This window comes from Trichosurus vulpecula, chromosome 2 (assembly GCF_011100635.1).
Source record: "Trichosurus vulpecula isolate mTriVul1 chromosome 2, mTriVul1.pri, whole genome shotgun sequence".
In the NCBI taxonomy this organism is placed as follows: domain Eukaryota; kingdom Metazoa; phylum Chordata; class Mammalia; order Diprotodontia; family Phalangeridae; genus Trichosurus; species Trichosurus vulpecula.
Window position 1 is genome coordinate 269405438 of NC_050574.1, and position 237351 is coordinate 269642788.

General features: G+C 37.8%; 2 protein-coding genes across 5 annotated transcripts; both read right to left on the reverse strand.

Annotated features, from left to right (window-relative positions):
* Positions 1-5102: 5102 nt before the first annotated feature.
* On the reverse strand, positions 5103-208016 carry ARHGEF12 (Rho guanine nucleotide exchange factor 12). Of its 3 annotated transcripts, none has more exons than XM_036744906.1 (41): positions 207894-208016; positions 108677-108700; positions 106788-106873; positions 105035-105091; positions 82658-82756; positions 81795-81844; positions 80923-80980; positions 69393-69571; positions 68820-68897; positions 68523-68642; positions 66478-66618; positions 63113-63187; positions 52440-52532; positions 48600-48710; positions 48140-48238; positions 44927-44969; positions 44281-44386; positions 43719-43856; positions 43240-43272; positions 42830-42944; positions 40913-41015; positions 40303-40515; positions 39840-39972; positions 38912-38947; positions 38379-38530; positions 35693-35839; positions 34117-34202; positions 32225-32350; positions 31268-31382; positions 22049-22149; positions 21756-21833; positions 20585-20660; positions 19560-19727; positions 18957-19044; positions 18316-18402; positions 18126-18205; positions 17552-17776; positions 12296-12784; positions 11701-11990; positions 10002-10071; positions 5103-9195 (listed from the first exon to the last, which is right to left on the reverse strand). In XM_036744906.1, exons 1-41 carry the CDS (start codon positions 207923-207925, stop codon positions 9185-9187), a joined length of 4611 nt encoding a protein of 1536 aa, XP_036600801.1. In that variant the 5' UTR covers positions 207926-208016; the 3' UTR covers positions 5103-9184. The 3 variants fall into 3 exon arrangements, with proteins under 3 accessions (XP_036600801.1, XP_036600800.1, XP_036600802.1); XM_036744905.1 differs by having other exon boundaries at positions 40913-41018; XM_036744907.1 differs by lacking the exon at positions 105035-105091 and having other exon boundaries at positions 40913-41018.
* An 8679-nt stretch (positions 208017-216695) lies between these two features.
* On the reverse strand, positions 216696-218900 carry TLCD5 (TLC domain containing 5). 2 transcript variants are annotated; one of them, XM_036744909.1, is made up of 3 exons: positions 218702-218900; positions 217175-217247; positions 216696-216817 (listed from the first exon to the last, which is right to left on the reverse strand). In XM_036744909.1, exons 1-3 carry the CDS (start codon positions 218898-218900, stop codon positions 216709-216711), a joined length of 381 nt encoding a protein of 126 aa, XP_036600804.1. In that variant the 3' UTR covers positions 216696-216708. The 2 variants fall into 2 exon arrangements, with proteins under 2 accessions (XP_036600804.1, XP_036600803.1); XM_036744908.1 differs by having other exon boundaries at positions 216696-217247.
* Positions 218901-237351: the final 18451 nt, after the last annotated feature.

Here is a 237351-nt window from a genome sequence, read left to right on the forward strand (position 1 = left end):
TCTTTTGAACCAATGAGCTACCTTGGGAAAAGGAGTGAGGACCTGAAATAATAGCTAAAAATGTTGATTTGTTGACCTCTGTACCCTGAGTAGGACTGGACTAAAGGGTTCTTTCAAATAAAAGCTCCTTCAAGAAAGAAAAAGAATTAACCCATGAACAGACCTGAGTGATACTATCCTACTCCTATTCAAAGCACCTTCCTACTAAGGATGTCCAAAGTTTATGATGTTGGAAATTGGGGTTGGGGGGACCCTTTGTAGCAAGTTTTCCTGACAAGTCTCTTTCTAAGCCACATAGGGAACTGAGTCAAATTTATAAGAATAAGAGACATTCCCCAACTGATAAATGGTCAAAGGATATGAGCAGGAAGTTTTTGGAGGAAGAAATCCAAGCTATAGCCTTATGAAAAAAAATCTTCCAAATTATTAAGAGAATTGAAAATTAAAACAACTGAGGCAATACCTTTATAACCTACCAGACTGGCAAAGTTGACATAAAAAGGAAAATGACAAAAGGTAGAAGGGTTGTGGGAAAACAAGTACTTCAATGCATTCTGGGTGGAGCTGTGAACTGGTCCTGACACTCTAGAAAGCAAATTCGAACTATGCTCCCCAAACTATAAAGCTATGCATACCCTTTGGCCTAGCAATACCACTACTATGTTTATATCCCAAAGAGACCAAAGAAAAAAAGACTCATACGTAGAAAAATATTTATAGCATTTTTTGTGCTGACAAAATGACTGAAATTCATACAACAGATACATTTAGGAAAGCAAAATATGAAACCACCTCATCAGCAAATCACACAAAGAACTCAATTTGTACATTATGACAGTGATAGCTATAGCAGCCTTTTATGTACAACAAAGGAAGAGGAGGAAGTGAATATGGGATGTATGTGAAGCATGACTCAAAGTGTTTTAAATACTGCCAAGTTCTAACTTTAAGAGATTAACCTGCTGCCACAGCATGTTACATAAAAGGGGATGTATTCAGTAGGTGGGGATGTTGAAGGGAGAAAAGGAGAATTTGAGGAGTGGAACAAAATTAAATGTTAAATCAATCACTAAGGGCTAGATTAGAAATGAGAAAGGCTAAAGCTGAACAAAACATTTTGTTCCTTAATTGATATAAATTCTCTTGCTGATAAGATTCTCGTCTCTTTACTCCATGTAGGACTGAAGAGGACAAATCCCCCTTGCACAATATATATATGGACATAAATATATTTGACTGCATGCATTAAATTTCTATTATATACATGTACAACTTCATCACCTGCATGTAATCACATTCACACAATTCCACATTAAAATGGAAAATCATGAAAAAGTAGCTATCTGAAAACTTCTTGTCAGTGGCAATTTTCCAATCCTCATAAACTCTATTTGGGCAGCAAGTAAGATTGTTTCTTCCTTATTAATGAGATCTAGAACATGCATATGAATCCCACAGAAAGACAAAGCAGAAAGGGGTTGCAATCTGAATCACTGGAGGGGAGTGTCCATAATCAGCAAGAACTCAGAACCATTAAGGTATAAAGGAGATCTATCAACAAGAAAGAAAAGGGTGAGGAGGAGAGGGGTCTTTCATAAATATGTAATATTCTGTACATATTTGCTTTGTTATTCCACTGCAACTGATTTCTCAGGCTGTCCTTAGGAACTCTGATTCCCATATTTGGCTGGAGCACAGTTACAAGAGAGCTTTGGTGGCTTTGGGGGAAGGCTAATACTTCTTTACAGCTCAAATAAGTCTTATTTTAACTTTCAGGCAGCCTCAGAAGTGGTATTATGGGCACTAAATATGAAATGGGGCTTTTAGCAAGATGAAAACTACCATATTTACCCATGATTACGGAAGAGCTGCTAGCACATTCACTATAATTCCACTCAAAAGCAGCAATACTCAGCTTCAGGCCAATATTTAAGTTACTTTAAAATTGAAGTTTTAGTAAATGAATGGAAAGGTTTTTTTTTCTTTTTTCTAAATTCTGGTGGGTGATTTTCTTGAAATACATAAAATAAGAGGTCGGAACTAGATAGAAATAGATCTAGGACAAGGCTGAAGAACCTCTCAAAAAATGCAGACTATTCTAGTGCCAGAAAGGCGATTTAATATTCCAAACTTTCTCTTTTCCCCTTTTTCCTCCCCACCCTCTCCACTTATGTCCCCAACCTTCTGCCACTGGTACAAGAAACACATTCATACCTTCCTCCCCTACTACATGTTAATGTTTGGGTAATGCTGTCCAGAAAATGGAACAGCCTGACTCAGGAGGCATTGTGAGATCCGCAGTCACTACAGATTTTCAGGCATAGGCTTCTTGTCATCGGCTCTGCCATACCACACGAGGCTTGGCATGTACTCAGTCAGGGGTTGTGACGTGGATGTTCTAGCAAAGAATGAGTATTAAGTAGTCAGACAAAATAGGAGAAGAGAAACATCACAAAAATATAGAGGGAGCTCAGAAGAGGGTGGTTAAGAGTGTCAAATGTTGCAGAGAGATGAGGGATGAAGAATAAGAAAAGGCCAGTAGATTTGTCATTAAGAGATCATAGGTAATTTTGGAGAGAAGTCTCAATTGAGTGATGTGGTTGGAAGCCAGATTACAGAGGATTTAGAAGAGAGGAGAGGAAGTGAAGTGTAGACATTTTTTACAGGGAGTTTGAGAAAAGGTGGAGGGATGGTAGGGTTAGTGAGGGGTTTTAAGAACGGGGGATATTTGAGTGTGCTTGGGTTGAGAAAAGAAGGATTACAGAATACTTTATGTACCTTAAATAACCTTGAAAATAAGGTCATTGATGAAGTGTGTGCCCGGGTAAATGACCCATCACTACTACCAGCTGAGAACAAGGCAGATGGCAAAAAATCATGGAATCCAAGTTAAATAGGCCAGAGTTCATCTAGCTATAAAATTTCAAGTGGGAAGGGCCCCTAAAGACAATCTAGTCCAACACTCTCATTTTATAGATGAAGGGACAGAGGCCCAAAGATGTGAAAAGATTTGATGTGAAAGGATACACTGCAAATTAGTGGAAGAGATCTCTGGGGTCCTGGTTCCTAGTCCAAATCTTTAGCATTTTGTTTTCAAGTAGCAAGTAAGGCTCACACGTAACAAACAGAGGTGCATGAATGAGAAACCTGAATTTTTTTCCCTTGTCCTGACCTATGGCTTCATTGATAGAGGAAAAACAAAGCTGGTCCCTGAGTAAGGTTTAAGTCCCATCTCTGCTGGCTCTGTGGTCCTGCACAAGTCATTTAACTTCAGGGTACTGGACTTGGACTCTCAAATGTAGAGCTGGTGCTATTCTTGTTGTTGCTCAGTCATGGCCAACTCTTTGTGACCCATTTGAGGTTTTCTTGGCAAAGATAGTTGAGTGATTTGCCATTTCCTTCTCCAGCTCATTTTACAGAGGTGGAAACTGAGGCAAGCAGGGTTAAGTGACTTTTCCAAGGTCACATAGCTATTAAGTGTCTGAGGCCAGATCTGAACTCAGGAAGATGAATCTTCCTGATTCCAAGCCCAGTGGTCTGTCCACTGTGTCACCTAGCTGCCCAGAGAAGGTGCTAAGGAGGATTAGTATTGGGAGAGGGATTTCCTCACTTGAGTTCTCTATGTCAATGAAATTAAGTTCTATTTTCACAGTCACTACAAAAAAAAAATCCTATTTACTTTCATGTCATTGATTTATCATTCTCTTCCCTTTGAGTGCCAAACCTCCAGAAAATGTTACCTACTCTCCCTGCCTCCACTTCCTCTCATTTTACATATTTCTCAACCCTTTGCCAATCTGGCTCCTGAGCTTGTCACTAAACTAATTCCCTCCCAAATCACCTTCTACATGAAATCTTCTGTGTTCCTCCTAGCTACTAGTGATTCCCCTCACTCCTAATTACCATGTATTTTTTTTTATGTACTCACAGAGTACATGTTCTCTCTGAATGAACATAAGCCCCTCAAAGGCAGGGACATTCATTTTTGTCTCTGTATTCCTACTTGGCACATAGCAGTGCTTAATAGATGCATGTTTATTTGTAGCCGGCATCCATTTTATTATCCAGGCAACATGAACAACTAAAAACCAAATGGCATGGCAGAAAAAGAGATAACCTTTTACTTTTCTAAATTAATTATCTAGTATGGGAAAAAAAATCTTGTATAATACCAATACCTGGTCTCAGAGAGGATGAGGGCAAGATTCAGGGTGGTATACTGTCAAAAACAATGGCCCTGGATCAGTTCTCTGGGCCTTAGTTCCCTCATCTAGACAATGAGGATAGTATTACTTTTAGTATCTACCTTATAGGTCTGCCCGTATATGACTCAAATGAGAACATTAAAAAGTGCTTTATAAATGCGGAAAAAGAATTTTCTTTTATTCTCTTCAGAAGGTTTTCTTTAGAAACAAAAGGAAAAGTCCTAGAATTTTATTACTTATACAAAAGGTAGCAGGGTTGAAAGGACTGAGGAGTTAAAGGGCTAAAGTGCTTCTAGATACTCTTAAGTAACTTGTGCCACAAAGCTCTAAGCATATCCTCTTCACGTTAAACTTTTAATGTGGACCAGTAGTCATGTTTATCTCTGGATGACTGAAAATCAGAATAACACTGCAAAAATCAAGACACAGGACTGTGCTCATTTACACAAACCATGCAATCTGTCATTTCCACGAAGAGGAAAAGAACCAAATCACAGAGCTGTGTGAGGCTCCCTCCACTGGGGTAAACTGGCATTCATAGGAGAAGAGAGATGTTGGCACTTTTGGAAGCCTCAGCACCTGGTAACAGAAGTTACCCTAACAATATCAAAACTTTTCAGTTTAAGGCAATATTAAGTAAAAATGTCTCTGCATGAGCTATAAAGAACTCTCTCCAGATGCTTGGAGCCTATGAGCCCCAGATTTAACAAAATTTATAAAAGTTTTTGCATTACTGAGCTGCATTTGGGCATCTTCCTTAGGAAAAAGGCCTTGATAAGCAAGATTTCTGAAAGTCATTTCTACCAAGATTAACTAATGCTTGCCTTGCTCACCACTTTCCCCTACAGAACAGGCAGCTAGAGATAATCTAACATCACACAAACAAACCAAAAATGGTTCCTTTAAACTTATTTAATGATATTTGAATGCTCATTTTCTATTTTCCCAGATCCCAGAAAACAAAGTTCTTTTTAGATGACCAATATTTTGTTCCAGAAACATACAACCTTATCATCTAGTTCATAAAAGAGCTATTTTACAAACATACATTAGAACAATAAAGTCTTTCAGACATTTCAAAACATGATCAGTAAAAATACAGGATTATTAATAAAGTTTTCTTTAAAGAATACTTCCAGATTTTTTAAAGTAATCTCTGTTAAAAGAGTACATGATTGTATGGTGTACAAGGAAAATAAGATGTTCTAGTATGAAGAGATTCAAAGATTTATTAAAAATAATAACCAACCGTTTGCACATTACAGTGACCATTTTTGCGGTACACCTCCTTGTCAGTTTGCACCTGGAAATAAAGAATATTTCTTTCCTTTTATTTTTTTTGAGGGGGAGGGGTGCAGAAAGCATACTCCTTCAGCAAATTCATTAACAAAAACACCAACACCAGTGGAGGGAGACAGGTTATTGAAGAAAGGAATTGACAAACTCTTTGGACAAAGGAAAAAAAACACTCGGGCGAGGGGTGCATTTTGGAAAGTATTGGGGATGGGAATTAAAAAACATTTTACAAAAATCTAACATTGCTGAAGGTGGAAGCACAAGCAAAAACTTAAACGAAATTTTCCACTAATTTGTCTTCTTAAATTTTGCCTAGTTTTCGACAGTGGGTTGAGTCCAATAGTCCAAATTAACACTGCATTTCAGCATATAGAGATAGGTCGCAGTACGAAATCTGTATACATCAGTCCCCTTTCAGTCCCCATACAACCTGTTGAATCTACCACCACCAAAGAGCAAAGGAAGTAAGCAATGGGAAACAGCAGGGTAATGGTCCACTGCTTTCACACAGAAATTTTTAAAGTGATAGCTGTTGTTTTCTGTACTGGCTTATAAACAAAGTGTTTTAAAAACACACACACAGAGAACAAAAAACACGATTAATTCTATCAGAGAAACAAAGCAACATGACTGAAAAAAAGATCCCATGTAGAATTCTACAATGAATGGGTTCCTTAGCTCTTAAAAGCCAAGATTCAGATGGAAAATCTGGAAGTTAATTTCAACTCAAATTGGTCCTGAATATAAGCTGATTTTAGAGTACACAAAGCATACAGCTTCTAGGCCAGGAAACTCCATTTTAAATCATGGTGCTTTGGGATTGTCAATATAACTTGACTAACTCTCTCTGTTCTCTGAAAGGGAATGAGATGTTCTACATGTACTTCACCACTTAACAGTCAAGGAGGCCATTAAAACAAAAGAATAGAACACATTTTACTAAGCCCCTTCAGCATCCCCCAAAATAGCTCATTGGTTTTCCATAGATCACTTTTCCTGTGCCCTTCTGAGAAAGTAGGATCCCATCTTCTCTTTCTCTCTCCCTAGGAAACCGGCTTTCTAGTGACCAGCTTTGCTTAAGGAGTGATTCCCTAACCCTTTCAACTAGAAGGGCAGACAGGATGGTAAAATAACAGAAGGATGTGGATAGAATTATTGAAAGGGAAACTTTCTCCCTTTAAACTGGCAGCTCTAAGATGGAAGGGGCACTTGAAGCTTTGGGATCTCTTCTGGATTATGCTTTGGAGATACGAAATAACTTATTTTGTAGCACCTGAACTACATTTGATGTGCTTTTTTTTCCCCAGCTAGACTTTGTATCTCCATTGTGCAGAGTAATAAGTGTACAAAGGACAGGATAACTAACTTGCTCAAGACCGTTTAGTGAATTAATGATAGAATTTAAAACATTGCACTTTTCCTACCTCCTGAAGGAGTTATGTACTGTTAAGTGGTTACTCCGTACGCGTTTGGAGCAAACTTATAGTTGTGATACTGCATTCTTATCCCAAACTAAACTGTCATGGTGGATACTTCTCAAACACCCACTTAACAGCATCTCCTTTGATGCAGATGGGCCAGTACCGGTACACGACTGGATACATGTGTACAGATAACCCTTCGGGTTGGCAGTGACCACAGCATTCTTGCCAGCAGCACATAATGTAGCCATTTCATTTCTGTAGGCTCCTCCTGTAGGTTAGGGAAAGCTCCAGGCTGGTGTTGAGTGTACTAGGGTTCTGCTTTTAAAGCTCTTTACCCCATTCTAGTTTAAATTACATTTTGTTTATAATGTGAGATACAGTTCCAGTCTACAGGCATATTCCCAAGTGAGTGATTGTGGCCATGTCCAAAAAGCATAGCTTAGGTGACAAAACACAGGCAGGGAACTTGATGCAGTCAGATGAGCTGGTTAAGTTGTAGCTTCATGATACTTGAAAAACGGCTGGGAACTCCTGCCATTTATGATGAGATAAATCTGATTTCTTTGTGACAGCTAAGAAGGGAGTAAAAATCACACACTGACCATTCACAGAAAGTGGAACACTACTGAAAGATGTGATGAAATGAATGCTTTGTATAGGAACAGGATCTTGCAGATTTGGCACATGTTTTTAATTGGCAAAAAAACAAAACAAAAAACAAAAAACAAAAACAAAACCTCCAAAGCTTGTTTACCTGATGCACAAAGAATATTGTCCAAAGACTGTGACTGAAGAAGTTTTCAAGTGACAGTTGTGAAACCCCTATACTCTGTAAGGGTACTGCCAATGCTGCTACTAACCCTAGTGCAGGCAGTATCCAGAACCAGCCTGGAGGGTTCAGTGTATGTTCTGGTATTGATCTGCAGGTTTCAATTTGCAAGGTCAGTCTTGCTCCCAGGATGGAAAGGACTACAGCAGTAAAGCCAAAGGAAGTGCTTATAGAGCTGGTGTGGGCAGTCCTGTCTTCTCCACTGCATTTCTTTCCATTCCAGCCTTGACCCTCTTTGCAATACAAATAGAGAGCATTTTGGCACAATCAGTGCAAAATTAGAGTCAAACCTCCAGGTACTAAAAACTTACTGGCCCTATAATCAGCAGTACCCGTGGCTAATGAAGCCATGGTTCAGCTCAGTAGTGATTCAGTTTGACACATCCCCTTTCCAAACTCTCTACCCTTTTCTCCATCGCATTCCCCCCACCCGCCCCACTATTTCCCTCTCTCTGAAGCATTTCCACTTTTATTTTTCTGCTCAAATTGCAGGGATAATTCATACAACAGCCAAAGCCATATGTATAATTGTAAAAATTAAACAATATCTAGACTATTTTACAGTCAAGAAAATAAAACTTGGCTTCTCTTTTCCCTCTCAGATCCCATGAAGAGAAGAAGAGTGAGTTGGGAGGGGGAATAGGAGGGGGGCAGGGAAGGGAATAAATCAATTTTCAAGTGCCTGGCTATTTAGTGCATTAATAATTTTTTGTGACATGGGAGGTGACCTTAGCTATAGAAGATGGATGCTTGCCCCACAGGTAGGAAGCTCATCTTCTATCTGACCCCTCTTAAATATAGTCATTCTGTACATGAAAACCATAGGGAAGTAGCCCTTCAAGAAGCAGTCTAGGGGCTAGCAGGGAGTGATAAAATTCAGTCCAGTGAAACCAAAACACCCTAGTTCCCTCTAGCTTTCCTCAAACCACCCCAACCCCCAGGCCTAAACTGTGATTTTAGGAGCAGCTGATCCTTGGGTGTACTAAATAAGAAGGGCTAAAACTCTTGCTATGCAATTAAAACAAAACCATAAAAGCAAAATTAAAATTAAAATGTGCTTTCAAAATGTGGAATGAAGTCAAATAAATACATCTGATTCTTTTTCTTTTTTTTAAATGTCTAAATACATTTTTTATATCCTACACCCAAAGCTCTGTACATTTGGTTTTTGTTCTGAAATCAAAATGAATTTCCGATAGTGAGGGGAAGAAGATGAGAAAATGGACACTCCCTCACTGACAGACAAGTGCAGCTGCCATACTGGGAAAAAATGATTCCCACTTTGAGCATACTGGGACATGGACACGCAGATGGTCCACAGGAAGATACTCTGTCACACACTCTCTCCCAGTCCATCTTGGAGCCAGGATGTGGTGATGCAAGGCCGAGGTTCAGAATCCAACCTTCAGCCACCAGTAAGAGTTGTGGCTTTAACTTTTATCTGGGAAAAAGCAAGACATAAGAACAGAGTGAGTCGGGGGAAATGGTTCCCAGGACCTTAATAACATGCATTTTTATATTTCTAGACACACACACACACACACACACACACACACTACATACTCATACATGTATGTATGGCTCTGAGGGACTCTATGAGAAAGTGCAGGCGTACTTTGATGTCACTGTGCAAGGAAGTCAATAGGACATAACTAAATCCTACCACAGCGTCATGAAGCTTGCTATAACAACCAGCTGGTAGTGCTATAGCAGGCCTGTACTACCTGCGGTCCGGGATTTCAGGTGGCCCCTGTGAAAAATGTGGAGGATGTTTTCTCCTACATTTTTTGTAGGTTCCCCAAAATCCTTTGGCATGCCACAAGTGGCCCCTGGGCTACAGGTTGTACGGGCCTGTGCTATAGGAACAATGTTACTTATGGACAAAAACAATGTCTTGGTAATATGTTTTTGCTGAACCAATTAACCTTAAGAGATATGCTAAATAACATACTATAACATCTACATTGGGTAAAGATCCATGCAAAGGCATAGGGAAACCCTTTTTTACACTCCTTGTTCACATAAAGAAAACAGAAATGCCATAAAAACCAAGGGAGACCCATTTTCTCTATCATTAGGAAATCAGAGAAGCATTAATAAATCTTTCACTACTGTACTCACGATTTCCTAATTTAGTATTTTCCTAATCCCTGGCTCTGGAAAATGGTGAGGAGAGATGTGATGACACTAGAGCTGCTAACTGAAGAAACCATATGATCCCATATGAGCATGCTGATTTTCACATACCTGAGTGCTCCTCTGTGAGGGCTGATCCAGCCAGCCTTTGGCAAAGAGTCATGTAACTTTCCTCCACCTTCTGTAAAACACAACCCATATGATTTTCATCTGATTTTGGGGCGGAGGGGAAGGAAGACTAAGGGGAAATAAAGATTTTATGCAATAACACTGCCAAATTGCTTTAGTATTTGCTTATATTTCACTTATGTGCTTTCAAATGAGAACATTCTTGTTTAGAAATTTCACCTATGCAAAAGAACAACTTTCATTTCTCTTACAACCCTATGCTATGAATAATTTAGAAGTGATACATAAGGAAGAGGGATTAATTAGGTAGCAAGTACAAGGGATGGCAGGTGAACAGCCAGAGTGTTCCTGGTATCCCCACAAAGTCAGGAGAACGTCCTATAGCACACTGGGCTGACCCCTTGTGCCAACATTTTGATAGGACATGGATATAAGTTAAATAGGAAAGGCGGGCATGAATGAGTAATCATGAGCATTATTGTTAGAGGGTATTCCTGAATCAATGAAATTACAGATCCATTCGAATACACAAAAAAAGAAAAATAAACATATGAGATCCCCACAAAGGTTTTTGTTAAGCTGTTTTATGTTAAGCTGTTTTATGCGGTATAACATGAGGCTCATCAGAATTAGTCTCCTTATAAATGAATTTCAAACATTTCATCAACTATAGGGCAACACTATGTAACACTGCATAAAAATCAAGAAAATATATCCAAATGAAATCAAAATGTGGAAGTGAGAGAAGACTGCCAAAATTCTAGCAACACTCCTACCTTCCCCTTTTCCTCCCATAGCTATTTATTCTAGAAAAAGGACAACATACCTATGATATATCTAGACTCTTCAGCATCTCTCTCTCTCTACCAAAAACTAAGGTGGCAGATATTAAAATGTGATCCAGTCCCTCAAAAAACAAGGGTTTTCAAACCATTATAAATCCTGTAATACACCAAACCTCCAAAAATATAAATTAAAGTCGGCACAATCTCTTACTTTGTAGAAACCGTACAAAAAAGGACAATGAGAAAATGTATGGGATAAGAAGGTCAATTTAGCAAAATGGCAGTCTATTTACTTATCCCATACTCTGCCCCTTTACTACTAGGAATGAGTCTCCCAACTTTTGATGAAACTGGCCTCTAAAACCCAAGAGGACCTAGTGAACTTCTGTTCACTTTCCAAAATTCTCCTTCAATGCAGGAACTGTCAAAGGAGAAGGTTTTAGGCTCAGTCTAAAAGCCACTAAAGCTTTTCTTCATCCATCATAAACTCAGAAAATCACTACCACCACCACCACAATGTGTTACAAAACAAGTAAGAGGCAATAGCAAGTTATGGCTTTTCCTGGCCTAGATTTATAATAATACAGATACCACCTATCTTAGCATATTACTCAAATATCAGCCAAGAAAATCACATACGTTCAGACCCTTTAACTTGGAAACATAACAAGAAAATACAGATATAGAAAAATGTTTCCCATCCTTGTGATTTAACAACCTGAGAAGCCCAGCCGCCTGTCCTCTCCATGGACAAGGAGAGTGCACATATTCGGATTCTACCAGAATTACTGACATCAGTGTTTCATTCGTTCTTTGCTTCCATTCTGCAGCATTTGCCACTTAGAAGCAAGCATTAGGGATGCTGAAACAGGCTTTAAAAAAGCAGCAGTGGATACCTTTAAGTGTTCAAGGTCAGCCTCTATCTTCCGAATGTACTGCATGATTTGGCTGTGTGAGTCTGCAGAGGAAGAGGGACTCTGGGCACTGAAGCCAGACTCCTCCCCAGGTCCCCAGCGCTGTTGAACTAGGAAATCAGAGGTGAATGGAGAACCTCCTCCATCAGACCGGGGATCACACAGAGGCTGCTGCTGGTGAGCCCACCCCATAGAAGGGAGGCCTGAAGCAACTTCCTCCTCTGTAGAGCTCTCCTGCACTGTTTCAAAGCCATCGAGGATCAGAACATTTCCTGTTGATGGAGTAGAAGAACAAGTTACCACCACTACCAACAGCTGACAAGTCAGAGAGCTGATATGGGGCAAGAAGTCTATAAACACCCAAATACCCATATTTAACCATGCTGTGGCTGGTGCTATTTAACAATTTCAGGTACAATTAGAATTTTAAAATACTACAGATTCCACACAAGTTAAGAAAATAATTCAATACTTTTTTATCCAGCCCTCTTCGTACGTGTATACTAGGATACAATCATCTTATTTTAGGTGAAGAAACAACATACTGTCAATCAGAACTGATTCATAATGAACTTGCCTGAGATCCGTAATTGAAGAGCTTCCTCTTCCTTCCTTTCTGTCCCATCACTTTCTGAAGGATTATCATCACTATGGGCTTCACGGGCATCAAAAAAGTGCTCTCCGCTGTCATCAGGACCCCCTTCTAGCTCTGCGCTAGACGGCTCTGGGGTCATGATCATGTGGTCCATGACTAAAACATTACTTGCCCTGCTATCTTGAGATGCCAGTTCCATATAATCCTGTGGAACTGGGGATTCAACTGAAGTCCTTGGGCTGTAACATGCAGCAATTTCACCAGTTCCTGTTTGGAGAGGCATCTGTCCTTCACCAGGCTGGCTGGTCTTACTATTTTCAGAATGGTCTAGGACATTTTGGATTGCACCTGGACTCTCTACCTGTACCCCCTGAGAGGCTGTCCTAAACCTGAGGAAATGTTGCCAGTCTTCATGAGTCCCCTTCTCAATCAAACCTAGCTGCTGTACCAGCAACTGCTTCAACAGACCCACTAGAAGAAGAAAGAAAAAAGGACAATCACCAGTTTCTACCAGGAATTCAGTTGAGTGGCTAAGCCATTTCCAAATGTAAATCAATCAATAATCATTTATTAACATCTAAGAAACAAATGGGTTTCTAATAACACAAGTGGCAAATGCTAAGGTCATTTTGTATATGCTTTGGTATTTAAAACACTGAAATAAATTGCCAAGCGCACCTATGGTGCACTTAAGTTTGGCCTTAGATCCAGCAGGTACCATCTAGTTGCATTATGGTACCTTTGAGAACCTGCTATGCGACCTGGGCAAGTTACCTAAACACGAGTGACTTAATTTCCTCTACTTTCTAGGAATGCTGAGAAAATTAATTTTTTTTTAAAAGCACGAATTTTTCTGAACTACTCAGAAACAGATACTATGTAAATATAAGGAGGCATTTTTTGGTAATTCTCTCAGAGTTCCTAAAGCACAGGTCTTACCAAGCTGCTGCTCTGTTCAATAAGCTCCAGTGGCTCCCTATTTCTTCTAAGATCAAAGGAAAGCTCTCCTGTTATTTAAAGTCCTTTGTAACCTATTAATCCCCTTCATGAACTCTGGTGTAACCAAAATGACCTTCTTGCTGTTCCCCACACACGACATTCCACCTTCCACTTCCGTTCCTTTCTACAGACTGATCCCCCCTGCCTGGAACGCAGAGCTCTCCTTCCTTACCTCGGCTAGTTTCCTTCAAAGTTCAGTTCAGGTACCTCTTTCTCTCAGTCTTTTCCCAACGCCCCTGCTGACAGTGCCTCTCACCTACCCCCATTAAATCATATTTATTTTGTACAGACTTCTCTGTATCCATGTTTTCTTCCCTATAGAATGTAAGCTTCTTGAGGATGAGAACATTTCATTTATGTCTTAGTATCCCCAGTGCCTGGACAAATCTCTAGCCTATAGAAAACAAATTAATAAATGGTTGTTGGCTGAACAGTAGAGGCTCTTAACAAAGTAGAACATTCAAAATGCTGAGGCCTCAACAACAGGGTTGTAACAACTCAAGCAAATAATTTTAGTTAGAACCAAATTTTTCCTATTAACTGTAGTAAGCATAATGCAAAGATCTTAGTTGATGATCTATTTTCTTTCATCACAGCTGACTCCATCGATTGTAAGAAAGTTGGCAATACAATACAGAGTCAGACTTAGTGCTTTTTTAAAATTTTGACTTACAATTTAACACCTTCCTAGGTCACCTGGATACCTCAGGAGTGGACCAGTGTATGTGCATCTAAGTCATTCTCACAACCATCAGCTAGCTCGCCCAAAAGACGACCCACTACCCCACTTCTGGACTTCCCTCTTTCTGCTGAAGGCATCCAATCAACTGATATATTGATCAAGGGAGAGTGAGGAGGCAGTGACAACACTGAAGCTGAGAATCTAGATGTTGTTGCCTTCAACAGAAACTTTTCAGCTTTAGACATGCTAAGTTTGAGATGCCTATAGTATAGCCAGTTTGAAATATCCAAGACGCAGATAGAGATGAACAGCTGTCGCTCAGGAAAAAGATGAGGGCTGGATAGATGCGGGAGTTATCTGCATCAAGATGATAATTATTTGCTTGGAAGCTGATGAATGAGAGGACGCAGCCTTGGGATACAACCACAGTTAGGAGTTATGATAGCAGAGATGGATCAGAAAAGGGGACTGAGGAGATAAGTAGGAGAAAAATCAAGAGAGGGAGAAACGTCACAAAAATCCAGAGAGGAGAGTATCCAGAAGTGTGATCAAATGTCAAATGTTCCAGAGAGGTCAAGAAGGATAAGAATTGAGAAAAAGTTATCACCTCTGGCAATTAAGAGATCACTGGCAATTTTAGAGACAGAAGTTTTGGATTAAGGTTGAGGTTGAAAGCCACACTGCAAAAGGCTGAAAAGCATGGGAGAAGGGAAAAAGTGGAGGCAACAGCTGTAAATGGCTTTTCTAGGAGTATGGCTATGAAAAGGAGGCAAGATATAGAATGAAAGGAGATGAAGAGATGCTAGGTTCTAGAGGAGATTTTTTTCAAAATGGGGGAGACTTGTAGGAATCAGGAAAGGAATCAGTTGAGGGACAAATTGAAGAGGAGGAAGAAGAGGAAGGGAAGGAAGTAGGAAGGGAAGGAAGGGGGGGAGAGAGAGAGAGAGAGACAGAGATGGACAGACAATAGGATTTGATGGAAAAACCAAAGGGGTTGAGGTCAAGGTCACTTGTAGAGGGGTTAGCTTTAGCTGGGAAAAAAGGGCCACCTAATTATCAGAGACTAAAAGAGGAGAGAGTGGGGCGTGGTATCAGAGGGTTGTATAATATAGCAGAAAGAAAAGGTAGCATCTCATGACAAATGGTCTCTATTAGCCAAGTCTGAGGCAAGGTTGTCAGCTGAGAGGATTGACAAAGGGGGTTGTGGGAGACTTGAGCAGAGAACAAAAGTTTTGAACAGCCTTTGTGGATAGAAGGATAGAGAATCAATTAAGGAGGAGGAAAATGATTATCTTGCTTAGGTAAGGGACCAACTGAAATTAGATAGCATAAATCTGTGGTGGACATAATCTGCTTAGGTGCCTGGTTTCCTCCAACTCCAAGTATGTTAGCAGTAGCAGACAATGCAAATGATGGGAGTAATCTTGCGTTTGGGTTTGGCAAGGCAAGAATATTTTTACATATAAAAATATATTTAAAAGACTCCAAGCAAAATTGTCTTAATACCAGGAGTGAAAATATTTGATTCTGACATTGAAATGAACTTTTGAAAAACACTGATCATCACTTCATGCTAATCTGCAATGCGCAAAGAATACTTTAAATAAAAGACCCAAAGAAAATTTCTCATTAAATACATCCAAACTCAAAATGCACAGATTATTATTCTGCTCTTAAAAAAATAACCTAAGGAATTTCCCTCAGGTGTTGAGAAATGAAAATGCTCCACCAACAGTGCATTCGTGTCCCAATTTTTCCACAATCCCCCCTCAGTATTTGTCAGTTTCCTTTTCTGACATGTTAGCCAATCTGACAGGTGTGAGGTGGTACCTCAGAGTTGTTTTAATTTGCATTTCTCTAATCAGTAGTGATTTAGAGCATTTTCTCATATAACTATTGATACCTTTGATTTCTTCTCCTGAAAACTGCCTGTTCATATCCTTTGACCATTTACCAATTAGGGAATGGTTCATATTTTTTATAAATTTGGCCTAGTTCTTTATATATTTGACAAATATGGTCAAAGGATAGGTTTTGATAAATTCTGGTAAAACTTCATTGTCAATAACAAAGGACATTTTCCTTAGTTTATTTGAAATAAAAAAATTAGTGTAAATTCTGAGCTGCAAAGTGTATCTTGCTGTCACTTTTACAAAATGAGGATGTTACCAGGAGTGTGCAAAAACTATCCAGAAATTAGATAAGAAGAGGGAGAGGCACAAAAGGGATTTAACAGATTAACAGATTCTCAGTTTTGAGTTAATGTTTTGTGCCCTTCCCACGTACTAATTCTCACCATCTCCAAGATACACTCTCAGTACCCTGCTCATCCACTCTAGAAACTCTGCTTCAGAGAGATTCTAGTTGCCCCAACAACTTCAACTGTTACTCCTACACAGATGATTCCCAAGTTTAAATCTGCATACCTATTTTCTTTCACATACAACAGTCCCACATCTCCAAATTCTCGGTAGACATTTTCATATTTTCACTTGGATATGTTGCCACAACCTGAAGCTCAACATATCTAAAATATAACTCAAGCTGCCTTCTTCCTTTTCTTGATGCTATTAACATTACTATAATTCTTTCTATCATTCAAAGGTAAAACACTGATGTCAACTTTGACTCCTCCCTTCCTCCCTTCTACTTTACCTCCACTTAGTCATCAAGTTCTATGGATTCTTCCTTTGTAATACTGCTAAAAATCTTCATTTCCATCACTACTACCATCCAAATTCAAGCCCTTCTAACCTTTTATCTCAAGGCCAATGGTTAGCTTACTGCAATATCTTACCTAGTAGTATCTCCACTTCTGGTCTTTAGTTGCTCAAATCCATCTTGCACATTGCCAATAGTTTAAACTTCCTAAAATGCCACTGTCATAATATCATTTCCCTGCCCAAAAACCTTCTGTTGTTCCTCTGTTGCACAATCTGGCCTCAACCTTATTTTTGCAATTTTATCTATCACACTCATCTGCATGAATTCTCTACTTCAGTCAGACTACTCTAGTTCGTGATCTCCCAATCAAGACTCATGTTTTTCTGCCTCCATGCCTATCCATTTTTCAAGCCATTGCACAAATTCTGACTATTTCAATGACACCCTCCCCTGTCACCTTAGCCCATGGCAATCTCAAAACTTTTTACTTGTTAATGTCACCACCATTTATTACATATTTGACATATACCGTCTCTTACTGTCAAGTTTTGCTTTTAAGTCATATGTGTGTGTGTATATACATATGTATATACATATATACAACTGAAATAAGACTACAGGATTTAGCATTAGAAGGAACTTTAGAGATCATCCAGGCCAACACCTTGACTTTGCAGATGAAGAAAGTGAGGCCCAGAGAAGCTAAGCGGCCTAAGGTCATCCAGGGAGGAAGAGCAGAGCCAGGATCTAACCGAATTCAGTACTTTCAATTGCACTACGCCACCCTGTCATTTCGACTAGACTGTTAACATCTCTGAGAGCAGAGATTCTCTCTTATCCCTATAGTACAATGCCTCGCACAAAGTATGGGACTGATTGACTGAATCACTTACAGTTCCTCAGTGCATCCAATGCCCACCGCTCTTCAGAGACGGGGAAATGTGGCTCTGGGATAGTACTCTGATAGTCCATTCCAGGCGCTTTAGATGTCTCTTCTGCTTGTTCCTTTTCAAACTGTCTTTCAGCCAGTAGATCACTGATCTTTGATTTCCCAGAGGTAACTGATGAAGGGGACTGAGGTTTTGATATTAAAGGAGTCTCTGCTCCCATGTGTTTTTCTGCTCAATGGAGAATAAAAGGAGTGATGTTTATAAACAGTAGGGCCCCAAATACCAAAGTAATGCCTTCACATGCTCCCTAAATGAAAAAGAAATGCTACATAATTTATGTTCAAGCATCTTAAACAGAAACTTAGCAAAAAGCAAAGATAGCCATCCCTAGCAAAGCTCATAATTCTCAACCTGAAATATTCAAATGGAATTTCAACTGCATGGGCTATCCTAACAATCCTGCCATGTTAGATCAGTAGCCCAAATCTATGAACTACAGAGTTCTTCAAAGATTCCTTATAAATTTAATAAGATATACTGATCATACTTTTCCTTGAGCTAATAGGAGTAAGTTCACCTGGACTTTGAAGACTAGAGGTAGAAACACCATGTGATTCCTCCTTCAACTTGGAAGCCTCTTCTTCATCACGCTCCCCTCTGTAGAAAGATAAAAACCATCTTTCATGACCATCAGGTCCCTAACATCACTGTACCAATATATACAAAATACAAAATCATGGCAATCAAATATCAAAGGAAAAACTCACTCGCAAGGGGGTGACCCTGGTAATGAGATGGGCTTTGTTGACTGTTCCTTTACTGTTAGGGCCATCCTGCCAATCAAGTCCTGCCAGCTGCAGGAAGTTCCAAGAAGTTGTTGAGGTAGGTGTGGGGGGTGGCCCAGGGGAGGAGGGAGGGAAAAAAGAGAAAAGAGAAGATGAGAAAAACCACATCCAAGTCAACTTGAAAAAAGAAAGTAACTCTCAGATTTGCAAAGAGGAAATTTCTTATGTCAGCAAAGTGCAGGTGCCAAAGTTGTATCTCAACAAGAAAACTAACAATAACGTAGCAATATATGTAAAGGATCCACTAGAAACTTGAGACAATTTTTTTTTAAATGAAAATTTATGAAGAGATTAAATTTAACTTAACAAACATTTATTAAAGTAACTAAGTAAGCTTGTGGTGGGTGCTGGGAATATAAGGACAATAAAATAAAACAATCCCTGCCCCAAAAAAGAATAAACTTCCTCAAACACTGGAGGGGGGAAGATATTCAGTCTCCTGTCAGTGTTTTTGTAGTCCAACTAATTCTAGCCATTAAACTTATCAGAGGTTTCTGAAATACTATGCTTTGAGTCTAACAGAAAATGTTAGGTAGAAAAATATAGTTGAGACTGTCACTTACACTGCCTTTTCAGAAACTGTCTGTGCCACCAATTCATAAATTTGGGCTCCATTGTCTGACATAGAGATGACGAATAATGCTTTGTTATCTGGAAAAGAGAGGATAAAAAATTATTCCATCACAGATCAAACAGAAATATCTTGGACCCCAAGGGGATGTTATTACTGTACTGATATTACTGACTCAAACATTATTACTGCATTGCATTCATTTTACATTGTAGACATGACCTTCCAATTTCAACTATTCTAAAATCTTAAGTGTTCATTTATTTTACCTAAGACAAAATGTACATAATATCACGTTAAGAAAGCTCAGAGAATCTAGGTTATCTCAAGTCTCTTACGATATATATGTATGTGTGTGTGTGTGTGTATACACACACACACACATATATGTAGATGTATGTATGTATGCTATGTATATAATGCATATATATTATTGCTACACTTTACAAATAGGAAACAAAGCTCGTGAAGTTTCTCCAGGTTTACCCAAAGGCAGAATGTGATGTCCCTTTTCCTAACTAGATAATGTACTATTTCTAAAGTGCCTTTATAACAAATCATAAATTGTAGTTTTTTACCCAGAGGAAGTACTTGCCTGTTGCAACTTGTCGAACCAACACAGTATTCAGTTTGATTACAGGGCTGAATGTGTGTTTGCTATCTGCTGTAGATGCTAGAATTTTACTATGACACCTCAACACCAGTCTATCATCCTGCTTTTGTAACAATACAAGAATGTCCTCCAGCAGCAATGTGTATAGATCTACAAAAGAGAAGGTACCACATATTCATAACCAACTTCATGGGGGCAAAAAGCAGTATGATGATGTATGAGACTCAAAAATCAGTTTCCTTCCTTATATTAGCCAAAATTCACACAGCACTTTAAGAACTGTAAGGTTTCTCAATCAATAAATATTTAATAAGCACCTACGTTAAGTACTAGGGACACAAAAGGAGGCAGAAGACAGTCACTGCCTTCAAGGAGCTCACAATCTAATGGGGGAGCTCACATTCTAATTTATTATTTCATTTAAGCCTCAAAACAATCAGTAGTACAGGATTTACTATCCCCACTTGAAAGATGGAAAAAGATTAAATGACTTGCCCATAGTTAATCATTAAGTGTTAGTGGCAGGATTCAAATTCAAATCTTCCTGATTCTGTTTCCAGAACTTTAAGTACTATGTCAAACTTACCTTGCTTACAAACACTTTTTAAAGTAGTAGTACTCAGGTAAAGCTAGAATCAGATCATGGCAAAGCCCATTGCTATATCCCTGAAGGATACTCCTAGTAAAGGATATTCATAGTAAATGTTATATAAATGTTAGCTATTAGTTATGTGCTTAGCACACAGTGCCTGGCACATAATAAGCATTATATAACACATTTCCAAACTAATCAAAACAAATAAGTAAAAAAAAAACCCTTTAAAAAACAGATCTTCACATTTACAAGTTGTTCAAGGTAGCACTGCAATTTGACATTACTTGAAAGCATAAAAAACAAATCTCTTCTCCTCAAAGGAATTTCACCTTCCTCTTAATTCTACTTCTATATTCCCTTTCCCCCAGCAGGAAAAAAGTAAAAAACAAATGAAAAAAGACATCTAACCTACCAATAGTCTTATCTCTATTCACCTTCCATACCAATGGTCCTTCATGAATCATCTTCCTCTTTGTTAAATCCAAATTCTGTCAAAATGAAAAAAGCAAATACAAGTGACTTCCTGGAATTCAGAGTGAGGTAATATTTTGCCAAAACTTGTACTTTCATCATTACTATCATCAGTGCAATAAATATATTCATTATTTAAATTCAAACTATTCATATAGAGCAGACATTATTCTTCCTAATTTATCTGAACAAGGGATAAAATACAGAGATGGAGTAATTAACACAAAATGATACCAAGAAATGGAGCTACTGCAGAAAAGCAACTGTAAGACCTGTTTTCTTGATCTTATTATTACCATGAGCTAACTACTTTTTCAACTTGACTCTCATCATCAGCCAGTCACCAGATCCTGAATATGCATGCTTGGGCCCATGAGGACCATTGCTCATATTCAGTCTAAAAAGCCTAGATGACCAAGAGGCTTCAGATATTACCAATTATTAGCATAAAAATCCTCTTTTTGTCCTTCATTTAGCCATGAAAGGAAAGAGTATGAGGACAACAAAAAGAAGGTAAACACATTAAAACATGCTTAGTTGTGAAAAGTTATACCACACAATGAAATCTGTTTTAAATAGTTATTCAAGAGATCTACTTAAACTGGCTACATAGTAAGGGCAGCATTTTAAATGAAATTATATCTTTAGGGATACTCAAAAGTAGTCATGAAGAAATAATACTACTAAAAGTAGTAGTTAGTATAGGTTTTGCCATTATTTACTATCACAATTATGCAAGTTGAGCTTTTCTGTGCTGTAGAAGAACCTTAAGGAAGGACTATTGTTCAACAAAATAATCTGGGAAGTCCATTCAGTAAACAGCACTGCTGCACAAACTACAGAACAAATTTTTTTTCAAAAAAAAAATCTCAATTATAATTGGGATTCTCGAGCTTCTTGGAAGCTTCTTCCACCTTGACGTGCAAAAAAGTACCATACAAACGCTCCTCTAAATTAGCTATCATGACAATATGGTACAGAGGCTTAAAGGAACATCATTCAAATGTGGACAATAGGTCATGTCTTCTTTACATGGTGGTAAATTCCAACAAACCTTGGTTACCTATCACTCTCCTGTTAAACTGAACTCTATGACAATAGACCTCTCTCACCCTGAGCTCTTCAACATTTGGATACTCTGACAGCTTCAAGTTAGATGTATCAAGGCGGCGCTGATAATCTTCTAAGCGCTGGAAATGAGACAACATGAAGCCAGGTTATTACTTTGGTAAAGTAGTGCTCCAATAGTATTGTGACCTGTTGCTATACCAGGGCACAATGACCTTGATCTACCAGTTACAGAAACAATGTCTTTCCCTCTAATTTTCCAATAAGTAAAACAGCTGGTATTTCAGGGCTATCCCTCCCCTTGCTGCCTTTATAGGTAGTTGTTTTTGCTCTTTACCTGTTTGTTCTCTGCCTCCTTGACAGCTTGATTCACATAATTTAGGATTTGACGACAGTGATCTGCTGCTTTCTTCACCTTTTCTCTTTCCTTTGGACGTTCTGAAATTGGGCAAGATGAAAAAAGCAAAATGGTAAAATTTGATGAAAAGATGAAAAATGAAATTTGTTTTCAATTGATTTAAGCAATGCTCCCATTCTTTTTTTCTGTCTAGTTGAAAAAGAATTTATTTTTAAGTTCAAAAAGGTCAGGAGAGTCTCAGTCAATGTCAAGTCACTAAACAGGTTTGAAAACATTTTGCTTGGTAGTAAAGCTATAAAAACAGTACAACAAAAGACTTTTGCTAACAACACTATTTTAAGCAATAAAGAGTCAGGATGCAGAGTTCCGTATATAAGGAACCATATTTATTTTAAGATACAATTGTTTGAAGAGTGCTATCAATCCAAGTAACTCCATAAAAAGTACTTCAATGAATGTGAAATCAGGTGTCAAAAGAGAAAAAAGTGGTCAACAAAATCCCTATCATTAAAAAGAAATCCAACGAAAGGTATGTGAATGTTATACCCTTGCTGAGAATTTAAGGGATGCTAAAATCAGTTATCAAAGTTATAATTCCCCAGGCAACTATAATCCAGTCACACTGTACAAATATAGTAAAGCATAAAATTTAATGGCATTTTTAGTAAGACAAAATCCTACTTATACAGTAAGGAGTAAGCTATTATTTTTAGGAAGAACTATAATTTTCAATTTCCTGATTTGTATATTCAAATTTTGAGATATAACATTAGATGAGCAAAAGCTGAGTTGCACTAAATTATTTAAAAAGCTACAAGCACATGACCCTAAAGGAGGACTGAAGAAGACTGACTTTGTTTCAATTTTCACTAAAGGAAAGTCAGTACTACAGTATTACAGTAAGTACTTCATGCATCTCCATAAGGTCTGAACAGAATGAAAGAGGCATACATAGGCAACTGAACCTAGAAGGACCCTTAAAAAGAACATTTAGTCCAATGTTTTGCAATTACTAAGGCTTGGCAAATTTCCACCAATTCATTAAACATTTACTAACAAAAGACTGCTACTTCTTAAAAATAGACTTAAAAAGCTTTAAAAAACGAACTTCTTTTCAACAATTTTCTCTGTCTTCCCTCTCCTACTCCTAGCTTTCTCTACTCTAGGCTCCCAACCTTGGCCCTTGAAGTATTTGAAATTGCCAAGAAGGGTCCTCAGTAGATAATTCAAACATGTGACCCCCCTCCCCCCGCCCTCCGTCCCCAGTCCCCAATCTAATTGATAAACAAAGACACAATTTCCCCGGATCCTGGCATAGCACGCACTACAAAGTACCAGCACATGACACCTTTACAGAGGCTACAAAGTCAGTTAAGTCATATCTTGACTGACAATCCCGCAATATCATTTGGTCAGCCAGTCAGTCACTGTGCAAAGGGCTGGGGAAACAAAAAGAGGCAAAAGACAATCCATGCCCTCAAAGAGCTGACGACCTAATGGTGGGGAAAAGCAAGCAAGTACAAACTATATACATGATAAACAGGAAATCACAAGAAAATAATAAGGGAAAAATAAGAGAGGGAAGAATTAAGAGGAGTTGGGGGAGAGGGGTCCCCAGAGCCAAGACAACTGTGTGAACACAACGTCTTACCGGAACTCTGTCACAAGTTCTGTCACCTCTAAAAAACTGAATCTGAGCAGATTTGAGAGACTTAGAAGCCACTAGTAGGCTGAATGGGGCAAATTTCCAAGCCAGGAGAGTCCGCAAGGTCGGCAGGATGGACCTGTAGGCTGGGAGAGCACCCAGGGGGCAGAGCTGCACCACAAAACCAAAGCAGAAGCAGCTACAGAAACCAGCCAGCCACCCAGGCTGGGAGAAAGCTGGGCGCCCAAAAGTGGCAGAGATCCCCAGGCCTTCTAACACAGAACTGGAGTCTATTGAAGCGACAGGAGGCAGCAGCGCATTGCCTGCAGCCGTAAGACATCGACTCCTGAGACTTGCAGCCCAAAGGTTTGAAACCTGCCTTCTTAAACTTCCGGGAGTCATAATGACCAGGTAAATGGCTCTCATCCCTCCCTCCCTGACCCAGAGAATACCTTGGGAAAAACCCTGGAATAAAGGAGCCAGAAGTGGGGCTTCAGTAGCCAAACAGTGGGAATTCCTGAATCCCAGAAGGGTACAGCCAGCAAGGGTCAACACCAGGAACCCAGACGTGCCTTTGCACAGCCAGGGGAAGTGGCAGACACCAGCACAGACAACAGCTGAGACCACCGGTGCAGGAGAGCAGCCCCAGAGGATGAGGAGATTTCTGGCAGCCAGACGACCCCTCCCCCATACCTCAGGAAACCCAAGGCCATAACACAGAAAGCCAGTGACTAGGCTCACAATTCTCAGAACAAGAAACCTGGGACGCCGCTCCCTGAGCCCCAAAAGCAGAAATCCACTGTAAAGCCAGGAAAAAGCTAACCAACATGAAGAACACAAAAAAACCTACGGAGACAGGGAAGATCAAAACACCAAGTTGGAAGAGTAGGGCATTGACACTATACCCATATCTGATACCTTAAGAGGGAGGTAAACTAGTCTCAAGCCCAAAAAGCATTCCTGGAAGAGCTAAAGGAGGATTTTAAAAACCAAATTAGGGAGGTAAAAGAAAACATGGGAAAAAAAAACCACTGATGAAATCAAATCTTTAAAAAGTAAAATTGCCCAAATGACTAAGGAGACTCAGAATCTAAATAGAGAAAATGACACCCTGAAAGGTAAAATCAACCAACTGGAAAAGGTGACTCAAAAGCAAAATGAAGACAGAAATTCATTAAAAATTAGAATTGAGCAAGTGGAAGCTAATGACTCTATGAGGCATCAAGAATTACCCAAATGAAATGAAAAGAATGAAAAAAATAGAAGAAAACATGAACTATCTGATTAGAAAAAACAACTGACCTGGAAAACAGATCCAGGAGAGATAATTTAAGAATTATTGGTCTACTGGAAAGCCATGATGAAAAATAGAGCCTGGACAATATCTTCCAAGAAATTATCAAAGACAACTGCCCAGAGGTCCTAGAACCAGATGGGAAAGTAGGCATTGAAAGAATCCACCAATCACCCCCTGAAAGAGATCCCAAATTGAAAGCTCCAAGAAATATTACAGTCAAATTTCAGAATTATCAAGTCAAGGAGAAAATACTGCAAGCAGCTAAAAAGAAACAACTCAAATATCGTGGAACTATAGTCAGGATCACACAGGATCTTTCAGCTTCTACATTAAATAACAGGAGAAACTGGAATATGATGTTCCGAAGGGCAAAGGAGCTTGGACTACAACCAAGGACCAACTACCCAGTAAAACTGAGCATAGTATTTCAGGGGAGGAGATGGACATTCAACAAAATAAGGGAATTCCAGAATTTCCTGATGAAAAGGCCAGAACTCAATGGAAAATTTGATCTTCAAATACAAAACTTAAGAGAGACATAAAAAGGTAAAACAGGTGGAAATAACACCGTACAAACCTTGTTAACCAATAAGGGCAAATTGTTTACATTCTTATATAGGATTTTATATATACATATATATATATAGATATATATAGATATATATGTATGTATATATAATATATATGTATATGTAATATATACACATATATACATACACACACGCATGTATGTGTAAATCTTGAGAATACTACAGTTATTATGACAATTGAAAGGGATACACATAGACTGTGGGTATCAGTATAAAGTAACTGATATAATGATAAACATAATTAAGAGATGTAAAGGGAGGGTTCTGGGAGAAGAGGTACGGAGTTAGTAGAAGAGGGTGTATCACATCACATGAAGACGCACAAAAACATATTATAGTAGAGGGAAAGAAGGGAGGGAGAAGAGTAGTATATGAGCTTTACTCTCATTGGATTTGGTTCAAGAAGAGAATAACATACTCTGATAAGTATAGAAATCAAACTTGTCCTATAGGCAGTAGGAGGGGAAATAAAAGAGAGGGTGGTTAGAAAGGAGGGAAGAAGTAGTGAGGAGAAAAGGGTAAGATAAGGGAGTGAAATCAAGAGGGAGGGTAAATTGAGGAAGGCGGTGGTCAAAAGCAAAACTCTTTTGAGGAGTAGAAGGGAGGAAGGAGAAATAAAAGCATAAAAAGGGGGAGGGAAAGAGGATGGAGAAAAAGACACAGCTTGTAATCATAACTGTGAATGTGAATGGGATGAACTCTCCCTTAAAATGGAGGTGGATAGCAGAATGGATCAAAAACCATAATCCTACAATATGTTGTTTACAAGAAACACATTTGAAACAGGTGGATACACACATGGTAAAGGTAAAGGGCTGGAGTAGAATATACTGTGCTTCAGCTAAAGTAAAAAAATCAGGAGTAGCAATCCTAACCTCAGACAAAGCAAAAGCAAAAATAGATCTAATTAAAACAGATAAAGAAAGACACTGCATCCTGCTAAAAGGCAGTACAGACAATGAAACAATATCATTATTTAACATACATGCACCAAGTGGTATAGCATGCAAATTCTTAGAGGAGAAGTTAAGGTAGTTGTAGGAAGAAATAGACAGCAAAACCATACTAATGGGAGACCTCAATCTCCCCCTCTCTGAACTTGATATAACTAACCTCAAAATAAACAAGAAAAAAAGTTAAGGAGGTGAATAGAATTTTAGAGAAGACAGATATGACAGACCTCTAGAGAAAACTGAATGAAGCTAAAAAAGAATATACTTTTTTCTCAGCGGTACATGGCATATACTCAAAAACTGACCATGTACTAGGGCATAAAAACCTCACAATCCCGTGCAGAAAGGCAGAAATCATCAACGCATCCTTCTCCAACCATGACGCAATAAAAATTACTTGTAATAAAGGACCATGGAAAGATAAACTTAAAATTAATTGGAAACTAAATAATCTAATTCTAAAGAATGGGTGGGCCAAAGAACAAATTATTTCATTCAAGAGAATGACAATAATGAGACAATATACCAAAACTTATGGGATGCAGCAAAAGTAGTTCTTAGTTTTATATCTCTAAATGCTTACATGAATAAAATAGATAAAAAAGAGATCAATGAAATGGACATGCAACTGAAAAAATTAGAAAAAGAGCAAATTGAAAACCCCCAATTAGACACCAAATTAGAAATACTGAAAATCAAAGGAGAGATTAATAAAACTGAAATCAAGAAAACTATTGAACTAATAAAACTAAGAGCTGGTTTTATGAAAAAAATGAATAAAATTGATAAACCCATGGTCAATTTGATTAAAAAAGAAGAAAGAAGAAAAACAAATTACCAATATCAAAAATGAAAAGGGTGAATTCACCTCCAAAGAAGAGGAAATTAAAACAATAATTAGGAATTATTTTGCCCAATTGTATGCCCACAAATTTGATAACCTCAGGGAAATGGATGAATAATTACAAAAATAAAAATTGCCTGGGTTAGCAGAAGAGGAAATAAATTACCTAAATAACCCCAGCTCAGAAAAAGAAATTGAGCAAACCATCAATGAACTCCCCCCCAAAAAACCTCCAGGAACAGATGGTTGTACATGTGAATTCTATCAAACATTTAAAGAACAATTAATTCCCATACTTTATAGACTATTTGGGAAAATAGGTGAAGAAGGAGTCCTACCAAATTCTTTTTATGACACAAATATGGTACTAATACCTAAACCAGGAATAGTCAAAACAGATAAAATTATAGACCAATTTCCCTAACGAATATTGATGCAAAAATTTTAAATAAAATGTTAGCAAAAAGATTGCAGCAACTTATCAGGAGAATAATACACTATGACCAGGTAGGATTTATTCCAGGAATGCAAGGCTGGTTCAATGTTAGGAAAACTATCAGCATAATTGATCATATCAATAACAAAACTAGTAGAAACCACATTATTATCTCAAAAGATGCAGAAAAAGCTTCTGATAAAATACAACACCCATTCCTATTAAAAACACCAGAAAGCATAGGAATAAACGGAGTCTTCCTTAAAATTATAAATAGCATCTATGTAAAACCATGAGCAAGCATTATATGTAATGGGGATAAGCTAGATGCATTCTCAGTAAGATCAGGGGTGAAACAAAGATGTCCATTGTCACTCCTATTATTCAATTTGGTACTAGAAATGTCAGGTTTAGCATTAAGAGAAGAAAAAGAAATTGAAGGAATTAGAATAGGCAAAGAAGAAACTAAATTATCACTTTTTGCAGATATGATGATTTACTTAGAGAATCCGAGAGATTCAAGTAAAAAGCTACTTGAAATAATTAACAACTTTAGCAAAGTTGCAGGATATAAAACAAACCCATATAAACCCTCGGCATTCCTATGTATTAGTAACAAAGCCCAACAGCAAGAGACAGAAAGAGAAATTCCATTTAAAGTTACTGTAGACACCATAAAATATTTGGGAGTCTACCTGACAAGATAAACCCAATTATGAAACACTTCTCACACAAATAAAGTCAGATCTAAATAAATGGAATAACATCACTTGCTCATGGTTAGGCAGGGCTAATATAATAAAAATGACAATTTTACCTAAATTAATTTACTTCTTCAGTGCCATACCAATCGAACTATCAAAAAATTATTTTACAGAGCTGGATAACATAACAACAAAATTCATCTGGAAGAATAAAAGGTCCAGAATATCAAGGGAATTAATGAAAAGAAAAGCTAGGGAAGGGGGCCTAGCCATACCAGATATCAAACTGTAATATAAAGCAGCAGTAATCAAAACTATCTGCTACTGGCTAAGAAACACAATGGTAGATCAGTGGAATAGGTTAGGTACACAAGATGCAAAAGTCAATGACTACAGAAATCTACTCTTTGATACACCCAAAGAATCCATCTTCTGGGCTAAGAATTCACTATTCCACAAAAACTGCTGGGAAAATTGGAAAATGGTATGGCAGAAACTGGAAATAGACCAATATCTTATACCATATACCAAAATAAAGTCAAAATGGGTTCATGATTTAGAAATAAAGGCTGATACTATAAGCAATTTGGGAGAGCAGGGAATAGTCTACCTATCAGATCTATGGGAAAGGGAAGAATTCATAACCCAACAAGAGATAGAGAGCATTACAAAATGCATAATTTTGATAAGTTAAACTGAAAAGGTTTTGTATAAACAAAATCAATGCAACAAAGATTAGGAGGGAAGCAGAAAATTGAGAGAATATCTTTATAACCAATGTCTCTGATAAAGACCTCTTATCTAAAATATACAGGGAACTGAGCCAAATTTATAGGAATAAAAGCCATTCCCCAATTGAGAAATGGTCGAAGGATATGAACAGGAAGTTTTCAGAGGAAGAAATTAAAGACATCTACAGGCATATGAAAAAATGCTGTACATCACTATTGGTTAGAGAAATGCAAATCAAAACAACTCTTAGGTACCACATCTCTCCAGTCAGATTGGCTAACATAACAAAACAGGAAAATGATAAATGCTGGAGAGGATGTGGGAAAATTAGTACATTGTTACATTGCTGGTGAACTGATCCAGCCATTCTGGAGAGCAATTTGGAACTATGCCCAAAAGGCTATAAAAATGTGCATGGCCTTTGACCCAGCAATACTGCTCCTAGGGCTATATCCCAAAGAGATCACACAAGTGGGAAAGGGACCCGTATGTACAAAAATATTTACAGTCGCTCTTTTTGCAGTAGCAAAGAACTGGAAATCAAGGGGATGCCCATAAATTGGGGAATGGCTAAACAAGTTGTGGTATATGAATGTAATGGAATACTACTGTGCTATAAGAAATAAAGAAGATATGGACTTCATAATAATCTGAAAAGAACTACATGATATGATGCTGACTGATAGGAGCAGAACCAGGTAGAACAGTGTACCACTGTACACAACAACCACAGACATATTGATTCTGTGATGACTAACTTTGATAGACGTGGCTCTCCTTAGCAATACAAGGCTCAAAGACAGCTCCAAAGGACTCATGATGGAAAAAGGAAGCTACATCCAGAGAAAGAACTGTGGAGTCTGAATGCAGACCTAGGCAAACTATTTGCTCTCTTTTTTTTGTCTCTTCTTTTTTGGTTTGTTTCTTCTGTCTCATGATTCATTCCACTGGTCATAATTTTTCTTTGCAACTTGACTACTGTGTAAATAAGTTTAATGCGAAGGTTTATGTAGAAGGGAAGGGAAGGGAAGGGAGGAAAATTTGAAACTCAGTAACATGTAGAACTAAGTGGTATAAACGAAAAATAAAAAATCTAATAAAAAAATGTACATCTCAAAAAAATAAGAGGAGTTGTGAAAGGTTTCCTGAATAGAGGTGTCAAACTCAGAGCACCCCCAAATACCTGCAAAACTTCTGAATACTCTAGAACCAAAATAAATGTAACTGGAAAATGTTTAACAAAATAAACAAAAAATGCAATACATCACAGAAAATGTTAATTTGACGTTTCCCAAGTCAATATGCAACCCACAAGGACTGTTTCTATTTGATTTTGATACCACTGCTATAAAAGATGTGATTTTAGCTGGTATTTGAAGGATGCCAGGGAAGCCAGGAGGTAGAGCTGAGGAAGAGCATTCTGGACATGGAGGACAGCCAGAATAAATATCCAGAGCCAACAAATTGAGTGTCTTGTGTGAGGAACAGCCAGGAGGCCAATGTCACTGGATCAAAGAGTATATGTTGGAGGGAAAGGTGTAGAAAGACTGAAAAGATAGGAAGGGGATAGGTTATGAAAGGCTTTGAATACCAACAATGCCTTTTGTATTTGATTCTTGAGGTGACTGATAGGGAATCACCGGAGCTGACTGAGATAGGGGTGGGGTGAGGGGTGGAGGGTGACATTGTGGGATCTGTACTTTAAATGGCCTGGGAGAGAACTGAGGGGTCAAAGAATTAGAGATCATGGTATGGATGAAAAGTAGGGTTTGGTAAGAGAAAGCAGAGAGAAAAGAAGAAAAAGTAGCGAGTGGAGATGGCCTGGGAGAGAACTGGGGGAGGTGGGGGGTGGGCGGGGGTCAAAAATTAGAGCACTTGGTATGAGGTTTGGTAAGAGAAAACAGAAGGAAAGCAAGTCTGCAGATATGGGAATGCTATGTGAGACTAATAGGAGGTAGTATTTTGTGACTTTCTCCATTTAAGTGGGAATACTGTACCTGTGTACTTAGCAATGTTATCCAACAGAAGGGGATATTTAGTGAGTCTCTGCATTTGAGTAGGAATAATATCCTTTAGCTGCAGTCGACGGCACAGTGGATTACTCTCAGCATCCTAAAATTAAATAGTATAAAATTAAACTGCAATTGTCATTTACATTAAAGCTATAATTACTTGAACATGTACAATCTACCTATTAATGATGTGTGTGTATGTGTATGTGTGTATCCACTTTTCCAGTAATTAAGGCAAAAAATGCCAAGATTTATCATCAACATTTCACAAACCTATTATGTCTTTAATCAAATACAGGAAGAATAGCATCACTAAATTGCTAAACCAGTGGTTTCCTTCCCACATTCCATGCACCTGTTATCATTTGTAATAAATTGAAGTCACTGTCTTCTACGGACACTATCAATTTCATATTAAAAATTTAAAAATTATATGCCATTTTTCAAAATCAAACTATATTTTATGATGTTTGACATTCCCTGTGACAAATTAGTGAGGTAAAGTGGTATTTTTTTCATTGAAATGGGCACAGTGCACAATGCACCTACGCCATTCTCTTTCCCAAATCATATGCCTATAATTGTGGTTTTTTGAGTCAGACTTTTGTTCTACTACTTTCACCCTAGTGTCCTAATAGATGCAAACTATCTCCTGATCATACATTAATAGCGCTGCTGAACATCTATGACAGGTGTCTTGATCCTGATATTAAATATTCTTTTTATCAAAGTATTATCGACCACTTCACAATGTTAACATTCTACCCTCCAGAAATGATTTAATGAAGATAACCCAGGGCTGGAAATAATCTTGATGTAAGGCCAATGCAGACACAATTCTAGTAAGTGATTTAATCTTAATTACACTCCCAGCTTATCCTAGCTTTGTTTAGAGCCAAGACTGGCACTAGCTCTTACTGCTGACTCAGCAACTCAATTCACCTGCACAAAAGTCTGGAATCGAGAGTCCTTTTTCTGACGAGACTTGATCATTTCCAGGGCAAAAGGCTGGTTACTACAGAAGGTAGCAGCTGCATGTTTCAACTTCTCCTCTCCTGCTCCACTGAACTGTGCCAAGAACGTAAGGAAAACAATAGAGAAAGGGATAATAAACAACACATGGCGAGATGATGAACAACCAAAGTACCTTCTCAGTGGGAGTGTTTTCAAGCGATAATAGATGAAGATTAACTACTCATTTACATGGAGGAAGGAGAGAAACTTTCGCCCATTAAAAATAATATCCTTTCCATTCCACTAAAATATTCATATCTTTTCTCATCATCTAAGATCTTGATATTAGAAGATCAATTTGTCAATCAAGACATATTTATAAAAATTCATAGATTATTATAGCTGAAAGGTAAAATTTAACTCTGTCATCTTAAAGGTAAGGAGACTGAAGTCCAGAGTGGTTTAAGTGACTGGTCCAAAATCTTGCTTGACAGTCCCCTCTCTGTCAATGACACTGTAACTAAAATGCACAGAAAAGTTAGCTCTTCACTAGCATGGGACACCAAGTGCACTGCTGTTCTGGGGAAGAAGATGAAGCATGAATGTAATGTGACAAAGTTTTAATTTTTCTAGGTATTAACACCTTTGTTAACTAATTTTCTTTGTAAACTGACTATTCCAAGTGTCCTTTGCTGGGTATTCATCCACATCAGGTCCCCTAAGTATGGATCTCCCCCAAAGTTCTGTACTGGACTTCTCTCTTCCCTCTAGACTCTCTCTTGGTAATGCCATCAGCTTGCATGGACTATTACCTCAATGAAGATGACTCCCAAATGAACAAATTCTGCTGCCATCTCTCCCCCGATCTCACCATCTTTCCCCAAATCCTTCCCTCTTCCAAATGGTTTCCTTTTAGACTCCACTCAAGCGCTACCTTCTGCCTGAAGCCTTTTTGATCCTCATCTTCTTCTTGCCTCCCACTGCTGCCTTTCTCTCTAAAGTTACCTTGTTTTAGCTTTACATGTGGTTTGCATATACGTATATGTGTATGTATATGTATATGTACGTGTGTGTGTGTTTTGTCTCCCTTGTTAGAATACAAGCTGTTTGAGGGAAGGGGACCATTATCCTTTTGTCTCACTGAGGTAGCTGGTGGTGCTGTGGATAGAGAACTGGGCCTGAAGTCAGGAGAACTTGAGTACAAATTTGGCCTCAGACATTTACTAGCTGTGTAACCTTGAGCACGTCATTTAAACTCTATTTGCCTCAGTCTTTTCACCGTAAAATGGGGATAATAATAGCAACTACCTCACAGGGTAGATGTGAGGATCAAAAGGAACAATATTTGCAAAACACTTAGCACAGTGCCTGGCACATAGCAGACACAGCATAAAAGCCTATTTTGCCAACCTCCATCCCTCCCCACCCTCACTTCACCCCTGGCACCTAGTACAGAGCTTGGAACACAGTGGATGCTTAATAAATGCTTGTAATTTGACTGATGTTGCTACTTCCTTCTGTACATTTTAAATACAGTGAAATTATCTTCATTTTTCAACTGTTAGGATAGTGCCAATATATCAACATAAATAATCTAGATATGTATATAGGTTTTGAGGGAATGTAGGAATTGGAATCATGCAGCTGCTATACAATTTTAGCCAATGTATTCCATTTTACACTATTAGAAGACAAATATCTCATCTTTTTAAATAAATGAAAAATAGCCCTCAGTTTGAGCACTTAATTTGACACAACCAACAGAATTCAGGTTTACAAAGTGTGGTGGTCCACTATTTTAGGAAAGGTTATATTTGCTTAACTTCCATTCTGATTACAAATAAATTGGTTCTAGAAATACTGAAAATAAAAATCTTTACCCAGATCAATAAATCTTCTCCGATCTCATCAATTACAGAAGTCTCATTCCTCTTTCGAACAGCCTTCATTTGTTCATTCAACCCAACTGAAAAAAAGGCAAGAGGAAAAAAAGCAATTCTCAACTTAATCATAAGTTTAAACATCAACAAATGTTTATTGAAGATCTGATATATACTCAACTACATTCTGGAAGAGACAACAACTAAATAAGAAAAGATATTTGCCTTCATAGAGCACACAATACAGTGTGCATTAGGAGAAGGCAAAAGAAATGTTAATGAAATACACACACACACAATTATAATATATATGGCAAGTGTGTAAGAGAGGTACAAATCTAATACTACATGAAGTCTGAAGGGGGAAAGGTCATTACTGAGTTGGAGAGGAGGGAGACTGGGGAAGTCTTCATGAGATAGTCCTCTTAGCTGGGCCTTAAAGGATGGTTAGGATTTCATAGATTGGGGGTAGGTGGGGAGAGAAACAGCATTATTTCATATAAAGGCAACAGCATGAATAAAGGAAAAGAAATATAGGTCAGCATGACATGGGCAAACAAAATGGTGAGTAGTTCGGTTTGGCTACAATGCAGTACATATAAAGGGGAATGGTGAAAGGTAATGACAGAAAAGCAGAGTGTTGCCAGGTTTGGAGGGCCAGACTAAGAAGTTTTAACTTTATTCTATTAAAGTTAAAATTTAACTCTGTGAAAAGGTAATCGAGAACTTATGAAGCACTTTGAGCCGAAGACTGACATAATCAGGTTTGCAAATAAGTAAGATTAGTATGGGAGCGACAGAATGAAAAGAGATAATACACCCAGGAGGACAACAGTGGAAAACAGTAAGCACCTGTACCAGGATGGTAACAGAACAGAGCGAAGAGAGTGAACTGAAAGAACCTGACACCTGACTAGCTGGGTGAGAAGGGTGAAAAGCCAATGGCATGCCAAAACCAAGCTTTGGAACATAGGTGGATGGTGGTGCCACTGACAAAGACAACAGAAACAAACGTTGGGGAAATAGACTAAGTTTAGCTTTATATACATATGTTGGTTTGCGGAATAAGCAGGATAGATAAGTAGAAGTATACTGTTTACAGGTTGAAATAAAAGACTCAAGAGAAAGATCAGAGAAAGATATAAAACTGGGAATGATTTGCATAGAGGTCATTAGTTGAAGCCATTAGAATAAGATGGATCATTAAAGGATACAGTGTAGGAGAACAGATAAGAAGGCTGAAGGCAGAATTTTGGAAAAATATTAACATCCGATTTCACCTTGGATTTTCAGAATAGTTTCTCCTCTTTTAAAAAATAATCTGCACATTAAGCTAACAAACCTAGTCATCAACAAGCACTTAAAAGAATGTAGTGTTAGGTATAAATTCCACAGTAAAATACTCTTCCTAGAAATTGCCATGTTAATGAGAATTTAACCAAAAGGACACACTATTCAAATCAAAAGGTTTCTCTTTATAGATCTGCTCTTGTTTCTTTTCAGACATCATCTTCCTATGTTTCACAACCTGTACCCTGTGGCTCCAGTGATGAAGCTCAGTGTTAGTCTCTCTTACTGTGAAGCTGAAGAATCTCTTCCAGGTTGGAGAAGATTCTTCTCAGTTCTGATGACGACAGAATCCCCTCTCGGGACACTCGCTGGTAGAACACCTGATCTAGAACCTTCAGTGTACGGACATGAGCTCGCTCAGTGTAGAACAACTCTGCACAGAAAAGAAGGGGTGATTTCAGTCACGAAAATGTCCTATGACACCAAGCAAGGTCTCTAACTAGCAGAAGCTAGAGCTCAGGAAGGATGGAGTTACAGAATACATAATTCAGTTTAGAGAGAATGCATTCTTATAACCTCTGTACTCAACAGCTTAACTCTATGAAAGTGTTTCAGCTGTTTATTCACACTGGCTCAGGTAATATCTATTTGATGTCACAGACCAAACGTCAGAAGACCCGAGTTGACTGTTCCCTCTGTCTCACATGATCTAGGTGACCGTAGGGAAGTCATTTAACCTCTTTGAGCCTCTGACTCCTCATCTGCAAGCAGGGATGATGCAAGAAGTACTTTAATCAGAATCTACCATTTATTAGTCATGTGACATTAGGTAAGGGCCTCCACCTTTCTGGGACCCAATTTCCTGACGTTATACCTAATGTAGAGAAAACATTTGGTAAACTTTAAAATAATCAACAATAATTATACTATAATCTATAATATAAAGATGAAAATGACAATAACTCCCCTGCCAACCCTGAAAGAGTTGCTGAAAGGATCAAATGGAATCACGCATATGAAAGAAATACCTTATATAATAATCAAGTAAGGTAAGGGCAGCTAGGTGGTGCAGAATGGATACAACACCAAGACCAAATTCAGAAGACTCATCTTCCTCAGTTCAAATCTGGCTTCAGACACTTACTAGCTGTGTGACCCTGACAAGTCATTTAACTCTATTTGTCTCAGTTTCCTCATCTGTAAAATGAGTTGGAGACGGAAATGGCAAACTATTTCCAAGAAAACCCCGAATGGGGTCACCAAGAGTTGGACACAACTGAAAAACTACTGAACAACAACAAAAAACATGAGGTACTTGAGAACTGACAATTAGGGAGAGAACTGGACCTGTGATTTCACTGTCCTGGACAACTCTTAGGTGAGGAAACTAACTCTACCAAGTGAAATTGGTACCTTTTCTGCAACTTGTAGACTTAGAGAACTGCCCAGAGCACAAGGGGTTAACTGATTTGTTCAGAGTCCTACATACATGATCTGAGCCTAGGGAGGCAAGAGTTCAGGTTTCCCTGGCTTTGAGGCCAGATCTCTCTTCCCTTAACCACAAGGCCTCTCCTGCTGACAAAGAGGAAGCATTTGTCATTTGTACAGTACCCTTCTGAACTTTTAAACTAATAATAGTCACTGCTACTTACCATGATTACCTTTTTAACAATACTACTGCTTTATCAAAACTTTAGCACCACAAATTTATAGGTTTTGCAATCAAATGTAAGTACCATGATTACTATGGTTAAAAAACTATACTATAGTTAGAAGACCTATGATTTTATCATGTTAGGTGCTCGTTGGTGGGCATCTCTCCATGCTTAAGTAGATGGTCTTCATTAACTGCTTTGACATAAAAGAAAAAGTCATCACCTGGGGGTCAACCCCACAGTAAGACGTCTTCTCTAGACTCAGCTATGCTAGTTTGGACAACAGAACTCATCCACCATCAGGCCTATATTCAGGAGCTTTCCAGATTAGTGGGGTATGCTGGAATATATTTTCTGGCATTAACTCCTTGAAGCATCCCAAGTCACTTCAACTTCACAATAATAAAACTGGAGTAAGACTTTAGTGCCAGTAGATGTGAGTTATGCCTTTAAACTGGGTCCTACTCAGAAGTGACAATATTTTCTGCTCATACTTTTCTGTCTGCACATTCTATAATGTAATAAATGGTCAGTCAGGTGGTATAGTGGATAGCACACCAGCCTGAAGTCAGGAAGACCTGCGTTAAAATCTAACCTTAGACACTAGCTGTGTGACCCTGGGCAAGTCACTTGAGCTCTGTTTGACTCAGTTTCCTCATCTGTGAAGTGATGATAATAATAGCACCTATCTCCTAGGCTGTCGTAGGGATAAAATGAGGTAATATTTGTAAAGCTCTTAGTGCAGTGCCTGGCACACAGTAGACACTACATAAATATTATTTATTGCTATTATTCTATTACTGTTGCTGTTATTGTTATAACAGGAGCCTTTACCTGTTAACCAGAAAGTGTAGGTTATTCTAGTTCTGCTCTAAAGGTAATGGATGCTCTGTTATACACTTGCCACAAATACATGGTCTAGTGGGAAAAGTACTATATAATGACACAGGAGACCTCCAGCACCCACTCCTAATAGCAATGTGTCCCTAATTAAGACTCTCCCAATGTCTCAGCTGCTTCATCTATAAAAGTGGGGATAATGATACTTTACACGCCTAAAATCAAAGGACTAGACCAGATGATCACTTGAGGTTACTTACAGCTATATGATCCACAATTCTCTGTATTCTGAAGGCTGCCTTATGATTTTAGATTAATTATAATCAAAGATTTAGAGATGGGCATTACTTTAAGGGTTTATCTTGTCTAACCTTATTTTATGAGGTGAGAGGAGACTGATAGAGTGCAAGGCTGAAGAGTATGCCTTATTCCTAGAGAACATGATAGAAGGTCAAGGAGAAAAGTGATTACACTTACCATTGATCACTTCCTGCCGTTTGATCTCACAAGGTTTTAGCCCTAGTAGAACCTCTCTGCTAACAAGCTGCTGCCAATTTGGTGGATCTGTTTCTAAGTCATTGTCATGTTCATCTTCACTCTGACTTTCCCCAAAAGCTATACTATCAAGCCTGGAAGAGAGAAAACCAAACTTATTTAAGATCTAATAAGTAAACAGTGGTACAAAATGGGTTTTAAAAAACAGTAGCAATTAGTGATATTAAAATATATCTATATTTTTTTTAAAGAAAATTCCAGAACACTTTATTTAGTGATGAAGAGGATGGGTAGAAAATAACATTTCTCTAATCAGAGAGGAATTGCAGAACACTGTGATTTCAAAGGTACAGAATTTATATAATACAATCTATACAGGACCTATGGACAAAGAACTCCCATTTTTTAAAATCAAATGGTTTTGGATAAAGCACAATGGAGTCAGTGACCCATTAATAAAGTAGAACTATCTTAACACATTTCTTTGCTGAAAGCTATTTAAAATGTGTACTCACTTTCGAAAAGATTTTGGTGTTCCATGTTCAGGTAACCTAAATAATAGGACAAAAAAATGAAAAAATAGTGGATTGATACCAAGTGAAGTGAGTAAAATATGGAGAACCAATTTATACGACGACTACAATGTAAAAGAAAATAACCTTTATACTTCCGATAACAGCTCTAACCAATACAATGACCAATGGATACAATGACTTCAGATGAAGCATACTACCCCAACTTTTTAGCAGAGAAGTAAGCGATGGACTAAAGGTGTAAAATGAGCTATATATTTTCAGACATGGTGAATGTATGACATTGGTTTGCTTGAATATGCTTAAGTGTTACCAGAAAAGGCTTCTCCTGGGGGAAGAAATGTTTCTAGGCAATGTTAATGATGCACAAAAAAAAAAAAAGAAAGAAAGAAAGAAAAAGCATCAATGCAAAATTAAAGAAATAAAGAGAAAAAAGCATAACGGAAGTTCAGGAGGAGACAGACAAGCAGGGCACTTCTGTTACTATCATGTTAAATTTGATGTAGACTTTAAAAAAAAACCTGTGTAATGGAAACCCACAATTTCATATGTAATCCTCATTTTCCCTTCTCTGAATACTGAAATGCTCAATATGTAGTGATGTTGGCCCAATTCATGACAAAAAAAATGAGGACAGCAAAAGAAATGTACTTCATACATTCAGTTAAAGTATAGGCTAATCATCAATGAAATAAGCAATTTTTCTAACTATTATAAGTTTAACATTATCTTTTCTTGGAGTTTCAGTATTATTCCAGTTTGGAAGACAATTTCCAAATGGCTGCTTGTAAGGAAGAGTAGATATTCAAGTTGTATTTGTACATTTACAGATATTAAAAAAAAAAATCACACTGTTCCTAAGCAATTAAACAATGCCTTAAATCCTCACTGACTGGGTGTCCAGCATTACCTTTCTACTTCACCTTCCTCCTCCTGCAATTGGTCCAGTGGTGGAGCTGGGAAATCAAAGACTGTATTGGGGGTTCGTGGTGTACCATCTGTAGAATCTCCAGAAGCTGGTGCTTCTCCAATCTGTTTTGACCCTGAAAAGAGAGATCAAGCATTTAAATGGCATTTGTACTAACCAAATGCAATTACATTTTCCTTTAAAAGGAATCCAATCTTCAAAAACATATGAAGGGTTGGGACCAAGAAATATCTAAGATATTAAATTCTACCCTGAGTAATTTGGGAAACAATTTCTAAGGTTTGTGAATAGTCCCGATTTGAACAATTCAAAAGTTACCACTTTCTGATAAATAACAAAAGATTCAAACTATGAGGTGGGATTATTCTTGATTACTATAACCTGACAGAAAAGATTTCTTAACAACCAAGATTCTTAAACGTTTTGCCCTATAGCATCAACTTACCTATTTCATTCTCTTTCCCTCCCTCTTGGGAGGCACTAGTCCCTGAAGTCAAAGAAGATGTGGGATTAGCAGGCACATACATAACATCTGCTACATCACTGGAGATCCCACTCTGGCGCAACTTGGCAGAGTCCTGAGGTTCAGGACTCACTGACGAGGGTGTAGGTAAGTGCTTGGGATGGCGCTGTTTTTGTAGTTCCATGGCTCTGCCAACTGAAAGATAGAAACTAATTAGAAATCAGGGAGGTCACTGAGTGAAATTCTGATTTTTACTAGTTCAAGGAAGTATTTTCTCAATAAAAGTGAAAATGAGTGAAAATATCACATGTTATCTGAATCCCCAAGAAGGGAGGGAAATCTATATGCAAACATATCTCAAGTATATATATGTGTGTGTGTGTGTGTGTATATATATATATATATATATATATATATATATATATATATATATATATATATATAAAACCTATATATATTATTTGCACTGGTCTCAAAACCTATAAATGTTATTTGGACTGGTCTCACTCCTTTATAATAATTCATCCTAATGAAATAAACATCCACCAAATGGCAAACAATAATGAATGGAGCATTTTCAAAACCAACATACTTGCACTGTTGTCATGACGGCTCGGCCTCCTTGGGGGTCCTAAAATGCTTGGGAATCCTCTTCTCTTCACTTTTTCTTCACCTTCCCTATCTTTCTTTATACTCTGCTATAGTCAACAAACAATCAAAGAATTAAAAGACATACAATACTTTTTATTATCAGTTTTCTCTTGTTCCTTGAAAATAAAAAAATATTCTCAAAAGCTGGGTAAAAATTAAAATGACTATAAGGGCATGCATACATTAACTTATTATTCACTTATACTTAAGAGTAAAGCATTTAAATACACCATGGGGGTAATACAGAAAGATCCACTGATGGTTAAATTAGTTGATTACAATGGTATATGGTACTAATGAGGCCACATCATACGACTGATCTTTTGATGTAGCAGATTTGTTTTGTTTCATGTGTTGTGCCTATATACCAGAATATAAGGTTCCTTTATGGTAGGGATTATCTCTCTTTTCTATTTGAAATTTCAGTGCTTTAGCAGTGCCTAACACATAGTAAGTATTTAATAAATGCCTTTTTCAGTAACAGGCAGTCAAAAAGACTTACTATTAAGAGTTTACTGTGTGCCATACACTATGCTAAATGCTAGGAATAAAAAGAAAAGTAAAAACATGGTCCTCACCCTCAATGAGCTCACACTCTAATCGAAGAGACAACATACACATGACTAAATACATATAAGACAGTATAAATGGGAGGTCATTTATTCCACCCAGAGTTATATTCCAAATACATGCTATTGATCTCAAGAACACTAGGCAAGAAAATACGTATGGATCAACAAGAATTCACTCTATCAACACTATTAGATAGACAATTCTAAGTACATGCCCTAATGATGGAAGGTTAGCAATATCTTAGAATCATAGAAATGTAGAGTCAGAAAGCAACTGTGAGATTATTTCACTAAATTTTCTTTTACAGATGAAAAGACTGGATGTGTAGCCCACTGAGGTCAACTGCCTTTCCCTAGGTCACAGAGAAACAGGATTGGAATCCAGGCCTCCTAACTCCGAATCCAATGTCCCTTCCCACTTCTTCTATGCTGCCTCTTCTATACAAAAGACAACATTACTGGTAGAAAAGAACACGTTCCACCGGTGAAAAACAAAACAAAACATGCACCTGGTCTCGGTGAGCACCAAAGTCTTTACTAAGAGATAGTGTCTATTTAAATCCATGACATTTATTCATATTGTGATGTGAGTCAATTTCTGTCTAGAGGGCCAACAATTTAAATCAGGGCTGTCCAACCTTAGGTTTTTTTTTTGAAACAATAGACAATATATTTTGATTTGCCATTTTAGTGAGAGCTCTGCGGTAGCTCAGCTTCGTTTACTAAAGCATTTATGTAAATTTCTATGCTTGTAGGCGGGCCACATTTTGGACAGCCCTGATTTAAATCAAACCACATTTATAGCTTTCAAGAGTACAATAATAATAATAATACACAAAAAATAGTGCAAAATATTAAAAACAGGCTCTGAATCTAGAGGCTAGACAAATAGAAAACTAATCCACACATTAAGAGTCACATACAACAATATGTCAGCATCAAAGGTAAAATACCACATACAACAAAAATGCCTTAGAGGACAGTTTCAGAAGACAGAAGGCAGCTTAATAACACATTAAATTTTAGGAAAAATGAAAAAAATAGGGTAGGGGAAGGATGAGCCGAATGGAGAAACATAAACTTGAGAAATTAAGATAAGGACACAGAAGACCAAATTTGCTGCAGAGTATTCTCACAGAATAATGTACACAGCCAATTAAAAATCTTGGAGAGGGGAGAGAGAGGATGTCAATAATACAAACACACAGTGAGGAAAATTAAACCAACACAAATAAAAAGTAGGAATCTGCATGGCAGTGCAGAATCCCCCTTTACTCCACTTGTACCTTGATTTTTGGCAGAAACCCAATGCGACCTCGCTTATGCTCCAAATTCCGAGGTTCTTTTACTCTGACTCCTAAATGTTTCATGTACATGAGGATCACATATTGCATTGTTGAACTGGAAGAGACAAGGTTAACTCAACTGTTACTTTTGATAAGGAAAGGTAAACAGGACAAAGGCATCAGTGACCTTTATAGACCTACGGGCATTATGCCTAAGCCAACAAGTGAAGCATAAACTATAATCTATAGCTACAAAGAGAAAAAAATTACATTTATGAAGAGACTAGAAATCTCTTTGTAAATGTATGCCACTAGAGGGAGACTCTTATATTACTTAAGAATCACAAATTAGAATTGGGGAGTGTTTTTCTTACCACTCCACTTAAAAAGAAAGAAAATGAATATATTACCTCTTGTCTTCTTCAACAGCTTGAGCTGTCATCCTACAAACAAGAAATAGTTTGAAAACAATAAATCAAAATTTAATAAGCTATCTTTTCATCATTTAACATTGATACTTACAATTCAAGATAGCCAAAGCCATGGTACTAAATTCTTAGTGCAAAGAATTTGGTGACAGAGGGAGCCTAATCTACAGTAGGGCTAAAACCTTTTCACCTTTATTTCATCAACTATACATACTTTATTCTAGGTGTCTTATGAAATTTAAACCTCAATAGATAATAAATATTTGATTTGAGGAAAAAAACCAGTTTTACTCATTTAACAAAAAATCTCAGAATATCAGGCCAGGAAATGATTAACATTTCGCGCATGCGTGCATGTGTGTACATACATGTGTTTTTCTTTCTTATGCTAATTCTTTCAATCTAGTCTTTCTTATAATGGGATAAAAGAAAGTTCCATTTTATAATACTCTACTACTTACAAAACTTCTTCAATTTTGGCAATGATCTGCTCTGCACATGCCCGTTCTTTCTCCAGGGTTACCCGGTCACGGTCTCGATCTGCATCAAGTTTGGTCAGTTCACTTTCAGCTAAGGTTAGCCCCATACTACGTTTCTGCCTGAAGAGAATGAGATGAATGTTATACAAGGACACTAGAGAAGAAGTATCTCCCTTTGGGGATGTTTGGACTGTGTGTCCCTCTAGCTAACAGTTTTTAGCTCTGGGGAAAATGCCATATAGTTACATGCTCCAAACTAATGTCACTTTGGATGCTGGGAGAAGAAACTCTGAAGATAATCACACGACAAAACACAGATTTTATGCCCCCAAAGGGATACATTTCTCACAGACAAAACACAGAGATCTGCTACTGCCAGTAACTGGAAGAATGGCCCATGTTGTACTCCACTCGCAGAGGACGTAGATGTTCAAGATTAGTTTGAATCATGCCCCTAAAGTCAGGGTGCAGAGATTTTAAAGTCTACCTCTACCTAAAATAGTCTCTAATGATAAAATTAATTACAATATACCAACATACAGACCTAAAATCTTCCAAGTGCTTCTGAACTTCAGGATAGACTTTATCTTGCATAGTTTGGACATAATGTCGGTGCAAATCTTCAGGTATAAGTTCTGGCCTTCTTTTTTCTAAAGGAAAATAAAGGAATTATTTGCATTATCTGTGAGTTAACATATATTAGCTGACAAAAAGATCAATACTACCTCCTATATTAAGTACAACCTAAAATTATTTATTAAAAACTTTATCTTTACCTCATAGTTTTTCAGCTCTGGGTCTGAACCTCTGAAACAAACCTGGTAAGTAGCTATTGTGTCTTTCCTTCAAGTTAAATAAATCTACTTGACATGACTTTGTTAAAGAGATTACTTGGAAATCTCTCAAAAACAACCACAACAATAACTTTTCTATATAATTTAAGATTTGCAAAGCACTTTACAAATATTATCTAATTTGATCTTCCCAACAACCCTGTGAGGTAGATGCTGCTATTATCTTCATTTTACAGATGAGAGAACTGAGGCAGACAAAGATTAAATAATTTACACAGGGTCACAAAGCTAGTAAATGTCTGAGGTCAGACTTTAAATCAGGTCTTGCTGCATCACCTAGTTACTCTATATGTTTTATTCTTTGAAACTTGTGGTACCATAGATAGACTTACTTACCTAAGTCTAGAGATATTTCATCTGGAACAGAAACCTTCAAGTGCTTTTAAAAAAAAAAAGGGCGGGGGGGAGAAAAAAAAGCTAAGAAACAGCACTTTGTATTTTTCAACAAATGTGTGTGTGTGTGTGTGTGTGTATACACACAAGGCAGTGATATAATCTAGATTCTATGTACTCCTTAGTGCTTAACATGGCACACGTAACACTTGATCAACATTTACTGAATTACAAGCATACACATTGATCTATGGTTATTGTAAATATTGTATTACTTGTTTCTCAAGGCTGAAGCATAACAAAAGAATAGCTTAAGTTCTAACACTGTTGCCCACATAATGTTAAAATACCAAGAAAAAAGAGTCTAGCACCCTGGATGGGCTGTCTATGGAGAGTGTGCAGGCTGCCACGGGCAAAAGGATGAGGTGTGGGATTTCTTCTACCAGTGGAAGGTCCATCTGCATCACCAGAAGAAGTACCCACACTGATGTACCCACTTTAGTATTTATAACCTTATTGACTATATTCCCTATTTATTCAAATCTGTTCTATCTTAAACAGTTTTATATTTGACTCATCAAATAGTTTCCTTTAGGAAAAAGCTCATTTTGGGGGTTTTGAATCAGAGAGGTTTTTTAGATACTTATAACAAACATTATATGTTTGATTAGTGTGTCCTCCTAGCCATTTTGCTAAGTTCACAGAGCTCACACTTCAAAAGAAAGGCAAAAAATAATTTTATAGCAATATAAAAATGTTGCATCCTATCCAGTTCTAATCATCATAAAATTCATCATTCTCTGAGATGGCATCAACTCATACCTCACTGGTACCCTCAGTACCCTCTACCCCACTGACCTTAGGGCAGGAGAGCAGAGCAAAGAGTCTCTCCCAAAGCCACCATTTAAACAGGGCTCCCAGGCCCACTGCCTCTTCATTCCCCACCTACTTATATCCTTTTGGACTCTATCACTCCCATCCTACCCCAATTCCCACCCCCTTGTTTTTCAGTTTCATTTTGTGCATTGCCTTCCCCCACCAGATTGTAAGATCCTTGACAGCACACACTATCTTTGTTTTTCATATTTATATCCCCAGAAGTTAGCCCAGTACCTGGCACAGAATAAGCACTTAATATTTACTGAGCAATTTGATTGATTATTCCAAAGTAAATTTCTGAAGTGAAAAAATGAAGTAAATTTCATATAAGTTCACAGGTAGTACAATCAATCAATTGCTTATTTGAAGCAATATGGGAAAATTAATACAATTTACATATTATCAAGGTCCTCTCAGATATCTCATCAGCATGTAGAGATGCACCTGAGTTCTCAAAGACTAGGCCAACAGGATTCAAGTCCTGGTAGTTCCTGTGCAGCAGGAAAGGCTTTTGGTGTGGCTCCAGGTGGCAAACCATCTAAGAGTCAGATTAAGTTTAGACAGCTAATCGCCAGAAGCTCGGCGACTAGGTAAGGAATATTTTTGACAGCAGCTAATCAAGAAGACATTCTATAAAGGACAGCAATATGCTTTGATCAGCAAAAGTAGTCACAGGAAGGTAATCATGTTGAGCTTGAAGTACTGAAGTATACATCATCATATATTTTTTAAAACCTCATATGAGACTCATAATTTGGAGGTACAAAATCAGAGATGCTTTTTCTAGATAAACACAGTGAACACTGTATAGAATACATTCATAGTCATTTTTCTATGTAAGTTCATAGCACTTTTCACTTGAGGAAGTACTGGATATAAATGTATTTTTAGAGTCTCACCACCTCTGCTTAACTTTCTGCAATCATGCCTTACTGAATTAAAATAATGAATGGGTTGTTCAATCGGTGCTTTTAGCTACACTTTATTTGGTATTCTCCCTCCAAGGATGTTACAAGGATCTATAAAACACCTGATTTATATATAATAATCACTTCAGTTAAAAACCTTCTAAAAAGGTCTATAGCTCTAAGACTGAGTAAAAAATCACAGGAGTTGCAGGCTGTGGTTCTAGTAATTCAGAAAGGGTACAGAACATACTAAGAGACTTCTAATATTTCAGCAAGAAATGTAATACAAATTTCTTTTTTGGAGGGGAGACACCTTTTTATAAATTTATTTATTTTTAGTTTTCAACATTCCTTCTCTAAGTTTTAAATTTTCTTGGAACTTCTTATAAATTGAGTTTCAAAGCTTTTATTTAACTGAATTAGACAATATAATATATCACCATTTCTTAGAGTGTTTAAATGTGTGTTTATTTTAAATCCCCATTTATTTATAAGTAAGCATTATCTAAAGCAGGTAAGACCACTGGGTTATACTAAATTCATAATGTAAAGGACAATAATGTTAGCTTAAAACCCAATAGTAATATTATGTGATACGTGAGATGGCTTTCTAGGAGACAGAAGGGTAGGGTTTACTAGAGATAAGTATGATGACATAAAAAACAGAAGACATCAATAAAAACTTATTTAAAAAAAAATTTATAGCCTGCATTGATGACTTATCTTGAGTTGCTAGTATAAAATGAAAATGCACAAAATACAAACATACTTAGGAAATTTGAACACAACTCAGTGTTAACAATTTTAATGAAAATAAGATACTTAAGAAAAATGAGTAGTTTTGATAATAGCAATATATACAAGGCCTTACCAAATTTGCTAAAAGCTATTCCCCAATATTTAGCCCTAAAATAGTTTAAAATGTTAATATTTTGTTATGGAAAAAATCCACTCACTCATTATGAGTGAAATTTTTTCATAAGTATTGTAATTTTAAAAAATATTTATTATGTGACAAACTGTTGACATCTCACTTAGAATGCAATTAAAGACTGTGTGTACATATACACACATAAACATATGCATACACTCTCCAAAACATACACTTGTGTACATTTATATATGTTTTAATTCAACAAACACCTAAGACTAACTTAGAAGCATATTCCCCAAAATGAAACGAGGCACCCCCTAACTAATGCTGCTTCATTTTTGTATTCCTTTTAGGCACGCATCACATCTTAATTTATATCATATTTATCTGTATATATGTCAACTCCTTATAGATTGTAAATGTTTTGAAGACAAGGACTTTGTTTACTTGTCTTTTTATTTCACACAGCACCTAACCCAATTAGCATATGTAAGTGTTTAATACATAGTTCATGGACATTAAACTAAAGATGAAAATATTAAACTGGCAACTCACTGCGGCTCGGTCCAGGAAGAATTGGTGAAACTCAAGGAAGACGCGCCGAGTTTCCTTGGAATTGGTCTGTTTGTACAAGTCTGAATAAAGATAACAGAGCTGTAGTGGAGGAAAAAAACAACAAAGAGAAAGTGAGAGGTCATCATAAATTCAATCTATTCATTTCCTCGAAGAAAAGTCATAAGATCTGATAAGTTATTTTAAGAAATATTATTACCAAGTTGTCAAGAAAACTACTCTGAAAGGAGCTTGATGGTGATTTTATTTATCTTTAGATTTGTCCTGCTATGCCAGGTAAACAGGAAAATCTGAACTTCATGGGTGAGAATTCTTCCCCATTCCTCCATTCCCCACCCCACCTTCCAACTGTTCTATAAATATGAACACCTAAACTTTAAGCTTTGAGAGGACTAAGGTTTATTTGTAAATAAGAATAATATGTCAAACAATGATGTTTCACCAATGTTGCAGGGTCGAACTGTGAAACCACGTGGTGTAAGAAAACAGCTAGGTGAGCAGGGCGAGATCTCAGCAGTTCAATACTTTGGAAGCAGCTGCACTGTCCATTAATCTGTAAAGAGGAATAGTTACATTGAGAGATTTATTACATTGGGGTGTGAGTGGCGGTGGGGGGGGGGGGGGGCGTGTCTGCACACAGAGTGCTGTATGAGGAAAGCCCCAGCTGACCTACCTGGTCAAATCTGACTTTGTATTTTTTAACTGGTAGAAGGAAGAGAAAATTCAAGACTGTTAAGAGTAATTTTAAGAATTCATAAGCTAAGTAAACTATAGAGTCTTTCTCCCTGGATATCAGTCAACATTTCAAGGTGGACAGAATGGGTCTTTGATGGTAAAGGAACGAACTAGATTAGACAGCTTGCTTTAACAATGTAGGGAGTCAAAAAATTATAAAAACTCATTTTACTCAAAGTGAAAATATGGTACTTCTTGTACTAAGTATTAGCCATCCCACAAAGTAGACAGAGTACTGGGCAGGGAGTCAGGAAAACTCATCTTTCTGAGTTCAAATCTAGGCTCAGACACTTCCTAACTTTGTGACCTGGACAAGTCACTTAACCCTATTTGACTCAGTTTCTTCATCTGTAAAATGGGCTGAAGAAAGAAATGGAAAACCACTCCACTATCTTTGCCAAGAAAACAACAAACAGTGTCACAAAGGGTTAGACACAACTGAAAAACAACTGAACAACAAACAAAGTTATAAAAAGCCTTTTAACTCAGCAATGGATTTCTTTCTTTTGGACAATCAGTCGATAACTACTTATATCAAAGTGATGCGATGAAAAGAGCACCAGACATGGAGTCAGGAAGACCTAAGTTCAATGTCAGTCTCGGATACTTACTAGCTGTGTGACCCTAGTGAGTTACTTAACCACTGTCTCTGATTCTTCATCTGCAAAATGAAGACAGTAATGGCACCTACTTTCAAGGGTTTTGTTTCGTTTTTTGAGGATAAAATGAGATAGTATTTGTAGAGTGTTTTGTAAATTTTAAAGCATAAATGCTAGTGATGGTGATGATGGTGATGATGATGATGACGCATTAATGATAAAAAGACTTCAGAAGTGAAACCATCCCTGCCTTGGAAAGCTTACATTTCACCATGGGAGATAACATATACCTATATAATTACATTCAAAATAGATATTAAATAAATACAAGGCAATGGGAGGGGAGAGAAAGGCACTAGTAGCTAGGGAATTCATGAAAGGCCTCACACATAAAACGTGACATCTTAACTAAGTTTTGAAGAAAATTAAGGATTCTACGAGGTGGAGGTGAGGAGAGAAGGTATTCCTGGTATGAAAGACAGTCTGTGCAAAGGCATCGAGACAGGAGATGGAATATCTTGTATGAGAAACAGCAAGGATGGTCTGGTTGTACCCCAGAATGCACAAAGAGTGATGATACAGAGTAAGAGTGGACAGATAAGTTAGAGCCACATTGAAAAGGATTTTTCTAATGGCACAGTTCATATTTAAGATAACAGGAAGACAGAGTTTATTGAACAGGAGAGTGCCATAGATCTGACATGTATTTTGGAAAATCCCTTTGGCAGCTGTGTGCAGAACAGGTTGAAGAAGGGAAGAGACAAATCTGTAGGATAACAGCAATAAGAGAGGTGCTAGGGGCTTGAACTGGGGAGGTGTAGAAAGAACAGGATATATGCAAGAGATATTGTGGAGACAGAAATAGTAAGACCAGACAACCAACTAGATATGTATGTGGATTAAGGGAGAATGAAGCATTGAGATTATGATGAAGCTGAAAACATGGGCAAGTGAAAGAATGATGATGCCCTCAACGGAAATGAGGAAGTTCAGAAAGAAGGTATGTTTTAGGGAAAAGATAATGAATTCTATTCAGGGCAGGTTGAGTTTGAGATGCCAAATAAGGGTAAGTCAGAGCAGAGATTACCAAAGTGGAGGCCACTACTTGACCATAAGGTGTGTGATCAACCAGTTGGAGAGTGGGAAGATGAGCTGTATCTCACCCTCCACAGACAAATGGTGGCTTGTCTGCAGCACATCTACCCTGTTCCTCCTTTGATACTGACCCCAACTCTACCTCCTCCCACTATTAGCCAACTTTGTTAAGAACTTCTCAAATATGTTATATATAATTTAACCCATTCCCAAGAGCTTTGCAGGCAAAATTTCTTGTTTCTCACCATCAGTCCCACATCCCAGGCAATGGCCTATGAATACGTCCCTACCAGCACTTCTCATTTTTCAGTGAAAAAGACTGAGTGGTATAGGCTGAGCAGGCATGGAGGGGTTGCAACCATATTACCTTTCTCCCAAATCCTAATCTCTTGAGAACTTCCCTATGTCTGTCAAGGGTACCACTAGCCTTTGAGTTTCTCAACTGCCTCAATATCCTTGATTGCTCAATTCTATTGAAATTGCTCTCTTCAAAGTTACCAGGACTCTAATTGCCACATCTGATGGCCTTTTCTCCTCAGCCTCCTTGAGCTCTCTGTGGCATCTGACATTTGCTTACTCTCTCCTCACTGGGTGGTGCTGACATTTCTTTTTCTTGGTTCTTTTCCAGTCTGCACACTCGTTCTCAGACTCCTTCACTGTGTTATCATCTACATCACAACCCCAAGCGTTGTTAGTGCCCAAAGGCACTGACTATGGCTCTCCTCTCCTCTCCTCATTCTCTATGTTCTCTCACTCAGAGACTTCATCAGTTCCCAGGAGTTTAAATCATCTCAATGCAGATAACTCCCAGATGTATGTATGTACACAACAATACGTGTACACACACGCACACACACACACGGCATCATCCCTGATGCTTCACTTTTCCTTATCTCATACAGCTAACCAGTCACTAAATTATGTTACTTTTACATCCATGACATCTCTCATATTTGTCCCCTTCTCTCTACGCACACAGGCACCATGGCAGTTTAGTCCACCATCAATTAAACTATTGCGATAGCTTCCTAGCTAGTCTCCCTTCCTCAAATCTCACCCATCCTCCCTGCAGTTGCCGAAGTGTTTTTCCAAAGTGCAGATCTGGCAGTGTCACTCCCCTCCATACTAAAACTTCAGTAGCTCTCTATTGATTCTAGGGTCAAATATCATTTCTCTTCATCTTATCCTTCTTAGTTTTTATTTCTGTGTCAGTTTCAGAATGCATATACTACTAATACAGAATTACCTGTGTGTAATTTATAAATAAGTGCACATACAGCCAACAAGCAAATACAAATATTTAGGAAGAGCAGACTCAAAAACAATCATGCTAACGGGGTATAAGATCAAAAAAGTGTGGAGACCACTAGCTTAGAGAATGGAGGATGAACTTACATGTTTTTATTACAACTATCACTAAGTTTCTTTGCTATTCACTCTATGTATCATATAATTAACATAATACTATCACTACAATTATCCTATTATCAACTCAAATTTTGGGGGACTTAGCTGTGAGGAAACAGGTAACAAGAGGGTAGGCAAGATAAGGACAAGCTTGAGCTTACCCTTCTTTTTTTCTAAAGACTACTAAAAAGAAAAAAAAATTCTAACGGATAACTATGGAATGCATTCAATGCCTCAAAGTCATATCAGCTTTAACATCAGAGCCTTTACTACTAAGGAGAAGTTTAAGAATAAAAATAGCAATTTACCCAACAGACACTCAGCTTGAAAATTTAGCATCAAATCCTGGCAACTGCTGTTTCATGGCCCCAGGAAAGTGTTATTTTTGTTAACAAATGGGGCAATATCTTAAAAACTGATAATTCCTGCTTTAGGAAAAACATCACCTGTTCATGTTCAGTGCCAAAGTCATCATCCTCTGCTCCAATGATCTGAGGTGCTGTTCGAATTAAGGGACTCCCAATGTTTGATTGAGTGTCCTGGGAAAGAATAATATATAAAGAACCAGTTGTTAATATTTCAGTCATTAAGCATTTATTAAAAGCCTACTAAGTGCCAGGCACTATGGTAAGTGCTGGGGATAAAGAGAAAGGCAAAATATAGGCCCTGCTCTCAAAGAGTTCATAATCTAATGGTGGAGACAAAATGAAAAAACTACGAACAGACAAGATACATACAGAATTAAGTGAAGATAATCAGTAGAGAGAAGACATTAGAATTAAGGAAGAATCTGGAAGGAGAAGTAAAGTCATTCTCGGGACTAAAAGTCTTGGCTTAGGTAACCTGAGAAGGAATTTTTTTCAAACAGAAGTCCTCAAACATTTCAAAACATAGATTACTTTAACAAGGAGAAAAGCACCCAGAAGACTGACCTAACTAGAGAATCCTTCAGAAGCCTTCTTTGGAGATAGAGGCCTATGTTTTACTACACTCTTGGCTACTAAACCTTTGTTACTTTACACTATAGGACAAAGGAACACAAAGGAAGAAGAATGGGTAGGGCCAGGAATGGGGAAGAGAAAGAAGGGGGAAAATGTATTTTTATTATGCTCCTATTAATTTCAACACATTGTGCTCAGCACTGGATCTCACTATCAGATGAAATCTAGTATTTTGTATTCTTATAATCTATTCACTGTGCCTTCAGGCAACTCTCCTCACATCAGTGGGACAGAATCCATTATGGAAGTCATAGTATTTAAAACTGAAGAGGACTTAGTCCAAATCTCTCATCAGATGATTGAGAAAACAGGTCCTAAGAAGTTAAGGAGCTTTCTCAAGTGCACAGATCTTGTTAGTAACAAGAGCTAGGTCTCAGCTATCCTAATCCCAAGTGCCATCATCCTTCCACTGTGCCAAGCTGTCTCCCCTGATACAAAGTAATAAAGGTGTTGAAATCATATTCTAATTCTTTCAAATATGCTACACCGGTAAGTCTCAGTCAATCAAGTGGCTAATTGCTCTTTTTTCTTCTTTTTTATCCCATTTTATTGAGAAACCATCCAAACACCAAATTCTACCTTTGCACTTTAGATTAAGCCATGAATTCTACCATACTTAAATACCGTTTTAAAGTAATCAAAGGTGGCTTAAATAAAATAATTGTCATTATGGTTCATTGGGTACCTACATTTTCTTTTCCTTTTATAGATCTCTCATTTTAGGAGTACAGCCTGTATAGTGAGGGGTCTAATATTCAAGGCAATAATAGATCTCTTGAAAGGAGGAAAAATAAGTGAGATCCTAATCTAGAGTTGTTGTTATTTGAGCAGTTGAAAATTTCGTCAATATTTACTTAATCATATATCCACTTTAGCTGACAAAATGTCAACACATGAGCTACAAAAACTAGGTCTCCTATCATCATTTGCTTCATTAATTGAATAACTGAGGTTCTAGTATTGGTAAATGATCCATTCTATGGTAACCCATTCATTTGAGGCTAAGTCAGTATCAGCAAATTATTTAACAGAGACCACCAAAAATTTTTTTTAGCAATTACTAATCAAGTTTAGATAAATGAAGTATCTTTGTGTCCTAACATGTTTAATACCTCTTGAAATTCCTTTTAAACACCTTCCCAACTCCCTCAAGTTCCTCTCCCCTCTGATGGGAAGGCTGGAAGGTAGAGTACTAAACTCCTCCCCAAGCTTTCCTTCATAGAGGGCTGGGATCTGAACTTTCCAGGTAATTCTCCACTTTCTATTAGCAGCTCTCTTAGGTTTGGAATACACTGAACATCACATCCCTCCTCTCTCAGACATACAAAGACAGGCTGCACACACACCACCCCACCTTCCACTTTTCAGTTTCCTTTTTAGTGTTGTCTCTCTTTATTAGATTGTAAACTCCTTGAGAGAAGGGACCTTTCTTTTCGTTTGTTATTCCCAACACTTAACACAGTACCTAGTATATAGTGGGTGCTTAATAAATGTGTACTGTGTTGAATTATACTGTAAATTACAATTTCTAATATTCTTTTTTTCAAATTAAAAGTGAGAATGTGTGAATGAATCTGATTGACAAATATTGTGATTTATCATGACAATCATACCTTTTTCCTATGGAAGATAAGCATAATTCATTTCCCACCTTGGGTCTGAAATAAACTCTTAGTTGCAGATTCTAATGGAGACTTCAATGCAGTAAAGAAAACATAGTTGATGTTGCATACCAGACAGAGAAGACAAAAAGTGACAATGACGTCCTACCTGACCTATATGTAACACCATCAGTACACCTAAGCTTTGGTTGTTATTAAAAATAATGATTGGCTGTTTCAGGAAATAAGATGCTAAATCTAGTTCAAGAAGGTTTTTAAAATAATAGTACACTCTAAACAAATACGCAGCTAAAAAAAAACTGGTTCTACTTAAGATGTTTAGATCTAGCTTCTTCTAGGTATTTTCTGAACCCTACTAAAACTAAACAGTAACATCCACCAGGAAGTGCTACCACATAGACAGTTCATAAGCAATACTCCTCATAAAGCAACCCTGAGGCACTGGCTAGATGCAAAAAAAAATGAATAACAGGAGCTGTTAAGTTTACCTAAATGGGAAGGGCATTTAAAGGAAGATTTTAACTATGAACTAGAAAATATTTTCTTTTTTTTTCTGGAGAACATTTTCAAACATTGTGACACTACATGAGAGGCATGTAGTAGCAAAACTAATCCAAATTACCAAATAATTTATAATTATAGAATCTAAAAGATGGAAAGGGTTCAGATCATCTAACCTTCTTGTTTTATAGGTCAAGAGGTTGCGGCTCAGAAAGGTTGAACTATTTACTTCAATGTCACATTATTTTTGCATTTGTATTACTTTTGCAGCATTAATTACCTGCCTAATTATATCTTGCCAAACCTAACACATTTAGATGACCCTGCCTTCAGACATATTACTTGAGAAGGTATCTCACGTTCCTAGAATAAAAATATGCTATATGGATAAGCATCCAATTCATTAAAATATTTACTGAGTACCTTCTGTGTGGAAGGCACTTTTTAAGGTGTTGTAAAGCATATGAAGATTAAAAAAAATACAGCCTCAACTTCCAAAGAATTGGCAAATTCAAGGGTGAGATTATACACACACACACACGTACATATGTATATACATACATGTATATCTACACATATATACATGTGTATGTGTATATATGTGTGTATGTATGTGTGTATGTGTATGTATGAGTATATATCTAAAAAATAAAATTACAATAAGAAGCACAATGTTGGAAAGCCTGAGTGCTCTCTCCAAAGTTACTAATGATCTCTTAGTTGACAAATCCAATGACCTTTTCTCAATCTCATTTCCCTTGACTTCTCTGTAGCCTTTGACACTGCTGATCTCTCCTCTTTGATATTCTCTTCTCTCTAGGTTTTCGGGACACAACTCTCTCCTGGTTTTCCTCCTACCTATCTGACCACTCCTCTTTCTCCTTCGTTGGATCCTCCTCCAGAGCACACCCTCTAACCATAAATGTCCCTCAGGGTTCTCGCCTGGACCCTCTTCCCTTCTCCCTCTACACTACTTCACTTGGTAATCTCGACTCCCATGTAACAATTTAATTACCATTTCTACGCTGATGATTCTAAAATCCACCATTCCTGACTCAATCTCTCTCCTGACTTCCAATCTCACATCTCCACCTGCCTTTCAATGGATGTCCAGAGACATCAAAGCCCAAGGTTTCCCACTGCATCCAGGCCATCTCTAGCCATCCTGATCTATATTTTGCCACTGGACCCAGATGGCTCTGGAGGAGAAAGAGAGGCTGGTGACTTTGCACAGCCCTTCTTGACTTAAATCCAATTCATTTGCATGTCATGGCATCACCTCCCTGATGTCACGGTCCTCTTTGAGAATGAAGGACAAAGAGAAACAGCAAAGCAGCAGCAGCACCAACAATAACAACAATAACAAAGGGCAACACCATCCTCCCAGGCTCTCAACCCAGGGATCATTCTGGATTCCTCACTATCTCTCATTCCCCATATCCAAGCTGCTGCCAGGGCCTATTGATTTCACTTTGCACTGTCTCTAGAATTCACCCCTTCTCTCCTCTGATGCTGCCCCTACTTTGGTGCAGGCCCTCATCACCTCATACCTGGACTACTGCATTAGCCTGTGGGTGGGTCTGCCGGGCTCAAGTCTCTCCCTAACCCAAGGATTTTCCTAAAGTGCAGGTCTGATCCCGTCATTTCTCCTACTCAATGAACTCTAGTGCCCCACTATTGCCTCCAGGAGCAAATACAAAATCCTCTGTTTAGCATTCAAAGCCCTTTCATAACCTAGCACCCTCCCACCTTTCCAGTCTTCTTACATCTTATTCATCCGCACATAATCTTTGTACAAGGGACACTGGTCTCCGGGCTATTCCACAAACAAGATACCCTGTCTCTCTGCTCCAGTCATTCTCTCTGGCTGTCCCTCATGCCCAGAATACCATCCCTTCTCTGCTCTGCCTACTGACCTCCCTGGCTTCCTTTAAGTCCCAACTAAAATCTTACCTTTTACTGGAAGCCTTCCAGGATCCCTCTTAATTTTAATGTCTTTCCTTACTAATTATTTCCTATTTTTATCCAACATGGTGCTTGCTTTGTATTTGTTTGCATGTTGTCTCCGCCACTGTACTGTAAGCTCCTTGAGGGTAGGATCTGCCCTCCTCCTCCCCCCCCACCCCGACTTTAGCACAGTGCCTAGCACATAGTAGGTACTTAGTGAGTTCTGATTTCTTGACTGATTGTTTCACTGGTACCCATGCAAAACAGAATGAAGTGATGAAGGCCTCACCATTCCCTGCGGTAAACTTATGGAAGAATGATGACTGGTCGTAATATAGATTGCTGGAGAGAACTCCCAAATAAATGATATCACAGATCCACCAGAGTATTTAAGTTACTATCAATATAAAGCATAATCAATGAAAACCGAAAATTCAAAAGTGTAAGAAAACCAAAAAGACTGACAACCTAGAAAAATGGCTCATAACTCTAAAAAAAAGAAACAGAATAAAAGTGAAAGTTTTGCACTTAGATTTTTAAAAAATAACCACCCAAATATGAGATTAGAAGGAGGGAGGGGAAGGTGACATAGTCAGAAGGCTATTTATATGAAAAACACAAATGAGTTTGTAGTGGGTTACAAGATCAATGAGTCAACAATATGATGCGGGAGTCAAAAAAGTAATGCAATATTATGTTGGATTAAAAAAAATTAGCATCCAGAAGAGGGGTATTAATATTTTTATTGTAGTCTATCCAATCAGACCACATCTTAAGAACTATGTCTACTTCAAGGCACTCTAAGTCAATAGGAAGGAAGACAAGCTTGTGAGGAGCCTGAATTCATCCATATATGGAACTAGGGATGAAGAATTAAAGGCATGGTGTCAAGAATAAAAGAAGGACTGATTGAAAGAATTGGGGATGTTTATCCTATACAAGAGAAGACTTGGGGGGGGGGGGAGAAGGGGAGGGTAACAGAGAGAGACGGTGGATATGAATCCACAAGTATCTTAAAAGTTGTCAACAAGAAGACAGATCTGCCTCTACCTGCTGGTAGAGATATAGAACCAAAATCTAATGCATATTTGGTTTAGAAAAGAAAGAGATTCCTATCTCTTAGAGGTCTAAAAATGAAATAGAGACAGCATATTCCTATTCATCAGAGGTCCTAAAAGACTATTTATCATGGATAGTCTGGAGGGGACTCATGTTTCATGAAGGAGTTGGACTAGAATCAGGGCTTCTTAAACTTTTCCCACTCATAACCCCTTTTCTAGTTTTGGCTGCATCATTGGTGTTACGCAGCCTTAGGGCATGTACAGTGCAAAGTGCACATGCTTTGTGTGCAGAACCAAGGCTGCTGTGAAGTTGTGTGATGCAACATCGGCAAGCACTGTCAGAAACACCTGGAATTCATTACGTTTGATTTCTAATTAATTTTTGGTTATTGCAAATTCAGAAACCTTTTCCTGTTGTCAAATTTTCTGTGACCCCAAACGGGGTCAAAACCCACAGTTTAAGAATTGCTGGACTAGATGACTTCTTAATGCAATGACTTCTGACCACACTCTCTTCTTCCCTATCTGTTTAATCCCTTAGTGAAATAATTCAATATTATACCATCCCTAATTTGAGCCTTTATCCAATTACTGATTATACTTTGCTAAACCTCAATCCTGGATCAATCTCACCATCCACTGACTTTAGTTCTATTCACATGAGGCTGAATAGAGCTGAAGAAAACACAAACACACACATACTTACACAACCCAGTCCAGTTCTGAGTCCATTAAATAACTGTTGCTTAAACTCAACTGAACCCTGCCTTCAGCAAGGAAATCCCTTTATAATTCCCTGAGTCACTCAGCTACTCATCAGAGTAGCTATTCAAAACCTCTTCACCCTTCCTCAAATCTCTCAAGGTATCCCCGTCCCTCATGCCTCCATACTTCACTGAAAAAACTGAGATCGTTTGTTGAGAGTTCTCTCTTTTACACTCTTCCTCATTTCATATCACTCATGTCTTCTCCCATGTGATTTCATGTGAAGGGGTGGCCCTTCAACTAGCCAAAGCAAACCTCTCTACAACAAGTGGATCCCATCCCATCCCCTCTTCTCCTAAAGACTGCCCTATCATCCCTATCCTCTTGCTACCTCTGGCCACTTCCCTGTTGCCTACAGAACACACCTATGCTTCCCTCATCCTTTAAAAAACAAAAACCCCTTTACTTGATGGATCAGCTATTACCTCCCTCCCTTTTCGTGGCTTAACTCTTTGAAAAAGCTATCTACAATCAAAGTCTCCACTTCTCTTGATCTTCTAAAACCTCTGTAGTCTAGCATCCAATCTTATCATTCAACTGAAACTGCTCTCCAAAGTTACCAATGATCACATAACCGCCCAATCTAAGAGTCTTTTCTCAATCCTCAACCTTCTTAACCATTCTACACACTGACACTGTGAATCAGATATTCTCTCCTCTTCAGGAGTTTTACAATACTGCTTTTTTCTTGATTCTTCTGCTACTTTTCTGATCACACCTTTTCAGTCTCCTCCACTGTATTTTTATCCAAGTCACAACCAGTAACTGTGGCTCTCTCCCAAGGCCCTCTTCTCTTGTTCTTCTATACTGTCTCAGTTGCTGATCTCATCAGCTCCTCAATTAGGATCTCTAGGTAGATACAGCCCTAAGCTCCAGTCTCACATTACCAACTGCCTCTGGGACATCTTAAACAGACAATTTAAATTTGGTATGTCCAAAACTGAAATGATTATCTTTCACCAAAATCTCTCCACTCTTACAAACTACCTTACTACTCACAACTTTACCATTCTCCCAGGACCCAGGTTTGCAACCTTTGCATAATCTTTGACTCTCACACTCACTTTTTATATTCAAGCTGCTGACAAATCTACTTCAAGATTCTTCCAAATCACACCTATCCTCTGCTCAGCTGTCAAAATGATCTTCCTAAAAAACAAAACTGACTACGTTACCCTCCAATCAATAATTTCTAGTGGCTCTATTATTTCTATGATCAAATATGTTTGATCCTATTTTTGGCTTTTAAAGTACTTCAAAAACTGGCCCCTTTCTACCTTTTCAGTCTTCTCACACTTTACTCCACTCTACAATCCTCCAATTACTCCAGTCTATAATCCAACCACAAGGGCCTGGTTCTACACATACCTCACTTCCCAACTCACTGCCTTTGCATTGCCTTTTCCTCACGTCTCACACATTCTCCTTCCTCATTTCTACCCACCAGCTTCCTTCAAGACTTGGCTCAAATTCCATCTTTTACATGAAGTCTCTTCCTTCCCCTCCCTCCCCAGCACCTCCAAATGCTAGTACCTTTCCTCTGAGGTTATCTGCCACGTACATTTATGTGTGTATGTATGTATATATGCATATTTTATGCATAGATATATGTGTGCAGCATGTACATAGTTATTTTATGTTGTCCTCCTTATTAGAACATGAGCTTCTTGAAGGCAAGGAACAATTTTTTGCCTATGTATCCCCACTGCTTGGTACATAACATGCACCTCATAAATGCTTGTTGATATTAATGACAATAAGGATGATAGTGTGCTGTTTGGATAATGTTCCACGAAAGGCAAACATATTTGAACTGGGCCTTGACAGACAAGGAGATTTGCTATAAGAAGAAATGGAGGTGGAGGTGGGGGGGGGGGGGGAGGGGAGAAGGACATTATGAGCAGAAGAAACAACATATACAAAGATGCGGAAGAGCGAAGGCTCAAGGTAAATTAAAGGAATATCAAGAAGATTAGGTAGGCTCAGAGGACTGTAGATTTAGAGATTTCTCTATAGTACTGCCTACAGTTCCATTTAAGTCACCTGATCAAACACTTCTTTTATAGATGAGGAAACAGAGGAAGGAGGTAACTTGACCAAGGTAACACAGTTAGTTAGATGGCAGGGGTGAATTCAAAGCTAGATCCTCTGGTGCCAAATTCACAGCTCTTCCCGCTGTACCATGAATAGAGAAAGTTGGAAATGTATGGTAGAGGCAACCTTAGCAGGGCTCTCAAATGTTAAACTGAGGCTATTTTATAGGGAGTGGGGAACCATTAAATATTTCTGAGCAGAGAAACAACATGGCTTAACACAGCATTTATTAAGCATCTACTAAGTTAAGGGCATTAATAATAACATTAATTCCACATGTCATGGAAGATGAAAGGAGCACATTACAGATAAGGGAGGACAGCCTGTGAGGGTGTAGAAGACAATATATTTAAAAATATAGAGTACATGAAGGGGAATAATGTGAAATAAAACTGGGAAAATAGATTGTAGTTATGCAGCAGAAGGCCAGTTAGGATAATGTTAGGCTAAAATATTTTTTATTTTATAGTATAAGCAAGAGGAAATGCCTGAAAGTCTTTGAACAGGAAGTTGTGCTGTCATACACGTGCCTTAGGACAATTCTTCCAGCAAAAGATAGATGAGACTAGGGAGGAAGGGGGGAAGAAAACAAAGTAGAAAATGTACAGCAGAGAACAAAAGAAAATTTACAAAGAAGCAAAGAAAAGATGGACAGCTTTCAGCATAATGTGCAATATTTAAATATAGGCTTTCTTTAAATGGAAAGTTATTGCTATATATTCTGAATCCTCTCCTACTTTCTGCTGTGCACATGATGGGTTTTTTCTTTTCTTCTTTTATATTTAACATCTAAATCTATAATGTTTCTTTTTCTTTTCTTATTATGTATTTAAGTTTTAGTATTTGTCTAAAATGAAAAATTTTTTTAAAGACAGATTCAAGAAAGAGAGTTTGTCGGCATGAAGACGGTTTGGGAAGTTACTATAATCATTCAGGCTAAAAGTGGTAAGAGTCTGAAATGAGGTAGTAGCAATATACCATGGAAAGCAAAATTTCAAAATGATAATTTAGGAAGATAACTTGTTTATTTTTCCAAGTATTCGTCAAACCCTGATTTTCATATGTGGCTTGTGGAAATAACAAGGTAATACAGAGTGAATTTACACACACTCACTACCTCAAGGCTTACCACTTTACTACTATATTCTATAGCTCCTGTTTCCATTTTCAGCTGGGAGAAACACAAATGAACAAGGTCTGTTTCCTGCCCTCAAAGAACTTACAATCTAGAGCAGTGCATTTCTTCTTTGGGGGAGGGGGATAGAGAAAAGGGCACATAAAATTATACCTACAGAATGGAAGTGAGGTGATAATGAGCCTGAAGTGGGGTGTTCTGTGGTGGGAAGCCTGCACAGATGTTAAAGACAAATTAACAGGAATTGGCTACTGATCAGATGGGAAAGAAGTAAAAAAGATTATGAGGCTAAGTGACTAAGAAGATGAAGAGATCATTGATGGAAGTCAGGGAACGGAATGCTTCTCGTTGTGTGTGTGTGCGTGTGGTGGGGAGGATGGATGGCCGAGTGGGTAATGATTTCAGTTTCATGTATTATGAGTTTCAGGGACTGGTAAAATAGGCCACTGAAAATACATAGGAGTCAGTTAAAACACAGGACTAGAGTAGTGAAGAGAGGCCACGACCGAAGACATAACTCTGAGTGTCATCCACACAGAGATTAGAATTGAAGTTACAGAAGTAGATTTACATATGGGTAACTGAGAGGTTAATATGATCCATTATTCCTCTATTTATACTGCAATGGTATGCATTAACCCCTCCTAAAACATCAGTTGCTATTCTCACTACCTACTTTAACCTTTAGCCTCTAATATTTCAAAAGAAATTCAACTGAAAGAAGAGAAATTAGTATGCAGTTGTGGCTATCTAATTTCCTTGATTTTACTGCTAATTAGAGGAATAGTCCTCATACTGCTAGTTAACATTTTTATACACTATTCTTGGCTATAATTCTGTATTTCAAAAAACTAATCAAATTTAACTTTAAAAGTAATCAAAATATTAAAAAAATCTTCATTTGTTATTTTGCATAAATCTCAGAGTTTATTTCAACTTAAGCAGAGAAAACATTAACAGAAAGCACTAAGATAGCATGGGTTACATACTCACATTATCTGGTACCATCTCACTTTTCTCCGGGCTTTCTTCTAGATAAATCCTTTCCTTCAAGCCACCTCTGGGACTCTACCAAAAAAAAAATTAAAAATCACTGAGTTTCAGTAGACCCATAAAAAAGGAATCAGGAAAAAAAACCCTCAAGCCATAACCAAAGTAAATCTTCTTCCAGCTTCACAATTACTGAATAACTATAAAGAAAAACAGATGGCAAAATATGTGTAGAAACAAACAACATGCACAAACAACCAATATGCACATGGACATGAGGAGAACTAAAGTTGTAGAACATGAGAAATATAAAGGACGTGGCACCAGCAAGACAATCTGATAGAGCATCAGGAGATTCTATCAGCAGCAAAAGCTTTTTGCAGTGTTTTCATTTTCCAAACTAAAGTAACAATTAAATTTCAATATGGAGGAAGTATTCATCTTCCATACAATAAAGTATAAAATCAACCTCTTTACTTGGCCAAGTTTGAATGTCTCACTGAACTTTAAAGTTTACCTATTCAAGAGTCTTATCAACATCTGTCAAAAAGAAATGCTCAAACTTCATTTGCATAGTGTTTGAAATTCTTGGATGATTCTTAATAAAGCTTCCTAAAACACCTCTAAGTTTATACTTAATGACTTCTAGCCCAAAGCACTTGATCTAAATCAGAGTTTTTGGATGGGAAAAAGTTGTTTGAAAAGAAAGAAAACTACTTATTGATATTGAGTCTTTTTAAAGATGATTAATATTATAGGCCTACCAATTATTAAAAGCTATCTATTTTTTTAAAAGGTCATCTTTCAATATCTAGTTTAATCCTAATCTACTGCTTTTTTGGGGGAAAAGCATAAAAATGAAATATAGGTCAAATATCATTAGGAATGTTTTTGTCTTAGTGAAATCTCATTTTAGTGAATCCACAAAATAAATCACATTATTTTCATAGCTGAATCACTGTGAGTATGGAAATACCATAGCAGTAATGTGTAGAGAAATGATGGAACTAGATGGAAAGTTTGCAGGTTCAGTCTGAGTCCAGCATTTTGCCAAACAGATCTATAACTATAGACAAGTCACTGAATCTCTTTAAGTCCCAATTTCCTCGTGTATAAAATAACAGGAAGATGCTACAAGATCCCCAATATCCTTTCTAGCTTTAAATTTTATACAATTCAAAAACATAAGTCCTTAAGGTATGAAAAGTGTTCTACAGAGAACAGGAAAGAAGGTGATAGCATTCACACAACTTCAGTCCTTATCTTCCCCATACTCCAAGATGTGTGTGTGTGTGTGTGTGTGTGTGTGTGTGTGTTTCTTAGGGAGAGAAGGCATTTTGATTTTTTGTTTGTGGTTCAAGGGATGAAGTAGGAAGTTAGGTGGTTGGACTATTTGACAAGAGGAAGAATGTTGCTGTGGTGGTTATCTTTTCAGTCCTATCCTACTCTTCAGAACCCCATTTGCGGTTTTCTTGACAAAGATATTGGAGTGGCTTGCCATTTCCTTCTCCAGCTCATTTTGCAGATGAGGAAACTGAGGCACACAGGGTTAAATGACTTGCCCAGGGTCACACAAATAGTGTCTCAGGGCAGATTTGAACTTGGGAAGATGAGTCTTCCTGATTCCCAGCCACCTAGCTGTGCCACCTAGTTTCCTCAAGGAAGAAGATGAAGAAATAAAAAGTTAATTGTGAATCAAACAAAAAAACATGGATCTTTCTTCTTTCCCTTTGAACAAGAATTAACAAGTATGAAATGCTCCAAAAATTGCGAAGAATTAAGTAGAATGCTGTATTTGGGAGTGCAGAAGATCCAAATTCAAATTTTATCTTTAATACTTAACTACCTCTCTCACCCTAGGAAAGTCATTTAATCTTTTAGCCTCACTTTCCTCATTTGTAAAATATGAGGGTTGGACTAGATGGCTTCTAAGGTTGCTTCAAGTTGTAAATTGGTAAATATATACACATGCATGTATACATATCCAGAGATATATTATATATATATATACATATATATACAAATATATATACAAATATGTGTGTATGTGTGTGTATATATACATATATACATATACACACACACACACACACACATATATATATATATATATATATATATATATATATATATATATATATATATATATATATATATATATATATATATATATATATATATATAAACACATAGAGAGGGAGGGTGGTGTTGGACGGGGCTGAGAAAGGGGGTAGAATGCTAAATACGCTAACTTGAGAAAGACTGAAGAAAGCATTTGCTAAAATAAATTATCTCAGCTGTCAAACTTGAAATGTCCTCAAAGGATGGGATGAATGACTGGTTAGTCTATTAGTTCCATCTATTTCTTAAAGAGAATGTAGTTTTAACCAACCCAATGAGGTCACGAAACTTTAACAGAATCTTCTTATTAATATACTTATAGATGAGAATTAAGATTCAACTTACAGCTTCTTTTTAATAATCTGGTAAATAATCATGTGTAGTTGACAATAGAGAGATTAATGAAGAAATATCTATTGATAATCACAACCTAATAACTGAAGTATACCTATTAAGACTGGGACTTTTCCTCTAAGCAATAGCAATCTGCCCTATGATTCAGGACTGAGTCACTGACCACAAATGGAATACTAACATGCTTTCATAACATATCAGCAAATGACCTCCTGGTTCAATAAGAAAGCAATGACACTACTGACCCCTCTATGCAGTAACAAGATGCTTATTGGGAAATTCCATCCCACTGAAAGAAACAACATTAGTAGTTGGGTATACACAGGAAAAAGTGAGCTCCAAACCTGGAAGTCACAATACAATACTGTATTTAAGATTTTTGCTCATAACATTGCTCTGTTAGAAGATAATGGTGGTGTTGATAAGCAAGAAATAATTGTGTAAATAGCAAGACTGTAAAAAAGGACTGAGCTCAGAGTCAGGAAACCTGGAGTCATAGGATTACAGATTTAGACATGGAAGGAACCTTAGTGTTCACATAGTTTAATGCTTACATTTTATAGATGAAGAACTGATGTAGGCCCATAAAGGCAAAATGCCTTACTGAGGTTCACTTTCAGAGGTAAGTGGGAAATCCATATCCTCTGTCTCTGAAACTAAAGTTTTTTGATAATCTTGGGCAAGTCACTTAGCTTTTGTGGGCATCGTTTTCTTCACTTGTAAAACAAGGATGTTGGACTGGATGATATCAAAATCCCTTTTCAGACCTAAAATCCTAAGCATCTACTATGATCTACTACCAATCAAATAACTAAAGACAAATTTTTAAAAGCAAAACAAAAAAGCAGATGTGGGGAAGAATATGATTAAAGTTTGAAGTATTTAATACTTACGTCTGCAATGTCACTATTGGGTCGAGAACCATCTCCGCTGCTATAATCAATTCTGCCCAACCCATCACCACTGTCTGCTTCTACTTCACTGAGTAGAAGGGAGTCACCAGAAGTCTTGCTGGATATAACTACAGCTCCATCCTAAAACAGATTTTAAAATACATATGTATATATGTATGTATATATGTATGTACTTATGTGTTTAAAAAATCATTAATCAGAAGACAAAGGCACAGGGACCAGCCAAAAGTAAAGAGTCATATTACACATCAGAATATACACATCTGAAAATAATAAGCACTCAACAAATGTTTGCTGTAGTTGTTTTTGTACAGATAAATACACGTAAAACAATGGCAGATGTTAAAACAAAAAAACCTGTTAGTGACTACTGTAATTTTGAAACAACATATCTATGAAGAAGGGTAAAATATCACTTCAGTTAAAGTGATTGCAGGTTGAAGCTACAAATGCAACATAGAGACACAATGATTTATAAATCTGTGAAAATACTGCGCGATTTACTTTTCTTGTCCAATAGTTTTTGTCCCCTGGGAGTTAAATTACTACACTGTAGCTTCAATTTTAATCAACTCCCCAACTTCAAATGAGATAATATTTGTAAAGTACTCAGCACAGTGCCTGGCACATAGAGGGAGTTTTAAAAATCATTATTAGCTTCTCTTTCCTCCTTCATAGTTTCATTAGGTCACAAACTTTTAGACACCATTCTATAAACAAACAACCACAAGGGGCAGAAACCACATTTTTGTATAGCTATATAAGCACCAAGTATGTTGTCCATCACCCATAAATTACAGAAGAATAAAATGCCATTGACAGGATTGAAATACAATTCTCAAGGCTTTGGGGAACAGTAGAAAGAGTAATGGATTTGGAGCCCACAGACTTGGGTTTGAATCCTGGATCAATTACTCATTACCTGTGTGAACTCGGGCATGTCATTTAACATCTCAAGACCTCGGTTTCCCTATATATAACAAGGGAGTTGGACAGTGCTTCTGAAGGTTCTGTCTATTGAATTTCTATGACTTAGGGAATCTAGTCTATTCACACTATCACAGGAACTAAATCTTTATCAACCAGCTGTTTGACCTTGGGCAAGTATCAGCTCCTTCAAGCCTCAGTTTATCCATCTATAAAATAAGAGTGTTAAAGTAGATGATCTATCTCACCTCTCTGACAAGATATCTACAGAGAGATGCTCAGTGTGTAATGAAAGCATCTCTAAGAAGTCAAATGACAACCATCACAAATAAACCAAAGTGGGTATAGGGACAGTTTTCCCCCCCAACCAACCTCATGTACATATTATGTACGATGTTTTGCTTTAAACTGGAAGACTGGGAAGAGGCAGCGAGGTGGTTCAGTGGAGAGAATGCCAGGCCTTGAGTCAGGAAGGGCTGAGTTTAAAACTGGACTCAGAGAAAGATTTAGCTATGTGACCTTGGGCAAGTAACTTAACTCCTGTGCAACTCAGTTTCCTCACCTCTAAAATGGGGATAATAATGGCATCTATCTCTCAGAGTTGTTGTGAAGACCAAATCCCTGGCATACCATAAGTGCTATATTAATTTTAGCTATTATTATTGTTTAGATTTCAACAATATAGAACCAGTTTAAAAATATTTACCACCACAAATGCTTGGCCATTTTTCTAGTAAGACATCATCTCTATCACTCCTACCAACAATACCAACTTCTAAACCACAGAAGATATAATCATCTTGTTTTGTGGGGACATACTGAACCATATTTTAATACTCTTTGATACTATATCAAATAAGATAAAACTCATTTAACTTCTTTGAAAATTATTATTTTTAAAAAGACACACAATTGGTAAATCCCAAACACTTCAGAGTTCAATCAGAGACCTAGTTCATCAACATTTCTGTAATTTCCTGCAAGAAGATAAGTTTACAGGAATACAAGACTTTCTTTAGAGTCATTTGTCAGATCCCTTGAAATATTTCTTGAAGGGAAACCTGAGAGTTTGAAGAGCATTCAAATAGTGGTATTACCTGAGCAGAGCCTGTTGCTTTGGATAACTGCTCCTGCAACTGAGGGATGTGTTTCTTGGCCTCCTGGATCTCCTTAAGCAATCGCTGAGCAGGTGTGCGGCTGTAATCTTCTTGCAACAACTGACAAATTATAAAAAATATTTTGTTAATCACCAAAGCCTAGAACAGCACAGCAAAAGCTACTTACTGCTCTTGTGAGTGTACTAGCTAACATTATTAACAACCTACTCACTGGGATTGTGACATTTCAACTCTCATCTCTCTTAATCTTTCCTGACCTCTTCCCTAATTTAGTACCTGTAGCCGTTCCTGCTCTTTCTGCAGCATCTTCCTCAGAATCTCTACTTTCTGGTTGTGAACCACATTATTTTCTTCCTGAAAAACAAGAAACAAAAGAAGAAAAAGTCAAGCAAAAAAATGAATTTGAAAAGACAGACACCTCTGTGCCTCTGTTCAATTTATCAATAATAACAGAAATTCCTCTATTCTAGGCTGTTCTAGGGATTCCCGTTTGCACAGAACCATAGCTGTCTCACTTTTTGAAGGTGAATGATCAGAAGGGGATTTCTGACTTTCCACATCTTATACTATATCTGGTTCTTAGAAATATTAGCCATTAATAGCACTGATTGGAAAAAGGAAGCTGTCTAGGCAAATAACGTAAAAGTTTCCCTTACTAAATTTGCCTGGTGTATTTCAATCATTTGTTATCCCATTGACTTCTCATTTCCTTAACTATCAAACAAGTTAAATTATATGGTAGTTTTCTAAAATCCAAATTTTTAAAGCACACATATGCTCTCTACTTAGACCCAGAAATTTTAAGATTAAACATCAAATATCATTATATGGCTAGGCTCTGATTCTTACCCCCATCAACACTGGGCTGGTGATTCTCTCTGTATTTCCAGATGTTCCAGGTGAATGGGGGGATGTCATGATGGGAGACATATGTCCAAAGGCTGTTGGCTCCACTTCAGAATCAGCTAGTGGAATCTGGGGCGACCCAGGTGGGCGTCCCTGAACAGTGAGAGCTACATAGGAACCCGCTAAGGAGGAAAGTGAGGAAAACAGGAGTAGAAAAAGGTGGAAAAAAAGAAGAAAATAATATTGATATGGAATTTCTGATAATCACAAAAGCTCTATAATAAAATAATTGATATCTAGAAGGAATTTCTTAAGTCATCTAGTCTAAATTTCTCATTTTCTAGAGAAGAATACTAAAGAAGTTCAGCCACATTAAGTGAATGGTCCAATATCACACAATTGCATAGTGGCAAAGCAGTCACTAAATACCCAAATCTCCTGTCTCCCAGTCCAATGCTCTATCTGACCACATTTCTTCATAGATACATACAAAATGAAAATCTTTATTTCTCAGGTCTGAAAGGACTTGCTACAGCAGAAGATACTATCATCTATTAGTCATCTCTAAAAAGGAGAGCTCTGTAATCTTTTAACTCTTAGACAGTAATCCTGTGTTCTAGTCAATAAACTAAACTCTCGGACCAGCTGAAATCAAAAGAAACTAAAAATCATACACAGAAGAGTTAGGGAATTTCAAACATATTATTGTCTCTCTTCAAAGAGTAAGCTATCAAAACTTCAGATTTCAGAAAGTCTTATTCTGATGTCTTATGTTGCAGAAGTTTCCCTGGGTTCTTGAAAGGTATGTCATGTTTCAGAAGGTTCAATCAAGCTAAAGAGACTTAGCCTACAGTCCCAGAAAAGGACTATGTGTGTTGAGGACCATCCCAGCTAAGTATAAAAGGACCTTTTGCTGGGAGGATGACAAGAAGCTGATAAATTATTTGACCATAGAAACCCATAAAGCAGATATCAATACAAAATAGTTCTCAGTCTTGTGCTGTCCCTTTCTGTTTCTACAATGAAGATACTAGGGTGAGAAGAAAAGGGGACACAAGAGACCAAGGATCATCTGGTTTTTTTTTACCTTCTACTAATATTAAATTAATTGTTGGTATTTTAAGTGTGAGATCCTCATCTAATCAATCAATCACTAGGCATTTATTAGAACCTACTAAGTGCTAGGCACTGCGCTAGGTGTTAAGGATACAAAAATTACCAATGAGCTAAGAACTGAACCACATTCATATTGACATTATTATAAGAAATGACACCAAAAGACAAAAGAAGTCACAGCTATATGGGAAGATGGTTTATAGATTCTCTTCAGAGGGTGAATTAAAAAACTGATAGGGTTAATTTCATCATATACCTAGAGGCAACAAGAAATATTTCATGGGATACTTGTCATTTTTCTAAAGAGAACTAACAATGAGTTTAGCAAAAAGTCCAGCCATGAAATCATTTGCAACTTGTGCCAACATTCACTGTGGAAGAAGAGAGAATTCCAAGGAAAACCTGACCTGATCCTGCAAACCAAATTAACATATATCTTGATACCCTGGGAAGTGAATGTAAATGTGGGCAGAGTATAAAACAGAGAAAAATATGTTGGAAAATATGGTTTCTGATTAAGAAATAAAAGAGACTAAAGGTTTGTATGTTAATTAGAAACCTCAGAACTATGTATCACAAATGTCTACTTCATAAAGAGAGCTAGATACAGTAAATGCTAAAGGAGGGAGGCAGCTAAGAGGGTACAAAGAACACTGACTATGGAGTCAGAGAACTTGTGTTCAAATCACACTTTTGACATTAACTATGGGATTTTAGGCAATTCACTTAATCTCTCTGGGCTTCAAGTTCCTCAATGACAAAGAGGAGGTTGGATTAGACAGACTCTGAGATCCCTTCTAGGTTTAGATGTATGATACTTTAGAAACATTGCCAAAAAAATAAGTCAAGTATTTCTTAGTACCTATCATAGAACTTACATCTTATAACTAGCCAATCGGAGTGACTGGCTATCAGTGTAAAAGTCATTTAAGAATCAAGTGTGTATACAATCAGGTCAAGTGGTTAGAGGTTTGGTCAAATTAGTGACAAATTAGAAGAAATAAAATACACTGTGTATCTTTGCAATTATATCTTCAACTGTTAACATTGAAAAGTGGGAAATAGATAATAAATTAGAGGACCACAGATTTAGAGCTGGAAAGGACATTTCCAACTAATTGGCATAACCCTGCCATTTTACAGAGGAGAGAACTGAGAACCAGAGAGATTAAATGGCTTGCCCAAGGTCATAAAGGTAGTAAAAAGCAGAGTTAGGATTCAAATCCAGTTCCTCTGACTCCTAAGCTAATATTGCTTCTACTAACACACTGTTTTTCAATTCCTTCTTGAATTCAAGAGCTTCAGGCTCAGAGAGGTTAAGGGACTTATCCATGGTCACACTACTAAATGTTAGAGATGGTATTTGAATCCAGGTTTCTCCTAATTCCAATGCCAGAACTCTTTTCATTAACACTGCCTCTCAAATGACTGAGAGGCATACAGAATACAAGATTTGAATGTTAAAAAGCATTTGTCCTGGTAGAATAAAATTCAGCCTTAAAGTTTTCCTGCAAAAGAATGTTTCTTAAGCACACAACAGATCATACATGATTCCTTCATGCATAAGAACACATAGATAATCTTTACTAATGATCCTGCTTATCAATATCAAATAATGTTTAACATATGAACACACATGCCAATAAATACTGTTACTACTGTCATGTAGGATATAAAGTCCAAATGCAAGAGTACCTCTCTCTATAACAGCATTCTCCAGATATTGCTTTTTATAGATGCAATTTGTTGTTCAGTTGCGTCTGACTTTTTGTGACCCCATTTGAGATTTTCTTGGCAAAGATACTGAAGTGGTTTGCCATTTCATTCTCCAGGTCATTTTACAGATGAGAAAACTGAAGCAAACAGAGTTTAGTGATTTGCCCAAGATCACAAAACTAATAAGTATCTGAGAGCAAACTTGAACTCAGGTCTTCTTGACTCTGGGACCAGCATCTATTCACTGCTTCACATGGAGGCCCATTCACAGTTTGTATTAAATAGATCAAGTCAAGGACCATTATTTAGAGCCTCTACAATGAGATCCACGGACCCTTATGAGATTAGCTAAGCGTTCCATAGAGGAAAAAACAAGCAGGTGAAGAATGCACATTTTCAGTTTATGCCTTATAGTTAGATAGCCTATTTGTTTTTTTAGTATATCAGCGTATGTAATTACATACTACACAAATACATGCCTATATACAGACATGCTTAGGTATACACAGACACAAACACACACACACACTCAGTGAGCTAGGCCCAGAAATGAAAAAGAGGAAGCAAATAGGCCAAACCACATCTAGAAAGCTGAACAGCATAGTCAATGATTCCAATGACCCCAAGTTCTCTCCTGTCAAATACATCTATTTAACACCAATGTACTCTCAGTGACATTAAATGCTACTATTTGTGAAATTTCAGGAGGATCAAATTTTAAGGTGAGCCCTAAAGATCACTGGGAAGACATATGTTGGACTTAAGGAGTATAGAGTATATCACCAACAAAGATGTGCAAAAAGTGATATAAAGACATCTGCTAAGACATATATAACTGGGAAAGGAGGTGGTCAGTCATGTAGCAATACATAAATAAGAGACAGGTAACTCAAGTGTTATACGGGCGTCCATGAAATATTAAAAACACAATACAGGCTTCTGTTTACCCAGAATTATGGACTGATTCTTTATTGAGAATTTATGGAAAGACATGGAAAAGAATCATACTGAAAAAGAAGACATGAATAGGTGGTGATCAGCACGAGTGGAGAGAGTACCCACACAGATGAAACCACATATCTAAGTATCCAATTTTAAATGATTTTAATAAAGTGAGGAAATGGTATCACAAAACTGGTAAGAAACAAAACAGAGAAATACAAGTGGTATACTTAGGACCAAAATGAAAATAAAGGATGGGAAAATATTAGTTAGGCATCAGTAAAACAGAAAAAGATCTAGGGAGAAAAGATATGATCTGAATGAGTTAGCTAAATAAATCAATGACTCATTTATCTGGCATTTCTGGGGAATATAGTATTTCCACATAAACATATAATGTATCTTAGAAGTAATCAATAGTTACTAAGTTGTAATTTTTTAATTGCCATTTTATGGGAATATTTCTAAAATGTTCTAAACTTCTGTTTTCTTCTTGTGTACAATGCATTATTTAAACTTTTTTTCATGATTCAGTATCTGACATGTCACTTCCCTGCTCAAGAAGCTTCACTGGCTCCTTCTCACTTCTAAGACACAAGACAATTTGTTTGGTTTGGTTTTCAAAGGCCCTCACAATCTGGTTCCCGTCTTCCTGTCCAACCTTATTGCACATTATTCTCCTTCATGAACTTGGGAGTCCATCCAAACCAGCTGTTGTCCACTACTTCCTACACGCATTTCCCATCTCCACAGCTTTGTACAGGGGAGTTTCCCAAGCTTAGAAGGCACTTTCTCCTCATCTATGCCTTTCTATAGTTCTGTGGTTTTGTTTTGTATCCTTGTTCCATGTTAGGATCTACCTATTACTACTTACTTCTCTCAGTGTGCCAAATTCTTTTGTTTAAAATTGTGACAGGAATTATATACAAAAAGTATGGGCACCTATAGCTATTCTCCAAAGAAGAGGATTCCCAAACTTAAGCCATCTCTTTCTCCTCCTAACTTTCTAATCTGATGCTTTTGATCTGCTAAGAGCTGGAAAACAATCTGTTCTGCTACAATGATGTCAAAGCAAGCAGGATCTGAGTGAAGAGCTCTACTATAATTAAATTGTATAAGCTACTTTATGGCACGTATTTTAGTTGCTCAGAGATCACTTTTACTCAAGTTCTCATTCTCAGATGGCTTTTGGAAAGATGAAACCTTAAGTTAAGAGAGGCACTACCAAAGTTCCACTACGAAAAAAGTGGTAGTGTCTAGTTTTAGTTAATATATTTATAAAATGATGTGAAGAAGATCAGGGGAAAAGTGATAAAAGGGATGGAAAACAGGTACTGTAAGAAAAAAATGAAAGGAATTAGGCTTGTTTGGCTTTAAGAAAAGGCAGCTACAAAGGTACTCAGTAAGAAAGTCTTGTAGTGCAATGTGTCCAGATCTGGAAGCCAGGAGACCCAATACTAGCTCTGCTACTTGTCACCTTAGATCAGGGTGTCAAACTCAGCCTGAAAATTCCAACCATGGGAACCATATTAAAATGTAATTCAGAAATGTTTAACAAAATAAAATTTAAAAATACAGTACAGATAATGTTAATTTGTGGTTTTCTAAGTCAATATATGGCTAGAAGGGATCTGTTTCTATTTGAGTTTGACACGACAGGCTTAGACAAATGACTTCAACTGTCTTAGCCTCAATTTTTTAATCTATAAAATAAGGGCATCAGACTAAGAACACTTTCAGATTTAACAGTCTATGATTCTATGACCGAACAATTGCCAAGGCCATTTTATATAAGTAAGATTCATAAAATCATAGGATCTAGAACTGGGACGCACCTAACAAGTTATCTAGTCCCATGCCAGATGCTGACTAGTATTATCCATGCTTACTATTAAAAGAAAATAGGATTAAATTGAAAATAATTCTGGTTGCCTGGTGGAGTACCATGGTCTACTACCCACCAATGCCATGCTCCATTCCCCTACACTAGTCACCCAGGACGAGAGCAGGGCCACCTGGTAGGCTTGGGCCAAACCAAGATCCAGCCTTGCCTACTAACTAGCACCTTCTGCCAGCCCTGAGACGCTGCTGACCCCCTCCCCACAATTGGCCCCTCTACTCTTCTAGCCTCCAAGGCTGCCCCAGATCCCTATGCAACACCCCTTTAAGACTGTGAACTTCTCTCCCCATGTGACAGCCATCATTACTCATATGGCCTCTCCTGTTTTTTCCTTAGGAGAAAACTGTCCCTTGTCCCCTCTTCATGTTCTTTTATCCTCATCCTCTTCAACCAAACTCCATCCATGTCCCAACCTAACCTAGCCCAGCCTTTCCATTGTGCATTCTGGAATTTCTGTTCCATAGCAAACAAACTCCCCTTTACTCCAGATTTTGTTATGCTTTAACCATCAATTAGACCTCACAAAGCCCTCTCTCTTATAATAACACTGGATCCAAGGCTATTTTTTCCAGCAGAGGCTGTACCTTCTCTCATTTCTACCCCGACCCCTAACTTTGGTTCAGGTTGGGAGAGACGGGAGAAGACAGGACTTGGAATACTTTTTGCTTCTCTTTATTTCTTTTAGACTCTCCCTTTTTCACTCAGTAACCCTTCCTCTTTCAAAGTTGGCAAAATTAAAATTTTCCACCCAGTCAAAATTATGGTAGCTGTAAAATAATGGTTCCCAGATCATTCTACCTCCTTTCTTTTTTTTTTTTAAATTTAATATATTTAGTTTTCAGCATTGATTTTCACAAGAGTTTGAATTACGAATTTTCTCCCCATTTCTACCCTCCCGCCCACTCCAAAATGGCATATATTCTGATTGCCCCCTTCCCCAGTCAGCACTCCCTTTTGTCACCCCACTCCCCTCCCATCCCCCTTTCCCTTCTTCTCTTGTAGGGCAAGATAAGTTTCTATGCCCCATTGCCTGAGTATCTTAGTTCCTAGTTGCATGAAAAAACTTTTTTGTTTTTGAACGTCTGTTTTTAAAACTTTGAGTTCCAAATTCTCTCCCCTTCTCCCTCCCCACCCACCCTCCCTAAGAAGGCAAGCAATTCAACATAGGCCACATGCGTATCATTATGTAAAACCCTTCCACAATACTCATGTTGTGAAAGACTAACTATTTTGCTCCTTCCTAACTGATCCCCCTTTATTGAATTTTTTCCCTTGACCCTGTCCCTTTTCGAAAATGTTTGTTTTTGACTACCTCCTCCCCCTATCTGCCCTCCCTTCTATCATCCCCCTTTTTTATCTTCTTCCTCCTTCTTTCCTGTGGGGTAAGATACCCAATTGAGTGTGTATGGTATTCCCTCCTCAGGTCAAATCCTATGGGAGCACTCATTCCCCCTCACCTGCCCCTCTTCCCTTCCTACAGAACTGCTCTTTCTTGCCACTTTTATGCGAGATAATTTTCCCCATTCTATCTCTCCCTTTTTCCCTCTATCAATATATTCCTCTTTCATCCCTTAATTTGATTTTCTTTTTTTAGATATCATCCCTTCATATTCAACTCACCCTGTGCCCTCTGTGTGTGTATGTGTGTGTATATATATTATACACACACACACACACACACACACACACACACACACATGCATATTCCCTTCAGTTACTCTAATACTGAGGTCTCATGAGTCATACACGTCATCTTTCCATGTAGGAATATAAACAAAACAGTTCAACTTTAGTAAGTCCCTTGTAGTTTCTTTTTCTTGTTTACCTTTTCATACTGCTCTTGATTCTTGTGTTTGAAAGTCGAATTTTCTATTCAGCTCTGGTCTTTTCACTGAGAAAGCTTGAAAGTCCTCTATTTTATTGAAAATCCATATTTTGCCTTGGAGCATGATACTCAGTTTTGCTGCGTAGGTGATTCTTGGTTTTAACCCTAGCTCCACTGACCTCTGGAGCATCGTATTCCAAGCCCTTTGATCCCTTAATGTAGAAGCTGCTAGATCTTGTATTATTCTGATCGTGTTTCCACAATACTCAAATTGTTTATTTCTGGCTGCTTTCAGTATTTTCTCTTTGATCTGGGAGCTCTGGAATTTGGCAACAATATTTCTAGGAGTTTTCTTTTTTGGATCTATTTGAGGAGGAGATCTGTGGATTCTTTCAATGTCTATTTTACCCTCTGGCTCTAGAATATCAGGGCAGTTCTCCTTGATAATTTCTTGAAAGATGATATCTAGGCTCTTTTTTTTGATCATGGCTTTCAGGTAGTCCAATAATTTTCAAATTATCTCTGCTGGATCTATTCTCCAGGTCAGTGGTTTTTCCAATGAGATATTTCACATTGTCTTCCACTTTTTCATTCCTTTGGTTCTGTTTTATAGTATCTTGATTTCTCATAAAGTCACTAGCTTCCACTTGCTCCAATCTGATTTTTAAGGTGGTATTTTCTTCAGTGGTCTTTTGGACCTCCTTTTCCATTTGGCTAATTCTGTCTTTCAAGGCATTCTTCTCCTCATTGGCTTTTTGGAGCTCCTTTGCCATTTGAGTTAGTCTATTTTTTAAAGTGTTGTTTTCTTCAGTATTTTTTTCCATATTTTTTTGGGTCTCCTTTAGCAAGTCATTGACTTGTTTTTCATGGTTTTCTTGCATCATTCTCATTTCTCTTCCCAATTTTTCCTCTACTTCTCTAACTTGCTTTTCCAAATCCTTTTTGAGCTCTTCCATGGCCTGAGACCAGTTCATGTTTTTCTTGGAGGCTTTTGATGTAGGCTCTTTGACTTTGTTGACTTCTTCTGGCTGTATGTTTTGCTCTTCTTTGTCACCAAAGAAAGATTCCAAAGTCTGAGACTGAATCTGAGTCCATTTTCACTGCCTGGCCATGTTCCCAGCCAACTACTTGACCCTTGAGTTTTTAGTTGGGGTATGACTGCTTGTAGAGTAGAGAGTACTTTGTTCCAAGCTTGAAGGGATATGCTGTTGTTTTCAGAGCTATTTCTCTACAGCCAGCTCTGCCACACCAGTGCTCCTCCTCCCCCAAGAACCGCCTACCCAGACTGGACTCAATCTTAAGCAGGCTCTGCACTCCTGTTCTGATCCGCCACTTAATTCCTCCCACCAGGTGGGCCTGGCGCCAGAAGCAACTGCAGCTGTAGTTCTGTAGCTGCACCACCTCTGCTGTTCACCGGGGAGGTGGCCAAACCCCCAACTCCTTTCACTCCCCGCAGCTTTTCCCACTAACCTTCTCTGTTGTCTTAGGTGTTTGTGGGTAGAGAAGTCTGGTAACTGCCACAGCTCACCGAATCAGGGTGCTAGGGCCTGTTCCGCCCAGCTCCCGGTCTGGTTGGCCCTGCTGCCGCCCACGCTGGGCTCCGCTCCCAGCTCCGTGTGCAATAGACCTCACCCAGTGACCATCCAGGCTGTCCTGGGCTGGAGCCCTGCTTCCCTATGCTATTTTGTGGGTTCTGCAGTTCTACAATCTGTTCAGAGCCATTTTTTATAGGTTTTTGGAGGGACTTGGCGGGGAGCTCAAGCAAGTCCCTGTTTTCCAGCTGCCATCTTGGCTCCGCCCCCAGATCATTCTTCCTCCTTTCTTAAGGAATTCAGCACTTGACTCTCCACTTTCTTCTACCTTCTAACTCCTTCCCTTATACTAGGGGACTTTTAAAACTGATGTAAACGCTTCCTCAAACTCTTTGACCTCCCATTTCTTTAATTTCCTTAAATCCCATGAACTATTTCTTCACAATCACACATAGAGATTGTCACACACTAGATATTGCCATTACTTGCAAGTATTCCACCTCCCAAATTAGAAACTGACATTCAACTATCTGACCAAATCTCCTATCATTCTACCTCTTTCCATGCTAACCCCACCACATCTATTTTGTAGCCTCACTGAAGACCTCCATTCTTTCTACTCCTCAGTACTTACAAGCTGTTTACCTTGATCTTTCTTTACTCATCTCACTCTCCAAACTCAACACAATAGTTGGTCATTTCAACCCTACACTGTCCTCTCCTCTTGAATCTCCTACCTCCTCTGTCCTGTCATCACTCTTTCGTAAAACATCAGCCTGGGATTACTCCCACCACCCTTTTCTGCTCCTACTCATAAGATGCTGAATGAACCTAGAAGAAATCCTACAATTGAGCTAACTGGATACATTACAATAGCCATTCTCCAACCTCAAATGGGCTCTCATTGAAACAAGCTAGGGCTACTTGAATTCCTATCTCACTCCTCACAGAAGCTATTCTAAACTTTCTTTTCCTTCACGCAGCTATCCAATAATGGATTCCCTCCTTTAGGTGAGAACTTTGCAGCTTACTTTAGTGGAGGCCATTCGACTTGAGCTTCCTCTTTTGCCCTCTCTTTACCTCAAAGGAATCATCTCCTTTCCCCCACCTTTGACAACAAGGTAGCCCTTCTCCTTGCTAAGCCAACTCCTTTAAAGGTACACTTGATCACATTTCTCGCCTTCTCCAGCAGACTGCATCTTCAATCACACCTTGTCCTTCTTGATTCTTCAACCTCTTCCTATCAACTGGTTCATTTCCTACTGTCTTCAACCACTTCCAAATCTCCCCCTTCTTAAAAAAATCCTCACTATATCCTATCATTCCTTTAAACCAGTGCTGTCCAACCTTAGGTTTTTATTGAAACAATAGACAATATATTTTGATTTGCCATTTCAGTGAGAGCTCTGTGGTAGCTTGGCTTCCTTCACTAAAGCATTTATGTAAATTTCTATGCTTGTAGGCAGGCTGCATAAATCTCACTGCGGGCCACATTTGGACAGCCCTGCCTTAAACTGTCATCCTATATCTCTCTTCCTTTTCTCAGTCAGAATCTTTGAAAAAATTTGTGTATATTTGCTGCCTCTACTTCCTCTCCCCTCACTCATTACTCAACTCTTTACCAACTTAGCTTTTAAGCTAATTATGCAACTAAAAGAGCTTTCTCTGTCCTAATCCATGACTTGTTTATATGATATTGCTGACCACCCTCTCCTGCCTGAATACTTTTTCCTTTCTGAATTTTCAAGACATTACTCTCTTCTGCTGGTCTCCTCCTGCATTAGTCTCTTCTACTGGTTCATTATTCAAACATCATGCCCCCTAACTGTAAATGTTCCCCAAGGTTCTTCCAAGGCCCTTCTCTTCTCCCTCCATACCTGGAGTTAATTTTCGGAGGGTTGTTGACACCTCTGGTAGTGTGGTGACCATAATAGGTCCCTTTTTAAAATAATGCTTATAAATCAACAAAATACATACATAGAATTTCAAAGAAAGCCAATTATGCTGAAATAGAGTTAAAATATTAAAAGTTCCAAGTTCACAGAACCCCTAAAATCTATCCACATACTCTTTGGGGGTCCACAGCCCCAGGTTAAGAACCCCTGTTCTATACTCTCCTTGTAATCTCATCAGCTTCCACTGCTTTAACTTTTGCCTCTATATTGATGATTCCTAGATCTATATGGTTTAGACATTCATTTGAGCAAAAAAAAAAAAAAAAGATGATCTCTCGGATCCCTTCTAGTTTAGTTTATCATTCAATATAATCTTCTATTTCCTTTTATCTTCACTTTCCCCACCCCCAAGAAATTCTCTAAAGCATACTGCATTTCTTTCAGATATGTTTCCAATACTATGTCAACTAATATACCATGGAGAACTCTATATATTGGGCTCACAGCATAAAAAGCTATCAGCAAATTAGTAATTTTGCTCAGATACAGACATTTCTTAGATGTTTCAGGAAATGTCAAATTAAGAATGTCATAAACATTTACTTACATTTGATAAGCTTCACCACTTCCAAATGGTTTGAATGAGTCACTAGAGTTCCATTTACCTATAAGAAAAAAAAGGGGGGAAAGTGGGTATAACTGATTCATTACAATGGTGTAAAGACATAAATATTCATCTACGAATTTGCATGCACAATACAAAATATCCATAACATAATGGAGACATTAAGAGATTTTTACATATTTGACCCCATTTTCCTTCATCATCATTAATACTGGCAAATAATGTGCATTCAACACTATTATGAATCTGAGCATAAGCTATGGTCTCTTGCTGTGAACCACATTACATTCGATTGAAATGAGAAGACATATCACACAATGAACTTTCAAATCCTTCAGAGTGAAGAGTGCTTGCAAATATGAGACACTTTTGTTTTTTCATGTGAACAAACTCCACAGCCAGGGTGTAGAATAAGCAAATAAAAAGATAAAGTAAATAATATTTTCAGAAAAATAATACATTTTTCCCAAAAAGCCTAAACTATAAACATTCCAACAAGTTCATTTTCAAACATTCTAAATTTACATGTTACCCAAAGGCTCTAAAACTTAAGTGCTTTCTCATGTTTTGCTAAATAGAAGGTTTTTCAACAAATCCCTACAAGGTCAGATGAATTATTTGAGAACAGGAAAATGTTTAAATTTTTTTTTTTACTAGCTCCTAGCACAACGTCTTATTCATAGTAAAAAATGAACAAATGTTCATTGAACTGAACTCAACTACAACAAATCAATCTTTTTTTTAGCTATAATGTATGCATGATATGCAACTAGGTTGCTACTTAAGAAAGCATTAGTCAAGAAGTATATCAATATCATTCAGCAAAATATTAATCAAAAAAAAGTCTTCCTTACCTTGATGATTCGATCACCTGTTTGTACTCCAGCCCGCATGGCTGCTCCATCTAAAGAAGGATTTGGTTTTGTAAAACTGAATTCATTTCTTTAATTTTAATGAATATTAAAATGGTCTCAATTATTCTTGAGTCTGTGCTTTATTCAAGATGTTTTGTAAAAAACAATTCACTGGTGTCACAAATGAATGAAATGTCAGAAATCCAGCTTTTCTATCATAAGTAAAGCAGCACACTGTGTTATGATTATTGTACCATGACATTCAAACGTGCATATGTGTGTGTGCACACATGCACACGCACATGCACACACAGGCAGGCAGTATGGCCTAGTAGATAGAAAGCAGATCTCTGTGCCAGGAATACTTAAGTTTAAGTACAGTCCCTCACATATATTAGCTATGTAACACCAAACAAGTTACTTAACCTCTCATTCCTCCAAACAACCACAAGTTGCGGAACAGGTGCTAATCTGTACTCGTACAGACAGTTTTCTCATTAAAAGCTACCTATTAACAATTAAATCACAGGTCTAATCTGAGATATGAGATAGACAGACAAATAGATATATATGCATAGATGCAAACAGAAGTATATATTTATGTGTATATTTATATGTATGTATATTTGTATATATACATATATATATATTTTAAACAGTAAATAAAAATTTCTTACTCCTTGTAAAAATATTAAACAAATATGAAGATAATTTCACTCTTAGGTGAGTCCACACTTTACCTGATCTCAAAAAAAAAAAAAAAAAGTGAAGTGTGGGACATGAATCCAACTTTTCTAATCTTACCTCTTTACTTCCTAACAAGCAAAGCACTATTACCAACATGTTCACAAAGAACTGCTTGCCTTCTTTAACAGACTGTACGAAGACTGGATTGTCTCCACTGACCGTCAGCCCAAATCCATTGTCATCCTTCTGGATAATCACACAGCGCTGAACAAGACCTATACAAAATATGGGATGAGGAAAGGAAGACATAATATAAGACAAAAGAAAAATACAGAAATGGTTATTAAATATCAGTAATAAACCATATCTTGGAAGAATTACAAAGTAACAAATGCAATCTATGTAGATAGGGAAAAAAAACAGGGATCTAGGAACCAAAACAAACAGGAGGGAAACATCAGTAAGATCACACCCAGCCTACAGTCATTTCTCAATACAGTATTAGAGAAGAATTGATTGTAAGAATCAGGAAACCTGACTGAGAAAGGTATTAAGAATGACAGTCTTATAAGCAAAATACACCAATAGTTTTTATCCTACATTTTTAAAACTTTTAAGTGTTTTTTTAATGACAAAATCAAGCATTTTAGGATAGACATTGTTAAACTCTTCCTGTCCTGCAAAAAAAAAAAAAAAAAGATCCTAAGATCATAGATCTAGAGCTAGCGCTAGAGCTAAAAAGAACCTCGGAGAAGATCGAATCTAACTCCCTCATTTCCTGATAAGGAAACAAAACCCCAGGGAGAGGAAGTGATTTTTAGAGGGAAACTCAATTTTGGAATAATGTACTTGTGTGAATATGTGTACATACATGTATGCATATGCACGCACATACACATACATAAATGGGGGAAGGGGGCAGTACAGAGAGACAAGACTATGTGAAAGGCCCAGACTCCACAGTACATTCAAAAAAGTAAACAGAAAGGGGTAATAGAAGAAAAAGAAAGAGAAGAAAAGCCAAGGCTGGACCACATTTGCCCTCATTCACTCAAGCCTTATCTGAATTTTGGGAGACAGTTCGGGTCCTTTAAGCAACAAAGAAGAGCTGACAACCCTTGGCTACAGAGAGGAAACTGGAGTAAGAGCCCACACCTAGATAACACCCAGGAACTAGAGTCATCAGTCTGCCAAAGATGAATAGAGCAGTCATCATATTTGCTTATCATCATGTAGCCTCTTTTACCCTTAGCGTATCTGTATAAGAACCTCATGAAAATGGAGCACATGGCAGGGGGATTGGGGAGAGGGGCTGAAATTATCTTTTTCTAACTCCATTTGACCTAAAACCACAGCAAAGACAATAAACACTGGCTCTAAGTTTGTAGTGTACTAGAGAGGGTACTGGACTACAAATTAGGAAATGGGTTCCAGTCTGCTCTTGCCACTATTTCACTATGTGATATTGATGACATCACTGTCGTATTATTCCCCCCACCGCCCCCCAGATCTCAATGTCCTTGTCTGTAAAATGAGGGAATTAGGGCAAAATTATCCCGAAGGTCCCTTTCAGCTCTAATGATTTAGTATATACAGAGATAAAGATAGGGTAAGTGCCAGTAAGTCAAATTAGGGAACAAAAAATTCAAGATAAGTTCATGCATAATAAAGCATTAAATAGGATGAGAAAATAAGAGGAAAAATTAAAGGAAAAAAATTGGAAATGTGAGCAGTGTGAAAAGTTTCAGATTTGGAAGCCTAGGTTTGAATCCTGGCTCTGATAACTAGCTATATGGCTTTGAGCAAGTCACATTATTAATCCTGCTTAGGACTCACTTTTCTTATCTCTAACATGGGGATACTACCCAAAAGAGTTAAATGAAATGTGTTTTGTAAACCTCAATCACTGATTACGATGAATATAAATTTTTATTCAACGTTCCTAACAATAGATCTAGAGCCCTAGTATGTCTAAGCTAAGACTTCAAGACTACTTTCGATTGCTCTAAACCTCTCCTTTCCCTAATTCAACTCTATCTTCCTTTTATTATTTATTTAGTAATCCCATCCTCCAATCAGTGAGCTACATTTTACCATTCAAGAATTGCCAGGTCTAGTAGAGAAGGTATATTTTAAGCATTAAAAACATTTTTGTGCTAAGTAACAGTAATTTCTGAATCGATGGGATTCAAAGTTAATAAGGATCTCTATCAATTAACAAGTACGTATTAGGTACTCGTCATATGCCAGGAAATGGGTTAGGTACTCAGGATACAAAGTTAAATAGTCCTTGCCCTCAAGGAACTTAAATTATATTAAGCAGGACAATAAGTATATAAAGCTCATATACAAAATATGTCTGTTAGAATTATTTATACCTTTTTCTGATTAAATTATTGTTTTATCTTATACTTTACCTGAAAACACATTCTTGTAACTGAAAGAAAACACATCTCACAGACTCAGAAATCTCATGTTCTTTAACATTCAAAATGTATAAAATTTCTCTTCCTTCAAAAGCAACTTTGTATTTTCATGTTGGGCTATAAACTATCAAGCTATTATTGGTCTTTACTTCTTCAATATATGACAGATAATAACAACTTACTTTTATTAACCCTACCTCTCTCATATCCCAATCCTGGGTCCTAAGATGTGTAAATTCTCTTTGGAATCTTTCTAAAAATTCAGGATGTTAGAGCTGGAAGAAATTTATGAGATCATCTAATTTAGCTTACTTATTTCACAGATACGGAAACTGAGACACAGAAGGATTAATTTATGGCTCTTAAGCTACCCAGCTAATAACTGATAGAATCTGGATTAGAATTAAGGCCATTTGATTCCTAATCCAGTGGACCAATTGAAGTCAAATCAGTCAAATACCATTTTCATTTCATTTCAACAAGTTTTTACTGACTTATGTGCCTAACACTACACTAAAAGGCAGTGTGGTAGGGATAAAGGATTTGTCTCTCACTCAAAAAGACATGGGTTTAAGTTTTTCCTATGACATACACTGGTTATTTGACCCTGAGCAAATCCTAAACTTTTCAGTGTCCCCAGATTGCAGAGCAGATACTGATTTACATTGGTAAAGGGTGTTTCCTCACTAGGGGTTCCCAATACCAATGGAAACACAAATTTGAGCCAAAAAAAAACCAAAAATCAAACTCAGTAGGCTAAGTGTTGCATGACACAGGAAAAGCAATGTTTAGTGTGGTATTGCTGTTAAACAATTTGTCAGAGTCTGTAAACTATAGGCCAGTGAACTTGACTCTAAAAACTGTAAAAAGTCTAGAATGTGGGGCAGCTAGGTGGTGCAATGAGTAGAGCACTGGCCCTGGAGTCAGGAGGACCGGAGTTCAAACCTGGCCTCAGATACTTGACACACCTACTAGCAGCCGAGTGATCTTGGGCAAGCCATTTAACCCCAATTGCCTTGCCTTCCCCCTCCAAAAAAAAAAAAAAAAAGAACACATATAAACTCTGTGCTGATTACACTTGGGAACAGGCTGAATTGTGGGGGAAAAAATCATCAAAAAAGAAAAAAAACCGTCTAGAATGTAATTAAAGAGATGGTTGATGAACATCTAGAAAAAGAAACAGTGTTACAATGGCTTCATCAAGAACAGGCCAAGCCACACTAACACACTTCCTTTTTTGACAGAATTTTAAAATTAGTAGATAATGGTAATATTACATATAAAGATAACCTAGAATTTAGCAAAACTTTTGACAAATTATTAAATTATATCACACTCTTCTTAAAAAGAAGATAGAGAGATGTAACTAGAAAAGACAAAATAATAGGGATTCCAAACTGGTTAGATGGCCAGATACAAAGAACAGTTGTTAGTGATGTGATGTCAAATGTGATGTCAAATGACTTAGAAGTATGCTGTGGCCGCCAAAGAAGCTTATATAATCTTCGGATACATGAAGAGAGGCGAAGCTACTAGGAATAAGGAGTTGACTAGTCCCAATAGATACTACCTTTGCCACACTGCAGCAAGAGTACTGTGCTCCACTTTTTACACCTTGGGTTTTAAGATATTTAAAAGCTAGAGAATGTCCAAAGGAGGGTAACCAGGGTGGTAAAGGGCCTTGAATATGTCATACATATACAAATTGGTTGAAGGAACTGGAGATGTTAAAAGCCTAGGAAAGAGAAGGAATGGAGAAGGCAGGGAGGTGTGGGAGGGGGTGATGAAGATGGAGGCATGATTTCTGTCTTCAAGTATCGGTCTGACCCCAAAGGGCAGAACCAGGTGCAAAGGGTGGAAGATGCAAAGAAGCAAATTTAGGTACAACATCAAAAAGACCTTCTTTAATGACTGGAGTTGTCCAAGGATGAAACTGACAACCTAGCAAAGTGCTAGGTTTCCCATTCTTGTATTCAAGTAGAGGCTGGATGATCACTTAACGGGCATGTCACACCAGAGATTCTATAGCACAGTATCTGGCACATAGTAAATGCTTAATAAATGCTTGTTGACTTGACAAGTATCAGTAGGAACAGATGAATGCTTAGGTCTCTTTCAACGCTAAAATTCTGATTCTGCAATTCTGTAATCAATGCGAAGTGTTAGAAAAGCTATCACACATGAAATAATTAAGTAATATAAAAATAAATAATTAAGTAGTAAAACAAATGGTAGTCAAAAAGTAGCTATGAAAGTAAAAGGGATGAAATAAAAAGTGGCCTCCAAAGGCTAACCAAGCTTACGACCCTAAAATTCAACTGTCATCTTTTTCAATTAATAAAAACATTTCTTTGTTAGATGATTTTTGTGTTTCTCATTTCAACACTTAATATACACTTATATTTTCATCCTACATGCATATGTGAAATTTTTATAAATCTTTTCCAAAGATATAAAAATGTTGCGATAATATTGTTTGAGACTTCCAGGTCACCCACTAGGCTAATGGACTAAACACTTTCCCCAATCCTCATTAACCCTCTACACCAGGGCTGTCCAAAATGTGGCCTGCCTACAAGCATAGACATTTACATAAATGCTTTAAGTAAACTAAGCTGAGCTACTGCAGAGCTCTCACCAAAATGGCAAATCAAAATATATTAGCTACTGTTTCAATAAAAACCTAAGATTGGACAGCCCTGCTTTATACAACAAACTCCTGCCCCTGCCCACCCCCCCCCAAGAAGTAATGATTATAGTTATAAATAACTATTACAACTGAATATATTGGACAAAAGAGAGAATCCTGATATGGGAAAATCCTTATGAATTAACACCGAAGACTGCTAATCCTTAAAGAGTTCACTCATAACTTCTCTCCCACCACACTCCCATAAGACGTGCACAAAACAACCTCAGGGCTAATACCTGGGGCCCATACTTTCCAACTGGAGACTTTGCAGACAGTTCCCTTCAATTACTGATTTCCTCACCCTCACAAAAACACAGGAGACATTGATTCTAGGAATGAAGGAAGAGGAAAATAGGGAAGCAAGATGCCTCTGCCTGGGGCGGTCCCTTAGGCTAGGGACTCCCAAGCCTATAGAGGTCTGAAACACCTCCCTTCCTTCTCTCACTTCAGAGGAAGAAAAAAAGGCACAGAAAGAAAAGATGTGAACCAGGAAAGGAACTGGTGGAGAGGCCTACAAAGAAATTTAGAAAATGCAAACTCAGTTGGGAGCAATATTGTCCCTTCTCCCCAGTTTACTAAGGACCAAAGACTAGCAAAATCTAAATCCCACAAAATGTCAGGAGGCTAAATATAGCTTTTTGGTCCAAACCTTTATTCACCTCTATCCATGGGGTCTATCCACCGGGAAAGAGGAGAAAGTAACAAATGAGTGGACAATATAAGGTAAAAACACTGAAACACCAAAGCTTACCAGAAGAAGACTCAGTAAAAACCCAGAGCACCAACAGATTAATTAACAAAGAAGATGCTAATAAAATTAGAAGGATGAGCATTAAACTATCAAAGAGATTACAAAGCCCTCAAGCTTCTAGGAAAACTATAAGACAAAGGAAAGTGAATCAATGCCTGGTGAAATAATCTTGTAGAATGCCAAGAGACCACAGAACAAGAAATTCTAGAATAGTTCAAAAGGAAAATGAAATCCATTTTAAAAACTGGAAAGAAAATGTCATAAGGCAAAGATCTAAATGCAGTAATTTTTTTTTAAATTCCATAAGCAGGAGCCAAGATGGCAGCTGGAAAGCAGGGACTTGCGCGAGCACCCCACCATGTCCCTCCAAAAACCTATAAAAAATGGCTCTGAACAAACTGAACTGCAGAACCCGCAAAATAGCAGAGAGAAGCAGGGATCCAGCCCAGGACAGCCTGGATGGTCGCTGGATGAAGTCTATCACGCACGGAGTGGAGGGGAGCAGAGCTCAGCGTGGGAGGCAGCAAGACCAACCAGACCAGGAGCCAGGCAGGTCAGGCCCTAGCACCCTGAATCAGTGAGCTGTGGCAGTTACCAGACTTCTCTACCCACAAACACCTAAGACAACAGAGAAGGTTAGTGGGAAAAGCTGCAGGGGACAGAGTGTGAGGTTCAGCCACCACCCCAGAGGCAGCAGGGGAGGTGCAGCTACAGAACTACAGCTGCAGTTGCTTCTGGCGCCAGGCCCACCTGGTGGGAGGAATTAAGTGGCGGATCAGAACAGGAGTGCAGAGCCTGCTTAAGATTGAGTCTGGTCTGGGTAGGCGGTTCTTGGGGGAGGAGGAGCACTGGTGTGGCAGAGCTGGCTGTAGGGAAATAGCTCTGAAATCAACAGCACATACCCTCAAGCTTGGAACAAAGTACTCTTTGCTCTACAAGGGTCAAGTAAGTTGGCTGGGAGCATGGACAGGCAGCGAAAACACACCCAGATTCAGTCTCAGACTTTGGAATCCTTCTTTGGTGACAAAGAACACCAAAACATACAGCCTGAAGAAGTCAACAAAGTCAAAGAGCCTACAACAAAAGCCTCCAAGAAAAACATGAACTGGTCTCAGACCATGGAAGAGCTCAAAAAGGATTTGGAAAAGCAAGTTAGAGAAGTAGAGGAAAAATTGGGATAAGAAATGAGAATGATGCAAGAAAATCATGAAAAACAAGTCAATGACTTGCTAAAGGAGACCCAAAAAAATACTGAAAAAAAAACTGAAGAAAACAACACTTTAAAAAATAGACTAACTCAAATGGCAAAGGAGCTCCAAAAAGCCAATGAGGAGAAGAATGCCTTGAAAGACAGAATTAACCAAATGGAAAAGGAGGTCCAAAAGACCACTGATGAAAATACTACCTTAAAAATCAGATTGGAGCAAGTGGAAGCTAGTGACTTGATGTGAAATCAAGATATTATAAAGCAGAACGAAAGGAATGAAAAAATGGAAGACAATGTGAAATATCTCATTGGAAAAACCACTGACCTAGAAAATAGATCCAGGAGAGATAATTTAAAAATTATTGGACTACCTGAAAGCCATGATCAAAAAAAGAGCCTAAATATCATCTTTCAAGAAATTATCAAGGAGAACTGCCCTGATATTCTAGAGCCACAGGGCAAAATAGAAATTGAAAGAATCTACAGATCTCCTCCTCAAATAGATCCCGAAAAGAAAACTCCTAGGAACATCGTCACCTAATTCCAGAGCTCCCAGGTCAGGGAGAAAATACTGAAAGCAGCCAGAAAGAAACAATTTGAATATTGCGGAAAAACAATCAGGATAACACAGGATCTGGCAGCTTCCACATTAAGGGACCGAAGGGCTTGGAATATGATATTCCGGAGGTCAATGGAGCTAGGATTAAAACCAAGAATCACCTACGCAGCAAAACTGAGTATCATGCTCCAAGGCAAAATATGGACTTTCAATAAAATAGAGGACTTTCAAGCTTTCTCAGTGAAAAGACCAGAGCTGAATAGAAAATTTGACTTTCAAACACAACAATCAAGAGAAGCATGAAAAGGTAAACAAGAAAGAGAAATCATAAGGGACTTACTAAAGTTGAACTGTTTTGTTTACATTCCTACATAGAAAGATGATGTGTATGATTCATGAGACCTCAATATCATAGTAGCTGAAAGGAATATGTATATATGTGTGTGTGTACATATATATATGTATATATATATGTGTGTGTGTGTGTGTATGTATATGTATACACACACACACACACAAAGGGCACAGGGTGAGTTGAATATGAAGGGATGATATCTAAAAAAATAAAATCAATTTAAGAGAGGAATATATTGAGAGAGGGAGAAAGGGAGAGATAGAATGGGGTAAATTATCTCGCATAAAAGTGGCAAGAAAAAGTGGTTCTGTAGGAAGGGAAGAGGGGGCAGGTGAGGGGGAATGAGTAAATCTTGCTCTCATCGGATATGACCTGAGGAGGGAATACCATACACACTCAATTGGGTATCTTACCCCACAAGAAAGAAGGAGGAAGAAGATAAAAAAGGGGGGATGACAGAAGAGAGGGCAGACGGGAGGAGGAGGTAATCAAAAAACAAACATTTTTGAAAAGGGACAGGGTCAAGGGAGAAAATTCAATAAAGGGGGATAGGTTAGGAAGGAGCCAAACATAGTTAATCTTTCACAACATGAGTATTGTGGAAGGGTTTTACATAATGATACGCATGTGGCCTATGTTGAATTGCTTGCCTTCTTAGGGAGGGTAGGTGGGGAGGGAAGAGGGGAGAGAATTTGGAACTCAAAGTTTTAAAAACAGACGTTCAAAAACAACAACAACAAAAAAGTTTTTTCATGCAACTAGGAAATAAGATACACAGGCAATGGGGCATAGAAACTTATCTTGCCCTACAAGAGAAGAAGGGAAAGGAGGATGGGAGGGGAGTGGGGTGACAGAGGGGAGGGCTGACTGGGGAACGGGGCAACCACAATATATGCCATCTTGGAGTGGGGGGGGGGGGACGGGGAAAAAATTTGTAATTCAAACTTTTGTGAAAATCAATTCTGAAAACTAAATATATTAAATAAATCTTTAAAAAATAATAAATAAATAAATCAAATTGGAAAAAAAAAAATAAAAAAAACTCCATAAGCAGACCAGAAAAGTTTTCCTAAAAAAGGAAAAGAGAGATTAATTCAATCACAATAATAAATGTCAGAGTGGAATTAAAACTGGAAGAAAACAAAGCAAAAAATATTTTTTAAAAGAACTCCTCTCTGTAAAAGCCAAAGCTTCAAAGACAGGGTAGACAGAAACAACTTACAAACCATAGTGGTCTTAAAAAAATAACATGAGGAATCAAAAAATCTGAATATCATAATGCAAGAAGTAATATAAGGAAACTGTCCAGAACTTATTAACAGAGAAAAGAAAGCACTAATTGAAAGAATACATGGATTGCTTCCACAGTGGTTAAATTTAACAATTCCAATGACAAACAACAAATTCTACAAGTGACCAAGAGACTTTCAAATATAAAGGGCAGTCATGTAATACGAAATTATCTTGCAAACCACTTAAAATCATAAAGTGGAATGGAATAATACAAAGTATTCCAAAAGTCTTCAGTTTTAAGCTAATTACTCTAAGATTCTTTTGGAATACCCAGCACTAGTTCGAAAAGCAAAGGAGTTAAAATTATAACCCAAAATGACATAGTTTACAAGTCTGACTCTATTCCTCAATGAAAAAATATAGACATTCAACAAAATAGAGGTATTTCTGAAAATCATACATTCATACATTCACTCACACACACACACACACACACACACACACACACACACAGAGACACACATTCCCAACGCAGGAAAAAGGTAAATAAGTAGTTACCAAGACCAAGTAATTAAATCAATTATCACATATTTAAAAGTAATATACAGAAGAAATAGAAAAAAGTGTTTATGACCCTCAGATACTTAATGTCAAGTGATACATAATGCAGCACAGAATGACGTATGCTTGCCAAAAGTGTGTGCCACTGTTAGAGGGTGTCCAAGGCAGATGGTAGTCATGATTCCATGTCAACTTAGAAGGATGTCTTCAGTGACATACCCCAGCAATTTGTAGTAAGTCCAATAATGTTTTAGCTTTTTTTATAAAGGACTTGAATAAAAACATACATAGAATGTTTATGAAATCTGCAGAGGATACAAAGCTAAGAGGGATATAACATATTGGATAAAAGAATCAAGATAGTTAACATATTGGATAAAAGAATCAAGATTCAAAAAGATTATGATAGGTTAGAAGATTGATTAAATCTAATAAGCTGAAATTAAAAGGCTAAAATAAAGTTCCTATATTTGGGTTCAAAAATTCAACATGAGGAAGACTTACTATTGGTCTGAAAAAGTTGCAAGGGTTTTAGTGAACTCCAAAATCATGACACATCAACAGTATAATGTGGGGGGGCGGGGGAAGAAAGAGGGAGAGAGGAAGGGGGGAGGGAGAGAGAGTGGGTGAGGGAGAAAGGGAGGGAGGGAGAAGGAGGGGGGAGGGGGAGAGAGAGAGAGAGTGTGTGTGTGTGTATTACACTACATTAGGAGAGACAAAAGGATCCAGGACCAGAGAGCTGAGAATCATAATATATTTCACTGTTCAGTATACAGTTGTGGTATTCATTTGGCTATGGCCATCACATAATATGAAATTGGAGAGTATCTACACAAGGGTAATTCAAATGTTAAAGGGTTTTGAATCATGCTTTATAAAGATAATAAAAGAAGGATCCTGGATTTGGGGGATGTAAGGAAGATATGCTCTCTTCTAGATCTAACGGGGTTATCAGATAGAAAAGGGATTTGACATTTTCTGCTTGATGCCAGAGGGTAAATAAACAGAATGGGTAGAAGTCTCAAAAAGGCAAATTTAGGCTCAGAATAAAGAAAAAAAACTTCCCAATATAGAGCTGTCCAAAAATGGAATGGGCTGCCTCAGGAAACAGTAGATTTTTCTTCACTAAAGGTCTCTATGTAAACTAAATGACCACTTATCCCGTATGTTGAAGAGAAGATTCTTGTTCAGGTATGGGCTGGGCTAGATGGCCTCTTTAAGCTCCTCTGACAGGAGCCTGTGATGATGTTAGTTAAAGTGAAACAGGAATTCCTTATAGACAGTGAGGTCCTTCAGATGTTCGTGTTTGTGGACAACATAGTATCAGCTGCATCAAGACCTGGAATACTGTAGAGTTTCCTAAATGAGACCTATAAACTCAAAAGGATTCAGTTTAACAATCTATGCTGGGAAAATCAACTGGATATAGAATTACCTAATGACCAGACTATGGCATGAAGCTAAAAAGAAAGCCCATAGAACTGATCCATTAGTAGAGTCTAATTAGGACAAACCCTGCAAACATACAATGAATTAAGATGAAAAGAACAAACTGAATTTTAATTGGAAAATTGCTTAGTGCTTTAAATTTCCCACAGTTTCTCCTTGAGACAAAGGTTCACTTGAGGAAAAAAACACTGATCTCTTTTACTTTTATAAGACTTTCATTTATTTGACCTCTCATATCTCTATCCCTAAGTTCCAGGCCATCTATCACCCCTGCAATGGATATATTCTTCTCCCTTCCCTATCTTCAACCCTTGGTGAATAAATTCAATTCTACATTATCCTCTAACAAATGAGTCCTTTGCCCCCTTGCCCTATCACATATAATGCCCTAACGAACTCCAACTTTGGATGGGTTGCAATTCACTTCTACTCAGTGATTCCATCCCATCTCCTGCAGAAGAACCTCGTTACCTTCCCCACTCTTACTCTCAACACTAATCTTCAATTTCTTCCTATTTACTGTCTGCTTCCCTTCTACTTACAATCATGCCCAAATTTCCCTGCTAGCTACCAGTCTGTATCTCTCATCTCCTGCTCAGCTAACCTATTTGAAAAGGTCATCTACACTTGGTGCCTCCACTTCCTTTCATCTCATTCTGCTAACTCTACAATCCAGCTTCTGATTGTATTGTTCAACTGAAACTAATCCCTCTAAATCTAATGTGCTTTTCTCAGTTCTCATTGTTTTTCATTTCTCTGCAGCCTGACATTGCAGATCACCTTGTTCTCCTGGATACTCTTCATTTCTTAAGGTTTCTATAACATTGTTCTCTCCTGTTTCTCTTACTTATCTGACTACTTCTCTGGTTCAGTTGTTGAATCTCTATCCAGGTCACACCTGTCAACCTGTGGGTATCCCATAAGGCTCTGTCTCAGGTCTTCTCTTCTCTCTTTATACCATTACACTTTGGCCATCTCATCAGTCCCCGTGGATTCAGTTATTATCTTCTATGCAAATGGTTCTCAAATCTACTTATCCATCCCTTATCCAACCTCTTTTCTGACCTCTGCTTTCAAATCACCTGCCTATTAGACATCTAGAACTGGAAGTCCTTTAGACATCTTAAACTCAACACGTCAAAAACTGAGCTCATTTTCTTTTCCTCCAAAACCTCCCCTTTTCCTAAATTTCCTAATATTACTATTAAGGGTACCACCAATCTCCTACTTAATGGGTGACTAAGCAACTAGGCAACATGTATGTCCATCTTCAACTTCTCAACCTCACCAATACCAACTTGTTGCTAAGCCCTATCATTACTACATTTGTAACATCTCTCATATATTCCTCCTTCTCTCTTCTGATACTATCACCACCCTGGCACAGGCTCTCAACATCCGATGCCTGAACTACTGCCACAGCCTTCAGGTTGGTTTCTGCCGCAAGTTTCTCCCCACAGTAGTCCATCCTCCACCCAGCTGTAATGCAGGTCTATGTCACCTCCCACATGAGTGGCTCCATACTACTTCCAGCATCAAATACATAATCTTTGGTTTGGCCTTTAAAACCTTTCATAGCTTTGCCCCTTCCTACGTTTCCAGACTTCTTACATCTTACTCTCACTTCCACATATTTTAGGACACAGTGTCACTGGTCTCCTTGCTATTCCTCCCACAAAACATTTCATCTCCTGACTCCTTGCCTTTTAACAATGTTGTCCATGCAGAAGGAGCGGTTGGGGGGTGGGAAGGCCAAGATGGAGACTGGAAAATAGGTACTCGCTTAAGCTGTCCCCCAAATTCCTCCAAACACCTGTAAAAAATGGCTCTGAATAAACTCTTAAGGCTACAGAACCCATGAAATAACAGAGGGAAGCAGGTCTCCAGCCCAGGACGGCCTGGATGGTCGCTAGGAAGGGTCTATCACAATGTAATGGGAGCAGAGCACAGCCCAGCATGGGCCATGCCAGGACTGACCAGGCATGAAGTAAGACCAGCAGAGCAGGCCTCAGGGCCATGAATCACTGAACTGTGGCAGTTACCAGATTTCTCAACCCACAAATGCCAAAGACAGTGGAGCAGGTCAGTGGGAAAACTTCTGGATCTGGGTGAGAGAAGTGTGCAGTCCAGCCCCAGAGGGTGGCAGAGGTGGCGCATCAGCAGCAGAAAGCTCCGACTGAGCTTCCCACAGTTCCAGTGGCAGCTGCTTCCGGCCCCACGCCCACATGATGGGAGGAATCAAGTGGCAGATCAGTGCGGGAGTACAAGGAGCTTTGCTGGAGCAGAGGCAGGGTTCTCTTGCTTTGCTCTGCTTGGATCTGGATCATGGTCCTGGTTGGCAGTTCTTGGGGGAGGAGGAGCACTGGTGTGGCAGGGCTTGCAGTGACTGTGAAGAGGGAGTCCTCCTGGTAGCTACATGACAGAAAGGAGTGCTTGCACTCACAGACCAGAGCACAGGCCAGAAGAGGAGTATCATAGCACCTCTGAATATAAGTACCTCTGAAAACAGCAGTGCAAGGCCCCTGGCGCTTGGGACAAAGCAATCTCCACCCTGAAAGCAGTCATATCCTGACAAAAAGCTCAAGGGTCAAGTAGTTGGCTGGGAAGATGAGCAAGCAGCATAAAAGGACTCAGACTAGAGAATCTTTGTTTGGTGACAAAGAAGATAAAAACATACAGCTAGAAGAAATCAACAAAGTCAAAAATCCTACATCAAAAGCCTCCAAGAAAAATATGAATTGGTCCCAGGCCATGGAAGAGCTCAAAAAGGATTTGGAAAATCAAGTAAGTGAAGTAGAGGAAAAATTGGGAAGAGAAATGAGAGCGATACAAGAAAATCGTGAAAAACAAGTCAACGACTTGCTAAAGGAGACCCAAAAATATACTGAAGAAAATAACACCTTAAAAATAGACTAACTCAAATGGCAAAAGAGTTTAAAAAAGCCAATTGGGAGAAGAATGTTTTAAATGGCAGAATTAGCCAAATGGAAAAGGAGGTCCAAAGGATCACTGAAGAAAAAAAATACTACCTTAAAAATTAGAATGGAGCAAGTAGAAGCTAATGACTTTATGAGAAATCAATAAATTATAAAACAGAACCAAAAGAATGAAAAAATGGAAGATAATGTGAAATATCTCATTGGAAAACCAATAACCTGTAGAATAGATCCAGGAGAGATAATTTAAAAATTATTGGACTACCTGAAAGCCATGATCAAAAAAAGAGCCCAGACAACATCTTCCAAGAAATTATCAAGGAAAACTTCCCTGATATTCTAGAACCGGAGGGTAAAATAGAAATTGAAAGACTCCACCGACTGCCTCTTGAAAAAGATCCCCCCTGAAAAAACACCATGTTGTCCATGCTTCCCTAGACTCCTCCTTCAATGCTCAGCTAAAATCCCACCTTCTGCAAGAAGCCTTTCCCAATTACCCTTAATGTTACTGTCTTTCCTCTGAGATTGTATACCATATACATCTTATTTGAATAATGCCTGTTTGCAAATTGTTTCCACTATTAGATTCCAAACTCCTTTAACAGCATGGATTGTTTTTGCCTTTTTTTGTATCCCCAGCACTTAACACAATGCTTGGTACAAAGGAGGTGCTTAATACATTAATGTTTCTTGACTTATTAACTTGACTACACAAGTAGGGCTGAATGGAGCTAGAAAAAGTCACAAAAATCACTATAAATTGTTACATAATTTCAACTAAGCCCTAAATGCAACATGGCCATATTCCTTAATCAAGTCATTCTCCCACTCACCATTATGGCTATTTCAAACAATTTCATTTGGCCTCAAGCCTAACACAGTAGATCCATCCCCCATCCTATCAGCTAAAGACCTATCCTCCTAATTCACTGAAAACACTGAGACCATTTCCCAGAGCTCCTCTTCTTAATTTTTCCTCATCTCACATCCCCCACTATCTCCTCCTTCACTCATCTCTCCTGAGGAGGTGACCTTTCTCCTTTCAAAGGCATACCACTTTGTATATACTTGTAATTATTTATTTTAGATTTAGGCCATATGTTTCTTTTTATTATCTGTGGTCTCCCCTACTAGAATGTAAACTCCCTGTAAGCAGGAATTTTTTCATTCTTTATACTCAATTCTAGAGTGTCTAGCACAGTGCCTGGCACATGAAAGGTACTTAATAAATACTTCATGATTGGTCTCTTGTGATATAATAATGTTGTAATGTATTCACATATGACAAATTGTTTAGCCATGCCCCAATTCATGAATCTCACTTTTTAATACTAACCTTTTTGCCCCAATTGAATTTAAGCCCGTTGGGAAAAGGAGATGTTCCATTTTGACTTAGTATTCCCAACAATTGGCATAGTTCATTATATATACTAGGCACAAAATAAATGTTCTCTGAATGAAGGAAAATTATTATGCCAGTGACATTATGTGGCTAAGAATCAAGGAATAGCAGTATCTAAACAATTATAGTGACAGATCACCCAAAGGGCAATGGAAAAGGACATACAATGTATAAATAGGCTATAGAATATGACTAACAAAGAATTATGCATAAGAAGTAGTGTTAAACAATATTCTCCAAGATAGAAAAGGGAATAGGGAAAGTTATATAGCAAGAGTGAGGAATAACTGAAGGACAGCCTCTGTGCTTCATTAGTCCCTCTATAATGTAAAGGGATCTAATGAAAGAATTCCCAATACATGGCAAAGACTCCTTATGATGGATTTATAGGAAAATATTAACAAGAATGAGAAGGCATCTATGAGTTGTGATCTGTACTATTGAAGAGAATGTGCACATTGATGAGGGCAAAAATAAAAGAAGTATTTGTTATTTAATCTCCTGTTGACATTCTTTTCTGAGTGCATGTATGCTAATTTTTCCATTTAAATGTAAGCATCATGAAATCAGTGCATCACTTTGACTAACCCATGTATTTAAAAACATAGTACATTACCATAAATAAAAGGTGTTCAATAATCATTGATGATGATTCTTAAATTCTAAAATTCAGTCTTAGTATTTCTTTGTTCCTATGTATCAAAAGTCCCATGAAAGATAATTTAAATTTTTTTTTGTAATTTTTCTGATGAAAGATGAAATCAAAGACCTAACCACCACTTACCATTCAAGGGGGAAAAATGCTTGTAAAAGAGGCCATATGTCAACACCTTTTTGTTTTGGCCAAATTCTAGCCCGAACAACTATATCCCAACTACCAAAATAATTTTTTCTTCCCAATGAAGTCTGCTATACTTAATCCTTCCAGGGCTACCATATTTCATTGGGAAAATGTTAAACATTGATTTTATTTCATTATCAACAGTGGTATAAAATGATCCTGGAGCACAAATTAAAAATTTTCTTGAAAAAGTGCTACATCAAATGTTTGTCAAGGCTAGATTTATCTCAATTTCCAGTGACTCCCTATCTCTTGATAACAAGCAAAAAGAAAAAAATCCTCTTTCTTTAGAATGAAGTGAACTAGTGATCTAGGGTATACTACTGAGATCTTGACATGGAGGTGGAAGGGAAGGAAGATTCTCCCCTCTGGAGAGACTAAAAAGTTATTCAATTTCACTACATTGTACTTCTGGTAAAGAGGCAAAGTGTAGAGTGCTAGGTAGTAAAATAGAGTGGAAATGTTTAAACGGAAAGTAAAAGAATACATGCTAAACTTACCATAAAGAATGTATTTTGGTGAAAGTATGTCTTAGTCTTTCCTCAACTCTGATTTCATTACATGACCAAACTTCTCTAAGCCTCATGTCTAAAGAATTAAGCTCGAGGGAAGGGTGTGGGGAAAGACCATGTGCTACTCCATAAAAACAGCTCATTTTAAAACTCTGCTGCCAGACATACATGTTTCAGATAATCCTTTGATTAAGAAGCCTCTTGGTTAAATGTGTTACAATGCTGCCAATTTTAGGGGTCTAAAGTCTCAAATATGCTGATTATATTTTTGCTCCTGATTGAAAATAATCAGAAATAACTCTCAGAGAAAAATAAGAAAAAGGAATGGACAAGTTCAATTTAGGTTAAATCAAGGTTCCATTTTTTACTTATAGTAATGTCTTCTTACCAAACATTTTACCCAATCCTAACAGAAAATAAACATGAGTATCACTTATGTACAGGCCACTATGGATGATACAAAGATGATTAAAACTGCTCCTGTCCTCAAGGATCTTTAGATCTTAATGGGGGAAGTAAGACATACAATAATAGCTCTTATTTACGTGGTAATTTACAGCTAACAGTCAATTTCCCACCACCAATCTATGCAAGTATTATCATCACCATTTTATAGACGAAGAAACCAAAGTTAAGTGTAAGCAGCAGAACTTATCATGTTACCTGTGCACAACCAAAATACAAAGTGATCTGGAATAAGTAACAAAAGCAAAATGTTAGTTTTATTTCTGAATGGGAAGGTCAGGGAAAACTTTAAGGAGAAGGCAGAATCTCACCTGAACCTTGAAGTATAGGCAGGATTTAGAAGGAAGAGATGAGAAGAAAAGGCATTCTAGACAGATATGAAAAGGCAGGGCTATATTTGGGGTACAAGACTAGAAAGTTAGACTGGGGCCAAATTATGGAGAACCTTCAACGTCAGATTATTTGAAATTCATGTGATAGTCAATGATGAAACATTCAATGTTTTGAAGAAGAAAATTATATGATCAGGCATGTGATTCAGGAAAATCACCTAGAAGCAGTTCAGATTGAAGTTCAGACTGAAGAAGAATCAATACGCAGGCAAACCAGTTTGCAAAAGTTCAAGAGATGACAAAAGCCTAAAATAGGAGAGGGCAGTTCAAATCAAGCAATTAAACATTTATTAAGTAACTACTATGTTCCTGGCACTGTGCTAGGTACAGGAATACAAAGACAAAAGGGAAACAAATTCCTACCCTCAAGAAGTTTACATTCTATCAGGGGGATTAGATAAGGCTAACAGATACATAAAGAAGAGATGCATGAAGCAAACAAACAAAAAGTATTTATTAAGTGCCTAATGTGCCTAGAATGATGCTAGGTACAGGAATATAAAGTCAAAAAATAAGATTACCATTGCTCTCAGGGAGCTCACATCCTACTGTACAGTAAGCTCAGATAAGTAAACACAATATCTATATAAAATAAATATAAAGTTATGGGAGGGGGCACTAACAAATAGGGGATTCAGCAAAGGCCTTTTGAAGGAGACAGTACTTGGGCATAACCTAAAGAGAGTTAAGGTTCCAAGTGGCAGAAGGGAGGAGAGAGAGCATTCTAGGAATAACAGGACAGGCTACAAAGAGCCACAGAAGAGGATATAATGTGATGACTTGAGAACAGCAAATAAAGCAGTCTGGTCTGGCTAGAGTTTAGACTCTGAGTCCAAGTTTTACAGGAAAAATCCTTTTATTAGAGATATTTGTTCTGTGAAGTTTGGATTCAAAGAGCTGCACTTGACGACCTAGAGGGCCACACGTGGCCTCGAGGCTACAGGTTCCCCACACTTGGTTTAGAGTAAGAGAAGAGGAATAGTGCATCCTATAGGCTTAAAATTCCCATTTTCTCCAATTGCTGGTCTAAGGCATGTTCTCAAAGCTCTTAACCATCTTGGCTGTCTTCCTCTGGATTTCTCTCCTTTCTGAAATGGACCCATAACAGAATACTACAAACATAACCTGATCAAAGCAAAGGAAAGTGAGTATGTTATTTCCCTAGCTGGAAATAATAGACTGGAGCATGAGAGAGACAGAAATGCTAGAGATATGGCTTTGGGAATGTGGTGGAAGAAACTTTGGGGAACCTGGCATTATGTTAAATCATTGTTTTCAGGGTAATGAGGAAATACTTTAATGGTATGTAATAGATATGTTTATTTCCAATGGAATAAAATATCCCCTTTCTAGACAGAGCAGGGAGAGTATCTAGTTTGCAAAATGATTATATAGGAATGTGGGAGGATCACCAACATTTTACCACTAATAAGGCTTTCTGAACAAATCTGAGATAGCAAAACAGGTAGAATGAGCTTAGTTTAGGATGCCGAGGTAGATGAATTCCAAATTGGAAGGGGGTTTCCTGAGGTACATATGATGCCATTGTGATTTTGGGGACTAAAAGGCAATCAAATATCATGGCATTGGTTACCAATATAGAGAGGACTACGCAGACCAAGCTAAGTCTAGGGGAACTTCAATTAAGCATTAACTAACACGTTTAGGCACCATACATTGAGACAGGGTGGAAATTTTTTTTTTATATAAGCCCCTAATTAGTTTATTTGGAGATAGTTTTAATTGATACTCTCCCTTCCTACACTATATAAAAATCTTTGATTAAAGCCTAGGAAAAGAGACAGTAGGTACTAAAATCACATACTCAGTTCATAGAAGAAAGGGGAAAGGAACTAGGGACTAAATAAAACATAACTTGAAACCTAGAAAGCTCTACGGACCTAAGGCCAAGAAGGTCTTGGACCAAGAGTGATGTTTGGAAATTACAGAAGGAGGAAGCCCTAGAGACAAGAACAAAATCAAGTGGACTAGCTTTCAAGAAGGAGCTGTTCCCCAAGAAACTGGTACAGTTCAGCAACATCTGAATCCCAGTAAGATCCTTCACAGAGAGCAATTCAACAATTCTACATTTATTAAAAATCTACTCTGTCCCACAAACTGTCGGCCTGCCTCTAGAGTATTCTACACAGAGAGAATAATTAAGCCTTAGAAGTAATAAGATAAACGAGGAAGAAAGTGTAAAGAAAGGAGTAATACACAGCTGGAACTAGAGATAAGAAAACATTTGTTTTTTTTTCTTCTAAATATATTACCAAAGGCAGAGGGGAATGAGAACAAAGCGAATAAAAATTTGCCAATTACAATGAACAGTAACTGGGAAATGCATTTTTATGACCAAAAAAAAAAAATACAAGTTTCTATTAGAAATTAACTAAGTGAACGAACCCCAAACCACTGTCTTTCTCACAAATTAACTTTAAAAGTGGATAACTCAGTTAAAAAAAAAAAGAACTTCTAAATTAATAGTCAGCAAGTGTAATGAGTATCTGGTTTTCAAAATTCACTCCAAGAGAAGAAAGGTAAGCATAACCTAAAAAGAAAAATCTAAAAAAATGACATTTCAAGATGCCTTATATAAAGCTAAATTTCACCAATAGAAATTACTCATTCAAATTCTAGTCTATGTTTACTTATCTTCAAAATGTGGCTCCAGCCTACCTTCCCAGGCTTCTTATACATTACTGTTTTTTACACGTTTGGTCCAGTCAAACTGATCTCCAAACTGTTCCTCCCAGCTTCCCTGTGTTCCTTAATGCAGGCCCTGTCTCCATTCCAAAAATTCTCCTTTTCATTTCTACCTTTTCAGAATCCCTAGATTCCTTCAAAAGCTTCACTCAGGTACCACATCTCCTAATAAGACCTTTCCTGATACCCCTAAAATTATCTTGTAGTGACTTTGCCTAATTTTGTAATTATTATATTTGTCACTTTGCCCGTGTCTTCAATGCCTAGCATAGAACTAGTAGTAAAAGAGCAGGGGGGCACTTGTTGAATGAATGACTTTCTAAGAGATCCTTTTTAACTGTCTTCAAGTGGCCAGGAAATAGCCTTCTCATTTAAGTAAAAAATTTTGGTAGCTTTGAAACATTTGTGTTATCCCATGTAAACTAACTCTGTAGCATCTAGACCTAGGACATGGTCCTGGAACTCTGCCTCTCCCTCCAGTCCCTCTGTTAAGTGCTTTTGACAATCTGGGCTCACTCATAATGCTTTATTTCAAGAACACAAACACGAAAAAAAAGCCACACCTTAGTTCCCCATGACCACTTAAGATGTTTGTACTACTACACAGCCAATGGCATGTCTGAACCAGTGTAAAAATCCTCATCACTGGTAAAAAAAAAATTAGCAAAATATTTCTTGTCATAGATCTTAAATTGTTAAGCCTTGTCCAAAGCAAATAGCAAGTATCTCTTCACACGGTGCGGACCTGAAGAAATGAAAAGCCGAGACACTAGAAGGAAATGATTGAGATTATAAAGAAATTCTGTAAAGAAACTGAATTCTGAGTTTCCAAGCAAAGAATAAACTAAAAGAAATAATTTGTAAAGGCAAAATATTGGGAGTGAAAAGCCAGTTTAAGTTAATAAGTCATCTCGTGCCTATAAAGTATCGGGACAGGCATGATACACATTTTCTGTTGAACAATGTGTAAAAAGCCGATTCTTGAAAGGGAACAGGCATAGGCCCTTTCATACAAGTAAAAGCAGAGAAAAGGCCCTGGCATTAATATTTTACTAATATGGATTCCTTCATAATTTTAACTAAATTCTGAGGTCTTACAAGTATGAAGCAGTTCAATACTGTGTGACAGATAAAAACTGTAGAATGCCTATACATGTTCATGCATGACTGACATTATAAATATAAACAAAATTTCCTTGATTTTCCCACTGGTATATAGCAGTTTAGAAAATAGGTATAACCAGGGAAGCTGCCACATGGCAGACTTTCAATTAGAAAAGGCCAGATTTCCCTTTTTACTATCTATCAATCTCCTAATCTTAGGAAAAGTATGAAATCTTCCAGAAAGGGGATAATTTACCAGCCCAGTTTTCACACTAAATAAATTTGATCTGAATTTGTCTTTCAGATGTCTACAATTCCTGAAACACAGAACAGACACATATTAGTAGATAAGGAAGATACTTATCTCAAGCTTTCAAATTTGCATATCACATACCTTGGACTAAAGGTAACTGAGGAAATCAACCATCCACCAAGGTAGCAGACCCACCAGGACTAAACTAGCTTCTTCTAAAAATTAGTATCTTTAAAAGGCATTGTTTTGAAATTTTCAAATTGAGGGGATATTTTTAGAGAATTTTATGAAATGTAATGGCAAATTGTTTAAGCCAAGAAAATGAAAAGGCTGCTAAGGGAGCCTCTATCATTCTATAGAAACAGCTTTTTAAGATCATGAAAGGAAAAAAAGTAGCTGATGCAACATGAAATCTTAACCACTTAGACTACTATTCCAAACTAAAGCAGCTTATCACAGTGATGGGACATGGTATAAAAAGGAAACAAAAGCTGTCCAAATCATAATATGGAGAAAATAGCCTATCCCTGCACCTTGGCTGTTAGTCTCTAGTAACTACAAGCCGCCAAATCACTGCCACACGAAAGCCCCAGACTCCCTCTCCCTTGCCATGCAGGGCAGACAAAAGAAAGAGGCTGCAGGCGCACAGAAACAAAATGGCACAAATCAGGCTGAAAAGTACAAGGCTGAAGGTGCTGCATTAGCTTACCATATGTCTCCGATCTACTCTCCTCTGAACTAGACTTTGTCTTCTTGGAGGAGCTGTCTGCACAAAAGCGGGAGAAAAGGAGAAAGATATAGAAAATATGGAGACTGACGTAAGGAGAAAAAACTTTATGAAAAAAGAATGAATCATGATCAGGTTAAATCGTGCAAAACACAAACAAGATGTGAACACCACAAGTGACAGCATTTAGAACAAGCCATGAACAACACATTCTAAAGATTTATCATAGAAAAGACAATTATAAACACATTTATTCATACAATGACACATGGATAGAGAAATTCTTTAGAATAGAGCTCTAATGACTATACAGACATAGATGCTAAAGAGGATAATATCCTTAATGTAGACCACTGAACACAACTTTCCTAAATCTGTCTTTGGAGAGAATTCAACAGATAAGCAATACATAACAAATCAATGTAACAAAACTATCAGTATTTTTTTTTTGGAGTGAGGTAGAAACTTGTGGCCCCTAAACAGTAACCACTGTTACTGAAAGAAAAGCCCATGATCTCAAAGTAATATGAGAAACACAGAGAATGTTCTCTCTCAAACTGAGATCCAGCTTGGTAACATATTACATACTCCTTCCATCCAAATCTCCTTAGTTGATCACAACAAATATTTCTACTTTTCCTGTCCAAGAAGGTAGGGAACGATAGACAATGTTATTAACTTCTCGTAGATTAGCATTCCTTTGCTGGATAAGATTTGTTAGGTACAAGCTCACTTTAAACACTTTTTTTCCCCAAAAAGGGAAGAGTAGCTTGTTTAAAAAAAAAAAAAGTGTGAACCATCTTACATTGAAACATAAACTTTGTTTACTTTCCTTTAAAAACAGATTTCTATTCACACATCCTGGACAAGCAACATCCTTTCTTTGCCTCATCTTATCACATAATCCCATAGAGAGATACACAACTATACATTATACCATGGGGGCACACTCGCATGCACACACACATGTCAAAGGTCACAAAAGAATCATTCAGACAATTTTATCAACTAAATGCTTAAATGATTTATGTGTAGTGGGGGTTAAAAAGAAGGAAGGGAGGCTCTAAAGGTGTGTGTATGGGTAGATATATGTGTGTATTAAACAATGAGTTTACCTTTTGAAAGCAGATTCTGAATGCCCAGAAACAAGAGGTTCAAGCAACACTACTGACATAAAATCAAATGCATTCATACTCAAAAACCCACATGCAATAATGACTGTTTCAAGAAGGTACCCCAAATTACTAAGATTTAGTGTGAGATATTTCTGCGTATAGGAAGGACACTTTTTAACTTAACACAATGGAAGAAAAAGTACCCACTATACACTTGCTTTTGTATAAAATGAGATCAATTATTTATTTTGATTTCACCTCAAATGCTAATTAATCCATTACTATATTTTGAAAAATTAAGTAAATTTTCAATTATTATATTTTTGCATTTATGACACATTTTGGGCACATATATGTTGTTTTTTATGCTGAGCCCATGACAAGAAACACAACACCTACTTATATTGTTACTGTGGGAAAAAATGGTTTCTAAATTCTATATAAATGGACTGTGGTGAGAAGCAAGGACTATCTGTATTCTTCCAAAACAAAGGTCTTATTCTACTGCTAAAAGTCTTTATATGTCTAGTAACTTCCCGAATGCCACAGGTTATTTAAGCAGCTTTATGTCAAACTCTTCTACACTATCTACTCTTACAATGAAGATGGATGGTTGTTACCTGTGGGGTCAAAGTCATGTGATGTACTGCGTTCAACTTTCTGCTTCTTGTCTGTAGGAGACTCTCGGGTCAAAATACTTGCATGCCTAAATTTAAAATAGATAATAAATAGCTAGGTAAGTAAATAAGGAAATAAATGGTTAGATGGATAGACATATACACAAATAAAATAACTTAACGCCAATTTCCGAATCACTAGGATAGAAACTTTGCAAAAACCTAAAAGGTGAGTTTTAAAATAGGAACAAGGAAGAAGAAAGCAATTCTCTTTTGCCCTATGTCTACTTTGTCTGTAGAACAGACTTTTTTTCCTTACCCTATTCTCAAGTGGCTTAAAGCTTTAATCTCTCCAACATGCAATATAGTATGCTTCTTCAGTAATTAGATATATCTGTAAACATCTGAAATACTATTTACTCTTTATAGTTCATATTTGTATCTACAGAAAGGTTTGTTCAAAAATTTTAGTAGGTTCATAAAAGATTGACCATTATTATTTTCACTTGACAGATAGGAACCCAGATATTTAGGAGAGGCAGCTGGTGCAAATTTAAAAAAGAAAACCAAAAAGACCAGCACTGGATTTAAGAATGAAAGACCTAGGCTCAAGCTCCATCTCAGTAACAGCCATGTTACTCTAGGCAATCACTCACATCCTCTCTCACCCTCAGTTTCTTCGACTGTAAAATGAGGACAGAAATGCTTGCAATGTCTACGCAGTAGTGTTATCTGGAGAGCACTTTATAAACTGCAAAGCTCTTTCTGCATGTGAATTGTTATTAATTTCTCTATTTAATAGGCATCAATTAAGCACCTACTCTAGGCCTCTAACTGCCAAACTCTGGGGTTATAAAATCTATACATATTAATAGCCAGGGTCAGATTCTCTGTCATCACTGCAACCTTCTCCACCTATTCCAAAAAAGAGACACCCAATCAGGGAGCCATGGTGCTAACAGCTTGTCTAAAATAATAAAAGCTTGTCTAAAGCTCTGGCCAAAGAAACCTTAGCTAACCACTATTAAGTCTTGATTGAACTAAAACTATTATTTATTTTAAAGTGCAGTCACATCAAAATCCTGATCAAACCAGTTTATTATACTCTAACAATAATATATAACAGCTATTTAATCATTAGAAGAACCAATATTGGTGCTAAATTGTTCTTTACACAGTTTATTCTAGATGGGAAAAAAACTATTATATTGTCTGTGAAATGTTAAGTAATTTTTTAGATAATTATGTTAACATGAGAGAATAATTGCTGAAGTACTGAGGAAAGGGACAGGTAGTTCTTTTATCCCCAGATGCATTTCACATGAATATATTTATATCTGAATTTAAATTTTGTGTAAAGTTAAAATTCCTTAAACATTTAAAAGTCAATTAAGATTTTTGTGATATACCAGCACATGCCAGAACAAATTTCTTAAAATAAGGCCAACTGCAGTCACACACACGATAAAAAAAAAAAATTCTGAACTGGCAATATACTTCCACTACCACCTCCAAGCTAGTTAATTTCCTAAAATAGTCAGAAAGATTATAAAGTGAAGTATGTTGATAGGTTACAACCTGAAATACCTTTAACACCAGTTTAACCAGACAATGATCAATATTCTAAAATCTCCTGAAAATATGTGACTAAAGCCATGCTATTTTGTAAAAATAAGGAACCTTAGGTACTTTTTACAATTGTAAAATATTCTGGTATTTTGAAGGTTAAAAAAAAAAACTGAATCCTTTTCTGAAATTTACTTTTTCAACCCTAATATAATTAAATAAAAATGTAACCTGTGATGTTTTAAATGAAATTCAAAATGTATGCCTAACTCTTATAATGTAATGACTGAGAAACTTTTAAAAGTTTACTGTACTGAACAACTTACCTTATAGGTTTTTTGAGGGGAAACCTGAAACAAAGAAAAAAAAGTTAACAGTGAAATAGGTTCTTCTAATACTGCATCAAATAGCCTAAGCTGTGAGTTTGTTTTTATCCAAAGCTATATTTTAATTGATACAGGGGAACTCCACCTATGGAAAATGCTTCCACCAATACAGATGAGCAGCTCCTCCAAGGGAGCCTTAGAGAGTTGCCTAGAGTAATCCAAACTTGGATTCAGTCAAAGTGCCACACTTGGATTCTGTCAAAGGATGGCACCTGAGGGCCTAGAGGGCCACATGTGGCCACAAGGCTACAGGTTCCCCACCCCTTGTTCTAGGGTCTATTAAGGGTAGAGTAATAACAATAGTAACCACTAATGCCTTTTTAATTTAAAATTTTATCTATCTACATACATACATACACATATAGATACATCTTTGTGCACATACTCACACTTCATGGTTTGCCAAAGCACTTTATATATATTCTCCATTTGATCTTTAAACTATCCTATGAGATTTGGATATATAACTTCTCTACTTAATTGATTAGGATCACATTGCTATTAAGTATAAAAGCCTGTATAATAACCTAGGTCTCTTTTGATTCTCTGGCAGCATCTTGTTCAACATACCACAATGCCATGAAGACTATCACTTCCCTCAAGGTGAACACTATCGCTTCTATTAATGCAAACTAATATTCAATTAGCTTACTTTTTCTGCTATATCAGTTTGGAGCTTGGGACAGTGTTCCCTCTGCCCCAAATAAAAGCTGAACTTTAACAAAAAGTAATAAGTCAAGAAATAGGATGGTAAAATGAGCAAACAACAAAAGAACCTTACCCTGGAAAGTTACTATGGTGTCAGGGAAGATCAAGATAAAAACACAGAAAAGAACAACAAAGTCAAAACTGCTAAATCCAAAGCCTCGAAGAAAAATGCGAATTGGTCACAGACCCAAAAAAGTTTTAAAAATCAAGAGAGAGAGAGGAAAAACTGGGAGAAGAAATGACAGTGATGCAAGAAAATCATGAAAACTGAGTCAATAGCTTGCTAAAGCAGGCACAAAAAATACCAAAAAGATTACTTAATACTTAACAAAAAAGAAATAGCCAAACGGTAAACGAGTAACAAAAATCCACTAAAGAATTCCTTTAAAAGCAGAATTGGCCAAATGGAAAAAGAGGTAGAAAAATTCATTGAAGAAAATAATTCCTCCTTAAAAAGAAAAACTGACCAAATGAAAAAAGGTACAAAAGCTCAATGAAGTAAATCATTCCTTAAAAATCAGAACTGGGTAAGTAGAAGCTATAACTTTATGAGACATCAAGAAACAATAAAACAAGCCAAATGAATGAAAAAATAGATGAAAATATGAAATATTTCATTGTAAAAACAATGAACCTGGAAAATAAATACAGAAGAGATAATTTAAGAATTACTGGACTATCTGAAAGATATGATCAAAAAAAAAAAGCTAGACATCATCTTTCAAGACATTATCAAGGAAAACTGCTCTGACATCCAGGAACCAAAGGGTAAAATAGAAATGAAAAGAATCCACCAATCAAAAGGTCTCAAAATGAAAATTCCCAGGAATATTATAGTCAAATTCCAGAGCTCCCAGGTCAAGGAGAAAATACTTCAAGTGGACAGAAAGAAATAATACAAATAATGCAGAGCCACAGTCAGGATAGCATAAGATTTGGTAGCTTCTATATTAAAGGATGGGGGGTGAGAGGAGGCCCTGGAATGTGATATTTTGGAGGGCAAAGGAGAAAGGATTACAACCAAGAATCACCTACCCAGCAAAACTGAGTAAAATCCTTCAGGGGAAAAATAGATGTTCGATGAAATAGAGGACTTTCAAGCATTCCTGATGAAAAGACCAGAGCTGAATAGAAAATCTGACTTTGAAATATAAGTCTCAAGAGAAGTACTAAAAGGTAAACAGGAAAGACAAATCATAAGGGACTTGATAAGGCTAAAGTGTATACATTCCTACATTGGAAGATGATACTTTTAATTCTTAAGGATTTTATCATTATTAGGACAGTTAGAAGAAGGAGTATACATAGACGGGGGCACAGGTGTGAGTTAAGTATTATTAGGACAGTTAGGAGTATACATAGACAAGGGGCACAGGTGTGAGTTAAGTATGATGGGATGATTTAAAAAAATTATAAAGGGTAAGAAAGAAGGATACACTGGGAGAAAGTGGAAGAGAGCAGTAAATTAGGGTGAATTATCTCATAAAGGAGACACAAAAGGGAGAGTTTTTACAGCAGCATGGAAGAAGGGTGGTTGGCAGGTAGTGCTTGAACCTTATTCCCATCTGAATAGGCTCAAAGAGGAAATAACACAGACTCAGATGAGTATAGAAATCTCTTACTCTACAAGGAAGTAGGAGGGGCAGGGCTTAGGGAGAGGGTGATAGAAGGGAAATCAGAATAGGAGAGGCAATGGTCAGAAGCAAAACAGATTTTTGAGGTAAAAGAAAGAAGGATAAACAGGGGGTGGGGGTGGGGGTAGAAATAGGATAGAAGAAATATACAGTAAGCCTAACTGTGAATATGAATGGATTGAACTCAACCATAAAAGAGAAACAGACAGCAGTCTGGATTAAAAACCAGAATCTGACAATATGTTGTTTACAAGAAACACACCTGAAGCTTAGAGACATACACAGAGTAAAGGTAAGAGGCTGGGGTAGAATCTATTATGCTTTACCTGATGTAAAAAAAGCAGGGGTAGTAATCATTATCTCAGACAAAGCAAAAGCAAATATAGATCTAGTTAAAAGAGATAAGCAGGGAAACTATATTTTCCGAAAAGATAACAAAACATTGAATTAACATCAATGCTAAACATATATGCGCCAAATCGTATAGCATCCAAATGTTCAAAGGAAAAGTTAAATGAATTACAGGACAAAATACACAATAAAACTATATTAGTAGAGGATTTCAAGTTTCCCCTCTCAGAACTAGATAATTCTAACCAAAAAAAAATAAACAAGAATATAAGGAGATGAATAAAACTTTAGAAATTGGAATGTATCTTTTTTGTTCAGTAGTACATGTCACCTACACAAAAACTGATCATTTATTAGAACACAAAAACCTCACAACCAAAAGCAGAAAAGCAAAAATATTAAATACATCCTTTTCAGAGAATAATGCCAAAAAAAACCAATAAAGGGCTCTGGAAGCATAAATTTAAATTTAATTGGAGACTAAATAATGTAAACCTAAAGAATGAGTAACAAATAATGTCAGATCTAAACAAATGGGAAAACATTAATTGCTCATGGGTAGGCCAAGCTAAAATAATAAAAATGACAATTCTACCTAAATTAATTTACTTATTCAGTGTCATACCAATCAAACTACCAAACAATATTTTATAGAGCTAGAAAAATAATAAGAAATTCATCTGGAAGAATAAAAGTCAAGAGTGTCAAGGGAATCTGTGGAAAAAAAAAATGCAAAGGAAGGTGGCCTAGCCAAACCAGATCTAAAACTATATTATAAAGCGGCAGTCATCAAAATTACTCAGTATGGGCTAAGAAACAAAGTGATGGATCAGTGGAATAGATTAGGAACACAAGACACAGTAGAAAATGATTATAGAAATCTACTGTTTGATAAACCTAGACTCCAGGTTCTGGGATAAGAACTCACTATTTGACAAAAATTGCTGAGAAAACTGGAAAACAGTATAGCAAAAACTAGACATGAACCAACATCTCATACTGTATATCAATATAAGGTCAAAATAGGTATATGACTTAGACATAAAGTGTGATATCATAAGCAAATGAAGAGAGCAAGGAATAGTATACCTGTCAGATCTATGGAGAAGGAAAGAATTTCTGACTACACAAGAGATAGAGAACATCATAAAATCCAAGATGGATAATTCCGATTATATTAAATTAAAAAGGTTTTACACAAACAAAACCTATGCAACCAAGATTAAAAGGAAAGCAGAAAGCTGGGAAAAAATTTTTACAGCAAGTGTCTCTGATAAAGGCTTCATTTGCCAAATAAATAGAAAACTGAGTCAAATTTATAAGAATATGTCATTCCTCAATTGATAAATGGTCAAAGGATGTGAACAGGAAGTTTTCAGATGAAGAAATTAAAGCTATCTATAGTCACATGAAAAAATTTTCTAAATCACCACTGGTTAGAGAAATGCAAACCAAAACACCTCTGAGGCACCACCTCACACCTATCAGACTAGCTAATATGACAGAAAAGGAAAATGATAAATGCTGGAGGGGATGTGGGAAAATTGAAACACTAATGCACTGCTGGTGGAGTTGCAAATTGACCCCACCATTCTGGAGAGCAATTTGGAACTATACCCAAAGGGTAATCAAATTGTGCATGTCCTTTGACACTGCAATACCATTACTAGATCTGTATCCCAAGGAGAAGGGCCTACATGTACAAAAAATATTTATAGCAGCTCTTTTTGTGGTGGCAAAGAATTAGAAATTGAGGGGATGCCCATCAACTGCAGAATGGTTGATCAAGTTGTGGTATATGAAGGTAATGGAATACTACTGTGCTATAAAAAATGATGAACAAGTGGATTTCAGAAAAACCTGGAAAGACTTAAAATGATGCAAAGTGAAGTGAGCAGAACCAGGAGAACACTGCACACAGCAATAGCAAGATTATGCCATGATCAGCTATAATTGACTTAGCTCTTCTCAGCAATACAATGATCTAAGACAATTCCAAAAGACTAATGATGGAAAATGCTATCCACATCTAGAGAAACAACTGTTGGAGTCTGAATGCCAATCGAAGCATAAAATTTTCACTTTCTTTATGATTGCACACGCATAACCTTTATCAGATTGCTTGCCATCATGGGGAAGAAGAAAAGGCGGAAGGGAGGAAGAGAAAAATCTAACACTGAAAATCTTATAAAAGTGAATGTTGAAAACTATCTTTCCATACAGTTGGACAAAATAAAATACTTTTAAGCTCAGAATGAGTAAAAAAAAAAATCACAGAAACAATAACTTCCTTAAAGAGAATGACAATGAGAAAACATAGCAACAGCTATGGGATGCTGCCAAAACAGTACTCAGGGGAAAATTTATATCTCTAAACACTTTAATCAATAAAATAGAGAAAGAACAAATCAATGAATTGGGCATGCAACTAAAAAAAACTGAAAGAAAAAGAATAAGTTAAAAATCCCCAATTAAACACCAAATTGGAAATCCTGAAAATCAAGGGAGACTGACAAATTTGAAAGAAAACCATTGAAATAATAAATAAAACTAGAAGGTTTTATGAAAAAAAATAAAACTGATAAACCATTCATTTGATTTAAAAAAAAATCAAAAAACAAGCATCAAAAATCTAAAGAATGAATTCACCACCAATGAAGAGGAGGTAGTTTGCCCAATTATATGCCAGCAAGCCTGATAATCTAAGTAAAATGGATTGAATATTTACAAAAATATAAATTGCCCAGAATAGAAGAGGAAATAGAATACTTAACCCCATCTTAGAAAAAGAAATTGAACAAGTCATAAATGATCTCCCTAAGAAAAAATCCCCAAGACCAGACAGATTCACATATGAATTCTACCAAACATTTAAAGAATAATTAATTCCAATACCATATACATTATTTGGAAAAACAGGCAAAGAAGGGCTCCTATCAAATTCCTTTAACAACATAAATATGGTGATGATACCTAAACCAGGAAGAGCAAAGAGAGAGAAAGAAAACTACAGAACAATTTCCCTAATGAATATTGATGCAAAAAAAATTTTAATAAAATACTAGGAAGGAGATTACAGCAATATATCAAAAAGACCATATGCTATGACCAGGCTGACATTGTAGCAGGAATGCAGGGTTGGTTCAATATGGGAGAAACAATCAGTATAACTGACTCACCAACAACAAAAATCTTAAGATAATCTCAGTAGATGCAGAAAAAGCTTTTGACAAAATACAACACTCATTCCTATTAAAAACATGGAAAGCTTGGGAATAAATGGAGCATTCCTTAAAATGATAAGCAGCATATGTCTAAAACCATCAACAAGCATTATCTGTGATGGGATAAGGTAGAAGCTTTCCCAATAAGATCAAGGGTGAAGCAAGGATGCCCATTATCACCATTATTGCTCAATATCGTACTACAAATGCTAGCTATAGTAGTAAGAAAAGAAAAAGAAATTAAAGGAATTGGAATAGGCAATAAGGAAACAAAACTATCACTTTCGCAGGTGGTATGATATGTATGCTTAAAGAATTCTAGAAAACAAACTAAACAACTAGTTGAAATTATCAACTTCAGCTAAGTTGGCAGTTATAAAATAAACCCACACAAATAATAGCATTTCTATATATAAGCAACAAAGTACAGCAGGAAGAAATAGAAAGAAAAATTCCATTTAATATAACTTCAGACAATATAAAAGACTTGGGAATCAACCTTCCAAGACAAACCCAGGAACTATATGAACATGATTATAAAATATTTTTCACACAAATAAAATCAGATCTATACAAACTGGAGAAATATTAATTGCTCATGGGTAGCCTGAATCAAGATAATAAAAATTAAAATGCTACCTAAATTAACTTACTTATTTAGTACCATATCAATCAAGCTACCAAAAAATTATTTTACAGAGCTAGGAAAAAAAGTCACAAAATGTATCTGGAAGAAAGAAAGAGAATTGATTCAAGGGAATCAATGAAAAAAATGTGAAGAAAGATGGCCTAGCAGTACCAGATCTCAAACTGTATTACAAAGCTGTAATCATCAAAACAATTTAGTATTCTAAGAAATCAGTCTGTGGCAGGAAGAAGTAAATATCAAAACGACAACCAAATCTCTACAGACCAGTTTTCAAACAACTAAGTGTTTCAAGGAGCCCATTCATGATTAGTGCAGATGTTTCTAGCTAAGGTCATTCTTAGGCAAATATTACCTTTAACCCATCACTTCTAACCAAAACTTCTCTGGAGAATACCTGGAGAATAAAATCTATCCCTAAAACAACACAGCTTGCCAAAGGTGCTACAGTGTTTAGGGAGATATTGGGGAAAGTTTCCAGGAAGTCCTTAAAGCCACTTACTAGCAAAGAGCCAATTATTCAAGTTACTTTTTCTCTTAAAAGGGTAACAAGAGCAATGGGTGAAGACAACAAATCCTAAAATCATAGCTAGACCCAATTAGTCATTACGTGCTTGTGCATATCATGCACATGCATAATACATGTAAAGCCTTATTACAGATCAAATCATGTTTCTAATAATAGGAGATAAGGACTGGACCTGTGATTTCATTGTTATAAAGAACTACTGTAGGTCGGCACCTTCTCTGTATTTTACAGTTGCCTAGAGCACAAGGAGGTTAAGTTACATGTCTAGCATAAGTGGGTATGTGTCAGAGGCAGAACTCGAACCCAAATATTCCTGGTTTCAAAGCCAGTTCTCTATCTACTACGTTGCACTGCCTCTCATTTCAAGTAATATCAGGTCTAAATAAGGAGTTCATTTCCATCATTCAATCAACTAATATATGTCTGTCTATTTGGTCTGCACCTGTGATTTCACCAGTAATGGGAACTTTTATCACGGAACTTATTCTTCGATTACAGACTGGCAGTTGCTGGTGCAGAGAAAGAAAGAACTGCCTGGGTATTAAGAGGTTAAGTGATTTGCATGCAAGCACACTACAAGATAGAACTTGAAGTCAGGGCTTCCTACCTATCTATAAATATGACAGCTGAAATTTAAATAATTAAAAAGTGCTTCATATGCATATGCTTACTTGATCCTCACAACTCTTTGAAAGCATACAGAGCAAATTTTATTATCATTTCTATTTTACAAATGGGTAAACTGAGGCTTTAAAGAAGTTAACAGTTGCCCACTGTCACAGATCTAGATTAAAAATGTCAGCATTTGGCTGGGGGGGGGGTGGTGGGGAGAGACAGGGGCAAAGCCAAGATGGTGGCTGGAAAGCAGGGACTTGCTTAAGCTCTCCCCCAAATCCCTCCAAACACCTGTAAAAAAACACCTCTGAACAAATTCTAGACCTGCGGAACCCACGAAATAGCAGAAGGAAACAGGTCTCCAGCCCAGGAGAGCCTGGATCGTCACTGGGAAGGGTCTATCACACGGTGCTGGAAGTGGAGCACAGCCCAGAGTGGGCCACGCCAGGGAAGACCAGACTGGGAGTCAGCTGGCTGGAACAGGCCTTACGGCCAAGAATCATTGAGCTGCGGCAGCTACTAGACTTCTCAACCCATAAACGCCAAAGAGCAGGTTAGTGGGAAACTGCAGATCGAGGTGAGAGCAGTCCAGCCCCATCCCTGGGCGTGGGGGAGGTGGTGCAGCAGTGGCAGTAGGAGCAGCAGGAAGCCCCTGAGGCTGCTTCCAGAGCTCCAGCATCAGCTGCATCCCCAGTCCCTGGCTCACACCCTGGGAGGAATCTAGCAGCAGATCAGAGTGGGAGTGCAAGAAGCTCTTTGTGGGCACTGAGGCAGGTTCTCTTGCTGTGCCCTGCTTGGATCTGGATTGCTGTCCTGGTTGGTGGTTCTTGGGGGAGGACGAGCACTGCTGGGACAGAGCCTGTGGTGCTGGTGGAGTAGAAGTAGCTCTGAAAACAGCAGTGCTTGGACCCTAAAGCTTGGGACAAAGTACTCTCTACAAGCAGTCATACCCTGACAAAAAGCTCAAGGGTCAAGTAGTTGGCTGGGAACATAAACAGGCAGCAAAAACAATCTCAGACTCAAACTCTAGATTCCTTTCTTGGTGACAAAGAAGAACAAAACATACAGCCAGAATAAGACAACAAAGTCAAAGAGCCCACATCAAAAGCCACCAAGAAAAATATGAATTGGTCTCAGGCCATGAAAGAGCTCAAAAAGGACTTGGAAAAGCAAGTAAGAGAAGTAGAGGAAAAACTGGCAAGAGAAATGAGAGTGATAAAAGAAAACCATGAAAGGCAAGTCAACAACCTGCAAAAGGAGACCCCCCAAAAAATGAAGAAAATAACAGCTTAAAGAATAGACTAACCCAAATGGCAAAAGAGCTCCTAAAAGCCAATGAGGAGAAGAATGCCTTGAAAGGCAGAATTATCCAAATGGAAAAGGAGGTCCAAAAGACCACTGAAGAAAATACCACCTTAAAAATTAGAATGGAGCAAGTAGAAGCTAATGACTTTATGAGAAATCAAGATATTATAAAACAGAACAAAAGGAATGAAGAAATGGAAGACAATGTCAAATATCTCATTGGAAAAACCACTGACCTGCAGAATAGATCCAGGAGAGATAATTTAAAAATTATTGGACTACCTGAAAGCCATGATCAAAAAAAGGGCCTAGATATCATTTCAAGAAACGATCAACGAAAACTGCCCTGATATTCTACAACCAGAAGGTAAAACAGACATTTAAAGAATTCACTGATCCACCTCTTGAAAAAGATCCCAAAAACTCAACTCCTAGTAATATTGTCACCAAATTCCAGGGTTTCCAGGTCAAGGAGAAAATACTACAAGCACACAGAAAGAAACAATTTGAATATTGTGGAAACACAATCAGAATAACACAAGATCTAGCAGCTTCTACATTAAGGGATAGAAGGGCTTGGAATATGATATTCCGGAGGTCAAAGGAGCTAGGATTAAAACCAAGAATCACCTACCCAGCAAAACTGAGCATAATGCTCCAAGGCAAAGTATGGATTTTCAATAAAATAGAGGATTTTCAAGCTTTCTCAATGAAAAGACCAGAGCTGAATAGAAAAACTGACTTTCAAATACAAGAATCAAGAGAAGCATGAAAAGGTAAACAAGAAAGAGAAATCTTAAGGGACTTATTAAGTTAAATTGTTTTGTTTACATTCCTACATGGAAAGATGATGTGTATATACAGACAGAGGGCACAGGGTGAGTTGAATATGAAGGGATGATATCTAAAAAAAACAAATCAAATTAAGGGATGAGAGAGGAATATATTGGGAGAGGGAGACAGGGAGAGATAGAATGGGGTAAATTATCTCACATAAAAGTGTGAAGAAAAAGCAGTTCTATTGGAAGGGAAGAGGGGGCAGGTGAGAGGGAATGAGTGAATCTTGCTCTCATCAAATTTGACTTGAGGAGGGAATAACATACACATTCAATTTGGTATCATATTCCACAGGAAAGTAAGGGGAAGGAAATAAAACAGGGGGATGACAGAAGGGAGGGCAGATAGGGAGAGGAGGTAATCAAAAGCAAACACTTTTGAAAAGGGACAGGGTCAAGGGAGAAAACTGAAGAAAGGGAAACAGGACAGGATGGAAGGAAATATAGTTAGCCTTTCACAACATGAGTATTGTGGAAGTGTTTTACATAATGATATATGTGTGACCTATGTTGAATTGCTTGCCTTCCTAGGGAGGGTGGGTGGGAGGGGAAGAAGGGAGAGAATCTGGAACTCAAAGTTTTAAAAGCAGATGCTCAAAAAAAAAAAAGTTGGTTTTGCATGCAGCTGGGAAACAAGATATATAAGGAGTGGGGCACAGAAATCTATCCTGCCCTACAAGAAAGTAGGGGGAAAGGGAATGGGGGCGGGGAGTGGGGTGAAAGAAGGGAGGGCTGAATGGGAAATGAGGCCATCAGAATATATGCCATCTTGGAATGGGGGGGAGAGTAGAAATGGGGAGAAAGTTTGCAACTCAAAATCTTGTGGAAATCAATGTTGAAAACGAAAATATTAAATAAAAATGATAGGGGCAGCTAGGTGGAGCAGTGAGTAGAGCAACGGCCCTGGAGTCAGGAGGACCTGGGTTCAAATCCGGCTACAGACACTTGACACACGTACTAGCTGTGTGACCTTTGGAAAGTCACTCAACCCCAATTGCCCTGCCAAAACAAAACCAGAAAAAAAAAAGTTTTTTAAAAATAAAAATGATAAAATTCAAAAAAAAAAGTCAGCATTTGGAAATTGAGGTGATGCCCACCAACTGCAGAATGGCTGAACAAGTATATAAATGTAATGGAATACTATTGTGCTATAAGAGATGATGAGCAAGGTGTATTTCAGAAAAACCTGGAAAGACTTACATGAACCAATGCTAAGTGAAGTGATCAGAAACCAATGCCAAGTGAAGCAAGCAGAACCAGGAGAACACTGTACACAGTAACAGAAACACTGTGAGATGATCAGCTATAACTGACTTAGTTCTTCTCAGCAATACAATGATCCAAGGCAATTCCAAAAGACTCATGATAAAAAATGCTATACATTTTCAGAGAAAGAACTGATGGAGTCTGAATGTAGATTGAAACATACTATTTTACATTTGGGGTTTTGTGTGTGTTTTTTTCTCTTTTGTTTCTTCTTTCACATCATGTCTAATGTAGAAATATGTTTTACAGGATTGCACGCACATGTATAACTTATATCAGATTACTTTCCATCTTGGGGAGAAGGAAAGGGAGGGAAGGAGGGAGAAAAAAGTGGAACTCAAAATCTTTCAAAAATGAATGTTGAAAATTGTCTTTACGTGTAACTGGAAAAAATAGTATCAAATTATTTTCTTTTAAATGGCAAGATTTGTACCTAGGTCATGACCCCAATTCCAGTGCTCTTTCCACTACATCACATCTGACAGTTGACATCTAGCACTTCTTTGATGATGCAACAAATTCTTTTGAAATAGAAAACTTGTATACAGATCTGTTAAGGCCCACTACCACTGGAAGGTCAAACTATTAACCATACTTTTATTCATCTATTCATATACATAGAGTTCTTGGGATATGTTAGGCACAATTTTATAAAGCTGTCCTTTTCTTACGACTTTTGGGCATATTATTGTATATAACTGGCACAATGTTAAGTGAGCTTGATAAAATTTAAGGGTTTTTCCCCCTAAATACCATGTCAGTGACTTACAGGTAAAAAAATATATATAGTAAGTATGATTCCTGGATGCTGAGAAGTGACCTCTAATGGGCAGAGTAAAGGAAGGTAAAGGGGTAGTAGCAGCAGGAAATCAAATCATTTTGATAAGATAATAGTCTATTCCAATTTTTGATGACCTGTCACAGACTATACATAAGGAAATTTGGATCAGGATTCACAGTTAACAGAGGGTGGCTTTTTCTTGATCAGCTCTATATGCAAATATGTGCTGGATTCCCCAAAACAAATGGTTTATGCATAAATATTCACTGATATAAAAAATGTTATTTGCAAATACATCATACATTGAACATTTGCTTTACATAACCAAATCATCAATCTAATATAAACATATCAAAGGAATTAACATTAACCTTTTCTCTGATAAAGGTCTCATATCCAAGACATATAAGAAATTGATTCAAATTTTTAATGATAGCCAATTCCAAATACGTAGTCTAAAAATACAGGCAGTTTTCAAAGAAGGAAATCCAAGCTAATCAACAACCATGTGAAAAAGGGCTCTAAATCACTAATTATTAGATAAATGTAAACTAAAACAATTCTGAGGTCTCACCTCACATGTATCAGGTTGGCAAAAATGATAATAAACAAATGACAACTGTTGAAAGGCCTAAAGAAAACAGGTACGTTAATGCACTATGAATTGGTCTAACCAGTCTATAAGCAATTTGGAACTATGTCCCCAAAGTCACTAAACTGTTCATTCCTTTGACTCATGAATACCATTACTAGGCTTAACCCCAGTGAGATCAAAGAAATAGGAAAAAGACCCATACGAACAAAAATATTTAAGGCAGCTTTTTTTTTTTATTGTATCACAGAACTGAAAGCTAAGGGGGCACCTATCTACTGGGGACTAGTCAAACAAACTGTGATGTATTAATGTACTGAAATATTATTGGTATTATAATGGACTGGAGTATTAATAGCATATTACTGTACCGTAAAAAATTATGGAAAGAATGAGTTTCAAGGAAATATGAAAAGACTTGTATGAACTGATACAGAGTTAAAAGAACAGAACCAGAACAACAGTGCAAAAACAAGTAACTTTGGAAAGCTTAAGAAGTCTAATTAATGCAATAACCAACCATCATTCAAGAAGGTCAATGATAAAGCCTATCTACCTCCTGATAACGGAATAGTGACTCAAGTTAAAGAGTAAAATGTTCATTTTCCAACACAATCGATAGGGGAATGTGTTTTACTTGACTACATATAAAGGATTTGTTCTTATTATTTTTATATACTTATTTTATTATATACTTAATAAGAAAATCTGGCTTTACATAGTAAGTATTTGAAGTTTCGTGTACAATTTCCCCCCTTTTCCCCTACTGTGTATATAAAAAGGGTTCTTCTTAGGTAATATTTCTAAATGCAGAATTTCAAAAATGGGATAAATAAAACTAACCAAGTTTTCAAAATTAACTTTTTTTTTTTAAAGCAGAGCATTTGCCCTTCTCTGGTCTTTTTGCAACCTCTCTTTAGTCTGGTAATTCTTCAGGGGGTTACTAATATCATTTCAACAATATATGGGATAAATTTCCTAGTAAGAAGAGTTTAGAGTAATTAAGTGATCCTACTTTTAGGCTTAAATACTACCTTCAAATCTACCTTAACTAACTGCTTCTGTTCTACAATTTCCAGCCTGAAGATCCTTCTTCTAAATAAGCAGTCAGCCTTTTTTGTGTCATGGACCCCTTTGACAGGCTGGTGAATTCTATGGGCTTCTTCTCACAATAATGTTTTTAAATGCATAGAAGACCTAATATTGGAAAGGAAAGCAACTATATTGAAATTTATTTATCAAAATATTTCTTAAAACAAGTTTATGGACCCCAGATTAAGAACCCCTGCTCTGAAAAAAGGAGATAAATGGAACTAAAAGATCACAGGTCAGATTAGAAAACTGATAGTTGGAAAGAATCTTTGAGGTAACAGTCCAACACCTTTATTTTACAGAAGATAAAACTCAGGCTATGTGAGAAGTTGTCATTTGTCCAAAGTCACACAGTTGGTAATGGCTGGAGCCTGTATTCTCATTCAGGTCTCTGATTCCCACATTTCTTGAAGGAAAGGACGCACCAGATATTTTATAAATGCACCAAGTGTTTTATAAATATTAAATGGATGAATCAACAGAATGATATGAAGTGAACTAATCTAAAATCCCAGCTTCTGCAAGAAATCTTTCCTGGTTCCCCTTAATGCTAGTGAATTCTCTCTGAGCTTGTCTCCAATTTATTCTGTACATAAGCTATCCCAGAAGTCTTAGTCCAGTTTTAAGCTATTAAAGAACTAAATTGCACTAGGACTTTAAGTTGTTCAGCTGTTCTTTAGTCTTGCCCAACTCTTCATGACCCCATCTGGGATGACCTTGAAAAAGATACTGGAGCAGTTTGCCATTTCCTTGTCCAGCTCATTTTATAGATGAGGAAACTGAGGCAAACAGGGTTGAGTGACCTGAGGCCAGATTTGAACCCACAAATACGATTCTTCCTGACTCCAGGCCCAGCCCTCTATCCACTGTGCCACGTTAGCTGCCCTAAAACTGTTGGAACACTCTTTTTATCTGTTTTGTACATTGTTACGTTTGCAAGTTTTCTTCTCTTTGTATCCACAAGGTGGATGTGCTGGTGCTAGTATCTGGCACATAGGAGGAAGTTAATTAAATAGTTGCTGACTTCACTTTTGTCACCTCTTATTTTTCCACCCCTTAGGACACTTCAACAGCAAAGGAAATTCACTCATTCATTCACTCATTCAACAAGCGCCAACTGGATCTTTTTGTTTTTTAAAGCCTGGGTCTCCCTGGGTTCAGAATGCTCACAGACCCAATCCCACAACTGATGGTAACAGGGGCTTTAATCTGCTCCATTTCCAAACTGGACCAACCTGTTGGATATCTATTTCCTGCTGTGCTGTCTCATGTAGAAAGCACTCAATAGAATATGTTCTTCATGGTAGACATTTTCTTTTTTTTGCCTTTTGTGGAGCCAAAGCTTAAGCACAACCGACAGCATGAGCAGTAATTTATATAATACTCAATTTTATCTACCACACCATTTAAAATGTATGCTATGGATAGCCATTCTGAAGGAACAAAAAACCCAAAATTATTTGTAGGAATAGCTAATACTTTACTAACCTACAGTCTTAAGAAAAACCATTGATGGAATTCTTCAGAATGGACTATGAACTCTTAAGAACACTGACCCTCAGAATCCAGCAGAGAGGCACACCTAATGACAACTAACTCGGTATTTCCCTCCATGCTATTTTTCACTTGTTTATCCCCCTCTCTTTCTTACCATGCCCCTTCCCTCCTCCCAAGTGTTTTTACTTCTAATCACCATCTTCCCCAATATACCCTCCCTTTTATCAGTCCCCTCTTCCTCTTCTATTATCCCCATCCCTTTTTTACTTCCTTATACGGTTAAGATAGATTTATAGGGTTAAGATAGATTTCTATATCCAACTGAGTGTGTCTGTTATTTCCTCTTTGAACCAATTTTGATGAGACTAAGTTTTAAGCTTTGCCCACCAGAACTCCCCCCATCTTCCCCTCCATTATAATAGTTCTTTCATGCCTCTCTTATGTGGGATAATTTATCCCCCATTCAATCTCCTCCCTCCTTCCAGTGCAATTTTCTTTCTCATCCCTTTGTTTTTGGGGGCATCATCCCATCAAAGTAACTTTATATCTACACCCTCTGTCTACATATACTCATTCCAATTGCTGTTATAGTAATAAAGTTGTTAAGAGTCACAAATATCATCTTGCCATATAGAAACAAACAATTTAATCTTAATGAAATTTTTTTAATGTTTTCTCTTTCTTGTTTCTATTTTACCCTTTTATGTTTCCTTGGAGTCTTCTATTTGGAGGTCAGATTTTTATTTCAGTTCTGGTCTTTTAATCAGAAATGTTTGAAAGTCCTCTATTTTGTTAAATATCAATTTTTCCCCCTGAAAGATTATATTCACTTTTGTTGGGTAGGTGATTCTTGGTTATAATCCCAACTTGCCTTTTACCAAGACCTCTGGTTTTTTAATGTGGAGGCTGACAAATCCTATGTAATGCTGACTGTAGCTCTCCAATATTTGAATTGTTTCTTTTTGGCTGCTTGTGATACTTTCTCCTTGATCTATGAGCTCAGGAATTTGGCTAAGATGCTCCCAGAAGTTTTCATTTTGGGTTCTCTTTCAGGTGGCGATCAATAGATTTTTTCAATTTCTATTGTGCCCTCTGATTCTAATAAATCAGAGGAGTCTTCTTCGATAATTTCTTGAAAGATGTTGTCCACAGTTTTTTGGTTTTTTTTTTTGGTTTTTGGTTTTTTTATCCTGGCTTGCAGGTAGTCCAATAATTCTTATATCATCTCTTCTGGATCTATTTTCTAGGTCAGCTGTTTTTCCAACGAGAAATTTCACATTTTCTTCTTTTTTCTTTTTTGATTTTGTTTTATCATATCTTGATGTCTCATAGAGTCATTAGTTTACACTTGTACAATTCTAATTTTTAAGGAATTATTTTCTTCAGTGAGCTTTTGTACTTCCTTTTCTATTTGGCCATTTCTATTTTTAGGGAGTTATTTTCCTGGTTAAATTTTTGTATATTTTTTCCCATGCTATTGGCTCTTTTTCTTTCATGATTCTCTTGTATTACTCTCATTTCTTTTCCCAATTTTTCTTCTATTTCTCTAATTTGCTTTTTAAAATCCTTTTTAAGCTCTTCCAGGAATTCTTTTGGTGCCTGAGACCATATTATATTTTTCTTTGAGACTTCACATGTAGCCATTTTGACACTATTGTCCTCTTCTAATTTTATGCTTTAATCCTCCCTATCACCATAATAACTTTCTATAGTCAAGCTCTTTTTTTTGTTTTTTGCTCATTTTCTTCTGCCCTTTTTTTCAAGGTCCTCCTGGCCTTGATGTTTTTATGTGAGAGTTGGGCTCTGATCCTACACTGTCCCTAACTTTCTGTGCTGGGGCTTTGGGGTCTTACAGCTGGATTTCACTGGGCTTCAGATCTTAGCTGCTTGTTTTCACTGGTTTGTACTGGGGTGCCCACCCTCCCTGTTGGCCTCCCCTTGATATGGGGTTTGGCTGCTGGCCTGCTCCAGGGATGGGGGAACTTTGCTGCTAGGTTGCTATGGTAACAGAGTCTCTCTGGTGGCTGGCCCTATAGGAGGGATCTTGTTGGGGCTGTGCTGCTAGATTGCTATGGAAACAGGGCCTCTCTGCTGGCAGGTCCTAGAGGAGTAATTTTGTTGCTGCAGGGTCTCAGGGCCTAGGGGTGAGGTCTTGCTGTTGGCCAGCCCCAGGGCAGGGCTTCACTACTGGTCAGCAATGGGGTCAAGGCCTCCTGGGTGGTTTGGCCTGGGGGTGGTATTGATAGGGTGGGGACTTGCTATGCTGCACAGCCTGATCGCTTGACTGATCTTCAGGAGAGTGGGGCCTCACTGGGAGACTGCCCCAGGCTTGGAGCATTGGTGCAGGACCCCTTTGTGAGGCTGTAGGCTACTGATCTTAGACCTTGCTCCCCCTTCCACTACAGTAACACAAACCTTTCCTCCTATGCTGGTAAGCTGCTTCCCTGCTCCTAGGTCAATTCTGAGGCAGTTTTCTGGCTGCTGGGGGTGGGGGTGGGGGTCTTTCCTCACTCTGCCATCTTGGCACCAGAAGTTCAATTCCTAAGATTTGTAAAAGCTCACAGTATCTTAGTTGACCATAATACTACATGACAGAAAATCTTTTTAATAAACCAGATTTTCTATCTCCTATTATGTGCCAAAAATGATCAGGGCATTTTGTGGACCAGATGTATATGTCAAATTTTAGTTTTTATTCCTACATAATGACTGGTCTAGTGCTATACAATTTTTCATAAAATAAACAATCACAATGGAAGGCAATTTGTCTGCAATATATAAGAGCTGTTAAGTACTTGGATTTATCAGCAGATATTCCCTATATCTAAAGTCAATCAATATAGAACTGAAGGTGGGTAAGCCTCTGGACAGTTATGGTATAAAGGACCAATAAGCAAATGAGAAGAAGATATAGTTAAAAAAAAGAATAAATGTCTCCAGCTTTATCCTTCATTCAAAATCTATTTTTAGGGAGTCATCACTGTGAAGAAGGGGCTCTGAATTCTAGAAACTATGGTATGCATTTTTAGAAATGAAAATAACAGCACTGATAAAATATCAATATTTAGATACAATGAAGTAACCAATACATTTTGATGAACAAACTATGGTATAGATCAAATGTATTCAGGAAGACAGAGCTGACCTAGCGGTAAAAACATCCTTGTTATTTCAGTAGGCGTACAAGGCAGGAGCCACAGCTGACAGAATGACTCATGGGAGAATTTTTCATGGTGTTACTAGTTTTAAATTTCTGGCAGTTGGGTGATGGGATCTTATCTCCATTCTAACAATGCAAAAAAACTAACATACAAGGAAATCAGAAATCCTATTGAAATCTTCCCTTTGTTGCAGAATAAAAAGTTGACTCACCAAAAAGATATGATTTCTCATTTAAATAAACAAAAGTTTATTCAATTGCTACTTTCATTAAGGCACTAAAATAGATATCGGTTATAATGTTTTACAGAATCAAATTATAAGTTACAAACTGTATCTATTTTGTTGTTATTTCTACGGTACTCTTTTCAAAAGTAACAAATTCAATCCAATTCAAACATTTATTAGTCACCTATGCTTAGCACAGTTGGGTAGAAAGAATGCTAAATTTGGAGTTAGAAAACCTGGGTCTGAATCCTGCTTCTAAAACCTAACACTTGTGTAACCTTGACCAAGTCAGTAAACCTCTATGGCCCTCAATCTCCTCATTTGAAAAATGAGGGGACTGGACTAGATGACCTTTAACATCTGTTCCAATTCTAAATCTATGACTTTATGGGGGAAAAGTGAGTGGAGGAATGGGAAAAAAAAAAAACAATCCTTGATCTAAAGGAGCATGTTTCTGCACCCTCTGATACAAGAGATATGAAATGTAGACAAAAACTTTGCCATTAGGATTTGGGAACAGGAAAAACTTCATACACAGAGGTGGTAGTACCTAAGCTAGGCTCAAGGGAAGAGGAAGATTTCAGTCTCTATACATCCAATGACTCCTTCCTTATTGCTTACAAACATGTGTTGAGTAGCTCTATCCTTTAAAAACCATAACTTGACCCTACTAAGCCATCAAGCTATAATCTTATACCTTTCTCTTCTCATATACAGCCAAACTCCCAGGGAAGAAAATAAAGCCCTATATATTCAATTCCTTATCATCCTTATCTCCAATATACTTTTTGATATCTTGAAAACTGGCTTCCCATCCCACTACTCTAGTGGAAACTGGGGATCCCAAGATTGTTAAATCCAATGGCCTTTTCTCGATACTCATTCTTCTTGACTTCCTCATAGCTTGACACTACAGCTTTTGGGCTTCTTTCCCTTTCATCTCCATCCTTGATTCTCCAAGGATTTTCCTGATACTATTCTGTCCTGGTTCTTCCCCTATCTTCCCCTGCTGGATAGCTCCATCTGTACGTGGCATCTCATCAATTCAACATGTCCCAAACAAAACTAATTAGAGGATGATATGGGACCTTGAAAGTTATATGGTTCAACCCATACATTTTACAGATAAGGCCCAGGGAGGTTAAGTGACTCACCCAAAGTCACACACGTAGAGTGAGAGGTGGGGTATAAACTGATGTCTTCTGACTTGAGTCAGTGCTTATTCCGCTGTACTATTCACTCTATCTTTGTAGTACTCTTATGTTTCTTGTATATTTACATTCATTTTGCCTCCTCCTTTAGAATCTTAAGAACCCTGAGGGAAGGGAATATCTTTGCTTTTTCTTTGAATCCCCAGTGATTGGCACATTATAAGTACTTAATAAATACTTGTTCATTGATTGATTATCTCTCTCTCCCCCTAACTTCACTATTTCTTTTGATGACATTACTTCTCTTTTAAAAAAAAATCTTCCTGATTCATAAAAAATGCTACCATTTAGACTCAAACTTGTAACAAAAAGGAATGGTTAAGCAAAATGAACTGAAACGCTGGTGATATCTAACAACACATGTCTCATTCCATACCTGCAGTCCACCATCTACTTCTCTACCAGGAGGAGGGAGATATTTTTCACCATCAGTCCTTTGGAGTTAAGACTGGTCACTGAATTAATTTACATTCTGATGTCTTTTCAGGGTTGTTTTCCATTATTTTATTGCGGTCATTATGTATGTTGTTCTTTGGGTTCTTCATATTTTGCTCTCTGTTTAATACAGGTCTTCCCGAATTTCACTCAATTCTTCATATTCATCATTACTTAGGGGAAAATTCATATATCACAATCTGTTGACCTATTCCTCAATTAATGGGCACCTACTTTATTTCCAGGGGTTTTTTTGTTACCATAAAGAATACTATATAAACAATTGTTATATGGGGGACTTTTCTTTCTATTCTTGATCTTTAAGGGATGTATGCCCAAAAGTGGGAGTACTAGGTCAAAAGGTTATAAACATTTTAGTGACTTTTCTTACCTAATTAAAAAACTTGTCCAGACAACTGGGATCAATTAATAGCTTTATCAACAGCATATATTAAGAGTTTTCTTCTTATAACTCATCCAAAATGGCCTATTTGCATTTTTTCTTCTTCATTCATCTCAAGGGGGCTCCATCATACTTCTAGTCACAGTGGTTCAACAATCTTCAAGTCATGCTTGATTCTTCCTCCCGTCTCCCTGCCAGCTTTATCCCATCAGTTAAGAAGCCTTATTGATTCTACTTCTAAAACATCTCTCAAATCTGTTTACTTATCTTGTTTCACATGACCATTCTTGCTTCCTTATTGATCATCTTATTTCTAGTTTATTTCCTACCCAATTCTCCCTCCACATTATTGGCAAATTGATATTCCTAAAGTACCTGTCTGGCCACATTAATCCCCTTTCTAAAAAAGTTTCAGTGGCTCCCTAGTTTCCTCTATGGTAAAAATATAAACACAGGGCATTTGAAGCCATTCACAATCTAGTTTCCTTTCACATTTACTTCACATTATTCCTGTTTGTGCACTTTATGTTACAGCTCAACTAGTTTACTCAGTATTCCCTGTACAAAATATTCTATCTTTTGCCTCCAAATCTTTGGGTCAGGCTTATCCCCATGTCTGGAAAGTGTTCCTTCCTTGTTTCTGTTTCTTAGAATCACTAGCTCCCTTCAAGGTTCAGTTCAGGTGCCACTTCGTCCATGAGGACTTTCTTAATCCTGCTAGTCATTAGCATTCCCTAAACCCTACTACATTTTGTCAAATATATTTACTTATCTATTTACATGTTGTATCTAACCCACCCCTCACTAAGAATGTAAGTGTTCTGAGTGCAGGGACTGTTTTTATCTTTTAGTAGGCACTTAATAAAGACATTTAACTGGGAGAACAATTCAACAAATATTTTTTCAAACACAGTACTATGCATTAGAGATAACAGGAAATTCAGATTAAATTTAGATCATCACAAAGCTTATAAAATTGTAAAAGCAGCTAGCACACAAACTAAGATAACTAAAAAACACAGGAGTTACACAATGGAAAGAGCAAAATCCTAAAACCCCTCTCTCCATGCAGGTTAGACTAGATTTTTCCTTAAAAGGTATTGAGACATTACATCATACTTGGTGGCTCAGACTGTTGGTGTTACTTCCTCATAGCCTGAGTGAAAAGCAGCCAAAAGGAGCTAGAAGGGCTCTCAGATGCATGGATGGGAGCTTCACTCAACTGAACAAATTCAACAGGTTCTCAATGCCAATCCTTTCTGAGTATCTTCCTGATATGTCAGAGTAAATCTTTTTGAATGACCTAAAAGTATCTCATTGTGTTCTAATATCAAAATTTAAAAACCAGGAGACTGGCCCAAGAACTGACCTAGGCCGGAACACACAGCCCAGTGCCATGGGAATTCTGAGGGGGGAGGGGAAGATATCCAGTAAGAATTCCTAGAAGAGGTAGAATTTTAGTCGGACAGAACTGATAGAATTTGGTAACTGACTAAATATGGGAGGTAAAAAAAAAAAAAAGCAAGAATTGAAGATAAAAAATATTAAAATTTTGGACACAGTAAAAAGCTAAGTGAATGGTGCCACTACAGATTTGTACTACTAAAGTCCGGGTAAATGTCATTCCAAGCATGAGGAAGAGGGGTGTGTGTGTGTCTGTGTGTGTGTAGACACAGATATAGATATAAAGGTAGGAATAAGAAGAGGAGAAATCCTTATTAGGCAGGTAACCAACAAAAATCTAGTTTGGTTGGAAAGCAGAATGCATAAAGGAAAGTTTCATGGAGATGCAGCTGAAAAGGTGGATTAGCTAGACTGTGATGGGGCTGTGGAATCTGTATGAGCAGTAGGTGCCTTGACTGCTACTTTTTCTGTTTATAAATTACTGGTTTCAAAAATTAGTGGAGAGACACTAATTTTTTTTGAGCACTGGATATGATCAGGCATCTATATTAAGATAACTACTCTGACAGTCATATGAGGAAGGAACAGAGGGATCAATTTTTAAGTCCAAGGGAGAAATAATAAGGGCCTAGTGTCAGCAATAAAAATAAAAATAATAGGAAAATATCATAAGAGTACAATCTCCAGGACCCAACTATTAGATACTGGTTATTTCTGAATTGGGGGGAAATGCTTTACTCTTCTAGCCATTTAAAACAGCTCACATTTTCTCATCATTTTTAAAGATGTTATCTCTTTGGTATATTCAATCTGTAACCTAGAATATTTCCAATGTTGTCAAGAACACTTAACAACATTTGAAAAAGGATAGGTTACCCTCTAGGGTGCTAAATAAACTGGTCATGGATATACTTAATACAACCCTATCTATGAGTGACAAGACAGCAGAACTTTTTCTCTCCATTAATGAAAGTTAATAAGCAAAACTCTTTATATAATTCTCTAGACCTGTTGTCTATGATTTTGCAAAACAAAAATAAGTAGGGTTTTTTTTTCCCATTTCATGGGAATTCAATACTTTGTTTCATCTATCTCTATTTTAGGATTACTGGTATGAAGCATAGTATTCCCAAACTGTCCTAGGTACTCTTTCCTTCGAAAAACTGAAAATCCATGCTCTGATGCAGCAATACAGCTAGGTATTGTATCCTAAGGAGATTAAAGAAAAGTGAAAAGGACTTTACGTTGTCCAGTTGTTTCAGTCATGTCTGACTCTTCATAACCCCATTTGAGGTTTTCTTGGCAAAGTGGTTTTTGTGTGTGGTTTTTGACATTTCCTTCTCCAGCTCATTTTACAGATGAGGAAACTGAGGCAAACAGGATTAAATGTGTATAAAAATATTTATATCAGCTCTTTTTTGTGGTGGCAAAGGATTGTAAATTAAGGGAATGGCCATCAGCTGGGGGATGGTTGAACAAACTGTGATATATAATTATGATGGAATGTCATTGTGCTTTAAGAAATTAAGAAGATGGTTTCAGAAAAACCTAGAAACCATATGAGCTGATATAAAGTGAAGGTAACAGAACCAGGAGAACACTGTATACAATATGAAAAATACTGTAAGATAATCAACTGTGAAAGATTTAGCTACTATGATCAAGACAGTAATCCAAGACAATTCCAAAGGACTCATGATGAAAAAATGCTATCTACCTCAGATAGAGAACTACCAGATGGACTCGGAGTATAAATGAAAGCTTTTTTTTTCACTTTCTATTTTCTTTTTTCCTCCTAACATAGCTAATGTGAAAATGTTTTGTGTGACTTCATACGCACAATCGGTATCGTATTTTTTGCTTTCTCAATGGCTATATTTTCTGCTTTCTCAATGGCTAGGGAACAAGATGGAGAGAGGGAGAAAATTTGGAAATGAAAACAAAAAAAAATTAACCTCAAAAAATCCATGATTCCTAAATGTTGAAATTTGATAAGCTGGTATAGGATTTGAACCATATAAATTTGTAAAGAAAAAACAAAACATCATAGGAAGAGGCCCAAAACACACACTAACATTTAGATTCTATGTGTAAAATTTCAGCTGACTTTATATTTTGTATTTTTTGAAGGTACCATTCAAACAAGCTCCAGCATACAATACTTCTTTCCTGATTTGAACACAATATTTTTGTAGCAAAATGTGAAATTTCACTATGGTGTCAAATCCCCCTGGATATCTGTATCATAGAAGGCAGCAGTTAAAGAACTTCAAATAAGACTACATATGAAAGAAAAGTTCCATCAGAAATTCAACTGTTACGCAATTCACAAATATTCCTGCAAACTCAGCCAAAAAGAAAAAAGTGGGGAGGCTAGCACCCTGGTGTATTTGCTAAAAACAGACATTCCCCTCAAAGGGAAAGTGATTCACGATGAAAACAAACTACTTTGTCTTTACCTGTTTCCTTAAATTTTCTTTAAAGGACTTAAGACTTCTTTAGGTACATGGGTCTCCATTTCTGAGAAATCTCAGAAGAAAAACAAAACACCCTAGCCTCCAAAGCTATATAAGACTTTCACAGTGTTTCCTTTACCTGTGGGAGAGTGCTGTGTTTGGTAAGCATTCATTTCGTGAATACAAAAGAGTATATAACTGCAGTCTGACCTTTAACACAAAGCTAAACAGACAAGAATTTGCCCAGAAAACACAGGGCTGTGGAACCAGGAAGAAGTCAGTTCCCACATAATTTGTTAATGTGGATATTAATTTCTCTGGGCAAAACTACACAGGCATAGGATACATTATACATTTCATTAAGAGTTTTATCTTAAGAACAATGATTTAACAAATCCCATTTTGTTCATTTGAAAAAAAATGTTTTAATTATGGAAGCATTAAATTTTAGGTAAGCCTGTGAGTTATATATGCTTAAGTTTATATGAGCCATATTCTTTAGCCAACAAATATAATTTCATGCTTAACAGCTTTATTAATAAATATAAACTTGAAAGACAAAGATGTAAAATCTTATTTATATAGAGAACAACATTAGAATGAGCATCTCATATAAACAAAGCCTTAGTAACAGTGTTTTGTGTTTCCATTATAGAGAATTCACACATGTAACAAATGTTTTTACAATGACCCCTGCTAGTACTATTTTTTTTTTAGCTAAAGGGAAAACTGAAATCCTTGGCACAACTTTTTGGTTCTGTCATGAAAAGCAATTACCTTTCAACTCTCTCTCACCACTCCCAGCCAATAATCTCAAACACCTCAACCACTTCTACAGCTACACAGGCAAAATTAAATACTCTTAACTCCCAAATCATCAACAAAAATAAAGCACAAACAGAAAAAAATCAGGGAAAACGGTAAGAGAATTGTGTGCACAAAACGTCACTCTCTCCTTTACATAGTTCTTAGTATTTTGACTAAGACCACTGAGCCTGAGAACGGGTGTCCTAGCACATTATCTATTAGAATATGAGAGTAATTAATGGTGAGTGGAGAATGTAACATGTTTTCTTATGCTTCTGATCTTTCCTTCAGTACTTCACCCATGAAAATCTGTTTATGGGCTTCAAAATCTATTTGTACAAAAATTTCTAATGTCGGCACTGAGCAACTTGAAAACATCAGCCACAAAAAGTATAAATAGTCATCTATCAAAAACTAGTTCCAGATTCTGTGTCAATACCTATACATCCTTTCTCAAATACCAGTAGTTCATTTTTCAGATATTTCCAAGTGAAAAAGATGCTGCATCCTTTCTTAGAAGAGTAATGGTAGCTAGTGGTACATATACAATAATCCAATATACAAATATTGTCAAACCTATATAATTTTAAATGGACAAAATAAGAGAAATCTGAAGTGTAGAAAATGATCTGTCATCTTTATCCCCGGGTGGGAGAAAATATAGACACAAAAGACCATTTCCACAATTTTCCCTCATTCATTCAAAATTCATTCCATAAATATTTATTGAGCACCTACACATCACAGAACACTATGTTAGGGATACTGACCTAAATTAATTAAAACACTACCATTATGTTAAGGATATCACAATGTAGTTTTTCGCTGCTTGTATTTTGTTTCAAAGAGGACCAATTACATCATAGGCAACATCTTGACCTGAGAGTGAAATGGATTTAAGTGAGGCAGTGTGGCGCAAACTCAACAGCCTCACTGTCTCTTCCTGAGTCATCGAAGACCAGTGGCAAGACAAAAGTCAGGACAACTGGCAATGGCCCAGGAGACAGTAAATGATGCTGGCTTCTTTGATGGCTGACCAAGCTCTAAGTGAAACACAATGCCTGCTTCAGCTGCCTTCATGGCCATTGGAACAAACTGTTCTCATCCACCCATTCTACCAGGGGAAGTTTTCACACGCTTGGTTGGGGTAGACAACCTCCAACTCACTGATGGTTTTGAGGCCTGTCGGTTATGCCCTCAACTCAGTTTAGCCATCTGCCAAGATGGCTTAACCAAGGTGTGGCCACTGCACATGCTACAGCTTCTTGGAGCCACAAGTGAGAGTTAGGTGAAAGGTGGACACCCAAGGTAGATGAGCAGCCCTGAAAAGGGCACGGCAAGCCCTCACACCAGAGGGGCTAGTCCTCCCTGAACATACCTACAATGTAGTAGAGGATTATGAAACATATATTTATTTAATACAAGTGTATAAAAAAAACTGCAAAGACCTGAAAAGTGAAACACCATGAAGACTTAAGGAAGATTTCAAAAAGGGCCATTTGATCTGAGTTTTTAAAAGTTTAAACATGATTTCACTAGGAAGAGAGGATGGGGAGCATATTTCAGGCACATAAATGTCTTGAGGAAAAGTGCAAATGGGAAATTTTGGAATATGTACTGGAGGCAGTAAGGAGTTGCTTTTAGATGTAGTACAGAATATATAAAGAGGTATATTAAGGATTAGGTAGAGTGACATCAAAATTACAGAAGGCCTTGAACACCAGCTGAAAGAACATGTACTTTAGTCAACACTAGAAAGTTCTTGAAAAGTTTCATCTGAAGGACTAATTGGAAGGTAAAGTGTGGGGATGCAATGGTCTAGGTTAGTGGTAATGAAGGCCTATACTAAGAATGACAATGACAACAATCAACAGCTCACTATATATAGGCCTTATATAGCTCATTTGATCCTCACAAACCTTTACCTCTGATGTAGGTAAAGCAAGCATTCCCATTTCAGATGTCCAGGAAAACTGAAATTCAGAAAATTTCTTTCCCAAGTCACATAGCTAGTTAAATAGAAAGAGGTCTTGAGGTATAAAGTAGGAGAAGAGGGGAAGAGGGGTAACATAGGGAACTTGAGATAAGAAAAGTTCCAGGGGGCGGAGCCAAGATGGCAGCTGGAAAACAGGGACTAACATGAGTTCCCCGCCGAGTCCCTCCAAAAACCTATAAAAAATGGCTCTGAACCAATTCTAGAACTGCAGAACCCACAAAATAGCAGAGGGAAGCAGGGCTCCAGCCCAGGACAGCCTGGATGGTCTCTGGGTGAGGTCTATCCCGCACGGAGCTGGGGGCAGACCAACCAGACCAGGAGCTAGGCAGAGCATGCCCTAGCGCCCTCAGTCAGCGAGCTGTGCCAATTACCAGACTTCTCAACCCAGAAACAACAAAGACAACAGAGAAGGTTAGTGGGAAAAGCTGCTGGGGACAGAGTGAAAAAAGGAGTTGCAGTTCGGCCACTGCCACCACCCCACCCCCCCCACCCCCCCACCTCCCCCACCCCCCCCCACCCCGCAGCTGAGGTGGGGCAGCTACAGAACTACAGCTGCAGTTACTAACGGCCCCAGGCCCACTTGGTGGGAGGAATTAAGTGGCAGATCAGAGCAGGAGTGAAGAGCCTGCTGAAGATCTAAGTCCAGTCAAGGTTGGGGGTTCTTGGGGAAGAAGGAGTGCTGGTATGGCAGAGATGGCGCATCCCCCCAAGCTTGGAACATAGTTCTCTTAACTCTACAAGCAGTCATACCCTGCTGAAAAACTCAAGGGTCAAGTAAGTTGGCTGGGAATATGGCCAGGCAGCGAAAACACACCCAGATTCAGTCTCAGACTTTGGAATCTTTCTTTGGTGACAAAGAACACCAAAACATACAGCCTGAAGAAGTCAACAAAGTCAAAGAGCCTACAACAAAAGCCTCCAAGACAAAACATGAACTGGTCTCAGACCATGGAAGAGCTCAAAAAGGATTTGGAAAGGCAAGTTAGAGAAGTAGAGGAAAAATTGGGAAGAGAAATGAGAAGGATGCGAGAAAACCATGAAAAACAAGTCAATGACTTGCTAAAGGACACCCAAAAAAATACTGAAAAATATACTGAAGAAAACAACACCTTAAAAAAATAGACTAACTCAAATGGCAAAAGAGCTCCAAAAAGCCAGTGAGGAGAAGAATGCCTTGACAGGCAGAATTAGACAAATGGAAAAGGAGGTCCAAAAGACCACTGAAGAAAATACTACCTTAATAATTAGACTGGAGAAAGTGGAAGCTAGTGACTTGATGAGAAATCAAGATATTATAAAACAGAACCAAAGGAATGAAAAAATGGAAGACAATGTCAAATAGCTCATTGGAAAAACCACTGAGCTGGAAAATAGATCCAAGAGAGATAATGTAAAAATTATTGGACTACCTGAAAGCCATGATCAAAAAAAGAGCCTAGATATCATCTTTCAAGAAATTATCAAGGAGAACTGCCCTGATATTCTAGAGCCACAGGGCAAAATAGAAATTGAAAGAATGCACCGATCACCTCCTCAAATAGATCCCAAAAAGAAATCTCCCAGGAATATTGTTGCCAAATTCCAGAGCTCCCAGATCAAAGAGAAAATACTGCAAGCAGCCAGAAAGAAACAATTTGAGTATTGTGGAATCACAATGAGAATAACCCAAGATCTAGCAGCTTCTACATTAAGAGACTGAAGGGCTTGGAATACGATATTCTGGAGGTCAATGGAGCTAGGATTAAAACCTAGAATCACCTACCCGGCAAAACTGAGTACCATGCTCCAAGGCAAAATATGGATTTTCAATAAAATAGAGGACTTTCAAGCTTTCTCAGTGAAAAGACCAGAGCTGAATAGAAAATTTGACTTTCAAACATAAGAATCAAGAGAAGCATGAAAAGGTAATCAAGAAAAAGAACAAGAAAAAGAAATTGCAAGGGACTTACTAAAGTTGAACTGTTTTGTTTACATTCCTATATGGAAAGATGATGTGTATGATTCATGAGACCTCAGTATTAGGGTAGCTGAAGGGAATATGCATATATATATATATGTATATGTATATGTATATGTATATGTATATGTATATGTATATGTATATGTATATGTGAGTGTGTATGTATGTATATATGGGTGTGTGTGTGTGTATATATATATATATAGAGAGAGAGAGAGAGCAAGCACAGGGTGAATTGAAGATGAAGGGAAGATATCTAAAAGAAATAAAATCAAATTAAGGGATGAGAGAGGAATATATTGAGAGAGGGAGATAGGGAGAGATAGAATGGGGTAAATTATCTCGCATAAAAGTGGCAAGAAAAAGCAGTTCTGTAGGAAGAGAAGAGAAGGCAAGTGAGGGGGAATGAGTGAATCTTGCTCTCATCAGATTTGACCTGAGGAGGGAATACCATACATACTCAATTGGCTATCTTACCCCACAGGAAAAAAGGAGGAAGAAGATTAAAAAAAAGGGGGGGGATGATAGAAGGCAGGGCACATGGGGGTGGAGGTAATCAAAAACAAACACTTTCGAAAGGGGACACGGTCAAGGGAGAAAATTCAATAAAGGAGGATAGGTTAGGAAGGAGCAAAATATAGTTAGTCTTTCACAACATGAGTACTGTGGAAGGGTTATACATAATGATACGCATGTGGCCTATATTGAATTGCTTGACTTCTTAGGGAGGGTGGGTGGGAAGGGAAGAGGGGAGAGAATTTGGAACTCAAAGTTTTAAAAACAGATGTTCAAAAACAAACAAACAAAAAGTTTCTACATGCAACTAGAAAATAAGATACACAGGCAATGAATTATTGAAGTCATATAATCTTACAGACTGATCTACTCCCAAATTCTTAATATCTCATCAAATAGGCTCCTGGCCTAGCGCTTCAGAGAAATCTTTTTTTCCCCCATTGCCTCTTTATCACACTCCCATTATTAAGGATTTGGAACTTTTCTTTTTTTTTTCCCTCTTTTTTCAGGTAGAAATTTATCTTGCCCTACAAGAAAGGAAGGGAAAAGGGGATGGGAGGAGAGTGGGGTGACAGAAGGGAGGGCTGACTGGGGAACAGGGCAACCAGAATATATGCCATCTTGGAGTTGGGGGGGAGAGTAGAAATGGGGAGAAAATTTGTAATTCAAACTCTTATGAAAATCAATGCTGAAAACTAAATATACTAAATAAAAAATATACTAAATAAAAAAAAAGAGGAAAAAGCCTTCCTTTTCTGTCACTACCTGAGAAGTCTCTGTGAATTATTGGGGTACTCAGGTGGTCTCGTCACCCCACACACTTTTTTTCCCCATACCTAATCAGTAACTAAATCCTGTCAATTCTAATTCCGCCATATCCAGGTTCTAGTTCCTTATCTATTCCCACTGCATTAGGCCAGACAGGTGTTAATGAAGGCTTTTATTTGATGGTAGCATCAACCTCTTTCAGGTTTCCTTGACTCTCTTCTCTCCAATCTGTGGTTAGTATCAAAGCCAAAATAAGCTTTCTTATTAGTTAAATAATTCTCTGCTCAAAAATCTCAAGTAGCTTCCTACCATCTCTAAGTAAAGCTCAAACTCCTTCACCTGGTGCTCCAAGACCTTTACGATCATAGCACCATAGATTTAGACCTGGAAATAATCTTAGAAACTGTAAAATCCAACCCTTTCACATTACTGTGTTGAATAAATTGAGACTCAGAGCAGTTAAGCAATTTATCTAGAGTCACACATTTAGTATCTGAGGAAGAATTTAAACCCAGGGCTTCTTGACTCTAACTTCAGTGCTCTAACCCACCACACAAGGAAATTGAGGAAGATATAAAATAGTCAAGAGTATAACTACAGGTCACCAGGTGGACTAGATAAACTGGATGAAGAATTCTTGGCTGCAAATCAATAAGCCTACTTCACATCTCAACAGCACACAACAGAGACCATGCCCTGAAGGAACTTCTACCCTGGGTCCCCATGTCCCATCCTGGAATCATAAATCATTCTTAACTCTGCCATTGTTCCTAGATGGGGTGTGTCAATCTACTGTCCACTGGCCCTATTTACTATGGCTTAACTTTCTGGACCAAGGTGCCCCCTCCCTCCGGCCCCTACTCCCCTTTGTATAAAATCTCAACAAAACTGAGTATAATCCTTCAGAGGAAAAGGCATCCTGATGAAAACAGCAGAGCTGAACAGAAAATCTGACTTTCAAATAGAAGACTCAAGAGAAGCATAAAAAGGAACAGGAAAAGGAAATCATAAGGGACTTAATAAGGTTAAACTTTTTACATTCCTATGTTGGGGAAGATGATACTTGTAACTCATAAAAACGTTCTTATTATCAGGGCAGTTAGGAGGAATATATATAGACAGAGGGCACACGTGAGTTGAATATGATGGGATGATATCTAAAAAAAATAAAATTAAGAAGTGAAAAAAAAGAAATGCACTGGGAGAAAGGGTGAGGTAAAATCAGGTAAATTATCTCACATAAAAGAGGCTAGGAAAAAGCTTTTACAGTGGATAGGAAGACAGGGGAAGTTGTTGGGAACACTTGAACTTTACCCTCATAATAACTGGCTCAGAAGGAATAACATATATACTCAACTAGGTATAGGAATTGATCTTACCCTACACAAAAGTAACTGGGGGGAGAAGTGGTCATAGAAGGGAGTGAAGATAGTGGGAGGTGGTAGTCAGAAGCAAAACACTTAGGAGGGACAGTATGTAAAGAGAGAGAATAGACTAAACAGAGGGGGAAATAGGATGGAGGGAAATAAGTTAGAAATCATAATTTTGAAAAAATTTTGAAGTTTCTCTGATAAACACCTCATTTCTCAAATACATAGAGAAGTGATTCATATTCATAAAAATAAGAACCATTCCCCAAATGATAAATGGTCAAGGCATATGAACAAACAATTTTCAGATGAAGTAATCAAAGTTATCTATAGCCATATGAAAAAACGCACTAAATCACTATTAATTGAAAAATGCAAATTAAAACAATACTGAGCATGAGGTACTATCTCACACTTACTGAATTGACTAATAGGGCAGAAAAGGAAAATTATAAATGTTGGGCGGTGATGTGGGAAAATTGAGACAGTAATGCACTGTTGGAGTTGTGCAGTGATTCAACTATTATGTAGAGCAAGTTGGAACTATGCCCAAAGGGATATAAAATCATTGATCCAACAACAGCACTACTAGGTCTCTGTCCCAAAAGACATAAAAAAACAAAAAGGAAAAGAACCTTTATGTACAAAAATATTTACAGCAGTTCTTTTTCTGGTGGCAAAGAACTGGAAACTGAGGGGATGCTCATCAATTGGGGAATGCCTGAACAAGGTGTGATATATGATTTTGATGGAATACTATTGTTCCAGAAGAAATGATGAGCAGGATGCTCTCAGAAAAACCTGGAAAGACTTACATGAACAGATGCAAAGTGAAATGAGTAGAACCAGGACAACACTGTACACAGTAAAAGCAATATTGTAAGATGATCAACTGTGAATGACTTAGCTATTCTCAGCAATACAATGATCCAAGATAACTCTGAAGGACTTAGGATGAAAAATGCTATCCATCCCCAGAGAAAGAACTGATGGAGTCTGAATACAGATTGAAGAATTTTTTTTTACTTTATTTTTCTTGGTTTTTTTTTGGGGGGGGGGTGGGTCTATGTCTTCTTTTACAACATGACTAATGTGGAAATATGTTTTGCATGACTATATACATACAGCCCTTATCAAATTCTTCTTAATGAAGGTGGTGGGGAGGGAGGGAGAGAATTTAGAACTCAAAATTTTTAAATGAATGTTAAAAATTGTAAGTGGGAAAAAATAAAACACTAAATTTTAAAAAGTTATTAATAAGACCCTTAAGGGCACAGACTGTCTTTGGTTTAATATTATAGGCCAATGTCTGCTTACAGGACGTGATTAATAAATGTTTTTAAAGTTCATTTATTGCAGGGCTTTAACTATCACAATGCATCTACTGAAGTTCTTGATCCGTGAAGAACAGGGCAACTGACAAATTCCTGCCTTGCCCTAAACAATAAAAATCCCTACCCTTTATTAATGTCTACTGTGTTAAGAGGCCTGTGTGATCCTGGACAAATCACTTAACTTCTCACTGTTCTAACTCTCTAAAACTCTTAAGTTGCAGAGAAAAGTGCCAACCTGCACTGCTTAGAGAAGTTTCCTCATCCAGAAGTTCCCTGTGAAATCAGTGTCTCTAGATACAAGGCACTGTACTGTAGTACTAGGGATACAAATTTTAAAAACAAAAAAATGTCTCAACCTTCAAGGAACTTATAGTCCCCTACAGTGAGTGAGTGAGTGTGTGAGTGTGAGTGTGTGTGTGTGTTTAAGGAAAAGCTCTACATAAATGGTTGCATTTGAAGGAAGGAAGGAAGAGGAAGAAGTACATTCCAGTGGTGGTAGTCAGACTGAAGATTCAGAAAATAGGAACTGGGACAGGCAAGTACATATAGAAGGAAACTTAATCCTAAAGTAAGTGAAGAAATGGTAATATAGCATTTAAATTCAAGTTACTTGGGTGTGATAAACTATATTCCAGGGTACTGAAAGAATTGGAGACTATAGATTACTCCCTTTCAAAAACCTCAAGTCACTCTCTATTGTCTCCAGGACAAAATAAAATTCCTCAGGCTTCCTAAGCTATGAATTGTTCCAAACATTCTGAAAAGAAGTTTGAAATTATGCTAAATTATTAAAATGCTTAATGCTTACTGACCTAGATTCTGCATATGCCCCAAGAAGATTTAAGATGGAAACAGAGATCCCATGTATACCAAAAGCAATCACCTTTTGAGGTGGCAAAAACCAGAAACCAAGTAGATTTCCACTGACTGGGGAATAGCTAAATAAATTGAAGAATATGGGTATAATGAAATATTACTGAATCATTAAGAAATTATGACTATAACTATGAAAAATACAGAGAAGCCTAGGAAGACTTACAAGAATAGATGAAAAATGAAGTAGGACTAGGAAAGCAATATACAATGACTAAAATGTATATGGAAAGGACCAGAAAAAAAAAGTTATAATGACCAAACCTGGCCTCTAGGAAGAGATATGAAAATGTACTTCCTACTTGTCTTTGTAGAGGTGGGAGCCTATAGTTTGGGGACACTGGATATACTGTTGGACTTGGGTGACATACTGGCGAGTTTCTTCAGAAATAATTTTTTCTTTTTTTAGTTTTAATACATATAGTTATAATACATACAGTAAAACTCTACAATATAGCTCTACCTACCTTTTCAGTCTTATTTCATATTAGCACCCTTCAATGTTCAAATCAACAAGCACTTATTAAGCACCTACTATCTGTGCCTATCATTTATGTTTAAATGTGTCTATACCATTAAAACTATTATCTTTGACAAATGTTTACTGAGCAGCAATGTGTAAGGCACTACAGAAAATTTAAGGAAGCTATTTTCTTTGTCCTTGAAATATGGAATTCTTCTTAAGAGTATTATTAAAAAACAAAACAAAACACTGAATACCCTTTGATCTAGCTATACCACTACTAGGTCTGTATCCCAAAGAAGTTTAAAAAAAAAAAAAGATAAAAGATCAATTTGTACAAGAGTATTTATAGCAGCTCTTTTTGTGGTGGCAAAGAATTAGAAACTGGGGGGATGCCCATCCACTTGGGAATGGCTGTCCAAGTTGTAGTATATGACTGTAATGGAATATGATTGTGTTATAATGACAAGCAGAATGATTTCATAAAACCCCGGAAAAACTTAGAAGAACTTATGCAAAGTAAAGTGAGCAGAACCAGGAGAACATTATACACAATAACAGCAATACTGTACAATGAACAACTGTGAATGACTTAGCTATTCTCAGCAATACAATGATTCAAGATAGTCCCAAAGGACTCATCATGAAAAAGGCTATCTGCCTCCAGAGAAAGAACTGATGAGATCTGAATGCAGACCAAAGCATACTATTTTTCACCCTTCCTTCCTTCATTCCTTCCTCTTCTTCTTCTTCTGGTTCAAGTCTTCTTCCACAAAATGACTAATATGGAAATATGTTTTACATGATTGCATATGCATAACTATATCATATTGCTTACCATATCAGAGAGGAGGGAGAAGGAGAGAATGTGGAATTCAAATTTTTTAAAAGAATATTAAAAATTGTTTTTCCATGTAACTGGGAAAAAATAAAATATTTTTAAAGAGTATTATAAAAACAAGAGAATGCAATTTTTGAGGGGGGGAGGGCAGAGAACAGGTGAGAACGGAAGAGGGGAATCTTAAATAATTGTTATCTTTATCCTCTAACACTAGTCATCAGTGATTCCATGCCACCCAAAGATAAAATATAAACTCCTTAGTTTGGCATATGAGGCCTCTCCACACTCTGGCTCCCTTTCCAATCTTTATTTTACACTACACTCCTTCACAAAGTATACCTTACAGCTAAACTAAAAAACTAGTTTTTCCCAATTCCTGACCTATACTCTCCAGCCTCCATGTAATCTCAAAGGCTGACTGCTATGCCTTTACATTCTCTCATCTCTACATGTTGAAATCCTTCTCATTCTTCAAAGCTCAGTCCAGGTGTCACCTTTTTTTCATGAAAACTCCTAATCCCCTGAAGGTAAAGTTGACTTCCTAAAATTCTCCTTGTTTCCTGTTTGAATTCTCCTTTCTCATGAATATATTATACCTTGTTTCATATGTTTGTATATATGTCATATCCCCCCTCATTAATAATTAGTAATAAATTAGTTGAGAATAGAACTGTATTTTTTCTTCATTTTGGTAGCCTCAATGGTCTGCATACAGTAGGCGCCTAAGTGTTAGCTGACTTTAACTGATCCAGTAGATTAAATCTTTTACCACCACATGGCTAAGGCATGGGAGAAAGGGAAATCATTTAGTAAATACACAACTGTAGTTCAACCATTTAGTCCCTGCCCAGGCAAGTGCTTGAGCTCTGTTCCATGACACAAGTGTTTGGATTTTTCCAAGAGCTGATGTCAGGGCTTTTCATGGAGACAGAACAGCATTTATAGGGCAGAGGGGGGAAAACAGGGCTTCCCCAGCAGCTATTCTCAATGTGGTCTTTGTACTGTTCTGCTGGGAAAGCCAGGAGGACCCTGCAGAGCTTTAGTCCCTGAAGAAATTCTGCCCTAGAAGGATGGGGGTAGGGAAAGGGGCATCTTACAGATAGCCATTAAGGTAACTAAACATCATTCTCATAAATTTTAAATTCTCCAATCATCAGGACTCCAGTTATTTTATTCTTGGAAGAGTGGAGAATCTGTTGTTCAACATTATCTGTTGGGTTTAGATAGGGAAAAAAAGAGATGAACACACATTTGCAAGGTCAAAAGACTAATGAAGCAAATAATTCTGTATTCTCTGAAGCATGCTTTCTCAAAGCAAAGTCTAAACAGGTCTCTTCATTCAATATCTAATATCCCTTCATTCAAAGATTAGAGAGAGGAAGGGCCAATACATAAAGTCCTCTCATTGGCCTAGATAGTTGGCTCCAAGACAGAAAATTGGGATATTCTATACACAAGGCTCACAGAATAAGTACCAGTAAAATTTTACTTTCGTGAGAATGACTCCCATGATTTATGTCTTGCTTATTTTTTATACTCAGAAAAAATTTTTTTGAATATGCTGCGGCATTTAAGTAATCTTGTGTGATTTTAACATTTGGATGGGAGACAGCATGAAGAAGGACTCTTAACATGTCATTGTGATTTACATAATAAAATGCTTTTATATACTCAGTAAGGGCTTCCTCAAAGTGGGGGGAGATAATGCACTCAACACTGAAGAAAATCTTGGAGTAGAATTGACATAACTAAGGATAGAAGAGTGAATTCCCCTTCCAGTAAGGCCCTGGGATTCCACAGACCCATCTTGCCCATTCAGGAGAATCAGGGACTTGTCATTTGCTCAGTAAACAAGCATGTAGTCCCTGTTTCTTCTCCATTTTTTGCAAATGGATTAAAACTCAAATCAACATTAACACAGTCTCTTTGAAAGGAATGACAATTTACTGCTCTGAGGCTCTAAGGCACTTAAGTGACACAATGAATACAGTGGTAGGCCTGGAGTCAGGAAGACCCAAATTCAGACATTTACTAGTTGTGTGACTAGCTGGGCAAGTAACTTAACTTCTGTTTGCCTCGATTTCCTCAATTATGAAACAGGAATAATAACAGCACCTAATAGCCATTGCCCCTCAAAGAACTTACTTTCCAGATGAACCATATTTGCCTGCTCCATGACTTCACACAATGTCTCCTGGACCTAGAATAGCTTTTTCTTTCAACACATTCACCTTCTGAAATCTTATCTTTCCTTCAAGGCCCAGTTCAGGGTCTATAAGGCTCTCCCTGATTTTTCTCCTTATCCCCCAGCCATAAGTGATCATTTGCCCTTCTTAAATTCACTTCAGTAAGCATACATTAAGAGCTTACTATGTGTTAGGTACTTTGAAAAACAAAAATGTAATGGTCTCTACTCTAAAGACACTTAAGCTCTTTGAGTGGGCAAGGGCTGTTAGGTATTTTTGAATTTTTAGGACCTAGCAAAATCTTTGCTTAATGAAATGAACTGAACTACTGGCAGGGCAAAACAAAAGCAGAATATAGTTCAGTTTGGCTAGAATGATGAACATATGAAGGGAGGTTGGAAAGGGGAAAAAAAGGCTGCAAGAGCAGGTTGCAGCCAGTTGAGTGTCTTGAATGCAGAGGTAAGGAGTTTGCATTTATTTGGCAAGCATTAGTGAGCCATCAAAGATTCAAGTAAGCACATTAGGAATGTTACTCCCAGCAGATGAGTAAAGAGCAGAGATCAGAGGTAGGGAGATTGATCAGAAGGCTGATTCCCAGAAATGAGAACCTTACCTAAGATGTTGGCAATGGAGAGAAGAGAGTGAATGCAAGAGATACTGTAGAGGCAGAAACAAGAGGACTTGGCAACTGATTGAATATGTGTAGAGTAATATATTTTTATATATTTATATATATATACACACATACATATATACATATTAATATTAAGCTAAAAAAATTAACTTCACAAGTATAAGATAAGGGAGGCATGGTTAGACATAAGTTTGTGGGGAAAAAGATTTGGGGATTTTAGTGGATTGCAAGCTCCAGATGAATAAGCTGTGTGCTATAGCAATCAAAATTAAACAGGTAAATAAACCTGATGTGATCTTGGGCTACATTAAGACAGTCATAACTTCCAGCACTAAGGAAGTAACAGTACCTTCATACTCTGTCCTCATCAAGAATATAGTGTTTATTTCTAGGCACTACAGAAGAACACTGATAAACTGTATGGTATTCAGAAGGGAGCAACCAGGATGATAGAGGGGCTCTAAATCTATGCCATATGAGGATTAGTTGAATGAAAAAAGAGATATTTAAACTGTAAAAGAAAAGGATCAGCTTTCTTCATATATGTGAAGGGCTGTTACATGGATGACAGCCCTAGATTTGATGTGTTTAGCCCCAGAGAGCAGAACCCAGACCAATGGGCAAAAGTTTCAAATGGGAAAATGTAAGCTCGATGACAGGAAAAAATTCCTAAAAATCAGAGCTGTCCAGCAGAGGAACAGACTACTTCTATGCAAGAAGTAGAGGTCTTCAAAAAGAGGTTATATGACTCCTTCATAAGTACTATAATGTACTTAGTAAGCATTCTTTTGTTCATGAGTCAGCCTGGATGCTCATTAAGGCCCCTTCCAACTCTCAAATTCTGTGAATCTTTGAAATCGCAAATAATGGTATTCAGTCAACCACCAGTTGTCATATGGAAAGCTATTGAAAGTTCTAGGAAAAAAAAGTGTTTCTCTTGGCAACTTAAATACAAGAAATACCATTGGGATTACTAACACAGCATTTAATGTAGTTTCTATTTCCATAATTACTAAAGCACTGGGGGAAAGTAATTTCTATGTGTTTTATTAAAAAAGCAACTGATTATTTTCTTTTTCAAAATGAGATACTATAGTCCAATCTGTGTTCCTAAATAGTACTTAATCAATATTGAAATAAATGTTCGTTTCTTCTGTCAATAATCACTTGCATTATATAGTAAATAGCCAAAGTAAAATCAAAAGTTCAGTAAGCTTTTTAAGAAAGGAAAAATGATTGTCAATTTTACTTAACCAAACCAAGTCACTGAAAATTAGGAACATTTCAATTACCACATTCTTACTCTTTTAACACATACTGAGGTTTAGAAACCAGATATTTTACCTACCTGTAGAACTGTATATAAATTTAGTCCATTATAAATTTTATCATCCCTATAGCCATAACTGACCAGTAAGAACCCTATATTAAGGTTCTCCCAAAATAATAACGTACCGATAAAGATAAAAGCACCAGAGAGGCAATGTGGAGTGGAGAAAAATTTGTTGGACTGGCTAGCATGAGACCAGATTGATAGTCCTGACTCTGTCTCTGGCTTGGCCCTAACAAGTTACTTCCTTTCCCTAGACCTGTCTTCTCATATATAAAATAAGAAAATTGAACTCTTTTGACTTCTAAGTTTGTTCAGTTAAAAAAAAATTCTAATTCCATTTAGAAAGCAAATGTAATAGAGGTAACCACTGAGCCTAGTATAAGCTAGAAGCCAAAAATAGACTTTGTCCTACAAGGTAACTGGTGACAATGAAGTCAGATAATACTAGAACAGTGTATATAATAGCTAGCACTGGACTTGGCTGTACAATTTGATACTTGTGTTACCTTGGGTAAATCATTTATCTTCTCTGAAATTCAACTTCCAAATCAGGAAAAAGGAAACAACTGTTACAGAATGTAGAATTAGTACTCTAGTCCTTCCTTATTCTGAAGAGCTTAATGTTACTGGCAAGGCCTAGGGATGAACTAGAAACTGCTCACTACACTTCATAAAAGCTCATTTTTATGTAACACTTCACAAATATTTTCCTTACCTCCTATAAGGTAAGTAGTACAAGTATTATTCTCACTTTACAAACTTCATACAAGAAGTCAACATCAGCACTAGAACACAAGCCCAGGTTCTTCTGAGTCCAAGTTTAGTTCACTGCACTATAACTCTTTAAGACTGGAAGTAGTGGTAGAGATCATCTAGTTCAACCATTTCATTTTAGAGATGAAGACACTGAGGACAGAGACATAGCTAGACCCCAGACTAGAATTCTGGGTCTCCTGTCTCCCAAATTAGTGATTTTTCCATTAATATATTCTTCTACCAGAGGCTCCCAAACTTTTTTGGCCTACCACTCCCTTAAAAAAAATTACTCAGCATCCCCCTGGAAATCTTTAACCCTTTAACTTTTTTTTTAATTTGTGTCATTTCAAAAAATCCACAATTTTTTTTTAAAAAGTGACATATCTGAAGGAAGGGAGGGAAGGAGGGAGGAAAGGTGAGAGGAAGAGAGGGGGAGAGAGGGCAAGAGAAAGAGAGAGCGAGGGAGTGAGGGAGGGAGGGAGAGGAAGGAATCTAGCCAATAAACCCCAAGTTAACTGGCGAGCTTCTGGCCACTGTTGGGAAGTCCAGCATGCATCAGCAGGAATATGTGCATGTAATGATTTGTTTACAATACTGTAATATATGGTTACATGATGCAATATTGGATTATCAAAATTTCAATGTAGAAAAAAACCCACAAATTTACAATAAATTATTAAGTTTAAGGTGTGTCGCTTTTAAAAAAAAATTTTTTATAGGCCCCAGCATTTGTGCACACCCCTGCCAGGGGTAAATTTATGGAAAGACATGATTTTCCACATCACAGATTGTTCTATCACTGGAGGAGAACATCCACATTGATAAGATTACAGATGTCTTGTTGGACTATTAGGGGTACAAGCAAAACTTTTGTCTCCTACCCGACTGGTATGAGCTTGGAGGCATGCATCGAGTCTAACACCAAAGATTCCTATAGCAGTTGGCTTTTTCTCAAATGTTTTCCTCATGTTGTCTGATTCTATGACTTTTCTCCATGTGCCTTTGTCTTTTGGAGGATGAGTGTCATCTTTTTTTTTTCTTTTTTGGAGGGGGAAAGTAGGGCAATTGGGGTTAAGTGACTTGCCCGAGGTCACACAGCTAGTGTGTCAAGTGTCTGAGGCTGGATTGGAACTCAGGTCCTCCTGACTCCAGGGCCAGTGCTCTACTCACTGCGCCACCTAGCTGCCCCAGGGTGTCGTCTTTTACTGAGGAGTTTTCTTTCTAACTCTTCTTTGGGAGAGTGTGGGTCTGAAATTTTGGTTCTAATTTAGTACCAAGCAAAGTTTGCCTGATACTAAGACTCTGGCGAGGTGTTTTTGGCAACTGCTCAGCTTTGCTGATCAGACTACTATATTCCTTTATCCTCCGGCTAATTAGGTCTCTGCTAGTCACTCCAGTACCCATCAAAGTAGACCCCTTCAAGCTAGATACATGTTTAAAAGACCCTTTGACCTCTTCTCTGTAATCACCCAGACCTTCATCGTAGTTTTGACCTCTTTGAGTTGCGCTGGCCATCTAGGATGGGCCCAACAGATCCACAATTGTGAGATAGCCACCATCGAGGTAAAGGGGCTGGAATCATTGCTCTCGTGGGTACCAAAATGACAGGAGACACAGGAATGTCTGCAATACCATGATCAATGCTTGGGCCTTGTGTACCAACTATGCAAAACACGCTCACCTGCCAACACTTGATTGTTAAGACCTGTTGGTGGACTTGACCACTATTATAACTAGTATTTTGTGTGTTTATTTGGAAAATAACATAATTACTATGACTTTAACTCTGCTACTCAACAGATGACACATGTACGAACAGTTTTTCAAAATTTTCTTACCTTCTTATGCTTCCACCCTCCCCTTATTTTTATTCAGCGCCCCCCTAGATTATTCCAGTGCCCTCAGAGGGCAGTATCTCCCACTTTGGGAACCTCTATCCAATAACACCCTTTATCTCATGAATTTACTGTTATAGTCAAATAAGATTATTTCTATAAATATGTTAAATATTACATTGTTATATGAATGGTGTATTGTAATATCTAATATATAGGTTAACCTAAATAGATAAGAATATGTTTATATTATCTTTGATCTTCACAACAACCCTGTGAAGTATACGAGTTTGTGAAAAGATCTATGAAAATATAAAGTATTATAATTATTGCAACATGAAGTCATTCAGTTCGACAATGAACATTTACTAAGTGCTTTACTATGGCAGGTACTAATAATAATAGCAATAACTAATATTAATAAAGCACTTTGAGGTTTAAAAAGAACTTTACATCTAATTTCATTTGGTGTTCATACCCCTGGACGGTAGATGCTATTATTATCTCCATTTTAAAGATGAGGAAGCTGAGGCTGACAGAGGTTCAGTGACAAAGAGTCTTCTTGACTCCAGTCTCAGCGCTCTGTGCACTGTGCCACCTAGCTAGTGAATTCAAAGTCCAAAAGAGGAAACAAACTCTCCTGTCAGAGAAATTACATTTTAGTAGAGTAATCATGTCATAGTTTCCTACCAAGTTAGCCTGTGATCCAAGAAAGGGATGTTGAAAGTAATAGTCCTAATTCATGTTAGATATTGCTCAATGTTTATTCTTTAATCCAATCAACATTTACTGAGGGTATACAACCCTATGCTGAGCATGGTGGAGAATACAAGTTAATATATGATTCCTACTTTCAAGAAACTTACAGTTTATCTGAGATAAGAGCTTCAGTGGTTGGAAAGAAATCTTAATGGTCATCTAATTACTTAGCACACTGCTTTGCACATAGTAGGAACTAAAAAGCTGAACAGGTGACTAATCTTGTTTCTTATCCCACTCAAGAACCCCTCTACAATATCTTTCATAGATGGTTAAAAGGACTTAAGAACCAGATGCATGTTATTGGCTAATGAAAAAAAAAGTATTTGAGTTGAACATAATACAACTTTTAAAATTTCACCTCAAAAAGTGTCGCTTGTCAAAAATCACATAAAACTCCACCAAAGATGTAGCCATCGAAATAAAGGTGTTCAGTGATCCACTGAATATCAACGATAAGGCATTAAATAAATCAATCAACAAGCACTTATTAAGCCCCTAATATCTACTAATCACTGAGGAAAGAGAGGCACAAAATCAACTGGGGAGACAACATGTAACATATAGAAATATTTTAAAACACATACAGAGGAGATACAATGTAAACGGGAGAGGAAGGCACTAGTAGCTAGGGGTGGGGGTAGGGAGGAGGGGAATGAGGTGGCAATACAGAGGAAACTTCATATAGAAGGTGGGCTATGAACTGAGTCTTGAAGGTATCCAGAGATGCCAAGAGTTAGAGGTGAGAAGGGAGAGCATAGGGAAGAGCCACTACAAAAGCACATAGTATCAGGTGTGAAGAACAGCAAAAAAGATACTCTGGCAAAACTAAAGAGAATGTAAAGGGACATAATATATAAGAAAGGTAGAAAGACAGAATGAGGACAGGCTGGGAAGACCTTTAAATGATAAATAAACAAGTTTATCTCTTTTTTTTGGAGGGGGGAAGGCAGGGCAATTGGGGTTAAGTGACTTGCCCAAGGTCACACAGCCAGTAAGTGTGTCAAGTGTCTGAGACCAAATTTGAACTCACTGCGCCACCTAGCTGCCCCAGAAGTTTCAAGTCGAAAAGTAACCACTGAAGATCACTGAGTTGGGTGGGGTGAAGTGGAGGATGGGGGACATTTAGGGAAATCATTTTGGCAGCTATGAGGAAGAATGTCTTGACCGGGAAGAAACTAGAAGCAGGGAGACCAATGAGGAGGCTCTGGCAACCACATGGGTGAGAGGAGCTGAGGGCTTGAACTAGGGGGATAATTATGTGAGTGCAAAGAGGTAAATGTTTGGGAAAAAATGTAATCAGAAGCAACAAGACTTCGTAAGGGATTGGCTATGTAGGGTAAGTGAGAACGAGGAATCCAAGGTGACACCAAGACTACAAACTTGTGTTTCTAAATCTAACGGCCTTTTCTCAGTCCTTATCCTTCTAGAATTCTCTGGGGCCTTTGACAATGATAACCAATTTTCTTTGATCCTCTCTCTCTCTCTAGGTTTTCATGACACTGCTGTCTCCTAGTTTCTCATCCTACCTTTCTGACTGCTCCTTCTCTCTCATTTGCTGGCTCTTCAACCACAACCAAAACACTAATGTACTACTGGTACAGTTGTGAAGAGGTCCAATCATTATGGAGGAAAATCTAGAACTATGTCCAAAGAGCTATAAAAACCATGCATACCCTTTGACCCAGCAATTCCACACTAGGTCTGTATCCCAAAGAGATCAAAGGAAAAGGGACTATAGGTACAAAAATATTCATAGCACCTTCTTTTTGTGATGGCAAAAAACTGGAAACTGAGGGGATGGAGATCAATTAGGGAATGGCTGAAGAAGCTATGGTATATGATCGTGATGGAATACTACTGTGCTATAAGAAATAATGAGCAAGATGGTTTCAAAAAAAAAACCTGAGAAGACTTATATGAATTGATGCAAAGTAAAGTGAGGAGAATCAGAAAACCATACATAGCAACAACAATACTGTAACAATAATCAACTGTTTAAGACTTATTCTGATCAGGACAATAATCCAAGACAATTCAAAAGGACTCAATGAAAAACGCTATACACCTCCAGAGAGAGAACTAATGAACTCTGAGTGCAGATTGAAACAGAATGTAAAATTTAGAACTCAAAATCTTTAAATGAAATGTTATAAATAATTTAATAAAATTTGTTCAATTATTGTTTCTATGAAATGATTCTCACATCCATTTATTTAGCTCTGACTACTTCTGATCTCCACTCTTGCATCTCCAAATGCCAACTGGGCATTTCAAACTGGATATCATATAGTTTAAATTCAGCAAGTCCAAAATTGTTATATTCCCCTCAAAAAACCTTTCCCTTTCACAGTCCAGGGCAGCCCCATCTTCCCAGTCACCTAAACTCACAACCTAGGTGAGGGTCAACTCCTCCCTGTCTGTCACTCCCCATATCCAAGCATTTGTCAAATCTTGTCATCTCCACCTTCATAACTTGTCTTGAATATGCCCCGCTTTTCTCCTCTAACATTGTAACTACCCTGATAAAGGCCCTTTTCACTTCACACCTGGACTACTGCAATAGCCAGCTAGTTGGTCTCCCTGCCTCAAGTCTCTCCTTATTCCAATTCATTTTCCACTAAGCTATAAAACTGATCATCCTAAAATTCAGGCTTGACCATACCACTACCCTATTCAATAAACTCAGTGGCTCCCTATTACCTCCAGGATCAAATATGAAATCCTCCTGTCTTTCTAGGCTTCTTCCACTTTACTATTCCCTTCAGGTACTCTATGATCCAGTGACTGGTCTTCTTGCTATTCCTCCATCTCCTGATTTTTAACCTTTAAAGGTCAGAGGCCCTTCATAACTTGCCCCTTCCTAATTTTCTAGTCTTCTTTTCTTATACATGACTCCCATCCAAATATTCTTCAATCCAGTGACACTGGCCTCTTTGTTGCTTTTTCCACAAGACAAGGCTTCTCCATTCTTTGTCATAACTCAACCTTTTCACTGCCTGCCCCCACTCCTGGAATGTTCTCCTTGCTCTCCTTCCTCATTTCCACCTTCTTGTTTCCCCGGCTTCCTTCAAATCTCAGCTAAAATCCCACCTTCTGTAAGAAGACTTTCCCTGTCCTCCTTAATCTTAGTATTTTCCTTGTGAGATTATCACTAAGTTATCCTGTATACATCTTCTTTGTACATGTATATTTTTGCATGTTCTCTCCCCTAAAAGCCTGTGAGTTCCCTGAGAGCAGAGATCCTTTTTTTGGTCTTTTTTTTTTCCTAACATGACAGTGCTTATTAGCACAGTGTTTGACACACAGGAGATGTTTATTGACTGACTAGCAGGACAGTGTAGTGCCCTAGAGTTAGCTAAGTTTAAAAGAGGAATAGATGGGGGATGGAAGAGGCTATCTATGCTCCATTTAAGATGCCCATGGGACATCCAGTTTGAAAGACATCACTTCGGATGTCTTTTCCCTCTGCCTCCTCATTCACCCCCATGTCTTGAAAAGTTGTGGTCCTTCTCCTTGCCAAGACAAAGCCTTCTACATACATCCTTGATCCTACCTTATTCCATCTATCTTCTCCAGCCGACTGCCCCTCTATCATACCCCATACCTTCTCTCATCTCCAATTAATGTCCCTATCTATCTCCTCAAATATGTCCATGTCCTCTCCATTCTTTCAAAAAAAAAAAAAAAACAAACCTTCATTTGATCCAATATTCCCTGCTACCTATTATCCTATAACTCTCATTCACTTCTTAGCTAAACTCCTGGAGAAAGCCCGCTACAATCCGGTGCCTCCATTTCCCTTCCTCCCTCATTCTTCTAAACTCTGCAATCTGGCTTCTGATCTCATCATGCAACTAAAATTGCTCTCTCCAAAGTTACCAGTAATCTCTTAATTGCCAAAACTAATGGTTTTTTAATCCTCCTCTTTTTGACCTCTCTGAAACCTTTGAAACCGTCCACCCTCCCTTCTTCTGGACACTAAGTTCTCATGACAATATCTCTCCTGGTTCTCCTGTCTGAGCATTCCTCAGTCTCCATTCTTTTAGTTTTTCATTTAACTTACACCTAGCAATTGTGGGTGTCTGCCAATGTTCTGCCCTCGGCCCTCTTCTCTTCTTCCTCCATACAATTTGACTTGGTGATCTCACAGTTCCCATGAATTCAATTATCATTTCTACACAAATAATTCTCAGATCTATTTATCTAGCCCCAATGTCTTCTCTTGATCCTCAGTGTGCATTTCCAACTGCCTTTGGGACAACTCAAACTGGATGACTCATAGACATCTTAAACCAAACATGGTCAAAACTGAAATCATTATCTTTCCCCAAAAAAGTTCCCTTCTTCCAAATTTCTCTACTACTATAGAAGGACTCTCAACTGATCCAGGTTTGTAAACTCAGTTTCTTACACAATATTCCTCTGACACACACTCCACATGTATAATCTGTTGTCAAGTCTTGTTATTTTTCATCACAATTCTTGAATATGTCCCCTTCTCTCTATTCATATAACTACCACTCTAGTGCAGGCCCTAATGACCCCATGCCTAGATTATTACAATAATATTCTGGTTGATAGTCCTACTTTAAATTTCTTTCCACCCCAATTCAACCTCCTCTCAGTTGTAAAATTAATTTTTTTTAAAGTACAGATCCAATAATGTCACCCCCTAATCAATAAACTCCAGTGATTCCTTATTTCCTCCAGGATCAAATATAAAATCTTATGTTTAGTTCTAAAATGCCTTCCTGACCTGATCCCTTCACATCTTTCCAGTCTTCTTCCACTCTGCTACCCTTCAGGTACTCAATGATGCAATGACACTGTCTTCTTGCTATTCCTCCATCTTCTGACCCTTTGCCTTTTGACTAAGCTATCCCCCATGTCTGGAACGTTCTTCCTCCCTCACCTTCACCTCCTAGCTTCAAGACTCAGTGTAAATCCCACCTTCTACTGAAGGTCTTTCCTAGTTTCCTCTAGTCCCCAAACTGCTACTAGAGCCTTCACTCTGAGATTATCTTCCATTTACTCTGCATATATCTTTTATGTGCATAGTTGTCTGCATGTTGTCTCCATTAGAAAGTTAATTCCTTAAGGGCAAGGATTATTTTTGCCTTTCCTTGTATTCCCAGTACTTAGCCATATCTGGCTCTGTGCTTAATAAATGCTGGTTGACTTGACCTGACTCAACTGTGAATTGCTCTAGCAGCTATTCTGGAAAGCAATCTGGAACTATTCCAGAACATCATAAATGGTGCATGCCCTTTGACCTTGTGACTACCTCTATCAGACTTTCAGAAAATTTTCTTCAGAAAAATCAAAGAATGAGGAAATGGACCAATATGTACAAAAATATAGCTCTTTTTGAAGTAGCAAAGAACTGAAAAATAAGAAAGTGCCCATCTATTAATAACTGGCTAAACAAATTATGGTATATAATAAATGTATATAATGTAATACTCTTTTACAGTAAGAAATAACAAACAGGACAGGGTTCAGAGAAACCTAGAAAGACTTGTATGAACTAAAGCAGAGTGAAGCAGACAGAATCAGAAAAACAATTTATACAATAACATTGTAAAGACCAACAACTTTCAAACACAAGAATTCTGATTGTTACAATGTCCAACCAGGATGAACTATACTGCTCATCTTCTGTCAAAGAGGTGAAGGATTTAAGATGCAGAATGAGAAATGGATTTTTGAACATAATCAATATAGGAATTTGTTTTGCTTGACTATGTATTATTTGTTATTAAGAATTTTTCTTTTTTTTAATTGGAGGTGAAAGTTAAGAGGGAGCAAAAAAAAATCTTTGTTCATCAAAAAAGAAAATAAAATCTGTAGAGGGGTTGGCCTTAGCTAAAGAACTATTTCATAATCGGAGGCTGATATAAAAGAATAGATGATGGAGGATGATGTCACAGGGTAGTGAGATGAAGAAAAATAGCTCATGGAGGATCCACTCAATATCCTAAACATGAGTATTACTAAAATAATAATCTCCCAAATATAAGAATCAAATGGGATAATACTTATAAAGTGCTTATCTTAGTGCCTGGCATATAGTAGACACAATAAATGCTTGTTCTCTTCCTTGTTAAAACACTGATTTTTCCACATTTATCCTGTTTTCGATGTATTATCACTGAATCTTTATTTCTCTTCTACTGAAGTGTAATCCCTTTAAAGCAAGTATCCTTTATGATTACTCCTTGACAAAAACAAAAGAAATGGTAGAGAAGAACTGATTTCCAAGAGAGATGTTATATTTTCCTGGTAGTCAAATAACTAAGGTTATTGATCCCAATTTCTCCACTAACCTTGGTCAAATCCCTAAACCTCTTTAGCATCAGTTTCCTCATCTGTAAAAAGAAAGGTTGGATAAAATTACCTGTAAAGGTCCCTTCCAGCTCTCAAGTTACATAATTCTACTCTAATTACAATACTCTAAATCACACACAATGCCTACCAAATAATTTTCAATAAATTTGTTGAAATAAATAAAAGTATTACTCCTCATGGAGTATCAGAAACTAAGAGAAGCAAACTAGTCATCAAAGTAGGTTAAAGAGTTAAAATTTCTTGTATTTCCTGTCAACAATAATAGAATTAATCAAACCAAGTGGAAGCTCCAAACTGTGCTTCAAGATATTTCTGGTTTATAGTCTTTAAAAAGAACAGTTCTCAGCACAAAGCACCACCAATGTCATAAAAGTATCAAAGTGAAATGCATTCTTGTCTACCAAAAAACCATTACCTTTCTTTAAAAAAAAAAATACTTTGAAGGAAAAAATGTCTTTAGTACTTTCAGTTTCATACCATCTCCATATTTTACAAATAATTCTTATTATACAATGTACTTCCAATGCCATCACATGTTAACATGGCAGTCTTTTCATACTGATAGCCATCAGTTACCTAACAAGATAAATAACACTGAAAACCAAAGGACAAAATCCAGGTTTAGATTGGTAGTACTAAAAATATTATTATTTAATTATCTTTCTCATTTCTACTGCAGTATTATAGATTATTTTAATCTAGCTTCAATTCAAAAAGCCAAAGCTGAAATATTATACAGAATGCATATATATTTCCCTTCCCCCACACAAATCCCTTACAACTATATTAATAGACCCTAGGGTATAAAATGGAAACAGATTTCATACAACCATTCTGACACTTTGGTTTATTAAATCTCAATTCACTGGATTGTATTTCAAAATGCCCAGCACAGAATTCACAAGGGACTATGCAAATATATTTCTAAAAACAGGTAAAGAGGAAAAAGCTGCTTGCTATGCTTTTGGATTAAGACATCTTCACAATGCTGGAGGTTGAAAACCTTTGTTCTCAAGATAAGAAATTGATACAGACTCAGAAATAACAGGTTTCTCTCCTTTGGTTCAATTAGGCTTTTAAATTTAAAAAACAAAAAACCTCAAGACTTATTTCAGAAATCACAATGAATAATGTAAGAAAGGTTGTCCATTTTAATGTTCCTTCCTATTATAGCAACATCCTACTCACAGGAACTATTTTTCTACCCTTTCACTACATTTCACATACCACACTGGAAACAAAGACTACCAGAAATTACCTGGATCACAAGACAGATCGGCAGACAAGTGAAACCTCAAAAGGCTTGTTTCCATGGAGTAGATCAGGCTGAAATCCTTTCTCCACAGCACCATTCCCCCAGCCATTCCTTGGCTTTTCCTTTCATGTTTTCATGTGACTTTCCTGGAAAGGCATCTGTCTGATGGTTTTACTGACTTACATGAGGGATGATAAGAAACTCCACCTCTTCCCCTAGCCTCCTCCACCAATCATCTACCATCATCATCTGAGGCCCAACACTGCGCTGCTAATGGACAGGCAGAGAACAGCATCTATCTATATACCACCCCCACCCCCACCCCCGTACCTACCAACCAGTAAAGAAAGCCAGGATTTAACTTGGTATTTCTTAAAGCAAAGAGGCTATATAGTTACTATATAAAGAACATAAGTATAAAAGGTCAAACTACAGCATCACAAATGTCTCACCACAAATACAAACCTGTAGCTTTCCTCAGAATTCAACAGCCATGATTTTCAACAAGTATAATCCTTCACCAAAAAGGGGGGGGAGGGTGTGTGTGTGTGTGTGTGTGTGTGTGTGAAAAAAATCCTGAGGACATCTTAAAAATTTGCTGTTCCTTACTCTTTTCCTCTTAGAATATAACCAATGAACATGATTTATAAAAAGGCATTTTCCGATTTCCCACTGTGACTGATTAAATCCATAAACAATTAAGGATAGGGTACTCAAAAATTGAGGGAGGGGAAAGTGTTTTCTGCCCCAGTGATCTGAATTGAGGTTTGTAAGCAAGCCTAGCAGGAGAGAAATTTCTTCAAGCTATTCTGTGTTTGATTATTGTAATCTTCTCAGGGCTTTAACTGTGCCCAAGGCAAATATGAGGTCTACTGCTCTACTAACAAGCATCAGTGCAGCTGCAGAATGACAGAGATGACAGGAGAGAAAGTCATTTAATCCATTTCCTAGAAGCTATACAATTTTGCTAACAACAAAAATTTGGGCCAAACGCTACTCTCACAGAATCAAAAGGGCTGTAGATAGGACCTCTAAGGCCATCTAATTCAATTCCTTTATTTCACAAATGAAGTAACTAAGGTAGAGAACGGACTTGCCCAGGTTCATACAACTAGTAAGTAGATAAAGCAAGATTTGAATCCAGGTTGTCTTGACCCAAAGTCAAATGTCCTAGCTACTACAGCACTTGATGCCCTGAATATTTCACTGCTATTCCAAACATTAAATGATCTCCCAATATGAAGACACAGGATTCAAGAGTACTTTAGGAATTGTTTTTTCACCCAGTGGCCACAGGATAAGGATTAAGCACCAGCTTCTACTTGCTCCTACACTACAATTCAATAAACATTTAAGTTTCTACCACATACAAGACACTATGTTTGGTATTAGGGACAAAAAAAAATCAACAAAATATCTAGTTTCTGGGCTTGGTAAATTTATTCCAAATGAAAAACAATAACTTTAATCAATCATTAACTTAGTACGTACTATGGGTCAAGCACTATGCTAGCTAGGCATTAGTGATACAAAGACAAAAATGAAACACCCCTTACCATTAAGGAGCTTACAATGGTCTCAGGAGAGACAACATACATACCTAAAAGTACATACAAAATATATGCAAAGTAAATTACAGTTGGGGGTGGTAGGGTGGTGGTGAGAGGATCAGGGAAGGTACTAGTTCGGAAAGATCATATATAAAGTAACATTTGAGCTGAAGGATTTAAGTATTTATTAAGCATCTACTAATCTCCTTGGTACTCAATTTACAAATAAAAAAATCTGAGGCCCACAGTACTGACCATAGGTCTTTGGCTTTGAAAAAGGTATTGCCTTCTTCAGGGCAGTTTCTATTGAAGAAAGAAGTCAAAATCTACACTATAGTGAACTGAGTCATTTTTGCAACTCTCCCCTCGTCCATCTTTCCATAGATATGTGATAAAAATGCAAATATACAACAAAACCAATAATATGTAACAAAGATAAGGATTGTGATTTTATCAGAGGGCACATCCACGAAAGCAGATTGTAACTCCCTTCACAATTTAGAAGATAAGCTAAGAGAACTGCTGTAGAGAAAAAATTCATCAACCTGTGGCCAGCCTAGGGAAGAGCCTCTATGATAACAGTATAATGTAAAAGTAATATTAAAAGGCTCAGAAGACAGCCTCCAGAACACTTGGAGGATGTATAAGTAGATATGGCCAAGAGTGGATGGGATGGGATGGGATGGGATGGGATGGGATGGGATGGGATGGGATGGGATGGGATGGGATGGGATGGGATGGGATGGAGAGGGAATGTAGAAAACTTTTGCCTTGGCAAAAAGGGCCACCTCTTCAAGACATGGGTGGAGGAGATGGTGGGAGCAAACATCCTCTGGGACAGGAAATACAAAAATTACTAACTGCATTTTGCACAAGAGGAAATTAAGTCTTACAGTAGTTAAAAAACTTAATGAATATCACATGTTAATAAGTCTTCAAGTCAGGATTCAAACTCAGGGCTACTAACTCCAAAGCTAACATAACTCTCAGTAAGATTTTGGCCTGGTATTGACAAAAAGCAGTATAATGAATCCAGTCCTGGGTCTTCCTTAAACCTCAGCGACCTTTAATCATTTCCCCCGGAGCAGTTATAATACTCTAGACTGGGTGCGTCCAACTATCTGTTCAAGCTCAGTATTACTGTACATTTATATAGCATAATTTTTTCAATCCTTTTGTTTGCAGTTTTTCATGAACTCCTACTTCTTGTGACAAGAAGTCCTACTATTAACATGTTTTGCCCTACGTAAGACCCTTCTTTTGATCCTGTACTTCTTTGTGGCATATGACTAGCAGTAGAATCTCTGGGTCAGAGGTCATGGGCAGGTAAGACACTACGGGCAGAGGATTAAAAAAAAGGGCAGAAATGGCCCTTATCTTTAAGGATTCTAACTGGGGAGACAACACGAAAATAATTAGGTATACAAGACTATATAAGGAAAGTAATCTCAGAAGGGAAGGAACTAGCAGCTGCAGTGACTTGGGAAAGGCCTCCTGCAGAAGATAAGATTTGGGAGAAGTCTTGAAAAGAAACCAGGGATCTCATGCCCCCATATAAGAGTATCTTCCAAATCTTTGTGTCAAATTCTGATATGAGTTTGGTATCCAAGATAGATAAACAATTAAAAGATAAAAAAACCAAAAGCCATTCCCTCAATAGATAAATCGTCAAAGAATATTAACAAACTTCTCATTAGGAATAAAAATGGTAACAATAGCATTAATATAGCATTCCAAGGTTTGTAGCCAGAGGTAGCTAGTTGGTGCAGTGGATAGATCACAGAGACTGGAGTCAAGAAGATCTGAATTCAAATCCAGCCTCAGATACTTACTAGCTGTGCAATCCTGAGCAAGTTACTTAACCTTGTTTGCTTCAGTTTCCTCATCTGTATGGAGAAAGAAATGGCAAATCCAGGATCTCTAACAAGAAAGCCCAAATGGAGTATGAAGAGACCGACACACAACTGAAATAACTAAACAACTAAAGTCTGCAAAAAGCTTTACAAATCTCATCTCATTTGATCCTGTCCAAGGCTGTATTTGAACTCAGTTCCTCCTGACTCCAGGTCCGGCACTAATTCACTATGCCACTTAGCTGCCTATTAACAACCATAAGAAACAATGCCCCAAATCATTAATATTAAGAGAAATGCAAATTAAAATAACTTTGAAGTTATACCTCACACCCTGAAAACAGGCAAAGATGACAAAAGATGGGAATAATCATATTGAATAGGGAATGGGTAAACAAACTGTGGTACATGAATGTAATGGAATATTACTATGCTGTAAGAAATGACAATTTTAAAATTTATGATGAATACAGAGAAGCATGGAAAATATGCATGAAGTGATGCAGAATGAAGAGAGAATCCAATAAACACAATAATTGCAACAATGTAAATGGAAAGAACCATGAAAAAATCAAAAATTATGCTACAAAATTACAAAGAGCAAGCAAGGCTCCAAAGAGATACGAAAAGATGCTCCCATCTCACCCCTTTACAGAGGTGGGAGGTCCACCTCTAACAAGTGTGGTACAGTACACATGCTTTGAAGAATTCTGTGATGTAGTTTTGCTGATTTTTTTAACCTCTTTTTTATTTTTTAAATGTATTATTTATTAAATAGGGTGGATCTCTTGGAGGGGAAGAGACAGCAACACTAGGGAAAATTTTGGTGATTAAAGAAAGACATCAATAATTTTTTTTAACTTAATCATATCTTCCACTGCAGAAGACAATCTTATAGATTCACCCCCTCTCTGGATTAAGCTCACGGTTCCATTTTCTAATCCCAAATTTGCTCTCAATCAACCAGGAATCTTCTCAAAGTTATGCAAGGTTTGTGGGAATAGAGACCAACAATCACTCTTCCCTCACAAAGGAAATATGTTTCCATTACTACAAAAATAAAAATTCAAATGAACAAGTCAACCCCAAAGTTTCCAAAAGACCCTTTCCATATGTAGTCACAATTGTATGTGTAGTAAACTAACTACATTAACAAGTAGGACATAACAGAGATCTAAATCAAGAATGAAATGGCATCTTAGTAGATAAAACAGTTCTTGAAGCCAGATTCTATTTTCAAATGTAGAAAATCTCAAATCAAGAAAAGTAGAATTTAATCACAAATTAAAATATAAGCCTGGTGCATTTTAGTATCAAAATTTAAAATAACCATCCCATTTTAAACAGTAACAATAACAAACAACAAGGACTACAAAAAAGACCAGGCATTTCAATCAAATAAAGTGGTGCAGAATTTAACTGAGAACACTGAAGGGCAAAAAAGGGGGGAAATGTTTGGGGGGAGGGTAATCAGCCTGCATGCCAATTTAAGCACCACCTTTACAACTTCAGAGTATTAACCACTACTTCTATTAAGCCTTTTTTTTTTTTAAATTAAGGGACAGTGGGGGAGGAATAGAAGGGTCAAAGAGGAGATCTAACAGGGGACATTAAAAATACTCTTCCTGCTGCTTACACAGCTGTACTAGTGTCTTGACGTCAGTCTCAAGACTCCTGGGGAGTTCAGCAACAACTCATTCCTTGGTGTTTGCTATATTGTGTAAGTTGAAAAGTAAAAGTAATCTTGATTATTTTCAATATTAGTTTCCATGATAATTATTTTCAATTTGAGAAAAACCTGTGATATGAGAAATTAAATGTTATTTTTGGAAGAGAGTAACTGTGATTTTATTGGTAAGGGTTAACTCACAGTAAGAAAATTTCCTCTATTAATCTGTGTCTGTAACTGCCGTGTAATTTACAGAGGCAGCTTAGAATAGCCTAACAGGGAGTCTAGAGTTCAAGACTAGCTTCTGAGACATGAGTAGTGTAACTCTAGTCAAATCACTTAACTTCTCAGTACTGCAGGCATTTCCCTAATTAAACAGTTAACATTTAATTATTCAGAGACTGATTAACCAATTTGTGTAAGAAGTAAGGCTTTTTTGTGCTTGGACTCTTTGAGTGGTAGTTTATTTTCATCAGGTAACTGTAAGAGAAGGGTAAAACTCCAATCTATCAATTTAACATTTTTTGGTTGTGGTTATGGGGAAAGGAGATGGTGACTCCACAGGAAAAGTTTAGTGGGCAAAGGGACAAAGCAAAACTAAATGGTGAATCTTTATGTAAAAAGTCATAGTAAGTAAGAGTTAGAAAAATTGTGTAAAGTAGGTTAAGGGCAATTAAAATCAAAGACAATAAGATTCAATTTAGACAATTTTGTTTATAATTCTTGTTTGATAACATTAATAACACTTCACAACTGAGATAATAAGATACACAATAACATGCACAACTCAGATAAATTTTAAGACACTACACAGTTAAAAGCCATGATTCTGATTTTTTTTCTGATTCATTTTACAACTTCATCAGAAGAATCATTATGTACCAGGTTGTTATGCTTACCAAAATTAATATAAAATAGTCATTTTTGAAATCAATGAAAGAGAAGCCATTAATTCAGTAAGTATTTTAACCATAGATATTTAAAGGATATTTGTGTCAGGTTCCATCAAAAGAAACACAAAAATATTAAAAAAATGTAAATTATTTTATTCAACTGAAATGTACATACACAAGATACCGTTAATAACTCTTATCAAAATAAGAACACATGAGTTTGACAATTAGAAATTCTAAATGTTTTTCTTTTAAATAGTTTCTACCTCATACACCTCACCAGTGTATCTTCCCTTATAACAAAGGAGAAAAAAAGTTAAACTCAATCAACCTATACATAAACCAAATCTGACAGTGTATGCAACACGTATAATATATATAAATAATCTTGGTCTTTTCATACAGAAACAGGAAGGGGCATTTTCTCATTTCTTCTCTAGGGCAAAGCCCAGTCATTATGAATAAAAGGTGTCTCATCTTGTTTTATTCTTCTTTTCATTTATATTTTGTTACAGACATACATAGTTTTCCTGGTTCTGCTTGCTTGAACAGTTTACTAAGTTTTTCCATATTTCTCTGAATTCTAAGTAACAATCATTACTTAAAGCTCAGTATTACAGTACATTTATATAGCATAATTTCCAGTCTTTCAAGAAGTCCTACTCCTTGTGACAAGAAGTCCTACGTAGGACCCTTCTTTTGATCTTGTACCTCTTTGTGTATATGACTAGCAGTAGGATCTCTGGGTCAGAGGCAAGACACTTTTTTTGTGATTCCTGTTTCCCCCATCAAAAAAAAAAAAAGATGAACTAATTTGTAGCTGAATCTATAACAGCAGCTTTATGCTTTATGCAGCTCTTCCAACACTGACTATTCCATGTTTGCCAATTTAGATACTCATTACCTGTAGTAGGGCCACATCAAAACAATTAACATGATGATACTATCTAAATTTAGTGATTTAGTGCCATACCAAGCTATCAAGGAACTATTTTATAGGGTTAGATCAAAAAATTAAAAAGTAAAATTTATTGAAACAAAAGTCCTATAATATCAAGGAACTAAAGGGAAAAAAGTAGTAATGATGGGAGTACTTCTAGACTTCAAACTACACTATAAAGCTGCAATGAAAAAAAGAACTATTTAATACTGGTTTTAAAAATAGAAAAATTCATTAAGGGATCAAACAATAGAAGCAAAAATAAGGCACAATTGAACTCAATAGCCCAGTGTCAGATAAACCCAAGAACATAAAATACTTGGGGAAAGACTTCCTACACAAAAACTTCTGGAAAAGCTGGAAAACAATTTGACAAAAAAAAAAAATGTTTAGATCAGCATCATACCCAATACAACACAACAATCACAGGATCATAGATTTACAACTAGAAGGGATCATACAGGCCGAGTACAATTCCCTCAATTTAAAAATGAGTAAACTCAAGCAGAGAAAATGACACAAGGTCACACAGCTACAAAGCATCTAAGGTGGAATTTGAACCTAGGTCTTCCGGAATCAGATAAAAATGCTCTCTACAATACACCTCGCTGCCTCTCAAGATTCTAAAACAATAACTGACCTAAATATAGAAGGTCAAATCATAAAAGAATTGGAGGAAAATAGAAGCAGATTCCTTTTATAGCAAGAGCTATAGGACTAAATGGGATAGAAGAGACAAAGAAGATAAATACAGGTATCTAAGTGACACAGTACATAAAAAGCTAGACCTAGAGTCAGAAAGACCTGAGCCGAAAATCTGCCTCAGACGGTTACTGGCTGTGTAACCCTAAATAAGTCTCTTAATTTGTTTGTCCTGTTTTCTCACCTGTAAAATGCAAATAATAATAGCACCTAGCTCCCAGAGTTATTGTGAGGATTGGATGAGGTATTTGTAAAGTACTTTGCAAATGTTAAAGAACTATATGTATGCTAGCTATTCTGATTATTAATTTTATTTAAAGGAAATTGCAACGCTTCTCTGGGAACAAAATCATAGGAAAGAACTATCTATCATACAAGAATTGTTAGTAAAACTGAAAAACAATCTGAAAGAAATTAGGGTCAGACAAAGATCTTACAATAACTGCAAAATGGATATCTGACCTAATTATTAACAAGAAAATAAGAAGAGATGTAGATCTTGCAGTTGAGGCTGGGATATGAATTCTTAACCAAACAAGGAATAGAAGCAATTACAAAAGACAAAATGGATAATTATGACGATGTAAAATTAAAGATCTTTTACTTTACCAAAATTAATGCAACTCTGATAAAAAGGGAAGCAGGAATAGGAAATGGGAATAGGATAGGGATAGGAAATAGGAATAGGGATAGGAAAAAATAGGAAATAAATAGGAATAGGAAAAAAATTTGTATTAAATATCTCTGATAAGGATTTAATAGCCAAGTTACATAGACAAGTAACAGAAATATGTATGACAAAAATCATTTTCCAATAGATAAGCAGTCAAAAACTATGAAGCAGTTCTCAAAATAAGAATTGCAAACTATTAACAACCATATAACACAATATTACAAATCATTATAAAAAAATTCAAATCAAAATGACTGAGGTTTCAACTCAAACCCAGCAAACTGGCAAAGATGAAAAAAAGATAGGAATGATCGAAACTGGAGGGGTAAAAATATTAATACAATGTTGGTTTTGCTCTGAATTGGCTCAAACATTTTGTAAAGTAATTCGGAATTATGTGAAGAAATTAAATAATTTGTCTATATACTTTGATCAAAAATGTCCAATGCTAGGCATATACTCCAAGGAAGGCAATGATAAAAGTAAATACCCCACACAAATCAAAATATTTATAGCAGCACTTGTTATAGTAGTAGTCTTCAATGAAAAAGGGGGAAAAAAATATAGTTGGAACTAAGGCTGGGTCTTTATTAGCTTTTAAACTAATTACAAAGTTATTTTAAATATGCAAGAGTATTTCTACAAACAGTATGGAAGAGAGGTCTTTCTGTGACACCTCTCCCCAAATTGAGTTTATTGCTAGATCACAACTAATGATTCTGAGGTTCCTTACCTCAGATTCTATGTTTTCATTAATGACTTTTGGCTCCCTTTTATGGCTTGAGATAGGTTGGTAACCGTCATTCTATAAATGATTATCTGAAGCTCATCTGCCATTTTTATGCCCATTTTATGCAGTCTCCTACAATTTATGCCTTTGTACTTAAAACTTTACTACCTGCAAAACTGTATCTTCCCCTTCTCTTTCAGATCTTCTACAAAAATGATAAGACCAGTTTCAGAATCAGCGCCTAAAGAATCCTACTTTTTATACTTACCCATCCATAAAAGTGCTGATTTATTCCCATTCTTTATTTCCTTCTCTTAAGTCAATTTCCTAGCCATTAATAAACACTGTCATTCATCATGGAGTAACTTAATTTGTTTTAATTTATTTTTCAAATATTCTTTGAGGAGAGGACAGCCTCTTCAAAGATTCTTTGAAGTCAGCATGATATAGTAAAAAAAAAAAAATAAAAATTGGATTTTAAGTCAGAAGCTCTGAGTTCAAATCCAGACTCTGCCACTTACTACCTGTGTGATTCTGGGGAAGTAATTTAATATCTCTAGGTCTCAGCTTCCTCACCTGTAAAATAAGGTTGAAACAGATTACTTCTAAGGTTCCTTCCAATTCTTGATCTATGATCCTGTTTAAGTTTATGTAAACTGCATCCACTACCTCCCTTCACCACCTATTTGGGATGTACCCAATACCATCCACTTCTTACTTGTCTCCAGAGGAGTTTTTTAAATTAAAGTAGATTTCCTTTATTGGAATTATCTTTTCTCCCAAAAGCAGGCTGTAATAATAGTTTAAATACACTGGTGACTGTCACCAAAATAAAATAACCATAAAATAGCTAGTTGAATTTTTTTTAAGGAATATAGCAAAACTGACACACAAATAAATATTTTCTTCCAAGTAGTAACCTCAAGAAACGATAAACTTATTCCCAACAATGTTGCCACTACTGAAAACTTTTTTGAAATTGCCTTCAGAGTTACCTTATGAATTACTCAGGAAAATCACATTATTACTCTAAAGTCACTGCTCAGTACAACTGTCATTTTCATGAGACTGCCCCATCATCATCCCAACTTTCTCACTTCTTATCTTCAATCTCCAGCTGCTTCCCTCCTGCCTACAAATATGCCCATGTTTCCTCCATCCTCAAAAAATTCCCACTTGAACTGAGCATTCCCACTAGTTATTGTTCCATATCTCTCCTTCCTTTTCTGGTTAAACTTTTTGAGAAGACCATCTGCAAACAGTAGCTCCACTTGCTGTCCTCTCTCTTATCTTAACTCTGTATGGTTTAGCTTTCGACTTCATTTATTCAATTAAACTCTTCTCTCCAAAGTTTCAATGATCACTTAATTGCCAAATCTAATAACCTATTTTTCAATCCTCATTCTTTTTTTTTTTTTACCTCTCTGCAACTTTTGTCACTGTCAATCACCCTCTTCTCCCTGATAACCTCTTCTCTTTAGGTTTTCACTATGCTGTTCTCCCTTGGTTCTCCTACTTATTTAACCACTGCTCATTCTCCTTTACCAAATTTTTGTCCAGGTCATGAACACTAAGAGTAGATGATTTCCAGTGCCCTGTTCTGGTCCTTCTTCTCTTCTCCCTCTATGCTATTTTACTTAGTGATCTTATCAGCTTCCATGGATTCAGTTATAATCTCTATGCTGAGGATTCTCAGATCTACTCACCCAGCTTTAACCTCTCTCCTAACATGCAGACTCACCTATTAAACAGATGTCCCCCTAGACATCTTAAGCTCAACATATCCAAAACTGAACTTATCTTTTCCCCCAAAACCTTCCCTTTCCCAAACTTATCTATTACCGTGGAGGGCACCACCACCCTTCTCATCACTAAGACTTACAATCTGGGGTTATCCTCAAGTCCTCACTCTCACCCCAAGTCCAGTCAGTCATTAATTTCTGTCATTTCTACCTTCATAGCTCTTATCTACTCCCCTATCTCTTCTCTGAGATCACCACTGGTGCATCATCCTGGTGCAGGCTATAATGACCTCATGCTGGAACTACTGCAATGGCTTTCCAGTTGGTCTCCCTGCATCAAGTCTTTCCCCACTCCAAACCATTCTACATTTATCTGTACTCCCTGCAGTAGAGTTTGAATGCCTGGAGGTTCAGCTCAAGAAAGACCTCAGTGCTTGGTGCCCTGTCTTTCCAGGTGATCTTCAGAATCTTCCTAAGACAAATTCAAATGATTCAGTTTCCTGGGTTGGCACTGGTATACTGTCCAGATTTCATAGGCAAACAACAAAGAGGTCGGCACAATGGCTCTGTAGATCTTCAGTCTGGTAGGCAGCTTAATACCCCTTCTCTCCCACATTTTCCTTTGGAGCCTATGGGCTTAGCTCTAGCAATGCATGCATCAATGTCATTATCTATGTGTAAATCCCTGGAAAGTATATTACCAATAGTGAGTGAACAGGTCCGCAGCATTCAAAATTTCTCTATTTGCTTTAACCAATGGTTCCAGGTATGGATGGTGTGGTACTGGCTAGTGGAAAAACTCTGTTTTCTTGGTGTTGTCAGGCCAAAATTAGCACAAGCAGCAGAGAATCAAACCATGCTGTTTCATCTCAGCCTCAGAGGCTGCACTGAGTGTACGAATATCAGTGATCAAAAAGTCATGCACCTTTTCTCCCTCCACTTTAGTCTTGACTTACAGGCTTTTCAAGTTAAATAGTTTACCATCAGTGTGGCAGCAGACTTCACTGCCATTTTCATTTTCCTTGAAGGCATCCAACAACATCACTGAAAACATCATGCTAAACAGCACACAGCCAGCCTTTCACTCCACTGGTGACCGGGAAAGTGCAAAAGCACTGTCCATTATCCAGAACCTGTGCAAGTAGTCTGTCATGGATCTGGTAAACAATACTGAAGAACTCCAAGCAACTAAATTTTGCCATGATCTTCCACAAGCCATCACAACTGACAGCATCAAAGGCCTTGGTCAGATCAATGGACATTGTGTATTCTCTTCTGTTCCTGGCATTTGTCCTGTAGTTGTTGGGCATCAAATACCACATCGACTTTACTTTGACCCACTCTGACGCCACAGTGGCTCTCAGGAAGGTGATCATCTTCTAGGTAAAGGATCAGCTTATTAAGAATGATTCTAGCAAGAATCTTGCTGGCAATGACCAAGACAGAGGTGCGTCTTGTGATTGTCACAGGAACCTCTTTCCTTTTCCTTCACAGAGCTGTGCAATGGAGGCATTCTTGAACTCCTAGGGAATAACCTCTTCTTGTCATATAACCCGGAAGATTTCAGTCAGCTTTTGTATGAGCGGTGGACCGCCTGTCTTGTAAATCTCAGCTGGAATAGAATCCACACCAGAAACCACACAAGAGTAGCCTAATGACACTCAAAACTTCATGTGGAAATTTAGCTAAGGAGGGATTGTCTTCAGCCTGAGGTATATGGTCAATAGCTTCAGCACTGTGTTAATGACAGTCTGTTGGAAACATTATGGAAATGTTTAGCCCATCTCCCCAGGATCGTGTCCTTGTCACTAATCATGTGACTCCATCAATGCTAAGTAGTTGAGATGCATCCTAGCTTTTTGACCCATAGCCTTCAGAGAATCATAAAAGCACTTTAGATTGTTACTATCAGTGTAAAACTGAATTTCATCTGCCTTCTCACTGAGCCAAGAACCCTGCATCTCTCTAAGCTTTGCTTGCACTTAGTTTTGATAGAGATAAATGCTGCCTTCTTAGAGACAAACTATCCTCCTGGTAAAATGCTGTGGAGTTCCCATTTTTCATTTAATAACATCCGAATTTCCCCATCATTTTCATCAAACCAATCCTGATGTTTGCGAGTGTTCTGGCCCAGATGAGTAAATGCAGTGCTGTGCATCAAAGCTCTAAAAGCTGCCTACTCCTTTTCGGCTTCACTGTTGCCAACCATGTGTTGGCTCAGTTTTCTCTCCAAGGTAGCAACGAACTGTTCCTGTCCTGAGAAGTATTCTATCTAATCTGTTCACATTAAGTCTTCTGGTAGTTATCTTTCTTTGGAGCCACCACTTTCACTGAATGTGAATGATTAGCTTGGAGAAAATAAGTGTGTGCCACATACTGCCTTTATCCCTCTCACATCCTGTCTATCTCTTCTCCTTGCAATGACACAGTCTACTAAATGCCAGTGTTTGTCTCGTGGGTACCTCCGTGAAGTTTTGTTGCTTTTAGATAAATGGAAGACAGTGTTGGTGATGAAAAGGTCATGAGACATACAAGTCTTCAGTAGTAAGTGACCACTGCTATTGCTCTTTCTGACTCCATTACTTCCAAGGACTCCCTGCCATGTCTGATGGTTTGTGCCTACTCTGGCAGTAGAGTCTCCCAACTACGAATAAGGAGTTCATAGTCCCACTCTACTCCCTTGTCCCCACTCTACTAGCCCTTGTCAGGCTAATTTGATGCACTCTATTCAGTTCTGGGAATGACTGTTTAATTGTTGATAAACTAGAGAGTGCCAGAGGAGGGCAACCAAGATGGTAAAGAGCCTTGAGTTTCATGCCACAGAAGGATGAAGGAACTGGTACTGTTTAACTTAGAGAAGAGAAGACTAAGGATTATGACAGCTGTCCTCAAACATCTGAAGGAATGTCACAAAGAGGAAATATTATCAGAATTGCTCTATTCGGTCCCAGTGGTCAGAAGAAGTAAACTCAGGCTTCATGTCAGGTAAAAGTTTCTAGAAATTTGACTTGTCCAAAAAGCAGGATGGTCTGCTTCAAGAGCTAGTGGGTTCCTCCTCTACAGATGTCATCAAGCTAGGGCTGGAGAACTACCTAATGCATATGTTATAGTAGTCATTCCTTTCAGATGATGTGTGATTCTGTGAAATGCAAAACACATTGTGGAGGAAGAGCTGAAAAGACCTGGCAACTGATTAGCAATGTGGGGTAGAGAGTGAAGAATTGTTGATAATGCAAAGTTGAAAACCTTTGAAACAAAAAGAATGGTCTGGATAGAAAAGAGGGAAATTTGGAAGAGAAGGTACTTTGGAAGAAAAGATAATGGGTTCTGCTTTGGGTTTTAGAAAAGGCTCCAGTGTACTGGGTAAATTCTCTTTGAAAGATTTACAGAAAAAAGCTGAGAGAGAAGGGAAAGGAATGGAGGAAGGGGAAGAAATGACAATGGTGATGATGACAAAGAATTGGTTGAGTGAATATCTACATTTTTGAGACCAAAGATTTAATTTTAAATAAAGCTTTTTAGAAATGTTATTTACAAGGCACTGGACTAATAAGCAAGGGTAAAATCACAACTGTTTGCCCTAGTGAACTTATATTCTACTGGGAGTATACTATATACATAGTTCAGTATGAAATGACATAATCTAAGGAAGGGAAGACTAACAAATTGGGGTTGGAGATCAGGAAAGGTTTTACAGCTGGTGTCCATTGAGGTGAATCTTATAGATGCTCCCAAGTATCCAAGCAAAGCAAACAATACTTGGTCCAGTCATGGCCATAAGTTACCAACCCTTAAGAAGTAGAACTTCAAATACTGGGAAAACCAATGAGGGTTGGACTTACAAGTCAAGACACCTACTTAGTTAGGCAAAACAGTTCTCACACACCTACTTCAGAACTAAAAAAAAAAGACAAAACTATAAATATCATCAGATCAAATAATGATCAACAAATGCAATGAGACACCGCAATAAGCAATTTCATCTTCCCCAGGAGTAAAAAAAGTGAGCCAGAAACCCATGGACAATAGGAAAGAGGGCTCACCAGAAAAGTCAACATCAGTGTAGACAAATAAGAGAGAAGCCTCCCAGTGGGGCCAGAGACAAAACAGACACCTCCAGCCTACAAGCACTGTTAAGCTACTTATTCTGAGGCAGCAAGAATAGAGGACTGGAAGGGGTAACCAGAGAGACAACAGAAAAAAAGTCACCTTATTTCCTAAAAGAAATCCCAAAGGGAAAAGTTCCAGGGATGTCACAGCCAAAACCCAGAGCTTCCACAGCAAAGAAAAAATACTCTAAAGCAGCCAGAAAGAGTCAAGGTTCCAAGCAACCATAATCAGGATCACACAAGACCAGGAAGTTTCTATTAAAAACAAGCAAGGAGGGAAGGCAGAGTCAAGATGGCAGAGAAAAGCCAGGAAGTTGCCTGAGCTCCCGATTTCCCCTCAGAAACAATGTTAAATCAAGCCTCTAAATGGATTCTGGAGTGACAGAATCTACAAAAAGACAGAGTAAAACAATTTTCCAGCTTAAGATAACTTATAAGGACTTCAGGAAAGGTCTGTTTCACTTGGGTAAAAGAGGAGCACAACCCAGCACAGATGGTCTCCAGGCAAGCCAGTGGGAGGCTCTTCACCACAGCACTGATTAGCTACCAAGGACACTTGGTCTTGGCTCAGCAGGCCAGTTGTGAGGCCACCAGTCCCAGTACAGAAGGCAAACTGCCAGCTGCAGAACCCCCAGCACAGCAGGCACAACTAGGCCGGGCCACCCCAATGCAGTGGACAAACCACCATCACATGCGGCCTGGGCACAGAAAGACAGTGACCACTCCCCTTGCCCCCATAAACAATGCTTGGGACATTACCCCCTGTGCCCCAGGAGGAGAGCTCAACTTTAAAAGTCACATGAAGCTAAATATGAGCAAAAAACAGAAAAGAACCCTGACCACAGAAAGCTACTGTGGCAACAGGGAAAATCAAAACACAAACCCACAAGAGGAGAACAATATCAAAATGCCTACATGTGAAGCCTCAAAGGGGAATATGAATTGGTCTCAAGAACAAAAAGCCTTCTTGGAAGAGCTCAAAAAGGATTTTAAAAATCAAATAAGAGAGGTAGAAGAAAAACTGGAAAAGAAATGAGAGTTATGCAAGAGAGTCAACAGCTTGGCAAAAGGGACAACTGACTGGAGAAAACAATTCTTTAAAAAATACAATTGGCCAAAAAAAATCACTAAAGAAAACAACTCCTTAAAAAGTAGAATTGGCCAAATGGAAAAGGAGGTACAAAAGATAACTGAAGAAAATAATTCCTTAAAAATTAGAAATGGGCAAATGGAAGCTAATGACTATATGAGACAACAAGAATCAGTCACAAAATCAAAAGAATGAAAACACAGAAGAAAATGTGAAACATCTCACTGGACAAACAACTGACTTGGAAAATAGATCCAGGAGAGACAATTTAAGAATTACTGGACTACCTAAAAGCCATGATCAAAAAAAGAGCCTGGATAGCATCTTTCAAGAAATTACCAAGGAAAACTGCCCTGATATCCTAGAACCAGAGGGTAAAACATTACTTGAAAGAATTAACAAATCACCTCCTGAAAGAGATCCAAAAATGAAAACTTCAAGGAATACTGTAGCCAAATTCCAGAATTATCAGGTCAACAAGAAAATACTGCAAACAGCCAGAAAGAAGTAATTCAAATATCAAGGAGTCACAGTCAGGATTACACAGGACTTAGCAGCTTCCACATTAAAGGACTGAAGGGCTTGGAATATGATATTCTGGAAGGCAAAGGCATTTGAATTACAACCAAGTATCCACTACCCAACAAAGCTGAGCATAATCTTTCAGGGGAAAAGATGGACATTCAATGAAATAGGGGATTTTCAAAACTTCCTGATGAAAAGATGAGAGATGAACAGAAAATTTAATCTTCAAAAACAAAACTTAAGAGAAGCATAGAAACAGGTAAACAGAGGGGGAAAAACCCATGTTATTCAATAAGGTTAAACTGTTTATATCCCTAGATGGGAAGATGATACTTGACAACTGTATCTCTACTAGGGCAGTTAGGAGTATATATAGACATAGGGTGTGGGTGTAAGTTGATTTTGATGTGACGATATAAAAAAAATTATGGGGTGAAAAAAGGATTGTACTAGGGAGAAGAGGAAAGGGGGAGACAGAATAGGGTAAATTACATCACATGAAGAGCCGCAAAAGACCTATTACGGTAGAGGGAATAAAGAGAGGGCGTCAGCATGTTTGAATCTAACTCTCGTCAGATGTAGATCAAAGAGGGAATAACATACACATTCAGTGGGGTACATAAATTTATTTTACCCTACATGGAAATAGGATGGGAAAGGGGAAAGAAAAGGGAGGGGGGGAATGGGTGAGAGAAGGGAGGGAGGGTTGAAGGAGGTGGTGGTCAGAAGCAAAACACTGGTCATGAGGGACAGGGTGAAAGGAGAGAAAGTATAAACAGGGGAGAAATAAGATAGAGGGAAATACACAGTTAGTAACTATAACTGTGAATGTGAATGAGATGAACTCTCCCATAAAACAGAAGTGAAGAGCAGAGTAGATTTAAAAACTACAATCCTACAATATATTATTTACAAGAAACACATTTGAAGCAAAGAGACACACACAGAGTAAAGGTTAAAGGCTGGAGCACAATATATTATGCTTCAGCTAAAGTAAAAAAAGGAGTAGCAATCCTGATCTCAGACAAAGCAAAAGCAAAATTGATTAAAATAAAATTTAGAAAATTAAAAACTAGGGAAATCCAGGGGCGGAGCCAAGATGGCAGCAGGAAACCAGAGACTAGTGTGAGCTCCCTCCCGAGTCCCTCCAAAAACCCGTAAAAAATGGCTCTGAACCAATTCTAGAACTGCAGAAACCACAAAAACAGCAGAGGTAAGCAGGGCTCCAGTCCAGGACAGCCTGGATGGTCTCTGGGTGAGGTCTATCCTACACGGAGCTGGGAGCTGGGAACGGAGCTCAGCACAGCCCAGCCTGAGCTGCACGGACCAACCGGACCAGGAGCCAGGTGGAGCAGGCCCTAGCGCCCTGAATCAGTGAGCTGCGGCAGTTACCAAACTTCTCAACCCACAAACACCAAAGACAGCAGAGAAGGTTAGTGGGAAAAGCTGCAGGAGTGGAAGGAGTTCACTGTTCAGCTACCAGCCCCGGGGGCAGCGGAGGTGGGGCAGCTACAGCTGCTGTTGCTTCAGGCCCCAGGCCCACCTGGTGGGAGGAATTAAGTGGTGGATCAGAGCAGGAGTGCACAGCCTGCTGAAGATCTAAGCCCAGTCCGGGTTGGGGGTTCTTGGGGAAGGAGGAGTGCTGGTGTGGCAGAGATGGCACATCCCCCCCCAAACGTGGAACACAGAACTCTTTAGTCTACAAGCAGTCACACCCTGCTGAAAAACTCAAGGGTCAAGTTAGTTGGTTGGGAATATGGCCAGGCAGCGAAAACACACCCAGATTCAGTCTCAGACTTTGGATTCTTTCTTTGGTGACAAAGAAGACCAAAACATACAGACAGAAGAAGTTAACAAAGTCAAAGAGCCTACAACAAAAACCTCCAAGAAAAACATGAACTGGTCCCAGACCATGGAAGAGCTCAAAAAGCATTTGGAAAAGCAAGTTAGAGAAGTAGAGGAAAAATTGGGAAGAGAAATGAGAAGGATGCGAGAAAACCATGAAAAACAAGTCAATGACTTCCTAAAGGACACCCAAAAAAATACTGAAAAATACACTGAAGAAAACAACACCTTAAAAAATAGACTAACTCAAATGGCAAAAGAGCTCCAAAAAGCCAGTGAGGAGAAGAATGCCTTGAAAGGCACAATTAGCCAAATGGAAAAGGAGGTCCAAAAGACCACTGAAGAAAATACTACCTTAAAAATTAGATTGGAGAAAGTGGAAGCTAGTGACTTTATGAGAAATCAAGATACTATAAAACAGAACCAAAGGAATGAAAAAATGGAAGACAATGTGAAATAGCTCATTGGAAAAACCACTGACCTGCAAAATAGATCCAGGAGAGATGATTTAAAAATTATTGGACTACCTGAAAGCCATGACCAAAAAAAAAGCCTAGACATCATCTTTCAAGAAATTATCAAGGAGAACTGCCCTGATATTCTAGAGCCACAGGGCAAAATAGAAATTGAAAGAATCCATCAATCACCTCCTCAAATAGATCCCAAAAAGAAATCTCCTAGGAATATTGTCACCAAATTCCAGAGCTCCCAGATCAAAGAGAAAATACTGCAAGCAGCCAGAAAGAAACAATTTGAGTATTGTGGAAACACAATCAGAATAACACAAGATCTGGCAGCTTCTACTACATTAAGAGATGGAAGGGCTTGGAATACAATATTCCGGAGGTCAATGGAGCTAGGATTAAAAGCTAGAATCACCTACCCAGCAAAACTGAGGATCATGCTCCAAGGCAAAATATGGACTTTCAATAAAATAGAGGACTTTCAAGCTTTCTCAGTGAAAAGACCAGAACTGAATAGAAAATTTGACTTTCCAACACAAGATTCAAGAGAAGCTTGAAAAGGTAATCAAGAAAAAGAACAAGAAAAAGAAATTGCAAGGGACTTACTAAAGTTGAACTGTTTTGTTTACATTCCTACATGGAAAGATGACGTGTATGATTCATGAGACCTCAGTATTAGGGTAGCTGAAGGGAATATGCATATATATATATATGTTTATATGTATGTCTGTATATATATATATGTTTATGTGTATGTATATATATGTGTGAATGTGTATGTATGTATATATATATATATATATAAAAAGAGAGAGAGAGAGAGAGAGAAAGAGAGAGAGAGGACACAGGGTGACTTGAAGATGAAGGGAAGATACCTAAAAGAAATAAAATCAAATTAAGTGATAAGAGAGGAATATATTGAGAGAGGGAGATAGGAAAAGATAGAATGGGGTGGATTATCTCGAATAAAGGTGGCAAGAGGAAGCAGTTCTGTGGGAGGAGGGAAGAGGGCAGGTGAGGGGGGAATGAGTGAACCTGGCTCTCATCAGATTTGGCCTAAGGAGGGAATACCATACATACCCAATTGGCAATCTTACCCCACAGGAAAGAAGAGGGAAGAAGATAAAAAAAGGGGGGGAGGATGATGGAGAGGAGGGCAGATGTGGGTGGAGGTAATCAAAAACAAACACTTTTGAAAGGGGACAGGGTCAAGGGAGAAAATTCAATAAAGGGGGATGGGTTGGGAAGGAGCAAAATACAGTGAGTCTTTCACAACATGAGTATTGTGGAAGGGTTATACACAATGATACACATGTGGCCTGTGTTGAATTGCTTGACTTCTTAGGGAGGGTGGGTGGAAAGGGAGGGAGGAGTGGGGAGAATTTGGAACTCAAAGTTTTAAAAACAGACGTTCAAAAAAAAAAATTTTTTTGCATGCAACTAGAAAATAAGATACACAGGCAATGGGGTGTAGAAATTTATCCTGCCCTACAAGAAAGGAAGGGAAAAGGGGATGGGAGGGGAGTGGGGTGACAGAAGGGCGGGCTGACTGGGGAACAGGGCAACCAGAAGACAGTGGGGGGGAAGGTAGAAATGGGGAGAAAATTTGTAATTCAAACTCTTGTGAAAACCAATGCTGAAAACTAAATATGTTAAATAAATAAATTTTAAAAAATAAAAATTAAATTAAAAATTTTTTTAAAAATTAAAAAATTAAAAACTAATTAAAAGAGACAAGGAAGGAAACTGTATCTTGCTGAAAAGTACCAAGACAATGATGTAATATCAGTATTCACCAACTGGTAAAGCATCCCAATTCTTGGAGGAGAAGTTCAGTGAGTTACAAGAAGAAATAGAAAGCAAAACTATAATAGTGGGGAATCTCAACCTAACCCTGATCTCAGGACTAGATAAATCTAACCACACACACACAAAAAAAAAAACCACAAGAAAGAAGTTAAGGAGATGAATCAAATTTTAGAAAAGTTAGCTGTAACAGACCTTGGAAGAAAACTGAATGGGAATAGAAAGGAATACGCTTTTTTTTCAATGATACTTGGCACCTACCAAAAGAAAACCTCATCATGTTTTAGGACATAAAAACCTCAACAATCAAAATGTAGGAAGGCAGAAATATTAAATGCATCCTTTTCAGATTATAATGCAATAAAAATTACATGTAACAAAGGGCCTTGGAAAGATTCATTGGAATTAACTGGAAACTAAATAATCTAATCCTAAAGAATGAGTGGGTCAAAGAACATATTATAGAAACAGTCAATTATTTCATCAAAAAGAACAACAATAATGTGACAATATACCAAAATTTATGGGATGGAGCCAAAACAGTACTAAGGGGAAATTTTATATCTCTAAATGCTTACATGAATAAAATAGAGAAAAAGGAGATCAATGAACTGGGTCTGCAACTAAAAAAGTTAGAAAAGAACCAATTAAAAATCCCCAATACCAAATTAGAAATTCTGAAAATCAAATGAGAGATTAATAAAATTGAAAGTAAGAAAACCATTGAGCTAATAAATAAAACTAAGAGTTAGTTTTATGAAAAAAAATAGATAAATCTTTGGTTAATTTAATTAAAAAAAAAGAAAGCCAAAATATGAGTATCAAAAATGAAAAGGGTGAATTTACCATCACAAATGAAGAGGAAATTAAAGCAATAAATAATTCAGAGCTATTTTGCCCAACTGTATGCCAATAAATCTGACAATCTAAGTGAAGCAGATGAATATTTACAAAAATATAAATTGCCCAGATTAACAGAAGAAGAATTAAAATACTGTATTGGTAAGCAAAATGGGCTCTTAGCACTTAGTTCAACCAAGTACCCTTGAAGAGTTTGGCTTTTGTTTCCTTTGAGTAATTCAGTGTATTTCATTGAGTCTTACTAGGTGCTAATTCCCAAGCCCAAATCCCTATTAGGTGCTAAGCCTATGTGGGCATGAAGCTCCCGGGGTACTAAGGGGATGTGCTAACTCAAGAGCCAATCATAGGAGCCTAAGTTCTGGTCATTCAGATGACATTTGATAACGTCTTAAATGCTATAAGAAGAGAAGACAGAGCCATTTGTGCAGGGCTCTCACTTGCGGTGGTGCTGATGCGGAGACTCCGGACAGAGGTAGCTAAGAGCCCTCCAGCTGATACTGAGACTTCGTTAAACTCTGGTAACTATGTATTGGGATTTGAATCAGACAAGGTCTGTCTGTCAATGTTTGTACTTTGTATTTTGCTCTGAAGTTCAGTGTGCTGGTTTTTTCCCCTGAACTAAATGAATGACATTTGTATACTGAATTAAAGTAAGCTTGTCAACCTCTTAACATTGCTTTCCTTAGAAAAGTAGATCAAAAGAACCTGGGCTTTTGTAGTGTGCTGGTAGCATTCTTGTTGTTGGGCTTGTGTTGGTCTTTCACCCCCACAACAGCTGCTAGTCGAATTGTTGAAACAAATGCGTAAATAATTCCATTTTAGAAAAAGAAAATGAACAAGCCATTAATGAACTCCCTAAGAAAAAATCACCAAGGCCAGATGGATTTACAAGTGAACTCTACCAAGACATTTAAAGAACAATTAATTCCAATACTAAATGATTTGGGAAAACAGGTGAAAAAGGAGTCCTACTGAATCCTTTTTACAACACAAATATGGTGATGATACCTAAACTAGGAAGAGCAAAAACAGAGAAAGAGAACTAAAGAACAATTTCCCTAATGAATATTGATACAAAATTTTTAAATAAGGTACTAGCAAAAAGATTACAACAATTTATCACCAGTATAATACACTAGGACCAGGTGGGATTTATACCAGGACTGCCTGGCTGGTTCAATATTAGGAAAACTAGCAATATAATTAATCATATCAATAACAAAACTAGCAGACATCATACACCTATCTCCACAGATGCAGAAAAAATGCTTTTGACAAAATACAGCACCCATTCCTATTAAAAACGTTAGAGAGCACAGGAATAAAAGGAGTTTTCCTTAAATGACAAATAGTATCTATCTAAAACCATCACCAAGCATTATATGTAATGGTGATAAGCTAGAAGCTTTCCCAATAAGATGAGGGGTGAAACAAGGATGCCCATTGTCACCACTAGTATTCAATATTGTACTAGAAATGTTAGCTTTATCAATAAGTGAAGAAAATAAATTGAAGGAATTAGAAAAGGCAAGGAGGAAACAAAACTATCACTCTTTGCAGATGATATAATGATAGAGAATCAACTTAAAAACTGTGAAATAATTAAGAACTTTAGCAAAGTTGCAGGATATAAAATACACCTACATAAATCATCAGCATTTCTATATATTACAAACAAAGCCCAGCAGCAAGAGATAGAGAAATTCCATTTAAAATAACTGTAGACAATATAAAATATTTGGGAGTCTACCTGCCAAGGCAAACCCAGGAACTACATGAACACAATTACAAAATACTTTCCACACAGATAAACAACTGGAAAAATACCAATTACTCATGGGTAGGTTGAGCTAATATAAAATAATTCTACTTAAATTGATTTACTTATTCGGTACCATACCAATCAAACTACCAAAAATTATTTTATAAGGGCTAGAAAAAAATTGTAAAATTCATCTGGAAGAATAAAAGGTCAAGAATATCAAGGGAATTAATTTTTAAAAATGCAGAGGAAGGCAGCCTAGCTATACCAGAGCTGAAACTGTATTATAAAGTGGCAATCATCAAAACTATCTGGTACTGGCTAAAAAATACAGTGGTAGATCAGTGGAACAGGTTAGGTACACAAAACACAGTAGTAAATGACTACAGTAATCTACGGTTGGATAAACCCAAAGACTCCAGGTTCTAGGATAAGAACTCACTATTTGACAAAAACTACTGGGAAAACTGGAAAACAGTAAAGCAGAAACTAGACATAGACCAGTATCTCTCACTGCATACCAAGATACAGTCAAAATAGGTACATGATTTAGACATAAAGGGTGATACCATAATGACAAAATAAGAGATAGAGAACATTATGAAATACAAAATGGATAATTTTGATCACATTAAATTCAAAAGTTTCTGCACAAACAAAACCAATGCAACCAAGGTTAGAAGGAAAGCAGAAAGCTGGGAAACAATTTATACAGCAAGTGTCTCTGATACAGGCCTCATTTCTGAAATATATAAAGAACTGAATCAAACTTATAAGAATACAAGTAATTCCCCAATTGATAAGTGGTCAAAGGATATGAACAGGCAGTTTTCAGATGAAGAAATTAAAGCTACCTGTAGTCATATGAAATAATGCTCTAAATCACTATTACAGAAACGCAAATTAAAACAATTCTGAGGCACCACATCACACCTTTCATATTGGCTAACATGACCAAACAGGAAAATGATAAATGTTGGAGAAGATGTAGAAAAATCAGAACACTAATGCATTGTTGGTAGAGTTATGAACTGATCCAACTATTCTAGAGAGCAATTTGGAACTATACCCAAAGGGTAACCAAACTGCTTTCTTGATCCAGCAACACCACTACTAGGTCTATATCCCAAAGAGATCATAAAAAAGGAAGAAGGACCCACGTGTACAAATATATTTACAGCAGCTCTTTCTGTGGTGGCAAAGAATTGGAAATTCAGGGGATGACCATCAATTGGGAGAAAAGCTGAACAAGTTGTGGTACATCAAGTAATGGAATACTATCGTGCTATAAGAAATTATGAGCAGGTGGACTTCAGAAAAACCTGGTGAGACATGAACTGATGCAAAGTGAAGTGAGCAGGACCAGAGGAACATTGTACACAGGAACAGCAACACTGTGCGATGATCAACTATGATAGACTTAGCTCTTCTCAGAAATACAATGATTCAAAACAATTCCAAAAGAGTTATAATGGAAAGTGCTATCCACATCCAGAGAAAGAACTGTGGAGTCTGAATGCATATCAAAGTATACAATTTTTTTTTTTTTTACCAAAAGAAAACTTTTTTCTTTCTCATGGTTTTTCCCTTTTTGTTCTGATTCTTCTTTCACAACATGACTAATGTGCAAATATGTTTAACATGATTGTACATGTATAACCTATATCAGATTGCCTGCTGTCTTGGGAAGGGGGGAGGAGAAGGAATGAAGGAAAAAAATTTGGAACTCAAAATCTTATAAAAATGAATGTTGAAAACTATCTTTACATATAACTGGAAAAAAATAAAACACCATTAAATGGAAAAAATATCTAGAGGAATAAAATTTGGAACTCAAATCTTTAAATAAAAATGTTTTTAAAAAGAGTAATCAACAGTAACATACTCTGCAAAGCTAAGTATATCCTAAAAGAGAAAAAATAGATCTTTAATGTAATAAGGGATTTTAAAGTATTGCTGATTGCAACACCAGAGCTGAACAGAATCTTTGAGATATAAACACAAGGCTGTTCTGCCCAGAACAAATCTAATCTCTCTTCCATATTACAAACTTTCAAAAACTTGAAGAAAGTTATCATCTTCTCTAACTTTTATCTTTTCCAGGCTAACCATCCCCAGTTCCTTCCACTGATCCTAAGATGGCATAGTTAAATAAACTTAATCACCCTGGTCAGGTTCCTCCATATATCCTTCCTAAAATGTGGCACAGGGAACTAAAGTACAATATTTGTATCACAGCAGGGATTTGGTAGCAACCAATATTTTTTCTGGCTGGGGCAGCTAGATGCCATAGCAAATAGAGTGTTAGGTCTATAGTCTGAAAGACTCATCTTCCTGGAGTTCAAAGCTGGCCTCAGACACTTAAAGTGTGTGTGATCCTGGGCAAGTCACTGAACCCTGTTTGCCTCAGTTTCTTCATTTGTAAAATGAGCTGGAGAAGGAAATGGCGAACCACTCCAGTTATCTTTGCCAAGAAAGCCCCAATGGGCTCACAAAGAGTTGAACATAACTGAAACAAGTGAATAACAACAAATCTTTTTTATTATTTTTGCAAATGGTTTATATATGAAATTGATTATTCTTTGAATGTTTGGTAGGATTTACTTGTAAATTCATCTCTATTTGGTCCAGGGTTGTGCCCTCTCCTACTACTCCTTTAGGTGTTCATTTATAACTTATTCATTGCCCCACCCCCACTGGTTTATTAAAATTCTCTATTTCTTGTTACTAGTCTCTTAATCTTTCTAAGTTTCAGGTTCCTCAAATGTAAAATGAAGACAGTAGTACTTACGTTTGCTACCTACCCGCATTATTGTGAACAAAATGATTTGTCAACTTTAAAATGCCATGTAAATGTGAGATGTTCTTTGCTCCACCCTGGGCACCTCCTAAGTGGGATGACTGAATAACAGGCACTCAATCTATCAAAGGATTATCAGATTTAGAGATGGAAGAAATTATTACAATAGCTAACTTTTTAATAGTAGCAGGGCTGGATTTGAGAATAACACATTGCAGAGGATGAGAACAGGATATATTGCCCTGGTAAAATATTTTTTTTAAAAAAAGAGGAGGAGGGAGAGATTAAAAGGAACCTATTAGCCATTGCCCTTCCAAGCATTCTTAAGGATGCAAAAGCCTTCAATTCCTTAGGGAAAGCACCACACATCCGCTATGTGGTGTTTTGGGAAGTTGTTTTTTTTCCCATGCTTAAATCCTCCTTGTTGGGGTAAAGGTCTAAATTTTGCATAAATATTTACCATAACCCATTCTAGCTAACATTGCCTCCTCACAGTGTTAGTAAAAGGAGACTTTTGCTTGTACAGCCTGAAAAATTTACTGTTATTAATATGACTACTTTGAAGAATATCCTGTAATCTTATGAGGGTTAAAGAAAATTGAGGGGGGAAGGATATTGTAGTAGGAGGTTAATAAAGGCAGAATCCACAGAAAATTTAGTTATTTTCAGTAATAAATAAATGCATGTGTATGCTTGTTATAATAGGGTAACAACCCTTTGTGTTTATATAGCACTTTGTAGCTAGAATTTCAACTTAAAGTAGGAAGTTTCAAATGCATTCTTATTTGATTCCTCTGATAATAACTCTGAGATAGACAAGGTATTTGGCGTGTAGAAAAACTGAAGGTCAGAGAGGTTAAATGAAAACTAGTGGTGAAAAGAATACTACAACAGAATTTGGTTGACCCGGATTGCAGTAGCAACTCTGCCATTAACTCACTGTTATTTTGGGTTAATCACTTAAACTCTTTAAGCTTCTGTTTCCTCATATTTAAAATGAAATGGCTGGCTTAGTTGCTTGCTTAAATCCCATCCACTCTAAGTTTCTATGACTGTGGGACATGCTCATGGTCACAAAACTAGTAAGTAGTGGAGCAAGAATTAGAGCCCAAGTCTTCAGTGAGCCCAATGATTTCCCAATATCAATCAATAAGGCTAGAAGAGCCTACTACTTGGTAACTGGCTCTGTGCTAAGGAATAATGAGAAAAACTGAAAAGTTCCTGCCCTAAAAAAGTTTATATTCTATTGGGAAAAAAAACATGTCTTATGCATGATTATATACAAAATAAAACATTGAAGGGAGGCACTAGCAGCTTGGTAGAGATCAGAAAAGGCTTCTTGTAGAAAGTGGTGCTTGAATTAAGGTTCAAACGAAACAAAGGATTCTAAAGAAGCATAACTTAGAGTGCATCCCAGGCATAGGGAGCAACTAGTACAAAAAGCAGGGATGAGAGACATAACATTATGTTTAAGGAATAATAAGAAAGTCAACCTGATTAGACCACAAGGTGTAGGGAGGAGAGTAATATATAATAATGGTGAAAGAGGTTGAGGCCAATGAGAGTTTATCTGCTACTGGAATTTACTGAGTTGAAGAGTGACATAGTCAGATTTAACTTCAAGAAAATTACTTTAGCAGCTCTGTGGAGAATGAACTGGAGTGGCTAAGGAGAGCTGGAGAGAACTAGAGAGACTAATCTAGAAGGCTATTCAATAATCCAGACGAGGTAATAACGACTCGGAGGTGACAGTGTGTAGCCAGAATGGACTTTGTTTTCTTTGAATGACTCAGCTTGCCTCGTTGAGCTTCCCTGGACACTGGGGCTTGCTCTTCCAGGGCAGGACCAGAGCTTCCTGTGTGATGAGTCGTGGCGCTGGCTGAGGGGAGGTGTGTTAACGTGGTCTACGCTGGGGGAGGGGCCAAGTCAAGAACCAATCGGCCCTGGTCGTTCAGGCGGCACTTGATGATGTCAAAAACTCTATAAGAGGGGAGAGGACAGCTTGAAGATCCTCCTTTCCTTTTCCAGTTGGAGCCAGAGACGCCTACAGCCGAAGCTGAGCTGCTGGTAGCAGAGCTGACTAGAGGCTAGTGGGTAATCTTCTTACCGTAGAGGGGAAGCATGTATACAATTTTGCCTTATATCATCTCGCTTCTCTGTGGCCTCCTAGTTACTCTTGTGAGGTGGACTTATTGGGCCTGGAAGCTTTTGATGAAAATATCAAAATGGGGACGCTGGTTTGTGGGATTGTTACTGTGGAGTGTAAATACATGCTTTAGTTCTCCTGCCTTCTGCCTAGAGAATTCCTTATATCCTGCGGTTCCGGACCTTTTAGGCACATATGAGATTCTCTTTGAAATCATAAATTCTGCCTTCCTAATATACAGTGTGCATAGAGAGAAGGGAACATCTGTGAGAAATGCTGTAGAAGTAGAAATAAGATTTGGGACTGACTGGATATTTGGGGTGAAGGAAGCATGAAGAATCTAGTATAATGAGGATAGAAACGTGGGCAACTGTTAGGATAGCAATATCCTTAACTAGAGAAATTCTGAAAAGGGGTAGGTTCTAGAGGAAAGATGAGTTCTATTTATTTTGGCCACAATTATACATTATTACAAAAAATTACTAAAGCATAAAATTTTAATAAACAACAAAAGCCCAGAATACAAGCAGAAAGTCAAAAAGTGTAAAAGTAAGAAAAATATCTGCCAAAACTACAAGTTCATGTTTTAGAATTCATTTGTCTGTTTCAGGATGAATGAACTGTTTTGCAAACCTTATAGTAGTGATATCCAAATTCAGTATAAAACTTCTTCTTCCCCTTCCTTTTAACAACAACAAAAATTATTGGGGTCCCCCACTTTTAATAATTTATCCATATAATTACATTAGCTCAAATTATGTTCAAATAAAATCAATTCATTAAACTTTTATAAAATATATTAAACATATATTAACGTACAAATTTATGTATTGATTTACGCATTCTTTAAATTTTTCATATTTACAATTTATAAAAATAGTAACCATTATCCTATTATAAATGTAATGGGTAGACTTGTTTTTCAGCACAAAGTTTCTTAAAATGTGATATCATCAATCACTGATTTTCATAAATCTTTTCCAGCCACTAATTAAGATAGACATTTTGTCTTTTTAACAGCTGCAACAAACAAATATGTATGATATGTACATATGTAGGATATCTTTTTATTCGCTTATCAGCGCAGTTAAAACAAGATTTTCTAGTTCAAATTCCTGTTTCAAAGAATCAGCAAGCATTTATTAAATGCCTGCTATAAGCCACAAACTGTGCTAAGTAGAAGAGATACAAAGAAAGGAAAAAGACAGTTCTGCTCTTAAGAAGTCTGCAGTCTAACAGGGAAGAAAGCACGCAAACAACTACTTCCAAACGATATAAACAGGACAAACTGAAGATAATTGAGAGAGAAGGCAAAAAAAGGTTCAAATTCTTTTTCTGATCCTGGCTTGGTCGATTTCTTTTGTTAAATTATATATGTTACATTTTTGTAAGTATATATTTCCTCTAAGTTGTCAGTTTTCTTAGCATAAAAGAGTTTCTAATAATGGTCTTTATTCTTTCTTTAATTTTGAAGTTCTTCTTTTTCATTTTGCTATGAACAGTTGGGTTTTCCTCTTTTTTAAAAATCAAGTTAGCCTGTTTTATGTATTTATTAGTTTTTCTTTTTTTTAAAAAAAGTCCTACCTTAATTGATCAACTTTAATGTTTTTTTTGCTTTCATGTAATTAATCTCTTAATTTTTGGAATATACTTTGTTATTTAGTTAGGGATCTTTGCTATATAGTTCATAATTTTTTAACTGCATGCCCAATTCATTGATTTGTTCTTTTTTTTCTTTTATTGATGAAAGCTTTTAGAGATACAAATTTTTCTTCTCAGTATTGCTTTAGCTGAATTCCATAAGTTAAATATTTTGTCTCATTATCATCTTCTTTGATTAAATGAAATTTTCTATTTTTTATATAATTTTTCTTTGCCCTACCAGTTCTTGAGAATTAAGTATATCTTGGAGGTGTATTTGATTAAATTTAGGGGAGAAGGGGAGATATTATAATAAAATGTTTTAACCCCCATGTTCAAAGGTAATGAGCAATTAAAACTAACTCACACCACACCCCATTTATAGGTCAGTAAAATGAAAAATGAAAAAAAAAAAAGGAGCAAAGGATGGAGGGAATATTTTTACCAACTAAGCTACCTTAAAATTTTAAAAATTTATCTTTAACTAAGATAGGTTTAATTCAATAAATATTCATTAAACACCTACAAGGTACTGCACATGGCCTTTGTTACAAAGACAAAATAAATTTCACCTTGCCCTCAAGGAGAGTACATTAATAATTCATAATGATTACCAAGTCCTATTACCTCACAAATAAGTGATTTCATAGCCTGCATTTTTAGGACCTGTAATGCAATATTTATCACAGAAGTGTAGCAGGGGTCATCTTCTATCTTGAAACATGCTAACAGATGCCTTTCCTGGTTCTAGTGACCACATGGGTGTTTTGATATTTGCTTCCAGCTGTATGGTGCTTTGAAGACTTGCCATTTTGGCATGGTGTGGAAAGCTCTGAGTGGTCCTTTAGTGTTCTCTTTTCCCCATGACCATTATGGGTGGAGGAAGACTAGCAAGAATGGGGTATCAGTTTAAAGAAGGAATAGCTTCCAAATTGGCCTCTCTACTTTGACTTTCTTCCATGGCAAATAGTGAATTCTTTGTTTTGACTCTCCCATTTGGGGGTGGAAAGTGGGAGTAGGGAGCAAGAAGCATAGGGTAGGGGGATGGAATAGCTAAATCATTTACTGTATATGCAAAAGTATATTTCAGAAAAGCTGGCTATTCTCTAAACTAGAAATAACCCACAGGGACATTTAACGATCATTCAATTACTCTGCACTATTCTTCTTTTAAAAAGAAATGTGCTTTCATGGCTAAGAAGTTTATTCTACCCTTTATTTTTTTTAATAAGCATTCATTATTTCTCCCTCCCACTATCTTCTCCAACTGAACAATTTTAAAAATAAAGAAAAAAAAGAAAAAAGAAAACACGTAACAAATATGCATAGTCAAGCAAAAAAAAAATTCCTACACTGGCCATATCTTAAAATGTATGCTTCATTCTGAATTTTAAGTCCATCACATCTAAGGCAGGAGGTAGATAACAAGCTTCATTTTTGGTCCTTTGTCATTGTAGCTTATCACTGTATTATAGTTCAGTCTTTCAAAGTTAATTTTCTTTATAATGTTGTTGCCATTGTATAAATTGCTCTAGTTAAGCTCACTTCATTTTGCACAATTTCAGAGATTTTCCCAGTCTCCTCTGAAACTGTCCATTTGTTATTTACTATGGCCCAATAATATTCCATTACATTCACATAATTTGTTTAGCTATTCCCCAATGGATACTATACCACACTTTAGAAATTACTTCAAATGTTTAACTTTGACAAAGAAAATAATCTTTTAAAAAAAAAACCAGCTAGAATGCTACTTTCAGTCCAATAATTATAATCAACTTCATCCCTCCTTTTTTTTTAAACTTAATTTCCATTTTTGGAGGTACGACTGCATCCTAAGTCCCATTTAGTTGTGATTGCATGGTGCAAAGCTTCTCGTTTACACTTTGCATGCAGACTATACACCCAATTCACCTTCAGACATTGTGCAGAGAATTCCAGCCATGTAAATCTCCTAAAGTTGTACAATCACTAGAAACCACAAACCTTCCAATACTACATAGAAGCAGTATCTAAAGCCACAATTCTTCCACTGCAACAAATATAGTAAACTACTATCCTGATGAAAGGCAGTCAAATCTGAAAATGTCAGAGGATTAAGATTTTTTTCCCTCTGATGAAACAGGAAAAAAGTGAATAAATGGTAATTTGAGAACTCAAAATTTCTATAAAGAAAACTGGGGCAAGGGGCTCAGGAAACTGTATAGTACTATCAAACAAAATCTTAACAACTCACTTAACAGGAGAAACTCTTGATTTTATTTATAAGCAAACTCTATTAGAGACATTTTCTACTGTATTTCCTGTTCAGATCTGAAATAGAATACAATTGAACTAAACAAAGTAGAAAAACTGAAGCCACTTGGATGTGAAAGTAGAGTTAATGTAAATATCTCTGAACCTAAAAAAAGAGAGGTCAGTTAAAAAGACATTTGTAATGACAATCTCCTGTCTTATATCATCTAGCAAAAATCATTACATTCATAGGATTTAAAATAAAACATTTACAGTATTTCTTGAGTACTCATTTATATTTTAATTGGGTGTATGTCCTCTATTTCATTATCATCTGTCAAATTATAAATAAAGGACAAGGACACTGTTTAATCTGTTTGATATACAGGGTCTTACATACCAAATAAGTGTTTGATAAATGCTTCAGATGATGACCCTAACTGTCCTTGGGAAATGGTGGTAGCTCTATAGAAGTCTCTAACCTAGCTCTAAGCTGACTAGATCTGGCTCTAATCCATCTCAAAAATTATACCCAGACCCCATAAAAGATGGTTAATTGGTTTCAGGGAAGAATGGGAGAGTCACCTAGACAGCCAAAATTCAGATTAGAAAATCTTAAATTGGGCCAATTATGTCTTTCAGAGACTTTAACTCTATAACAATAATACTCCGCAGCCACAGAAATCCAGGGTTTTTTCACCTAGGAGGAGGAAGGAGGAACTACTCCACATAGATATTCCTCCACACTGGAGGCAGCCACAAAGGTGTGTATATAGAACAGAGAATCACTGATTTAAAGCAATAAGGTACACCAGAAGCTACCTTATGCAACCTTCTTTTTTTTACAGATAAGGAAACAGTAGCTTAGAGAGGTTAAATAACTTGCCAGGGTCACACATCTACTTCACAATCAGTGAATTTGAACCTCTAAGTCCAACACTCTATCCACTTAACCATGCAGCTGGGGCTTGATATGAATGTCAAGGCTGCATAAGTCTCTCTACAACTTTGTTGGTCAGGGGTAATCTGGTATTGGCAGTACACATCCTTTGTGAAGGTTCACCCAGGGCCTTCCCAGCTCTTATTTTCTAATGGGCTTGAGTATAAAAGGTTCAAAATCCTCTCTTCTGCCCCAGAGGGCAGAGACAATCTGCATCTCCCCCTTACAGTGGAGATTTAGCAAAATTATGGTAGGGCTTTTACTAAAATTGTTACTATGAAAGGACACTGGTGGGACTAAATTATGTACTAATGAACATATAATCTAACAACTATTAAGTCTTGGAATGAATTGGAATTTTTAATGTTCTTAAACTCAACTATCTTAAGATGCTGAAAATCAGATTATTTGTTAATCAAAATGCTAAAAGATGATTTATATCATCTTAAAAAATCTCTGAAGTTCCTCTAGAATCTTCTCTACAAAGCAAACAGCATAGGTGAATGTGAGATTTTTAAAAGCCATCCTAACTTTCTTCTTGAAAACAAATAAATATTATTGACAGAGAGGTCTCTGCAGTCATGGAGCCATTAAGGAGAAGAGTTAGGAATCCTTTCAACTGGCTTCATTCCATCAGAGGCTCATTGAGAAATGGAAACCGCTGGAAAATCAAATCTGTGGCAATGTTGTTTTTTCCACAGTTAATTACCTGCTTCTCCTTCACTCCTTCCCCCAAAAGTGTATTTGTATACTAGAGGAAAGGGAGGATGCCATTCTGAGAGGAACAAATAGTGCCCCCCAACCCCTCCGCTGAAAAACAAAATGAAATCAAAACATGTTTCTGTCAATCAAGTCCTAGAATACACTACATTAACTTCATTCTTCTATTTGATAGCTTTCAATCAAAAGAAATATAACCTCAAGTAACTAGAAAGTGATAACCAATAGTTACTCTCTCCTTCACAGATAAAGTACATCCAAAAAGCTTGACAATTATAGGATCAACTTAAGCTCTCTCCACCTCTACCTCCATCCTTCAAAATGTAAGAATCAAAAAGGCTGGGGGCGGAGCCAAGATGGCAGCTGGAAAGCAGGGACTAGCGTGACCTCCCTGCCTAGTCCCTCCAAAAACCTATAAAAAATGGCTCTGAACCAATTCTAGAACTGCAGAATCCACAAAACAGCAGAGGGAAGCATGGCTCCAGCCCAGGACAGCCTGGATGGTCTCTGGGTGAGGTCTATCCTACACGGAGCTGGGAGCAGAGTGGAGCAAAGCCTAGCCTGAGCGGCATGAACCAACCAGAACAGGAGCGAGGCAGAGCAGGCCCTAGCGCCCTGAATCAGTGAGCTGCGGCAGTTACCAAACTTCTCAACCCACAAACACCAAAGACAGCAGAGAAGGTTAGTGGGAAAAGCTGCAGGAGTGGAAGGAGTTCGCGTTCGGCTACCAGCCCTGGGAGGAGCGAAGGTGGGGCAGCTACAGCTGTTGTTGCTTCTGGCCCCAGGCCCACCTGGTGGGAGGAATTAAGTGGTGGATCAGAGCAGGAGTGCACAGCCTGCTGAAGATCTAAGCCCAGTCCGGGTTGGGGGTTCTTGGGGAAGGAGGAGTGCTGGTGTGGCAGAGCCAGCACCTCCCCCCCAAACGTGGAACACAGAACTCTCTAGTCTACAAGCAGTCATACCCTGCTAAAAAACTCAAGGGTTAAGTTAGTTGGTTGGGAATATGGCCAGGCAGCGAAAATGCACCGAGATTCAGTCATGACAAAGAAGACCAAAACATACAGACAGAAGAAGTTAACAAAGTCAAAGAGCCTACAACAAAAACCTCCAAGAAAAACATGAACTGGTCCCAGACCATGGAAGAGCTCAAAAAGGATTTGGAAAAGCAAGTTAGAGAAGTAGAGGAAAAATTGGGAAGAGAAATGAGAAGGATGCGAGAAAACCATGAAAAACAAGTCAATGACTTGCTACAGGACACCCAAAAAAATACTGAAAAATACACTGAAGAAAACAACACCTTAAAAAAGACTAACTCAAATGGCAAAAGAGCTCCAAAAAGCCAATGAGGAGAAGAATGCCTTGAAAGGCACAATTAGCCAAATGGAAAAGGAGGTCCAAAAGACCACTGATGAAAATACTACTTTAAAAATTAGATTGGAGCAAGTGGAAGCTAGTGACTTTATGAGAAATCAAGATATTATAAAACAGAACCAAAGGAATGAAAAAATGGAAGACAATGTGAAATAGCTCATTGGAAAAACCACTGACCTGGAAAATAGAACCAGCAGAGATAATTTAAAAATTATTGGACTACCTGAAAGCCATGATCAAAAAAAAAAGCCTAGACATCATCTTTCAAGAAATTATCAAGGAGAACTGCCCTGATATTCTAGAGCCACAGGGCAAAATAGAGATTGAAAGAATCCATCGATCGCCTCCTCAAATCGCAAAAAGAAATCTCCCAGGAATACTGTCCCCAAATTCCAGAGCTCCCAGATCAAAGACAAAATACTGCAAGCAGCCAGAAAGAAACAATTTGAGTATTGTGGAAACACAATCAGAATAACACAAGATCTGGCAGCCTCTACATTAAGAGATGGAAGGGCTTGGAATACAATATTCCGGAGGTCAATGGAGCTAGGATTAAAACCTAGAATCACCTACCCAGCAAAACTGAGTATCATGCTCCAAGGCAAAATATGGACTTTCAATAAAATACAGAACTTTCAAGCTTTCTCAGTGAAAAGACCGAACCTGAATAGAAAATCTGACTTTCAAACACAAGAATCAAGAGAAGCATGAAAAGGTAATCAAGAAAAAGAACAAGAAAAAGAAATTGCAAGGGACTTACTAAAGTTGAACTGTTTTGTTTACATTCCTACATGGAAAGATGACATGTATGACTCATGAGACCTCAGTATTAGGGTAGCTGATGGGAATATGCATATATATATATATATGTTTATGTATATATATATAAGTGAATGTGTATGTATGTATATATCTATGTGTATATGTATATACAGAGAGAGAGAGAGAGAGAGAGAGAGAGAGAGAGAGAGAGAGAGAGAGAGAGAGCGCGGACACAGGGTGAGTTGAAGATGAAGGGAAGATATCTAAAAGAAATAAAATCAAATTAAGGGGTGAGAGAGGAACATACTGAGAGAGGGAGATAGGGAAAGATAGAATGAGGTGGATTATCTCGCATAAAGGTGGCAAGAGGAAGCAGTTCTGTGGGAGGAGGGGAGAGGGCAGGTGAGGGGGGAATGAGTGAACTTGGCTCTCATCAGATTTGGCCTAAGGAGGGAATACCATACATACCCAATTGGGAATCTTACCCCACAGGAAAGAAGAGGGAAGAAGATAAAAAAAAGGGGGGGGAGAATGTTGGAGGGGAGGGCTGATGGGGGTGGAGGTAGTCAAAAACAAACACTTTTGAAAGGGGACAGGGTCAAGGGAGAAAATTCAATAAAAGGGGATGGGTTGGGAAGGAGCAAAATATAGTTAGTCTTTCACAACATGAGTATTGTGGAAGGGTTATACATAAAGATACACATGTGGCCTATGTTGAATTGCTTGAGTTCTTAGGGAGGGTGGGTGGGAAGTAAAGACGGGAAGAGAATTTGGAACTCAAAGTTTTAAAAACAGATGTTCAAAAACAAAAAAAAAGTTTTTGCATGCAACTAGAAAATAAAGATACACAGGCAATGGGGCGTAGAAATTTATCTTGCCCTACAAGAAAGGAAGGGAAACGGGGATGGGAGGGGAGTGGGGTGATAGAGGGGAGGGCTGACTGGGGAACAGGGCAACCAGAATATACACCATCTTGGAGTGGGGAGGGCAGTAGAAATGGGGAGAAAATTTGTAATTCAAACTCTTGTGAAAATCAATGCTGAAAACTAAATATGTCAAATAAATAAATTTAAATTAAAAAAAAAAGAATCAAAAAGGCTGAGAAAAAGCCATACATGGCCAACAGTAATGGAGATAGATAAGAAAAAAAGCTTACTTAAAAATTAGTTTCATTTTTCAGATTCCTACAATCAGGTGGGATCAGCAGTCAGTAAAATACTTGCTCTGAGGGGGCAGCTAGGTGGTGCAGCAAGTAGAGCACCGGCCCTGAAGTCAGAAGGACCTGAGTTCAAATCCGGCCTCAGACACTTGACACATGTACTAGCTGTGTGACCTTGGGCAAGTCACTTAACCCCAATTGTCCCTGCCAAAAAGAAAAAAAAAATACTTGCTCTGAAAAGAAAACTGTTAGTAAACACCAAAAAAAAAGCATTCTCGATATGACTTTTGTAGAACAAGCAGAGAACCTTGCTGTAGGCAGTTAAAACCAGTGAACAAGTCTCAACCAGTGCCTACTCTACCACAGACAAGGCCCCTATTTCATAAAACGAGCCCATCCAGAATAAAATCTTAAGAATTAAATACAGAAATTAAAAGAAGGATTAGGTAAATGGGGGTGAGTGGAGAGGATTTCTGGCCTGGAGAGAGCTGCTCTTACAGATGAAATGACCACCTCCATGTTTACAGTAAGAGGACAATGAAGTAATACATAACTGCATGAAAATTCTTCTTAGAAATGAGCAGTACCTCTGTAATAACATATGCATGTTACTATCACATATAAAAATATTTTTCTTCAAAGAATTTTAAAGCATCTTACATTAATTTAATTTTCATATCACCCAAAAGGTAGATATTATACAAATGACTATCTATCCTTCACTTACAGAGTATCTAAATGCTTCTTCAGCAACACTTTCCTTGAGTAGGTCTTGCCCAAAGAGCCAATAAAACAGGAAATAAGCTGACAGTGCATATGCCACCAACAATCTCTGAAAAGATCAGACCTTCACCCACAAGAACCACTTCCTCCAAGTAAACCACAGAGACTGTACAGGACAAACCACAATGTATCAACGTATGTCTCTAGCAGTCCGATTACCAATTTAAAGCCTATGAGAAGATGTGTAAGAGCACCCTCACAGGATTTTCTAGGTGTTATTTCAGGATCTGGAACTTCCTACATTCCTCTTAGATATCACAAAATACATAGCACTTTCCTATTATTACTAACTTCATTAAATCACAATGCTTTCAGTCACCCTGGTTCACAACCCCGAAGCCATGCTCCTCACTCTACACTACCTCTTAATACAATCATCAACGACAAATCTGCCTCTGAACCATCACTTATATCTCCTCATTTCTCAACCCTCCCATTGGGGCCCTCCTGATCTCTCACCTGAAATCCATCAACATCCTCCTAATTGAACTACCTGCCTCTGCAATCTTTCCCTTTTCCAATCCATTCTACAGAATACCCAGGTTGGATCATCTAACTCCTGTACTCAAGAAACTTCAATGAATCCTTATAGACTCTAAGATAAAAATATAAACTTCTCAGCTTGGCATTTAAAGTCAACTTTTTTTCTGATTTAGTTCATATTACTCTCCTTGAAAAACTCTGCATTCTTATCTAACTATCCTAACTAGTGTTGCCTGAACTCAGCATTTCATCTCCCAAGTTTCATGCCTTTCTTATGCCTAGAATGTACTCTCTACACTACCTCCATCTCTTATATTCTTTAGCTTCCCAAGGCCTAACTCAGGAACCACTTTATTTCCTAAGGGAGCCTTTCCTGATTCTCCCATAGTTGTTATAATGCTCACCCCTTCCTCAAATTACCTTGTATTGACTCTCTATATATGTGGTGTCCCCTAGAAGAATGTTAGCTACCTGAAGGCAAGGAATGGTTTATGTACACCCTCTGTATGCCCATTATCAGAATGGTGCCTCGTACATAGCAGGTGACTGTTGGATTGAATTCTTTCAATTCTGAGAAAAATCTTTTAATTTTTCCAAAATATAACTCTACAACTACTCAATCTAAGGGAAGACCTAAAAAGTCCTAACCTGGAAGCAAGTTTCAAATGTGATCACCACAATGACTCCCAAAACACCAAGATTCAGGGAACATTTTTGCCTTAAAACTGTGTCCTTAAAAGACTACAATAAGTCTTAAGACTTCAAAAGAAAAATAAGCTGAAATTGGGAAGCTAACTAGTCTCTAGCATTAACAAATCTTAAGTTTGTTTTAAATCCTTCCAATTCCCTCATAGACATGTTACTCACAGTCTCAAGACAGGAAAACTAATTTTTCACTGGCCAGTAGATTCTCCAGTCTCTCAACACTGGGAAATCACCCAGGCTGTCATGTGACTATGATCTCAGAAACCAGGACTCAGCATTCAAATTGGTAAAAGATCCTGTTTTGGTATAAATCTGAACTTGGTCAGCTGAACTGGTACATGCTGATACAATGAGGTAAACTTGGTATATTTTCTCTCTTTTACCAAAAGTCAATGACAGATACTTGAACTTAGGAAAAGATAAAAACAAGTTAGACAACTAGTTTCTGCACCCTGAAATATTACTACTGTAGGATTAGGCAAACTAAACGTGTCTCTAAAGCTATTCAGCTTCATGGACTCTCCTAAAGTTAAAAACTCTCAACAAACCTAGTTCAAGGATCAAATATTCAACACAGTTGTAGAAAAACAAAATTTCTAGATTTGAAAGCCCCAAAGTCTAAGTAGTTATAAAAGAGACCAAATCTCACTGATAAAATACACAGGAGCAACATGTTGCTATAATTTAAGTAATCCTACAATCCCTGAAGTATCTATTCAAGAGTTAGTCTTTGCTTATATGTTGGTGAAGGCCTTATGCCACTTATAAGGACATAGTAGGGCCCTTACCAACTATAGCAGAAATTTCATAGCAGGCAATTACTGCAACCAGAAAGCAAAACGCTTATCTCAATTTATATTTATTATTTTAAAATAGTAATAAATAAATACAAGATTATTTATCAGCATTAAGATATAGTAGCAACGATTTAGCAAGTAGCTCCTATTCATTCAGCAACCAAAAATGAATACAAAGTATCAGCAATAAAAAATAGTTCACATTCACATATTGCTTCTTCATTTAATTAGTGACTGAGAAAGAGTTATTTGTCAAATGAAGGTCAAACATTTACTAAATACCAACTCATCAGATTTAAAGTTTAGAGTCTCCTGCCCTCATGAATCTTAAGATGTAGCATTAGAATATGACACAATATATATCCAGTGATGGTGTATATTAAGTGAGTGTGTGTGTGTGTATACACTTAAAAGTATATAAGTGTATGTATATATGTGTGTATATACATATATCTGTGTGTATATGTGTGTATATACATATAGATATATAGATATATACACACACTAAAAAGGTTACAAAATAATGAGAAGTCTAAATGATAACATAAGGGAAGGCTGCAGGGATAAAGTAGTATTTGAGCTGGGCCTAAAAGGATAGATAGGAACTTGGAGTTGGTAAGCCTCCGTTCCAATCCCGTCCCAATTCTGTTTCCAGCCCACCCCTATCCTTACAGCCCCTACACTTACTAGCCAAGACACAACCACTCTGACACTCATTTTCTTCATCTGTCTAAAAAAAGGCAGAGGGGTGGGGTGAAGATAATGCTTGCAGAACTAAAAAGTGACATGATCAATAATTCTCAAGGGGGTTAAAATTAGTTTTGAGTTAGAAAAAGACTTAAGTAACTGGTGTAACTAAGTAACAAAGTGGTGCAGTAGAATCAGGAAGAGCTGAGGTCAAATGTGACCTCAGACACTTACTTGCTATGTTATGTGACCCTGGGCAAATCATTTAAGCTCTCTCAGCCTCAGTTTTCTCATCTGTAAAATGAGGATAATAATAACACCCTCCTCACAGGGTTATTTTGAGGATCAAATGAATTAAACTAAGTAAAGCACTCTGCAAACTTGAAAGCATTACATAAATGCTAGCTGTTAACAGGACTGTTGCGAAATCAGAATTGGGAATCTGCTCTAGAATTCAGCAAGATAAAACACAGAATATTGTAGTCAAAGGCTGGGAGGCTGTTTAGATAATATTAATAACATACTAAGAAGCTGGAGGGATTGAAAACACAGTAAATATGGCAAAACAAAGGACAAGTAAAACGGATGATAACCACTTACATCCCTTAGATATGTGTAAACACAAAAGGGGAAGAGAACTATTTAGCCTGGTGCAGAAAAGTTTAATATAAGTAACAGAACAAACTTAAAAGTAAAGTTTGGGCTAAGTATCAGGAAAAACTTCCTGACTCAAAGATCAGATTGTGGTTGCGTCTCCTCAGGAAGTGACGGAAGTTTCATCCCCTTGAGATATTTAAAATTAGACCTAAGAAGGCACTAAAAAGCATCCTTTTGAGAATCATCCATTTCCAATCTATGGTAGATTTGTTAGCTTACTACAGGGGATAAAAGAGAAAAAATATATATAGATACGAATATATACACACATACACATCTAAACACAGACACATGCATATGTGTGCGTCCGTGTGTGTGTATGTATATGTGTATACAACACATATGTACCCAGAGAGATACTAATCCCAGAATACTGGCCATGATCCTAAAATTGGATATCTCTTAAAATAAATACATATATATATAAACATTGAAAACTAATACTGATTACAGACCATACTGAGGTTTTGTACAATCCAGGAAATAAATAAGGCCTGATTTTAACCAATACACCAAATATATAGTCACTTCACTTGATATTAAAAATAAAAAACATATAATTTAATTAATTCTAAACACTTTGCTGAACTAGGGATATTTAAGAATTTGAAATATGAAACATAACAAAATACATGTGGAGAATACCTCAATTAAAAAAAATTAAGTACCTACTACACACAAAACTATGCCAGGCACTGAAAGACACAAAAGATAAACAAGATACAGTCCCTACCCTCAAGGAGCCTAGCAGATAAATGTTTCTTTACTTGACATAACAACCTATTATGGGAGTTAGAAGAAAGCTAGGCATACCCCACATAACTTTGCCATGAAATAAAAATCATTAATATATCATGACCAAACCCATTGTAACTCATTCTGCCACTCTGCAAAGACAAATCAGAGGGTTGGACTCAATGGAAATGAGTGAATTCAGCTACCATTAGCTTGAGCCACCTCTAAAGTGATGAACCTAGCACCTAATTTTTATAGATCCATTTAACCTAGAGCATCATGTTGTTCTTGTCAGTTGTGTCTGACTCTTGAGGACCCCATGAACCATACTGTCCACAGGGTTTACCATTTCCTTCTCCAGTGGATTAAGGCAAACAGAGGTTAAGTGACTTGTCCAAGCTCACACAACTAGTAAGTGTTTGAAACTGGATTTGAACTCAGGCCTTCATGACTCCAGGCCCAGCATTCTACCCACTGACCCATCTAGCCACCATCTAGCAGCATACACCTATTTACAAATATTGTAAGACACTGGCCCCCTGCTTGTTCCACCAACAAGACACCCTATCTCTTGGCTCCAGGCATTCTCTTTGGCTGGAACATTCTCTCACTTCCACTCCAGCTACTGACCTTCCAGGTTTTCTTTAAGTCCCAACTAAAAATCCCACCTTCTACAGGAAGTCTTCCCTAACCCCTCTTAATTCCAGTACTTCATGTCTTTTAATGATTTCCTATTTACCCTGTATATAGTCTGCTTTGTGTATATTTGTTTGCGTGTTGCTTCCCCCATTAGATTGGAAGCTCCTTAAGGGCTGGGATTATCTGTTGCCTCTTTTTGTATCCCCAGTGCTTAGCACAGTGCCTGGTACATAGCAATTGCTTAATAAATGTTTATTGAATGAATGAATAAAACAGAAAAGAATCTAAAGTTTTTAGTTTGAAAAGATGATACAGATCATCTAATCTAAACCTGACACTTGATGGAACTGAGTCCCAGAAAAAGCGGTGTGACATAATGAAAATAATATGGGATTTGGAGTCAAAGGATCTTGCTTTGAATCCTGGCTCTGTTCCTGGAAACCGTGTGACCTTGGGCAAGTTGCTTCAACTCTCTTGACATCAGAATGGAACAGATGACACCTATGTACTAGTCTAGCTCTAAAACCTTTTATATCTCCTCCTCATCCCAAATTTCCTTATATTTATTTTGCATAAATTTTGTACGTGCATCAAGACATAGTGGATAGAAAGCAGGCCTCCACACCAGGATGCCTCAGGTTCAAGTCCTGCTTCTGCCACACACTGGCTATTGGGACTCAGGGCAATGACTTGACCTCTCAGGCTCAGACAATTCTTTCAAACTGTCATTATGTGCTGTAGTGGAAGTTTCCTCATAGAAGAGGCTTCCTACTTGGATAAAATGATAGATCTGGATCTAAATATACACACACAAAAAACACATATATGTATATGTGTGTGCGTGTATATGTATATATGTATACACATATGTATATATGTATGTGTATATATTATACACATGTGTGTATATGTTTATGCACATGTATGTACTTATATGCCTACTTATACAGATATATACATATATGTATTATACATATACATACACATATATGCATACATACAGAGACACACATACACACACACGTATGTACATGTTGTCTTTTCCTGATAAGCTTCTTGAAGGCAGGGACCACATCGTTTATCTTTGAATCCTGAGCACTTAGCACAGTGCTCAGAATACACACATTAACAGGAGCTGATTCAATGTCTGTTGATGGATCCTTCTTAAAAGTGATAAGGTTCAAAATCTTGGTCTTCCTAGGAACCCTAATGGTAGACTGCAAAAAGACCACATGATCAAAGAAAAATAATAGTAACTTATACATGCTAGTGATCTAGCTAGGAAGAAAACCAGAACAGAAAAGGCCTTTGCCTGTTCTACAGGTATAAAAGAACTTCTCCTAGTACCACTGAAGTACGTTAGTTTCTGAGATGTGCTAAGAAAAAAAAACCACCCTATTTCCATAAAGTTTGCTAGTCCATGACCTAAATTACATCCTCGAATTTAGCACGTTAAGGTGTTCCAGGCAGCACAGCTATCGGAACGCCTTAAAAAGTATGAGGTCAGTCAACTCAACACCAATGAACCTTTACCTTGTAATTTTTTTTTAACTTAAAGAATAACACGGGACAGCAAGGTGGCGCAGTGAGTAGAGCACCGGCCCTGGAGTCAGGAGGACCTGAGTTCAAACTGGGCCTCAGACACTTGACACACTTACTAGCTGTGTGACCTTGGGCAAGTCACTTAACCCCAACTGCCCTGCCTACCCCCCTCCAAAAAAAAAAAAAGAACAATGCAGAAGCAAGTAACTATGAAGCAAACTTGGGCTGACCATACTGCAATTAAAACTGAGGACTTGGATTCTCAACTGACTCATTAAGTGACCTTGGGAAAAACATTTAACAACTACCTTCAATAAAAGGACAAAAATTAAAAGAGCACACAAATGAAACACTTTTGGATCTTTTTAAAAAAAATGCATTATACATCATTAGCTTTCTTGAAAGAAAAAATACTTTATGATTAAAAGCACAAATGAACACACTTGAGATTAACCCAAATGCCTCACTTTTGCTCCACTAAGTTTACCACCTTCAGTGCTGTATGGCCCCTTTCCAATTCTGTAGTGGCAGAAGAGGGGGCAAAGGATGCTAAGAATCAAACAATTTTTAAACCATTTCTAAATTGCTTGTTGGTATTCTAAATATGGTATCAATCTCCACATTCTCATTATAAACAAAACCAGCAAGAAGGAAAATGCAGCTAAATGGAAGGATGGATCACAGGTTCTCCTCAGAGAGATAAATAAAAGCTCTGACCAGAAGTGGTTTTATCTTGTACCCAAAGATAACAAGAAACATCAGTTCACTGGTCATATTTGGTTACCTCATATTGCAGTGCTCATGATAAAATATCTGCAAAATGACCACTATGAAAATAATAGCAGTTTAAACACCACCATCTGTTAACAGAAGATGAAGGGATGGAGAAATTGTATGCAGACCTCTGTAAGATCTTCCATATTAAATCAACATACACTCTGATACTTGGTGAGAAGAGGTGAGTACAGCAAGAAAAATATTGAAAAATATGGACTGGCAATGAGAGAGCTAAAGATTTGTAAATGGAAAAGAATTTACTCCTTCATAATTTGAATACGTTCTGGAAGGAAAGCATCAAAAGGCATTGGACATAGAAAATATCAAATAACAGCGCACAGAAAAAGGAAATTGATTATATTCTGCAGAATATAACTTGCTATTGATTATGAGGGTTATTCCTAAATCAACTATCTAAATAACCTGAATATCAAAATTTCAAGATTCATATAAAAAAATTACAGTACAATTAAAAATTGTGAATGGTTTCAAAAAAGTTTGCTAATAATCACACATGACATAATTATTTCCCTCATTCTACCGAAAAAACTTTCTATTCTCTGGCATTCAAAAGACATCCCTTTTACCATGGATCTCTACATTCTCAGGGATGGCAGAGAGTTATCTAAAGAGACTGAAACAATTAAAATATCTAAGAATTGAGTAATCAGAAAAGCAGTCATCAAAAACCTCCCAAGCGCAATAATGTGTAGATTCTACCACCCTCCAAATGAAGACTGAAGATTGTGGAAGATGGACAATCTGAAGTTTGCTAATATTCACGTAAAAACTGCAAAACAAGGTAATTCTCATTTGTAAATGTGTTGGATGTTTTTTTTTTCATATCTCTTCTCAAATATATTAATTACATAGAAAAAGCTATAGCCATTTAAAGAAATGGTCTAGATCAAAAGAAGACCACCATTTTTAGATTTCAGTTTAGTTTGAGTTTGGGGTTCTTCTTTTGTTTGTTTTTAAAGAGAGAAGAAAGGAAGAAGAGAGAATGAACGTGTTAATGTAACCACAAAGTAATAACAGGATACAACAAGGTTCTGGGCATCCAAAGCGGCCAATCAGAGCATGAGCAAAGCTGAATTCGATCCTAGTCCCAGCATGTCCCTACTAAGAAGAATAAAACCCTTATCTTGTTCAACCATGTGTCGCCTGCCACAAACTGCAAAACAGCAACGCCCAAAGCCAGCCAGTCTGATTTTAGCTAGGGACAGACAGACTGTGCAGTCAGAAGTACCACAATGAAAGAACATGGACTCACACACAGCTGGCCTGGATGATTTTGCACACACTACAAAGCATACCACATACAGTAATTGAAACGTGAAAAGACCATAAGGAGGTCCACTAGTACTGTCACAGCTTGCCAATCACTGCAGACTTAGCTGTCAGACATCAACTGTACCATCAGCACTAGTTTGGAGCTGAATAGTGAGAAGGAGGAGGCCACAGTGGGTGGTGCCTAGAGGAAGCTGGGAAGTATTCCCTACTCACGACTTTAAGGATCCTTGGCAAAAAAGCAACACTAAACCAGTACTTCCAGATTTTATCCCCAACACATTCAAATCAGTGCTACACATCAGATTAAGTCAAAGTTGTGCAGTTACAATAGAACAACTATTCACACTATGATCCTGGCTAATCATTAGGGAAACTGTAACACCTGCAATCAACGAAAAGTAGTGAACAAAAGTATGGAGAAAGAACTTATAACACAAATACCTAAGAAACAAGTATCCATTCTGCTGGGTTAAATTGCCTACATTTTATTCTCTGAAACTTAAAAGAGTATCTCTAAAGATTTTGTCATATTACTCTGTAAATCATCGCTTTGAACTATGTGGAGAAATTCACTCTCAAAACAAACTTTATTATCAACAACCAAAACACGTAAGCTTTAAATACACCTCCCCTGACTCGAAATTTAGTCTAATGCCCACAAGAATCAAGTACTATACTAGATGACAAAGAAAATATATGTCTAAAACTGAAAATAAATAGGCAAATACAATCCCCAATAATACTCACTGGTGACTCTTGTGTGGCATGAGTTGGTGGCCTTAAGTTCCATTTCTACAGAACAGCAACAGGAAGAAAAAAAAACTACTAGCACATTTGTTTCTAATGGGGTTTTTCCATCTAATGGCTCAACAGAAAGGGCAAGAAACAAATGAGTCAGGAAAACAATTACCCACTCACCCCTAAAAGTGATTCTTAGAAGCAAAACACCCTGAAAGAAAGGGGAGTAGAAGCAAATTCAGGTAGTACAAGATAAGCAATGGTGGTTGCTCAAAGGAGTCAGGAAAAAATATTTCATAGAGAATAAAATCTCATTTTTAAAAAATGATACACTTTAAAAGAACATATGTAGAGTTTTAAATTGTCAGTGGAATGCTTTAGGTGAATGTGCATGTGACATAGTGGAAAGCATCAACAGGAAGAGGAAGTGCAACTTCTGTCTCTGGAGGAGCTGTTTTGGTATGATAATGGAATTCAGTCCATTTTTAATCAACAAATGAGTCCAGCAATTGGGTGTAACTCTTATAATGTAATTCAAACACTTTTAGCCAGAGTCCTATTGTTCTACCTGACAACAAAAAAGTTTAAAAACAAATAGGCTTTTCTAAATCTGATGCTTCTTTTATTAAACTTCAATTTTAGTTCCTCCCTCTGCTTTCTTAAGTGGTGTTAAGAGTTTTTCTGGCAGAAAGAAAACCTTCAAATTATAATTCTGGTGCAGAACACAGAAAAATATGAAGTTGGCATATGGAAAACAAATATATAACATTATTGTGTAATAGTGTGAAAGGAATCCAAAGTCATAATGAAAATGATATACGTAAAAACACTGTAAAGATGAATATGCTTAATGTTACTGCATCATATTAAAAGTTTAAGTCTCAAGGGTTCAGAGTACCTAACCTAAAAGTATCTGCCGACTTATTAACTCAGAAATGATCCAACTAATCTAAGTGCTAAAAAAGACAAATCCATATATTAGCTAGCACGTCAAACACTACATAATTCCTTTACTACTTATGATATTCTTTTAAACTACATTTAACAATCAGAAATTATGGAACTATAACATACTTAATGTTATACATAACATATAAGGAAATATAAGAATCAAAAAGCTTTTAAAAAAATCTCCATCCAGATGCTTTACACCAACTCCAACAAAATACAGAGTTCCATTCATCTGTCGAGTTACTATATAACAATTAAAAACTAGGCAAGCCAATATTTTAAAAAGACCAAGATCTGGACAGAGTGCTGGGCGTGAAGTCGGGAAGTCTCGTTTTCCTAAGTTCAAATGTGGCCTCAGACACTTCCTAGCTGGGTGACCCTGGGCAAGTCGCTTAATCCTGGTTTGCCTCAGTTCCTCATCTATAAAACGAGCTGGAGAAGGAAATGGCAAACCACTCCAATATCTTTGCCAAGAAAACCCAAATGGAGTCAGGAAGAGTCAGACACCACTGAAACGACTGAATAAAAACAAAAAAAGTTTCTAGTCCCAAGTTGCCTTTAAAACAGACCAAGATCAGTCTGGCCACAACTTAGCTCTGCTTTAGAAATAATCGAATATACAACTGCCCATATAACTGGGTGATGGATATCGCGCCGGTATCCAGGAGACGTGAGACACTGACCTTCACCCAAAGTGACCGGGGGGGGGGGGTGGAAGGGGGTTGTGGTAAATAATCTCATTCGTGCCAAAATATCCCAAACCTTGACTTTACCTACGCGTCCTTCACTTTGAAAACTGAAGGTGCGCATCATATGTCACATTTCCCAAATGAATCCGGTGGGTGACTCGGCGGCTGCTGCTCGGGAACATTTATAAAGATTCGAACCCCACTCTCCCCCGGGCCCGTCACCCTCGGTGGTGATGGTAGTCGCCCACTAACAGGCTGACCAGCAAAAGGAGGTGCATACTAACCTGTCCGTGATAGTAGACTGTGTGCCACTCATTGGGGCCCTTGGCGAGAGGTCGTCTTTCTATCCAACTTGCATTTTACAACAACATCCCAGTCCCCACCCCACCCCCAGCAAGCGCTGCTCCGAGAGGGACGCACAAGTCCAACTCCAAACTCCGGCCAGTCATAGGGCATCCACTGCTGGGGAGGGGGGAAGGACGGGAGGGATTTCTCCTGGGAGAAAGTCTCGGGGAGTGGGGAGGACAAGCTCCAGGGACGCCGGGGAATGCTTAGGACCGGCAGAGGGAGAAGCGTCGAATGTCCGCGGGGGCGGCTGGCTCCCCGTCTTCGGGCAGCGGCCGGGCGCCCCGCTCCTCCTCGTCGTCCTCCTCCTCTCGGGGCGCAGGGGGCCGCGGCCGGGCTGGGGCCCTCTCGGCTCTATCTGGGGCTGCGGGCGAGTCGTCGCTGCTGCTGTTGCTGCCGCCGCCGCTGCTGCTGCAGCCTCTTCTCGTGGGGCCGTCCCGCGCCGGCTTCGCTCAGCTCCGCAGGGTTCGGCTCCTCCATGTCCCCCGGGGCGGGGTCCCCTCCCGTCCCGTCCGCCCGGGGGGAGGGCTGTCCCGGCGGCGGCTGGGGCAGGGGCGCGGGCACTCGCTGAGTCAGTCCGAAGGGGGAGGAGAAGGAGGAGGTGGGGGCCGAGATCTCTCAGCGCCGCGGGCCGCGGCTCCCCATCCCCTGGGAACTGGCTCAGGCTCCTTCCGCACTCCGCCGCGGCCCCTCCCCGGAGAGGGGCCTGTCCCGGCTCGGCCTGCAAGGAGCGGCACGGCGGCGGCGGCTGCAAGGACTCCCCTCAGGGCCGGTTCGCCGGGTCCCGCGGGGCTTCCTCGGGAGCGCGCTTGGGACGGAGGGGGAGGGGAGCAGGGAATGCGTCGGACGCCCAAGGTAAGGCGGCGCGCAAAGGGGAGGGGGGATGGGGAGTCGCGACGATTCCAGCCGCGCGCACGGGTTCCGGTTCCGGTTCTGTCCTTTCCAGCCCTAGGCTCGTTCTCCCACACTCGCTCTCCTCCCCCGCCCTACTTTTCTCTCTCTTTTGCTTTTTTTTCCGGCCTCCTCTCTTACTTCTGAAAACCGCTTCACTCAGGATTCCTCCGCGCGGCGTACACATACAAGGGCGCAGCAGCCGCCGCTGCCGCCTCCTCCGCGCGCTCGTCCCGGATCCGGGAGCCTCCCCCGCAGGCAGCGTTGTGGGGAGAGAAAGGAAAAGTAGTCCTGCGGAGGGGCAGCCGGGCTTCGGTTCTCCGCGCCTAGTGACGAGTCTGCGCTCTGGCGAACGGCGCGGCCACCGGAGGAGCTAATTGTGTGGGACCCATGTCAATGATCCTTTTTCCGGACTTTACGTCGTACTCTAAGCTGGAATTAGAAGACTAAATCTCAGCCGCGGCACTCGGAGCAAGTCGCAATGGCCCTCCTGAGGGTGCCTCTATTAGCCTCATCTGTACAATGGGGGTTAAGAGTAGGTTGGTGGTGTACGCAAGATTTGACCCAAGTTCATCCAACTTCATCATCCCTCAGGTGGACGGTGTTTCTCCTTTGCCTCTCATTTTCACGCAGATATCCTGAAGAGCTGTGGTTATGTCTAGCTCAGTAGTTATGTCCTCATATCCTACTGTGTGTGTGTGTGTGAGAGTGAGAGAGAGAGAGAGAGGAAGGCTCAGCTGTCAATGCCAAGCAACGAGAGATGGAGAGAGAGGAAATAAAAGAGAAAGACCTACCTTTCAAGGCCCAGTTGTTAATACAAAAGAAAAGAAGAAAGAAAGAAACCTGCCTTGGGAGGCTCAGCTGTCAATGCCCTGGCTGCACCTGGCACAGAGGGACCCTTCTAAGGGAAGCCTTCTGGTGGGCACCCCAATGGGACAACAGCTTCTTTCCCTGTGCTTGGGTGCCCAATCCCCGTGTCTAAGCATTGATGATAATAGGGATCGTTGGAGGGCTTCTTAATAAAGAAAAAAAGCAAAGGGTTTGAGAAGCCTGGCTAGGAGACAACATAGTTATGTAGCCCTGGGAAAGTCACCTCACTTCTCTCTCAGGTCCCTTCCAGCTGTATATTTTGTAATTTCTTGGTATGTTACCTTTAGCCTGTTTCTGCCTTGAAAAATAGGGTGTGTTATTTGCAGTCTCTGAAGAGAGTATTCTATGTTGTTTTCTTTGCAGGCTTTCATAGCTGTATGTGGAAGTAAAAGAAAAGCCATTTGGGGGTGTTTTGGTCAAAGGGAATCTATATAGAAAATATTTTTCTCTGGAAGTTTTTACTTACCTACTTGTAAATGTTATCTACTCTGAGCCCAACATATCCATGTTCCACAAGTCTTCATGTCCAGGTATTAAATGCCTCAACTGTTCCTTTTGCAAGAAATCCCTCCTTACCCTTAAATTCCTACCGATAACAGATGCCCATATGGCACCCCTCTCCTTCTACCCACCTATCCTCTGGGCAGTTATGACATTTCCCCCACCTCCCTGTTAAAGTATTTTGTTGACATTTCCCTATACGCATTATCAGAGGATCATAGATTTAGGGCTGAAAGGGATTTTAGAGATCATCTACTCCAATCCCCTCATTTTGGAGATGAGGAAAAAGAGGACAAAAAAGGTGACTTTGCCAAAGTAACTCAGGTATTAAGTGTCAGAGCTGGGACTTGAAGCCCCCTTTCCATTGAACTACTTAACATGTATTTTTATTATAGTTATATGTGTATATGTCATATTCCCCTTCTAGATTATAAATCCTTCTAGATTATAAGAGGACAGGGACAGTCTTATCTAAACCGTATCTCCCTCAACACAAGATTCTACACATGATAAGGACTTAATAAATTGTTGCCAGATTTGACATGCTTAACCTATTCCGAATAACCTTGTTCATTGTTTCCTTTTCAGAGTCTTGATGGCTTAATGATTTCAGCTGTTTGGTGAAAATTGCAATTTATCAGAATTTAATAATCTTAGTTAAAATGATTTCATTTCAACATTGCTTTCTGTGAATGTCATTCCGTAAGAAGGATCATATCCCTGAATGCTCTTTGTGCTTGAGCTAAAGGTGACGTAGCACAGGGGAAAAAATGAAAACAGAGTCCAAAGATGACTCTAGCTGCTTGATTTCTGAGATCAGTGAAGAGCCAGCTAATTTTGTAATGTTTATTTTTGGAAAGACACAGATTTAGTGATACAGGTCACTTCAGTCCTAATGATGTCAGCAGGATATATTGCCACCTGCTGGAGCTTCCTAGTATGACACAATTCCATCCTAAGAACTGTCCAGGCAAAATTGCAACTTAAAAAAAAACAAAAATTGTTGAACAGCTAGAGATCCAAACATTTCAATAAGCCTTGGCCAAGATCCAAATCTGGCCCACAAACTCAACAAATGTATTCTGTGTAGTCACGCAGGCTTTCACAATGATGGACTGTGTCTTCCTTTGATATAATCCTTTTGTTAGACATATTCGTTCCAGTGATTCATCAAATGGTGCACTGTAAAGATAGGTTCCCTTTGGGATCCTAAAGGCCCTTTTTTCTATACAATACTTCTGGGAAAACTGTTTTGAACATAATTCTAAACTTAGACATGCAGCTATGAACAAATTATAAAAATCATACTGTTAAAACTGGAAGGATTCTTAGAGATAGCCTAGCCCCCTCATTTCACAAGTAGAGAAACACAGAGATGTGAAAGATGAAGTGACTTGTCGAAAGTCACATAAAGAATTAGTGGCAGAAAAAAGACTAAAAGTCAGTTCTCCTGACTCCCAGGCCAGTGCTTTCTAGTTGCTTTCTCCCTCAGGAATTTGGTAGTGGGAAATGGTACGTAGTGGTGATGAAATTATTTAAGATGGGAATTATTCACTGAAGTACTACAAAGTCAACCTCTCTTCCCCCTGTTCTCTGTAGAACAGTAAAGGCTTTTTTCAGAGTTTCCTATAGTTTATGGAATCACAGAATTCAGTTCGAAGGGATCTCCATAGTCACCTGAAAAAGAATCCCCATTATAATACCCTCCACAAGAGATCACCCAGACCTTTCTCGAAGATCTCCAATGAAAGGAAACCCCCCCCCCTACTTCCTGAGATAGCCCATCCCACTCTTGGGTAGCTATGATTGTTAGGAAGTTGTTTGTTGTTTTGAGGTTTTTTTTTTCTTACATCAAACCTAAATTTGACTCTCTGCAATTTCCACCCATTGTTACTGGTTCTTTCCTCTTGGGCCAAACAGAATGAAACTAATGTCTTCCACATTCCTCCTTTCAAATGTTTAAAAACATCTATCTCATCTCCCCTGAAAAGTGTAAAAGGTAAAGAAGTAACTCCCCTTAAAATCATGAATTTACAAGTGGAAGGGAAAATAAAGATTATTTAGTCCAACCTCTTCATTTTAGAGACAAGGAAAGAGCAAGGTAGTAACGGTGAAAGTATTCAAACCCAGATCCTCTGACTTCCTATGCAGCACTTTCTGCTGTACTACATAGCCTAAAACTTGATTTTTAAAAAATAAATAAAAAGGTAAAAATAAAACTCGATTAAAAGGGTAATTTTAGAACCAAATAAAGTTGTTTCCGTGACATATTCCAGGCCCAAAAGAAATATACTGATTTCCACATTGGAAAATGACATTAATAGGACATGTGTTTGGGGCTGTTCTTTCAGTGGTAGTGGTGCTTTCGCACTGAGCTGTATAACACATTCTCAGCTGGCTCCCCTTGTGACCAACAGTGCAAATATTCGACTCAGCTGGCTTAAGGGCTTGGGGGGGGGGGGGGGGTACAGACTGTGGCCGAGGAACACGTGCAAAGTTAAGTGATCTCTGCCTGAGGGAATCAACCCTCCACCTTAACCTTGCTTACTTAACCCCTGACCCAACCTAGTTCAACCTAGGTGAGTCTAAAAGGGAGTGCCTCCAGGCTTAAGAAAAATCAGGCTGAAGACCAAAAAATACATAAGTACTTCCTCTCTTTTCTATTTATTTTTTGTAGTTGGGTTTTCATGGGAACTTATATACATGGGAAAGTTTTATAGGTATCTCAACACATGTCACATAGATTACTACACTCACCTCCTAGCTGAATTTACAGTTTCTTTTCCCTTCCCCTCTCCAAGGTATCTTCCACACAGCTGTCAAACTAATATTCCTAAAACAGATCTCATGAAACTGCCCTACTCAAAAAATCTTCAGTGGCTTCCTGTTCCCTCTAGGATAAAATACAAAATCTTCAGCGTGGAGTTTAAAAGCCTCCACTTGTCTCTCACCTACCTTCCCAGTCTTACCCCTCCCCCCTGCCCTGCTAACTGTTCCTTGTTCATGGCATCCCTTCATCTTGCCTCCATGCCATAAAATGAGTGGCTCTCCATGTTTAGAATGCACTCCCTCACCTTTCTAATAGATTCCCCATCTTCTTTCAATAATAGCTCATGGGCTACCTCTAACTCCAGGCCTTTCCTGCCCCACCCCAAACCCTACTGATGTTAGAGGTCTCTTCCTATTGAGATTACTACATACTTTGCACCTGTCTGCTTACTTGTTGTATCTCTCAGCACCTAACAGTCCGTTGTGAGCAGTAGGCACTTAACATTTGTTCAATTGAACTGAATATTGACTGTGTGCAGCTAGCTATTATGTTATTTTTGCCAAGAGATGTAAGAAGTCTCTCTATGTAGCCTTAAGACATTGATTCCACTGCTACCTTGGATGCATACTAATCGTGAAAATGGGCAAATTCTGTAATTTCACTGGGTCCAGGTAACTCAGTTCATAATTTGTAGCTCAATTGCATATCTCAAATAGTAAAGGGAATTTCCACACCAGGAATTATTCTCCCCCATCCCCTCAAGGATGAAATCCCATGTCGGGACACTAAAAAGATAAAAGGAATACTTCACTAACGTCCTACTTTGATGCACTGAGAAGACCCTAAGGTTTTTCCAGCCTATGCCAATAAAGCACAAGCTCTAACAGGTCCTGCCAGCCTGGAAAGCCTTTGATTACAGACTCACTGGGGCACTATATAGGTTTGAAATCCAAGGACCATCTCAGTCCATCTCAGAGTCTCGACATCAGCCTGGCTGCAGTGAGGAATTTATCAGCCAAAGCAAATCCTAAAGGCTCTCTCATAAGGGGCAGAGGAGCTGCAACATGTGACTGGCCAAAGTACCCACAGTCATCCCAAATCCACCCAAAGTTAGGAGACAGAAGGAACAGGAGTAATGGCTGAGTGTACAAGCAGAAAAAGGAAGTTATTTATTTTAATGTAAAATGTGGATGGAGCCAATTGAAAAGCTGAAATGTTTGTAGGCCCCCCAGTTGTTTTTCAACCAATCTACAAAGCTGCAAATGAAGATATAAATGCAGATTTAGTATTAATACAAAGTTGTTTATTTTTATAAAATTTAGTACAAACAATATATATATATGTATATATTTATATATAAATCCTTCATGGGTAAAATATTATTACATAGTAATCCAAATGTAAATTAGTGCTTCATTTTCATTCCACAGTACCACAGGTGAGTTAGCCCTTTCTGTACCTGTGATGGAAGATTCAAGCTTATTCCTTCATCTGCTGAGTCATCTTCATTTCACATTTTCTCTTGGGGAAGTTGCTACACAAATACCAACCACAACACACAAGAGAGTTGCTATGAGGAATCCTTTCCCACTGCCAGCTGCCTAGGAGTTAACTCTTCATCCCACAAACTAGTAAGAGCTTCTTTCTCATGTGATTACCCACAAATAGCAAGAATACCCCATCCACTTGTCAAGGGGAAGGGGAAAGGAATGTGCTGTAATATCAGGATCATTCACTTGGCTAGTACAGAGATTTCACTGTGCCAAAATCCAAAGGCCAGTTTTCTTTGGAGTCCATGTGCCAAGCCACACTCCTCACCATAAGCTTGTGCTGAAATTCCTTAGATACCCAGATGTTGCTGAAGTGTAACTCACTAGCTTTCCATGGACATGGTGATACAAGCAGATGGAGATGATGGGTATTAGAATATTATTTCAATGCCCAGCATGAAATGCTTCCCAAACCAAATAAGAGTAATGTCCTGTGCTTCTCAACAGGGACAATGCTATGGACCTGCCAATGATAGGAAAGATGAATTGTGTTGTTTTCCCAAGATGTGATGATTCCTATGCCGAATCCCTCCTGTGGCCAAAGGCATGCCTTTTTGTACCAACTGGATAAAGTCAGGGTAGTCTGTGGATGTGGAACAGAATGAACTCCCATAATCTATATATAGGGGACTGCCTTTGACCTAGGCTTCAATAGCACTGTACCCCAACCAGCTGAGCTAACCAGCCACAGACCTATCCAAATAAATAAATGCCACTTCTGCCCTTTGTAAATATTTTTCATCACAGACATCCAAAATAGCTTGTTCACAATACCCTCTGTGAGATAGATGTTACCATCCTTACAGAGGGGCAAAATGCAGCAAGATGTAAACTAGTCCTATAGAATGTAGAGCTGGAATCAGCCTCAAAAGATCATCCCCCCCTCCCTCATTTTGTGGATAAGTAACCTGAACCCTAGAGAGCTTAAGTGACTTGCCCAAAGTCACAGGAGTAGAACATGACAGAGCTGGAATCTGAACCCAGGTCTTCTAAATGGAGATCCAGGGGCTTTCCCCAGTAAACCACAGTGATTCAATGTCTGTATCATGGGCCAAGTGAGTGGCAGTGTTGGACACGGAAACCAGGAAATTGTGATTCCCGACCCCTTTCTCTTGTTTGATGGCAGGGTCAGGCTTGATCCATGTGGGCGCTTTTGTTCTTTTAGGACTGGCTATATGATATGAATACTCACATCCAGTGGCATGTTTTTAAGAACTAGAGGAGTAAAGGTATTATGAGGAGACAGAAAGTAATAGATGAGAGAGAAGAAAAATGCAGCCTCACTGCCCTGGGGCCAGCACAACAATTTACTCGTCTTTGGTTGTCGTTTGCAGTGCTTACAGCTGAGCTGAAACCTGAACTGCCATCTCAAGCCCTGTGGAATCCACATAGTAAATCCCCATGGAATCCAGCCTCAGCCTCTCAAGCGCAGGAGATTAATGTACTAAAAGCCCCTGAGAAGTGGAATACAGTTTTCCTGGTATAACAGAACCTGTACAACAGGACCCTATAAATTTCTCTGCACTACAGCTTACGTAGAAGAACCTGAAGCTCTCTAGCTGTAAAACTGATCTAGCTGAGACTGCAAGTGCGTGTGTTCCTTCCCCTATACTCCTCTCATCTGCAAGGATTATTTGTTGTTAAGGCTGAGAATAAGTTTGGTCTCCATAATCCATTACTGAAAATGCTAATGGCATCTCCATCAAATTCCATCTAATGGTGGTGGCATAGAGTAGGTGAGGAATATAATTACATCAGGTAATAAATAGTATGGAAGAAGTCACTCTTCTCACAGTAACAAGGGCAAAACAATTCACTTCTCTGGCCCTTCCAAGCTGCCCAAAGACACAAGGGCCTTCAGTGAATAAACAGAGATCCTAGCAGAGCTTTCCACACAGTTGACTTGACTCAAGCCCTCAGACTTCCCGCAATGTAGCCTCAGTTGCTTCAAGTGTGCCAGTGCAAAAGTTAATACTCAATACTGATATTTATGTTTGTGCTCTAGAACTGAATACATTCCCTGAACAGATTAAGCCCTTAAAAAAAAACTCTCCTAAGTTTGCTATGAGCATCCCATTCCACAACAGACAGGCCCTCAACATGATTCCCAAGCCTACCCTTTTAAAGAGGGTAAGGTCCCTATCCCCATTCATAGCAAGTTACAAGCCCTGATTAATGCACTTTGAGATGTCCGTTCTTTTTCAATTGTCGGTCCTCGCCTCGCCCGCTACGCCAGGCATGGTATTTCTTGACGCTCTTCTTCCAGGCAAAGCGCCAAATGCTGAACATGAAACACCAGGACACAGCATACATGGCTACTCCACCTGCCTTCACAAACCACTTGGGCTTAGGTGAGGCCATTTCACAGAAAAGAAGCCAAGCACCAACCCCAATCCTCACTCCTGTGAACAGAGCCACAAAGAGAAAGTCTACCACATCCCCTGTGAAACTGTGGTAGTGCCCTGTCTCCCGTAGGAACCATCGCATCTGTAGCAATGGGTTAGTGATCTCACTGCCAAAGAGAACAGCATTGACCTCAGTGCCTGACTCCCCAAGAGCCAGGGCCATGATGATGCCCAAGATACTCAGTGTGTGGTGAGCCAACATCAGAGCTCCCTCTGTCTGGAAGTAGATACACCAGCCAAGATCAAAGATGAAGTAGCCAAGGGTGAGACACAGAACATGTACTTGAAGAGGAGTGTTGGGTGATCCTGAAAGAAATGAGTAGAGGACGAAACTGAGTCACAAACCATGCTTCCTGGCCCAGAGATCCAATGCAATTGCCCAAGTTTCTGGAGCCTCAACTGAAGCCAGAATAATGGCAAGTACAGTTTCTGGTTATATTTAATCCATGCTTTCTGATGATAATAGATCAGCCTCTAGGGAAAAGCTGTATACTAAATTATTTTTTTAGAACCCAAGAGATTCATTTCCCATCAATTAGAACTGAACCAAGACACCTGGTGTAAGAGATAGAACTCTGGATTTGGAAAGAGGAAGACCTGGGTTCAAGTCCTTCCCCAGATACTAACTGTGTAAAACTGAGAAAAATCACTTAATCTCTCTGACCTTCAGCTTCCTCATCTGCAAAACGGGGATAATAATAGGATCTTATTGTATTGAAGGCACTTTGTAAACTTTTCAGCACTGGAAAAATGTAAGCTTTGAGAGCCCAAGGGGTCTATAAAAGAGATCCTCATTAAGAAATCATGTAAAACCAATTCAAGACACTTGGTCATTTACATTAAAATCTCATGATTGCATTCCTCAGTCAAAGATGAATTGTCCCTCATATTCTCATTACATTCTAACCTGGAAATCAAATTTATTTCTCATTCTAATGTTTTAATAGTAGACAGATAGTAGCCCTGTTCCTATGTTCAAAGTAGATCATTGCAGCATGTGACCAGTGTCCCTGGGCAGCTAGGTAAGACAGTGGGTGGTGTGCTGGGCCTGGAGTCAGGAAGACTTATCTTCCTGAGTTCAAATCTGGCCTCAAACACTTCTTAGCTCTGTGACCCTGGGAACGTCACTTAACCGTGTTTGCCTCAGTTTCCTCATCTGTAAAAATGAGCTGGAGAAGGAAATGGCAAACTACTCTAGCATCTTTGCCAGGAAACCCCAAATGAGATCACGGAGAGTCAAACACAACTGGAAAATGGTACAACACACACACATACACCAGTAAACCTGTGAGAAAGGGCCTACAGAATTAACATACTTAATACACATGAATATTTATATTATGAAAGAAAGTTTAAAGGTTGCTTTCTTCAAGGAATGAAAATTGGGGAATAAACTCAGGAGTTTAATACAGAACATTACCGAATTAATGGCTGAGAAATGTTAATAGCTGAGGAGGAGAAGAAAGCTTCTGTGCACTCTATTCTAGTCAACATTTGCTCTGGTGGGATACTCGGTGAAATGTATCTAAATAACATGACACAGATTCCCCAGGGCTGAGGCTCTAGGAAGCCAGAATCCCTGTCCAAGTACACGGACAGAAAAAGCAATAAAAGCAAACAGTACAGGGATGGATGAGTGTTTCAACAGTCACCCTAATGGCAATCATCCTTCAATGCTGTATCAATTCTATAGAAAACTCCCTTTCTTCTGAGGCATCCCCCCAGCCCATAAATCCCAAAGAAAAATTCCTGAAACCCACCTGGGTGAGTAAAAGGCCAGGGACCATCAATAAATCCAATATAAGCAGAGAGGCCTATGGAAAGGACTCCGTGTGTAAAAGTAACCAGTCTGCAGCTCCATTCATAGCTCCGATGCTCATTCAAGCGGCAGAAGGAGAGGTAGAGCGATAGCCAGCCACACAGGCTACACAGAACCTGCAGACACAAAGCAGCTGCCATCCTGTCACAGAGAAACCAAAAAGAGACACATCAAAGGGGACTCCCCCTAAGACAGCAAGTCATAGCTTTTGCATGCATGCACCTTCATCTCCAATGGAGAGTGCTATGAAACCACAAACCCACAAGCACATATAAATACCTTGTCCTTGCCCTGACTCTTCTTCCTAACCTACATGGCCACAAATTTTCTATTCAAATTTAGTTGACACTTCCCCTGACCCCATCTTACCTCAAGATGGCAGGCTCTAAAAGGCGAGCTGCAGAAAGGTCCTTAGGAGCTAGATGGTATACTCAATATAGTGCCTAGCATGTTTTTATGCTCAGTGAATGTGAAGAAGTCTTCAGCTTTACTGCTGACTTACTCTTGTGGCCTCTGGGAAGTCACTTTACTTCCGTCTGTATTAGTTCCTCTATGGCAGGGCAGCTTTAATAACACACATGTGAAGAGAGTTTGCATTTCAAAAACATCAATGGAATCTTTTCCCTGGGAAATACTAGAAGAATTGCAATAGAACTCTGAACAATTGTGACATGAATGAAGCAGGTCTCTTGCTTTTCTGCAGACTACTTAATTCCTTCATATATTTTTTTCTTTATCCTCTATATACTTCTACATACATACATGTTGTCTCCCCAACAGACTATAGGCTCCTTAAAAGCCAGCATTGTTTTTGTCTTTGTATCTCCTGTACCCAGCACAATGCCTGGCCCCATTTTGTTTGTTTTTTAGTGAGGGTGTTAAACTAGATGGCTTCCTAGGCCTCTTCTAACTCTAAATCCTATAAACCACTTGTGATGGTGTAATTCATTATCCCATAAAGCTGCTCATCCCATTTTCAGATGGCTTGGATTGTTGGGAAATGCTTCCTTTATTATTGTTGTCTATAGTCATTTTTTAATTTCTTTTTTTATTTTTAGTTTGCAACACTCAGTTCCACAAGTTTTGGGGGTTACAAATTTTCTCTCCCTCCCTCTCCTCCCCTCTCCCACCCAAAATGGCATGTAATCCAGTGTAGGTTCTACATTTACCTTCACATTGAACTTATTTACATAACAGTTCAGTTGTAAAGGAGAATTATAACCAATGGAATGAATCATGAGAGAGGAGAAACTAAACCAAAAAAGAAGGAAAAAAAAAAGAGAGCAAATAGTTTGCTTCAATCTGCATTCTGACCCCGTAATTCTTTCTCTGGATGTGGATAGCTTTTACCATCATAAGTCTTTTGGAGCTGTCTTTGAACCTTGTATTGATGACAGGAGCCAAGTCTATCAAAGTTAGTCCTTACGGAGACCATGTGTCTGTAATCGTGTATAATGATCTCCTGGTTCTGCTCCCCTCACTCAGCATCAGTTCATATAAGTCTTTCCAGGTTGTAATGAAGTACGTCTTTTCCTCATTTCTTATTGCACAGTAGCATGCCATTACATTCATATACCACAATTTGTTTAGCCATTCGGATTGATTTCCAATTCTCTGCCACCACAAAGAGAGCTGCTATAATTATTTTTGTACATATGGGTCCACTTCCCACTTGTGTGATCTCTTTGGGATACAGCCCTAGATGTCTAGTCGTTTTTCAATCCTGCTCGACTCTGTAACCCCACTTGGGGTTTTCTTGGCAAAGATGCTGGAGTGTTTTGCCATTTTCTTCCCCAGCTATATTACAGATAAGGAAACCAAGGCAAACAGAGTTAAGTGACTTGCCCAGGGTCACACCACTAGTAAGTGCTGGAGGCTGGATTTGATCTCAGGTGCTTAAATGCTTGCTGGCTGAGGAATTTGGTTGATTAAATGAGGCTTTTCACACGTGGCCAAAGTATGTACTGGTTTATTACAGAAGGTTTGGGGCAGAAAGGGAAGAAAGAATATCACTAGGAAGTTTTGTTTATTTGATTTTTTTTGTTTAAAGATCATCAACAAAACATGTTTTGAAAAAGGAATTGCTATTGTTTGTTGTCATTGATGGTAGTCACGTGGGACCTGACAATTTTAATTTGACACCAAACACATCCAAGGTTAGATTTCCAAGGTTAGCTTTTAAGCCATGTGCTTATCAGAGCCTTGGAATAAAAATCGAAATGTAAGGATGACCTTACATCAAGTTAGAGTAATAGTTTCACTGATGTTCTGTAATGAAGAAAAGCAACAATCCAGCCAGAATTGCAATCAATTCTGAATTCTACTCAAACCTTCATTATAGGGGGAGAAAGGGGATAATAAAAGGAAGGAAGGAACTTTAGTTTTCCTGTGGAAATAACTTTAAAAGTCATTTTTAGAAAAATTAAAGACAGAAAGTTTCACCTAGGAATTTGCCTCAGTTGGGACTGGAAAAATTGTAGCTGGATGAATGTCATTCAAGATGAAACTATGCAAATGACTTCATTATTATTAACATTCATGAAGTGCTTCCCTATAAGTACAAACAAACAAGGCCAAAAATATCTCTTGTCTAACTCTCATCTCAACAGGAATCTTCTGGACCATTGTAACAGTTCGTTATTTCCATTCTGACAGGTGGAACAGTGCCTATGAACCAATGAATTACAATACAGCAGGATTTTTTTTTCCCCCTCAACTCAAAAACCACTGGACAAAATATATTCAAATAAAGACCTTAACCTGACCACATCCTATCACACTTTTACATTCAGATATCATTCAAGGAGATGTGGTTTGATGTCTAGAGCACCTAAAGAGAGAGTCAGGACACGTGGGTTCTAGTCTGCCACCAAAGTTTAGATAGGATTTAAAGTTGGAAGAAACCTTTGAAGTAATCTAATTCAAAGCCTCTCATTTTACAGATAAGGAAACTAAGGCCCAGTGAGGTTAATCATATAGTTGAACTCCCTAATTTTTCACCTGAGGAAACAGACCAGAAAGGTTAAAGACTTGCCTAAAGTTGTGACCTTCTTCATCTGGAAAATTAGGGAGTTGGGACTATATGATTAACCTCTCTGGGCTTCCTTACCTATAAATGAGGGGGTTGAATTAGATGACATCAAAAGTACCTTTTAGCTATGAATCCTTCTCAAAGGTCCATCACAGTTCTAACAGTCTACACTTCTGGATAAATTCTGTAGGAAAACAGTCAATTTTCAGAAAATGGAACGAAAAAACAGTTTCAGGACACCTGTAATGAAAAGAAAGCAGGTACCCATCCATCATCCCTCCTAAAGGTCAACAGCTAGTGCAAGGCAAAGCTTCTTTAGACATGCTCATAATACTTGGTATTTATAGAGCCATTTTCTTCTTTGGGATCCTAATTCCCTGACAGCATGTACACACTAACCCACTTGCAAATACTATGCCTAAATAAATAAGTGGATAGCCAACTAAAGAGAAGTTTGTCAATGAGAGATGCTCACCTACAGTCAAATTTGGGAGGGGAGTGTACAGGGACAAAGTTTAGAGCTGTCTATCTCGACACCTCCCCCGCCCCATCCCAATACACAGATACTTTCTTCTAAGCCTAAAGGCAGTCACTGAAAGTACCAAGGATCTCTTTTCATACTCTGACCTGCTCTGAAGTTCAAGAATTCTAAGGGATGCAAGTCAGCCCCTCATCACACCACCCAGGGCTCTGTGACTGACACTTTCAGTTGGGGAAGACCAAGGAGACTTGGATCTGCTACTGGCTTACCCTCTTGAGGACCTGAATTTAGGCCAACAGCCAGCATCCCAAGGAAGTCTTGGGCCTGGGAGAAGAGCAGGATGACAGGAGTAAGGTGCAGAATTACAGGATAGAGGTGCAGAGTGCTAGGACTGGAGTGAGGCTTGCTAGGTGGTGAAGGGATAGGGTGCTAGACTTAAAGTCGGGAAAACCTGAGTCCGATTCCTGCCTCAAACACTTATTTGTCTGGGGGACACGGCAAATTACTTAACCTCTCGGCATCCGTTTTCCCCATCTACAAGATGGAGATAAAAATAGCACTAGTCCTTGTGAGGACCATATTATGTATAAAGTGCTCTGCAAACCTCATAGCACTATATCGGTGTTAATTATAATGTTCACATCCTAATGTGCAGGGTCCAGGATATTAAGCGCGGGGTGTGAGGAGTGGACAAGCGCAGAGCACAAGGCATGGGATGCCGGAGGGAAGCGGTTGCAGAATTTTGGGAACAAGGGTCAGAATTCCGGGTGTAGGATTCCCGGAGAGCAGTGAAAGGTATAGGAATAGAATCGGAGCAGCGGCAAGAGGTGAGAGCGGTGGCTCAAGACCGGGCCAAGGAGGGGAGAGCAGGAGGATGGGGATGGGGGAGGGGGCTGCCTCTCCCTCCTTCCTCCACCGACCGCGACCCGGGGTGCTCTGGCGTGCGGGGGGATGGGGATTGGGGCCAGGGATTCGCGCCAAGCGGGTACCTGCAGGCGAGAGCCGAGCTGGGCTGGGCAAGACCTGGCCCGGAAGAGCAGCAAGGATGCTGATGCTGCTGCTGCCGCCTCTATGGATGCTGCGGATGCTGCCGCCGCCGCCGCCGCCGCCGCCGCTGCCGATGCTGCTGCCGCGGGCGCCTCGGGCCCGAGCGCTCAGGCCCGGATCCAGGCAAGAGGAAGCAGCGAGGCCGGCTGGGCGAGGAGTCGGGGGTCTGGGGGCACCTGGTGGCGGGGAGGACGGAGCGCAGAGGCAGAGCCGGGTTGGAGGAGGAGGACCCCTAGGAGGGGGCCCGCGCGCCCCCCGCGTAGGCAGGGCGGAGCTTGGAGTGAAATGCTCCCCTGGGGGCTGAACGGACCAGAGCCTCCTCTTTGTGTCTAGTGCTTGTTTTTCCAAGCTAGGCCAGGCTGGCCTCCGCGCCCCCACTGATTTGATGCGGTCCTGGGAACCGTCCGTAACTGGACCCGCGATGCGCGCCCTCCACCAACGTAGCCCATCCAACTACATTTTCTTTGGCCCCGTTATTTATGTGGGTATTTCCCCCACTCTGAGAGGCAGGGGGCTGGGTGAGTTAGAGAGCCACTCTTAGAACGTAGAGGTGAGCTTAAAGTCCTGCCTTTGAAACAGGCCCGCTGTGTGATTGAGGGAGAGTTAATCCATTGCTCAGTGCTCTAGGGTAACTCTCTAAGACTAAGTTGCAAACTAGGTGCTGTCTTTTCACGTGAGTGTTCCGTATACCAGTGAAATGACGAGTTCAGTCCCTGTCCTTTCTTTCCATAAATTCCCCGTTGAGGTTACTTTGTTTCCTTGCTGTTCTTTTAATAACATTAGATGGATAACATTCGAATCAATATAGAAAAAAAGTATGTGTATGTTTGTTGTGTTGTATAGATACCTATCTATATAGATATCAGTAGATGTATACAAATATATACATATAGATATCGATCTATAGAGATCTATCTATATAGACATGGACCTATAGATACATATAGATATCTAAAGATATATATATATTTATACATAGTATACATGTTGACCACATAGATACATATAGAGGTATCTATATGTATCTATAGACATTTTTATGTCTATATACACACACACTATATACACACACATATATATACTTTTTTGCAATATTGATTTGTATGTTAACCATTTAATGATATTAAAAGAATAGCAGGGAGACAGAAGTGTAAGCTCCATGGAGAATCTGTGGGAAGAGAGAATAAGGACTGAAGATAGATACATATATACATAAATTTATAGATATAGAGGGATTTTCTGTTATATATACATGCACATTGTTTGCTATATTGACTTGTATGTTATCCTTTTAATAGATCTCTATCTTTAGATTATATATCTATATACAAATATGCTTTTTTTTGCTATATTGACTTGTATACTATCTACTTAATGATATTAAAAGAACAGCAGGGAGACAAAGGTGTAACCTTAATGGGGAATCTATGGGAAGATAAGCTAGGGACTGAACATAGATACATTTTTGCTATATTAATTTGTATGTTATCTATTTAATATATATAGATCTATGACTTTAGGTATAGACACATATATTTTATATTTATGTATACTTTTTTGCTATATTGATTTGTATGTTATCCAATTAATGATAGTAAAAGAACAGTAGGTCTTGAAACAAAGGTGTAATTTCAATAGGGAATCTATGGGAAGAGAGGATAGGGACCAAATTCACATATACAGGCACATACATACATGTATGTATGCATGCATACAAACATGCATACATGTAGATATCTAGGTATATCATATATCTAAATCTATATATAATATTATATACACCAAATCTATATATAATATTATATATAAATATATATAATATAAATTATATAAAATAGTATTATATAAATATATAAATTATATATAATTTTTGTTATATTGATTTGTATGTTATCCAATTAATGATAGTAAAAGAACAGTAGGGAGTCAAAGGTGTAATTTCAATGAGAAATCTATGGGAAGAAAGGATAGAGATTGAACCTGATTCCACTGGTATCACTATATAGATATCTAGATCTATCCTCATCTATTTACAGATACTGAAACAGAGGTGTACAAATATTTGAACAGTATCTGTTTTTGAGCAAAAAACCAGGATTAAGAGAATAGAAGTGGGAAACTTTCCTTCCTGCCTGCCTCCGTCACTGCTTTTAAAGACCTTCAGGATGGTGAGAAGACAGAGTACTGGATCAGGAATAAAATTCACCGGTTTCCTATTCCATTTTTGCCACTTGCTGTCTGTGTGACCTTGATGTCTCATTTAACCTCTACAGGCTTCAGTCTCATTATCTGTAAGATAAGGGGGTTGGCCTATGAGATAATTTCCAGCTCTAAATCCTATGAGTTTAGGGCTGTTGCTGCTAATGTAGGAGTTGGCTGTGGTTTCAGTATGACTAGATTATCAAGTTTCAAAACTCCCCTAAATTATGTTCCAAATCTTGATATATTAGGCAGGATCATGAACAATTTTCCCAATACCTGTAAAACCAAAAGTCATAAGGCACTCAGGAATCACATTTTATTTATAAAGGAGTTGGCAGAGATATTTTCATCATGTGTCCAAAAGCAGCCACTTTATATTACACTATGACAAGTTATCTCAAATTGCAGTGTTCGTGATGAGCATAAGTAAAACTTCTGCCATGAAAATACCAGACCTTGCGTGCCAATATTTATGGCAAAAGATGAAGAGGTGGAAAAATTCTAGAAGAATTTGGTAAGCCCTAGTTAATGAAGCCATTTGATGACCGGAACTATTTTCCATTTTTTCATTGTATCCCCAAAACCTAGAATTATGCCTCGTATATAGTAAGCATTTAATAAATGCTTGGTGGATGGGATTAGCAGACCCTCCAAATTAAATCAACACATACTTTAATACCTGATGACTTTAATGCAAAGATGGGCATAGGAAAGGAAAACATGGTGCAAGATCAGTAAATGAAAGAAGCCAAAGGTTTGTAGACCACACAGAAACCTCCCACCTATCTAATCATAGTTTTTTTTTCTCCAAAAAAAATAAGTGGAAAGGTATTTGATATGCTGAACATGAGACAGCATCACAAAAAAATGAAATTGACTTTATCTTAACAGATAAGAAACAACTGATTGCCAATGTGGGATTCATTTCCAAATCTGCTGTTTGTGTATAGTTATATTATTGATTTGTTGGAGAAGAGATCAAAATTGACACCAGATTAGAAAAAAAGAATAACAATGATAATGTGCTGTCCAATTAAATGACACATTGCAGAACTTCCAAGATGATCTATTTAAACATACTGCTAACACCCCCCAAAAATGGGAAACAGATAAAAGGAACAATATTGACATGGACTGTTACAATAGCTATGGAAGTTTAACTGATGTCAAGCAGTTGCCCCGGTGAGAAGTCCAAAATGCCTCAGCCATCAAATAATCTCTGTACCAAGCAAAATGTCAGCAAGGGCAACACCCATTTAAAGTATAAAGTATTGGAGGAAAAAGTTTAGTCAAGAGAAAGTTTGGTATTACACACAATTAAGTTATACTATTCCAATTGTATTTAAGGATGAAATAGATGAAAAATGGAAAAGAGCTGTTAAGATCTCTAAAGCATTTAGACTCTGACATTACAATAACCCTTGTTATTATTATTGTTGTTGAGTCCTGTCCAACTCTTCGTGACCCCAACTGGGTTTTTTTTGGCAAAGATATCAGAGTGATTTCCAGCTTATTTTATTGAGGAGGAAACTGAGGCAAAAAGTGTTAAGTAACTTACCCAGGGTCACACAGCTAGTAAGTATCTGAGGCTGGATTTGAACTTAGGTCTTCATGTCTCTAGACCGGGTGCTCTATTCACTGTGCCACCTACTTGCCCTTATAATTGCTGTACAGAATAAGGAAGTAGAAATAACATTTTTAAAAAAACCACCAAAGGTAGGAAGGTCTTCTGAATCAGGTGAGTATACATAGGAGAGGTCCATAAAGGAAGCAACTCCATTCTGAGGGTATTACGGGATTGATTCTCAAGAAAAATGGGAAGATATCAAGTGATCAGGAGAAAAAAACATATTGTGTTATAATTACTGAGAAGATAAATGAGACTATTAACAATTACTCATCCTAGGTCTACTTTCTAACGTCCACAGAAAAATTTATTCAAATAATTTACACACATATTGAAGTCCTCTTTTTTTGATGAAAACTTAAAATTGCTTTATTTCGCATTTCTCTTACTAGTGATTTGGAATATTTTTTTCTCTTAAATAGTATTTTTTCTGATTACATGTAAAAGACAATTTTTAACATTTTTTATAACATTTCGAGTTCCAAGTTTTCTCCCTCCCTCCCTTTGCCCCTCCCTATTTTGATATACATTATATATGTTCAGTCATGTAAAATATATTTCCATATTATTCAAAGAAGAATTAGAACAAAAGGGGAAAACCATGAAAAAATAAATTGAAAATATTATGCTTCGATCTGCATTCAGACTCCATCAGTTCTTTCTCTGGATGTGGATAGCATTTTCCATCATGAGTCTTTTGGAATTGTCTTAGATCATTGTATTTCTAAGAAGAGCTAAGTCAATCATAGCTGATCATCGCACAATGTTGCTATTACTGTGTACAACCTTCTCCTGGTTCTGCTCACTTCACTTTGCATTAGTTCGTGTAAGTTTTTCCAGGTTTTTCTGAAATCCACCTGTTCATCATTTCTTATTGCACAGTAGTATTTCATTACATTCATATACGACAATTTGATCAGCCATTCCCCAATTAATGGGCATCCCTCAATTTTGCTACAAACATTTTTATACATGTAGACCCTTTTCCCTTTTTATGATCTCTTTATGATACAGACCTAATAGTGGTATTGCTGTCAAAGGCATGTATAAAGGGCATGATTGCCCTTTGGGTATAGTTTCAAATTGTTCTCCAAAATGATTGGGTCAGTTCAGAACTCCACCAATAGTGCATTAGTGTCCCAATCTTCCCACATCCTCTTCCACATTTATCATTTTCCTTTTCTGTCATATTATTCAATCTGATAGATGCAAGGTGGTACTTCAGAGTTGTTTTCGTTTGCATTTCTCTAATCAGTAGTAATTTGGAGCATTTTTTCATATGACTATAGACAGCTTTAATTTCTTCATCTGAAAACTGCCTGTTCATATCCTTTGACCATTTATCACCTGGGGAATGACTTGTATTCTTATAAATTTAACTCAGTTTTCTATTTAAGAAATGAGGCCCGTATCAGAGACACTTGCTGTAAAAATTGTTTCCCAGTTTTCTGCTTTCCTTCTAATATTGGTTGCATTGGTTTTGTTTGTGCAACCCCTTTATAATTTAATATAATCAAAATTAACCATTTATATTTCATAATGCTCTCTATCTTGTTTGGACATAAATTCTTCCCTTCTCCATAGACCTGACAGGTAAACTATTCCTTGCTCTCCTAATTTGCTTATGGTATCACCCTTTATGTCTAAATCGTGTACCTATTCTGGCCTTATCTTGGTATATGGTATAAGGTGTTGGTCTACACCTAATTTCCGCCATATTGTTTTCTAGTTTTCTCAGTGGTTTTTGTCAGATAGTGAGTTATTATCTCAGAAGCTGGAGTCTTTGGATTTATCCATTTACTACTGTGTCTTCTGTACCTAATTTAGTCCACTGATCCACCACTGTATTTCTTAGCCAGTATCTGATAGTTTTGATGATTGCCTTTTTATAATATAGTTTGAGATCTGGTATGGCTAGGGTACCTTCCTTTGCATTTTTTTTCATTAATTCCCTTGATATTTTGACCTTTTATTCTTGCAGGTGAATTTTGTTATTATTTTTTCTAGCTCTATAAAATAATTTTTTGGAGTGTGATTGGTATGTCACTGAATAAGTAAATTAATATAGGTAGAGTTGTCATTTTAATTATATTGGCTCTGCCTACCCATGAGCAATTAATATTTTTCCTATTATTTATATTTGACTTTATTTGTGTGAAGAGTGTTTTGTAATTTGTGTTCATATAGTTCCTATGTTTGTCTTGGCAGGAAGATTACCAAGTATTTTATATTGTCTACAGTTGTTTTAAATGGAATTTCTCTTTCTATCTCTTGCCGCTGGGCTTTGTTGGTAATATATAGAAATGCTGATGATCCATGTGGGTTTATTTTGTATCCTGCCACTTTGCTAAAGTTTTTAATTATTTCAAGTAGTTTTTAGTTGATTCTCTAGGATTTTCTAAGTATGTTATCATAGTATCTGCAAAGTGATAGCTTTGTTTACTCATTGCCTATTCTAATTCCTTCAGTTTCTTTTTCTTGTCTTATTGCTAAAGCTAACGTTTCTAGTGCAATATTGAATAATAGTGGTGATAATAGGCATCCTTGTTTCACTGCTCATCTTATTTCAAAGCCTTCTAACTTATCCCCATTACAGATAATGCTTGCTGATGGTTTTAGATAGATACTACTTATCATTTCAAGGAAAGTTCCATCCATTCCTATACTCTCTAGTGTTTTTAATAGGAATGGTTGAAGGCATCCTTGATAAAAAAAATATAAGAAAGGAATAGGTAGATTTTCTCAAACTATATTGTATACCAGAACACATTTTTACAGTCACATAACTAAAAGGTACAGATAATATAAGATTCTACTTCCCTCTCTGCCCAATGACTATAAGAAGGCATTTGACTCAGAAGAGCAAAACTCTGCCTTAAATGATCTCTACCAACAAGGTTTTCTTCTGTGCATATGTCAAAATCACAAATGATTCTTGATAGGCAATAGTAGATATAGTTTTGTTTGATTATCCTCTGACTATTAACATCAAGCAAAACATAAGACACAGTGATACATATACTTGCCAAAGATGCTTGCCACTCACTGTCTTGGAGGATGTCCAGAGCAGAATCCAAACGTAAAAGGTATTGCCTCTAGATACTAAAGTCCTCTAGGTGCTCCTATTTATGGATGATGTTGAATTGGTTGCCTCAAGCCCCAGAACATTGCAGACCCTTCTAAATAAGCTGTTTCATCACCCAAAAGAGTTTGGCTGCACTATCCACCTGCGAAAAACTGAGTAGATGAAAAAATACTTATTCCCAGACTTCAATGTACAGTTGCATGAAGAGCCCATTGGAGGATATGTCTTGAACATACATGGCAGATGGACAGTAAACTGGGTTAGGACTAAATAGAAGGAAAATAGTAGGTTAGATTCAACTTGGGAAGTTTTGTAGCAATTCGAGTGACCCCAAGCTTCTCTGTAAAACAAAGGCCTATCCTTATTTTTTAAACACCAGTATTCTTCCAATGACATTATGTGGTTTCAAATGATAGAATACCTCTATTGACAATTAGCTAAAGGAAAATAATGAGTGAAAAATATCACCAAAAAAGATATATATAATTGGAAAAGAAAGGGCTAGTCATACACAAGGGATGACAGATGAACATCTCACACTGTTACCCATATAATGTAAAGAAATTTACAGGAAATCCCATAGCACACTGGAATTATTTGCAAGATGACGTGGGCAAAAGTCCTGCAGGATGAGAAGGTATGAATGGGTTTCCATCTGTACCACTGGAGGAAATGCCTGAAATTATGAGATCATAGATCCATTTAAGAAATACTTATGTGTCTAGTGGGCATATATTCATATATGTACATATATACCCACATATATACATATACATGCAAATAAGTTTACGTGTATCAGTGTGGGCATAATGCATAGAGGACAGTTAGAAAGACCTGAGTTCAGGTTTATCCTCTGATACTTCCTAGCTATATGACTCTGGACTGGTTACTTAACCCTTCCATGTTCCAGGTAACTCTTTCAGACTATATTGCATCGATAGAGAGATAGATCTGCATTGATAGAGGAAGTTACTTCCTGTATCACTAAGGCAATAATAACAATGTAGATGATAATTGTCAAAATGCCTGTGTGGTTTCTGTATTGCAAAGTACATGAGACTCTCCACATAGAAGGTAGAAAAAGTAAAGCATTTGTTCAGACACCAGAGAACCATATCCCACAAGCCATTTATCCAATCCATCAGAGCAGTAAAGCATTCAATACATAACATCACAGCATGGAGTCTCGCCATCCCAAAACCTGTCTGATCCCCTGCTGGTTCCCAAAAACAAACTGACAGTACAGTTAAGTCAGTCTGTTCAGCTCTATCATGACGGCGGCCATTAGCAGCCATAAATGATTGCTCTCTCTCTGCATGTCCTGAGACATAACTTCCTTTTTCTGTCAGCAAGCTCCTCCTACCACGTGTGACTTAGGCTTCCTGTGATGTAAGCAGGTCACATGGCCTATTAATGGGTAGGAAAGATCTTCAAATCTAAATTGGTATTGCACTTCCCCAACAGGAGTTTCCTACACCAATGAAATCACGTCTGAACAAAATATACATACAAAATGAACAAAAATGAAGAGAAGGTAGATTTTAAAAGTTCCTTAGTGGAACATCACAGTCTAAAACAGAGGAGGCCCTTTCCAAGGTGGAATATACCATAAAGTCTCTGATCATCCTTGAGACAATCACAGGGCAAGAAAGAACCATGAGAATAGTCTGTGGTCACATCACACTCTAAAGTTTGCAAAGTGCTTTACCCACAGTATTTCACCTCAAAGTTTTCCCCAGTTAGGTTTTAAGTGCAGGTTCCTGGCGGACAGGAACATTGTCAGGAAAATATATCAGAGGCAGCCTGGCACACTAGAAAAGTCTCAGGTTTTGGGTACAAGAAAAACCGAGTTCAAATTCTACCTCTGATAGCTACCAACTCTATAAATTAGGGTAAGCCAATTAAGCTTCTTAGGCCACAGTTTCTTATCTTAAAAATGCAGAAGTTGGAATAGATGATCTTTGAGTTGTCCTTTTTAGAAGTATGATCTTAAACCTGGTACTTGAACCAGGACCATAAATTTGTTGTTTGAAATATTTTGATAACTGCATTTCAATATCATTGGTTTCCTTTGTAATCTTTTGTATTTTATTGTACACACATAAAAACGTTATTCTAAGGAGTGGTCCCAAGGCTTCACTAGATTGCCAAAGGGGTCCATGACACACACACAAATTTAGAACCCCTGCCTTAAATGCATTTTTTATATCTCCTCCCCCTTCCCTACCCCTTTGAATTCAAGTCAATCCACATCAACAAATATTTATCAAACTCCTCTGGACAGTCAAGGTGTCAGAGGAAATCTTTGTAACTATTATCTATTCAAACTATCTACATTCATTTTTATATACATAAACAGTATTTTGGACTTCTCATATATACCTATATTCGCTCCCATATGCGTATGTGTTTATTTAAATTGCTTACTTTTCCTTTTAATTTATTCCTCCCCCTCCCCCCCGCCACTGTCAGCCATTAACACAGAAAGGATACTAGGGCATATAGTTCTATATTGTCAAAAGTTCACCTCCAAGTAAAACCAGACAAGGTATATAGGGAAGGGAAGGGGAGGAGGAGAGGGTAATCCTGCCTCTGACACTTTGGCTGTGTACAGACACTTAATATGAATATATTTGTTGAACTGAACTGACTTAAGTTCAAAAGATATATAAATATATATATATGATGACTAACACTATCCTGAGTGTTGTGGACATTATAAAAAGAAACATTTAAGACAGGGATTCTTAACCTTCCTATGGGTCATGGAACCAGAGTCCTTCTCAGAATAATGTTGTAAAATGAATAGAATTTACAGAAGAAACCAATTAAATTAAAATAAAGTTATCCATTAAAAAAATCAAGGTCACAGACACCAAATTAAGAATAGGGCAGGACCAGAACAGAGGATGAAGATTAGTCCGGATCAACTGGAATGCAGACTATAGGAGGAGCTTGCATGATTGGGAGAATGGTTATATCATTTCAAAAATGGAGAAATCGAAAAGGAGGCAAAGTTTTGGGAAGAAGTGATTAGTTCATTTTAGACATGTTCACTTTGAGGTGCCAACTGGATATCCTGATAAAGATATCAGCAGACAGTTGGGAATATGGGTCTCTAGCTCTAGGGAGATGCTGGTGCTAGGCAGATTTGGCCATCATATGTCTAAAGGGGGCAATTGAAACCAAGAGAGGGTTCAAAATCACTCAGAGAGAGTGTGGAGTGAGAAAAAAAGAGGCAGGCTTGATATCTCTCTACATTCACGGGAAGAGAAGAAAATGAGGATCCTGAAGTAGGAACAGTGGGGTGGCCTAAAAGGTAGAAGAAAAACCATGAACCTACAGAATCTCAGAAGCCCATGGGAAGAGAAGATATAAAGAAGGGAGTCAGAATGGGAAAATTGGTTCAAAATCTCTCATGTCATCAAGAGGTCAATGATGATAAGGACCTAAAAACGTTGATATTAGTGATAAGGAGGTCAATAATGACGTTAGTGTGATGATTGGGTGATTGTGATGGAGGCACTTTTTCAAGGGGTCAAGGACAGAACAGTAAACTAGGACATTTAGGCAGCAAAGAGTAGGTAAACTACTCTTTCTAGGAGTTTGGCTGTGAAGGGAGAGAGAAAGAATTGATAGTCTCAGGCATCCTAGGAATATTTGAATCAAATCTGGTGCCCATGTCGATTTTTTAGGCAGAAAAGGTGGCTCTCTGGAGCCCATGATATTATTCATATTTGGGGGGTTCATTTAAACATGCAAAAAATTTCACAGAAGGGGTAAAAGCATTCATTAATCCTCTTTCCCCACTCCCACTACCCCTCACCTCCTAATGAGTATATTTATAAAATCACATGATGTCTATTTTAAATTTGCTGCTAAGGGAGAAGTCTAAGCCACAGGGAAACCCATTTGGAGCTGATGAGCTTTGCCTGGACTGTAGATATTGGGAGTTCACTCTTAGGCCTTTATCCTCCCTGCAATTGACATGGTTCATAAGTATTAAAAGCCACAAGAGGCTGAGTAGTTAAGCCATGTTTCTCTTTATTTCTTTTATAAATAAAAACCAAATGTATATGAATTAAAAGCAAAGGATCTTGGGATTAGCCAAAGTGTCAAAGAAACATGTGGAAACATGTTAGCTCAGGGATCAGGGTTTGGGGAAGGGAGATGGGTATATAGGTTTGAACATATGCCTACAAGAGCATATATTTGCTCATATGTGTTGAGGGAAATACAAGCAATTATGTGCCCAAGACAGGGTTTAAGGGCCCCTGTTGCCACCTCTTCTTGCCCACCTCTTCTTGCCCTTTTTTATTACCCACATCTTGTTTGACTCCTTTTTTTGTGATAGATCTTTTATTGTCTTAAGGAAGTAACTGCTATAAGTGGCAAAAACACTTCTTTAATTCTATGACATAGTTAAGTACAAGCTCTTAATGTTCATTCATAAGATTACAATGAAGTCTCTAGATGTAGCTTATCTCGATGTAGACTGCCCACTCAGCATATTCTCTGAACGAATGTTTAATATGAGGTTGCTTCCCAGTTAAACATCCTAAATCGCCTCCTCACATTGCTGAACTTCCTTTTTTACCTTTTGGTCCTTGGAGCCTTGGGGACACTAACTATACAATTTTATAACGGGCTAAGGAAAAAAATTAGCAATATAAATCTATTCTCTTTCCCCCACCCTATCCCACCCCAACTCTGAGAAAAGCAGAGAACTGAATTAATTTCTTTGAAAGATCATGGATGATGGGAGAGGTACCAGGGGACTAGAGAAGGGCAAATTTCTCAATTCCTCTCTCTCCTCCCAAAAAAGGTGGAAAATGGAGTTTGCAAACTATAAATGACTGAGCCCTTTTGATACCTGGAACTATTCTATAATGTATTATCAAAGGGATGGTTAAGGAACAACTAAAAGCAGAAGCAATGATCACGAAGAGCCACCATGGCTTCATTAAGAACAGATCATGCCAGCTTAACCTCATTTTCTTTTTTTGACAGATTATTTGACTGGTAGATCAGGGGAATTCCATAGATATGGTTTGCCTAGATTTTATCAAAGCGTTTGACAACAATCCTATTCTCATGGACAAAATAGAGAGATATAGGCAAGATAGGAGTGCAGTTAGGATTTTGAAATGGTTGAATAGCTAGACCCAAGGAATAATCACAAATGGTTTAATGTCATCCTTTGAGAAAATGTCCAGCTGAGCCCCAGGGATCTCATCTTGATTCTGTTCTATTTAAGATTTTTATTGATGGCTTGGATGAAGGCATAGATAACAAGCTCATCAAATTTGAAGATGAGCTTGGATAGGAGCTATAGCTAGGAGAGATACCTAACATATTGAATGACAGGACTCCAAGCATCTCTACGAACTATAAAGTTGAGCCAAATCTAATAACATTGAATTTAATTGGGACAAATATAAATTCTTACCCTTGGGTTTTAAAAAAAATCAACTTCCTAAATAGAAAGTGTGGGAAGTGTGGGTAGACAGTAGTTCATATGGAATAAAATTGCAGGAATGGGGGTGTTACAGGATTACAAGCTTAATAAGTCAATAATGACATATGGCAGCCAAGAAAGCTACTGTAATCTTGGGTTTCATGGGGACTCTCCTTGTAGTGTCCAAGAATAAGAAGGAGATAATCTCACCATCTAGAGAGGTCATATCTGGGGTATATTGTGTTCAATTCTGGGTGTCATATTTTGGTGCTATTTTGATCAGTTGGAAAGCATCCAGAGGAAAGCATCCAGAGTTAGAGGGGTCCTTAAGATCCTGCCTGATGAGTATTGGTTGAAAGAACTGGGGGTGTTTAGCCTGAAGAAGAAAAGACTTAGAGTAGACATGATGGTTGTTGGAGGGCTGTCACTGGAAAAAGTATTTAGACTTATTCTAATTGGCCCTGGAGAGCAGAATTAGCAACAAGGAGTGAAATTTGCAAAGAGGCAGATTTAGGCTTGATGTAAGCAAAAACTTCCTAACAATTATAACTTTCCAGAAGTGGAATGGCCTGCCTTGGGAGCCAGTCGGTTTCCTCCTTATTAGAGATCTTCCAGCAAAGGGTGGGCAATCGGTTATTGGGTACGTTCTAGAGAGGCTTCTTGTCCATGGATGGGTTGGACTAGAAAACCTCTGAGCTCCATTACAACTCTGAGATTTCTGGGATTTATACATGGGGTGTTCTAAAAGTCTTAGTGCAATTTTAAAAAGCTTTGATAACTTAAAACTGCACTAGGACTTTTGGGACACTGTATCTCTGTGTGTGTATGTGTAAGTACATAGATTTATAGTATACATATATATATACACACACATACATACATATATATGTGCATATATGAATCTGTACCTGCCCACCTATATTATATACACATATTAAATTGCTGTACACGTGTCTCATTCCCCTTGGCAAATAGGTATCTACCTTGTAGTAAGTTAAGTCACATATTACAGTAAAAGTCAAAAGCCTCCAGTGAAGGATAACTCACAAGGCAGTACAACTTTCAAACTTGCTTCACAGCACACAGATGTCTTGACCTTAATCTGCTGGAATGGCTTCATATTAAGTCAGTACTCAGCAGTGAGTAGCGAGGACAACATAGGAATCATTCCTCACCCCGCCTCACTATGTCCCCTCACCAGGAAGCCCAATTAAGATGCCATTCCAGTTGGGTAATAAGGCAGCATGGTATAGTGAGGGGCAAAAGAACCGATCTAAAGTCAGAAGTTCTGGGTTCTAAATCTGTCTGCTACTGACCACCACTTGTGTGACTTTAAGTCATAACTTCTCTAGGCCTCTGTTTCCTGATCTCAGAGCTCCTTTCCAGCTCTAAGTCTTATGAACTCTGACAGCTACCAGAGTATTTCACACTTTGGTATTTTTCTTTTTTTTTTAAATAAGATAAAATATTACACATCTTAAAAATCTGCACCTGAGTTACATATGTTGAAAACTCCATCTTAAGAAAAGAGCATACTTGGGGGTGGGGGAAAGGAGGCAGGGAGCAGGGGACTATTTTCAAGTATGTAGTTGCCATTATTATTCATATATGTGTGCGTGTTTAGTCCTACCATTCCACAGCTAGGGAAGCCTAGAAGAGC

Excerpts from the sequence above, each read along its gene's own strand:
- ARHGEF12 (XM_036744905.1), bottom strand. The coding sequence starts at position 207,925 with ATGAGTGGCACACAGTCTACTATCACGGACAG. Across the intron at positions 35,840-38,378 it reads ACGGCAGGAAGTGATCAATG|AGTTGTTCTACACTGAGCGA; the intron begins GTAAGTGTAATC and ends TTTTCTGTGCAG. Across the intron at positions 11,991-12,295 it reads TCTTCAATTACGGATCTCAG|GAAATGTTCTGATCCTCGAT; the intron begins GCAAGTTCATTA and ends CTCCATCAACAG.
- TLCD5 (XM_036744908.1), bottom strand. The coding sequence starts at position 218,900 with ATGGCAGCTGCTTTGTGTCTGCAGGTTCTGTGTAGCCTGTGTGGCTGG. Across the intron at positions 217,248-218,701 it reads CTGGCCTTTTACTCACCCAG|GATCACCCAACACTCCTCTT; the intron begins GTGGGTTTCAGG and ends CATTTCTTTCAG.